The 288358-nt window shown below is 37.2% G+C and overlaps 2 protein-coding genes across 13 annotated transcripts; one reads left to right on the plus strand and one right to left on the minus strand.

The window, feature by feature from the left end:
- Positions 1-16720: 16720 nt before the first annotated feature.
- Positions 16721-112095, plus strand: VRK2 (VRK serine/threonine kinase 2). 6 transcript variants are annotated; one of them, XM_020909042.2, is made up of 14 exons: positions 16733-16834; positions 20460-20600; positions 45809-45858; positions 46533-46602; positions 48710-48797; positions 49999-50104; positions 51311-51403; positions 84150-84282; positions 92769-92889; positions 95484-95542; positions 99486-99652; positions 105451-105612; positions 110394-110431; positions 111719-111808. In XM_020909042.2, exons 2-13 carry the CDS (start codon positions 20465-20467, stop codon positions 110403-110405), a joined length of 1197 nt encoding a protein of 398 aa, XP_020764701.2. In that variant the 5' UTR covers positions 16733-16834; positions 20460-20464; the 3' UTR covers positions 110406-110431; positions 111719-111808. The 6 variants fall into 6 exon arrangements, with proteins under 6 accessions (XP_070334655.1, XP_020764701.2, XP_020764702.2 ...); XM_070478554.1 differs by lacking the exon at positions 110394-110431 and having other exon boundaries at positions 16721-16834; positions 20439-20600; positions 111719-112095; XM_020909043.2 differs by lacking the exon at positions 111719-111808 and having other exon boundaries at positions 110394-110432.
- Positions 111618-194484, minus strand: FANCL (FA complementation group L). 7 transcript variants are annotated; one of them, XM_020909044.2, is made up of 15 exons: positions 194333-194484; positions 181360-181404; positions 176346-176404; positions 174258-174318; positions 168754-168810; positions 163788-163888; positions 147504-147597; positions 142625-142693; positions 118027-118177; positions 115531-115614; positions 115037-115082; positions 114876-114957; positions 113917-114033; positions 112528-112599; positions 111618-112167 (listed from the first exon to the last, which is right to left on the minus strand). In XM_020909044.2, the coding sequence occupies exons 1-15, from the start codon at positions 194426-194428 to the stop codon at positions 112132-112134; spliced, it is 1170 nt and encodes a 389-aa protein (XP_020764703.2). In that variant the 5' UTR covers positions 194429-194484; the 3' UTR covers positions 111618-112131. The 7 variants fall into 7 exon arrangements, with proteins under 7 accessions (XP_020764703.2, XP_070334712.1, XP_070334715.1 ...); XM_070478611.1 differs by lacking the exon at positions 181360-181404 and adding an exon at positions 177898-177950 and having other exon boundaries at positions 194333-194421; XM_070478614.1 differs by lacking the exons at positions 181360-181404; positions 194333-194484 and adding exons at positions 177898-177950; positions 178057-178213.
- Positions 194485-288358: the final 93874 nt, after the last annotated feature.

Raw genomic sequence — 288358 nt, forward strand, 5'->3', positions numbered from 1 at the left:
ATGAGATCATTCTTTCGTTTTTGAGATTGCATCCACACACTGCATTTCGGACTCTTTTGTTGACTATGATGGCTACTCCATTTCTTCTAAGGGATTCCTGCCCACAGTAGTAGATATAATGGTCATCTGAGTTAAATTCACCCATTCCAGTCCATTTTAGTTCACTGATCCCTAGAATGTCGACTTTCAGTCTTGCCATCTCCTGTTTGACCACTTCCAATTCGCGTTGATTCATGGACCTAATATTCCTGGTTCCTATGCAATATTGCTCTTTACAGCATCAGACCTTGCTTCTATCACCAGTCACATCCACATCTGGGTGTGGTTTTTTACTTTGGCTCCATCCCTTCATTCCTTCTGGAGTTATTTCTCCACTGATCTCCAGTAGCAAAATGGGCACCTACCAACCTGCAGAGTTCATATTTCAGTGTCCTATCTTTTTGCCTTTTCATACTGTTCATGGGGTTCTCAAGGCAAGAATACTGAAGTGGTTTGCCATTCCCTTCTCCAGTGGACCACATTCTGTCAGACCTCTCCACCATGAACCGTCCATCTTGGGTGGCCCCATACATCATGCCTTGGTTTCATTGAGTTAGACAAGGCTGTGGTCCATGTTATCAGACTGGCTAGTTTTCTGTGATTGTGGTTTCAGTCTGTCTGCCCTCTGATGCCCTCTCTAAGTGCCTACCGTCTTACTTGGGTTTCTCTTACCTGGGACATGGTGTATCTCTTCATGGCTGCTCCAGCAAAGTGCAGCCGCTGCTCCTTACCTTGGACGAGGGGTATCTCCTCTCGGCCACTGCTCCTGACCTTGGATGTGGGGTATCTCCTCTCTGCCGCTCCTGCTGCTCCTCCGAATAAGAAAGATTAGGAATATACAAAAAAGGAAGCAATGTCTTCCAAAGAGTAATCCAATAGAATAGTTTCTGTGATTCTTGATACTCTTGACAGTTACACTAAAACACTCACCAATTTGATCTCTCTTGAAAAATACCTGTAGACCTTCTGGATAATGAAAGATCTAATTGCAGTTTGTGAAGTAAAAGTCACTCAGTTGTGTCTGACTCTTTGCGACCCCATGGACTATACAGTCCATGGAATTCTCCAGGCCAGAATACTGGAGTGGGTAGCCTATCCCTTCTCCAAGGGGTCTTCCTGACCCAGGAATTGAACTGTGGTCTCCTGCATTGCAGGCAGATTCTTTACAAACTGAGCTATCAGGAAGCCCCCAGTTTAGTTGACCAATAACTCTAAAAAACTAGCTGAGAAGTCTATTCATTATTTGTTGTTGTTCAGTCACTCAGTCATATCTGACTCTTTGCAACCCCATGGATTGCAGCACTCCAGGCTTCCTTGTCCTTCACCATCTCCTGGAACTTGCTCAAACTCATGTCCATTGAGTCGGTGATGCTACACAACCATCTTGTCCTCTGTCATCCCCTTCTCCTCCTGCCCTCAATCTTTCCAGCATCAAGGTCTTTTCTAATGAGTCTCATCAGGTGGCCAAAGTATTGGGGCTTCACAGCTTCAGCATCAGTCCTTCCAATGAACACTCAGGACTGATCTCTTTTAGGATGTACTGGTTGGATCTCCTTGTAGTCCAAGGGACTCTCAAGAGTCTTCTCCAAAAAAAAAAAAGAGTCTTCTCCAACACCACAGTTCAAAAGCATCAATTCTTTGGCACTCAGCCTTCTTTATAGTCCAATTCTCACATCCATACATGACTACTAGTAAAACCATAGCCTTGACTAGATAGACCTTTGTTTGCAAAGTTATATCTCTGCTTTTTAATATGCTGTCTAGGGTGGTCATAGCTTTTCTTCCAAGGAGAAATTGTCTTTTAGTTTCATGACTGCAGTCACCATCTGCAGTGATTTTTGAGCTCAAGAAAATAAAGTCTGTCACTGTTTCCATTGTTTCCCCATCTATTTGCCATGAAGTGATGGGACCAGATGCCATGATCTTAGTTTTCTGAATATTGAGCTTTAAGCCAACTTTTTCACTCTCCTCTTTCACTTTCATCAAGAGGTCCTTTAGTTCTTCTTCGCTTTCTGCCATAAGGGTGGTGTCATCTGCGTATCTGAGGTTATTGATATTTCTCCTGGCAATCTTGATTCCAGCTTGTGCTTCATCTACTCCAGCATTTCTCATGATGTACTCTGCATATAAGTCATTTGCATATCTGAGGAAGTTCCTTTAAGAGTCTAAGGAGCTCTATGGAAGCTGATGAACTGCTTTCTATTTCTATTACAAAGCAGGTAGAGAGGAAAAAATAAAAGGGAAACCTCTGGGCATGAAGTGATCTATATAACTTCATCTCCAATTTTTCTCCACCTTCCTTATCCTTCACCTATTTGGCCAGCGTCCACCATTATTTTGTCTTAGACTGGTTTCCTCACAGGCACTTTTGACTTCAACCCTCAAAGTCTCTGATTGCCCTTTCTAATGTTGTTCAGATGGGAACTTTGTGCTTTGCATCAATTCAAGTAGAAACCAACCAACATTACAAAAGAAATTTTTACTAGCATTTAGGAAGAAAGTTAAGTAATTCTATACCAACCAAATGTAGACTTAACCAGGAGCTAGTAATATGGCTGGTTTGCAAGATCTTCCCCTATATTCTTTTCTTAGTCACAGTCTTTTCTCACAACTTGATTATTCAAGTTGCTAGGCTAAGGCAGACATAGGCTGTTTTCCTTGTCATATTGAGGTCCTTAGGAGTTTTCACTTTTGATTTTGTGTCACAATGGACACTTTGGCTCTGAGATGTGTTTAGCTCCTGGTCTACAGTTATCTTTGACTGTTGATTGTTACCTTTTGTAGTCATCCAACTTTTCTTGAGTATCTGGATGAAGAAGGCACATTCTTCTGGCTGCTAACAATGCTTTCTGATGTTCCAAGACAAATGTCTCACAAGACACTTAATCATTATATTTGTCCTTTAAGAATATTATTTGAGCTCTAGAGTCATCCATCAGGTCTTCTAGTCCAAACACCTGGGTGATCAGACCTTCAGATGGTGCTAGCCCTCAGGCTGTGAGTCATCCCTAGCCTGCAAATCACCCAACAAGGGCATGCCAGCCTCTCAAGTTTCTGACATACAAAATATGTGAGCTTAGCACTTGTTTTATGCCATTAAGTTTGGATTGTTTATCACTCCAAATGGTAACTGAAACAGCTGAGGGTATAAATTTTGGAGTCTACAACATATACATTGCATTTAAACTTTGGTACTAGATAGAATGAAAGATAATCAGTGTCTGAGCCTTGAATAGAGGCTGAGTTGAGACAGATTAAGCAAAGTACATTTAGAATGAATAACCAGTGGACTAGAAGAAGTACCAGGAGAATATTGATATCATGGAAGCCCAAGGAAGAGACCTGAGATTGGAAAGGATGCATTTTTTGGTAATGGGACCAAAGGTATGATTGCCAGTTTCCTACCTTCCTTCAGAGTAACTGACTTCAGTTGATTTGACTTCAGTAGGAGTGGAGGAAAAAATTGCTGAAGTTGAGAGATCAAATAAAGAAATCTTTTAAATACATTTAAAATGATATTTAAAATAATTAGTTGGATTTCAGATCATCAATGGCTACTACCATTATATTCCAACTGTAATTTTTGTAATTTACATGCAATTGAAATGATAACCAGGTGCTTTCCAGTCTTTCCAGATCTAGACAAAATGAACTCAAGTCCCTTTAAAATTTCTATGGATTTTTAGGGGCATGCATTCTCATGGCTACTTCTGATATGTTGCTTCTTCATGTGCCATTTCTAATTTGAGTCATATTTGCTCAGACGTAGACATGAATTCTTCATGTCAATTTACACACTCATGCAAACTGGGAACAAATGGGAGGAAGGTAAAAGAGAAGTTGAAATCACAGCAACTCAAAGCAACTTTAAGTGAAACAGTAGACATTATCATTCTTGAACGATCTTTGGTCTCTCCTACAACCAACATCTCCATAATGCTCTCTTACATCATTCAATATACAGCTTCATACAATCTCTCTGATTTTCATGTTCTTTCTTCCTCCTGTCTTACCCTGTTAATCTCCAAGAACTTCATATTTTTCTTAATTCTAGAGAGCAGTTTTCCCTTCAAGATGTCCAGCCAATGAAACTTTCTTCCATTGGTGGTGGTACAGTTATGAACAGATAGAAAAAAACTTTGTTCTTACTTATGATTTATTTTAGTATTTTTTCCCCTCCATGTCTGTAGACACTTTATTCAAATTGATTTGCTAGTATATATTCTGACTTTTACTTATTTGATGATATCTCTCTTTGTGTCATCATGCATAAGAATAACTTGACTGTGTTTAGCATTCTTAAGTCACAATCATTTTATTTATAGCTCTGTGGTCAATTCTTTTTCTTCTTTTATTTAGAGTCTTAGTAATCTTTGAGGCCTATTTAATCACTGGTAAGTAGATTTTTGTCCGGCTACATTATGGATATTTTCCCTTATCTCTGAAGCTTGTTATCCTTTCTTTTGAATTCTAAAATATTTTTGTAAGTTTATCTTCTACATTACTAATGTTGCCTTTTCAGATGTAACAACTTGGGTTACTTTCAGCTTTGCTTTGTAATTTAGAATTATGTTATTATTATTATTTTTTTTATCTTTGATCCATGAGAATATTTTTCTAGAATGCTTTGCGGTAATTAGAATAATGACACACCACTGCTGTGCACCCACTAAAGATGTCCATGTTCTGATCCCTGGAAAGTGTGAATCTTACTTTACATGGCAAGACCTTGTAGATGTGATTATGTTAAGGATCTTGAGAAGGAAACATCATTCTGGATTACCTGGGTCAGTGCAATGTATTATCAAAGGTCCATATAAGAGAGATCAGGAAAGTCAGAACCATAGAGGAATACGGGAAAATACAACAATGCTGGAACATGGAACCAACAAGCCAAAGAGTGAAGACAGCCTGTAGAAGCTAGAAAACTCAAGGAAATTGACCCTTCCCTACAGTGTCTAGAGGAACATACCCTACTCTCATCTTGATTTTAGGATTTCTAACCTCCAGCTCTATAAGAGGGTAAATTTGTATTGCTTAAGTCATAATTTTGTGCTAATTTATTAAACAGTAATAAGAATTTAACATACTGCTATTAGTTTCATAGTAAAAATGGCTTCTTTTATTTTGTACATGACTCAAGAAAATTTTAGAATTATTTTCTGTTTATTGTAGGAATTTTATTATTTGAAATAGGTAGTTTTGATTTTAAAAATATATATACAGTGCAAATTAGAGCATCTTTCCTTGAGTGTGGTAATTTTTCTGTTTGGTCATCCACAAAGGACTGTCTGTACTTTCTTAGTCTTAGACTAAATCAAAATAGATATGATTTTCAAACTAATATGTCCTGTATAGACCAAGTAATAAATGGAAAAAGTTAAAATATAATAGTGTAACTCTGATGTCTTCCCAAATCTCAAGGTTTTTAAAATAACTCCTCTGTCATAGAAATGAAGTAATTCAGGCTCTCATTCAGTGTGAGTGAAGATAGTGTAGTTGTATCCTGAATAATTTCTGAGACATACAGATGGCTAACAAACACATGAAAAGATGCTCAACATCACTCATTATCAGAGAAATGCAAATCAAAACCACAATGAGGTACCATTACACGCCAGTCAGGATGGCTGCTATCCAAAAGTCTACAAGCAATTAATGCTGGAGAGGGTGTGGAGAAAAGGGAACCCTCTTACACTGTTGGTGGGAATGCAAACTAGTACAGCCACTATGGAGAACAGTGTGGAGATTCCTTAAAAAACTGGAAATAGAACTGCCATATGACCCAGCAAGCCCACTCCTGGGCATACACACCAAGGAAACCAGAACTGAAAGAGACACGTGCACCCCAATGTTCATCGCAGCACTGTTTATAATAGCCAGGACATGGAAGCAACCTAGATGCCCATCAGCAGATGAATGGATAAGAAAGCTGTGGTACATATACACAATGGAATATTACTCAGCCATTAAAAAGAATACATATGAACCAGTTCTAATGAGATGGATGAAACTGGAGCCCATCATACAGAGTGAAGTAAGCCAGAAAGATAAACACCAATACAGTATACTAATGCATATATATGGAATTTAGAAAGATGGTAATGATAACCCTATATGCAAGACAGAAAAAGAGACACAGATGTATAGAACACACTTTTGGACTCTATGGGAGAAGGCGAGGGTGGGATGATCTGAGAGAATAGCATTGAAACATGTATATTATCAAGTGTGAAACAGATCACCAGCCCAGGTTGGATGCATGAGACAAGTGCTCGGGGGCTGGTGCACTGGGAAGACCCAGAGGGATGGGATGGGGAGGGAGGCGGGAGCGGGGTTCAGGACGGGAAACACATGTAAATCCATGGCTGATTCATGTCAATGTATGGCAAAAACCACTACAATATTTTAAAGTAATTAGCCTCCAACTAATAAAAATAAATGAAAAAAAATCTCTGAGGTCTCAGTAAGTGCTTACAAATTTTAATAGCCATTTGCCATTTCCCACTATGAATTATTGACAGTGATTACTCAGAGTAATCCTAAAATGTAGATAGTATCATGTCATTCCCTTGCTTAAATTCTTCAGTGGCTCCTCAATTCACTTTGGGAAAAGAAAAAAAAAAATCTTTAAACTCACAGACCTCAACATTATCTGTCCTGCACCTGCCTCTCCAGGATCAGCTGCCTCTGTCATCTCTCACTGTTGTCCTTTTGGGACCTTAAATACATCAAGTTTCTTCCTACCTCAGGACTTTGCATAAATCCTTTCCTCCATGAAATGTTTTTCCTCCCCACCCGGTCTGCATCCTAACATCTCTTCATCCTTCAGGTCTCATTTTAAGTGTCAGTCTCTCAAAGGTTTCCCATGACCTTGCCTGCCAGTTAAAATTAGCTCCTCCTGTTACAGCTGCTAATAGAATCCTATAAATTCTCTCGGTGATTATTTAATGCCTGTCCCCTCTAAAAGGCTGTAAGTTTTAAGAAGGCAAAGACTATGTCTTTTTGTTATAGTCTACCTCCAGAGCCAAGTACAAGTAATATTTGAGTAAGTGACTGAATCTGAATTGCTGTTTCTGGCCTCTCCATGGTGATTTCTGGCCATTGCATTTCATCCTCTAGTCTATTTTGTTAACCTTTCTTAGCCACAGAGCATGAACATCACCTCTCATCTTTGTTTTTCAGTCCCCAAGTCAGTGCTAAATGAAGGCTGATACTAGGTTGCAGGTTTGTTTCTATTTTTAAACTTCATGTGTTTATTCAAACTGTTTGCACTGGGCACTATTCTAAGTGTTTCTCTTTCTTGGTGTAGGGAACAAGATGCAGTGTTGGCTGCTCATAGTTCTATAATATGTTGCGCCCTTGATATGGTCCAAATGTTTTGGTCCATATACATGAGGTTATGCTCCTAATGATACAATGCCTGGACTTCAAGTTTAACCCTAATATTTTTTAATTTCAGAGGATGGTGTTAGTAATTGATGACTGTTTTCTTTACTGCATTATGAATACATTGCCCTTTTAAAAGAGGATATTTAACACTGGCACTCCATGACTTCCTTTAATACCATTCTATCTGCATTACTTTGAACAGAAATGCATCAAAAAGTATCTCGCATATGGCCAGTATGCATCTTTACTTTTTAGTGCTAATGTGGAATTTTTTCCTCTTTCCCATTTAACACAAATATGGTATTGGGCATCACAATCAGAATTTGAAAGCTGGAAGATAAAAGTCTGCCCTTGTCATTATCTTGCCCAGAAGCTGGCAATGATTTCTTTACCAAACTCTGGTTTCCTTACCCTCTATCTTCTGGTTTTCTATTTATCAGTTTATTTTTGTTATGGGTAGGTACTGCATTCTAGGAAATTACTATGTATATTAAAAACTCAGGAGTATCCATATAGCGTGAAATATCCTGTAATAGATTGTCCCGATTGCTTCAGAGGAAAAATTCATGACTCTAGTAACATTTGCATTTCATAGTTGATTGAGTACCTTGTGAAATGAATGAGCACTGTCAAGAATACTTCACTCTGTTGATTCACTCCAATATACTGGCATTTGAATGTTCATCACCCCTATCAAATCAATTCAGCATTACTAACTTCACTTCTAGGGAATGGATTTTTGTAGCCTTCTTCTCCATAACCTGGCAGAAGAGAAAAGAGAAAGCTCCATGAGGTATGAAAGAGTGCTAGAATTCATCCATTTTAGAAGTGAATTCAAGTGGCATCAGATGAAACTCAATCACATATGTGTGAGGATATGAAACACTAAGGTGTGGATAACATTCAGACAGAAAATGAGATCACTATCCGCAAATAAAGTTGTTCTTTTGAACTGCATTATTGGAAAATAATGTTGGAAAGAAGAACTTCTAACACTAGTTATGGCTGTAATCCATTAGAATGATTTCCTAAGAATGGCTTATAAATATCCTCTTAAATATACTTGAATAAGAAGAATTTTTCTCTTGTGTGCTTGAGGTGGCTAAATAAAGCATGGTCTTTCCAGAACTGAGACCAACACAATAGATCATTAATTTTATCCAATTGTTTCCTGAAGTGGCCCCAATTATCTGATTTTTTTTGTCTAATATAGTTCATTCACAGAAAGTGGAATGTAAGCAACATTGTATTTCATTGTCTACTAAGAAAGGGAGTTTATTTGATATAATAATATTACTTTGGACCCTTTATATTGAAAGAAAGAATATATATCCTTTTAAACTATAAAGTATCTACATTCAACTGGGTGCCTAATTATCATCCCTGAGAACTTTTTTTAAAGAACAAATTTGATGAGGCAATGAGTATATCATTTATTTCATTTTATAGACATACACTCGTGTTTTTCTTTGTCATGGTAAGTAAAACATTTCAGAGATCTAAAATGTTAATCCAATCCCAGCTTTTCTGTTCCACATCCTGACAGAACCCAATGTAATCAGTATCAGGATAACCTCTATCTTCCACACTATTTTCTACGTTTATACAAATAGAGTATGTACACATAATATGAAAATATCCAAGACAATATAAAAAGAAATTAGATCTGTTATAAAATTACCATAATCAAAAGAATATGATATTGGCTGAGGAACAGACGGGTCACATACACACCACTCTATATTCTGTGGGGCTATCACATATGAGCAGTTAGTGTCAGCCTCCTGCTCAAGTCTCCTTTGATGCTCCATTGTCTGTAGTAGTTCTCCCCAACAAAACTTTCTATGATCACAGAAATATTCCATAACCTGTTCGATCCAATGAGGTAGCTACAAGCCACACGTGGCTATTGGGCATTTGAGACATGGCTCGTGAAACTAAGGTACTGAATTTTAAATTGTGCTGCGTTTCAATTAATTGAAATGTAAATGGTCATAAGTGTTTTATAACTAGTGTACTGGACAGCACATATCTGGAATGTTAAACCCAGACTTCTTATCAAGCATTTAAGATCCTCCATAATTTTATCTCAGACAACCTTAGATCAAGACCTATAGGACCTTAGAGTTAAAAGCGGAAAGACAGTGGTGCTGCAAATATGGGAAAGGAAAACCTAAAAGTGTGGACTGCAGGACACGTGGGAAAACTGCTCTTACCTCTGCTTTGAATATATCAGCTTAATTCTTATTGAAAGCACAGCTTCCACTTAAAAATCATTCAGCAAGTTCCCCTTCCTCCTTTTCCAGTTCATGTTTTGATTATTGCAGGCATATTAGTGGGGAGAAAGAGGATGTAAAGGGTGAATGCAGTTTTATAATTAATTAGCCTTTTATGGTTCTTCCCTTGTAGCTCAGTCAGTAAAGAATATGCCTGCAGTGCAGGAGACCCAGGTGCGATCCCTGGGTCGGGAAGATCCCTTGGAGAAGGAAATGGCAACCCACTCCAGTATCCTTGCCTGGAAAGAGTCAGGCATGACTGGGTGACTAACACTTACTTACTTAACCTTTTATGATGCTTGTATTGGGGAATAGATACAGTAGAACTAAGAAGCACACTTTTGACTAGCCAATATTAGGTTTTATTACATTCAGTTGTTTGAGAGATAATTCAATACATACTTCCTTCCAGTTGTTTAGCAGCAGGGCTCTACTGATTAATATATCTGGAAAATATTTTATGGAGTCATTGACATACTAGCAAAGTAATGCTCAAAATTCTCCAAGACAGGTTTCACCAGTACATGAACCGTGAACTTCCAGATGTTCAGGCTGGATTTAGAAAAGGCAGAGAAACCAGAGATCAAACTGCCAACATTCGTTGAATCATAGAAAAAGCAAGAGAGTTCAAGAGAAACATCTATTTCTGCTTAATTGACTACCCCAAAGCCTTTGACTGTGTGTATCACAACAAACTGGAAAATTCTGAAAGAGATGGGAATACCTGACCTGCCTCCTGAGAAATCCTGCAGTTTAAGAAGCAACAGTTGGAACTAGACATGGAACAACAAACTGGTTCCAAATAGGGAAAGGAGTACTTCAAGGTTGTATATTGTCACCTTGCTTATTTAACTTATATTCAGAGCATATGCAAAATGCTGGGCTGGATTAAGCACAAGCTGGAATCAAGATTGATGGGAGAAATATTAATAACTTCAGATATGCAGATGACACCACCCTTATGGCAGAAAGTGAAGAACTAAAGAGCCTCTTGTTGAAAGTAAAAGAGGAGAGTGAAAAAGTTGGCTTAATCTCAACATTCAGAAAACTAAGATCATGGCATCAGGTCCCATCACTTCATGGCAAATAGATGGGTAAACAGTGGAAACAGTGGCTGACTTTATTTTTCTGGGCTCCAAAATCACTGCAGATGATGATTGCAGCCATGAAATTAAAAGACGCTTACTCCTTGGAAGGAAAGTTATGACCAACCTAGACAGCATCTTAAAAAGCAGAGACATTACTTAACCAATAAACATTCATTTAGTCAAGGCTATGGTTTTTCCAGTGGTCATGTATTATGTGAGAGTTGGACCAGAAAGAAAGCTGAGTGCCCAAGAATTGATGCTTTTGAACTGTGGTGTTGGAGAAGACTCTTGAGAGTCCTTTGGACTGCAAGGAGATCCAACCAGTCCATCCTGAAGGAGAACGGTCTTGGGTGTTTATTGGAAGGACTGATGTTGAAGCTGAAACTCCTTTGTCCACCTGATGTGAAGAGCTGACTCATTTGAAAAGACCCTGATGATGGGAAAGACTGGGGGCAGGAGGAGAAGGGGACAACAGAGGATGAGATGGTTGGATGGCATCACCGACTCAATGGACATGAGTTTGGGTAAGCTCCGGGAGTTGGTGATGGACAGGGAAGCCTGGCGAGCTGCAGTCCATGGGGTCACAAAGAGTCAGACATGACTGAGTGACTGAACTGAACTGAACTGACACATTGACAAATGGCATAAGGACATTTTATTTTGTCCTCGTCTTTCATTTATATGGATGGTCAAGAATTATGTCTTTTGGAGAAACAAGTTCGTACTTTGTAATGGTCTTGTATGTGAAGAATGCTAAGAGCATAGCATTTGGTCCATTGTTTGTCTCATAGCTTTGAGATTCCATTTATCTGAATACTATTATTTTCAAAATTTCTATGTCAGTAACTGCTTAGTGCTCCAGAGATTGTACATTTGTGAGTGCAAATGGCCTCCTGATTTTTATAAAACAGAGCTAGCTTGTTTGGCAGGCAAAATGTTTCCAGTGAAGTGATCTCCTTTTCTCACATTAAATAACAAAGATAGGGATTTTCTAAATGTCTTGTCTTTGCAACATCTTTAACACTTTAATTGATTTGAAATGATCTTGGCCTTGTAAAGTATGCTAGCTAAATGCTGAGGGTTTTCTTTTTTCTTTGAACTAATGCAAGTATTTCTATAGCACCTGGTTCTTTGAAAAGCAGAACCCATGCCATACCTACAGGCTGGCACACCGCCAAGAAAGTCCTTTTGTTTGTGTGTGTTTGTGGTAAATCATTCATACTCTATGAGATCTATCAAAATAGTGTTGTTTGAAAACCTTGTTTTCCCTACTTTTTTTCTTCTGATGACTCATACTTCATTGCTTTCATGTCTAGATCCTCTTTTCTTTCTTGTTTCTCATCATGTTCATTCAGAAGATGTTCTTTCGCTAGTTTCAAAATTTGTATTTCTATATCTGTCAGTTTTCATCTTGAAACATACACACAGCAATATGCTCTGAATTATAAAATTCTGCATTAAATACTAACACTTAAAAACATCCCACATATTCTCAACACAGGCTTACCTGCACTTCTGTTCTCATTTTTATTTAGTACAAATTTATTAGCATTTTAATTTCATTAGCACTTGAAACTTTACTGTTAAGAAGATTTTGACTGTGAAAAACATAAAACCAATGCTAAGTGGCTTTAATAGTAAGGACACGTGATACTTGATGCATGAATATGAAAAGTATGGTGGCCTCAAGGTTAGGTGAGTGAGGAATAATGGTCTCAAGGACTCAGGTTCCGCCCATCTTTCTCTTCACTCATTCTTTCCTTTATAACAGTTTTATTGGAGCATAACTTACAAATAATACAATTAATGAATTTTAAGTGTACAATTAAATGAATTTTGACAAATGTATTATCATGTAATCACTGCCACAACCAAGAATTCCAAAAAGTTCCACTAGCCCCTCTGTAAACAATCCCATTCCCCCAACCTTGTCCCTGGCAATTTCAATGGAATTACATAGTTTGTAGTCTTGTTGTGTGTTCTTACCTTAACAAAGCATCATGCTTTTGAGATCCATCCAGGTTGTTGCTTGTATCAATACTTTGTTCCTTTTTATGCTGAGTGATGGTCCATTGTGTAGGAGATATATTGCATACCATAATTTGTATATGCATTCACTAGATGATGGGAATTTCAATTGTTTCCAGTTGTTGGCTAGAAAGTTGTTACAAACATTCACATACAAGTCACTGTGTAGATATAGGTTCATATTTCTCTTGGGAAAATATTTAGGAACATGAATACTGGGTCATATACTAATTGTATGTTTAACATTATAAAAAACTGACAAACTATTTTCCAAAGTAGCTGTACTATTTTGGATCTCTACCAGGAGCATAAGAGAGTTCCAGTTATTCCACATGCACACTAAAGCTTGGTGTCTTAGTGCTTTCTGAAGAGCAAAAGTTTTTAATAATTATGAAGTTAATTTATGAATATCTTTATTTATGTTTTCAACTTTCCCCCTACCTCCAGGTACATATTCATTACAGAAATTCAAAGATTACAAAGATTTATCTGTTCCAAGATAAAATCTTTCTCCCAGTTTTTCTTCCAAAAGTTTTATAGCTTTAACTCTTGTATTTAGATTTAGGTTTATGATCAATTTCAAGTTAATTTTTCTATGGCATGTAAGTTAAGTGTTGCGGTTCTTTTCTTTGTCAACAAGGAATTGTCTGGCCCAAGTGTCAATAGCACCAAGGTTGAAAAACACGGTTTTAGGTCATAGTGAGGACTGGCTAACAATGACTGAATTAGAATGGCAATGAAGTGTTTTGAGCAGAGGAATGATCTAAGCTTTTAAAAAAAGATCATGTGCCTGTTTGTTGTGAAGAGACTGAAGGGGTGGAGGGTGAGAAATAGGATTGCTTTTATAGTACTATCAGCCTCCAGCAAAGATATGTGGTTTAGACCAGAAAGATGGAAGTAGGGGCAGTATAAGTGGTGGACTGTGGGTATATTTTGAAGGTTGAGCTCGCAGGATTTACTCACTGTCATGGGCTAAATGTTTGTGCCCTCCTAAAATTTGCATGTTGAAATGTAATTCCCAACATGATGGTATTTGGAGGTGGAGGCTTTTAGGAGGTGACTGAGTCATGAACTCCTCAGCCTCAGAACTGTGGGAAATGCATTTTTGTTGTTTAAAACCACCTAGTTTATGGTATTCTATTATAGCAACAGGAAAGGGCTATTACACCAACACAAGTAGGCATATGTAGGTATGGAAGAGAACAGCCATGTATGAATGACCCCTCAAGAATAATCTGTTGTGCCTGCTGCTGGAGCCTGGGGAGTGGATAGAAAGCTGAACAAATTTAGAATGGGAGATTTGATGTCCAAATAAATGTTTGGACAGGAGACAAATAGCATGTTACATATGTATCTTATAGAAATAAGAATAGATGTTACAAAATGAATGAGTATCTTAAAGGGCACAATTATTCGGCATACAGACTATTGAGTTTCTTTAAAAATTCTTTTATATCTACAACGTGAAGTTTTTTTTTAAGAAGTGTCTTCTCATGCCATTTTTAATTTGGTGACACTTTGATAGGTGTAGGAAGTCCTAAAACTCTATTCCATCAAAGTCATTAAAGGATCTTGACTTTCCTTTCAGTATTTGCATCCCAAGCAATTACTGACTTCCTACAGAAGATGTTGATGTATTGTTTAATAATTGCTTTCTGAACATTTGTTTTGCCTACCCTAAAATATTATATTTTAGGAAGAAAAGAGGATGACAGAGGATGAGATAGTTTGATGACATCACCGACTTAATGGACATGAGTTTGAGCAAACTCCGAGTGTTGGTGATGGACAAGGGGAAGCCTGGCCTGCTGCAGTCCATGGGGTCGCAGAGTCGGACACGACTGAGAGACTGAACTGAACTAACTGAAAATATTATAAGTTCTGCTGCTGCTGCTGCTGCTAAGTCACTTCAGTCGTGTCCGACTCTGTATGACCCCATAGACAGCAGCCCACCAGGCTCCGCCATCCCTGGGATTCTCCAGGAAAGAACACTGGAGTGGGTTGCCATTTCCTTCTCCAATGCATGAAAGTGAAAAGTGAAAGTGAAGTCGCTCAGTCGTGTCTGACTCTTCGTGACCCCATGGACTGTAGCCTATCAGGCTCCTCCATCCATGGGATTTTCCAGGCAAGAGTACTGCAATGGGTTGCCATTGCCTTCTCCATTATAAGCTATGGGTCCTTATTATATATTAGAAAACAGCTTATTTTTCCTTCTTAATTATCACCTAAATCTTATAACTAATAACCTGACAAAGATCCTTTCCTTGACCAAACTCTACTTAGGCTCACCTGAACTCTTTCCCAAATAGGCGTTCACATTTGGACTTATATGTTTTCTCCATACTGTCCAATATCAGTAAGCATCTCCCAATGCTAAGTTTAGCCATCATCTCCCAATCCTTCATTGGAGGATACAGTCCCTCAGCTTCTACCATCCCACAGATGTCTGATTACCCTGACCTGCCTTCTGCAAGAATCCTGTTAGCACTATTTAGCAAGTACTCTCTTTACCCCCTGATAATTCCTCTTAGTAAATATTGTAGCATCCGGCCCCATTACTGCATGGCAAATAGAATGGGAAAAGGTGGAAGTAGTGACAGATTCCCTCTTCTTGGGCTCCAAAATTACTGTGGACAGTGACTGCAGCCATGAAATCGGATGATTGCTTCTTGGCAGGAAAGCAATGACAAACATAGTGTGTTGTAAAGCAGAGACATTACTCTGCAGACAAAGGTGCATATAGTCAAGGCTGCGGTCCTCCCAGTGGTCACGTACGGTTGTGAGAGCTGGACACCATGAAGAGGACAGAATTCCAAAGAGCTGATGCCTTCCAACGGTGGTACTGGAGAAGACTCCTGAAAATCCCTTGGACAGCAAGGAGATCAAACTAGTCAGTGTTAAGGGAAATTAACCCTGAATATTCACTGGAAGGACTGACCCTGAAGCTGAAGCTCCAGTATTTTGGTCATCAGATGCGAACAGACTTATTGGAAAAGTCCCTGATGCTAGGAAAGATTGAGGGCAGAAAGAGAAGAGGGCGACAGAGGAGGAGATGGCTGGAGGGTATCACCAATGCCATGAACATGAACTTGGGCAAACTCCAGGAGATGGTGAGGGACAGTGAGGCCTGGCATGCTGCAGTCCATGGGGTCGCAAAGAGTGGGACTGGACTGGGCGACTAAACAACTCTTTGCCCTGATATTTCCTCTTAGTAGTTTTCGATCCACTGACCCCCACCTGTTCCTTGGCCATAAATTCCCACTTTTGTTTTCTGTCCATAATTAGAATTGAGCATAGCTCTTTCTCCTATTTCAAGAGTTCTTTTTTCAAGCTTTTTACCTTTTTATTTTGTATAGGGGTATAGACAATTAACAAAGTCGTGGTAGTTTCAGGTGAACACCGAAAGGACTCAGCGATACATACACATGTATCCATTCTCAATGTCACGACGCTCTGTGCCAGCCTGATTGGGGGCGGAGAATGGTTACATTCTATTGCAAGAGTTTTGAATAAAGTCTTATCGATTAAAAAAATGCCAGAATAATTTTTTTAATCTAACAAATTTTATTAACCTAAATAGGGTTATTTCCACTTCACGGACAAAAAAAAAAAATTAGACCATGTTTTTGAAGTTTTAAAGTAATTACGGTTGCCCCCGGGCCTGGGCCCGGACTAGGCTCCGCGGAACCCGGGCCGGCGTCTCCGCCCCGGCTGAGCGATGCGGGAACAGGGGCAGAAAGTTTGCTTGGGCCCTACCAAGGGCCGAGCCGGCTCCGGGCCCGCCTCCCCGCAGGATTGGAGGCCCGCCGCCCCGCCCGGCCTCGCGAGGCCCAAGGGAGGCGCCGGGCACGCCGAGCGCCTGGCAAGCCTTCCCTCGTCCCCGGGTCCTGGGAGTCGCGGCGACACCCCGCACTTCCGCGTCCCGCCTGCCCCGCCCGCGCGGCGCCCCCCGCCTGGAAGGAGCTGCCGTCGGAGTGAGACGCCGGCCCGGGCGGGCTCCCTGCTTCCGCGGTGGGTTCTGACTATTTTAAAACTCAGCGCGAAATCCTGACGCCCCTTCCCCACGCGTTTGCCCAAAACGCGGGGCGGGGGAGTTAGGCGGGAAAGGGGATTGGGTTTCTTTTTCCACCGGCCTAGAGGGGCTCGAGGTAGGAAGTGCGAGTCCGGACGCCGGCGGGCTTCCGGTGGCTCGGGCCGGGCCTGAGCGTGGCAGGAAGTGGGGAGTTGGGTGGGTGGGAAGCTAAGGGGCTGTCTAGTACGGCCGGGGGGTCAGGCGGCCGGTGGGCCGCGCTGACCCGCCCCTGGCCCCGCCGTCACGGTCCGTCTCCGAGGCCGCCCCAAGCCCAGTCCCGGCTCGGATTCAGGCCTCTGGGTACCGGGTTGTCTCCGGAAACTGGTGTTAAGCACTTTTCATCCTAGCGGGAAGGGCCCTGAAGCAGCAGGGACAAGCTTGTCTGGGACTTGAGAGGAGGTGGCGCTTCCTCCAGTGCCTTGAACTCTGGATCCGTGCCGCGGTTGTTCATTGTATAGACAGTCACCTTTCAGGCTTCCAGTTCTGGTGCCACGGACTTGCCCCAAACGGTTTTTATCTTCTTCATACTGCTGGAGAATGTATGCCCTGCTGAAAAGTTGTTATCACAAGACTTAAGGTTTTAAATCAGCAGATAAGTGTTGGATACCAGTATTTAAACAAGATACTGGTCCGTACAGAGAAAGTGAAAGTGTCAGTCTTTGAATCGTGTGACTTTGCAACCCCATCGTCTGTAGCCCACAAGGCTACCCTGTCCATGGGGCAAGAGTATTGGAGTGGGTTTCCATTCCCTTCTCCAGGGGATCTTCCTGACCCTGGGATCCAACCCAGGTCTCCTGCATTGGAGGCAGATTCTTTAATTGTCGGAGCCCCCAGAGAAGAAGCCCCCAGTATAAAGTCCTGGTCAGAACTTTTCCTTCTTTGGGGCACTGTTCATATGAATTCCCAGCTTCCTTTGTGTTCGAGTTAGGAGGACAAGTGAATATTGCTCTGCCCGGGTGTTGCTGCTGAGTAAGATAGGGCATTGGGTTAATATAAGTGAAGCAGGGGGAAAGCCTATTGAAAGGAACAGAAACCTCGTTCAGAAGATGGATAATACAATGAAGACTACTTTCATTTCGAAAGCTTAAAAAAAGGTTTAAAAAAAATTCTTTGAAACTACTTAGAGGATTGCCATTATTGGAGAAGTAAATGGCAAACCACTCCAGTGCACTTGCCTGGAGAATCCCAGGAACCGGGGAGCCTGTGGGCTGTTGTCTATGGGGTTGCACAGAGTCGGACACGACTGAAGTGACCGAAGCGACTTAGCAGCAGCAGCAGAGGATTGCCGTTACCTTCACACTTGTTTCAGGCTTATATGCTGTGTGTGCGTTTTGTTTTTCCCTAAGAAATTTTCTAGTCCTACCCAAACGTCTCTAGTAAGATTTCACTAACCTATGTACAATTACAGTTAATTGGTTAAAGTTGTGTGGCTATCCTGTGGCGTCTCTACACTGTTGTTAGTGCTGCATAAGTTTCTAAGGCAGGGCAGTTTTCACTTCGGTGATAATGGGGAAGGGACAGGGCAGAGAGTAGAAAGAAGTTGAAACAGTAGTGTGGTAGTCTTACAACTAACTGCGCAGTGGCCTAGTGCTCTGCTTAGTTACACATCCATGAAAATGGGCTCAATAAAGGACAGATGGTATGGACCTAACAGAAGCAGAAGAATTTAAGAAGAGGTGGCAAGAAGACACAGAAGAACTGTACAAAAAAGATCTTCACAACCTAGATAATCACGATGGTGTGATCACTTACCTAGAGCCAGACATCCTGGAATGTGAAGTCAAGTGGGCCTTAGAAAGCATCACTATGAACAAAGTTAGTGGATGTGATGGAATTCCAGTTGAGCTATTTAAAATCCTGAAAGATGATGCTGTGAAAGTGCTGCACTCAATATGCCAGCAGATTTGGAAAACTCAGCAGTGACCACAGGACTGGAAAATGTCCGTTTTCATTCCAATCCCTAAGAAAGGCAATCCCAAAGACTGCTCAAACTACCACACAGTTGCACTCATCTCACATGCTAGTAAAGTAATGCTCAAAATTCTCCAAGCCAGGCTTCAGCAATACGTGAACCGAGACCTTCCAGATGGTCAAGCTGGTTTTAGAAAAGGCAGAGGAACCAGAGATCAAATTGCCAGTATCCGCTGGATCATCAAAAAAGCAAGACAGTTCCAGAAAAACATCCATTTCTGCTTTATTGACTATGCCAAAGCCTTTGACTGTGTGGATCACGATAAACTGTGGAAAATTCTGAAGGAGATGGGAATACCAGACCACCTGACCTGCCTCTTGAGAAACCTGTATGCAGGTCAGGAAGCAACAGTTAGCACTGGACATGGAAAAACAGACTGGTTACAAATAGGAAAAGGAGTATGTCAAGGCTGTATATTGTCACCCTGCTTATTTAACTTATATGCAGAGTACATCATGAGAAATGCTGGGCTGGAAGAAGCATAAGCTGGAATCAGTATGGCCGGGAGAAATATCAATAACCTCAGACATGCAGATGACACCACCTTTATGGCAGAAAGTGAAGAAAAACTAAAGAGCCTCTTGATGAAAGTGAAAGAGAAGAGTGAAAGAGTTGGCTTAAAGCTTAACATTCAGAAAACTAAGATCATGGCATCTGGTCCCATCACCTCATGGGAAATAGTTGGGGAGACAGTGGAAACAGTGTCAGACTTTATTTTTCTGGGCTCCAAAGTCACTGCAGATGGTGACTGCAGCCAAGAAATTAAAAGACAGTTGCTCCTTGGAAGGAAAGTTATGACCAACCTAGATAGCATATTAAAAAGCAGAGACATTACTTTGCCAACAAAGGTCGTCTGGTCAAGGCTATGGTTTTTCCAGTGGTCATGTATGGATGTGAGAGTTGGACTATAAAGAAAGCTGAGTGCCGAAAAATTGATGGTTTTGAACTGTGGTGTTGGAGAAGACTCTTCAGAGTCCCTTAGACTGCAGGGAGACCCAGCCAGTCCATCCTGAAGGAGATAAATCCTGGGTGTTCATTGGAAGGACTGATGCTGAAGCTGAAACTCCAATACTTTGGCCACCTCATGCAAAGAGTTGACTCGTTGGAAAAGACCCTGATGCTGGGAGGGATTGGGGTCAGGAGGAGAAGGGGATGACAGAGGATGAGATGGTTGGATGGCATCACCGATTCGATAGGCATGAGTTTGAGTAAACTCTGGGAGTTTGTGATGGACAGGGAGGCCTGGTGTGCTGCGATTCATGGGGTTGCAAAGAGTTGGACACGATTGAGCGACTGAACTGAACTGAATTGAGTAGGTGTTTTGACCCCCTAACTGAATTTTGGAAATGTTAAGTGAGGTTCAGCAGGCTTTGTTTTTTTTTAGTATCAGTGTCTCTTCGATTTCAATATTGTAATCTTGGTGAATCTCCAGTTTGAATATAATATGTGGGCTTTCCCAATCCCAGTTGACTTTAGAATCCTAATTTCTGGGAAGGTGCCCCATAGAAGACATTTTGAGAAATGTATTTAAGTGGAGTTTTCTTTGTTGTTGGTTTTATTTTTAATCACAGCCTCACCCCTTCTGTCAACAGAAGTGATGCCACCAAGAAGAAAAGAAAAATACAAGCTTCCTATTCCACTTCCGGAAGGCACAGTCCTGGATGACATGGAAGGAAAACAATGGGTGCTGGGCAAGCTGATTGGCTCTGGAGGATTTGGTTTGATATATTTAGGTAAAGTATAAATCACCAGATATTCATGTATGTGACTGTGACGACTTAATATTTTGAAAATTGAAATAAAATAGAATTCATAAATGTAAGTAATATGAAGGTAGTGTTTAGTAGAAGGCCTATTCTAGGTTCAAGATATGACTGACCCTAGTCCCTTCTTGTCCATGTCTTTCTAAATGACTCTTAGAAAGTGTTTTCAGAGCACAGTTACACAGTCTGCCAGACAAATGGTTAATGTTCTGTTTTGAGACTGTGTTTTCTTGGAAACATTGGTTTTTATGACTCAAGAGAACACAACTCTATGATTATGAACATTTCCCATTTGTGCATCTTAATCATTAATGTTGAAGTAGTGTAAGATTCTGGTCATTTCTTCACTAGGTCTCACTAGAGAACTGGGCCTTAATACCCCAAGGCTATCTATTGCATGGAATGAATTAACTTCTCTCTTGTACATCTAGATTGGTACTATTATGTGCTATCTTTAGGATAAGTAACAGATACTTAAGCATAGTTTCTGTGTTTTTCGGTACAAGTAAGGAACCTAAGTTGAGTGTGTTTTTACACTATATTAAAAAAATTTTAAATTACATTGACTTTAAAAGGATTGTTCAGAGCTACCTTTTATCTATAGTTTTAAGGATCAAGGGATATCCATTACAAGATGAGATTTAATGAATAAGATAAATATTAGTGATTTTAAAAAATCCTCTTAAGGAGAAATTCTAAATATATTGACTTATTACACCTCTGTCTGGAGGCGTTTAAGAAGTTGGTAAAAAAGCCTTCGTTGGAAAAATCTTGGGTTCTTTATTAAACATTTTAGAGTAAAGGGGAGGAGAGAAATTCCCTCTGCCCTCCTAAGTTTAATATCTGGGTTTATGAAATGAACTGATAGCAGGAAGATTAACGGGAGATAAGGTATACAAATACATTAATTTTTGGATGTTATGTGCACAGTAATATTACAGGTGAAAAAATAGTTGAATAAATATCCTAAAGCATGGTAAAATTTGAGAGCTTACATGCTATCTTAATAAGGGAAGAGAAGAAGGGATTAGGCCACTTTAGGGACAGTACATGATTTTTAGGAGAGATTACCAGGCCTGTAGAAGAGTAGATGGGGGCTGTGATAGTCTGTAATAAAGTTTGGGAGTGATGTCAATTTCTAATCTCTTCTGTGATGAGTCAGTCTTTCCTGGTTAATGAAGCTCTCCTAGATGTAATTTAAAACAGTTGAGTTGTGTGTGTTTTTGGGGGGGGGGGGGGGCGGCTCTGTCTTTAGCCAGATGAAGGGAGTTCAAAGAAAGCCTTTCCCTGCATTTGCTATTTTTCAAGTGCCTTCAATGCAAAATAATCCTTTTGCCAAACAGGTGTTTTTTAGGGTGGCATATTCTGCCACCCTTCTCACGCAAACGTGTTTCATGGATCTTGAAGGATTAAGCTCCTCTTCTGATGAAGTTGAGATTGTAGTATGGAATAAATGGGTGAAATACAGTGAATAAGTAACTTCTTATTAATCACCTGAGTGTCTCATCTAGTTGGGAAGATAAGACCAACACAAAAGTGTAGTGTGGATTAGATAAAGAACAATTTCCCTATTTAAAGGGTTTGAACTTGCTTGAAAAATGTTAAGTACTAGATTTAGTGACACAAGCAGCACTGTTTAACAGAAATGTAATGCAAGCCACATATGGAATATAAAATTGTCAAGGAGCCGCATTAAAAAAAAGCAGGTGAAATTTATTTAAATAATATGTATTATTTAATGTGATATATCTAAAGTATAATTCCAATACCTTATTGATATTAAAAAAGGGAAATATCTCACTTCTTTAGTTAAATGGGACTAGACCAGGATATGTCTAGTCCCATTTCAGGGACTCAATAACTACCTATAGGTAGTGGCTACCATGTTGAATGTTGCAGATAAAGACCCTGAGAGGACTTGGAGTCTACAGAGAGTATATTCTTTGAAGAATAATTGTTGGTTGAAACTCTGAATTGATGAATTCTCTTGTATAGATGAGTGTTAAGATCTCTGGTATATTGTCTTGAATCAAGGTCAGAGAAATGGAGTTGAATAAGTTATTTCTGATGTGGCTGAACTGTAGCCTTGGATTGCACAGCTTGTCAGTTATTCTAATGTTTGAATTATTTTGAGTAATTTCAAAGAACTACAGAAAAGTATTGATTGTGCTAGTCTTATTTCTTTTCTCTTTTTAAATGTAAATATTATATGTGTTAATATGTATTTAAATTTAAGACCATGTTTAAAGTTGAATTATGTGTGTGTATGCATACGTATATGTGTACACATGCTACTTGTGTGGTTCCTGTTGTGAAAAAGGAATTTAGGCATGTGGAATTAGGATTTTAGGCTTAGTCATGTGATTTATTTGCCCCTATTCAAATATAGGAAAAAACAACCTTACTTCTTTCAATCTAAGTACTGCACATATTTTTTACTTAATTTTTCTCAATAATATTTAGTTTGCAACAGTTTTCAAGATTTCATAGTTATGAAGTACCCCCTACTATCTGAATTTTAGAACTTGGATCCTGGATATATAAGCAAATGCGTATGACTGGGATAAGATTTTAAAGAAATGTTTAGCTATTTTGAGGCAAAGTTGTATGTTGCAAATGTTGTTACTGTTCTATCAAAAGTGGCACTCATAAATTATAATCTCAGCTCTTCAGTGAGATGCTGTCAGCAATAACTTTGTTAAAATTAGTTTTTACGTATTTTTTTCAAGCTGAGAAAATCCATATGAAATTATATCATGTTTTTGCATTGTAGCATGGTTCTCATCATTTCCTGTATAAATGAAGTAGCCAGACAGTTCAGGTTTCCCTAATACCTTTGTGACAGCTACATTGTTAAGCATTATATTTTCTAGATACACTTTGAGCAGACACTTCATCAGCATTTGTCACCTAAGGCTGAGAAGAGACTAACCGCCCTGACTGACTCATATGTGCATGTATGTGACTCATATGTCCTGTAGTTTTGAGATCAATAGCCAAAGACTTTCAGTAGTCAGCAAGAAGTAAAGGGGAAGGAGCAGAGATATTTTGTATTTATTCTCAACTTGGAGAAATAATGTTCCTGTAGCAGTAACAGAAATAGTAATAAGAGGGAAAAGAAAGTCTGAACATAAAACAAAGTTCTTCCTTTGCATTTGAAAAGAGAGGAGGGGAAAAGAAAGAAAGGAAACTGTTTCCAGGAGTGGGAAAACTTGCAGTAACCTCAGGATCAAAAAAGTGAAAAAAAAATTCTAAAACTTCAGGAGACAGAACTAAGAGTTTGAATTTTACTTTAGTGCTAGGAATAACACAGAACCAAGCAAACTGGAGAGTTTCATAAATCACAGCTTAAGATTTTGACCTGAGCCTTTTGTGAAATGAGTAACTTTCATCTATTCAGGAATCTTTGTTTCTGTTCTCTAGGATTGAGGTAATAATACTTGCAATGGTTAAGGTAATATTTTTAAAGAACTTGGAACTTGATAAGCAATTCACTGTAATTGATTTATTTAGAACTTCCCGTTCTCAGTGATAGCTGAACTCTAAATTTGGTGTCTGGTGCTCAGATTAGCGTGGTGACTAAGACATGTATGGGAGGGTTTTTCCATTTGTCCTCCCATGGACTGTGATGAGCTTAGCTACTAAATGTGGTGAAACTGAGAAACAGAGAATGTCAGTGGAAGTCTATGACATTTTACTTGCCAAAGTATATGTTTTTCCCATTTCAATTTACAGTAGTGGCCATGATGACATAGTGAAAAGTTCTCACATAAGCTGTATCTTATGTTTCAGATATGAAAGGTACTATGTTTCAGAATTAGTAAAAAATCTAGAAAAACAGAATTATAGATAATAAACTTGAGCCAAATTCCTTTAAAGTCTTCTTATACAGCTTTCCCAGGTGGCTCAGTGGTAAAGAATCTGCCCACCAATGCAGGAGAGGTGGGTTTGACCCCTGGTTTGGGAAGATCCTCTGGAGGAGGAAGTAACAAATGATAGAATGATTTATCTGTAGAGGTTTTATTTTTTAGAATTTGAGCATAGCCATGACCATTTAGCATCTTTGGAATATTAAGCACAAACTATATGTTTACCAGTTATTTGCCTCAGAGATTGAGACTGAAGTCAGGCTACTAATCCCACACAAGCCAGTTTGCTTTTTTCCCCCACATAATTATAGATGTCACCCTTAACTCTAGCCTGTAATCTTAAAGATAACACTCTTAGTCATAAAAACTTGAGACAAATTAACTGTAAAATCTATATATGCTTTATTGACAGTAAATCAAGAGCATTATATTTTATAAATAATGTTATAACTAAGATTAATTCTTGAAGCATTAAGATCAATCATTTATTCATGGATAAATGTTTAGAGTTTAGGTGACTGCCATACATTTCTTGGGTAATCCTCTCAGATTAGCTCAATTTTGTTCTTTAGAAACAGAAGAAATCTTTGTTGGGTGGGGCAGAGAGAAGATAGAGTAACTGGGAGTTGTAGATATTGTCAAAGTTTAACTCAATTATCGATGAGGAAATAGACTTTTATCTAAATAGAAAAAAATTTTTATGTGTGGTTTTTATTTATTGTATTTTCTTGTTTGGTGGCTCAGTGGTAAAGAATCTGCCTTCCAGCGTGGGAGATGCTGGTTTGATCCCTGGGTCGGGAAGATCCCCTGGAGAGGGTAATGGCAGCCCACTCCAGTGTTCCTGGCTCGGAGATCCCATGAACAGAGGAGCCTAGTGGGCTACAGTCCAGGGGGCCGCAAAGAGTCAGACACGACTTAGTGACTGAACAGGAACACCTTTCTAGTCAGCTAGAATGGATTGGTTTTTAAGGTATGAAGAATAATGTTCTGAAGAGCCTAATGATAATGCTAGCAACAAAACAAAGTTACTAAAACATGTATTGCTTCATAATGTATTGCTATGTTAGACGTTATTTTGGCAGTGGTTTATAGAGAAGACTTTGAGATAAGCAGTTAATCTGACCTAACACAATGCAACTTTGTGGCCCCACCACCATGCTGCTGCTGCTACTGCTAAGTCGCATCAGTCCTGTCCGACTCTGTGCAACCCCATAGATGGAAGCCCACCAGGCTCCCCTGTCCCTGGGATTCTCCAGGCAAGAGCACTGGAGTGGGTTGTCATTTCCTTCTTCAATGCATGAAAGTGAAAAGTGAAAGTGAAGTCACTCAGTTGTGTCCAATTATTAGCTACCCCATGGACCGCAGTCTACTAGGCTCCTCCGTCCATGGGATTTTCCAGGCAAGAGTACTGGAGTGGGTGCCATTGCCTTCTCCCCCCAGCAGAATAGTTACTAGGAAATTTTGCGGATGATACCCTGGGGGTGAGAAGAAGGAAATAAACATGAAATAAGGATAACTTGTACTAGAAACTGTCGTATATAAGATAAATTAGTTCCCAGCTGAAGGTTTAAAATGTAATAGTTGGTATAATCCGGAGAAGGCAATGGCACCCCACTCCAGTTAAAAGCACAGTGTTCATTTACTTACCAGCTAAGAAATCTAAATACCTGCAAAAGTTTGGATTCTTTGTATAAAAAGGAAGCATCTTCCTAAAGTTTACTTAGTCTTTGCTTGTCTTTTTCATTTTTGTAAGTATCCGATCTTTTTAACATATTTTATATTATAGGTCTTCATGTTCAGCATTCTACTGTCAAACTCTTTTGCCTTAAGGGAAGATGTACAAACTGCTCTGTTCTTCAATAATTTGTGCATTATGCCTCTTCCACTGCACCTGTTACTATCTTACAATGGTTTCAGTGGTCAAGGTTTTTAAATTTGAAGCCTATCGCTATAGGGAAGTTTCTTCTTCATGAAATGAGTTCACCTCTATTGCCACACAATAAAAAAAAAACTCAACTTTCGGGAGCTTCTAGCTGCTTTATGAAATATAAATGGAGTTTAGCTTCTGAAGTGTTTTAGGCTTTTTTTCTTTAGGTATGGAAGAAGAGTAGGAAGTAGTCTTCTTTTAAGAAACAGGAATATCTATGTCTATATAATAAGTGAGAAGAAAATTAAGAAACTCTAAAGCTCTAAATAAGAGTATTCACTAGAAATTAGCTATTTGGATGATGAAAATTTGTTCACCCTCCTCACTTAACAATGATTCAAAAATGTTCATGGACCTTATACTGCTTACATACTTGGTTTTGCAATTCATGCATCTTCAGAATGTTTGTCCCTTATAACTCCATTACATGAACTGAGTACATTATGCAGTTTTCTACATGAAAGGGCATTTTAAGAGGAAGGACATAAAACTCAGCAATTATTTCAAGAAAATTTTTGAAGGTTTCCATTGTTTCTTTTAAAAGGGAAAAAGAAAGTCATCCTGACTTCATTTAGTCAGGAAGACTTTCCTTTAACATCTCCAATCAAGTAATACTTGAGGGAAAAGATTCCGTAGAAAGATATCCATTGAAGGCCAGAAACATCTACAGATGCAGTGTGATCCTAGGCAATGAGGCATGTGGCCCTTCATTGGCATTATATGATAACAGGAGGATCTTCTGGCAGAAGAGCTGACTTTTGCTGCATTCTGTATGCTGCCCCTCCAAGCCCATCTTTGATTGGCACCTATGCCCTATTGAAACTGGCATCACACCTTCTGAATGGGCACAGTGCCAGCCAAGCAGATGGGTATGGGCAAAAGCATGCCAGAAACCCAGTATGTGCATCAAGTTTAAGTATCAGGGGCCCAAACTCCCATCCAGGGATATAAAAACTGCAGTCTGTTGAGAGCTTTTTGTGCTTAAGGTTAAAGGACATGCCATTTCTACTCCAGCTTAGAGGTTGATTAATTTTGAAAGTCAAACAGGAGCTCCTGTGGCAGTGTCAAGCAAAATTCTGTCTTTGGTGAATGAGAATTACTACTTCATGTAGGGAAGAGAAAAGTATTGTAATGAAGTTTCCAATGAGAGTTACTCTCCTGCGAGCGCCTCCAGCACTTAAGCAGCATGCATTCAGTGGAGATGGATATTTCTGTTTTCCAGCGGAGCCAGGTGCATTCAAAGCCAGCTCTTCAACCTGCTGCAGTAAAGAACCCTAAATTTAGAAAGGGCAGGTAAAGTTTGGGAGAGCTCCTTGGTGGCTGCTCTCACCATGAGCTGATGAGGCTTCACAAAAGTGTATAAAGGAGATGAAGGAAAAGCTCCAAATTAAAAACCTTCTGATTGTTTCAGTCTGAAACAGAAAGATCATTAATAAAGGGAAAACTTTAGTCCTCTGTCTAAATGCAGAATTTTTTTTTGAATTTTATATCAATAAAAAGTTAGTTTACCAAAACGTTAGAACCAACTTAATGCATAAGTAACAAAGCTTCCTATTCTAACATTTATTTCATTGCATGTCTATCATGTATATAAACTTCACTTCTTGAATAATGGATTTTGCATAAAATTGAGTTCTAAATATCATATTCCTTATGATCGTCTCACACCAGCTACAGAACTGGGCAAAAATTAAAAAAAAAGGGCATCATTTCTTGTGATCACTTTAATCGTATTCTCTAAATGCTCTTAAATTTACAAGAATGCCTATAAGACCAGCTGTGGCCAAGAGAAGCTTTTTGTAATCGCCTTATAGCCATTGCTTTTTCTTTTCCACTGTGTAAACTTTATCTATGGAGCAGATTCCATGAGACCATTGTGAATACTTCAACGTATTCAAAACATATAACTGCCACAAATTAAACTACTAAAACTAAAGCTGGTGCATTGTAACTGCCAAGTAAAGCTGGCACGTCCCTCCGTCAGACTGCGGGAGAGTATGCCATACAGTCCTCAGAAAACACAATTCATCCAGAAGCACTCTTGTCACTTGCTCTGATATTAAACCAGAGAAAGTGACATTAATTAAAGAAGTGACATGAGCCAACAAAAGCAATGAAATTCTAAGCTTTGGCTCATGTGCAGACCTTACTCCAACTTGCTTTGCTTAGGTATTGTGACCATTTAAGAGGAGTATGGCTACTTCCCTTGTCCTCCTCCTCTCATCTTTCCATTTGGAAACATCGTTTTCAGGCAACTAAAATTTCATACCCAGGGTTGCCCTAGCCAGTTGGTACACTGCAGGGTTTCCTAAAATAGTCGTGTGGTGGCATCTGATGCATTTACTGCAGTTGGTAACTGCATGAGATGAACAACTAGGGACAGAGGCGAGTTGGTCTTACAAAAAGGCGAACAGCAGCCGAATTGAGCAGAGTCCATAGGTTCAGTAGACTGAGAGCTAGGGGAGTCTGTTGCTGGGATCACTGGTGGAAACAAATGGTGGCCAATAGGCCTTATGAAAATCCTAACGTGCTAACGAGGCAAGCAAGGGAGTAGCCACAACTTTTCTTGCCTGCTCTTTGTTCCTGTAATATGTTCTTTCGAAGTGCTTATCTTGTTTCTTACGATTGCCATTTGTATACTGTTTACCCTCCACCAGTACTAGATTATAAACTCCTTGTAGGCCTTCTCTCAAGAGTGCTTCAACAAGGCCCAATATATAACAGCTTAAAAAATGATTGGTTAAATTAAAACTAGTCTGTTGGGGAAAAATAATTTTCCCAACAGTTGGCTTATCTGAGATGAAATTTTGTGCTCTTGGTACTGTAACATGTGTCTTGTCTCTGTAAGGTTCTGTCTCTTTAGAGTTAGAGGCCTTATTTTATTTATCTTGGGGAGCTTGAGGGGATATAAGCTTCTGTTCATCCTCTTTTCAAGTATGTTTTTTAAATATAAGAAGCCATGTACTTAATCCATAGACTATAGGATTTATTGAGGGAGTCTACTTTGCTAATGCACAGTGCAGAGAGAGTTAAAAAAAATAGACATTATATTAAGATTAAACAGTTTTGTGTTTAGAATGAAACAATTCTACAGAGTAGCCCTTAATTGAAGTAGACTTAACAGCAAGTATAAACTTTTGTGGAGAAAATAGATGGGGTTTAATGTTAAATGGATTGACTTATAGGCATGTAAATATATTTTAAAAATCTACTTTTCAAAGAATATAAACACAACTTTAATGGAAAATAAATTGTTGGTATTTCTTTTAATCCAAGTGAATGAAAGATTTGATTAAGAGTTTTATACATAGTCAGAAGCTTTTGTTATAGTTTCTGGGCATGGGTGTTTTATATTTGAGATCAGGAATTTTCTGTGTAATTAGTTGTGAGGTTTAATGTACATTTTTAATATCAGACAGACAATGGCTTCAAAGAGACAGCAGTGCTGCAAAGGAGCAAGAAAAGAAGGCCAAAGTTGACACACACAGAGGCAAAACAGTGTAGGAAAAATCAACACGTTTTGCAAAATCAATCATTGAAAATGTGTCAGTGTTCAGGAGACTGTCTTTAATTTGCAATCCAAGTGAAAAAGAGTATTTAAATATGAGAGGCAGTATTATTGAGCCCAGCATGCCTGCTACCACTTGTTTGACTAGCTCAGAATAGAACACTGAAAGGCAAGGGCTCAAAGTTAAATGAACATTTATACATTTTAAAATCAAATGAAAGATTCAGAGTATATTCATGAATTAATTTTTTTTTTCAGAACCCTAAATTTAATCAGCTGGAATTACTTTTAAAGTGCCATTCTATTTAACTTTTGGGAATGATGAATTTGCCTTTTAATAGGAATGCTGTATTTTATCATGAAGATGAAACAAACTGTCTTTTGTTAATTATTCCCCAGAGACACTGGCCATTTTTCTCTCCTATGCTTAGTGTGGAGTAAAGGCAGCTTCCCGCAAATTGATATCAAGCAAGAGCAATCGGAAGCTACAACATGTGTGAAAGAGGCTCATGGAAGGCTTAGCATCCATTGTAGCTGTTCTGAAGGCCACCTAATGAAATTCACAGAGGTGATGTTAACCAAAGCCTCACTGTGGAGGCTGTGAACACAGGACGTAGAGCAGTGAAAAGGAATGAAAGCAAGAATCCCTGGTAAAGACTAGCAGATGAGTCATGTGTGTCTGCGGCGTGCTGCCAGGCATAGTTTCTGCAACCTTTTTTAGGAAAGCTTCATCCTCATCCACTACTGATAGAATCTTTTACTCAGTGTGTGCCAAGCTCTGTGTTAAATGCTTCATATGGATTATTTCATTTAATTCTCTCAGCAGCTTGACAAGGCAGTTTTGAGGCCTAGGAATGTTAAGTAATTTGTCTAATTGTCTTCCATCTCCATTTGAACTCGGGTCTCTCTGCTCTCCTGGTTGGTGTCTTTTGTCAAAGAACACTGTGAATTTATTACTAGCCCGAGAAAGTAGTGACAAATGACATGGCTGTGAGATGCTCATTTCTAAAATAACTGAAATATCTAATTGATGGTATTGGCAGCTAATTTAAGAAATCTGTTAGCGCTGATGCTGATAATAGTGTCATTTTCGTTCAGATTGACAACTTGAGGTGTAGAGCATTCGTGATATGTTTTTAATATTTTTACAAAATCTGTGAAAGTACATCTGATATTTATAGTAAATCTAATGTTAAGAACTGGAAAAAATACGTATACTAAAAATGTACCTAGAACAAACAATATTTTTATGAAAAAAAAAGTGAGAATAATCAGTCAGTAGTGCATACAAACTGATGGGAAAGATTAGATTTTTCTGCTTTTTAAAAAATAAGTATGTCAAGTTTATGGGGATATTATGCATTTGTTTTGAGGGTAATAAGCAACAAGGATATCAAAAGAAGCCTCTTTAAATCCCTATGACAGACTTTAATAAGCATCATGTGAAAATAGATATTTTTACAAATATTGAATTGTTTTTGGCATGTCTTTTTTCCATTGAGTAATAATTTAAAGATATACTATTTAGAAAACTAAGTCTTTTAAGAAAATTAAAAAAACTCAAATACTTGGATAAGTGAAATGTTGATAAAGAATATGTTTCTTTATAGAATTTGTTCATATACCAAAATATTTATAAGAATAATTTTAAAAAATTTATTCAGTCAAGACATTATTATACAGTAATAGTTATCATGTACCTATAGATGATTTTATGAAAAAACTATGATATTTCATGTACAGGTAAATCTTTATGTGTTTTTAATGGAGAAGTGATATTTATTAGATATTGTAATGCTAGTTTCATGCTTTGATACTTTTTTTCTTGCGAGTATATACATAGCAAGGAAAAGAATGAACGAAGTATAATATTACATTAGAGGGCATGTTATTGAGCACTTTTGGTGATAGAGAGTTATTAATTTCAATTTCTGGAGAATGTGAAGAAAAATGCTCTTCATTACATTTCATCATGTTTCTATTAAAAGATTATGTGTTACACTTCTGACATAGATTTCTAGTATCAAATGTGAGTACTGTTATTACAGTTGAGGATGGAATATTAGTTATGTAAACCTGTCTTACAAAGTGTTAGGAGGATGGTAGAAGGAAAAGTAGTAAAACCCACTGAACAATCCCCACACAATACACTTCAAGACAAATGAAAAGAAAGCCAAACAAAGTTGCATATCTAACACACAGTTGTTGTGTGATGGAAAGGGGAAGAAAAAAAGCTGTAAGACTTCCATCATACCAGAATTTTCATTCTAGCAGAAAACATTTGAGCAAGTACAGATGTTCTGAAATTAACTAGTTTAATGTAAATCGAATGCATCATGGAATCTATGTTAAAAATAAGAGGTTTTTGGTTGGGGAAGGACCTTTAAGTTCCTTCTGACCCTGAGAATCTGTGAGATCCTGAAAGATGGTGAGAGAGACTAAAACATGGATAAAGGCTTTAAGGAAAGAATTGACCCAGCTGAACAAACAGTTCTGCTATTAATAAGCAAGAAAAATAAATCTAAGCCACAGAAAAATGATGTAAAGGGATCATCAAGAAGAAAAACATAATGGTTCTATTATCTTTTTATGTAGTATGTTTTTGGATAATAAGAATATTATATGAAAATGTAAAGACTTGCAAAATAGAGACCGTGTGAAATGATATAAGGAAGATTTCCCTTATTTGAAACCTAATTTCATCATGAATATTAGTAAGTGTTTCAAAAAGTGAGAGTAGGGTCAAAACTTTTACATAGTAGCTTTTTAAACTTAAAGTATCTAATTTCAGGAAGGGAGTTCAATAACTACTTTAGCCCTTAATTCATAGACTGACAATAGAAAGAGAACTAAGAGAAATATGGCTATCATTCCAGTATTCTATTTGGCCAAACTGAAGTCCTCTTAAGAGAGAAGGAAACATTTGAGGATTTAGGAAATCTGAAATGATTTTATAACAGATTACTACAAAGATGAAGTAGACTTGAAAATATGTAAGTGAATAAGACTTCCAAGAGATACATGAATTAAAATTTTGAGAAAAGATTGATGATACAAAGTAAAAAGTTGAGTGAAAACTGGAGTTATGGACATAATTTTATAATACATTTTGCATTTCTCAAATAGATTCAAGAACTGTGGTTAGGACTTACAGGATTAAGAGTTAAACAGAAAAGTTGTTATATATCAACTTTTCAGGAAAGCTCAAAATGTATTTAGTTAATAATAATGAAAACATCTGAATTAGAGTGTATCAGTGTGGAGTGAGAAGTAAATGGATTGAAAGATAGTCTATTATAAGATAAAATGTGTAATATACACCACAACCAGTTAATAATTAGTGAAGGGGAGCAAAAAAGAATAACAATAATATAAATTTGCAGAGTGTTGTATTATAACTTGTTATTTGTTGTTCAGTTGTGTCCGACTCTTTGTAGACTCCATGGACTGCAGCATGCCAGGCTTCCCTGTCCTTTCCCATCTTCCAGAGGTTGCTTAAACTCATGTTCATTGAGTTGGTGATGCTGTCCAACCATCTTGTCCTCATATCATAATTGTATTATAATCAGTTCAGTACAGTTCAGTTCAGTCGCTCAGTTGTGTCTGACTCTTTGTGACCCCATGGACTGCAGCACAATTGCCAGTTACCACACTAGATAAAAAACTGTCTGAAATCCAGTAAAGAATGCCATTGACCAAAACCCCATAACTACCTGCCAAAAGAGAAATACCTGAAAACAATAAAATATTAAGATAATAAAGAATCAAGTTTTTTCATGTACATATAAGCAAAGAGTAAGATGAGCATTTTAAAAAATTATCTTATGTTCTACAGTAAAATATCATTATGAGAACTAGACAAGGACATTATATAATGGCAAAAGGTTAATAAAACCAAGTGAAAATAAAATGATAGAATTTGATATGGCCAGATTGCTAGTGTTGTTTTTTTCTTAGAGAAAAGAGAAAAAAAAGAAAATCTAGCAGATATTCAAGAAGAACATGTTACAAATATAACTAGAGGTATTATAAACATAGTCAGGAAATGACTAATCAGTCACCTGTTAGGTCTTCATACTGGTCTCTATGGAACCCAAGTATACAGGTAAAAGGAGTAGGGGCTCTGGTCCCTCCACCTATGTTTCAACCTGAGCATTCTGCTTTGTTCTGGTCTTTTTATCAGGCTGAAAAGAAACATTTCATTACTAAAAGAGTTCGAAGATAACTGATTATACTGTAATAATTAGTAAGCTCCAAAGTTGAATAGTAAAGCTCCCAAAGAAAGACAATGCCAAAGAATGTTCAAACTACCACACAATTGCACTCATCTCACATGCTAGTAAAGTAATGCTCAAAATTCTCCAAGCCAGGCTTCAGCAATACATGAACTGTGAACTTCCAGATGTTCAAGCTGGTTTTAGAAAAGGCAGAGGAACAAGAGATCAAATTGCCAACATCCACTGGATCATTAAAAAGCAAGAGAGTTCCAGAAAAACATCCATTTCTGCTTTATTGACTATGCCAAAGCCTTTGATTGTGTGGATCACAATAAACTGTGGAAAATTCTGAAAGAGATGGGAATACCAGACCACCTGATCTGCCTCTTGAGAAACCTGTATGCAGGTCAGGAAGCAACAGTTAGAACTGGACATGGGACAACAGACTTGTTCCAAATAGGAAAAGGAATATGTCAAGGCTGTATATTGTTACCCTGCTTATTTAAGGGTATATATTTATTTATATGCAGAGTACATCATGAGAAATGCTGGGCTGGAAGAAGCACAAGCTGGAATCAGTATGGCCGGGAGAAATATCAATAACCTCAGATATGCAGATGACACCACCTTTATGGCAGAAAGTGAAGAAGAACTAAAGAGCTTCTTGATGAAAGTGAAAGAGGAAAGTGAAAAAGTTGGCTTAAAGCTCAACATTCAGAAAAGTAAGATAATGGCATATGGTCCCATCACTTCATGGCAAATAGATGGGGAAACAGTGGCTGACTTTATTTTTCTGGGCTCCAAAATCACTGCAGATGGTGAATGCAGCCATGATATTAAAGACGCTTACTCCTTGGACGGAAAGTTATGACCAACCTAGATAGCATATTAAAAAGCAGAGACATTACTTTACCAGCAAAGGTCCATCTAGTCAAGGCTATGGTTTTTCCAGTGGTCATGTATGGATGTGAGAGTTGGACTATAAAGAAAGCTGAGCACAGAAGAATTGATGCTTTGAACTGTGGTGTTGGAGAAGACTCTTGAGAGTCCCTTGGACTGCAAGGAGATCCAGCCAGTCTATCCTGAAGGAGATCAGTCCTGGGTGTTCACTGGAAGGACTGATGCTAAAGCTGAAACTCCAATACTTTGGCCACCTGATGCGAAGAGCTGACTCATTTGAAAAGACCCTGATGCTGGGAAAGATTGAGGGCAGGAAGAGAAGGGGATGACAGAGGATGAGATGGTTGGATGGCATCACCGACTCAATGGACATGAGTTTGGGTAGACTCTGGGATTTGGTGATGGACAGGGAGGCCTGGCATGCTGTGGTTCATGGGGTTGCAAAGAGTCGGACACAACTGAGCGACTGAACTGAACTGAACTGAAAGTTGAATATGCAATTAACAAGAGTTTATATTTGGAGGGGATATAATAGCATTATCCAGAATAAGATTTTCCCCCCTAATTTTATGAGAACTCATTTTGTGTGTGGTGATTTAGTAAATTTTAAAAGATCAGAATTTTTATATGCCATAGTTTTGGACATAATGGTGAAAATAAATACCAATATTATTTGCTAGCTTTGTTATTCTCTTATAACCTGCATTCTGTCTTCACAGTTTCTATATATTCAAATTGTGTTTATTTGAAGTTCACTTCCCCCTTAAAGTCTACTGTTTTCCTTTTTTACATTTTCTGCCAGAGTTGTATATTGTGTATTTGTTTTCAATAATATTTTTGCTTCTCTTTTGTCAGAGACAAGATTTTGGAGAGTTGACATTGAAGATATGTTGAGTCTTCAATTCACAAATGCAGTATCTTTCTCCATTTCTGTAGGTCTTTGATCTCTTTCATCACCATTTAGGCTTCTAGCATATAAATCCTGTACATGTAATGTTCGGTGTATATGTTTTTCTCTTTTCTTTTGAAATGTTTAGTGCTATTGAAAATGATACTGCTTTTGTGATTTTGTTTTCCAGTTATGCATTATTAGTGTAAAAAAACACAAATTGATTTTTGCTTGTTGACCTCATCTTGGTAAACTTGCTTATTAGTTCTAGGATTTTTTTTTTTTTTCAGATTCTTTGGAATTTTCTCTATAGTTAATCATATCATCTGGGAGTAGGGACCTCTTTATTTCTTCCTTTCCAGTCTGTGTACTTTTTGTTTCCTGATGTTTTGCACTAGCTAGGACTTCCAGCACTTTATTGAGTAGGAATGGTGAGAGTGGCTATCCTTGACCGTTCCCAGTTTAAGGGAGAAAACATTCAGCCTCTCATCATTTATAATAATACTAGCTATATGTAGTTTCTAGATATTCTTTTTCAAGTTGAGGAAGCTGTCCTTTACGTAACATAGAGTTTTCATCTTGAATGGATATCAGATTTTGTCAAGTACTTTTTCTGCATCAATTGATGTGATCATTTGGGTTTTTTTACATTCTTAATATGGTAGGTGACATTAATTTCTTATTTATTTTATTTTTTATTTTGCCTCAACATGAGAGGAGGCTATTGGTCTGAGTAGTTTTCTTTTTCTTTCTTTCTTTATACTTTTTTTCCCCCTCTACTATCCCTGTCTGGTTTTGGTTTTATGGGTAATGCTGGCTTCATAAAATGAGTTGTGAATTTTTCCCTCCATTTTTGCTTTTTGGAAAAGAGTATACAGAATTGATGTTACTTCTTTTCCATGTGTTTGGTAGAATTCTACAGTGAAGCCATCTTGGGTTAGAGATACCTTTTTTTCTGAACAATGTTTGTTTGTTTTAGAACTTGATATCACCTGGGGCTTGTTTGGTTGGTTGTTTCATTTCAGGTAACTTTTAGTAGTTTGTGATTTTTAAGCAGCTGTTTCATTTCATCTAAGTTGTCAAGTTTCTGTCTATAGAGTTGTTCATAATATTTATTTATTATACTTTTAATACTAATTTCTATAGTGACATTCCGTTTTCATTCCTAGTATAAGATCATTTTTTCTCTTTGTTTTCTCTTTTGTTAGTCTTGATATCATTTTATTGGTCATTTCAAAGAAACAGCTCTTGGTTTTGTGGCTTTACTGTATTTTTCTGTTTTCAATTTCACTGATTTCTGTTTTAATCTCCTTTCTTCCATTTGCTTTGGGTTTGGTTTGTTCTTTCCTTGGTTCTATCAGATGGAAACTTACTTATTTGAATCTTTCTTTTGTAGTAAAAGTATTCAGTGCTAAATTTGTTTCTAAGTCCTTCTTTGGCAGAACCGCACACATTTTGATATGTTGTAGTTGTCTTATATATTACATCTAAGCTAATTTAAATTCCTCCAGACCATATTATAATTTTTGCTTCAACTATGAAATACATTTTAACGGAAGAAAGGAATAATCCATTGCATTTTCCCAATATTTACTATTTTTTCTCTTTTATTCCTGGTAGTCCACATTTCCTTGTATGATTTTCTTTTCTTTTTTGCATATCTTTGTTTAGCAATTCTTATATAGCAGATCTGCTGGCTATGGCTACTCTTAGTACTCCTAACTTGAGAATGTCTTTATTTAACCTTAATTCCAGAAAAATATTTTTGCTGGATATTGGATTGACTGTTATTTTCAGCACTTCAAATAGGTTGTGACTCTTCCTTCAGGTCTTCAGGGTTTCTGATGAGAAATTCACAGTAATATGAGTCATTTTACCCTGTAACTAATTTACTGTTTTTTAACTCCTTTCAAGGTTTTTCTTTTAGTTTTCAGCAGTTTGTGTATATGTGTCTGGGCATCGATTTATTTGGGTTTATTCCAGTGGAGGATTCACTGAACTGTAGGTTTATGCATCTATAAAATTTTTGACATTTCAGCCATTATTCATCAAATATTTTTCTGCACCACACTCTTTACTTTTCTTCTTCAGTAACTGCAGTATCATGAAGATTTGTTAAATGTTCTGTTATTTGCCTGAGATTCTGTTCAGTTTTTTCATGTTCTATTTTGCTGTTTTTCAGGTTGGTATATTTTTAGTGATATTCAGCGACTCACATGTCATCTCCATGATCATATTGAACCCAATCATGAGTTTAAAAAATTTTGGTTTGGTTATTGTATTTTTCAGTTCTAAAAGTGTTACTTAATTTTTTCTTTGTATATTCTATGTCTTTGCTACACTAGTCTGTCTTTTCATTTATTCCAAAAGTGTTTGCTGTTACTTTCTGGAACATTTTTATTATAGTTTCTTTGAGGTCTTGATCAGATAGTCCCCAGTTTTGTATAATTTTGGCATTGATGTCTTGAATTAGTGTGGTGGCTTGTTAATTTATTACAAAATTAGTATTAGTTAATTTATTAACTAAAGTCCATCATTTATATTAGTGTTCACTTATGTTATGGGTTTTGACAAATGCATGATGTCATGTATCGACCATTATAGTATCATGCAGAGTAGTTTCTCTGCCTGAAGTTTCTCCTGTGTTCTACTTATTTATCCCTTTGCCCCCTGTTTCAGAATGGCATATAGTTGAAATCATATATTATATAACTGTTTCAAACCAGCTTTTGTTTCCTTTGAATATATCCAGAAGTGGAATTGCTAGATCACATGCTGGTTCTATTTTTAATTTTTTGAAGAACCTCCATGCTGTTTTCCATAGTGGTTATACAAATTTATATTCCTTCAAAGAGTTTCATTTTCTCTACATCCTTACCAGCATTTGTTACTACTTGTCTTTTTGATAATAGCCATGCTAACAGGTGTGAGGTAATATCTCATGGTTTAATTTGCATTTCCCTGGTAATCAGTTATGGTGAGCACTGTTTCATGTACCTATTGCCATTTGAATGTTTTCTTTGGAAAAAATCTATTAAAAATAGCCTTTATTCATTTAAAAATTGGATTATTTATTTTTTTTTTGCTGTTGAGTTGTATCATTTTTGTATATTTTGATATTGGATATGTGATTTGCAAATATTTTCTTATTCCATAGGTTGCCTTCTCATTTTGTTGATGGTTTTCTTTGCTATGCAGAAGTTTTTAGTTTTATAGTTAGTCCCACCTGTGTAAATATTTTTGCTTTTATTGCCTTTGTTTTTGGTGTTAGATCCAAAAGAGTCATTACCAAGACAAATATGAAGGGACCTACCTGCTATGTTTTCTTCTAGATCTTTTATGATTTTAGGTCTTACTCACAAGTCTTTAAATCCATTCTGAGTTGATTTTTTGTATACAGGATAACATAGGGGTCCAGTTTAATTGTTTTGCATGTGGCTATCTAGTGTTCCTCACACCATTTACTGAAGAGCCTGTCCTTTCCCCATTGTATATTCTTTACTTCATTGTCAATTAATTGACCTTGAATTTATAGGTTTATTTCTGGGCTGTCTGTTTGGTACCATTGATTCGTGTCTGCTTTTATACCAATACCATCCTGTTTTGATTATTACAGATTTGTAATCTAGTTTGAAATCAGGGAATGTGATGCTTCCAGCTTTGTTTTTCTTGCTCTGTATACTTTGACTATTCAGGATGTTTTGTGGTTCCATGTAGATTTTAAAACAATTTCTATGAAAAATACCACTGGAATTTTGGTAGAGATTACATTGAATCTGTGTATTGTTTGACTGGTTTGCATATTTTAACACTATTAATTCTTTTGATCCATGAGCATATATCTTTCCATTCATTGTGTTTTCTTTCATCAATGTTATAAAGTCCTCTGTGTACATAGTTATCATATCCTTGGTTAAATTTATTCCTAAGTAATGGATTCTTTTTGATACTATTGTTTTTATGCTGGAGTCATAAGGATTTTCTCCATAGATGTCATCTACAAACCGATAATTTTACTTCCTTTCTTCCCAATTTGGATGTCTTTTATTTCTTTTTATTGCCTGACTTCTCTGGCTAGGACATTCAGTACTATGTTGAATACAAGTTGCAAGAGTGGGGATCCTTGTCTTGTTCCTGATCTTAAGGGAAAAGCTTTCAGCTTTTTACTTGGGTATGATGTTGGATGTGGGTTTCTCATAATTAGCCTTTGTTAGGTTTGGTTATGTTCTTTCATTACTCAGTTTTGAGAATTTTTGATCGTGAAAGGATTTTGAATTTTGTCAAGTGGTTTTTCTGCATCTATTAAAATGATCTTAAGATTTCTATCCTTCAATTTGTTAATGTAGTTTATCATGTTAATTGATTTGCATATTGAACCATCCTTGGATCCCCAAAATAAATCCCACTTGATCGTGATGTACGATTCTTTAATGCACTGTTGAATTCAATTTGAGTATTGAATTGAGTATTTTTGCATGTATGTTCATTAGAGATGCTGGTCTGTAATTTTCTTGTAGTCTTTGTCTGAATTGATCTTTTCTATCGTCTTTCTAGTTCTGTTTCATTTATTTCCATTCTGGTCTTTATTTCCTTGTTCTACTAATGTTGAGCTTCCTTTTTCTAGTTCTTTGATGTGTAAAGTTAGAATATATATTGGATTTTTCATAGTATAAAACTTTATTGTTACAAAATTCCTTCTTAGAGCTATTTTTACTGTAACCCACAAGTAGTGATATGTTTTGTGTCCATTTCCACTTGTCTCAAGTTATTTCTTGATTTTTGAAAAGTTCTTCTTTGAGCCAGTGATTGTTCAAGAGTATATTGTTTCAGTTGCCATATATTTGTGAATTTGCCAGTTTTTCTCTTGTAATTGATATCTAGTTTTGTGTCATTGTGGTCCAAAAAAACACTTGATAATACTTTATATGATTTCATTTGTCTTACATTTTTTACAACTTGCTTCATCACCTAACATGATCTAGCCTGGAAATATCTTCCCTGTGTACTTAAGAAGAATGTATTCTGCTGCTGTTGTTGGACTCTTCTGTGTATGTCTATTAGACTTCTCTTATATAATATTTAGTTTACATCCATTATTTCCCCATTGATTTCCTATCTGGATGGTCTATCCATTGTTGAAAGTAGGGTATTGAAGCCCTATACTATTTTATTGCTATTCCCCCCTTTAGATCTGTTAATATTTGCTTTATATATTTAGGTTCACCTATCTTGGGTACATAGATATTTACAATTGTGATATCCTCTTGATGAAGTGATCCCTTTATCATTATATAATGATCTTACTTGTTTCTTGTTATAGTTTTTGGTTTAAAATATATTTTGTTTGACATAAGTGTAGTTTCCCTTGCTTTCTTTTGGTTCCATTTGCATAGAACATCTTTTTCCACCCCTTCACTTTCAATCTTGTGTGTCTTTGAATCAGAAACAAATCTCTTGTAGATGTCATATAGTTGGGTCCTTCTTATTTTTTTTATCCATTCAATCACCCTGTCTTTTGATTGGTGATGAAGCCTGCTTTCTTGGTAAAAGTATGGGCAGTTAAAAAAATGTTTTATGTCAGGTTGAAAAGAAAATGTATTCTTTTTTTTTTAATGTGGCCTTTAGATAAAAACTGTTAATTGTAGTTTCAGTTTATTTTTGTTGGTTCTCTATACCTTATGAAATTGTTTTAAAATCTTCCATGATTTTTCCAGCTTTCTTTAAGCTAATTTTGGCTAATTAGTTCCTTATCTTTTTATTTTGACTCTCTGCATCACTAGGTTTTAGTTGTCTTATAAATAGTATATATTTATTTGTTTTTTAACAACCTTAAAGTTTCTTTCTTTAGCTGATGAGTTTAGTCTACTCAAATTTATTATTGACATTTTAAAAAAATCAAAGATGTTATTGATTATAATGTACATCATCATTTTATATATGTATATAAAGTCTCCACTGTGTGTGCTGCTAAGTCGCTTCAGTAGTGTCCAACACTTTGTAACCCTAGGGCCTGTGACCACCAGGCTCCTCTGTCCTTGGAATTCTCCAGGCAAGAATACTGGAGCGACTGGCCATGCCTGCCTCCAGGGAATCTTTCTGACCCAGGGATTGAACTCATGTCTCTTATGTCTCCTGCTTTGGCAAGCAGCTTTTTTACCATTAGCGCCACCTGAGAAACCCTAAGTCTCTATTAGATGTTTGAAAGTTCATAATTGTCTTCCTCATGAATTGTTAGTTTTGTTTATATAAGATCTACTTTATATGTAATGCCTGACACTGCCTATTAAATGACACAGTACCTTTAAAATAATCTTACATGTGGAACACTCAGTTGTTGTAGTTTGTGTAAGTCTCTGGTTGCCAGTTTCAGAATCTCAAATGAACTTAGTCAAAAGGGAGACTTATCACCTCCTGTAAGTGAGAAGTACAGGACTTGTCAGGCTTTAGGTCTGAGTAACTCCAGGCCTTATGAATGTCACTAGGGCGCTTCCTCTCTCCCTGCCTTAACCCTAGTTTTCTCAGTTCTGGATTTTATTTTCAGGCTTTATTTTCCATTTACCAGAGAAAAATGATCACTGATATTTCTAAGATTTTGGTATCCTTAAAGTTTATCATCTGTCTTGTGTTACTTAGTTACATCAGCTGCTAGGGAGGACTTTTCTACCTAGTTGAGCACTTTGCTCTTTCTGAACTAGTTATGGTGGCCAGAGGGCTTGTGCATTCCAGGTCGCTCGGCTTGGTCCTGTGCCCAGCTCTGGAATGTAAGGGAGGATACACTGTGATCGCAGCCCTGCTAGGTCTACATGGATCGTTTGAGGTTGGGCTCCTCAAAGGAAAAAATCAGAGAAAGTCCCAATGGATAGAAAAGAGATGCTAGGAAGGCAAATACCATGTATGTGTACAATGCATCCCTTTTCAGGTCATCAGATACCTCTTCAGAAATTTAAATGAGGATGTGAAACTACTTTTTTTTTAATTAAATTTTATTTATTTTTAAATGAAACAAAGATGAATATTTTTAACAATAAAAGTTACAATTCCCAAAGAAGATAAAAGATTAATATAAATTAATATAAATAGAAATCTACTATATTTAAATTATTAATGACATCATTCAACATGCTCCTATTCCTATATTTTCTGCATTTGATAAAACTTTCTCAGAGAAACATTAATATGTCTCACTATGATTACATTTTTTAAAATTTTCCCTTACATTTATTCTGATTTTTGCTTTATGTATCTTTGTTTCTTTGTTGTTAGGTGACTGCTTTCAATACTATCACTGTCCATGCTTGACCATTCTCAACTTGCAATAGATCTGTCAGCTATAACCTATCAAACTATTTGTCTTTCCCTCCCTGATCAAGTCCTATCAGTTTCACTTTGTGAAACCTCTGGCATCTGCTTACTTTTCTTTATCTGCCATTGATACTTGAATCCAACCTACATTCCTTTCTTTTCTAATCTATCAAAATTAAATCCTTACTGATCTGTGTGTATCTACTCTGATTCCCCTTCAGTCTGTTCTCCAGACTAGTCTATTGATCTGTTCAGGATGCAAATCTAATAATGTGTTTCCTGTCGTAAACGACACCACAAGCTTTTAAAACTTTCTATGGACAGAAATTCTTAGCTAGATTTTCATCTGGCCCTTTACTACCTCTCCAATTATGCTTGTACAAGCATTCCCTTTTATATAAGTTAAATTATACCATCTACCTCATTGTGCCATCTTCCTTTCCCTGTAACACTTATGTTAATTAGTTTTACACTTTTGTATGAGTATTTGATGAATGTCTGATTTCTCCACTAGACTATGAAAGCAGATACTTTGTCTGTTTTCTGTCATTATTTAATTTCCCTACCTAGAATGTGTTTTGGTTTACAGTAGAATTGTTTAATTAATTAACTGATTATTGTAATGAGCCCTCCTCGATCACTAGGACAATTTATTTGTTCACTGTCCATCTCCATGAGCTTTCTGGTCAATTGATTTTGAATTTAGGTCCTCCAACATAATCTGACTTGGAAGTTTATAGAGAATATTGTATAGCTATCAAATGACAAGTGTGGGGATGCTTCAAGTGTATGTCAACACATGATTATGTTCATGTGAAATCATATGAAAGAAAAGATTCAGATTATAGAGTGATAAAGGTATACGGATTGAAATCAGCACAGAGTAAGACATTGGCCTGGTTGGATATCTTCTCCCCCACTTGCAGTGTAATAAGTTACATATTGAATTGAAACTCTCATTTTCCTTTTGTGCTTTTATGTTTATGTTCTGCTGTTCTGGCCACTTGCTTTCAGAAGAGAAGCAGGGAGTTTCTTTGCTTCTATCTCAGGAAGCAAAGACCATTGCCTAGTGTCAATTACTGTATTGAGTGGACCAGGGTTAGGGCAGGATTATTTCTCTCCAGGCTTGGGTACCATACTGGTAAAAATAGTTGCCATAGGGTGGGAGGAGGAAGGGGTTTCCTCATCCTTTCTTCTGTACCAGGACTGGACCCCTTTATAGACTTTCTTCAGTATTTTGTTTCCTAGGTATGGATAATTCATTCTTCCTGTCGTTCCCTTGGGACTACTGCATGGGTGAAAGTGAAATGACTTTTATGTGAATAAAGATGAAGAGAAAAGTTTAATTGATGTAAATAAGTTTAGTTTCTTTGTTACTCTGAAGAGGTCTGGGTTCACAGTTTAAGATTAACTAAAATTGAAGTAATTTCTTCAACTGACTAATAACATTGCTAACATACAAGTTTTTGGAGATTGATTAAGAAAATTGTGCATGAGTTGGCTTAATTGTGAAAGAAAATTTATATACTTTAGTAAATTTATAACATTTTTTGCATCTAATAAGTAATACAATAGAGAACAGACAAAGTGATAGGAGAAAGGGAAAAATGTTAGTAATGAAAGGACATAGCATTTTGGTAAAACACTGAAAGTTCACTTGAAAAATTTAATCTTATTCTCAATCTAAGTTTTTAATACTAGTTTGACCTTTTTTCCTTTATTTTCCTAATATGCTAGCCTCTTAAATAAATATTTGTTAGTTGAATGAATAAAGGGATCAATGAAGAGTAAATAGATGAATGACAAAATTCTAAACCTTCACAATACAAATAAATATACATGTCAACTTCTCTTATCAAGATTTGAAAACAAAATAATCTTTTAATAATTTAGATAATGTAGATGAAATGATTGATTTGGTTTAAGAATTTCAACAGTGAACTTTTCATAAGTTGGATTACTATATCTAAAATGCAAATGGTAATAAAATGAAGTAAGATAACTTGAAATTGAAATGAGCTTATATAATGAGATACATACTCTTCAATTTAGGAATAGTTGATTGCTAGGTTCAGGAGATGATTCTTTTTAAAGGCTTTATTCTCTTTCAAACTTGTTTTACTTTAGAATTTCCCCAAGTAAAAGTTGTTTTGAAGTTTCTACTTAAAATGAATCAGTTTTCACTTCTAAATTATCATAAATTTTAGTTTAGAAAAATGGAGTGAATAGATTATACTGTATATTTTGGGGTTTAATGCTATATGTCTAGAAAAACGTTTCCCCTACATTTGGATCTATATGATTAATGTAATCTACTGGTTTCTGTGTTTGAATATTTGAATATGGTTTATGGTAAAGAGTGTAGGCTATGGTGTCAGATTTGAATTTCAGTCCCCAGTCTGCTACTACTTAGTAAGCAGATTATACAACTTGTTAAACCTTAAGAAGGATCTTGTATAAAACAGAAGTGGTACCATTAGAGGTTCTTAGCACGGTGTCTGGGACATAGTAAGCAATCAGGAATTGGAAACAACCATTTTTTCCCCTCACTGTCTTTGTTTTGCAGCTTTCCCCACAAATAAACCAGATAAAGATGCAAGACATGTAATAAAAGTTGTAAGTATTGCTCTTAAATTTACGTCTCACATTCATTAGACTTTTTTATTTTCTGCTTTATTTCATTTTTATAAAAATGTTTCTCATCTTAGTCTTCATGATTTTATGATCAACACAACAAACATTATTATATATTTTTACATTATAAAAATTTAAAGACTATAGAATTTTGTTCTTCTTCATTGACATTTATCATCCTTGTATCTTATCTAGGTATCTATCTTCTCCTTCTCTTTTCCTCTCTGTTCTAGACAGTGAAGTCCATAATGGCAGGAATGAGCTTTTATTTGTGTTTGCATCCCCTGTGCCTAGTATGATTAATAAAATATAGGAGAAATTCAGTAAAAGTATCATGTATGAATGAAGCACCAAGGTAGTTTGCAGTGTATCCACCCTGTTATGCATTAGTACACGTGAGTGTCTGTGTATGTGTACAGTTCTCAGTGTTTTTAGTAAGTTCTTTCCATAAGAAGACTGTTTTCATGTGTAAGACTGTATAGTGATAGCGTTAAAAAATGTTAAAAATGAGATTCTTTATTTAGTGAGAAAATCTTGAAATTTTTGTGATACAGGTACTATTATTTATTATATATGTATGCTCATATTTTCACATTTGAAATACCAATTCCATCTTTAAAATTTTTTTTCTAATAAAATCAATTGTTCTTTTATAGGAATATCAAGAAAATGGCCCATTATTTTCAGAACTTAAATTTTATCAAAGAGCAGCAAAAAAAGAGTGTAGTAAGTAAATTAAGTAAAGTAAGCTACTTCCAAATATATGTTTGCTAAGTGGGAGTTAATATTTTTGTCTTTTTCTGGCCTTATGGAAATTTTTTTTTCATTAGAAATTTTTATTGTAAAATGATACAGTTAATTGTTATGTAAAAATGACAGGTGTATAAATAGTGATATTATGTACATAATGGGTTATATATTTCAAATCGAAGTTATTTGTTACCTTACATAAAATGTTGGATTGTCGATTGGAGCCACCGAGAGTTCTTTAGGTGTAAAAGATAGAATGAAATTATTTCTTTTGCAAAAAACCATTTGGATAGAAAGGATATAAAGAAAAGACATTAAAATGGGCAGTAGATTATAAATTAAAGGAATGACCATAGAATAGATTAGGCCAAAGCATATGAAGATGATTATAAACATTAAGATGATTTAGAAAATAAGTTAAAAATATTGAAAATTTGTATGTTGGGAAATTAATTGGAGCTGAATATCAGATGTAAGAACTACCAGTCAAAGGATTAGACCATGAAATAAATATGAGCAAGGCTAAGAAGAATAAAAGCATTTTGTAAAAACTGTATGATACAGATGGATTTGTAAAGCTTGAAGGAAATTGATATGAGTAATGTCTGTATAATCAAGGTCATTTATATTATTTTAGGAAAAAGAATGATGAGTCTCACCTCAATAATTAATGTTGTTTTCTTTAATAAAACCTTCTGAACATCAAGACTGTAGTCTTTACTAACTGCTTAAACTATGTCAGAGTGACAAATAGAATCCATTAAACTTCATTGTTTATCAGTAGAGCTGTCTTAAACATTAAGCATATTTGGTAGAAAAGTGAAAAATTAAATAAGCTTTCTGATTATTTAAGTGGATTTGTTTTTGTTTTGTTGTTTTGTGTTTTTCTTTAATAAAATTTAATCAAAACAGTTTCTGTACAATATAGTTTCAGAGTAAGATGATTCTTCGGACCAATTTCTATTTTTTAAAAAAGTCTTGTTAATATTTTGGCTCTGCCAGGTCTTTGTTGCTGCTCGGGCTTTTCTCTAGTTGCGGTGAGCAGGGGCTACTCTCTAGTTGCGGGGCACAGCACAGGCTTCTCATTGTGGTGCTCTCTCTTGTTGCCGAACATGAGCTCTGGGGCGCATGGGCTTAGTAGTTGTGAGGCAGGGGCTCAGTTGCTCTGCGATAATGTGCAGTCTTCCCGGACCAGGGACTGAACCTGTGTCTGCTGCATTGGCAGGTGGACTCTTTACCACTGAGTGATCAGTGAAGCCCCTATTTTTTTTTTGCTACTCTGGTTTTAGGTTTTTAATAATAAGAAAGAAAAAGTTGTCTTTCTACTGCTCCTTTGGTAGTTATCATATTTTTTTTATTTAAAAATTTAACAAGCATATAAGGGAATGAATTTTGTTAATGGATAGAAACATTTGGATAAATAGTGTGTCCTCAATTGCTTAGTTGTGTCCAACTGAGAACCCCACGGACTAGCCCACCAGGTTCCTCTGTCCATGGAATTTTTTCAGGCATGAATACTGGAGTGGGTTGCCATTTTCTGCTCCAGGGGATCTTCCTGACTCAGGGATCGAACCTGTGTCTCTTGCATCTCCTGCGGTGCAGACAGATTCTTTACCACTGTCCCACCTGAGAAGCCCCCATACAACACTTGATCTTAGCTCAAAGGGTGAGAAGCAATAAATGATATCAGTGAATTTTATGACTATGACTATTTTTGTTTTTGTTGCATATTTTATTTATTTATTTACTATTTTTTTTGGAGTATAGTTGATATACAACATTGTATTAGTTTCTTCTGTACTTTCTTTAGATTCTTTTTCCATATAGATTATTAGAGTATTGAGTATAGTGATTATGACTTCTTAAATGTTAGAAATCTGGATTATGTATTTAATATTATCTGTTAATTATTGCAATAAATAGAATTTGAAACTGTTAGCTAGATATATTTGATTTTTAAAAAAATATTTTTAGGAAGATCTAATTTCTATTTGTTAGCTAAATAAGTTTAAGTATCTACACAAATGTAAGAAATACCTTCCTAAAAATGTGTACTTTTTTCCTGTTAAATTTGTCTTTACAGTCAAAAAATGGGTAGAACTCAAAAAGCTTGATTATTTGGGAATTCCTCTGTTTTATGGATCTGGCATTACTGAATTCAAGGGAAAAAGGTAAAATGGAATTACTATAATCAGATATTGTCCTGTAACTATTTCTTATGTCGTCTGTTAGTTATTTGTAGCTATATAGCTAGTTACCTAAAATGTAGTGGCTTATAATGACAAACTAATATTATCTTAGTTTCTGTGGGTCAGTTATCTATGTAAAAATGGCTTCCCTAGATAGTTCTGGCTCAGGACTTCTCATGAGGATGTAGTCAGATGTCTTCTGGCAATAGTCATCTCAAGGCTTGACTGAGGAAGCTCACTCATGTGGCTATTGGCAGGCCTAAGAAGATCCGATTCTAAATTCACTCATGATTGTTGGCAGGCCTCATTTCCTCACTATGTAGGTCTCTCTGTTGGCTGCTTGAGTGTCAAAAAGACATGGCAGCCAGCTTCCAGTAATTGAAAGAGAGGAGAAAGAGCACACACAAGAGTATGCATCCAAGAAGAAAGTCACGGTCCTTATATAATCTTATTTTAGAAGCGATATCCCATCATTTCCCCTTTCTTAATGGTACATCCATACCATATAATACTATGCAGCCCATTAAAGAAATCAATTAGAGCACTACCAGTTGATTTGAGAGGATTTCAATGAGGTATTATTGAAAAAAAAATGTGATGCAAAAAAGTTCTAATAAGAAGATCACATTTTTGTAAAACAGGTGTAAAAATTTCTATATGCCTTTGTGTGTGGCTACATAAATACAGAACAGAGGCTGATGTGAGTATGTAAGGGAAGGGAAGGGAAGAAGAGAAGGAGGTCTCAAACAGAAAAGAAAAAGAAGTGCATTTTTTAAAAAATACAAGTTTATAAATGTACAGAGAAAATAAATATGATTTTATAAGGTCAAGAAACAAATATAAATAAAACATTCTGTATGGAAAAATAATTTGCTCAAGGCCATATGTCAAGAAGGTAGTGGAATCAAAATAAATTAAGTTCAAGACTAATTTAGAAAGACTCCTCTTTTCATGATCTAAGACCAAGTAAGTGGCTCAGCACAGCTTGCTCTTCTACTCCGAAACTATCTGCAAAGTAAATACTTAGTCATGTGTTTCTGCAAAAGGCCAAGATGATTAATATACATTCATTCTCAATTAGTTCAGATTGGATCATTCTTCACTGTTGGGGGCATTTTTCCATTGTTTCAAATTCGTAAATGGACAGTTTCAGCATTGCCGTTTTAACATCTCCTTCTTATAGTTACAGATTTATGGTAATGGAAAGACTGGGAATAGATTTGCAGAAGATCTCAGACCAGAATGGTACTTTTAAAAAGTCAACTGTCTTGCAGCTAGGTATCCGAATGGTAAGAAAGAATGACTTATTTCCCATGCTCCATTTTCAGATTATTTACTTGTTACAACATACAAATTGTTGCCCTTTGTGGAATTATCAGAGAATGAAGGATTATTGCCCTAGAAATGTCAGTTATTGAGAGTAGATGCTATTTTGGTGAAATTGATAACAGTGGGCTCTGTAAGTGACAGAATGTGCTGTGTTTGGCACTACAAACTCAATTAGGCTTTGGTTCTACTGTCTGATTTTTTTTTACCCTCACAGCTTTGTTTTACATACCAGAACAAGCTTGCATTGCTATAAGAATAACCTCTCTTTTGTCAGTTATTTTTATGACAATGCAAAGTATGGCAAAATATATTATTTTCCATACTACACGTGTGATAAGGGGGTGCTATAAAGTTTTTATTATGAGTTTGGGATGGTAGCAGTCAGTAGTGTAGCAGTGAATAATATCAGTATGTACTTTGCCAAATAAGAAGCAATGAAATCTTACTAGCACCCTTGCACACATTTTGTTTATACCACATATTTGTCTTATCTTGTTGGTGTTTGGTTTGCCTAAGCTTCATTTTATTTTTTCCATTTTAGATAGAATGCAACTACTCCTTCCAGGTTGGGATGTGGCAAATAGAATTAATTAATTTTCCCACTCATCCTCTAGCCAGCCAACAAATGTTTTTTGAGCACTAGGTGTAGGTAACATGCAAGTCTCAAGGGCTTCAGAGAGGAAGCATAGATGTTTTTTGTTGCTGTACAGAGGGAGAATGGCTTTCTGTGGTAATGGACATGGTGTTTTTTTGACGGTAGCCTCAAAACTTACTTAATAATTATTGCTTGGGCGAGGAGTTGTTGAGTGGGCGTCATGACTATTTCACTTCAGTTCTCTGATTTTGCCATGTTTCTCCTCTTTGGACAGAAGATTTGGGCATCAGACTGTCGGGAGTGTAGCACAGGTATTGCTGAGTCTTGGCTTCCTTTCCATCAGAGATGCCCTTGAAACACTAAAACATTTGATGTTCGAGGATCCTTTTATGCAGTTTTTCCCCAGGATGCACAACCAGAACATGTGATAATTTTAGAATAAATAAATGCACAGTTGGGAAATACATCACTTCATCATTGTTAACATGAAAAAAAATACATGTTATTCTCTATTCAAAATGTTCAGGTTGATCATGAGTTCTAAATCGACTGTATATATTTCTTTTCACAGTTGGATGTACTGGAATATATACATGAAAATGAATATGTTCACGGTGATATAAAAGCAGCGAATCTACTCTTGGGTTACAGAAATCCAGATCGGGTAAATACAGTATTAAACTGTTGCCTTCAGTAAGGATCCTTAAAGTTCTGTACTGAGACAGACATTCAGAAAACAAAATCCTAATCTGGAAGAATTTGCAAATGAGGACTTAACGTGATGAGTGTTATAATTTACCTTACCTTGCTTATCTAATTTAGTGCACTAAACTAATAAGTAGGGCTTCCCTGGTGGTTCAAATGGTAAAGAATCTGCCTGCATTGCAGAAGATTCAGCTTCAATCCCTGGGTTGGGAAGGTCCCCTGGAAAAGGAAATGGCAACCCTCTCCAGTAGTCTTGCCTGGAGAATCCCATGGACAGAGGAGCCTGGTGGGCTACAGTCAGTAATCTGTAGTAGTAGTAGTCACTGACTACAGTCAGTGGGGTTGCAAAGAGTCAGACACGACTGAGCAACTTTTACTTTTTGAACTAATATGAGGAAACTGAGACTTGGTTCTGTTCACTTCAGTCACTCAGTCATGTCCGACTCTGTGACCTGATGGACTGCAGCACGCTAGACCTCCCTGTCCATCACCAAATCCCGGAGCTTACTCAAACTCATGTCCATTGAGTCGGTGGTGCCATCCAACCATCTCATCCTCTGTTGTCCCCTTCTCCTCCCGCCTTCAATCTTTCCCAGCATCAGGGTCTTTTCCAATGAGTCAGTTCTTCACATCAGGTGGCCAAAGGATTGGAGTTTCAGCTTCAGCTTCAGTCATTCCAATGAATATTCAGGACTGATTTCCTTTAGGATTGAATGGTTTGATCTCCTTGTAGTCCAAGGGACTCTCAAGAGTCTTCTCCAACACCACAGTTCAAAAGCATCAATTCTTTTGTGCTCAGCTTTCTTTGTAGTCCAACTCTTACTTCTATACATGACTACTGGAAAAACCATAGCTTTGACTAGATGGACCTTTGTTCGTAAAGTAATGTCTTTGCTTTTTAATATGCCAACTAGGTTGCATAGCTTTTCTTCCAAGGAAAAAGCGTCTTTTAGTTTCTTGGCTGCAGTCACCATCTGCAGTGATTTTGGAGCCCAAGAAAATAAAGTCTGTCACTGTTTCCATTGTTTCCCCACCTATTTGCCATGAAGTGATGGGACCAGATGCCACGATCTTAGTTTTCTGAATGTTGAGTTTTAAGCCAACTTTCTCACTCTCCTCTTTCACTTTCATCAAGAGACTCTTTAGTTCTTCACTTTCTGCCATAAGGGTGGTGTCATCTGCATATCTGAGGTTATTGGTATTTATCCCAGCAATCTTGATTCCAGCTTGTGCTTCATCCACTTGGTGGGAGGTATTAAATAATTTGTTAATGGTCACATAGTAGCCGGGTAAGGATTTGAACTTCTGAGCAAGTATAAACAAAGAACCATCAAAATTAAATGAGAGAAGGGATGGGTTTATGCAGAGAAAAATAAAAGCTGTCACCTTAGTTCCTCTTCCACTGTATAAACAATCAAGTTTTTAATAGAGCTACTTTGCCAGTATAACTTTCTGTGATGATGGAAGGACCCTGTATGTTACTGTTCGGTGTGGTAGCCATTGGCCACATGGGCTTTTAAGCACTTGAAGTGTGGGTGGTACGATGTCAGTGCTGACGAGGGCGTGGGGCCGCAGGAACTCGCCTTCACTGCTGGTGGGGTGGCCGCAATCTGGCAGCTTCTTACAAACTGAACACGTTCTAATACGATCTGGGAGTTGAGCTCATTGGTATTTACACAAAGAAGTTGAAAATTATATCCACACCAATACCTACACACAGATGTTTATAGCAGCTTTAGTCATAGTTGCCAAAACTTGAAGCAACCAAGATGTTCTTTAATAGATAAATAAACTGTTTCATCCAGACAATTCAGTATTACTTGGTGTTCAAAAGAAATGAGCAGTTAAGGCATGAAAAGACATGAAGGGAGCTTACGTGTGTATTACTAACTGAAAATCTGTGTAATTCCAATTATTTAACTTTTGGAAAAGGCAAACCTATAAAGACACCAAAAATGTCAGTGATTGCCAAGAGTTAGAGGAAAGGGAGGGATGAACAGGTGGAGTGCAGAGGACTTTAGGGAAGCAAAACAATCATGGATAGATGTCATTTTACATTTGTCGAAACTCATAGCATATTCCCACCAAAAGTAAACCCTAATGTAAATTATAGACTTTTAGTGATAATGTTGCATCACTGTAGATTCATCCATTGCAATGGGTGTGATACTGTGGTGTAGGATGCTGATAGTGAGGAAGGCTGTATTTGGGAGGAGGGAAGAGTGGTATGTGAGAACTTACTGTAACTTGCTGCTCAGTTTTACCTACCTTGCTATAAATTTAGTAAAATTGAATTTGAAACTACTCTGAAAATATTCTGAAATAGTGTAACTAGTATGACTGAAGAACTGAATTTAAAATTTAACTTGATTCTAATTAGTGATATTTTTCATCTTGCTTTGTTCCCCAGCTTTATTGAGGTTTAATTGACAAAAATTGCATATGTTTAAGTCTCACAACATGAATTTTTTAAGGTATGCAAACTGATGATTTATTATACATAAGTATTGTGAAATCGTTAATCAAATTAACACATTGATCCCACTTCACATAGTTGCTTTTTGTTTTGTTTTTTGGTGAGAACACATAAGGTGTACTCTTTTAGCAAATTTGAAGTATATAGTCACCATGTTAGGCATTAGGTCCCCAGAACTTACTCATCTTCTAGCTAAAAGTTTGTACTTTTTAACCAACATCTGTCCATTTCTTCCAGCTCCCTCCCCCCACCAGCCCCTGGCACCACTGTTCTACACTCTGGTTCTATAAGTTACTTTTTGTATATGCTACATGTTAGTGAGATCATGCAGTATTGTCTTTCAGTATGTCTTGACTTATTTCACTTAGCATTATGTCCTCTGGGTTCACCCATGTTGTTTCAAGTGGTGTATTTCTATCCTTTTTATGACTGAATGTGCATATATGTAGCACACTTTCTTCATCTATTTATCCATCAGTAGACACTAAGGTTATTTATGTGTCTTGGCTACTTTTAATAATGCTGCAATAACAGGGGAATACAGGTATTTCTTCAAGATAATGATTTCTTTTCCTTTGGCTATATATGCAGAAGTGGTTTGCTGGATCATATGGTAATTCAGTTTTTAATGTTTGTTTTTTTTTTCTGAAGAAGCTCCATACTGTTTTCTATACTTCCCAGGTGGCACTGTGGGTAAAGAATCCGCCTGCCAATGCAGGAGACTCAAGAGATGCAGTCGAGAAGATCTCTTGGAATAGGAAATGGCAATCCAGTCCAGTATTCTTTCTTGGAAAATTCCATGGACAAAGGAGCCTGGTGGGCTGCAGTCCATGGGGTTGCAAGAATCAGAGATGACTGAGCACGCATGAATGCACACACATACTGTTTTCCGTAATGACTGTACCAGATTCCCACCAACAGTTGTACAGAGGCTCCCTTTTCTCCAAACCCTCCCTAACATTTTCTATTTCTAATAGCCCTTCTAACAGGTACAAGGTGATGTCTCATTATGGTTTTGATTTTTCATTTCCCTGATAATTAATAATGTTGAGCATTTTTTCATACACTTGTTGGCCATTTGTATGTCTTCTTCGGAAAAATGTCTCTCTAGGTCCCTTGTCTGTGTTTTAATTGAGTTATTTTGTCTTGCAAGTGAGTTTTATGGATTCTTGTATATTTTGGATGTTAACCCCTTAGCAGATATGTGGTTTGCAGGTATTCTCCTCTCCCATCCCGTCGGTTGTGTTTTCATTTTGTTGATTATTTCCTTTGCTGTGGAGAATCATTTTCGTTTGATGTAGTCCTACTTGTGTATTTTTGGTTTTGTTACCTATGCCTTTGGTTTCAGTTGCAAAAAATCATTGCCAAAATCAGTGCTCATGGATTGGAAGAATTAACATTGTTAAAATGTCTATACTACCCAAAGCAGTCTACAGATTCAGTGCAGTCTCTCCCAAAGGTCCAGTGGTATTTTTCACAGATATAAAAACCCAGTCCTCAACTGTGTGTGGAAGCAAAAAAGGCCCTGAAAAGCCAGAGCATTCTGGAGAAAGAACAAATCTGGAGGCATTATACTTTGTGATTCAAACTATATTGCTGTGCTCTAGTGATCGAAACAGTATACTATTGGCATAAAAACAGACCCAGCCCAATGGAACAGAATTGAGAGTAATGCATATATGATCAGTTAATCTTTGACAGGGGTGCCAGGAATATTCAATGAGGCAAAGATAGTTTCATCCATAAATGGTGGTGGGAAAATGGGATATATACATGCAAAAGAGTAGACTTGGATTCTTACACCATATACAAGAATAAACTCAAAATTGTTCAAAGACTTAAGTGGAAGACCTGAAACTGTACATCTAGAAGAAACCTAGGGAGGAAGATTAATTGATTTACATTTATAAGCCACATGTCGCTAACAGCCAATGCATCAGCAGAGATTTAACAAGTTAAAAAATAGAGTGTATAAAAAAATAGCATTTAGCTGGGTGTTTAACTGAACTGTGCATGAAAAGAGAAATTTCTTAATAAAAATACCCCTAAAATCTTAGAAAATATGGAGAAATTTCAAATTTTAAGATGTCTGTACATTTTAAAAAATTGGAAAAGGAAAGGCAAATGAAAAGCTTAGAAGTATTTATGACAAACTTTAGGATATATAGCAAGTTCTAAAAAAATTAATAAGAAAATAAAAAACAACAGTTTCTTAAAACAATGATTAAAAAAAATGAACAACATAGAAGAAATAGAACTGTTTAATAGATGAAAAAAAGTTCCACATCACTAACTACTGAGAGATGTGCAAATCAAAACAATGAGGCAACATTTCAAAAGAACAGCAAATAGGGAAAGTCTAAAATAATAATCTGATGACATTCAGGCTGATGAGGGTACAGGCACTTGTAGACTGTAAGAGCAAATGTAAATTAAATGACAGTAGGAGATGAAATCAAGTTAATGGAAATGCAATTTGGAAATATATGTTAAAAGCCTTTAAAAGTGTGCCTGCTTTTTTAAGGTTAGATTTATTGAAATATAATTTACAAACAATAAAATCCATCTTCTTAAATGTATAGTGTGATGTGTATTTACACATGTATATCATATAACCAGCACCACAAGACATAGAGCATTTCTATCATCCTCAGTCAGTCTCCTTCTCTCACTGAGGCAATGATTTCTGTCTTTTTTCTTTTTTACATTTTTAGCGATGCCATATAAATGGACTTACAGGTTTTTACTCTTTGTGTCTGGTTTCCTTTACTTAGCATATTTCTGAGGTTGATCCATGCTGTAGTTCGTTAGTAGTTCATTCCTCTATAATGATAGGTAGTAGTTCACTGAAAACTATTGCACTTTCTTTCCTGTTTACTCCTGGATAGATTATTTGTATTGTTTCCAGTTTTTGACAGTTATAAATGAGGGTTTATAAACACTTACGTATAGGTTTTTGTATAGATTATATATTTTAACTTCTTCTGGGTAAATAACTAGGGGTTGGATTTTCAGATTATGTGAACGTGTATGTGTGCTAAATCGCTTCAGTGGTGTCCAACTCTTTGTGACCCTATGGAACATAGCCCAGCAGGCTCTTCTGTTCATGGTATTCTCCAGGCAAGAATATTGGAGTGGATTGCCATGCCCTCCTCCAGGGGATCTTCCCAATCGAGGGATCAAACCTCTTGAGTCTCCTGCTTTGGCAGTTGTCTTCTTCACCACCAGTGCCACCTGGGAAGCCCCATGTGGATGTGTATGTATGACTTTAAAAGAAATAGCTACATTGTTTCCCAGAGTGATTTTACCATAATATATTCCCAAAGGCAATGTAGATAATTCCAGCTGTTCCATATTATGCCACCATTTGGGCTTCATTAGTTGTAAAATTTTAAGCCATTATAGTAGATGTGTGGTTATATTGAATAGTAGGTTATTTACTTTGGGTGACGCTGGGTCTTTGCTGCTGCCTATCAGTTCAGTTCAGTCGCTCAGTCATGTCTGACTCTTTGCGACCCCATGAAGCGCAGCACGCCAGGCCTTCCTGTCCATCACCAACTCCCTGAGTTCACCCAAACTCATGTGCATCGAGTCGGTGATGCCATCCAGCCATCTCATCCTCTGTCATCCCCTTCTCCTCCTGCCCCCAACCCCTCCCAGATCAGAGTCTTTTCAAAATGAGTCAGCTCTTTGCATCAGGTGGCCAAAGTATTGGAGTTTCAGCTTCAACATCAGTCCTTCCAGTGAACGCCCAGAACTGATCTCCTTTAGGATGAACTGGTTGGATCTCCTTGTAGTCCAAGGGACTCTCAAGAGTCTTCTCCAACACCACAGTTCAAAAGCAGCAATTCTTTGGTGCTCAGCTTTCTTTATAGTCCAACTCTCACATCCATACATGACCACTGGAGAAACCATAGCCTTGACTAGACTCAACTTTGTTGACACAAAGTAATGTCTCTGCTTTTTAATATGCTGTTTAGGTTGGTCATAACTTTCCTTCCAAGGGGTAAGTGTCTTTTAATTTCATGGCTGCAGTCACCATCTGCAGTGATTTTGGAGCCCAGAAAAATAGTCAGCCACTGTTTCCACTGTTTACCCATCTATTTGCCATAAAGTGATGGGACCGGATGCCATGATCTTAGTTTTCTGAATGTTGAGCTTTAAGCCAACTTCTTCACTCTCCTCATTCACTTTCATCAAGAGGCCCTTTAGTTCTTCTTCACTTTGTGCCATAAGGGTGGTGTTATCTGCATATCTGAGGTTATTGATATTCAGACTGAAATTGAAGAAAGTGGGGAAACCACTAGACCATTCAGGTAGGACATAAATCAAATCTATTATGATTATACAGTGGAAGTGAGAAATAAATTTAAGGGACTAGATCTGATAGAGTGCCTGATGAACTATGGACAGAGTTTCGTGATATTGTACAGGAGAAAGGAATCAAGACCGTCCCCAAGAAAAAGAAATGGAAAAAAGCAAAATGGCTGTCTGAGGAAGCCTTACAAATAGCTGTGAAAAGAAGGGAAGCGAAAAGCAAAGGAGAAAGGGAAAGTTATACCCATTTAAATGCAGAGTTCTAAAGAATTGCAAGGAGAGATAAGAAAGTCTTCCTCAGTGATCAGTGCAAAGAAATAGAAGAAAACAATAGAATGGGAAAGACTAGAGATCTCTTCAAGAAAATTAGAGAGATCAAGGGAACATTTCATGCAAAGATGGGCTCAATAAAGGACAGAAATGGTAGGGATCTAACAGAAGCTGAAGCTGCTGCCTATAGGCTACTCTTTAGTTGCAGTGTGTGGGTTTTTCACTGCAGTAGCTTCTTGTTGTGGAGCACGGGTTTCAGTAGCTGTGACATGGGTGCTCAGCTGCCCTCCAGCATGTGGGATCTTAGTTTCCAGACCATGGCTCAAACACACGTATCATGCATAGGCAGGTGGATTCTCTACCACTGGACCATGAGAGAAGTCCCCTAGTAGCGGGTTTTTTTTTTAAGTTGTTACTTTATTTATCCCACCTGCAGTGGGAGTGTAACTCCAGCCATTTTATTCCCACTTTGCCATAAGTGGGCTTTCCTTGTGGCTTAGCTGGTGAAGAATTCACCTGCAATGTGGGAGACTTAGGTTCAGTCTCTGGGTTGAGAATGTCCTCTGGAGAAGGGAAAGACTACTCTCTCCAGTATTCTGGCCTGGAGGATTCCATGGACTGTATAGTCCGTGGGATCACAAAGTCAGGCCTGACTGAGCGACTTCTACATTCACTTTGCCATAAGTAAAAAGGACCAGTTTTTAAAATTTATTTATTTATTGTGAATTGTTTGCTTATGTCTTTTGCTTATTTTTCTAACATATTTTTGTCTTTAATGCTTGATTTTGAAGAGTTCTTTTAGATGTGAATTAGCTTTTCATCTGTTGCATATTTTGTAGATACTTTCTCCCAGTTTGATTTTTGCTCTTTGATTGTACTTATGTTGTTTTATTGCCATATAGAAGATGAATTTTTAAATTTTTAGTGGTCAAATGTATCAGTCATTCATTACTACAGATGTTGAGTCATGGTTAGTAACCTTGTTCTTGTTGCTTAGTTGCTAATTGTGTGACTCTTTTGCAACCCCATGGACTGTAGCCCACCAGGTTCCTTGGTCAATGGGATTTCCCAGGCAAGAGTACTGGAGTGGGTTTCCATTTCCTTCTCCATGGGATCTTCCCAACCTGGGATCGAGCCCGTGTCTCTTGAGTCGCCTGCATTGGCAGGTGGGTTCTTTATGACTGAGCCACCAGGGAAGTCCATCTTGTTTTACAAACAGGTTTATATGAATTTTATTATATGGTTTCATTTTTTACATTTAAATCACTTATTCACTTAGAGTTTATTCTTTTTCATGACAGGAGGTATGAACCCCATGTTATCTTTTCTTAAATGATTTTCCTAATTTTCAAAAACTTGGAACTATTTTATAATAGTTCTATAAACTATAAGCTATTTAAAAAAACAAAACTTTGCTTCAGTGATGTTAGATACCATCTTTGTTATATACTGAGTTTCCATATGTACTTGAGTTTATTCATGTACTTCCATTGAATCCTTCTGATTTGATGTCTGTGCTTTATTGCCATACTAGTGCATTAATTTCTATGGCTTTGTAATGTATTTTAATATCTGGTAGGTCTGGTAGTACCTTGTAGAGTTTCTTTTTCAGTATTAGTCTAGCTATTCATATTTTTCTATGTGCTGTTGTGTAGCTTCATTTGAAAAAATACTTGTTGGTGTTTTCATTGAAATTTTGTTAAAACTTTTAAAATTAATTTAGGGAATACCTGACATCTTTATGATGTATAGATGTTCTATTCAACAACAGAGAATGTTTTTGAATTCCATCAGCTTTTGCATTTGTCTCTTCTGAGTGATTATTTGTATATATGGAAGATACTGATTTTTGAACATTCATGGTATATCCTATTAATTTACTAAATATATTGGAGGTGGTTTTAGTAGTGATTTTCCAGGCTTTTCTTGGGAAACTCTCATATCATATGCAAGTAAATGTAATTTTCCTTCTTTTCCAGGTCTTATGTTTCTGATTTGTTTTGCCTAATATGGATCCAGTATATGGTTCAGTTCAGTTCAGTTCAGTCACTCAGTCGTGTCTGATTTTTTGTGACCCCATGAATCGCAGCCCGCCAGGCCTCCCTGTCCATCACCACCTCCCGGAGTTTACTCAAACTCATGTCCTTTGAGTCAGTGATGCCATCCAGCCATCTTATCCTCTGTCATTCCCTTCTCCTCCTGCCCCCGGATATGGTAAATTGTAGTAAAAGTCATGATCATCTTTTTCTCTTCTTGATCTTAGTGAAATGCCTAAAAGTAGTACCTCATTAAATATGATACTGGCTTTAGGACTCAGGTGTGCATGTGAGTGTGTATGTATGTCTTTATAGCTATAATAAGGAAATAATCAGTGGAAACAATGACAGACTTTATTTTGGGGGGCTCCAAAATCACTGCAGATGGTGACTGCAGCCATGAAATTAAAAGACGCTTGCTCCTTGGAAGGAAAGTTATGACCAACCTAGACAGCATATTAAAAATCTGAGACATTGCTTTGCCAACAAAGGTGAATCTAGTCAAAGCTATGGTTTTTCCAGTGGTCATGTATGGATGTGAGACTTGGACTATGAAGAAAGCTGAGCACCAAACAATTGATGCTTTTGAACTGTGGTGTTTGAGAAGACTCTTCAGAGTCCCTTGGACTGCAAGGAGATCCAACCATTCAATCCTAAAGGAAATTAGTCTTGGGCGTTCACTGGGAGGACTGATGCTGAAGCTGAAACTCCAATACTTTGGCCACCTGATGCGAAGAGCTGACTCATTTGAAAAGACCCTGATGCCAGGAAAGATTGAGGGCAGGAGGAGAAGGGGATGATGACAGAGGATGAGATGGTGGGCTGGCATCACCAACACAATGGACGTGGGTTTGGGTGGACTCTGGGAATTGGTGATGGACAGGGAGGCCTGGCGTTTTGCAGTTCATGGGGTCGCAAAGAGTCAGACATGACGGAGTGAGTGAACTGAATTGAACTGAATCATTTTACCAGGATATGTTTTAGAGTAGATCGCTGTGTATTGGTTTTCCCAGATACTTTTATGGGCCCTTTTGATATATTAATTAAGCTTTTTGTTTCCAGAAAGTTTTCTTGGTTTATAGTTTTAAATATTGGTTCTCTGTGTGTGTGTGTTTTAAATTAAAACAGTGGAGAAAGGAACTTAAGCAGTAAGCTATTTAATGGGGAAAAAAATAAGTGAGAAAAAAATTCAGAATCAGAGAGGGAAGATGTTGAATAATTTGACACTAGGAAAAGGCAAGAAAAGTTGACATTTATACAGCCTTTGTCAAAGCAAAAGGGTTATAAGGATTGAGGTAAAACTGGAAAATAGAGTCAAATAAGTTTTGCATAAAAATAGCGGCCTTCTTAGTTAAGGTGAAATGGTAAGATTCTGACAAGGATAATAATCAGAAGTCATGTCCTGGATAGCCAGTTGCAGGCACAACTGATGTTCTCAGATGTTTTTATTTTGTTTGGTTTTATTGGAAAAGTTTCCCAAAATAATATTCACAGTGAGATTAAGCAATGTTTTTCTTTAAAAACAGTCCCATATAGAGTCCAAATGCCTATTGTAAATTATTTTGATTCCTCTCATTACTTTCCCTGCATTTTAAGAGCATCCATTTCTTGGTAATTCATCTGACACTGTCCAGATTTAGAAGTTTTAAGATTCTCAAAGTGTACACCCTTAACCTTCTTTCATGATTTTCAGTGTTTTTATTGAAAACAAAAAAACCCAACTTTATCTGTGGAAAAATTTCATTTTAAAAAAATCGAGGATTTTTAGGTGCTTCTTTACATCATTTCTCTTTTTTTTTTTCTTTTATTTATTTATGTATTTTGGCGCTGCTGGGTCTCCACTGCTGCTTGGACTTTTCCCTAGTTGCACTGAGCAGGGGCCTCCCTCTGGCTCAGTGTGCAGGCTTCTCGTTGCAGTGGCTTTCCTTGTGTGGCGCTCAGGCTCTAGGACATGCGGGCTTCAGTAGTTGTGGCTCATGGGCTCTGTAGTTTCGGCTCCTGGGCTCTGCAGTACAGGCTCAATAGTTGTGCACAGGCTTAGTTGCTCCATGGCATGTGGGATCTTCCCTGACTGGGGCTCAAACCTGTGTCTCCTGCATTAGCAGGCAGATTCTTTACTACTGAGCCACCCGGGAAGCCCCCAACTTAGAGTTTTCTTATTCCATGCCCACAGCAGACATCACTAATTGATGACCTCACTCAGCCATCTGGGGTCAGCCCCAGACTCAGAATCCTCCCCAAGACAGCACACGAGTGAACCAGTAACAGTTTCCCAGTGATGACACGGGAGACGCCAAAGCCAACTGGGGCATCCATGCCCTAGGCCTTGGTCACTGTGTTCTCTCCTGCATTGGAAGAGCTCTCTGTGCTGCTCAAAGAGCTTTCTCTGTTTCTTCTGGCCTTTGAGAATTGGAGATTTCCTGGATGTGAAGGAGACAGGTTTCAAGCTGCTCGAGTCTTCTCCTCGGGATCAGCCTGAAATCCCATCAGCTATGCAGTCAGCAGTGAGCAGTCCTTAATTCACACAAAGTTGTTAAGGAGGTGCTGGAATTTGAACCAAAATCTGGCTGACATCTGAAACCCATGTTGTTCTTCTCTATGCTGCTATCTCCTCAAACGATACTGAAATCAGGTTGGCTGATGGACTTATACAGTTCTATCTTCATATAGTTCATGACTGTATGCTTTTTTTCCCCTCTTGCTTTTTTAATCCCAAGGATTTATTTTTTAGTCCAGTGTCATTAAAGTTTAGGATAGTCAGTTATCTACCAAATACATTCTAGGAAGTTTCAGATCCAGAGAATCTAGTATCAAAGATACCCGTCTTTGTTTTCATTCATTCAACAAGAATGTTCTCAGTAAGTGTTCTCTAATTTCAAGGGATGATTGATGATATCTGAAAGGAGACAGTGGGGCACCACAAAGATGTAGGGGTTCTGATTGTGAATATTTGATGGATATGATTATTGGTTTTTACAGCACATTCAATAGTCTTCAGAGACAGCATCTTCTGGAATGCAGGAGTATCTGTCAGTCAGTAGGGAAAGTACCAAGGCCATCTGGTCAATGAGGCCGGATGCTGTCACAAAATGATTGACAGGGCTTGCTCAGAAGAGACTCCTCAACAGATTCCTAGGTAAGTAATCTGCTGTGGTTCCAAAGGAAAGACGTCAAGGCTGTGGTAGCATCTTTATCACTTCTGTATTACATACAACCGAGGATCTGCTCCATGATGGGCATGTGAATACAACAGTAAGCCAGGCACAATTTATTTTCGTGTCACGTAGAATTATCTAGTTAACTGCTGGTCTTGGAGACTCTCCTGGAGAAGTGAAGGGTGGCTGCAGGTCACCATGGGGACGGAGACACATACTGGGAAGCATTCAGCCACGGGGCCAGCGACGGCTGGTATTTTGCCTGGCTAGCCCTGAGACCTTGCATCAGCCCATCATCTCTGTTTTAATAAGATATTTTAAAATATTTTAGACAAAATATGAAAGAATTTTTTTCATTCTTTAGTGCTAATATTATACTTTGTAGAAGAAATGGAAATCAAGTGTACTGATTTGATTAAAAAAATTCTTTAAAATAGTATTACCAGAAATGATACTGAGTGGTGGTTTTGCCAATGAATACTATTCATTTGGCTGCATCTTCCAGCATTGTTAGTGAAGGAAGTTGAAGTACTTCAGCTAGAATGATGGTTTGTGCCCATCTTTTTATTTCATTGGTGCTGATGCGCTCCTCATGTGTGGAAGGCCACAGAAGCACATTATTCTTTTCCGGCAAAGCTTACATCCCAGCTCTTACCTGAAGACTTTCTTAATGATTCTTCTGCATTGACCTCCATTTCTAATTTTTTTTAGCTTCTAATGTGTATTTTAAATGAGCAAGTGTTTAAGTAAAATCTCACTTGTTTTGTCTCATATTCTGAACAAGAATGATGAGGAGGCATGAGGTTTATATTTAGGAAGGTATACTTCTCTTCCTTCTTTTGAATTCCTTACAGCACCTAGGTTAGTGTTCCTTTATTAATAACCCTTCAAGAAATACTTCATTGACTTCTTAGGATAGGAGGCTGATACCTCTCACTTAGTACCAGGACTAAGTGGTACTTGATTATACAGCTCCTTGACCTCACCATGCCCCATGTGTTTCTGCCCCGGAGCTCCTGCTAAATCGAAGGGGATGGCCCTCATTGGTAGAGGGGAACAGTTCTTCATGTCAACATCTGGAGTGATAAGTATGCCATAGGAAACTTGCGATTTTTATAAACACTTATTTGATTACTGGGATTTGTGTTGGACTGAAAGTCAGGAGACCAGGTTTTGGTCCCAGCTCTGACACTTGAGCAGAATTGCAGCTTTCAGAAAATTATTTCACCTGTGTGGATTTTGGCTTTTTTGTCTGTAAAACATGGAGCTCTGGCTAAGTGAACTCAAAAGTTTCTTCTTGCAGTAAAAGGCTGTGATTCTCTCAAAATGTGTTTTCCAAGTGCTTAATACTTACTGCCAAAGTGATGTTTCTTAAACTGTTTTCAACGTGTGTTGCTTGCTGTTGTGTAGCTAAAGAAGTTAAAAAGTTCAAATTTAGAAAAATAATTTAATGATCTGGTAGCAGGAATTGTAGCACCTGACCTGTGTCTGCTGGCAAAATGCTTGCTTTCAGGTTCTCTAGGATATCCATAGGATAGGGTCATAAGCCTCATTAAAGCTGCTTGTTCACTGTTTGCTAGAGGGGATTCTAACATAATCCATTTATCAATCACAGTTACTTGTAAGATGGAGTGTGAATTTGTGTTTGTAAGAATTTTGCATGGTATGTGAACCTAATCTGGTTCCCATTTAGAGAGAGCATTTCCTTTATTGAACGTGTATAGTCCTGATAACATGCCTCTGTATTTTGTTATTTCCAGAGTAGCATTATATGACCTTAGCTTGATGATACCATAATATTGCTAGATGGTACAGATGGCGAGGCTACTTTAAAATATTTTGATATTGCATGTACAGGGTTATGCTGCAGATTAACATGGTAGTGTTTATAGTCACTTAAAGCATACAATAACGTGCATGCTATTTTCTTCCTTCCTAGTGAGGTTCTGCTATATTTCTTCAGTTGAGCAATAAGACTGAAAATTGTTGCTATGATTTTAGGTTTTTGAATGTTGAGAATTAATATTTTATGAGTTTTATATTAATAGAATTATTTTTTAAATATATGCTTTCATTGGTATTTTATCTCAGTATAAGTATCTGTCTTATGGATATATTGTTTTAAAGATTTAACAGGTTGCATGTATCTGCTATTCATAGATCATTTCTACAAACTTTCTGTTTTGGAATCCTTTCAGAATGATTTGTCAAATAAAATGGCTCCAAATTTTATTTCCATCTAACATTCTGTAATGTGTTAATACTACCAAGTTTTACTATACTCCAATTTATTACTTTAAAATTATTTAAGTAATCAAATGTATTTCTAGCTTTCTTATCTGATATTTAATAGTGTTCCTATCATTAAAATTTCTATACATGTGTACATTAAAATAAGATGTCTGATTTGAATCAGATTAGCTCCATATAAAAATTCTTATTTCAAAATACTTTCCAAATGACAGCTATATGAATATAGACTACTGGAGTCAATATTGGAGGGTGATGATGGGAAGGAAAATATTGACGAAAAACATCATAATTTAATTTGAAAGCCATGGTGTCCATATTTAAAATTAATCTTTTATAAAGCTTATTTCCCAGTACAGAGACTCTGAGAATCTGTTAAGGGCTATATATGGTTTTATTTACTAGTTAATATGGAAAAGTGGCATTTCTGAATTCTGAGTTAACTCATTGAACTGTATAAACTGGATGGATTAAGAGGTATTCCTGTTTCTGTTGTGCTGTGCTCAGTCATGTCTGACTCCTTGCGACCCCATGGATTGTGGCCCCCCAGGCTCCTCTGTCCATGGAGATTCTCCAGGCAAGAATAATGGAGTGGGTTGCCATGCCCTCCTCCAGAGGATCTTCCCGACCCAGGGATTGAACCCAGGTCTCCCGCACTACAGGTGGATTCTTTACTGACTAAGCCACCAGGGTTTAGGGGCTGTTAAAAACCTGTGGACTGGGAATTTCCTGGTGGTCCAGTGGTTGGGACTTGGCACTTTCACTGTAAGAGCCCTAGTTCAATCAATGATTGGGAAACTAAAATGCCATGTGCTGCACGGCCATGAAATTAGATGATTACTTCTTGGCTGGAATGCTGTGACCTAGTAAGTGACAGTCGCTCAGTCATGTCTGACTTTTTGCAACCCCATGGACTATACACTCCATGGAATTCTCCAGGCGAGAATACTGGAGTGGGTAGCCTTTCTGTTCTCCAGGGGATCTTCCCAACCCAGGGATTGAACCCAGGTCTCCCACATTGCAGGAAGATTCTTTACCAGCTGAGTTACAAGGGCCCTAGACAGTGTGTTAAAAAGCAAAGACGTTACTTTGCCAACAAAGCTCCATATAGTCAAGGGTATGGTCTTTCTAGTAGTTATGTGCGGTTGTGAGAGAAGAACCGTAATGGCAGAGCACTGAAGAATTGATGTTTCTGAACTGTCGTGTTGGTGAAGACTCTTGAGAGTCCCTTGGACAGCGAGGAGATCAAACCAGTCATTCTTAAAGGAAATCAGCTCTGCATACTCATTGAAAAGACTGATGCTGAAGCTGAGACTCCAATACTTTGACCACCTAATGGGAACAGCTGACTCATTGGAAAAGTCCTTGATGCTGGGAAAGATTGAAGGCATAAGAAGAGGGCAACAGAGAATGAGATGGTTGGATGGCATCGAATGATGCAGTGAACATGAATTTGGGCAAACTCTGGGAAATGGGGCAGGGAGGCCTGGATGGCTGCAGTCTGTGGGGTCACAAAGAGTTTAACACAACTAAGCGACTAAACAACAACAAGAACATGCTTCATGACATCACAGAAACAAACAACAACTGTGGACCCCCAAGGGGAAATACATGTAAGAATGGCATGATCACTGACAATGTCAACATTGTCTTGGAAATGAATAGAATTTGTAGCTAATGTAGAGCAAGGAGATGCTTTTGAATGTTTAGGTAACTGTGTTTTATGTAGACACAACTTACTTTATGAAGTGAAACTTTTTATAATATGGTTCAGTTCAGTTCAGTCGCTCTGCGTGTCCAACCCTTTGTGACCCCATGAACTTCAGCATGCCAGGCCTCCCTGTCCATCACTAAATCCCGGAGTCCACCCAAACCCATTTCCATTGAGTTGGTGATGCCATCCAACCATCTCATCCTCTGTTGTCCCCTTCTGCTCCTGCCCTCAATCTTTCCTAGTAACAGGGTCTTTTCAAATGAGTCAGCTCTTCATATCAGGTGGCCAAAGTATTGGAGTTTCAGATTCAAAATCAGCCCTTCCAATGTACACCCAGGACTGATCTCCTTTCAGATGGACTGGTTGGATCTCCTTGCAGTCCAAGGGACTCTCAAGCATCTTCTCCAACACCACAGTTCAAAAGCATCAATTCTTTGGTGCTCAGCTTTCTTTATAGTCCCACTCTCATATCCATACATGACCACTAGAAAAACCAAACCTTGACTAGATGGACCTTTGCTGACAAAGTAATGTCTCTGCTTTTTAATATGCTGTCTAGGTTGGTCATAACTTTCCTTCCAAGGAGCAAGTCTTTTAATTTCATGGCTGCAGTTATCATCTGCAGTGATTTTGGAGCCCAGAAAAATAAAGTCAGCCACTGTTTCCACTGTTTCCCCATCTATTTGCCATGAAGTGATGGGACTGGATGCCATGATCTTTGTTTTCTGAATGTTGATAATACAGTAATCACAGTCAATTGATATCAGCTATTATTTTGTATCTTCTGTTAAAGATACAAGCTCTGATAATGCTTTGTTGTTCAGTCACTAAATCATGTCCAACTCTTTGTGACCCATGGACTATAGCACTTCAGGCTTCCCTGTTCTTCACTATCTCCTGGAGTTTGCTCAGACTCATGTTCCTTGAATGCCATCCAACCGTCTCATCCTCTTGACACCCTTTTGACCTCCTGCTCTCAGTCTTTCCCAGCATCAGAGTCTTTTCCAAGGAGTTGGCTGTTTTCATCAGGTGGTCAGAGTATTGGAGCTTCAGCTTCAGCAGCAGTCCTTGCAATGAGTAGTCAGGATTGATTTTCTTTAGGAATAACTTGATCTCCTTGCTGTCCAAGGGATTCTCAAGAGTCTTCTCTAGCTCCACAGTTCGAAAGCAGCAATTCTTCATTGTGCAGCCTGCTTTATGATCCAACTGTATGATCCCATCCATACATGACTAATGGAAAACCATAGCCTTGACTAGACAGACCTTTGTTGGCAAAGTGATGTCTTTGCTTTTTAATATACTTTCTAGGTTTGTCATAGGTTTGTCATAGCTTTTCTTCCAAGGAGCAAGTGTCTTTTAATTCTGTGGATGCAGTCACTGTCCACAGTGGTTTTCAAAACCAAGAAAATAAAAGCTGCCACTGTTCCCACTTTTTCACTGTCTGTTTGCCATGAAGTAATGGGATCAGATGCCATGATCTTCCTTTTTTGACTGTTGAGTTTTTAGTCAACTTTTTTACTCTCCTCTTTCATGTTCATCAAGAGGCTCTTCAGTTCCCTTTCACTTTCTGTCACTAGAGTGGTATTATCTGCATATCTGAGGTTGTTGATATTTCTCCCGGCAATCTTAATTCCAGTATGTGATTCATCCAGTTCAGCATTTTGCGTGATGTACTCTGCATATTCGTTAAATAAGCAGGAAAGCAATATACAGCCTTGTCATAATCCTTTCTCAATTTTGAACCAGTCTGTTGTTCCATGTCTGGTTCTAACTGTTGCTTCTTGATCAGTATCCAGGTTTCTTAGGAGGCAGGTAAGGTGGTCTGGTATTCCCATCTCTTTCAGAATTTTCCACAGTTTGTTGTGATCCACATAGTAAAAGTCTTTCGTGTAGTTGATGAAGCAAAAGTAGATGTTTTTTGGGAATTCCCTTGCTTTTTCTATGATCCAATGATATTGATGAGTTCCTCTGCCTTTTCTACGTCTAGCTTATACATCTGGAAGTTCTTGGTTCACATGTTGCTGAAGCCTAGCTTGAAAGATTTTATTACCTTGTGTGCATGTAAAATGAGTGCAATTGTATAGTTGTTTGAACATTCTTCAGGCTTCCCTGGTAGCTCAACTGCTAAAGAATCTGCCTGCAATGAAGGAGACCACGGTTCGATTTCTGGGTCGAGAGATATGCTGGAGAAGGGATAGACTACCCACTCAGTATTCTTTGGCTTACCTGGTGGCTCAGATGGTAAGAATATACCTGCAGTGTGGGAGTCCTGGCTTTGATCCTTGGGTTGGGAAGAACCCCTGGAGAAGGAAATAGCTACTCACTCCAGTACACTGGCCTGGAGAATTCCATGGACAGAGAAGCATGCAGGCTATAGAAGCATTGCAGAGTTGGACACAACTGAGCGACTTTCACTTGAACATTTTCTGGCATTGCCTTTCTTTGGGATTGGAATGAAAACTGACCTTTTCCAGTCCTGTGGCCACTGCTGAGTTTTCCAGACTTACTGGCATCTGAGTGCAGCACTTTAACAGCATCATCTTTTTAGAATTTGGAATAGCTCAGCTAGAATTCCATTACCTCCACTAGCTTTGTTCATAGTAATGCTTAAGTAATGCCTACTTGGCTTCACACTCCATGATGCCTGGCTCTAGATAGTGCCCACACCATTGTGGTTATCCAGGTCATTAAGACCTTTTTTGTATAGTTCTTCTATATATTCTTGCTACCTCTTCTTAATCTCTTCTGCTTCTGTTAGGTCCTTGCCATTTCTGTCCTTGATTGTGCCCATCTTCCCATGAAATATCCCCTTTGTATCTCTAGTTGTTTTCTTCTATTTCTTTGCACTCTTCACTTAGTAAGGGTTTCTTACCTCTCTGCTATTCTCTGGAACTCTGCACTCAGATTTGGGTATATCAGTCAGTTGGGTATATCCTTCCCTTTCTCCTTTACCTTTTGTTACTCTTCTTTTCTCAGCTACTTGTTAGGCCTCCTCATACAACCACTTTGCCTTCTTGCATTTCTTTTTCTTTGGGATGGTTTTGGTCACTGCCTCCTATTCATTATTATGAACCTGCATCCATAGTTCTTCGGGTACTTTGTCTACCAGATCTAATCCCTTGAATCTATTTGTCATCTCTACTGTATAGTCATAAGGGATTTAATATAGGGCGTACCTGAATGGCTTAGTGCTTTTCCCTATTTTTTTCAATTTAAGCCTGAATTTTGCCATAAAGAGCTGATGATCTGAGCCACAGCTCCAGGTCTTGTTTTTGCTGACTGTATAGAGCTTCTTCATCTTTGGCTGTAAAGAATATAATCAATCTGATTTTGGTATTTGCCATCTGGTGATGTCCATATGTAGAGTTGTCTCTTGTGTTGTTGAAAGAGGGTGTTTGCTATGACCAGTATATTCTCTTGGCAAAACCCTGTTAGCCTTTGCCCTGCTTCATCTTGTACTCCAAGGCCAAACTTTCCTGTTACTCCAGGTATTTCTTGACTTCCTACTTTTGCATTCCAATCCCCTATGATAAGAAGGACATCTTTTGTGTGTGTGTGTGTGTGTGTTAATTCTAGAAGGTCTTGTAGCTCTTCATAGCACAACTGTTCAACTTCTTCAGTATTAGTGGTTGGGCATAAACTTGGACTACTGTGATGTTTAATGGTTTGCCTTGGAACCAATCCAAGATCATTCTGTTATTTTTGAAACTCTACCCAAGTACTATATTTCAGGCTCTTTTTTTTTGACTATGAGGGCTACTCCATTTCTTCTAAGGGATTCTTGCCCAACAGTAGTAAATATAATGGTCATCTGTATCAAATTCACCCCTTCCCTTCCACTTTAGTTCACTGATTCTTAAACTGTCGATGTTCACTCTTGCCATCTCCTGCTTGAGCACATCCAGTTTACCTTGATTCATGGACCTAACCTGAACCATATACCTAAAGCTGAAGAATTGATGCTTTTGACCTGTGGTGTTGGAGAAGACTCTTGAGAGTCTCTTGAACTGCAAGGAGTTCCAACCAGTCGATCCTAAAGGAGATCAGTCCTGAATATTCATTGCAAGGACTGATGCTGATGCTGAAGCTACAGTACTTTGGCCACCTGATGCAAAGAACTGACTCATTGGAAAAGACCCTGATGCTGGGAAAGATTGAAGGCAGGAGAAGGGGATGGCAGAGGAGGAGATGGTTAGATGGCATCACTGACTCTATGAACATGAGTTTGAGCAAGCTCTGGGAGTTGGTGATGGACAGGGAATCCTGGCATGCTTCAATCCTTGGGGTCGCAAAGAGTCGGACATGACTGAGTGACTGAACTGCACCGATGGACCTGATATTCCAGGTTCCTGTGCAATATTGTTCTTTACAGCATCAAACTTTTCTTTCACTACCAGACACATCCACAACTGAGCATCGTTTCTGCTTTGGCCCAGTCTCCCCTTCTTTCTGGAGCTATTTTTCCACTCTTTCCCAGTGCATTTTGGACACCCACTGACTTGGAGTCTCATCTTCTGGTGTCATGTCTTTTTGCCTTTTCATACTGTTCACAGGATTCTCGAGGCAAGAATACTGGAATGGTTTGCCATTCCCTTCTCCAGTGAATGTTTTGTCAGAACTCTCTACCATGACCTGTCCATTTTAGGTAGCTCTGCATGGCAGGGCTCGTAGCTTCATCAAGTTACACAAGGCTGTGGTCCACATGATCATTTTGGTTAGCTTTCTATAATTGTGGTTTTCATTCTGTAGGCTGTGGGTTTATGCAAGCTTCCTGATGGGACAGACTGGCTGTGGGGAAAACTGGGTCTTGCTCTGGTGGGCAGACCCATGCTCAATAAATCTTTAATACAGTTGTCTGATGGGTGAGGCTGGCTTCCTCCCTGTTAGTTGCTTGGCCTGAGGCAGCCCAGTCCTGGAGTCTAAGCTCTGCGTAGGGCTAATGGCAACCTCAGAGGACTTGTGCCAACACGTGCCTCCCAGGCCTGCTGCTGCCAGTGCCCCTGTCCCTACAGCAGAACACTGCCAACCCACAGCCCCACAGGAGACCCGCAGACACTCACCAGCAGGTCTGGCTCAGTCTCCTGTGGGATCACTGCTCCTTTCCCCTGGGTCCTGGTGCACACGAGATTTTGTGCCTCCCAGAAGTCTGTTTCCCCCTGTCTTGTGAAAGTTCTGAAATCAGATCCCACCAGCCTGCTAATAATGTTTACCTGCTTACCAACATATTGCAAAGTCTTAAGCTTCTGTTTGATTTAGACAAAGAGGAGGATTGTAAATTGGATGCAATTCAGATTATCCTCTTTGTTTATTTTGTTTAAGGACAAACACAAGCACTTTCATATCAATTGGAAATTAGAAAGAGAAGGTATTGTAGGTTCTTTCATATAATTGAGAACTTGTGTCAGAAGAACAAATTGGAAATTGACTGTAATTGAAAAAATTTCATTTTGCAAATGTGTTTTTAGTAAAGAGGCAATTGTTAACCTATGTATTATTGAGGGAATTTCCCCCCCAAAGTCTGGAAAACATAATAAGTTATAGCCCAACCATGTTGGATCAAATAGGCTTCCAGATATTGCTTGAAGAACCAGGTTGTAATAGGAGGGCAGGTTGGAATATAATTTGTTATAGGGTCAAAATGCTAGTATCATTAGGAAAATCCCTAAATGTAACTCAGTGTTTTGTTATGATACTTGAATTTATGGCCCCATTTCAAGGAGTCATAGACTTAGGTATCATGGAACAGTAGATGGAATGAAGAGATAGTGAAAAGGCACAGCTTTCTGCTTTTTCTTCACATGATAACTTCATGGATGTGTCTTTAAGTCTCTTAATCACAGTGAACATTAAATATAAAGGAAAAAAAGATAAAATTCCAGTAAGTAGTTGTGAGATATAGGAGAAGAAAATAAAAACCCAACATATAAAGTGCATGTAAACAGTATGTAAGATCAAATTGTATTTTTGAAAAATATACCTTAATATTTATTCTAATAAATCCCATGTTTGAAAAGTAACCTGGCGCCTTTTAAAGGTCATATTCTGTTGTCTAGGCTGTTATTAATAGGACACAGTGTCATCTGCAGTGTTGTGTTAATGGCAACAGGAAGATAGGGAAGTTGAGGAAAAACAAAAAAGTACCGTATAATAAAAGAATAAAAAGAGCAGATTTATATCAAAATGTAGTAGCATCTATGAGGCTGCATATAGGTTTCTGGTAGATATGAATGACTTCTGTGAACATAAACATGCTGCTTATTCATTCCATGCTTCATTCCCCTTTTGGCATGTAGTGGTTTCCATTAGTCAGTAAGCATTTAGTTTATTGTGAAGATTTTCACATTATCATATCTTGTTGAGAGAATAGGAAAATATTATGTGCTATTCAAATAAGATAAATGCAGTCTTTTTTTTTAAGAGCCTCTAAAGTTGCTGAATAAGTCTATATATTTTCCTACAATTTTGAAAGTGTTTTCTAAATTGCCATTAAACAAAGTCATGAATAGTGACTATCTCCCTCCATAGTATAATTTCCATCAGTCTCTGATGAGAGTTTAAGACACATTTCTTGCTACAACAGGATATGCTACTTAAAAGACTTTAATTGTATAAAATAGTCTAAATTATGATAAGGTGATTAGACTTTACAATAGAAGAGATTTAAGTTCTTGAAAAGTGAATCACATTTTGGGGCTGTATCCACATCTCTTTAATGTGAATCTGCAAAGTGGGGGTTAAGTCGTAATATGATTTAGTGAGTGGTCACATCTCAATGAGCCAGTGGCATTTGTCCACATTAACATCTTTTTTCTGTTCCAGCTCTATTGTCTCTTGCACCCACTTTTCCAGCTCACACTTTGCTGTCTGTCATGCAGATGTTGAAAAATGCTTCCATATGAGCTGTTCTGGCTGCCTGGTACTTAGGTTTCCTGGTTGCTTGAGGAGCAGGAAGGCAGCAGATTTGACTCTTGATGGGAAGGGGGTCCTTTATGTTTTCTATCATCTGTGAATCTGTCACTCAGTTCTGCATAAACTGAGAGAAGCAGAAACTAGTGGCATTAGTGTGTTAGCCATCAGTCAACCAGTTTGCTTTTGATAGATAGATGAGTAAATCATTTTCTTTGTGAATCTTCTCTTCTGCCTCCTTTTCTCTTTTTGCCAAGTCATTGAATCCTCACTCAACTAGCCACACTGTTTTTAGAGTTACTTTTGACTCTCATTCCTCTTCCTGTTCTCTTTTTTGTCTTCTTTCTTTGTTCACTGGTGCCCTACTCCAGCCTCTCATTGTCTCTTGCCTGGACTGTTATCATATTTTCCTAAGTGGATTCTCTGCTTTCATTTCCCCATTATGTTGCTGCCAGCGCTGATAATATTATTCCTTGCCAAAAAACTTTGGTGACTTCTTTCTGCATGCAGAAATTGTGTCCCAGCTTCTTAGCATGGTTTTCAAAGCTTGCTATAAACCCATTATAACTGTTTTTCTTTTTTTTTTCTCCTGGGTTATAATGTGTTTCTAATAGCCTCTACACTCCCAGAAGACACTAATCCAGCCCTGGTTTTCCTTGTTTTACCCCCTCTTCCCTATCTCCATTCGTGAAAATCTTAGATATTTTTCAAGGCCCATCTCAGTGTCACTTTGTTTTTTGAGTTCCCCAGTTAGGAGATAACCTGTCTCTACCCCTACTCTAAAATATTATTATTTTAAAATCTGTTAGGCTTTTTTCAGAGCAGATGTTAGTTCTAGATGTGCTGGTGTCATCTCTTCTTCCTCTATGTCGGACATTGGAAAAATCTCAGTCTGCTGGTTAAGCTGATTTAGATTCTGATCTCAACTTTGCCACTTACTGTAGGTTTATTTGTTTTGCTCAGAGAACCTAAATTCACTCATTGTCTTTTCTCCTCAAGGTATCTTAAAATAGTTTGCTCTTAGGGTCATGAGGGTTAAATAATTTGACTTCTGTAAAGCACATATTGCCTTTGCATAGCAAGTATTCAATCATATGCATTCATTTTGTTTTTCTTTCCTTTTAAAAATGTATGATTCTTCATATTTGATCATGCTTGGCACTCAGGTGGCTGTTGAAAGGGATTTACTTCTATTTGTCCAATTATTACTATCAAGTCAGATCAATAAAACTTCATTTAAGCTTCCTGTGCAGAAGACCTCAGAGTAGGTGCTATCATGGATACAAAAATGTATATATCATTATCATTGTCCTGTAGGATTCTGTAGCCTATACATGTGGAACCAAGATATAAATAAAAGCTAAATATCTTTGAACATTTTTAAATAGTAAATCCATCTGAACACAAATGAAAACCCAGTGAGTTGCATTGTGTTTAAAAGGGTCTACTCACCAGAACAGGATTCAGGTGTGAGTGGTGGATCTAGGAAGTGTGAGGTGTCAATCCAGGAGGTATATTAGGAAGTGGAGAAGAACCCTTGGGGTGTCCCTGGAGGGGTGCCGAACTGGAGACAAAGGCCCTTCCGGTGTGATTCACTGCAAGGAAAAGTTATCACACGCTGTTCTTTCATCATTCCTTTCTCTGGTCCATCTGGAAAAACAGTGTTACAAGATCCCGTAAGCATAAGAAAGCAAGGACAGGGAAGGAAAGATTAGGTTAAATGTAGAACTGGAGAACCTGGCCTCAACTATACAGTCCATGGAATTCTCCAGACCAGAATACTGGAGTGGGTAACCTTTCCCTTCTCCAAGGGATCTTCCCAACACAGGGATCAAACCCAGGTCTTCCACAATGCAGGCGGATTCTTTATCATCTGAGCCACCAGGGAAGCCCAGGAATTACTGGAGTGGGTAGCCTATCCCTTTTCTGGGGGATCTTCCTGACCCAGGAATTGAACTGGGATTTCCTGCACTGCAGGTGTATTCTTTACCATCTGAGCTATCAGGGAAACCCAAACCTAGCTCTATGGTTATAAATTTGGCTAGGTAAAATAGGAAGTTGATTTTTGAGGCAGATCTATTTAGTATAGGAAAAGTTATGATTTTCATGGTCATCAAAGGCTAATTTGTTTTTCATCTTTATTAGTTTAGTGCTTTTAATCAGGGCTGTAATTTACTATCTGTGTCAAATTCATTTTTCAGAGACACAGATGTGGAGACAGCATTAGGAGTGCAAGCTCTTTATTGAGGGGAGGGAGTATAGTACCTGTATAAGAGAAAGGCACTAGCAGTAAAGAACCTGCCTGCCGGTGCAGGAGACACAAGAGACACAGGTTCAGTCCCTGCATCTGAAAGATCCCCTGGAGGAAGGCGTGGCAATCCACTCCAGAATTCTTGCCTGGAGAATCAGATGGACAGAGGAGCCTGGTGGGCTGCAGTCCATAGGATCGCAAAGAGCCAGACACAACTGAAGTGACTTAGCACAATAGAAAGATAAAAGGAGAGGAAGCAAGTTTGGACAAGGAAAACTTTCAGAGTGGGATGTTGCAATGACACCTATGAAAGAAAAGGAGACAGGAAGATTGGGCAGGGAGACCTCAGACTGTGATACAGTTCCTACAAAATCTCAGCCAATTAGGGAGCACCAGAGCTAACGGGTCCCCTTTGAAGAGTCTCCAGTTGAGTAAAAAATGGCCACACAGCTTTCCCGCCATGATCATTCTTTAGTAGGAGCTGCCAGGGGAGAGTGTGGCTTTGGCTCACATGCTGCGCTGGTTCCTAGTGGCGCTGCCTCTGGAGGTTGTCAGATTATTGCACTCCTCACAGGTGAAAGACCAGTTCTTTCTTAATGAGGTTGTGTCTCCCTGCCTACTACACTACCTTTTTAGTAATAAAATATTATACTTGAAAGTCCTTGAAAGCCTTAGTGTAGATTAGATGTTTTTTGAGGGGGAGGGGACAGCCGAGAAATTCCATAAAACAATATAAATGTTTTGTAGAAGCTGAATTTAATGAGTGTTGGATGACTTGCATTATTTGGGTGTATTGTATTATTGTTCATCTGTTAAATACATCTTCCCTACCTGTCTCACAAAGTTGTAAGAGAACAAAACAAAACTATAACATACACGGGAATCCCCATTAAGGCTATTAGCTGATTTTCAGCAAAAACTCTGTGGGCCAAAAGGAAATGGCAGGATGTATTAAAAATGATGAAAGGGAAAAACCAACAACCAAGATTGCTCTACCTAACAAGAATCTCATAGGAATATAATTGCTTTACAATGCTATATTATCTTCTGCTGTACAATGAAATGAATCAGCTCTATGTATAAATATATCTCCTCTGTCTTGGACCTCCATCCCACCCTTTCTCCATCACACCCATCTAGGTCACCACAGAGCACCAAGCTGAGTGTCTTGTGTTTTTTAAAGTTTCCCACTAGCTATCTGTTTTATACATGTCAATCCTAATTTCTCAGGTCATCCCACTGTCCCCTTCCCTGTCTGCCATGTGCTCACACGTCTGTTCTCTACATCTGTGTCTCTATTCCTACCCTGGAAAGAGTTTCATCAGCACTGTTTTTGTAGATTGCACATGTGTGTGTGTTAATATAAGATACTTGGTTCTCTCTTTCCAACTTACTTCACCCTGTATGACAAACTCTAGGTCCATTCATGTCTTTATTGTTTCTTTTGGTGGCTGAGTAATATTCCATTGTATATATGTACCACATCTTTATCCGTTCATCTTTAGATGGATATTTAGATTGCTTCCATGTCCTAGCTATTGTAAATAGTGCTGCTATGAACATTGGGGTACATATGTCCTTTTGAATTACGGTTTTTCAAGGTATATGCCCAGCAGTGGGATTGCTGGGTTATGTGGTAGTTCTATTTTTAGTTTTTGAATGAACCTCCATACTGTTCTCTACAGTGACTGTATCAATCTACATTTCTACCAGCAGTGCAAGAGAGTTTCCTTTTCTTCACACCCTGTCCAGCATTTTATTGTTTGTAGATTTTTTGATGATGGCCATTCTGATCAGTGTGAGGTGATACCTCATTGTAGTTTTGATTGGTATTTTTCTGTTAATTGGGCTTCCCTTGTGGCTCAGCTGGTAAAGAATCTGCCTGCAATGCGGGTGACCTGGCTTTAATCCTTGGGTTGGGAAGATACCCTGGAGAAGGGAAAAGTTACTCACTCCAGTATTCTGGCCTGGAGAATTCCATGGACTGTGTAGATTTTGTACATTTTATATAGAATTTATAAATTCCATGGACTGGTTGTAGATTTTTTGATGATAGCCATTCTGACCAGTTTGAAGTGATACCTCTTTGTAGTTTTGATTTGTATTTTTCTAATAATTAATGATGTTGAGCATCTTTTCATGTGCCTCTGCCATCTGTATGTCTTCTTTGAAGAGATGCCTATTTAGATCTTAGGCCCATTTTTTGCTTGGGTTGTTCGTTTTTTGTGTTGCTCTCTCTGTGCGTGCTGTATGCTGAGTTTCTTTAGCTGTCCCCAACTCTTTGCAACCCCATGGTCTGTAGTCTGCCAGGCTCCTCTGTCCATGGGATTCTCCAGGCAAGAATACTGGAGTGGGTTTCCATGCCCTCCTCCAAGGGATCTTCCCAACCCAGGGTTCCAGCCCATGTCTCTTAAAAGTCTCCTGCATTGGCAGGTGTCTTCTTTACCACTGTGCCACCCGGGAAGTTTTTTCGTATTGAGCTCCATGAGTTGTTTGTATATTTTTGAGATTAATCCTTTGTCCATTGCTTCATTTGCAAATATTTTCTCCCATTCTAAGGGTTGTGTTTTCCTCTTGTTTATGGTTTCCTTTGCTGTGCAAAATATTCTAAGTTTTAGTAGGTCCCATTTGTTTATTTTTATTTTTATTAGGAGGTAGGTCAAAAAAGATCTTGTTAGTTTATGTCAGAGTGTTTTTCCTATGTTTTCCTCTAAGAGTTATATAATGTCTGGTCTTACGCTTAGGTCTCTAATGCATTTTCAGTTTATTTTTGTGTATGGTGTTTGATGATGTCTTAATTTCATTTTTGTTTTACATGTAACTGTCCAGTTTTCACAGAACCACTTACTGAAGAGGCCGTCTTTTCTCTAGTGTACATTTTTGCCTCCTTTGTCATAGATTAGGTGACCATGAGTGCCTGGGTTTGTCTCTGGACTTTTTATCCTGTGCCATTAGTCTACATTTCTGTTTCTGTGCCAATACCATACTGTCTTGGTTACTGTAGCTTTGTATTATAGTTCAAAATTGGGGAGCCTGATTCCTCTGACTCTGTTTTTCTTTTTCAAGATTGCTTTGGCTATTTGGTGTCTTTTGTGTTTCCATAAAAATTGTAAAATTTTTCTTCTAATTCTGTGAAGAATGCCGTTAGTACTTTAATAGCTATTGCATTGAATCTATAGATTGCTTTGAGTAGTACATTCATTTTGACAGTGTTGATTCTTCCAATCCAAGAACATGGTATATTTGTCCATCTGTTTGTGTCATTTTTTATTTCTTTCATCAGTGTTTTATAGTTTTCTTGAGTATAGTTCTTTTGCTTCCTTTGGTAGATTTATTCCTAAATATTTTATTCTTTTTGTTGCAGTGGTGAATGGAATTGTTTCTTTATTTTCTCTTTCTGATCTTCCATTGTTATTGTATAGGAATGCAAGACATTTCTGTGCATTTTGTATCCTGCACCTTTACCAAATTCATTGATTAGTTCTAGTAGTTTTCTAGTGGCATCTTTAGGATTGTCTATGTACAGTATCATGTCATCTGCAAATAGTAACAGTTTTATTTCTAATTTTCCAGTCTATATTCCTTTTATTTCTGTTTCTTCTCTGATTTTCATGACTAGGACTCCTAAAACTATGTTGAATATGAGTGGCAAGAGTAGACATCCTTGTCTTATTCCTGATCCTAGTGGAAATGCCTTCAGTTTTTCACCATTGAGAATGATGTTTGCTATGGGTTTGTCATATATGGCCTTTATTATGTTGGGGTATATTCCCTCTGTGCCCACTTACTGGAGAGTTTTTATTATAAATGTGTGTTGAGTTTTGTCAGAAGTTTTTCCTGCATCTGTTGAGAAGATCGTTTTTTTATTTTCTAATTTGTTGATATAGTGTTAACATTGATTGCTTTGTGTATATTGAAGAATCCTTGCATTCCTGGGATAGATTCCACTTGATCATGGTGTATGATCCTTTTAATGTGCTCTTGGATTCTGTCTGCTAACATTTTGTTGAGAATTTTTCTGTCTTATGTTTATCAGTGATACTGGTCTGTAATTTTCTTTTTTCGTGATATCTTTGTCTGGTTTTGGTGTCTGGCTAATGGTGGCCTCACAGAATTAATTTGAGAGTGTTCCTCCCTCTGTAATTTTTTGGAAGAGTTTGAGAGGAATTGGTGTTAGCTCTTAAAATGTTTGATAGAATTTACCTGTGAAGCCATCTGGTCCTGGACTGTTTCTTAGATTTTTAATTATAGTTTCAATTTCATTACTTGTCACTGGTCTCTTCACATTTTCTAATTCTTCCTGGTTCAGTCTTGAAAAGTTGTACCTTTCCATTAATTTGTCTGTTTCTTCCAGGTTGTCCATTTTACTGGCAGATAGTTGCTTTTAGTAGTCTCTTATGATCCTTTGTATTTCTGCAGTGTCAGTTCTAATTTCTTTTTCATTTCTAATTTTATTGGTTTGAATCCTCTCCCTTTTTTTCTTGATAGTTTGGCTAAAAGTTTATCAATTTTGTTTATCTTCTCTAAGGACCAGCTTTGAGTTTTATTGACCTTTGCTCTGTTTTCTTCATTTCTGTTTATTTCTGCTCTGATCATTATGATTTCTTCTACTGACTTTGGGTTTTGTCTGTTCATCTTTTTCTGGTTGCTTTAGGTGGAAGGCTAGATTGTTTATTTGAGATGTTTCTTGAAATGAGATTGAATTGCTATAAACTTCCCTTTTATAACTGCTTTTGCTGCACCCCATAGGTTTGGGTCATTATGTTTTTGTTGTCATTTTTTTATATTTAGTTTTTTTATTTCCTTTTTAATTTCTTCAGTGATCTCTTGGTTATTTAATGGTGCATTTTTTTTGCCATGTGTTTGTGATTTTTTTTACAGGGTTTTTTTTTTCCTGTAATTGATTTCTAATCTCATAGCATTATGGAAAAGATACTTGATGTGATTTCAATTTTCTTAAACTTTCTAAGGCTTGATTTGTGACCCAGTGTGTGATCTATGCTGGAGAATGTTCTGTGTGCACTGGAGAAAAAGTGTACTCTTCTACTTTCGGGTGGAATGTCCTATGAATATCAGTTAAATCTATCTGGTCTATTGTGTCATTTAAAGCTTGTGTTTTCTTTTTTGTTTTTTCTTTCTGGATGATCTGTCCATGTATTTTCTGTCCACTCGTGTAAGTGGGGTCTTAAAGTCCCCCACTATTAATGTGTTATTGTCAATTTCCCCTTTTATAGCTGTTAGCATTTGCCTTATGTATTAAGGTACTCCTACGTTTGGTGCATAAATATTTATAATTTTTGTTTCTTCTTGGATTGATCCCTTGATCATTATGTGATGTCCTTCCTTATCTCTAGTAATAGTCTTTACTTTGTAAAGTCTTTTTTATCTGGTACAAGTATTGCTAGTCCAGCTTTCCTCTGATTTCCATTTGCATGGTTTATCTATTAATATCCCCTCACTTTCAGGTTGTATGTGTCCCTAGATCTGAAGTGGATCTCTTGTATATATACAGGACTTGTATTTGTATCCATTCAGCCAGTCTGTGTGTTTTGGTTGGAGCATTTAGTTCATTTACATTTAAGGTAATTATCACTGTGTATGTTCCTATAGCCATTTTCTTAATTGTTTTTGGTTTGTTTTTGAGGGTCTTTTTCTTCTCTATGTTTCCCACCTAGAGAAGATCGTTTAGCATTTGTTGTAAAGCTGGTCTGGTGGTGCTGAATTCTCTTAGCTTTTTCTCATCTATAAAGCTTTTGATATCTCTGTTGAACTGAATGAGATCCTTTCCATTTGCTATCAATATCTATGTTCTCAGGATGTCTACTTTGCAAAGTGAAGTCTATTTAGTTCTCAAATAAAGATAAAAATGCATCATAAATAGTGAAAGCAAGCAACCAGTTTTACATCTGATTCTGAAGTGCAGTTACTTTGGGCAGTTACTACTGAAGCCATGTTGAGAAATGGCATCTGTGAGTGAGAGACAAAACTGAAATACCATGTTTTCATACAATCTAGCAAGCTATGTTCTCCAGCAAATGAAGGAAACTGTGTTGTTTATATTTTGAAGTTCAGAATATCTTCTACTTAGGCTGTCCTGAAACCAACAACTTCAATTAAAATTTAATTTAATTTTAATAGGTATCTTTTAAAATTCCAGTTGTATTATAATACTTTATTGTCTTAAAGCTGAACATTGTGAAGTGTTGCCTTATTCCCTCAATTTTAAAGAAATACATGTGAAACAATCCATTTTAAAAGTTGAAGCTGCTTTCTTTTTCAGTGGTTTAGAGGGGAGAGGATCATGGTAACATGTAGGTAGAAAGTGTAGTATTCTGACTGTGCGTGCATGCTGTCGCTTCAGTTGTGTATGACTCTTAACACCACTATGACCTGTAGCCTGCCAGGCACCTCTGTCTGTGGGATTTTTCCAGGCAAGAACACTAGAGTGGGTTGCCATTCCCTTCTCCAGGGGATCTTCCCAACCCAGAGATTGAACCCAGGTCTTCTGCATTGCAGACTGACTCTTCACCATCTGATATACGTTAGAATAAATGTCTAATCATAACACTTCCCTATTCAGTGTATGCTTTATCTGTAAAACTACTTCTCTCCTCCCTTCTTTTTCTCTCCGAAAGTAACCTTAGGAAAATTCACTTGAATTGCTCTCTGACTTTTCAACAATCTATATTCTGTTTGGATACCCTGCTTAGATTCTGACTGACTTACAAAGATAACAGTCATGATATGGATTGGTCTAAAGACCAAAAGTACTGCATTGATGTTCCATTCTTAAATACGGACAACATGATGCTGGGTTTTTTTTTTTTTTAATTTTGATAGTCATTATCCCTTATAGTCTGTTCACTGTTTTTATGCTTCCTGTTAGTGGAGATTCCTGTAATATTAGCTTACTATTTTTAGATTGTTCTCCTCTCCCCTCCCTGTTGAAATAGTTTTATGTTACAAGGAGGGGTTACTAAGAAAAAAAGGCTGATCCTCATAAGCTGTATGAATACAGATAAAAAGACATATTGTGGTTTATGACATCTACATGCCCACCTAGAGGGAAGGGAATTTAAGAGCAGAATAAAAAGAATGAAAATCTAAGTCAGCTCAGAAACAAGATATGCCTATGTTGAAGTAAGGATTTAAGTTAGAAAGTTCATTGTTATGGCCCCCAGTTGTATCTATTTTATCTGAAGGCACCATTTGGTTTAATAAAATACAGATCTGAGGTTCTCTTAACCTATCAGTTTCTTAAGACTTAATTATAAAGGTTAAATTTTCAAAGGACAAAAACACTATTCATTTGTCTGTTCACGTCTTCCAGGTTTATCTTGCAGATTATGGACTTTCCTACAGATATTGTCCCAATGGGAACCACAAACAGTATCAGGAAAATCCTAAAAAAGGCCATAATGGGACAATAGAGTTTACCAGCTTGGATGCCCACAAGGGAGTAGGTAGGTTTCTTTTTTTTATTTCAGAATAATTAGAACAAAGTCTTAAGGCTCCATGAAATGACCTTTTTGCCTGGTCAGTTTGAAGAATGAGAACAGTGGTGAGATTTTTATCAAAAGTAATGAATTCCTGTATGTCAACAAATGTTGTTCTGAGAGAAGAGATACAGACTTTTGACAAGTGAAAAAAGAGTAAAAGATGTCAAGTAAGCAAAATTTGATGCTCATTTGGAGCAGCCTAAGGTACTAGTTTGTTTACGTTAAACTTGAAAGTCAACAACTGAATTTTTATGCTTTAGAAACTCTTTTGGATTTGGTGCAGGTACATGTGTGAAGAATGATTCCTGTTTTTCATTGTGCTCTTGTGAGAGCTTTAGCAGATATCATCTCAACAATAAGGAAGTCTTTTCTGAAACTATGAAGTGTTAACTTGTGGAAATCTCTCCTAGTCACCTTTCATATATCTTACTTATTTAAACTCACTTTGATGGTATTGGAAACACATTTGCAGGTAAATTACATACATAGTCCTTTTATTGGATATTGATTGTACTGCCTTGCATTCCAAGGCAGACTTAATTCAACAATTCCCTAATTAGTTAAAGTCATAACCTATGTCTTGTATTCATTTACCATTAATTAAACCTTAGCTGTTTATTACACTGCAGTCCAAATCCAATAGCCGACCCAGAAAGCCATGGAGAAGGAAGTAGGAGGTCAATATTGAAAATATATGGTGCGGAGTCCCCACTGATGGTTGCTTTGTTCACAATCAATATGGTCAATGCAACTGTACTTTCTTAGTTGCTCTGTCAGCAAGACAAAAAGTCAATTCTAATGTTATGCTAGTAAAAAAAAAATGGTGACTATTGAAAAACTTTGGCTTTCAAATTTATATTATTCATAAACTTTGTTCACAAAAGTATTTTCAAATACACTAAACCACACAAATAATTTTTAAACAGCTTCGAATGGACCACATTTTCACTAAAAGGCAGTTAGACATTTGCACTTGTTAATGGCTGTTGAACTGTTACCCTAAACTGATACTTTCTAATGAGTTTTTGTTGGTGCAAACAACTGTATATTATTGCCTTTTCTATTAAAAGGACCATTGACCATGTAATGTAGAGGGTCTTGATAATTTTCGAGGGCAATTAAAACCCACTCTAGTTTAAGGTAGGCCACTGAAAAAGTGAAACAAGTGTGTCAGTGGATACCTTCTTCCTTTCAGGAAGAATCACAGGTTAAATTTTTGGGGTTGGAAATTGGCTCATATAACTCCTGATCAGAGTAAGAGAAATCACTGCATTTTTTTTCAAAGATAGTTTGGTTAAAAAAGTAATGGTTTCACTCAGAAATTTAATAATATTGTATTACTTTTCACCATTAGCATTGTTAATGAATCAATGGGCATTTAAAAACTATATAAATGGGACATTGGCTTTAATTAAGGGCTTCCCTGGTGACTCAGACTGTAAAGAATCCACCTGCAGTGCAGGAGACCTGGGTTCGATCCCTGGGTTGGGAAGATCCTCTGGAGAAGGGAGTGGCAACCCTTTCCAGTGTTCTTGCCTGAAGAACCCCATGGACAGAGGAGCCTGGTGGGCTACAGTCCATGGGGTCGCAAAGATTCAGACAAGACTGAGCGATTAAGCACAAGGAATGTAAAAGTCAAATGTTCATTGATAGTGTTTTGGGTTTTTTTAGTTTAAAGTTCTTAGTGAATTTTGTTCTTCACTATTGCAATATGTATTAGTATGAAAGAATATTTAGAAACCTGAAAGTACTTTTTGATAGCAGTATAACTGGAAATTCATCATACAAATTCTTAAGCATTGGTCCAATTACATTATTGACGATGTTAACTTATGATTGGGCCACTAAGTTCAACCAATAGCTCTAATACTGATATTAATAGATTTGACCATTATAAATATAACTGTGATTATGGAATGGGAAAGTAGAGTTGATGGATGTTGGTCTGATCACTGGACTGTGGTAATTCTGAAAGTCCTCCTCAGTTATTCCATAGTTTAGGTAAATATTTTCATTATGCTACCTTCGTGAAAGATTTGAACAATATTTTATTCTGTAGTGTATTTAAGTTTTTGCTCCCTAAATAATAATACATGTTGATGAGCTGGGTAGATGTCACCATGTTAGGTCTTTGGAGAGAAGAATGAACTGAGAATAGTAATAGAAAGATATTACCTCTTTGGGAAGGCTACTCAGGTTGGAGCCTCCACTACATATTTTTGGTATTTGCTGAAAAGTTATAAGCTGGAGTGAATATTCATTTTTACCACAGGTTTAAAAAGATTTCTATAAAAATTAGATTCCCTTAATGCATTACAAATATAGTGTAAAGTTCTCACCATATCTGTATTTACATATAGATATACATATATATGCATATGCCTTCACATATATGTATACACACATATATACTTCCACACATAGATGCATAGATGTGTATGTACACACATTTGCTGAAATTTTAACATACAGTTTAGTATGAAAACTGAAAGGTTTAGTATCCTCAAATATTTGAATACTATTCATTCCTAATGTTTTAGATTTAATTTTCCAAAATAAAACATTTCACTTTAGGATTTTATTAGAAATGGAGTAATCATTTAGTCCTATCTAGAAACTAGTATAAACAAGGCCATAAATCCTGTAGGTAAATGCAGAAGGTCAGATTCATAAATATTAATGTGTTTACTTTCAGTATACATTATGTAATTTAATCTCAGAAAAATCTTTTCTATACCAGTGCAGCTATGAGATCAAATAAATACTGAGACAGATAATGCAAGGGAAAACATAAAGAGCAAAACAAGTTATCACTAGGAAATAGAATCTCTAGTTGTCAGAGCATTTGTTACATTTTAGGTTTATCTTGGCTTGATCAGGCCCTGGGAAATATCCAGCCTTCAATGTAAGACTGACTTATGGATTAGACACTTAACAGATATATTGCTAACCTGGTCAGACTGTCTGGTCTGTTACCTTTGTAGTGGTTATTCAGAAACTGAAGCTAACTCTCATGTTTCTGTGGATTATTAATAGTTGGGTTTTCATAATGAAGGAATTTGTATAAGTGGCCAGTCATCAGTTTTACATAAGCATTTTTAGTTCAACTGTGTGAAAGGAGGGTAGCTTGTATTATTATAAGTAAAAATATGAATAGAGATATATAAAAGTGCATGAACAGATGGGTGAATGGATAGATAACTATTCTTAAGCTATTGTACATGTATATATCTGTATTTTTTCAAATTGCAATTATTCTTCCAAACTCAATTCTCTTATATGACCTAGAAGTGTTTTGTGAGTGGCTGAAGTGCTTCATTTAGTGTAAAATTAGAGTAATACATGTTGGGCTTATCTCATCTATTATTAATCTCTTATTCATAGAAACCAACATGTATAAACACTGACATATTTTTGGGCTTGTTGCCTGATAATTAAAGAGAATTATATCTGTGTCAAATACACTATTTTAAAATTTGTTACATTCTTAGTAATGTTAAAAAGCAATATTGGGATCAATGTGTGGTATGGATTTTTGTAGATTTTTCTGCTCACTGAGGCATGCAGTCAATACTTAATTTCTCTAGAGATATACTGCATTTAACATATTGAGTTTTTTAAAATACTTCAGACCTGTGCATTGAGTGTATAATACCTGTTTTAATTTGACATCATTGATGACCATACAATGTGATATCTAAATTGCATTTTAAATGTCCATTTGCTTATATGATATAGTCAGTATCAAGGAAAGAACTATATTGCATACTTTTAAAAATTTTTGCCAGTTGCTACAGTTTATGAAATCCAAGTCTTGGTGTTATTTCCTGCATGGCTGCATTTCACTCTAATATAGCACTCCAACTTACAAAATATATGTGAGATAAACTGCGAATGTGTTTTCATGCTACCAAACTTGGGGAAATGACATGGTTTACACAATATGTAACTTCCTAAACAATAATTCAAAAAAGGGAACCCATTTTTCAATTATAAGATATTAAGGTAAACCTTCAAGTGTCTATTGAATCTATAAGTAGTCAGAAAAACATACTGTTGATTTTTATTTTTAAGTAAATTTCACTGCTCTAAATACTCCTTGGTTGATGTATAAATAAATTTTAATGAAGGCACTATTCCCTCTATGAGGCATAACCCAATTTTGACATTTAGACAAGACTTTCAAAGTCTTGGCATAGATATTAAACTGTTTGGTTGGGTTAAGAATACACATTGGCCAAATGTAAGATACCTTTGCTCTGTTGAATAACTTCTCCTGAGATCACACAGTAGTGTTTCATCAAAAACTAAGGCTTAGGATTTAAAAGGTACTGAAGAAATGAGAGACCTGATTTTATTTATTTGAAATGTGACACATTGCATTCTACTTTCCTAATATCCTAATTGCAGTAAATTGGAGCCACCTTAAAGTTCCCTAGCTCTTTATATATCTGAATTGGAAAAACTACTAAATAACATAGGTTAAAAAATAAATAAAAAATAACATAGGTTACTAGTTACAAAAACAAGAGTAACCTTTAAATTTGTTCTGCAGATAGTCACAATTCACTTCTCAGGTGAGCATCTTACTCAGATGTTTTCTGCTTTCCTGTTGTCATTTCTGAATATATAAACTAGTATTTTGAGCAATTAAACCCTGTTTGCTTAAGGCAGAAGTTTTAAGGTTCATTTTATTATTTCCTACAAAAACTTGTTTTTCCTCCTACTTTATAATGTTACTCTATATAAGAAAAAAACTGTTTTCTATACAAAAAACATGTTAGGCAAATAATCGGATCCATTTGGAGATTAACACTGATATTTTTCTTTTTCTCCCAATTCTTTCATGCCATTTGATGAATCTCACCCAGATAATTTTACTGCAGTTTATCTTTATAGTAAGGACCAGTTCTCCAGTGTGATTTCTTTGTTGTTTCTGTTCCAGCTTGGAAGAACCATTTAACATTTTATAAATTAATGTTTTAATTAGACAGTCTTTTTCATCAGAATGAAGTAGTTTTAAACAAATAGTTTCATGAAAGTTTGGTTGCATGAAAAATTTTGTTAGTGCTGCAGCTTAGACCTCAGGATCTGCTGCTTATTTCTTCCTTGCCAGTATACCTGTCTTTGGTCAATATATCTTTTGGTGTTTTAAGTTAAAATGACTGCTTCAAATACTTCCCTAACTGTAGAAGCAGTATATGTAATGTTGTCTAAATGGTGTTAAAACTAACAAGGGAGGCAAAGTAATTGGCAGATTGGACTGTTGGCTTTGGATTCTGGTACAATCATTGGTGCAATCATTGGATTCTGAACACTTTGGATTTCAGTGCAGAGCTCTGAATTTTTGCTCTGTGATACCGAACAAGTTATTTAACCTCTCTGAGACTCTATTTTCTTCTTTGTCAACAGGGATAATGATATTACCCCTCATGTTATTGTTAGGATGATTAAATAATATAAAAGCAGTTAGAGTGTCTGGCACAGTAGCAGCTTCAAAAATCACATGGATTGTTTTTATTTTAATTATGTATTTTAGTATCAGCTGTTTCTGGTATCTGCTTTCTAGGGAAATAGAATTCAAGTCCCACTCCACCTGTGCATTTTTTGGGGGGGTTTCTTTTGGCAATAATCATTTAGAAATGTTGAGCAACTGAAAATACCACCATATTAAAAAGCAAAGTAAAAATTGGGTGCTAAATTATGTTTAGATAGTGACATGAGAATATAGAAGAAAAATATTAATAACTAAATTTTCCTATATTTCCAAGCAGTAGTACCATAAGTAAAAGTATGACTTTACATATAGGAAATATATATGGAAATATGCTGTTAATGATTATATTAATTATCAAATGCACCTGATAAACTTTATATATTATAATAAATTATACAGAAATAAATATTATACAGAAATAAAATAATCTATAACATATGTTTCAGCTTTCAAATTAAAAAATATTTTCCTAGTTAGATATTGTCTTCTTCAGCTGTGATCAACTCTTGTTTTTTAATTTTCAGCATTTTGTTGTTAGATATACAGGAAATAACATAATAATACAGTAAATATCCAAATGTTAGATTCCTAGATTCAACAGATATTATATTATCTTTTGTTTAAAGTACATCTGCATTAAATTTAGATCTATGATAAATTTACTATGTTAATTACATATCCACTCATAGATACTAATATTGGCATCCAAAATATTTTAATTAATTTAACCAGTGTTAAAATTGCTCTTCTGTATGTAGTAGATGGAGAGATAACATAGTCATTGGTACAGTCTTAAGAGGTTAGATTCTCAAATAAACACATCACACTTTGCAGTTTGTTTCCCTGAGAGGGAGTTTCAGGGAGAGGTGTGTGCTTGGAAGCATTTTTAATCCTTTCATCTCACTGTTCAATGGTGGGAAAGAGTTACTGTAGAATTTTTTCTTTAACATTACATGTATGTCTGCAGAACTTAGTGGAAACAGTGGTAAAACATTTACCTAACCATAGTTATTAATGTATATATGTAGTAAAAGTAAATAAAAGTTTGAAAAATGTGATGCCATAGTTTAATATTAGGTAAGACTGAACTATGCTAGTGAAGTAAAGTTAATTCTCAAAGGGCTATTTCAAATGAAGACCAGTTTATGAAAGATTGGCTTCAGGAATCTAAATGACTTGTCATTACTTACAGCTTTGTATCAATTAATCCCTCAGTTGGAGGGTTGGGGGAAGTGACTGGAAATGTTCATTCTATTTTAATTCTGGTTGGTTTTCCTCAGAGGGTCTCTTGTGTCTAGCCTATATTGTCCAAACAGGTGCCAGAATATAATTTTTTGAAAATTAGAGGATGTGAATTTTTTTAAGTGGTAGTAATCAGGAATTGCCATAATGGAAAAGGGACTTGTGAACACATCTGTACAAATGGAAACATTCCATTATTAATGGGAGATTTATTACTGAAGAAATCACTACAAAACAGCATGGTAGAGATTGTGTTTTTATTTTAATAGGGGAGCCAAGTCTTGCATTAGGACATTGTTGAAGCTGTGCAGAAAGGAAATGATACCCATGGGACTGTAGCATTCTACTCGATTGAAAGGCCTTTAATAATCCAGTACTCTAATAGCAGTTAAGATAGAGTATGTGTGAGAGCTAATCTTGTCTTCTGCTTTTATAATAACTTATGTATGGTGACCAAAAGTAGTTATGGTATGCTAGCAACATTGTTCTTAGTAGATGACTTTTAAAATTAAAAACTGAGTTTACTGAGTGACTTTTCAGAGTGTATTTAATGAAAGATAATAAAACAGGATACCTGTTTACAGCAGGCTTAGTAGCCATGAATTACACTTAGGAGATTTTATATCCCTACACAGGTGAATATTCAAGTTATGGTAGAAATCTAAGCCAATCTATTGTTTTATAACAATTTGGAATGGTTATAAAAATGAGTTTATTTTGAAGGACTTTGTTAATGTTTTGATCATTATTTCAGTAATATTTTGTACATTTTGATATTTTACTAGATTTCATTGTCCTTTTGATATCAGCTACTTAAAAAAAAACAAAATTATCATGGAATTAGTCTGTCATTTAGTAATTTTATGTAAATGATATTTACAGTGGCCTCAAAGTATTCTTTTCCTGTATTTTTTAATGGAAAGCCATCTTATATTAAATTCTGGAAGCCTCTATTTTGCTTTAAAATCTACTTCCCACCATCTCCACCTTCACCCTTCATGCACTCTATTGCTTTACCTTTTTTTTTTTTCCCCAGGATATTTGGCCAGAATTTCACCAAAGCCACTGCTTATATCTAAAATAACATTCGTAAAATTCTAGATCCGTGTACCCGCAAAACAGAAGGCATACTTTTCCTGTACTGTCATTTAATTGAAAAGTCTTAAGAAAGACCTGTATTTTAATACTGCACACTAGATGGCAGTTTTGTCATATTCTTCCAATTTCAAAGGCTGCTAGTAAGAGTGGAACAGGAAAGGCCATCAATGTTTAGTCTGCACTCGAAGGGTCTCTGCATGACCAATGCAGACCCCATGGACTTCCTGGAACATGTGTTAGCAATTTAGCTGCAGACATTTATTTCTTTGTTTTACTGCTTGGCTCTTTGAGAAAGTGTTGGTGCCAGGTTATGGGTTGTCTGGATCATGTCAGAGGCCATGGAGATCAAGTTCATGTGACAGGCCAGACTAGGGAAGGATGAAGTTGGAGGAGGTGAGGAAACTGACCCTCACTTTCGACAGCAGCAAGTCCCTGCCTGTCTGTGGACTGGGGCCAAGTGCCTGCACGTTTAAGCGTTTCTCCAGCTGAACAAACAAAACACATCGCCCATTTGGCTTTTTCATATTTCATCAGTGGTAGTTCACTCAGTGATTTCTCTGTTTCTCAAACTTGCTTATCCCTCATCTTTCTTTCTTAATGCTTATTCCTATAGCCCTGTCCAGACGAAGTGACCTTGAGATCCTCGGCTACTGCCTGCTGCGGTGGTTATGTGGGAGCCTGCCCTGGGAATGGAGCCTGCAGGACCCTGTAGCTGTCCAGGCTGCGAAAACAAAGTACATATTCTCAAGTGTTGCATCATTTACAGCACCAGGGCTGAAAAGATACACTAAAGCAAGTTAATATTCAGAAAAAAAACTGCCATTCAACTGACATGATAGCCAAAGCAAATTTCTTAAATTTGAAAAATATTTTTAAAAAACCAAACAGCTTACAGACATACATGCCATTAAGCTAGCACCTATGAAATCACATGTATTGAGTTGTAATGCAAAATATAAAGTGAAATATTTGTTACTTCACAGGGTGTTTTCCAAAGCTTAGATTCTAGGTGGTGGTATTTTCAAGGAAGAACATTTTCAAATTATCATTGTACAAGTACATGGAGTTATTGTGAGCCTGGTAGCTTGGTGTGATTGATATTAACTGTGCAAAGCAACAGTGTGAAGTGGGACAAACAGGACTTATTTTTTCAAATGAGAGGAACATACTTCTTTTTAATCCTGTGTTTTGGGAGGGAGGATGTTCTGTTTCTTAAGGAAGAAACAAACAAAATTTGTATATGAGATGTTTATCCAAGAGATCATTTTGCAGCCACATAAACATTTTTAATATTCCACATTCAATTTTTATCACCTAAACTCTATAAGCATGAGAATTAGGTTAGACTAAGAGCAGAGTGGTTTACTATTGTACTGTTTTTCTCACTGATCAGGCCTAAGAAAAAGTCAATTGCTTATAACACAGCATAGTCAATTTTTCATTATGTACCAAGATATTCTCAACAGTAGTTATGTACAGATATAATATCACGATTGGAAAAAGCTGTATTTTAAATAAGACAAGTCACAACAGAAGTTTACAGAAGGGGTAACTAATCCGTAGAAATCAGTCTTTCAAATTCAGTGTGACATCAGTTCTTAACAGAGAGGGAAGCTAACCTATAGATAGAGAGTAGTACAGATTACATTTGTAAATACTGACATATATTGTAAGATATATCTCTCCACTTCAGTCTTGATCATTCTAGTCTCTTACCCCAACTAACAGGTTTGTATGTCAGCATTAGAACGATCTCATCAGTTTTTTACTGCAGTGACTGATGTGTCCATCTAACCCTCAGGTAACTAATGCTCTTCAATATATAAGTCAGGGTCAAAGCACAGTCCTGGGCACATGTAGGCAGTCTTGGTTTCCAATTTCCCACCTCAGTTTATCTAATTTAAATAAAATGTTTTATTTAAAAAACTAGCATATTAATTCTAATGATAATATATATGGTTTTTTTTCACAAGACTTACAGATATTCACAGACTTACAGATATTTGTTTTGGTCTTTTATCAATATGCATGTGTAGATGTGTTCATTGTAGATCTCTTTAATGAATATGCCTGCATGTATATATTTGAAGGTAAGAGGGTATCATATAAATAATAAAACAATGCTAATAAACATAATCCCCATTTATATTTTTAGGTCCCTTGCCTGTGTTAGTATATTTATTTTGGCCTGATTAATAGCATAAACCTACTGACCAGTAAAGCTAGTATTGTATTATAAAATTTATAATTAAGGCATACATATGTATATTAATATGATATATATTCAATTATGATATAAATATGTTCAAGCTTCTTATATAGCACATATTCATAATTTATTCAACTTGCTGAGAGGGCATAACACTGAATTTCCCAGTAAGGGCAGGCTTGCATATTCAATCATATTACTATATCTCCCCACATCCTTTATGTTCCTGACACCAGGTAATATCAGAGCAGTGCATTTACTGTTGCAGTTTGTGCCTGTGCCTGAGTTTGTGAGTCATTCACATCAGTAATTTTAGTTGAGTGTTTCTATGTTTGTGGCTGAAGCAACTTAAGAGATTTGTACTTGTTCAGTCTAAAACACTGAAAAGAAAAAAAAGAAAATAAAAAAATAAAACACTGAAAAGTCTTAGAATAATGGGTTTTGGGGGGGTGCTATTTCTTGTTAATCTGTTTAATCTTGTGCTTCGTTGCTCAGTTCTGTGTTCAACTCTTTGTGACCCTGCAAAGATTGTAGCCCGCCAGGCTCCTCTTGTCCATGGGGATTCTCCAGGCAAGAATACTGGAGTGGGTTGCCGTGCCCTCCTCCAGGGGATCTTCCCAACCCAGGGATTGAACCCAGGTCTCCCGCATTGCAGATGGATTCTTTACCGTCTGAACCACCAGGGATAGCATAGCATAAAACAACTGCCCAGTGAAGAGCAATATACGTGAAAAGGAAATAATATTCCCCTTCCCAGTGGTAAATACCTAAGGAAAAATATCTTGAAAATCCAGGTAAAATTTTTCCACATATATTTTTCTTGAGGTTTTTACAGAAAAACCATGTATCCCTACTTCTACATTTGCATGTACAGACCTTGTATTAAAGCATTTATACTGTATTTCTATGTTTAGTTTCTAGGTGATTGATATAAAATTGATCAGTGAGATTTGAGGGATCTCCCCTTTCCACTTTACCCTCTTATCCTTTACAGGTGGGTAGGAAAAAAAGTATGGAAAGTCACACTAGTGACCCATCAACAAGTTTTGTTTTCTGATCAAAACAACATGTCACAGGATTGCAGACAAACTCACTGTGCCGTACTTTTCTTTGTTTCAGTCTGTTGGATGAGCTCCCTGAGTCGGTGCTTCAGTGGGCTCCTTCCGGAAGCAGCTGCCGTAAGTCAGATGATAACTTCTACCTCCCCCTGTAGGATTTCCGGGTCACTGCATGTGTCACTAGTCACTTTTTCTGCGCCCAATCCCCTTCTCACAGTGGTGGGGAGAAAACCCCCAGGGTTCCAGATAGGTTGCTAGAGAAGAGAACTTTTAGATCCTCTTTTCATTAGGACACAAGAATGCTGCAAGAACTTGCTCAAGTAGTCTTCTCAGCTTTGCTGATGGCACTGCTTTCTTTCAGATGTATGTTTGGGGAATTGTGCAGAGGTTCAATGGTCTACTATATCTGGTATTTCTAGAGTGGACTTTCTGGTTTTGTTTCTCTGAAGATAAAGTTGATCGAAGGAAAGACTGCTTTCAATTAATAATTTAAAAAAGCAAACCATTAAACATTTGAATGCTGTTTAGACCTGGATTATAGTCTCACCCAGCAACCCGAAAAAATTTTTTTTGGTCTGGTAAGGCATATGACCTGGGGATTCAGAGTGTATTTCATTAAACGGGTTTCTCTTTCATGTTGGTATAGACCGTTTTGCAATTCTTTAATTGGTAGTGCTGTCAGTAAAAATAGCAAGGCAATTCAGAATTACCCAAGTGCTGATGGCACATTGTTCAGCCCCAATTTAACAGCCGAGTTAGATTGCCTCACAGAACAGAGCCTGCTTCTGCCGTCCAGTTGCTTTCTTTCCGAGACGATAAGCAAAGTGAATCTTGATCTCTATTTGTACCGGGCAATTTCAGTTAGCTTTTAGCTGACTTATGAAAGCAAATATGTACACTGACTGTCTAGAGAAGGTCAAATAGTATCAGTTTCCACATGAGAGTTTGAAAGTAGAGTTAAATCATTTTAAACTTATACTTACAGCCCTTCTTTGACCAGAAACTAGAATTTTCATTTCCATAGGAAACAAATAAACCAGTTGTGCTTTCCCATTTCCATTTCCCAAGTCCCACAAATCTGCCCCGTATCTTCACTCTCTGTAGCCCCTTTCCTTCTGTTGGAGCAAGGCAAATGGGACAGCAGTGTTCTCATTGGTGGGGATGGACTGCAACATGAAAGCTTTTTGTTTATGTAACTGCACTGAGTAACTCAGTCAATATGCCAATGTTCATTTTTGGCTAATATTTTTATTGGTACTTTTACCAAATCATACAGCTTTCATTTTACTCAATAAGACAGCAAAATGAGAGGTGAAATGTTAAAAAAAAAAAATTTAAATTGTGTATCTGTCTTTTATTGTCCCTCCTGCCTAAAAAGTAAACTGTTGAGTTTAGGATTAGAAAAGAAAGCCCAGTTGCCCTGGATCATACACAATAAATACCTATGGACCAGTGTGTATTCTGGGACACTGCTGTTGCTAGAGATGAGATTTGAGTGATGAGAAATGGTAGGAGGAGTGCCAGGCTCCTCTTTTTTGGTACAAACCATTTGTTTGAGTCTATACTGTTATTTTATAAAATGCAGATTTCTATTTTTAAAGCACAAAATGTTGAAACTTTATGATTAACTGAAAGTCTCAAGTTGTTTATGCTTGGGAGAGTGGGTATTACTAGCATGAGAATTAATCTGATTTACAAAAGGTTTGTTACTAAGACATTTTATGATACAAAACAGCTGAGAGGTTTGCAGCATGCATGTCCCACTCAGTGTAATAATAATAGTTTCAAAGTTTCTGTCTCTTGAAATGATAGTCAGTAATGATACTTAATATTTCACTAGCTTAAGAAGCAGATGATTCAAGAATATCATAATTTCCTACTACTCAAAGCATTTTGTTTTATAGCTCTGGAAATATGCTAGTAAATTAAAAGGTGTACCTAATATAATAAATCTAGATCTTGAAAGGCTAACATTTAAAACCAGTACTATATCACAATCGTCTGAGCATCAGGTTTATCATAATAAATTCATAACAGAGGTGGCTCTTCTCTTTTGCTTCCTCTCCTACCTCATGGTACCTCTATTTTTTAAAGCCCAGACCCACGAAGGCTGCACAGCTGCAGTCGACTGGTAGAGCACCGGGAATCTTCCGCTGTCTTCTAACAGTGATTTGGGAAAACTGCCCAACATATTCACATATTCAGCTCTCTTCTTCATTTGGGATATTCTGGTTAATAGAACTGTAGGGCTTTCCTGGTAGCTCAGCTGGTAAAGAATTCGCCTGGAATGCAGGAAACCCTGCTTCAATTCCTGTGTCAGGAAGATTCCCTGGAGGAGGGCATGGCAACCCACTCCAGTATTCTTTCCTGTAGAATCCTCATGGACAGAGGAGCCTGGCAGGCTATAGTCCGTGGGATCTCAAAGAGTCAGACACGACTGAGCGACTAAGCACATAACTAAGCATACCAAACCAGGCTTACCAATCTTGAACAAAGAACAGCAGAATATTTATATTAATATTTATATTAAAATGGTAGTGAATATAATTTAATTTTTTCTTGTTTTATTCATCTCTGCAAGAATCAGATGCCCCCTTAAAGGGCTTCTGGAAACATGAGATATAACTTTGATGAAGCTGTAGCACTTGCTAATTATAGATACCTGGTTGAGCAAATGGTCGGTAACAGAATTTTGACATCTTATATATTCAAGAGGAAAAAAGGAGATTGCAGAATTGCCACAGTTTCCAAAATGCCAAAAAAACCAAACTCTGAAGCCAAGAATTTTCAGTTTAGCCATAGCAGCCTTATACTCCTAGAAAATAGCTGTGGACAATACAATGTAAAATGGTTACTCTCTGACATTCCTTGGGGGGAGAGATGATGACTATTCCTTTTTGAACTTTTCCCTGTAGGGAGTGATAAGCCAGTGTCTCTGCAGTTCCCTACTTGAAAGGAGGTAGACCTAGAGGGGAGCAAAATTTTAGGAAGTTACTTCTCCCAACTCACGAAGCTTCCCCGACTTCCCCACCATAGGATATAAACAACTTAGTGAGAAAGTAAGAGCTCCTTGTGTCTGGGTTAGTAATAATTTTTTGAAGAGGAAAGACCTTGTAAAAACTAGTTCATGGAGTATAAACATCTTTGAACAAATGAAAACATCCCAGTTTTTAAATAGTGTATGGTATTATCACTTACTTGTATCTCAGATTGAACCTCCACCTGAAGCAAAAATGCAAACTACACTTGTTTTACAGTGGCTGTATTTGTCATTTTGGTTACGGATTCTGTTCGTGCTGAATGTATTTAAAAGTTTGTAGTTTGCAACTCTTTTTCTTTTGGGGAGATTACTCCACGGTTCTGGGGAAGAGAAGAAATAAAAGATGGCAACTTCTCATCCTCGTGCTCTGAATCAGAAAGATTAAGCTGGGATTGCACTGGTCTAGGTCAGTATGGGAGACCTGAGCGAGGTTTGGCAAATTCTAAGGTCAGTCATGGCTAAAACCATAGAATTCAAGGTCATTTCTAAATGTACTGTTGTAATCTCAAAATCAAAGCCTTAATTAAAATTTTCAGTGATTTTTTTTTTCCTTTAAGGAGGTTTATGGTAAGTATTCTTAACTGAATTTTTAAAACTTCAAAAAAACTTATTTTTAACTGAATTTTGAAAACTTTAGGAAAAAAGTGTGAAGCATGGCTAGTCTATTATTCATGTAATTTTTAGTAGTTGCACCCCATAAATTCAAATCACTAACTATAACTTTAAAATGTCATCCTTTGATGAGTGAATTACATACTTTATCAACAAAGACATGTAAATAAAAGCCCACCTGTTTCTCCATCTTGTCAAATCTGTAGGTCACTGTATGTCAGTCAAGTTTGGATATCATTTGAAAAGTACTTTACATTGAGTTGTTCATTCTTAGTTTCTTCATAGAGGATGTATGTATGCACATGCACATTCTTGTGTATGAGAAAAACAACTGAGATTTTGAGAATATTGAAGTCTTGACAACTTTTGCCTATTATAAATGACATATTAAAAAAACTTAATACTTCACAGGTGAAATAGCCCAGTATTTGGTATGTGCTCATAATTTAGCATATGATGAAAAGCCAGACTATCAAATGCTCAAGAAGATTCTGAACCCAAGTGAAATACCTTTAGGACCACTGGATTTTTGCAGTAAAGGAGAGAGCTTAAATATGCATGCTCCAAACAATCAACAGGTAAGTAACAGTTCCTGCAATCCAGTGATGACCTTCTGTGAAGCTTGTCTACCAAATAAAGTTGTTTTAGGTGTCAGAATGAGTCTGACAGTCCTGTTTCTTACTTATAATTTCTAATTCCTGTGTCCCCTAACTGAGCTCCAAGAAATTTTGTTGAAGGTCCCTTTGACTTGTCTTTTAGAGAAAAATAGTAGAACCTGTGTGCCCTGTTGTGTATTATTAAATAAATAAAGCAGTCACTAATATAACAGCGATAGAACTAGAGTAAGATATTAAAGGCTAATCCAACTTTATTCATGAAAAATCTTTTTTTTTTCTGTTTTCCTTCAGATTTTCTTTAGTCATCCCTCTGCTTTTGCTTACTCATTCAGCCATAATTTGGTGGTAATAATAATATTCTTAGATTTTACCAGGTTATTTGTATGTGCTGATATTTCAATCTGTAAAAACAATTTTTGAAATAAGTTATTTTTTAAAGTTTTGCATTCCACTTTATGCAAGTGACTCCCTCACAGCAGCACTAAAAATTAAAGAAAGAATTAGAACTGGAAATAACACAAAAGAATTAAAACTTGAAACATTTTTTAAAAGGATGAGGGAAACCTGAGACTGCTATCAACATTACTGGACAGGCAGCTAGATGTTCAGCCCTGCCGTGACACTGCTCATGTGCAAAAAAAATGGGGAGGGCTTTGTTTCCTGATGCATGTACATTGGGGTAGGGTCAGGATGCCATTCATTTTTAATATTTCTTCTGAACTTTGGATCATCATAAGTGTTCACGAGCCAAGAATGCAAGATGCAAACTAATGTGACTGATAGGCTGCTCGATGAATGGTGAGTCAAGTATCAGCGCACAGATGGTTCTGATTTGCTGAATTTTGTAGCTGCTGCAACTGAAGACATAAAATATCCTTCTAGTCATAAATTAGCTCTTTGGAAGCAAAACCTTGGCACCAGAGCTTTACAACCTTCAATTAGTAGGGAAAGAAGTATTTGAATGACTGTGGTATTGACATCTGTAGGCCTGCATAGTAATCATTCCTAATAGAAGAGAATATCTGTTTGAGGAGGTTTTGCATGGCTAATTAACTACCAGTGAGAATATGTAATTTTTTCATGATCTCCTGATTGTCACCTTTCTCTCATGATACAATTACATTTTATTGTAGCAAGTGCCTTACAAACCAATTGTCAGCACTATTTACGTATTGCAGAAGGCAGAACAAAAGTTCATGTTTAATAAAAAGCCACTGGATTTTGATCTTGGTAATTACTGAGACTTATTTTAACAGTTTTATTGACTTTTGTGTTTTTATCACTTTTGCAACAAAACAAAGAGCCATTTCCTTGACATAGTATTTCCCTTGCAATAATGGTCACCACTTAATCTACACTAATTTAAGTAGATTTTTTTCCTTTTTGGAGTTTTTCAGTTTCATAAACTTAATTGAAATATAAAAGAAGCCATTTTAAAAACTGATGGCTATATCCTCTGATATAAAATTCTAGTTATTATCCACCAGAATTTTCAGTTTCATCAAATTTAGTGGTTTGCTGTGAAACCATTTTTTATATGCAGAGATAGAACATAAAACATTTTTTTCCATTGAGCCTCAATCAAAAATATTGTATTTCCCTTTTGATTAGAGCACTTTGATTATGAGTAAAAAGAAAACATTAAGAATAATATGCATTCTTAAGACTTTAGTTAATTTCTATTGGATCAGCTTCAGTATATAGACATTGAGATGAATCGGGATATACTTCATAGCAGATCAATATTTATTGAACATTGACTTTATTTCTCTAGTATTTTGAGAACAGTGGAAACAGTGGCTGACTTTATTTTTCTGAGCTCCAAAATCACTGCAGATGGTGATTGCAGCCATGAAATTAAAAGACACTTACTCCTTGGAAGGAAAGTTATGACCAAACTAGACAGCATATTAAAAAGCAGAGACATTACTTTGTTGACAAAGGTCTGTCTAGTCAAAGCTATGGTTTTTCCAGTGGTCATGTATGGATGTGAGAGTTGGACTATAAAGAAAACTGAGTGCTGAAGAATTGATGCTTTTGAACTGTGGTGTTGAAGACTCTTGAGAGTTCCTTGGACTACAAGGAGATCCAGCCAGTCCATCCTAAAGCAGATCAGTCCTGGGTGTTCATTGGTAGGACTGATTTTGAAGCTGAAACTCCAATACTTTGCTACGTGATGAGAAGAGCTGACTCTTTTGAAAAGACCCAGATGCTGGGAAAGATTGAGGGCAGGAGGAGAAGGGGACGACAAAGAATGAGATGGTTAGATGGCATCACTGACTCAATGGACATGGGTTTGAGTGGACTCTGGGAGTTGGTGGTGGACAGGGAGGCCTGGCATGCTGCGGTTCATGGGGTTACAAAGAGTTGGACACGAATGAGCAACTGAACTGAATATATTTAATAATTATAGTATATAGATTCACCATATGTGACCACACCTTAAGTATCTTTTTATTTTTAAATTAAGTTTACAGATTTTGAAATGCTGCAAAACCCAGACTTGAAGATGATAAAAAACACAGTATACTAATATAAACTGTCCTGTACTCAGTTCTCGTGAATGATCAAGTACAGGATAGTTTCCACAGTTCATTGCTTCTATAACAAAAATCATTTTTAAGTCCAGAATAAATATCAATCACATGGCCCAAAATTTCTCTCTTTTTAGACAGAATTCACTTATTAGCAACTAATAACATTTCTTGTTACTCTATACATGGACCTAATTATTTAACAGAATAAATAATGAACTCCAGACTTGTGCTTTTTGGACAAAGATTCTTGAAAAAAAGGTCAGTAGAGCAGGAAGCATATATTATTAGATAACTAAAATGTTTCTAATTCAGTCTTCAAATGAAAGTTTTGAATATTTAATTGTTATTTCCCTCAGCTTGCTTTGTGCCTTTTTTAAAATTTTTTAAATATTTATTTTCAGTGGTGTCAGATCTTATTCGTGGCATGAGGAATCTGCGGGCTCTTGAGTAGGGCTGCGGGGTTTCTCTCACGTTGTGTAGTGTGGGCTCCAGACTCTGCGGCATGCAGGCTTGCTAGTTGAGATGCATAGGTTCAGTAGTTAGAGCATGCGGGCTTAGTTCCCCTGAAGGCATGTGGGATCTTAGTTCCGTGACCAAGGATCAGACCCACATTCCCTGCATTGAAAGGGGGAACTCTTAACCACTGGACGATCAGGGAGGTTCCAGTTGTACCTTTAAATTTAGTAGTTATAACAAAAATATTTTGGTTAGGTATTGGAAAATAGCCTATAACACCATAAGAATCTTAGAAACTTATAGCATCTTTTGGGGAGGGGGAGGAGAGAGGGAAGGATTTTTCTAGTACTAGGCATCATAAACTGTTCCCTATAAACTGAGCTGCCTTCTTGAAATCCTCAAATACTATTAATGGAAATAACTGGAAGTAAACTTTTGTTAAGGTGGTGGAGATATTGACATTTTGTCCTGAAAAGCAAATCTTTGGGGGTATTTGCCTCAATCAAGGTGACGGTAGGTATGGCTGAAATTACTCTCTGGTAGTTGTGAAGAGACTAGAGTTGAATTAGAAGAATCTATCATCAGGGCCACCTCAGTCTATTTATGCCAACCATTGGGATGTCATGTCCAGAATTCACTGAAGGAAACCATATTCAGTAAGAATGCTTATGGAGGCAGGGAGTAGCTATAGGTCGTAGTTTAAAATATTCAAGCTATCCTACATTTCAAGGCAAGAGAAAGTTTGTTCCTTCTTTCACCTTAAATCTGAGGTTTGCATAGCAAACACAGGGGTGAATACGTTATTATGGATAGTAGTAATCTTTGTATTGACCTTAAAAATCTACAGATTTCTTTCTTGAGCTTTACATCCCAAAATAATTCTGTTAAACTTGTCTTCATATTTATTTTCTGTGTGAGAAAAAGTAGCATATAAATTCTTAATTATAAGCATATTTTTGCTTATTTAATTTTAGGAGTATAAAAGTATTCCTGATTTTGTAAAACAGTGTAAAGTGTCAATGGAAAATTAAATAAAAATTACCTTACTCGAATAGCCACTTTCTGGAAAGGGACACACATTTGGATAGTGTCCTTCTATTTGATTATGTGAGATATCCAGAGTGTTTTCTATACTTAGTTTTATATCTTTGAGAAAAAATTTTACTCTATTCACAATTAAGGGTTAAACTTCATGATCCCACTTTGCTTTTACGATTTTAAAAGTTTCCCTGGAAATAGAAATTTTCCATAAACTGGATATCATTTTGTTTATCAGCTAGAAGTGCTCACGGCAGCACAACTTAACCATCCAGCCAACTGACAGCAGATCCAGGAAGGCACCATCTCTTCCAGGAGGCCTCACAGAGGACTGAATATATTAGAACAAACTTTGTTTGTGCATCAGAGGCTCCTGGGCCCAAAACTGTCATGGCTAAAGTGCCTAGCATACAAGAGGCCCCAAAATCATCAATTAATATCTCAGCTAATCCTTTATGTCACAGAACACATTTCATGATGATTGGCGAGTCAGCATTTTATTAGGATAGAACTGTGTAGAACGGCCTTGGGAAACCCTGTGTTTCACACTCGTGGTATGATGGGCATTTATTACCAAGACGACTTCAATGGAAAACTGGCTCAGAAGGCGGTTACACATGAATTTTCCTAGGAGAGAGTTGAGTGATAGAAATAAAGAACCTCTGAGTGATCAGACAGCAATTCCAATTTTCAGGCTACTGAGAAGCCGTGGCTTTGCTACCTCTGAGAACCTGGGATCCGAGAGGAGGGGTGAATAAAGAATGGTGTTGTGACAGCTTAAGCCTAGCCACAAAACACCAGCATATTTTAAAGGGAAAGAGTGAACACATTTGGCAACAGAAGCTAAAAATTGAGAGACTACAAATTAAGGCTCTGCTTGCCCAGCCAATCTAATTCATTCTCTAGTTTGGCACTGGCTACTCCATTATTTCCCCCTTGTACTGCTCCTATCTTCTGCCCCCTGTTTAACCCGTGAAAAAAAGGTGATGGCACTTTCAGCTGCTGAACAAAGACTTCACATGAGGATCTTCACTGTGGCTTTCAGTCTTCCAGCTGTATTGTGGGAGCGGTCGGTCCTTCTATTTCCATGTCTCCTTCAGGGTTACTGAGAATCAGTCATCCCCCCAGATAACAGCATGGTGTGGAAAAGAAACCTTAGAGACAGCAAGCTTGTTACAGAATTTAACCTCTGATACTGGTACACAGAATTAGATGGCATAGACTGTTATTCATCTGTTCAAAGGTTAAATTACCTGTATAAAAAAGTAAGCAATATCATAAGCTCCTTTTATATGTTCACATTAATTAGGCTCACTTCAATGATAGGAAACTAAGATTCTAATTAATAAGAATTTAAACTGAAAAGATGTACTGGATCCACTCCCAGCAAAGGTTAATAATGAATTCATGTGCAGTTTTAAAATGTGACAGTTTTCTGTAAAAAATGCCGTTTTCAATAAGCAAGTTATCTGTAGAGATAATTTCTAAAGAGTGCACAACAGTGACACTAATTTTAATTGGTCTTGTCCTATTCATGAGAATAGGCCTGGATCTTGCCAACTACTCTATTTTTCTGTAACTTCCACTTGTTGGTTTCCTCTTTATTTCTTCCTTTTTTCAAAGATTGGCAAGTATAGAGTTTTCAAGAATCTGGACATGAATGCAGTTTTCTTTTACAAATGTCAAAAGTTTTCACTGTATATGTCATTACTTCCTGGGTGTCAACAGGTTGATTCACGAAAGGCTGCAACAAAACAAGTCTATCAGGTGCAGAATACATTAATAGGAAGAAAAGGCCACCGTGAGCGAAGTGCGGAGTCCCGTACGCCGAGGAGAAAAGTGCAAGAGGAGAAGCAGCCGACTGGATTGTTTAACAGTGAAACAGTGCCGGTAAGAGGTGTTTTCTCGTTGCCTTCTTAAGGTTACATTAGAATATGCCCTTTGGGAATAAAGACTTATTTTCTCCTGAGGACCAAGGCTGTACAGTTGCACTAAATAAGAAAGGACAGAAAATATCCTATCTGGCAGATAAAACCAAAGCAGCCAACACCAGTTATCACAGACACAGAGTGACAGTGAGCACCTTTGCCTGCAGATCTGATTCTTGCCTCAGCCTGAGAATGTAATGAAAGGCACCTGAATTTGTTATGCTGTCTGTGATCCCTGAGGGAGTCACCATATTCCACACTTTTACATAGACCCCTCCAGTGTCCATCTCATCAGCGGATGCCACTGTGGCCGTATTTACTGTTCTGTTTACTTATTTTTGGTGGCACTGGGTTGTCCTGGCTGTGTGCGAGCTTGTTCGGGTGCAGTGAGCCGGGACTGCTCTAGTTCTGATGACCTGTGGGCTTCTTGTGTGGCTTCTCTCATTGTGGTTCACAGGCTCCAGGGCACACGGGCTGTTTCCTCACGGCATGTGGAATCTTACTGGACCAGGGATTGAACCCCTGCATTGGCAGGCAGATTCTTAACCACTGGACCACCAGAGAAGTCCAGTTGTATTTTTAAATGACATATTTTTTATATCATCCAATCGTGTCCTTGGCTAGTGACTCACCTCTAGCAGATGACTCATTCAAGCAACAGCAAATCTTTCCTAATTTAACCTTTTTTGACAAGAGGCGTACAAGGTATTTATATCTGCAGTCAAAACATTTTTTCCCAGAACAGCCAACATTTTATTATTTAAATAACATCATTTTCCACAAATGACTTGAGGAAGTTTACAATATGAAATAAAATAATTGAATGCCCCCTCCTTCCATTTCTCCCCCACCCAAAGAAAGAAAAACAATTGGTTAATCAGCCAACTGGGATGTGAATTGCTAGTGAGCACTGAATTTGCCTCTGAACTTCTTGGCAGCCAAGGCAAAAATTAGAGGCATACTAGGTAGGCATTTCTCATGTAACCAGCAAGCATACAAGCTTATCCAGAGAGAGAGAGATGCTTTTTTAGTACTAATAGGAGTCTTTTGCATTTATTCTGTTATAAAAACAATGGTAGCATTATTTGTTTTCTGTTTTCTTTTTAAATTGATAATAATCTACTTCAAATGAACAGAAGTTCCCATAAGACAAATATTACTCAGTGACAAAATTTAGAGATTCTTGAATGCTTTTTCAACCCTTAATGGGCACTGGTATCACTTGAGTATGTAGTAGAGAGGGATATAAAAATACTGATGCCCACATTCCAAGAAGAGAAATGGATTTGTTTTAATTGGGGTGGTAATGCGACAGGCGTATGTAGATCTTATCCCTCCTGAAAGTTCTTTGTTCCTCTTCTCAGTCAGTCCCCTTCCCTCAGAGACAACTTCTTATATTCTGATTTTCGTCACTAAATTTAGTTTTGTTTAAATCTGGGTCTCCTGCATTGCAGGCAGATTCTTTACCATCTGAGCAACCAGGGAAGCCCTTTACACACAGGTAGTCATATAGTATGCCCTCTTTTCTAGCTTCTTTCACTCAGCATGGTTTCTTGAAATTTCTCCATATTATTGTTCTTTTTCGTGTTGAGTTGTATAGTTACATCCATTGTATAGTTTACATCATAACTTGTATATACATTCTCCTATTAGTGGGCACCTGGGCTTCCCCTGACCCTTCTTCCTGTTCTTCAGTTGCTAAGTAGTATCAGACTCTGACGCCATAGACTGCAACATCCCAGGCTCCTCTGTCCTTCACCAGCTCCCGGAGTTTGCTCAAATTCATGTAATTGAGTCGGTGATGCTATCTAACCATCTCATCCTCTGTCGTCGCCTTCTCCTCCTGCCCTCTTCCTGATCTTTCCCAGCATCAGGGTCTTTTCCAATGAGTCAGCTCTTCGCATCAGGCGGCCAGAGTACTGGAGTTTCAGCTTCAGCATCAGCATTCAACATCCAATGAACATTCAGGATTGATTTCTTTTAGGACTGACTGCTTTGATCTCCTTGCTGTCTAAGGGATTCTCAAGAGTCTTCTCCAGCACCACAGTTCAAAAGCATCAATTCTTTGGCACTCAGCCTTCTTTATGGTCCAACTCTCATATCCATACATGACTGAGAAAACCATAGCTTAAATATATGGACTTGTGTCAGCAAAGTGGTCTCTGCTTTTTAATATGCTTTAATATCATAGTTTTCCTTCCAAGGAGCAAGCATCTTAATTTCATGGCCACAGTCACTGTCTGCAGTTATGACACAAGTCCTTCTATGGATATGTTCTGTTTGTCCTGAGAAGTGGAATTGCTGGATAACAGGAGAGATGTATGTTCACCATTTCAAAAAGCTAACAACTTGCCATTTTATACTCCCACCAATAATGTATGAAAATTCCAGCCATTGCACATCCTCCCTCCCCACTATTGGTGTTTGTAAGTCTTTCTAGCCATTATAGCGTTTTGTGTATTAGTATCTCACAGTGATTCCAGTTACCACCTACCTGATAACTAGTCATGGCAAGCACCTTCTCCTGTGCTGACTGTCCACTCATAGTGCTTCTTTTGTGAAGTGCTATTTGGATAGTTGTTTTTAAGTTGTAGGAATTCTCTACATATTCCACGTCCCCTCTTCAATATCTGTATTGCAGAAGTGTTCTCCTTGTGTGCATCCTGCCCGTTTAGTCTGTTATGAACAGAAACTATTTGTTTTTATTTGAAATTCAGTGTATCAATTTGCCTACTTGAAGATCACAAAGTTATTTTGATATCTTTTAGAAGGTCTGTAGTTTTAGCTTTCATATTTGGGTCTATGAGCCATCTCAAATCAACTGGGTATGGTGTGACAGAGAGGTTGATGTTCATTTTTTCAATGTTGTAAGCCAGTTATCCCAGTACTGTTTCTTTAATATTTGGCTGCACTGGGTCTTAGCTGTGGCATGTGGGATCTAGTTCCCTGACCAGGGATCAAACCCAGGCCTCCTGCTTTGGAATCTTAGCCAGTGGGCCACCAGGGAAGTCCCAGAATACCATACTTTTAGATTTTTCTAATTAAATTTCTTTGGAGCCCTTTTCAGAAGTCAGCTGACTATATAAATGGGTCTATTTCTAGACTGTCTTTTCGATCAACTTATTTGTTTATCCTTAGTTCTAAGATCAGGTAGTCCTTCAACCCCTTTCTTTTCTTCAAAGATGCCATGGCCATTTTAAATCCTGGTCCCCTCCATAAAATTTAAGAATCATCTTGTGAGTTTCCACTAAACAGCACAGTGGGATTTTAATTGGGACTACACTGAATCTAAAGATCAGCCTCAAGGGAACTGAAATCCCAACAACACTGAATTCTCCAATGCAAGAACCTGACACTTCTCTCCATTTATTTCTTTAAACATTGTTGTTTTTTTTTCTTTTTTTTATTAGTTGGAGGCTAATTACAATATTGTAGTGGTTTTTGCCATACATTGACATGAATCAGCCATGGATTTACATGTGTTCCCATCCTGAACCCTCCCTCCCCATAAACAATGTTTTTTAGTGTAGATAGCCTACACTGCTTCCATTAAAATGATCTCTCAGTATTTTGGTTTTTAATCCTATTTCAAATGTCATTTTTCAAAAACTTCATATTCCAGTTATTTGTTGCTGGTATATAGAAATAAAATTTTAATGCCCTTGTGTCTTGAGATCTTCCTGCAGTTCACTTCACTATTCTAGTAGCTCCTTTGTATCCTTAGGATTTTTTACATAATCAATCATGTTTTCTGAAAGTTTTTTTCCTAATGTACATGTCTTTCATTTCTTTCATGTCTTACTACACCTGCTGGGACCTCTAATACTATATTGACTATTCAATGTAGTAGTGAGAGGGCATCCATTTTACATCCCTCATTTTAGGGGGAAAGCATTCATTCTTTCACCATTAAGTATGATGTTAGCTGTAGATTTTTCCTAAATGCCTTTTATCATCAGGCTGAGGAAATTTCATTGTATTTATAGTTTACTGAAGAATAAATTTTAGTCAGGAATGGGTATTATTTTTGAGGATGTGTTCAGATCATACAATTTTTCATCTTTACTAGTATAATAAACTCCACTTAGTTATAATGTGTTGTCCTACTGAATTCAATTTGCTGTTTTTCCATTATAGATTCTTATATTTCTGTTGATGAGATAGTGGTCTGTAATTTTTTGTTTCAGTATCCTTGTGTGGTTTTGTTTTCCAGTCACTGTGCAAGTTACATTAGAGGGAAGTATGTATTTTCAGAAAATGTTTCAATAAGATTTGTCTTTCATGAATGAGAATTTAGCAAGAAAACTATCATCTATAGTTTCATTGTAAAATTTTAAATTATGAATTCACTCTCTCTCACAAGTATAGTGATTATTAGATTTTCTTTTCTTCTTATGTCAGTTTTGGTAATTGATCTTTCAAGGAATTTGTCCATTTCATTTAACTTGTCAAATCTGGCAGCACTGTGTAGTTCGTAATATTCTTTTATACTTTTAACATCTTCAGTATCCTGGTAATGATAGCTGAATTCATGTTGCTTTACAGTGACATGGTCTCCCCAGTCCCAAACCCTGGAAAGCATTGGTCTGTTGTGCATCACTGTAATGTCATTTTGAGTATGTCAGTATAAACCAAATTATACACTACGTAACTTCAGATTGGCTTTCTTTCTTTCCCCATTATGTCTGTGAGATCCATCCAAATTTTGCATCTATTGATAGTTCATTCTTTTTTTATTGCTAGGTGGTATTCTGAGGTATGGATATAGTGTTGAAGAACATGTGAGTTTCTTCCAGTTTTTTTTGCCTTTTGCCATTTATGTCTAGTAGTTCTCAGTTAATTACTAAAAGCAATGTTTTCTAGTAAGAAGGATGTGAGATGCTGTCTGTTTGCTATCCCTTGCTTAATGCAAGGTAGTGGTGGTCAGTAGGGCTGTGTACCAATAAAGCTTTACTCATAAACAGGCAGACAGTGAGCCACTTTTCCAATCCTACCATAGAGTGTCTTTCCCAATCAGAGCTCTCAGGAAGACAGCTGAGGGTTAAATCCTTCTGTGAGTGCTTTTCCATTTGACATCATCTGTTGTTGGTTAAGGAGAGACAAGGTATGTAGGTCACACAGGAGAGGACTGTCTTGAAATTTCAGTAGTCAACTTCTGTTTTTACCTAGCTGGGGACTAACTAGATCATTCATTTCTACATGTAAGTTAACTTGTATGTAAATACTGTTTAAGTTAGCTTACCTGTGGCTCTTATCCTTTAGAAATATGATTCGATGGTATATTTCTTTGTGAAAGAACTATGCTTATTGGCCTGCTGGAAAAACTATTAACTCATTTTGCCTTTTTAGTGAATTAAGCTAACAAAACTTAGGAAACTTTCATTCGTGTGACTTTCTTAGCTCTCAGGTAGTAGTTTATAATTATCTCAGTAATTTCTTAATGGAAAAGCCAGAGATGTCAAGACGTCTCTTTGGGCATGTAAAACTAACTTGTATAGACTGATTCCTTTTTGCATAGGAGATTAGAGTGAGCATCTTTTCTCAGGTCAGTTTCTGAACAAATAGATTTTTTCCAGCTGTCTTCTTGAGGTCTGTTATGGGAAGATACTGGTGCTTGGGCAGGAAGCTACAGTGGACAGGCCACTGGCTGATACCTCGCTATGTGGGTGCACAGTACACAAGTACCATCTTGCTCCAGTGCTTCTAGTATCCTTAATTATTACTGACCAAAAAGCCTTCTAACTATGACTGTTCTTATCCTCATAAGATTAAGCCCGGTTTTTTCCTTGCCAAAAAATCATTATTTTCATATGCTATCCTATTTTTAGATTATTTAAGAAATAGCCTACTTCTTGGTTTAAAAGATCCAATCAAATTAACCAGATTGATTGTTTGATGCTTTATAAATACTTAAAATCCAGAACCTAAAAATAACTTCTCAGGAAAAATAAAAAAGCACACAAAAACTTGATCTTATGTAACACATTTTATTTAGCATTCTTAAAGAGTACACTAAAGTACTTGGATAACTCAAACCTAACACGTAATAAATATGTATTTTCTCATAGGAAAACACAAGAAGAAGACAAAAATATTGTGAGTCTCAAGAATTTCAAAATGATGTAAAAAGTTCTCCACACAAATCCAGCTGTATACAATTCCCAAATTCATGTTATGAACCCCATCAAGATTTTACCAATCCAGATATATTCAACAAGTCAAGCTCTCCATCTTGGTACACAGACACTTCTACAACTGGTATGGAGGTCACAGAATTAGACAGTTCTACAGGATTTTGGTTTACAGTGTTCCAATTTACATTTAGTGAAGAGATAAAAGCGGATATATATTATTACAGCTTCACCATTATTTTTCTTTTGATATTAGTATGTCTTGCTTTATATTTTCTCTGAAGTTATCAAATAAAATCCTTTTGATAATTTAAGTTTCTGGCTCTTCACAGGACTGCTGCATTCTTATTTCAGGCTTTTCTCCCAGACATTTTCAAGGTAATTGGCTTATAGAAAGAGAGGGATGCTTTATATTAGAAATGGTATAATGAAAGGTAATAAATAAGATAAAATACTTAAGATTCAGATCATCTAGGAAAACTAGAAAAGTGGTCAACCTATTTTTGATCAAAAGAGAAATCTGTAAATTAAAATATTAACAGAGGCAAATTTATCTTAGAAATTTTTTTAAATAAATTGACAAATGTTTCTAAAAGTTTTATATATACACTGATACACTATAAAATTATATACTATATGTACTATATATATAAATCTTCTACACTATACTATATAAATATATTTTCTAAAACACATTACTGAAAGCTAGATACAGTTCTATGAAATGTGACAAATAATTTGCTTACCTTACTACAATACGGACATTCACCAAATATGATGTTAAAACTCTGTCTGCTAGTCAGTAGTCCTCTCAACCACTGAAAATTTTGAACAGAGAAGGAAAGAGGAGGAATATCAACATGATTACAGGTATTCCAAATATCATTTCATTCTTTTTGAGTACATTATATTTTTATGTCAGAAGATTTGCCTTCTTAATTTTCTTTTGCAAGAGTAAGAGGAACATTTTCTGAGCCAATACCAAACTACTAAAATGCTGAAAAACAAGGGGAAACCAGTATGGATTTTAAGGTCTGTACCACTGATTTATAACCAAATTACAGGCCCCTTTAAGAATCTGATAAAATGTATGGACCTTCTCTACCCTAGAACAGCTGTACACAAAAATAATGTGTTCAAATCCATGGAGTTCACAGACCTAACCTAAATCCATGAATCACAAATTAAGAACTCCTGCTATAAAAGATACCACAGGCTCTTAAAATTTAGGTCTTAATTCTGATCTTAATCACCAGTAGTAGGGTTAATTCTCAACCCATTAATTACAAGCAGGAGGCAACTCATTTTTAAAAATTAAATGAATTTTCATTATTACAAAAGAAAGCATATGTTCCCTTAAGAGTATCTCTATAATTAGACCTCATATTTTATGATTTTATATAACGTAAATTGACATCCCTACCTAAATTCTCCACTGTTAAACTGCAGATAGCACCAGCCACTAAACTAATCACAAAAATCATGAGGTGATTTTAAGGAAGTCTTTGAACAGTGAAAGCACTATACAATGACAGGTTGTTTTTATAGACAGATGCACACATAGTTAATTATATGTCCACTGTGCCCTAAGATAAATGCTAAAGAGCAAGTGACTGTAGACAGGAATGAAAGCAGACTTAACATACAATAAATAGTAATTAAAGTGTCACTGACTAAGTGTTGTGAGATATTCAGATCACAAAACGCATTCTTAATACCAAAAGTAGGATTATTACATTTATTCTATACTTAAATATAGCTGGAAAAGTAACAGGTACTCTGTAGTACTAGCTCCCTTTCACTTTATTGCCACCATTAGTCCTACTCGGTTGAGTCTACATTGTAGTTACATGAGATATTTACACAAAGATTCCAATGTTCCATCAGAATCTTTAATTTGTTATACATCAATGAAAAGTCCATGAATATAGTCTAGATACATGTCCCCCCTTCTTGGATACTTCAGAACATTTCTCAGTTCATCAGTAACCATGAAGAAATGAAACAGGGCATTTGGAATGAATGGTAAAGGAGCTAATGGAAAAAAGATGATCACTATTGACTAAGCAGATTTTATTTTAGATTTCACATGTATATCCTATGCAGTTAAGTTTTGCTGATATTTTTATTTTTACCTCATATAAGCATATATAATGGAAAGACTGGCCACACTGTGAATTATCACACACTTGATCAGGAATGGCACCATCAAGTTGATAGGCATAACAAATCCCACAATCCATAGAAAAATCCTTCAAAAGAAAAGAAATATTCGGGGATGGGTGGGAGGAAAAAAGAAATAAGACTACACAAGGTGAAGTAAAAAAAAGAATGAATATGGTGTTAGATTTTTATAACATTTTTATAAATGTTGTATTGCTATCTTATAGAAAATACAGTCACATCACTGTTTAACACCTTAGAAAAGCTACTTGCAAGAGAAGGTTCCTTTTTCATCCAGTAAATAATATACACAGATATACTAAAAACCAGGTTCTACTTCTGGCTCACTAGATGTTTGGGCTTAAGTAATTTTCCTAGTTTGTACATCAATATAATGCCACGATAGAATGCAAAAACAGGAATCGACATCAGTTTGTGATTATACTAAACTTCAGAAGTCTGTAACTAAAGGAAAAAGACAAAAACATTCCACCGATTTAGTAGTCTACATTCATCATAAATCTATTATTTTTGCAGTGTAGTTGTATCTATTCAGTTTTGAAAAACTATACTGCCATCTTTCACAAAGACTTCTTTCAAACTAATTAGAACTTTATTTCAGTAATGCATAAGTAGACAGTATAGAAAATCCAAACATCTCATTATCTATACTGGAACTTTCCCCCTATTTTTAATAATAAAGATGTCATTAATCACTTCACTGCTTGAAGACCATGAAAAAAGTACACTCATAACACCAATCAAAGGTTAATAAGTTCTTTGATGCAACTGTTGCTTGCAGTTCAGAAATCTGTTGTAATATTCTTCCAGTTCCTTCCTTCTCAGTCTCATTTTTCTCTGGTGCCTAAAAGAACATTTAATTTTCACTATACAATACCATTTGGAATATCAAAGCACTGATAAAACTTACAGATTTTTCCAGGATAGCACGAGCTGGAAAGTCGATTTCTAAAACATCTTTCAAATTTTGTAACAGACTGTTTTCTGGATCCCTGAAAGTATGATAAAAAATTGTTATTAAATTTGTTTAATCATAGAAAAAAGTAAAAATTGTATTGCAAAGATACCTACCACAAATGTATGTTTCTGCTCAGCCGAATTCCCAGGGGTTTTACCACTTCAGATATTTTTTAAAAAAGAAAAAAAAATGTCAATTTAGGGTTTGCTGTTTTCAAAATGAAAGTCACATTTGGCACAGAATTTGTCTCTATATTGAGCTATAACTGATAACACTGTATTATATATTTAGGTATACAGCATAATGATTTGGTATCGGTATTTTGCAAAATGATTAACACAAGTTAAGTTAACATTTACCATCATGCAGTTACAAAATTTGAAATATACATAGTATTTGTTAATTACAGGATTTTGTTTCCTATTGATTAGAAAATCTAAATCATATATATATGTATATATAAAAGAAACACAGAAGTACAGAGTTCACGATGAGACATTTTCATTTAAGATATTTACCATTAGTATAATAATACATTAGAATAATTATAGTAGTGGACAAGGATTTTATGATTCTGTTAAAATCATTTAAACCTGAGATCTCATACCATGGTCAGCTCCAAGAAAACAGCACTCGGGAAGCATAGTGGGATGCCTGGGGTCTACCTCTATATTTATTGAAACGTTATTCCCTAGAATAAAAGAATATTAAAGCTTTTAGAAATAGAATGGTTCATAAAAAAAATATAAAAGAGTAATTTGTCTGGGTACTTAGTTCATTATATATCCAAGGAAAGATTGTTTTATATGGTTTTTTACAAAAGTAAATACATTACTAATTCATAATTTAAAAGAAGTGAAGTAATTTTAAAACTTTGATCATGACTAAAGATTTGGGATCCTAAGTTTCAAAAGACAGTACCAATTCATAAGCTGTGTGCGCGCCCAGTCGCTCAGTTGTGTCTGACTTTTTGCGACCCTCCCTGAAGACCCTGCCGGGTTCCTCTGTCCATGGGCTCTTCCAGGCAAGGACAGTGGGGTGGTTGCCATTTCCTCCTCCAGGGGATCTTTCCAACCCAGGTACTGAACCCACATCTCCTGCATTGGCAGCCGGATTCTTTACCACTGAGCCACCTGAATTCTGGTTGGAATTCCATTAAAATTTGAATTACAATTTTCTATGGAGTGATAAAGATGTTTAATTTAAAAAATTACAAGTTACAAACTGAAAAATACTCTAAATGACTTCTATAACTTTCTTGAAAAGAACATAAAAGACTAAAAATACAATAAAGGGTAAAAATAAATGTTTAAGATTTGAATTTTATACAAACATTTTTTTCTCCATGTGAAGATTTCCTGTGTAGACTAACAAAGGTTCAATTCATATTAAATGTTTGGAAACTCTTCATTTAATATCAAAAACAACTAACAGTTCATGTAATCTTAAGAAGTAAGCAATTTCTACTTGGTAATACATTCTTTGATAAATTTTAACTATACTATAATACAAATTTCAGAAATTTTATTTTTATTGAAGGAACATATAGTGTAATTGTTTAAGGTTAATTTGGATTTCATTTTTATGGTAAAAATGTCTTGATAAATTCTATACACTATAGCATAATCCTTTGGCTAAAGCTGGCAACAATATAAATACAATTATTACAGATCTGGCAAAAAGAGATAATCAAGTAAAACAAAAAATGAGTACAGTAAGTCAATAAGAAAAACAAAATTACAAAGTTAACTTATAATCTCACTGTTTAATGCATTTTTTACCATGAACACAAATTTCACGTTAGCCTTTAGCAATATCATCTGCTAATGGCTGCAGAAACTACTTTCACTTAACAACAATAGTCATACTATCAAATCTTTTGATTAATTTGCTGAAAACTTGGTCCTGGAAAGGCAAACCAACGCCTGAAGGAAAAAAAATGGAACTAAAACGTAAATATATAAAGAAAGTGAATAAAACCAAGGTTGTTTATGCTGAACCATGAGAAATAAAGTAAAAATTGTATTTAATCATAACCTGGAGAAATAATTATATAATGGGGCCATTAATACTATACTTCTTTGGAGAAAATATTTTCATTTTAATATCTACTTGTTCACAAATATACTGTAACTTGGTTAATTATTCTAAATTAAATACTGTTAAGACTTTTTCAAACTCAATAAGTGCAGTACTATTTGTAGAACTGCTGTACTTCTCTTACTTCTCCTAGTAACGTGTCTCTTTCCCCACCAAGATAGTCTATTATGCCTGGGTAGAAACTATGCAAGCTGCTCAGTAATTTGGATATGATTCACATCAAAATATCCTTCATACAGCTATAGTTTATTTACTGTCATCTCAAATATAGTTTTAAAACATCTAAAATCCTGAAAGGTTGAACTTTAAAACTGATTTCATGTATTGCTCGCTCATAATGATAATATATAAACCAGTAATTTCATAGTAAATAGAATATGGTAATATTGCCAGGATGATATTTATGGTTATTCCTTATCTTATTAATTTCATATATTTATAGTAAGAAAATTTATTGTATAATACTTAATATTATTAATATATACTTAATACTAAGTACTATAATACTTAAAATATATTCAATTATTATTTTGTAAAGCTTTCTTTTTCCTCTTCAATGGCATGCATGGCCCACTTCAAGTTCTTTTATCCTCCTCTATATTTCTGTTAGAAAATATTCCCAGACTTGTTCATACTAATCTTGTCTAGTTTCACAAATGAAGACTTCGTTATTTCTAACAGCTTTTCCCAAGTAATGGAAGTTTTAAAAAAATCTACTCCATAATTTCCATGCTAATTAAAAGCTAATTAAACACTATCTCCAAATGCTACATCCACAGATTAGATCATCACCTTTTATAATGAAACACCTCAGTACTTATCCTTTCTACTTAAAATATTTACATTTAAATATGTACTAATAAATCATAGTTCATCCCTCATACAAAAAAAATCTCATCTAAAATCCAATGTCATCTTAGATTCGTTTTCCAAAGTAATATAAAATATACTCAAATACCTTTAAAAAATAAAAAAAAAACCCTTAAATCCTCTTTTACCCTACCTAATACAATTCTGCGTGCTGTAGCACTCCGTGTAGGTTTTTCTGGCTCAAGTACCCAAGTCTTCTCATCAATTTCATCCATTACATCCCAGAATGTCTTCAGTGATTCCACTGCTGCCAAAAACTGAGTATAAATGCTTATTAAGGAGCTCTGTGAAAAGACAAGTGAAAGATGAATAAGTTGCATGACTATCAATAGCAGACAGTCTTCCACTTACAACTCAATTTACAAGTTTTAAGCTCTGTTTCATTTCAGCTAAAACTGGGCTCTGGTAAACAAGAGTTAACTCTCCCTGCTTCGTATCTCTTCACCACTGTTTGTGTTAACAGAATTCTTTGACTGTCACTGAACTGTGCACTTACCAAGTAAACTTTTTTAAAACCATATTTATTTTTACTATGATTAATTTTGTACTATATGTATGGAAAAGTAATTATTAATACAAGGTATGTTTAAACTATTAATGTATATAATATATGTTTAGCAGTCTAAATTTTTAATATGAAAAATTTTACCCAGTTATCAAGCACTGTATTTATACTGCTGTTTGTAATCTGATTACATTACTTTTATACACTATTTATAAGTAACTTTGAAGACTTAATTAGACATAGATTATGAAAAGGCTTTCCTCATTTTTAAAGAATTCAAACAGAAATTACAAGATTTCTTTTGATGTTAAGTTTTTAGCCAGTCTCTGAATCCAGTATTTCAGGCATTAATCCATTACAGGAATGAACACTTTCACTACATGACAAGAATTAAAGCCGTCACTGACTTTAAAAATCAATTCATAATTACCTGATTCAAAGTCAAGAGTTTCTCATAAAATAATGTATGATTAAAAGATACAACTATTTACTAAATATTTTATATAAGAAGCAATCAAAACTAAAACCATTAAAAATGAATTAGGGATTTTATTTAGTTTCAAATAAAAAAAAATCACCAAAAATACTGCAAATATACTCATCCAAAATAACTTAAGAATATGAAACACCCTGAGTAAAATGGAAAGAAATAATTCACTTCTTTAAAAATGTATTTTGTACTTATGTACTTAAGAAAAATCCATTTCATCTCACTTCAGCAGGGTTTTACATGTAGATGGATTCATAGCTCAGATTCACAAAGGTAATTTCAACTCTTCTAACCTTCTATACACAGAAAAAAAGAGTAGGAACTAGAACTTAGTGTCCAAAAATAACCTTTTAGAAATTTGAGGGCAGGATGTCTATTCTTTTCTAGTATACCATACTTATCTACAAGTTTAGATGCCAGAATCCAGAAATCAGAAAACCAGACTCCCAAGTTTTTGGTTTTTTTTTTTTTTAAACTATGAGATGTCCTTTATTTCCTCTTTCACTGAACACACCATCCTTCTTTATATACCCAACTAAGAAACCAGTTTTGACCCTTCTAGATTTCCAGCCTTATCACCTAGTAAGTTCAAAAGCTAACATGAGACCTAAGTCCATATTTACCATTTCTTGGTAATTATCCTAGTATTATACTATCAAAATAATCCTAGATTTCCCATCCTTGACTTCATCTACCATCCTGCAGGGTACCCTCTTTAAAACATAGCCCTGAACGTATTAGTCCCTCTCTTAAAACCACATAAGTCAACATTCCAACTGGATTTTTCCCCCCTCTAGTTACATTTCCCTAAAGCCCACTATTTACACTGCAATTGATTTTTGTATTCTACAAACCTGATACTATGATTTCTAGTTTACAATAAACATTTTAAGTGCAGTTCTTCTCAAAGTGATGTTTTTGTCCTTGTGATACTACCACGGAATAAAAGCAACACAAATTCTAAGAACTGTTCAAGAAATATTTGTTTAAATTGAACTAAACTATTTGACATTAAAATATAACCACTGATGACCTTCATTGTTCTATTTATTAGGGTCACCATTATTTACAAGTAGCTTGCAAATTTATGTTTTATGTTATCAATGATTAAAACCACAGTTCTTTATCATGACTTACAGTTAATATTGATCAATATGCATACATAGATATGTTTACATAAAATAAATTGAAATACTTTCTGTAGGTATATTTACTACTCTAAGCTTCAATAACCACATTCTCTATGATCATTCACAAATTTGTTTAGCTCAGATAGAGAATCCAAAACTACTTAGTCATTTCTATATTGATGTTATCTACATGGCTGTCTAACCTGCACACCATACTCAGGTGGTCATCATCTTCCCAAAGAAGAATTTCCTTCCTGGTTTTTTTTTTTTTTTTCTTAGTGAAGGGACTACTACTTGTCTTACTGCCTAAGCCAGGAATCTAAGCATAGTTTAAAGTAGATTACTAAAACAACCTTCTAATTGAATTTTCTTCCTTTAGACATAGTCCTCCTACTGTAATTGACTTTTGTACTCTGTAAATCTAATACTGTAATTTCTTTGCTTACAATAAAAGTCATTAACCATTCGATGCAAATATAATAAACCATTTGCTAGACAGTATGTTGGGATTTTTAATAGTTTTACTGAGGTATTCTTGTCATGCAAAGAATTGCACATATTCAATGTGTGCAAGTTGATGAGTTTGGGCATATGCATATATTCATAATACCATCACCACAATCAAGGTAATAGATACAGCCAACACTTTCTAAAGTTTCCTTATGTCCTTTTGGGTTTTTTAACAAAAAACATGAGATCTACCCTCAACAAATTGTAAAATGCATACTACTTGCATTGTAAACTATCTTCTACACATGGTCCCTGACCTAGAGAAATTCACAATCTATCAAATCAGAAAGATCTGCACCACATTAGACAAAGGATTAACACCCTTAATATAAAAGGTTACTTACTGAAAATCAACTTTCAAAATACATACATACATATTAAAGAATAGGGGATAAAGCTTCCCAGAGAAAAACTTCACATAATCATTTAAAAAATACTTCACCTCATAAGTTTAGATATTATTTCTAAGTGCAAAGTTTCAGATATGATGAAGTGTAAAGTTTCAGAGATGAGCAAAGCCTCAGACTTAAGAGGATGGTGCAAAAAACGAGGTATACTGGATTGGGGTGTGGGGGTGGGTTTGCTTTCCCAAAGTAGCTTTTCTTTCAGTAACTAGGTAGCTCAATTCCATGGTATGGCTTCTTTCTTACAGCCCTCCCATTACTAGTCACTGCTTTATTACAGAATGCCACTGAAGATGTGAGCATTCTGAAGGTCCTATGGGACCATGGTATATGCCCTTAATCCATTCTAGAATAATCAAGAGTGGCTTTGTTATGATTCAACACCAATGATTTTGTTCCAAGGCTTCATTTGTCACTAAGTAGTATGGTTTTTAAAACGACCCTTTTAATGACAATTTTTATTTTCTACTTGTCCAGACTTCCCACAATAATATATATTACTTGTATCATCACAAAAGAGCACAGGTAGAAATAAAAGGTCTGTCAGCTATTCTTTCATTTCATGATGTGTATAGTGAAAAATATACTAAATTTAATGAAACTAATATTTCAACTATGCATCAGGACTATGTTAGGATCTCCAATACAAAGATAAAAAGAACCCAGTTCACAAAGATATCACCATTCTAATCTTGTAGGGTAACAGAGTATCCGATCTAGACATACTCAGCCTCTTGAGGCCTTAACATTATGTCTATAAAAGTGAGTGTGCCATAGAATCTACAGCATAGATAACTTCTAAGGTGACTCTCAGACCTAAAGTCAAGAATTCAAATATAACTTTGAAAATTCATACAGTAGATGATTCTGTCCACTCAAAAGTACATATATTTTCTTTCAAGATGCCAGTTACTATAAATACTCCCATTTATTTCCAAAGTATGTTTATAAATATTTTCTCATTCACATTATAAATAATTTATGATTCACTATAGAACAAACATTTCCTCTTTAATCAAAAGAACTGTTATACCAGGATGAAAATATTTGGATTACATTTTCTATCCTCACATATTTAAGGAGAGAAGTCAAAGATGCATTATACAACTGCTATTATTTTCTAAAATGTAGGGACAAGATTTCAGTCTTCTAAAACTTTTGAGTTTTGAAATAATTTATAAAATCAAATTTCTAGCAGAAATATAAAAGTAATAAATATCATGAACATTCAAAAATTACATGTGAAACACTGCAACTGATTAGTTTCTTTAATTAAAGGAAAATGTCAATCGTTTCTGCACATACACATGATTAAAAGAAATAGAGGGGAAAAGCTGTAGGCGTAAGACAAAAGAAATTAGCAAAATAAACAATTAATTAAAACAAACAGAAAAGGCTTAGTATCCCAAAAGCAATAAATTGTTACAGAGGAGAAAAGTACCCCAGTAACCAAGACTACGATGTAGACGCTTCTCACGTAAGCCATGCTGTGGTGGTGAGAGGATGTGATGCTAAACTTAGAACATTTTTCTAATTAAAAAAGTCCTGAGAAACTTAAAAAATATCAAACAAGATGAGAAGAGCACATTCAATATCTCTACCTACTCCAAAGATTTGTAGCACACCATTTCAATGGCATACCAACCATATTATTTTATCTATGTATTTTTCATTCTATTTTTACATGGGGTAGGGCAGTGACAGGCGAAAAAACAAAAAACACAGACTAACCACCAGACATTGGAAAACTACATCTGTAACATCCCATATGCATTGGGAGCTCAACAGCTAGGTTTAACAGGGAAGAGAGTCTCTGAAATGGAGACCAATCTTCTTGTGTGAAAAGCTAAGGTCAGAAGATTAACCATTGTGTATACAGGCATCTCAATGAGAAGATCTGTATGTGAGATCCCTGTGTTGATGCACTGAAAATTTGTGAATAAACACAATTGTGAACAGTTTGTTGGGTATGAGAGATTTGGCATTTAAACCTTTAGATCATGAACCATTCTGGGCAAATGTTACCAAATTATGGCCTTACCAAAAAAATTAAAAGGCATATTCTATCTCCTGACTAGTTATTTATATTACTGAAACACAGTCAATTTTGGAAATGCTTGCCAATTTTCATTGCAGGGAAGTGTGATGACAATTAAGCAGAGGAAGGTAAAGTTGGTTATTCTTGTTTTATATTTAGTAAATAAATAAACCATCAGAAAACTAGATTACATTGGAAATCCTAAAGGGTTATCACCTTTTCTCATGACATACAGCCAACAAATAAGGAAGGAGATGAAAACGTTATATTCAGTGAAAGGAATTGGTGCTGTGGTTTCCACTGGCACCACTCACTAATGAGTGGTTTATATGCTAAAGTCTAAACTCTTCAAAACATGCTAGTCCTGATTATTGAAACGTTAATGATCTCTTTTTTATGTTTGACAAAGAAACTGGTTAACAAGTATAAGCTAAGAAGTTAGTGGCTGTGACCCATTATTATATAGAAGATGTATAAAATTTTTCAAAGAGTGGTGACAAGTCCAAGGAAGCTGATAACAACTGTAAAGAAAGTTCTGTAGGGGTAAGGACATCATTTGAGAGATTAGTATACTATTTGAATTAAAATAAATTGAGTTTTTAAAAGAATTGTCAAGTTATATCACTTAGAAGGTCACACAGAGCTGCAGAGGTTTTGTTCAATCTTGAAGAACAAATCAAACACGCAAAAGGCAAACATCAGGATTTTTTCAGGAAGATAAATTTGTGGGCCCTAGGTTTAACTGGTATATTTGGAGCACTGTCCTACATCATCTTTATTTGTAGCTATAACATTAAGTGATATATGCGATGGTAATTTTAACTTGGAAATCTCCCCCCAAAAGCAAAGCCTGAGGTAAGGGCTGGCAGCACAGATAGGTTATTAGAAGGAATCTTAGGGACTGAGGGAGCAGGGACTGGACAGAGTGCGAGAGAAGACAGAAAGCTCAAGTGAGGAAGTACTTTCAAGACGGTCACTGTGGTCAGTGGTGGCTCTGTGAGAAGTTAGGACAAAGTTCCTCAGAACTGCCACCCAAGAAACAGAACAGTGCAGGAGCATTTATTCACTGCTTCCATTCCTGACTGGTCGCGTTGCTCTCAGCGGGGTTACAAAGTCTCTCACATTCCAGATCTGCATACATACGCACACCTGGTGGCTCACGCAAGCATCGCTGGGCCCAGCATTACAAGAGCTCTGGGCAAAGAGCATTGGTAGATCTGAGGTGAGGCGCTTTGTCAAGATACACAATCATGAAATGAACTGAACCAGTGAGGCTGAGTAAAAAGTGGATGCAAAGGAAGTGAAGTAGGGAGCAAGGATTATCTAAGTTTTAGCCATTTGCCAAAAAGGGAAGTGACATATGGTCAATTCTCCAAGAGTTAAATATGCCTATTTTGAATAAACTTTCCTCTTAAAATTGATTTACACAACCCTTTAATAGTAATAAAAGGGATTATTTGAAATAACATGTGTGTATATATATATGTGTGTGTGTGTGTGTGTGTGTATATATAATTATATAAATTCTGCCTATTTGGGGCTGTTGTCTTATTACTGAGCTTTCAGAGCTCTTTGTATATTCTAAGCACATGTGCATTATCTATATATCTTGCAAATTACACCATGTCCTTTTGCTCTCAACAGTATTTTTCAAGAAGGAAAAAAAAACTGTACATCTCCTATATGATCTAGCCATTCTAACTCTAGGTATTTTCTGAAAGGAAATGAAAGCATATATTCATACAGTGATATTCATATAATGTTCATAGTACCTTATTCATAACAGCCACATCTTGGAAACAACCCACAGGTCCATCACAGGTAAACAAACAATATGTGATTATTCATAACATTCATACAAAGGAGTACTACTCAGCATAAAAAGAATGAATTATTAGTACATGCTATGACACTGATAAATCTCTAATTATGCTGAGGAAAGAAACCTAACATAGAAAAGTACATAGAATTACATAAAACTCTAGGGAGGAGAGCAGTAGTTGCCTGGGGATCGGGAGGAGGGACAAGAGGGACAAAAGGGAGAGATTAAAAAGGGGAAGGGGAAACTTAGTTGCTGTGGAAATGTTTATTATCTTGATTGTATGTATTATATGGGTTGACTTCACCCATATAAACATTTCTCAATGCTCACCAGATCATACACTTTAAATACATTCAGCTTATTGTGTATCAATTATACCTCAAAAATACTATTTAAATGGAGAAGGAAATGGCAATCCACACCAGTATTCTTGCCTGGAAAATCTCATGGACAGAGAAGCCTGATGGACCCAGTCCACAGGGTCTCAAAGAGTTGGACATGACTATGTGACTCAATATGCACACACCAGGCTGTTTTAAAAAACACTCATCTGATTTCTGGACAGTAATGGCTCTATATAGCAGTACCTTCTTTGCAACAGATTTGTAGTGTATTTCTCAACATTTAGGAGCTAAACAATTTACAAAATAGCCAAATTTCTAACACCAAGGACAAAGGCAGAAGAGTAACTGTTCATTAACCCACAATTTAGAGAATAAAGTTTTATCACTTGCATATGTATATATTGAAGAAGGAAGGAGAAAGGATATATATGGGAACTAAGATGTTAGCTATTCCCGCATAACTGTTATTAAATTATGTTAAACTAGGAAAGCACTTAAGCAGAAAAGTGTGAACACTGCCAATCTCAAAATGTAATGCTTATTATCTTTAAAAGCATTTTGTTACTTTTATAATACCTGAAGTGATATAATAATGTCAGTCACTTAACCAGATCTTAGAGTATAATATCTTCATCTTAAGTACTATTATTTCCAGTATTTTAATAATTTTCTCACAGTCCCGGAATGTGATCTTTGTGCTCTGATGACACTTAAATTAATAGCATAATTTTCTGGTACTTGCAACAGTTGCTTTCCATTCTGATTTTTTTATACTTTCCTATAATACATGCAGATAAATCCTCTAATAATCATTTTTGTCTTTATCTCTGAGGGATTCAAAAAGCTTCAACAGAATAAGGAAATATCAAGAGATTAAACTTTTAGAGAAATTTAATTTTAATATTAATTGCAATATTCCCAATCAGATATCTTTAAAGAGATGACAAATCTCTTAAATATCAGTTCATTTGCTCATATTTGCAAGCTTCATTGATGTTCTCAACTCTTTCTGTAGGTATAACTAAATCTATTTAATCAAATACTGTTCCTTGACATACAATCCATAAGGCATATATCAACTCTTCTTATAGTTTACTTTTACTATAACTGACCACTGATGATTTAAAAGATTTGCTACTATTCTTAAGACATGTGGAGAGTATATATGCCCAAAATCAAATGAAGCATACTCACTCCATGTGTAGCCATTACAGAATGTAGCAACTCTGCTTATAAAAAAGATAAGGGAGACTGGGAAGGAGAAGCAAATAAATTCTGTCAGGTGTATGTTGAAAATGTATAGGCACTTCCAATGTGATCCGAAGCTATCCTATATTGTAGACCATCACACACACACACACAAAAGCTAATTAGATGAGAATTCTGGGTAGATTATAAAGTAGAAAGCAAAGTAGGAATCTGTCTCCCCACCCAGACAACAAATGCACTGACAGAAACTATTCTGGAACTCTTAAGTCCATTGAAGGCTTGCAACTCTGGTCATTTTCAGCTCAGCTTCGCAGGGGTTACACATCACCCTGCTCCCTGACAGGTAGCTCTGCACACACTACATGAGCACCTTGCACACAGTTTATATAAGTCAGGGTAAGAGAACAGGAAAACTAAGATCATGGCATCTGGTCCCATCATTTCATGGGAAATAGATGGGGAAACAGTGGAAACAGTGTCAGACTTCATTTTTTTGGGCTCCAAAATCACTGCAGATGGTGATTGCAACCATGAAATTAAAAGATGCTTACTCCTTGGAAGAAAAGTTATGACCAACCTAGATAGCATATTAAAAAGCAGGGACATTACATTGCCAACAAAGGTCCGTCTAGTCAAGGCTATGGTTTTTCCAGTGGTCATGTATGGATGTGAGAGTTGGACTGTGAAGAAAGCTGAGCACCGAAAAATTAATGCTTCTGAACTGTGGTGTTGAAGAAGACTCTTGAGAGTCCCTTGGACTGCAAGGAGATTCAACCAGTCCATCCTAAAGGAGATCAGTCCTGGGTGTTCATTGGAAGGACTGATGCTGAAGCTGAAACTCCAATACCTTGGCCACCTGATGTGAAGAACTGACTCACTGGAAAAGACCCTGCTGCTAAGAGGGATTGAGGGCAGGAGGAGAAAGGGACAACAGAGAATTAGATGGCTGGATGGCATCACCGACTCGATGGACATGAGTTTGAGTGGACTCTGGGAGTTGGTGATGGACAGCGAGGCCTTGTGTGCTGCGATTCATGGAGTCGCAAAGAGTTGGACACGACTGAGCGACTGAACTGAACTGAAGAGAATAGGATGTGTCTTTCAAATATCACGTGTCTGTGCTCTGATGACTGATTGCCACTTCTCATCTCAGAGGAAAAGACAAAGAGGCAATTGGATATTGCTGTTGCACTTCCTTCAACTGTTGTAAATCCCTCCATCTCCTGCAAAAGTGACTTGCAGAGTACTATAAGCCACTACTGCCCCTTCCCCCCTCTTCATTTTTCTTTTTCCCCTTCTGAGTGTCAGGTATTAAAGACTATAACATTCAAAAGCCACTCAACTGGGATGAGTGAAACAGGTGAGGAAAATTAAGACATATAAACCTCCAGTTACAAAATAAATGAGTCATGGGGTGAAATGTACAATGTGGGGAATATAGTCAATAATATTGTAGTATCTTTGTATGTTGACAGATGGTAAACTAGATTTACAATGGTGATGTTTTTGAAATGTATAGAAATACTGAATCACTGTATATTGTGCACTAGAAATTAACAAAGTGTTGTAGGTCAATTATACTTCAAACAACAAACTCAGAAAAAGAGATCATATTTGTGGTTACTAGAGGGGAGGGGGTGGAGGGTAGAAAAATCAGATGAAGGTGGTCAAAAGGTACAAACTTCCAATTTCAGTTATAGTAAATACTAGAGATGTAATATACATGATTGATATAATTAACACTTGTATATGAAACTTGTTAAAAGTAAATCCTAAAAGTTCTCATCACAAGAAAAAATAACAAGTTATTATGTCTGAGATGTAGGAAGAAAAAAAGATCAAAGAAAAGTGCACAAGGTTTAAGGAAACTGTAAGACACCATCAAGTTAACTAATATACGGACTGTGGGATCCCAGAAGAAGAAAATGGCAGAAAGAATATTTGAATAATGACTAAAAAATCCCCAAATTTGATGAAATACATAAATATACACATCAAAGAAGCTCAATGAACTCTAAGAGATCCACCAAAGACATGATTTTTAACTCCACTCCTTTTTTTGTACATGATTTAAGAGTTTAAAGTACATTTTAACACTAAGAATCATTCTACTCAAAGCTAATGTAACAGGAAGTTTGGTTTTGTAACTTCACATTTCATTTCCTACATAATTTAAGAGACAAATGCATTTAAAGGAATTATTAGTTTATGGTTTTGAACATATACTATGTAAATATGTAATTTTTGACAATTGATAAGGGTCAGTATAGAGCTGTAAAGGACCAAAGTTTGTGTATTATTGAAGTTAAGCTGGTATAAATCAGAGGATTATAACTTCAGGATGTTAAGTGTAATCCTGACAGTAACCTTAGAGGAAATAACTATAGAATATCCAGGACAATATAAGACAAAAGGAATTTAAATGTTTAACCTCCAAAAAAAAATCAATTGAACTCTAAAGCAGTAATGCCAGAAATAAGGGAAAAATAACTATAAGGCATATGGAAACAGAAGCAAAATGACAGATTAAGTGCCTCCTTATCAGTATTAAACTATAAATGTAAATGGACTGAACTCTCTAATCAAAAGACATATTGGCAGGGTGGGTATACAAATACATGCTATCGATAACATTATCACTTTAGATCCACAGACACAAATGAGATGAAACTGAAAGAATGAAAAAAGATATTCCATGTAAACAATCACCAAAAGAGAACAGGAGTGGCTATACTAATATAAGACAAAATAGACTTTAAATCAAAATCAAAATAGATTATAAGAAACAAAGAAGAACATTATGTATTAATAAAAGGTTCTATACAGCACAAATTTATGAGAATTATAAACTTTCATGCAGCTCATAACATCCATCAAAACATGAAACAAAAATTAACAGAACTGAAGAGAAACAGTTGTACAATAATATTTGGGAGACATCAATACCCTACTCTCAATAACAGAACAACCAGAAAGATAAATAAGGAAACAGAGTACTTGAACAACACAACAAACCAACAAGATCTAACAGTCATATACTGAACACTCCACACAGTAACAAAAGTACATATTTCCCAAATGCACATGGAATATTTCCAGAACATATCATGTTCCAGGCTACAAAATATGTATGAATACATCTGAAAAGACAGATACCATATAAAGTACCTTTTCCAACCACAACTGAATGTAGTTATAAATCAGGAGTAGAAAGAAAACGGGAAACCCCATAAATTTATGGAAATTGAACAACATACTCTTAATCAATGGATCAAATAAGAAATCACAGTGTAATCAGAAAATAGATTGTTGTTATTGTTTAGACCCATGGACTGTAGCCCACCAGGCTTCTCTGTCTGTGGAATTTCCCAGGCAAGGATACTGGTGTGAGTTGCTATTTCCTTCTGGAGGAGATTTTCCAGACCCAGGGATTGAACCCACATCTCCTGAATTGGCTGGCAGATTCTTTACCACTGAGCCACCAAGGGAAGCCCGATTAGAAAAAACTTGAGAGACAAAAACTGAAAACACAGCAGTTAAAACTTCGGAATGTAGCAAAAGTAGTAGTAAAGAGGCTATTTATAGTTATAAATACATACATTAAAAAACAAGAAAAAGCTCACCATCAACAACCTAACTTTAGAACTAAAGAACTAAACTCAAAGCTAGAAGAAAGAAAGAAGGATTAGAGAAGAGATAAGTAAAATAGAGCATAAAAAGACAAGAGAAAAATCAATGAAACCAAAGGTTGATTCTTATAAAAGTTCAACATGTGGACAAATTTTTAAATAAACTAAGAAAAAAAGAATTCAAATTATTAGAATCAAATATGAGTGCAGATATTACTACATCCTACAAAAATGAGAATTATAAGACAAGAATTTCATGAAATTTTATGAAAAAATTTCATGAAAAATTATATACCAACAAATTGCATAGCCTTGATGAATAAATTCCTAGAATCATAAAACTTTCCAAGGCTCAACCACAAATAAACAGAGAATCTGAATAGAATAATGAGGAGTAAGGAGACTGAATCAGTATTTAAAAGATCTCAACAGAGAAGTCCTGGACTTGATAGTGTCACTGATGAATTACACCAAATATTTTAAAAAACTTAACAAAATATCATCAACCTCAGATATGTAGATGATGGTACTCTAATGGCAGACAGCAAAGAGGAACTAAAGAGCCTCTTGATGAGGGTGAAAAGAGGAGAGTGAAAAAGCTGGCTTAAAACTCAACACTCAAAAAACATTTATACAGAGTGAAGTAAGCCAGAAAGATAAAGACCATTACAGTATACTATCACATATATATGGAATTTAGAAAGATGGTAACGATAACCCTATACGCAAAACAGAAAAAGAGACTCAGATGTATAGAACAGACTTGTGGACTCTGGGAGAAGGCGAGGGTGGGATGTTTCAAGAGAACAGCATTGAAACATGTACATTATCTAGGGTGAAACAGATCACCAGTCCAGGTTGGATGCATGAGACAAGTGCTTGGGCCTGGTGCACTGGGAAGACCCAGAGGGATCGGGTGGAGAGGGAGGTGGGAGGTGGGAGGGGGGATCGGGATGGGGAATACATGTAAATCCATGGCTAATTCATGTCAATGTATGACAAAAACCACTACAATATTGTAAAGTAATTAGCCTCCAACTAATAAAAATTAAAAAATAATAAATAAAAGTATAGATAAAAACAAACAAACAAACAAAAGACATCTTGAGGCTAATAGATGAATTATGTAAAACATGTCTTTTCCATATAGCTTATTTTTAATATGGTAGACATTATTTTTAGTTTTCTCTTGCTTTGGGTGAGCTAAAATATACATGAGGGAATCCCCCTTGCAGACCAGTGGTTAGGACTCGGCACTTTCACTGCTATGGGCCCGGGTTTGATCCCTGGTCAAGGAACTAAGATCTTACAAGCCATGAAGTATGATCAAAAAACAAACACATGAACATAAATTTCTGTATGGTATACACATCAAAAAAGAAAAAAGAAAAAAAAAAACTCAACATTCAAAAAACTAAGATCATGGCATCCAGTCCTATCACTTGATGGCAGACAGAAGGAGGAAAAATGGACACAATGACAGATTTCATTTTCTTGGACTCCAAAATCACTTTGGACGGTGACTGCAGAAGATGTTTGCTCTTTGGAAGGAAAAGTATGACAAACCTAGACAGCATATTAAAAAGCAAAGACATCACTTTTCTGACAAAGGTCCATACAGTCCAAGCTATGGTTTTTCTAGTAGTCATGTACAGATGTGAGAGTTGGACCATAAGGCTGAGCACCAAAGAACTAATGCTTTCAAAATGTGGTGCTAGAGAAGACTCTTGAGACTCCCTTGGACAGTAAGGAGATCTAACCATTCAATCCTAAAGGAAATCAACCCTGAATATTCATTGGAAGGACTGATGCTGAAGCTGAAGCTCCAATACTTTTGGCCACCTGATGCAAAGAACTGACTCACTGGAAAAGACCTTGGTCCTGGGAAAGATTGAGAGCTGGGGGAGAAGAGGGTGACAGAGGATGAGATGGTTAGGTGGCATCGACTCAACGGACATAATTTGAGCAAACTCGAAGATAGTGAAAGACAAGGAAGCCTTGAGTGCTGTAGTCCCTGGGGTCGCAAAGAGTTGGACATGACTTACTGACTGAACAACAACTACAACCACCAATACTTCTCAGACTTCTCCAAGAAAGTGATAAGGATAAAATACTTCCTAACTAATTTTTAGGTAAGCATAAAGAGGCTATCTTTACTCTGATACTAAAGTGCCAAGAAAACTAAAAACCATGATCCCTTTTGAATACTGATAAAAGAAAAATACTCAACAAAATACCAAATTTAGCAGCAACATTAAAAACATTATACACAGAGATCAGGTGGGATTTACTCTTGGAATACAAAAATGGCTCAAAATATGCAAATCAATAAAATATAAAACACTATACTAATGGAATGAAAGAAAAATCCATTTAATCATCTGAACTGATCCAGAAAACACATTTGACAATATTTAACACCTTCTCATGATAAAAACTCAACAAAGATCAAAGAAAATTACTGCAACAAAATAAAAGCCATATTATAAAAGAACAGCAAACATCATACTCAATGCTCAAAGACTGACAGCTTTTCCTCTAAGATCAAGAACAAGGCAAGGATACCTACTTTCATCACTTCTATTCAACACAGTACTAGAAGTTCTAGCTAGATCAATTAGGCAAGAAAAAGAAATTAAAGCATCCAAATAAGGAAGGAAGAAGTAAAATTATCCCTGCTTGCAGATGATATAAACTTACAAGTAAAAAATCCTAAATACTCCCCCAAAATTGTTAGAACTAAGAAATTAATTCAGCAAAGTGACAGGATACCTCTTCGACCACACCCTGTGGCTCAGACGGTAAAGCATCTGCCTACCATGCGGGAGACCTGGGTTCGATCCCTCAGTCGGGAATATCCTTTGGAGAAGGAAATGGCAACCCACTCTAGTACTCTTGCCTGGAAAATCCCATGGATGGAAGAGCCTGGTAGGCTACAGTCCATGGGGTCACAAAGAGTTGGACATGACTGAGTGACTTCACCTTACCTTACCTTACATTTCCAAACAGCAACAATAAACAACCCAAAAAAGAAATTAAGAAAACAATTCCATTTACAATATCATTAAAAAACAAAGCAAAAAAAAAAAAAAAAACACCTTAGTAATTAACTTAACCAAGAAGATTAAGGACATAAAATGAAAACACAAATGGTTATATCACTCCTGAAAGAAATTAACAGAAGACATCAATAAAAGGAATCTCAACCCACATTCATAAACTGGAAGACAATGCAATCCTTATCAAAACCAAATGACATTTTTTGGGGGCACAAACAGAAAACCCCAACTTAAAACTCATAAAATCTTAAGAGACCCTGTATAGCCATACAATCTTGAAAAAGAATAACAAACATGGAGGAAAAAAGCACAAAGGACAAAGTGGAAATCACATTTTCTGATTTCAAAACTTCCTATAAAGCTACAGTAATCAAAACAATGTGGTACTAGCATACAGACAGATAAAATACAAATGGAACAGAATAGAGAGCCTAGACATATACAGTCATATACATGATCAAATAATTTCTGACAAAGTGTCAAGACCATTCAATGAGAAAAGAACAATCTTTTCAACTAATGGAGCTAGGGGAACTGGATATCAATATGCAATAATTAAGTTGGCCCCTTATCTAGTACCATTTACAAAAAGTAACTTAAAATGGATCAAAGACATAGATATAAGAGCTGTTTAAGTATAAAACTCTCAAAAAAAAACAGGGCAGAAGCTCTATGACACTGGATCAGGCAATGATTTCTTCAATATAGCACCAAGGGCACTGGCAACAACAGGAAAAGTTAGACTTGATGAAAATTTTTAAATTTTGTGCATCAGAAGACAACAGCAACAGAGTAAAAAGGCAACACACAGAATGGGAAAAAACATTTGCAAATCATGTATGTGATAAAGGATACATATGTAGAATATATAGAGAACTCTTAAAACTCAACAACACAAACAACCTATTTTAAAACTGGGCAAAAGACTGACTAAGACATCTATCTAAAGATGATAGAGAAATGGCCAACAAGTACATAAAAAGACACTCAGTATCTCTTGGGGAAATGCAAGTCACAACTGTAGTAAGATCACTTCACTCACACTCATTAAGAGAAAATGAGTGTTTGGGAGGATGTGGAGAAACTGAAACTCTTGTACACTGCTGTAGGAATGTAAAATGGTACAGGAGCTCTGGAAAGCAGTATAGCAGTTTCTCAAAAAATTAAAGATAAAATTACCAATTAATTATTGGTAATTTAATTACCAATTAAAAGTGGGAACTCATAGAGCTATATATGCACATCCATGTTCACTTGCAGCATTAGTCCCATGAGCCAAAATGCGAAAGCAATTTAAGTCCATCAATGGAGGAAGGGATAAACAAAATGTGTTATATTACATGTAATGGCATATTTTCAATCTTAAAAAGGAAGGAAATTCTGACATATGCTACAACTAGTATGAACCTTGAGCAAATTATGCTAAGTGAAATAAGCCAGGCAAAAAAGACAAGTGCTGCATGATTCCACTTATGTAAGGTACTTAGCATAGTCAAACTATTATAGAGTCAGAAACTAGAATGGTGGCTGCTAGACACTGGTGAAGAGAAGAGGAGTTACTGTTTAATGGGTATAGTGTTTCAGTTTTACAAGATTTGAAGAGTCCTGGAGATGAATGGTAGTAGAGGTAACCAACAACTTGATGAATGTATTTAATACCACTGAAATGCACCTTTAAAAATGGTTAAGATAGTAAATTTTGTGTATCTTATCACAATTTTAAAAAATAATAAAGATGCTAAGAATATCAGGATAGGCCTAAGACACCATGACAGCCTGAGCCTGACTGATGAACAACCCCCTGTGGCTGTTTATCCATTTATATCTCCCAGATTGCGAACTCTGAGAAAAACCATGTCTTGTACAATGCTACTTAAGACCCTTAGTATTTGGTTCAAATACATTTCTAATATTCTGTGTTAACTGTTTTTAACTTCCTTTACTTTGTATTAAAATAAATTCAACATAATAAAAAAAAAATTAAGCCAATCAGAAGAAAGCAAACTAGTCTAGCTTTTTGCTCTAGGTAGGACATACCACAAAAGGGTTCTACTCTACCTTCATCAAAAAGTTGCCTATATCTAATTGTTATTATTCACACTAAAAACAACAAAATAAGGAAATAAAGGTTCACAAAAGTCTTTGCTTTCAGAGAAGGTCAAGACTAATAAAATGTGTGTGTTGCTGGCTATCAATGTTACCTTCACAGCCAGAGCCAGGGAACTACATGCTAGCAGGAACATCACTTAAAAAAAAAAATACTGTTCCATTGCCTCTGCTATCTACCAACTCCAAAATTCTGGTTTGCTTCATTATATCCATCTGCTAAGTTAGTCTGGCTTCTCATATTCAACTTTTTTTTTTTTAGCACAAAAAGAGGATGAAAGTAAGTAAATATAGCTGAGAGTATTAGTGATTCTAGCAGATCATACTTGAATTAGCATCTTTCATATTTGAATTATCATTTCTGTCTTCTGTCTACTGGAACTTTATTATCAATACAGGTACCTGTTTTTCCAAACGGATGGCTTAAAACACACATATATACCAATATTCACATATTTTAAAATAGTCCTTGGATTTAAAAAAAAAAAGTACAAATAGACTTAGTATATTAATTTGCTAGAGTCCCTGACAGTGACAAAACATGAGGTAGAGAATGTTAATAAATTGTGTTTGTGTTGAAATAAAATTGCTTTGCTGATAAGCTGAGACAATCCTTCTTATCCAAAATAATTCTAAAATATAAATCACAATATTAAGCCATTTGGAGACTGATACTTATATATTTTCTTTTACCTAGGACACTTGCTATATAAGAATATTTTATTGGTTTCCTCCAAACTAGTCTAAGTATTAGCAATACATTAACTAGCAAACTGTAAGACTAAACAGTATTTCTTAATATATGTTATGTTACTTTGTTACTTATGTTACAATGTATATATAGTCATCTACCACAACCAGAGAGCCTGGTGAGATGGATGGCTGTTTTGCATTAATCATCTCTATTTCATTTTTGAACACCAGAATACTTCCTGACTGTTGCATATAAATGGAAATATTGTCTTTAGAGTATATGTAGTTCAACATACAAAGAGAGAGATACCAATTACTTGTCATATATGGATGTGGGTGTGTTTATATATACAATTATACAACATAATACAAATGTATATTGAAAGAGGGTTAACTGTTACTAATCCAGACTGCTGTTTCTTGCCCAGCAGTGTTGGTCCACGGTTGCCATAAGGGAGCATTTCTTGTTTGCTCAGTAACTTGTAGGCAGAAGGCTAAATAAAAGAGTGTTCTTCAACAAATCTGACCAATCAATCAAAAAGACCTAAAATATGGACATCTGGGGTAATCTATTCTGAGATCCACTTTGGTGACTCTACAATGAGGTTCACAACTGACAAGCCCCCAGTCATGTACTCAGAGCCTTCAAATAGTTTATAATAGCTGACTTTTAATCATGAGCAGATAACCAAAGATGATAAGAAAAAGCAACCCAAGGAAACAGAAACTATTCAGATGGGAAAAAAGATACATATTATTAGTATCTCTGGGGACAAAAGAAGATATATCAATGAAGTAAACTCTTAAAAATTAACATGACAGTATTTAAAAAAAAAACAAAACAAAAAACTCAACAGGAAGGTTACCAGAAAATGTTGATGAAATTTACCAGAAAGTAAAGCTAATAGGATACCCCACATAGATGATTAAGAGTAGATTTAGACAACTGATGGAAAATTGTGGACTGAGTGAGTTTTAAATACACAGAAAACTAAGAAAATGAAATAGACAATTGTTAACTCTAGGTGGTAACAAAAACTGGGGCAACAAAGGAAAAATAATATTGAATACACATGGTATATCCCTGCGCATAGTATACGTATATGCTCACCATAATAAAGTAACCAGAATACTGATAATCAAAATTACAAGATAACTATCTGAGAAGAAAAAGAACACAGGAAGTATTCATATGTGTTTGGGGTGCGGGAAAGGCAGAAGAAATAGCAAAATGAAATAGCAAATCCCTCATTATCTACAGTGGGAAGTTAACAGATAATGGCCAAACCAAACCAACAAACAAAAGGTACTATAATTACAAGAGCATGTTATAATACAAATTACAAAAGGATCAGCTAACAATTAAAAGTGGTTGGCCCTGGAGAGGAAGAAAAAGATGGGAAGGACGCTAGGTCATGCTGTTTTGTCTGAAAAGAAAGCAAACAACAGCAACAACAACAAAAAACCCTTGTAAATCTAACTCTTTAAACTATGTTCATATACAACTTTTATTAGAGTATATACACTAAAAAAAATCAATAGCTTGCCCACATTATAAACTAGAAAACACGATTTAATAAAAAGACCAAATAGGCAATAGCAACAAATACTATATTATAATGAGGAATAAACTCAACAAAAATGTACAAGATATGTATTAAGAAACTACAGCTACTTAACTGGGGGACCTAAATAAATGTAGAGATAATCAGTTCCTAGACTGTGAATATATTCTTAATTGGATGGATAAATGTAAACCCAATTATAACTAAAAACTAAATTATCCTAAAGATTATCTGGAATAATAAATACATAGCATTATCAATAATATTTCAAAAAAATGAAATATTTTGTTAAATGATAAGCACAGGTTCAGATTAACCAGTGACATCCCAACTCTATAAATGAAGGCATTAAAGGTGATTTCACATTTTTAAAATTTTGCTTGCTTGTATTTTCTCTCTTTTTTTAAAGAATCAATGTAGGGGTACTTTTTAAATGCATGTTATTTTAAAAAAAGAAAGAGAAGCAGTTAGTAAGTTACTGAGTTCAATACGATACCATATCACACAAGTCAATCATATCACATAATCTCAATAATGAACTAAGTTTCTTTGTTTTGATTCCTTTAATGTCTTTTTATCCATACAACAATAAGATGTAGCAACAATAAGATGGCCAAGAAACCAAAAGTATATTTAATTAACCAATAAAGACTGAATAAAAATCCAGTTCTGAGTTCTCCAACAAGGACAGCAGAGAAAAAATGGAAAGAAAGATAATCCAGTAGATCAAAAAAGCAGAATATCCTTAGGATCCATACAGTATGATACTGAGCATTTTCTCCATCTACCATTCTATTTGTTTTAAATCAAATTTATTTTCTTAAGATCTCTTAGAAAGAGAAGAAGTTCACTATTTCCATATACATACAAACTGAGGCAAAGAACAGCCTGTGATTTGTTTGAGATTAAACAATTAAGTCAAGGCTGAACTGCAAACAGAACCAAGGATACCCAACTGCTAGTCTGTTGCTCTTAACTAATGGATCATGCTCCCTGCTATGTAATAGGATTGTTTTTCCTTTAATTACAATTTCTTCATTCACCATCAGATTATCAGCCACAGGCTTTATCATTAGTTTTGCTCTTCTTCTATTCATGGCATTACTCCCAAGAATATGAGATTTACATGATAAAAAAATATAATGACCACTGTTTACTATATCATATCCAATCTCTGAAAATTCCAGTCAGCATGACAAGGCTAGTTCACTGAAGCCTACACTTAATGGCATATTTACAGGTAAAGGTACAACTTCAGCATCTATTTTGGGTTGATCAGTGACCTGGAGAAAGGTAATTTTGTTTTTACAGAATCACTAATGTCAATGCACTTAAAATCTTACATTAGAGCATCCTATGGTCTCAACAGTCGACATTATTCACATATATGATCTAGACATACAAGTCCAAAGGGCAGCAGATTAGATACATTTTAGAGCGTTTGTGATGTTGGGAAGTAGAATAAGATAAAAATCATGACATGCTCTTACATTCCTACGCTGAAATCTAGAAAAGAAAACTGACTGGGTAAACAAAGTAAATATATGAAAAGAGGTGTGCAGTCACTCGTCTTTGAGAAGCACTCTGTTTCTCTGGCACATAGCACGGCAGCAGTAGAAGCAGCAGCCTTGCCCTTGGTGCTCATTTCTTACCACTCTAAATGCCTCCTCAGAGCCAGAATACACTGGCTGCTGCTGATCATGCTGTGAGACACCTGCACTGGCTACTAGGCTTGTCATGACGCACAAAACCCTACCATCTTCAGCTTGACACTGTGCAAGTTATAATTATTCATCCAAATGAATATGTCAGAGCAGCAGCAGCAGACCTCTCATCAGAGCAAAAGAAAAATACATCAAAACATTATCAACCCAGCAGGAAGACAGGGACCATAAGGAAAATTACCCATTTTTAATATGGATGCCACAAAGTCATGCCTATTATTTTACAGAAAGAAAGGAAAATAAAGATCTTCTAAGTTTAAAGTCCAGAAACACTGAATCCAAATAGGAAATGTACAAAAAAGAGACAGGGAATTTTTAAAAATCAATTATCTGGCACCTGTTTACAATCTTTTAAATGTAAGTTTGCTGTTAGACTACAATACTACAATTCTTTACGAACCACAACTGTTTAAAAATTGTTTTAAAAAAGTAAAAAGATAGTAACTCCCACAGAATTGTTTCCAATAGGCCAATGATAAAAGGCCACACACAGCAAAGAATTGATGTTGCTTCACACTTTCAAAACATAAAATTAACATTGCCAACACTTTTATCATGTCGAAAACACTCAAGAGTTCATCTGGAAATAGCAGCAAAATGCTTAACAATGTATAGCTAAACTCTAACAATGGACAATTTTAGTAGTATATGGAAAAGAAAAATAAAATCACCCCAGACCTCCACAAATGAAGATGCATCCAAATTCTATAAGCATATATAAAAAGGCAAGTGTAAATATAATTCCTAACTCATATTTAAATGTGAAAAAAGTATAACTTTTACAATAAACCTTCAATGAATATCTTTTTAAAACAAGATGCAAAAAATTTTCTCATTCAAGACACATAAAGCAGAAATCACAATGAAGAGACTGATAAACGTGACCACACTGAATATCAAACTTCTGATTGACAAAATATATCAAAGTTAAAAAGCATGCCACTAGGATAAGACACTTATATCCCATATAACCAATACATAATTAGTATCCAAAGTATGTAAGAAATGCTTATAATAAAAGACAAAAATTTAAGTAGGCAAAGATTATAAACATGACAATAAAGAGTATCAGTTCTTAATAGCAATTAAGATCAGAGTAAAACCAGACTGACTCAGAAAGGATGTGGGAAAGTAGAAATTACTGTGCATTGCTGGGTAGGAGTATAAAGCTATACAACCAATTTGGAAAGATAATTTGGCAATGTTTGGTAATCTCAAAGAGGTACACTACTTACAATCCAGCATTTTCACTTCAAAGCATAAACCATACTAAAAGTCTCACATGTACAAAAGGAAACACAGAAAGGTGTTTACAGCAGCACTGTTTAGTAAGAAATTGTGCAAGAAATTGTGAACAACCATATCATTAGGACACTGAATAAACTAACTGGTGGATTCATATAATGAAATGATATAAAGCATTTAAAATGTACTATAGGCATAGATCATGGGTAAATCTCAGAAACAATGTTGTTTAAAAAAGACTGAAAACACTATAGAATATGGCATAAACAAATGTAGCAAAAGAGTATGCATAGATAGCATACACATCAATTCCAGGCAAAAGGTTTTCCTCTAGAAAGGGAAAGAAGGAAAGAAAGGAAAGGAGAGAAGAAAAAGAGGAGTAAAATTTTAAGTTCCAGAACATTTTATTCCTAAGAGAGACAAAAAGATATCTGAAACAAATGTGATAAATATTAAACATGTCAAATTTGAGTTGTGGTTAAAATGATGTCTAAATTTTTATCTGTACTATACTAAGAATTCTAATATGTTCTTTTAATTTAAAAAAATGCAATTTCAGTTACTATTAATTGTTTTCTTAGAACTAATACAAAATAGAAAATCTGACATACAACACAATTAAATCTAAATCTGGATTTGAATTAATATTATAAACACTTATTCTATGTTTATATGTGCAAGGCACTTAGCTGGTGTTAAGTAGGGACACAAAATTTAGAAGAAATTGCTCTTAAGATTTTGTAGTGTTAGAGTCACAAACTAATTTTGTTAAATGGCAGGAAGGTAACTGCTAAACAGTCCTTTTGTGGAGATGCGAACTTCTTCACAGATTAAAGCCTGAGGAAAATTTGCATGATTAAACATGTTAAAAAAAAAACCAGGAAATTCATCAAAAATATATTCTTCAACCTTGGGACTTTGATAACATTAAATTATAATCTACAGATAACATATGGAAAGAGTAATACAATCTAGGTACAATGTTATCTCATGATCTCATATAATACATAAAATTCATAGAGGCAAACTGAAAATGTATAGTCATATTATTCAAAAACTATGCAATTTATGTACAACTCCAATTCTTTAAAAAAACACACACAGTATTTATGTATTTATAACACATATCACAATACCAAAAGCAAATCATAGTGTTTTTCATCATCTATATTTTGCTGTGTTTTCTTGATTTCCATTAGAAGAAGGGAGACTGTTTTGTTTTTAAAGAAGAAAATGACAAAAATATATTTTCAATGTAGATGGTATAATTTAATATTTGAAACCTCGTACCACAATGTAAATGCTGTTAGGCTTTTTTTTTTTAAAACTAACAAGACGATTACTTTATATATTAGAATTTAAATGTAAGCATAAATTTTCACTTGAACCTACCAAAATTTCAGAACAAAAATAAGAGTAGCCTCTACTCAGAGAGTATTTGTTAAATGCCACTAGGAATTTTTTTCATTTTGTATAAGAATAGAAAGATTCTCTTCATTTTGGTATTGATTTACTTGGTGAGACATTAGATTACCTGTCATTAGATTTTTCTTTGAATCTAACCACCATCCTGCCAAATCTTTAAAAGTCACACATGTCAATGTTGATGACAGAACTATTGATAATCATACCACATTTTATCTACATAATGGTACCATTTACAGTGCACTCCTAAATACATTAACTTGTTAGATATCACCAATGTATTGAGAAATTAAACTGACAGGAGGAGGAGAAAGAATCAAAGTAAGAATATTCCGAAGCATATGCAAAAAGAATATAGTATAAGTTCAAGGACAAACTAAGGACAAACACTTTAGAACAATAAAAACTGAAGAGAAATGGCAGGATTTATATTTTCATTCATAACTCATTCTCCTCTGAAAAAGATTCTCTGATATTATGTCTTAAAAATTCCACCTGATTTTTAACCTACTGCTTACTGCTTTATAAAAGAGCTCCTTAGGATTTAAAATTAAAGGATAATTTCTGTCAACAGAGCTTTTTCATGTTTATTTAACATGAAGCATAAAGATCTAAAAGTTGAATAGGGTGTCTGTGTGTATGTGTTTGGAGGATGGGGAAGTAGGTGGGGAGAGTCAGAGGGCAGGGAGAATGGACATCAACTGCTAGGCAACAGAAAAGCAACACTCTCAAAATCCTGTTTATAAATAAATGTTTAAAGAAAGCTGAAAAACCACTTTATAATGGCCACTTAAAATGCTTTTTAGCTACTTAAAATAAATTTAAGAATTTACCTGTGGTGTCCAGGAAACAGAAAATGGAACAGGAAAATCCACAACACAATCTGGTGATTCTGCAGGGTACTATAAAAAAGCATAAAATTAGGGTCATTTTTGTTTCACTGTGACAATTTCACATAAAAATATTTTAGAAAAACTGAATATATTAGGGAAAGTATTTCTATAAATGCAAAGGTATTATATATTTTTTGGTTCTACTATTATAAAGGTGTTAAGAGCTGATAAACAGTCAACAAGCTCAAGAGGTACAAAGTGTAGTGACTTGGGGATGCCAAACCAATCAGTTTTGAATACAGAGTAATGAACTAAGTTAGTTTCTGGGCAGCTGCTAATGTGATTTGAGGGGCAAACCACACTGAATCTGTTTCTTTATCTTTAAAATGACAGATCAAAATGGATGATATTTCATTTCCTTTCAGTCTAAAATTTAACCTCAAACAGCCTCAGTCACTATTTATAGAGGCAATACTTGTTAAAAGAATCAAGAAATGCACAAAATGAACACATATAGTTATCAATTAAAGTATTTTCCACAACAAAGCATTTAATTTTAGCAAGAAGACAAATAAAAAGAAACAATGAAATGCCTTCTGGTTTATTAAGGAAAAACAAAATATTAGGTTTAAGAAAAATTTTTTCATAGTTGATAAACAGAAAATTAATCCTTCAATAGTTCTATACAAGAAGTGATAGCCAAAGGACTAACCACAATTCTAAGTTAACAAAGACAAAAGATAGCTTCCTTAAAATCAATTTTGTTACTACAGAATTCTATTACATGATTTCTCTAAGATTCAGTTTGGAATCTTAAAAGTCACATGTAATTTTTTAAATGCTCACTTCTTTTCTTTAAAAAGCTAAATTTACTAAAAAGAAAACTCATTTTAGGAAAACTCCTTTCATTTGACAAAATAACCTAAGTTTTAGACTTTCACTTTTTTCAACCTTTTATTTTTAACTACTTCTCTGCAAAGCAAAAGGGCACAAAAATTACCACAACAGTATTTGTTACAAACATCAGTCCATTTGAAATCAATGCTTCAAAAAGAATTAACATTTAATTATGACAGGCTGGCTAAAAATAAACCTGTCATTGTATACTCTGACTAATGGAATCTGGCTATGCAGAACTGATATCACAAGGGTAAACATATAACTATATATAAACATATATATAAACATATAACTATGCTCTAATTTGGGGGGGAAGAAAGGAAGATCTGACTGAGATTACAGAAGAAGCCCTACTTCAGACAATTCAAACTATTAGATGATGTTCTTCCGATTATAACTGCTGCAATCACTAGAAAAACATTTGCATGCAGTTTTTACAAGTCATGTGATTATCTCAAAGTAAATGCAGGCAGAGATCTTAGCTTTCTTTGGTTTATGATTCTGCTAATTAACTCCTGACCTTGGACAAGTCATTTAACTTCTCTGGCTGTTTTATATGTAAAAATGATAGAACACAACCAAAAGCATTGTAAAATCTCTTTTCCCTCTAAAATGTGAATTTTCTGCAAAAAAAAATTAAAAATGCAAACTTAAAACCTCCTTGTGTCAAAAATGGAACATTTAGTTTACCTTGAGTTGCTGCTATTTGTCTATCTGGCTGACAATGAACAATATCAACTCTCTAAACAATCATCAATCAAGGTTAAGAACTTAATGTTTACTGTATACAGAATAGATAAACCCAGTAAAGTACCTGTAACTTTGGAAATCATTAAGTATATATGGCACATTATGATAAAAGAGAATTATGATCCTACATTCAAACAGGGCTCAGGGTACTAAATGGCACATTAGTACTGATAGAGAGCCACAAGGAGTTAAACAAAAAAGAGAGCCACAAGGAGTTGAACAAAAAGCAGGTTAAAATAAATATGATTCCACATATCTGAGATAACATTCAGATATATATTTAGGTACTTTCATGCAAACATACAAATATGTATACAATAAATTAGACTGATCTATAAATAGTTGCCTTTACTGAGTCAATGTATAAATATAGTATTATATTCACATTCAAGATCAATTCTGTTTATATAATAAATATTACATAACTGTATCAAACCTAAAAGGCACAAATGTATATAATTCTGGATGATTTATCATGACTCATCAGTAAGCATCCCTAGATACTCATTTTTGGAGTTGTGTGTATTGTTGTTATCACTCAGTCCTGTCTGACTCTTTGCGACCCCATGGACTATAACACGCCAGGATTCCCTGTCCTTCACCATCTCCCAGAGCTTACTCAAACTCATGTCCATTGAGTAATACTAACTATAATATATATAACTAAGTATGATACTGTAAAATGACTATCAAATTCAGTATTTTTCAAGCCACTAGAGATTGTCAAAGTTTTACTTTAGAAATCTAGTTTAATAACTAAAGCTCCACATAAAGAAATAAACTTAAAAATAGGTACAGTAATTAATATAGTTTTTCAAGTCTCACTTGAAACAATTCAAATTAATAACTGTAAGAGAATATATTTAATATTGATATATACTTTCATAACAAAAATATTTATTAGACTCTATAGCATACATTCCTAAGGAAAAATTTAGCCCAACTCAATTCATGACTGGACTCCCTGGCAGAATAATATATACAAATTGCAGCAGATTATAAAAATAGTCATCAGAGTGCCCATTCTCAGAAACATCTATGATTTGTTTTTCAAGTGGTTCTGATCTTAGCCAAAGCTAAGGAAACTCTGGGCTACCTCTTTTTTAAAGAAAAGACAAAAATTTCATCTTATAGTTTAGGATGAACTGTAAATACTGCATTAAAAATACACTTATAAAAATGCCAAAATTCAACTGATTTCCTTATGGTATTTCTTTTTGATTATACATTCACTTTTAATAGAGGAAGTCTGGACAGAATTCATATTATTTTCTTTGTGGGTTTTTGGAGACAGTGAGGCCGAGGGGCAGAACTGGTAGAGTTGTATTCAAGAAAAAAAACAAACACGTTACTAGATATCAAATAGTATCAGATAAAAGAAACAGATTTGTGTATTTACAAAAGTAATCATGTTGCAAGGTTTGTCAAAAAAAAAAAAGCCTGACCCTATAAAATTCAGTTTGGATTCAGATTTTGCATTGTATTAAGGACCCTTTAACATGTAAATTGTAGCTTTCACTGTTTTTAACTGACAATCCCAAATAGTCTTAAGAAAGAAATTACCACACCTGAAAAACAACTTTGGTCTCTATGAAAATTGAACTAAATGGACAATTTAAGACTAATAAGTCAACCAACCTAAGATTCATTTAGTTTCTGCCTTTTTTTTTAAATGCAGATTTCTTTTTTCTTCCTAATTTCTTAACAACTCAAAGCCTTCTCTTCTTTCTTGCCAGGGCATCCATAATAGTGCTTTATAACTATCGGTGCTGTAAAAATTCACACCTGAAAATATTCTCTAGAGAAATATTAAAAGGGCCACCTTTATCTACTTTGAAAAATTCTAAGAAAAAGCAGAGAGGATGGACCATTCTAGTGGCTAAACATCCTCCCTCTGAATACTATCAAAAATATAATTAGAATAATAAAATCTTAAGGATGTAGTTACAAGCAATGTAGATTTAAATCATTATCTCAGTTAGTAGGAAAGACTGCAAGAATTGAGGCTATCAGAAAAAATAGAATCAGGATAGGATGTATTTTAAATTCTTCATTTTGGTCTTCATAGCAGCAACTTTTATAAATGTACAAAATATAAACAAATAAAACTCTGAAGAAACTGACAGAACCTTGCCACTGGCAGTATGTGACCTTTGGAAGGATAAAAGCAGATTTCTCTTGATTTAAAAAAAATTGTTTTTTAATTAAAAAAGAATAAGTGTTTTCACTTTCATTTAATAAAAATATTCACATAACTTATTTTACAATTAATATTTATATCCCACTAATATTTTCTCAGAATGTATCACATATGAATCTTAAAACTATAAACATTTGGTGTGTAAGAAAAAGAACGAGTTGTTTCTCAGTTTGTCTGATAGAGAGGCACTATAAGATATCAACTTTTCTGTGTCACCCCAGCACAGCTTTATGTATTAATTCTCTCATGAAAAGCTTAAATGCCAGACACATTTTTAAAAAGGACAAACACAATTGATCTTTTCATCACTATAATCTTCTGAAAGAGAGTTGATTGATGACTTGTAAGAACAATAAAAAAAAGTTAGATGACCTGGTTTTCTCAAATTCTAATGTTTCTCCAGTGATTACTAAGTATATGAGTAATATCCTGAACTTGCTTGTTCTACTTATTTCTCAAAATCCACAATGTATAATTAAAAAATGATGAAATAGCTATGCATTATGCCAATAAAATTAGTAGTTACAGATCACTAGCTCTATAAATAGAGGTATCAATAGAGGTAACCTCTGCAAAATTTTTAAAACCAGAAGTAAAAAAATTTCAGCCAAGAAAATAAAAAGTATCCACACGTATGGGTCTGTGTTTGGGGTATGGTGGTAAGTCAGAAATAAGAACAAAGGTAATTCATAAAAAATTAAAAGTTGAAGACAAAAGACTCCTTAGTAGAACTTGGGATAGCAGAAACTCCCAACTCTTTTCTACATAGGATGTTACAAACATAACATTATGGTATTTTGAAGCTACCAAGCCTTATTTGATCAAATCTGAACTAAAACAGTGACATGAAATTATATCTAGGCTTTCGGAAACTTAATGAATAAATCAGAGGCATTCCAAAATAATTCCTTTAGGGGTCATATATATATTTTTTAGAAGCAACTAGCACTTGTTTACGTTGAAAACATTTTCAGAATTCACTTCACAAGGTATTTCCTGGTCAGAGTAACAGTCTAACGAAGCACATACCTTCGCCTTCAACTTGACGGTGATTAGATGCTCTCTACCAGAAACATCTGCTTTTAACTTGATGGTACTAAAGCAAGGATCCACAGACACAAGCCTGGTGAGTAGAAAGGAATAAAAAAAGATCGCAATGGGGAGGGTGAGGCTGGGGGGAGGAAGAGGTTGGAGGATGGCAGGAATTGAAAATATTTGCTATATTCCTATTAATCCATTACAAAAATTAATCAGAGGAGTTTCTGCATGCCATCCCATTCTGCTGCTATAGATTTACTACCGTTTCGACACCAGCCCAGTGCCTAATGCAGCCATAGATCTCCGGATTATTTACAACGTGTGTCAAGGCTCATGCTGTGGTCAGTGAGCACTACGTTTCGGTTTTCCATCACTGGAACCTTTGGCACACACAGCATGTTCCTGTCAGACTCTACTTATGTACACATTAAACTTCCTGTCAAACTCTTTGATCCATTTCTGTAGTTTTATACAGTATGAGACTTTTATGCTTCCTTTATTTGTTTTTCTCCTCGATGAACTTCTCCTTTATTATCAATAATGTTACTGTACAAACACCTGGTGGATATTAGTTCATATACTCAAATTGATCCTCTAAGGAAAGTGCTGTCTAAGCACAGGTACCGCCTGGTCTCCCAACAATAAATTTTCTTGTTGTGCAACATATAGCTTCTGACATTTAACCTGGGCATGTATTCAAGATGACTAATATTTTAAACATATAGCACAAGCACAATTGTTTTGGCTTTAAGTTGCTCTAAATGCATGAATTTTCTCAAATGGAAACCAATACCCTTTGAAATATGTCATTCTGTAAAAATACAGTCCCTTGAGTAGCATAAGCTACTGCCAAAAAGGATCAAATTTAGCAGTATATTTACTGGTGAACTGGGCATGTGGATATTTTTTTTGACATTTTTACAATACCATTCTCTTGTAAAGATAAAAAGTAGCCTAAGAATATTGCACAACTTATCACCCAGACTGATGGCAAAACCTATTAGAGTTCAACACTAACATTAGCCTCCTAACCCAAGAATCATTTTTTTTAAAACACTCTGTGCTGTTAAGTCACTGGCCAGATATAATAGTAAAATAGGTCAATTTCAAGAAATTCTGGGCAATAAAGCTGTGGAATACTATCTGTAATGAAAAGATCTCAAACTGAAAATACAAATCTTGAATAACAGAATAAAAAGTAAAACAGAACAATCAAAAAAATTTATCATCATCTATGAAAACTCTAGGACTTAGAAAACAAATGAAGCCAAAATTATTCTAGAAATGTCTACTTACATAAAAGTATCAATGAATTTATATAGATCATTTTTTTCTTTCAGCTTTATCTGTAAACATCACAAATTCCCCTCCCCTCCCAAAATTTAGAACATAGGACTTTATCCTATGTTTTATCAATATGACTGTAAAGGTTAGATACACGGGCATCTGACTCTGAAGACATCAACACTCCAGATTCAAGATGTTGAGAAGAACATATGTATTTATATCTTCTCTACTCATATACAAAAAATGGAATTTCAAAGAGGCATACATAAACCCACAGTTACAAAAAGCACCAACCAAAGCAAATTTTCAACAAACTGTATAAAAATGTAAAGTGGTCAGAAGTGCACTGACTGACCAAACAGATCAGAAGACAGAAAAATAAGGCTCTAGAAGGGAGCCAGCTGGCTAAACCAGAACGTCCACAGGATAGAGGGTGTTGCTGATGTGTGGGAAGAGATTAAGAGAATTTTTAAAAAATATAAGAAACCAGAATGGGAAGAGGAAATTTTAAACTAAATTATAAACAATAAAGTTACGTTAAAAATGGTAATTGCTCTACCATTAGCTTTTCAGTGAAAAATATTTATGTAGTCATAAAAATTAAACTGCTTACTAATTACAATTTTTAGAATTCAGCAATAGACAAAGCTAGCAGACTTAATTATAGTTACAGAAATGAATGTAAATATATTTGATCATTGCAATTTAAAAGATGACAAGAATTGAGAAGTAGAAAGGGGAAAGATATGAGGAGGGAAGATTAGAAACATTAAATTTTGTAATTGCTAATTTGAGAGTAAGAGATACCATCTTTAAGCAGACATGTAAGAAGTTTAAGAAACAGTAAAGCTAATAGAAGAATAAAAGAATAGTGATGAAGGGACAGAGAAGGTAGTATATGAACTAAGTTTATTTTTATTACAGTAATTAATCAGTATGTAATTCTGATAAATCAAGCAATGCTGAATATAGGCATATTTTTTAAAAATACAGAAGTTACTTATAAACATGAACATTTCATAGTGTTTGTCGCAAAGAATAAGACCAGGGATGGGAAGTGGTATGGAAAAAGCCTGTTGCTTTTCATTATAATCCCTGAATAGTTTAGAAGCATGATGAATGTACACATAGACAAAGCAAGGAGGAACATGGAGACAGAAGGAAAAACTGAATCACCAACTAGTACTTCTCATTCTCCTCATTGCTGCGTGGCATCAACATGTTCAAAATTATAGAACATCTATTAAATAAGACAGAAATAAACTAAAGTTCTAGTCTTTTGTTTGCAATCACAGGAACAAAAGATCATCTTGCCACAAAGTTTAAGATATAGAAATAATACATTAGAGGAAAACAGCTTCATGCTCAAAGTATTGCCCTGAATCAAAAGGATTATAAGGTTAATTCCATTGAACTGTAAAACATAATTCAAACTTTAAAAAGTAATAATTTCAGGTCAATCTCAGCATGGTCATTTACCCACATTGATGGGTAAATGGTAAGTGGTCACTTTACCCACATTGATTCTACTTTGAGAAAGATGAAGAAAACTAAATGTGATCATCATATTAAGTACATGTGACCTAGATTGGCAAGTGTCCTCTAGTATTTATTCTCAGCTTCTTTCGTTTGGTAACAGGATCCCTCCCTCCACAGCACTCCCAGCTAAACTAAGTTTTGGCTGGGTACACTCCATCCAGCTAGTAACCCTTCCAGCTGCCCCTGGGTATCAGCATATCATTATATTTTGGCCAATGTACTACAAGCAGAAGTGATATGTACACCTTTCAGATCACTTGTAACCAAATATTGGCCGTACCGCCCACCACCCCTCCCATTCTCTCTTCCTATAGAGAACTCAAGCTAATGTGAGCCATCAAAGTCCGTGCAGACTTTGACTCTCTGAAGACTTCAACACTCCAGATTCAAGATGCTGAGAAGAGTGCATGTATTTATATCTTCTCTCTACTAACATACAAAAAATGGAATTTTTTCAGAACAACCTCTTAACGCAGCTCTGACCAATAGAACTTTCTGTGATGATGGTATCTGCACTGTCCAAATACTAGCCATTAAACACCTGTAGCTATGGAGGACTTAAAATGTAGCTAATATAAATATCAATATTAGCCAACTCATTGGAAAAGACTCTAATGCTGGGAAAGACTGAAGGCAGAAGGAGAAGAGGGTGACAGAGGATAAGATGGTTGGATGGACATGAACTTGGGCAAACTGTGGGAGATGGTGAGGAAGAGGGAAGCCTGGCTGCAGTCCCTGGAGTTGCAAACAGTCAGACATGACTTGTTCTGTGTGACACTCTGAGGATTTGGAGTTCTTTGTGAACAGCAACTCAGCCTGTGCCTTAACTAGCATAATATATATCTCTTATCTGTTCACAAAAGAAAAGAATATCTTAATGTTTGTCCTACAGAATAGATGTTAAACGGGAAAAAGCAGTAATAAGCTCTTACAAATAAAATTAAAATCAGTTTTTCTTTAAAAATGTTACTTTAAATGTTCTATTTTACTGTTAAATTGGATAGCTCAATTTAAACAATATGAAATAATTTCTACTCATTTAAATAATACATTACGAGAACTTTATTGGAAAACTCAATTTTTTAAGAAGCTATAAAATCATATTTAAAATTTATATTTAGAAGGAGTCTAGGTATCTACTACTTAGCTAGATATATTCTAAAATTGACTAAGAAAAAATAAAAACAAAAATATAAAATCTAAAGAAATAAAACACTATACTTTTTGCACTTGAATTTCCATTATCATTTGCTGCATTTCTTACTGCTTACAATAAGTAAATGGTACTAAACTTAAAGAGTTAAGTTTTTTAAACATTTGAAAGGGATACTTAAGCTTTAGAGAGGTTTTTGTTGTTCTGGTTAATAGGTGAATGTTATCAATACATAAAAAAAAAATGTGCTTTGTATCTCTTGAAATACTTGGTATTTATTTTGACAAAAGCTTAAGTTTTACAGTTTCTTTAAATATCTAGATGCATTTATGTAGTAATAACACCAAAAGGGAGACTGAAGACGTGCATGTTTTAATAAAGCATCACAGTTTGTTTCCATCCTTAATCTTTATTAACTTTTTCCAAAAATCACTTCCCTAATTGACATTTTAACTCCCTGTCTTCTTCTGTGTGTGTGCTCACTCAGTTGTGTCCGACTCTTTGAGACACCCCAGACTACAGCATGGCCAGGCTTCTCTGTCTATGGAATCGTCAGGCGAGTGTGTGCTCCTCGGTTCTTTGTCTCATCACAACAAAGATTTGGAGTGACGGACATTAAAGCCCTCAGCGCATCACAGCTGTTGGGTCTTGGACAGACCATGTTATAGCTCCTAGACAAATTAGTGTTACAGCTCTCTTTTATTTAGAAGATAGCAGGAGAATCCATCCTCGAAGAAGAGAAGAGAGTGGAGGAGTGCGCCAGCGCAGGGTGGAGGAGGGAGGGAGGGAGAGAGAGAGCGCGCGCATGCATGGGAGAGAGAGAAAGAGTGAGAGCCTTTGGCTCCTCTTTTTATATGTTTTTTCTTCCCCCTGGGCCTGTCCTATGCAAATTGGGCTCAGGCGGTGCGCTCTTCTATCTGAGGTCCTCACTCGGGTCCTCGGACCTTCCTTTGACCTTCCTCTCCTCTATTTTCGCGGGCTTTCCCGTCCTGTCTTTTAGCCACCGCCATTTTGGACTCCTTTTCCTATTGTAACTACCTAACAGAATTTTCCAGACAAAAATACTGGAGTGGGCTGCCATTTCCTTCTCCAGTGAATCTTCCCAACCCAGGGATAAAACCCACATCTCTTGTGTCTACTGCACTGGCAGGCATATTGTTTATCACTGCACCACTTGGGAAGCTCCACACCTCTATCCTGCCTTCTGCTAGATAATCTTTCCAAGTATCTTATTAACATATCAACCATTTACTCAAAAATATTCAGTGAGTCCCCTTTGCCTGGCATATAAAGAATCCTTAGTTTAATACTTAAGACCTTTCAGTCTGACCCCAATATTAATCCTCTTACACAACCAACCAATCCACTCTGAAGTCCAAAAATGAATCACACATTTCCATCACCTCTACCTTCTCTCCTCCATTCCCACCCTTTTAAGGCTTTTTATAGTCCTTCCAAACTTTCCCACTGTTCACCTCCTCGAAGAACCTTCCTAAATTATCTGTAGTGAAAAAACACTTCACCTTTATCAAAACTATCATACAGCTCCTTTTCATGGAAGTTTTGCCTTCCAATCAAGTAACTATTTAAAATAACAAATATGTAAGTTTTATTAATATTTACCTATGGATGTGTCCATGTTCTATGTATCAAATAACATAAACAAGTTGCTGTCAGACTGGTTCATATTTACTGATTCACATGTAAGTCTTATACAATTAAAGCAAATTCTTCTTCGAATTAAAGAAAAAGAAATGCAAAAAGTCAAAATGGTTGTCTGAGGAGGCCTTAAAAACAGCTGTGAAAAGAAGAGAAATGAAAGGCAAAGGAGATAAGGAAAGGTATACCCATTTGAATGCAGAGTTCCAAAGAATAGCAAGGAGAGATAAGAGTCTTCCTCAATGAAAAATGCAAATAGAGGGAAACAATAGAATGGGAAAGACTAGAGATCTCTTCAAGAAAATTAGAGATATCAAGGGAACATTTCATGCAAAGATAGGCATGATAAAGGACAGAAATGGTCTGGACCTAACAGAAGTAGAAGATATTAAGAAGAGGTGGCAAGAATACACAGAACTGTACAAAAAAGATCTTCATGACCCAGATAACCATGATGGTGGGATCACTCACCTAGAGCCAGGCATCCTGGAATGTGAAGTCAAGTGAGCCATAGGAAGCATCACTACGAACAAAGCTAGTGGAGGTGATGGAATTCCAGGTGAGCTATTTATAACCCTAAAAGATGATACTGTAAAAGGGCTGCACTCAATACACCAGCAAATTTGAAAAACTCAGCAGTGGCCATAGGACTAGAAAACGTCAGTTTTCATTCCAAACCCAAAGAAAGGTAATGCCAAAGAACATTCAAACTACTGCATAATTGCACTCATCTCACACGCTAGCAAAGTAATGCTCAAAATCCTCCAAGCCAGGCTTCAACAGTACATGAACCGTGAACTTCCAGATGTTCAAGCTGGATTTAGAAAAGGCAGAGGAACAAGAGATCAAATTGCCAACATCCACTGGATCACTGAGAAAGCAAGAGAGTTCCAGAAAAAACATCTATTTCTGCTTTATTGACTATACCAAAGCCTTTGACTGTGTGGATCACAATAAACTGTGGAAAATTCTTCAAGAAATGGGAATACCAGACCACCTTACCTGCCTCTTGAGAAACCTGTATGCAGGTCAAGAAGCAACAGCTAGGACTGGACACAAAACAACAGACTGGTTCCAAATAGGAAAAGGAGTAAGTCAAGGCTATATATTGTCATCCTGCTTATTAAACTTATATGCAGAGTACATCATGAGAAATGCTGGGCGGGATGAAGCACAACCTGGAATCAAAGATTGTCGGGAGAAATATCAATAACCTCAGATATGCAGATGACACTACCCTTATGGCAGAAAGTTTAGAAGAACTAAAGAGCCTCTTGATGAAAGTGAAAAAGGACAGTGAAAAAGATGGCTTCAAACTCAACATTCAGAAAACTAAGATCATGGCATCTGGTCCCATCACTTCATGGCAAACAGATGGGGAAACAGTGGAAACAGTGACAGACTTTATTTTTGGGGGGCTCCAGAATCACTACAGATGGTGATTGCAGCCATGAAATTAAAAGACATTTGCTCCTTGGAAGAAAAGTTATGTCTAACCTAGACAGCGTATTTAAAAACAGAGACATTACTTTGCAACAAAGGTCCATGTAGTCAAAGCTATGGTTTTTCCAGTAGTCATGTATGGATGTGACAGTTGCACTATAAAAAAGCTAAGCACAGAAGAATTGATGCTTTTGAATGTGGTGTTGGAGAAGACTCTTGAAGAGTCCCTTGGACTGCAAGGAGATACAACCAGTCCATCCTAAAAGAAATCAGTCCTGAATATTCACTGGAAGGACTGATGCTGAAGCTGAAACTGCAATCCTTTGGCCACCTGATGCGAAGAACTGACTCACTGGAAAAGACCCTGATACTGGGAATGATTGAAGGCGGGAGGACAAGGGGATGAGGTGGTTGGATGGCATCACCAACTCAATGGACATGAGTATGAGTAAACTCCGGGAGTTGGTGATGGACAGGGAGGCCTGGCGTGCTGCGGTCCATGGGGTCACAGAGTCAGACACGACTGAGCAACTGAACTGAACTGTGATGGGACACATTTGAGACTAAAATCGGCCAAGATAAAAGGAATTAGGACTATCCTATGTAGATATAGATATAGATCAACCATTCTATTATGTTGGTGTAAACTTAATTGCAGTTTTGGACAGCGAATTTTAAATAACTTTAATTAGGCTCAAACACATTTTTATTAATCAAAATAGGGCATCAATACAATCATTTTTGTCAAGGAGAAATAACTTTGTTTATTCCTGTAGTGCAAAAGTCCATGCCTCAGGATTTGATCAACTCTTGGAAAGCATTTTCTGCCTCCTGCTGGTTGTAGAAGCGTTTTCCCTGCAAAAAGTTGCTTGAAGAAATGGTTGGTTGGCAACAGGTCAGGTGAATATGGAGGATGAGGCAAAACCTCGTATCCCAATTAATTCAACTTCTGAAGCACTGGCTGTGCAACTTGCTGAAAAACTGGGCCCTCTCTGTTAATCAATGCCAACTGCAAGCATTGAAGTTTTCGATAGTTCTCATCGATTTGCTGTGCATAATTCTCAGGTACAATGGTTTCACTAGGATTCAGAAACTTTTACTGAATCAGACTGTCAACAGACCACCAAACAACCATCAAACACTGACCATGACCTTTTTTTGGGTGCAAGTTTGGCCTTGGAAAGTGCTTTGGAGCTTCTTCTCAGTCCAACCGTGGAGCTGGTCATCACCAGTTGTCACATAAAATCCACTTTTTGTCACATGTCACAATCTGATGGAGAAATGGTTCATTGTTGATGCACAGAATAAGAGAAGACCACACTTCAAAATGACAATTTTTTTTTTTATCTGCAGTCAGCTCATGACGTACCCACTTACCGAGTTTTCTCACCTTTCCAATTTTCTTCAAATGCCTAATGACTATAGAATGGTTGATGTTGAGTTCTTCAGCAACTTCTCACATAGTTGTAAGAAGATCAGCTTCAATAATGCTCTCAACTGGTTGCTGTCAACTTCCGATGGCCTGCCTCTACACTCATCTTCAAGGCTCTTGTCTCCTTTGCAAAACTTTTTGAACCACCACTGCACTATATGTTCAGTTAGCATTTTCTGGGCCAAATGCATTTATGATGTTGTGAGTTGTTTCCCCTGCTTTATGACCCATTTTGAACTCAAATAAGAAAATCGCTCAAATTTGCTTTTTGTCTAACATCATTTCCATAGTCTAAAATAAACAGCAAGTAATGTCATTAGCAAAAAAAAAAAAAAGTAAAGTGAGAAATGTGAATTTAAGTGATGTATAACATAACCACATTAAATGTATTTTAATACCAAATGTCAAACTTCAACAGTGCAAAACTGCAATTATTTTTGCACCAAATAATGAAAAGCAAACAATGCTTTCAACTTCAGGACATCCTTAATACCAAGCAGAAAATCCTGTTAAACCCTAAGGATTCTGCTTAATTCTTACTGTTTTAATGAGCTATTCTGTAACACAACACAAGCAAAAGTTAACAGAAAGCTATCAAGACACTTTTTTGCATCACTCACTTTTTTGAGCTAGTTATAAACCCAAAATTATCCACAACTTCATCTTACCCTAGGACAACTTGTGTTTTTAGTGTGTTCTTACAAAAGTTGAAGCAAGTATAGAAATTATAACAATAGTAATCAAACTTAAGATCAGCTACTAATTCTCACTGTTTCTATTTTTTAAAAAGGTACAAGGAAGATTTCAATCATATTTTAAATATTTCCTTTTTTCTAACTTTTATTTTTTTTCCACAAAACCTGATCCTACAGAGTTGATTAGATATGTCAAGTATGTAATTTAAAAACACACCTAAGTTTTCCTTACCTTAAAAAAATTCCTTCTTTTTATGATTAGATTTTACTACTCCACTAACAAATCTACAAGATTATTATTTACAGTGTAAGTAAAATATAGACTATATTGACATGGTCAAGGAATCAGGAGAGTTTGAAAATCCATTTACATCCATTTGTCATGCAAATCATTATGTATGTTATTTTAAAAAATATTTTAAATTAAAAAGTTGGCCAGCTGCTCAGGCAGGGCCTCAAAAGGTAACAAATCTAACATGAAGACAGTAGTTCAGGTCTCATTTTTAACTCCATGGGTCCTGAAATCCAGTAGTATCATACGTATCTCAAGTGTACTAGGCCTGATTTAAGAATTAAGTCACAACAATAAAACTGAAAGATGTTCTTGCTTTGCCAGACAGTGGTGGATAAACACTGACAAAACCTTACTATACGGCTTCTCACAATCCATGCAGACAACTTCTCTTCTGCTAACACATTATTTGTAAAGACTATGAAACAAATGATTTAGGTAACAGCAGGTATATTCTAATTCAATCATGCATCCTAATTACTAGAATTAAACTACGATTTTTCATAAATCTAAGCAACAGATTTGAAAACTATCATTTTTTCACATGGTCAATTTTTTCCATAAGGAGAGTCACACTTTGGGGCTGAAACTAATAAAATCTATATCCAATTACTTGAGGGAGCTTTACTAAAAGCTCCATACCAGAGTCATCTCCAGAGCACAACTCCAAGAAGCATCGTCAAGCCAAATACCAGAGCGCTGTTATGCAGTCAGCCTTGGCCATGTACACGCATCTTATAAGCAAAGTTGGGATAAAAATATACATCTTGAAATTTTTTTGGAGAATTAAATAGGAACTATAAAGTAGCTAGCAAGAACTTATAATTGGAATTTCCTATATATAATAACCTTAGTCTAAAGGGAAGACAAACATTAATACTGTGATGAATGCTACAGTAGAGCATTCATATACATACCTTGGCTTTCATCTATTATCTGAGTTAGAGACCTGTTTCTTTTTTTCTCCCATATCAGAAGAATGCGTATAAAGCAAATCAAAAGTCAGTACTTTTATGTATCTATAAAAACACTTATTCCATAAAATACTTTATATACTTGCACTACTTCTAACTTTGTTGCTAACAGCTCTCAAAAAATCCTTTAAGTGTATTCCATAGTATCTACCTGAGTTAGAATTAGGTACTACTGGAATCATCTACTTAAATTCTGATTCTTCTACTAGATGTAAGTTCCATGAGGAATCTTAAGTCTTGCTTGTGTATCTTCACTGCCTTATATTGTAGGCATTCAATAAATAATAGGTGGAAAAACATAAATTATTCAATGCTTCAACTAATCCTCATTATTGAAGTTCTCCCAATAATGTCACATCTACTTAGAAATTGCCTCAAACTATCAAAATAACAGAAATAAAACAAGAACATTGCTTCTTCCCTTTCCAAGGCCTTTCTACACCCCTATCTTCCAAACACTAAAATCTTAATATTTAAGCATCAGAAAATAAATCAAAGTAATTTTTCTCTTCTATCACTTCAAATCCAAAGAATACTCAGGTCCATGACATCAATGGCTCAGATGTTAAAGGATCTGTCTGCAATGCAGGAGACCTGGGTTGGATCCATGGGTCAGGAAGATACCCTGGAGAAGGGAATGGCTACCCACTCCAATATTCTTGCCAGGAGAACTACACGGACAGAGAAACGTGGTGGTCTACAGCCCATAGGGCTGCAAACAGTAGGATGTGCCTGAGCAACTTTCACTTTCATGACATCAATGCCTGAAGAAAAATCTTTGTAACTTCAGCAGAACTGTTAAAAGTGCACCTCACTTCATTATTTGTCTTCTCTGTCTCTAAAAAAGGTTTCATCTATCCCAAATCCTATTCAGGAATGACACCTTATCAGATAAGGTTAATTTCATGAATATGCACTAACCAGTTCTCAATCTCACCATAATGATACATTTAAAATTATACATAACATCCGTTTCTGGCTAAAAAATGGAATACCTTAGACCAAAACTTCCAGTGAGAACAACTAAAGCAGCCTGATGACAAGGAAAAGAAAAAGAAAGTTTCAAGGTGTCAAAAAATTGCTAAGGCAACCGGGGCTTGACAGACCAAGGTCCTGAAGAAGGGGGAAGAGAGAAGAAGACAGACAACACTTCAGCCATTTTCCCTCAGGGTATCTAGCAATTCCCCCAAGGGAAGAAAAGGAGGATCTGAGGAAACTGGGCAAGCAGAGAGTTATTAGTAAGTAGCCAAACAAACAAACAGAAACAAAAGAACAAAAACCAACTCAGCAGCATTTCTGGCAATCTCATGAGAATAGAGGAATAAAAATGAGACTTAAAGGTCCAGAATCTGGTGAAAAGGTAGGGTCAGAGACTGGAGCCTAATATTCATCAAATTTTTCATCAAAACTTTTCATAAATTGCACGTTATGAGAGGATAAAAAGCCAAGCAGAAAGCCAATGAAAAACAAAGTGTAATATTCAGAAATCTCATAATACTGAAGATAAATTAATTAGAATTCAGAACCCACCAATGGGGAAGAGTCCCAGTGAACATACCTATGCTCTCAGTGGGAATCCCTGGAGGGCTAACTATAAAAGCAAAGTAAACAAGATGCATATGAAGCACAGCTCAAAATGGAGCCCAGACTCTAATGGAGAGATAAACCAAACTTACAAAGATAAAGATTAGAGTTTAGCATCTACCAAGGGAGAAATCTGAATGAACACACTTGGCTCTTGTTTGTAAGCTCTGGAGGGTTATAGCCTGGGGGTGGAGGAGGGACAATGAGAACCCTGCAAAAACTACAACCCATCCTGAATCATTCAGTCTCTATGGCAACTTCCCCCCACTTTATTTTCCTAGCAAAAAAAAAAAAGTAAACCCAATGTAGAAGAAAATATCATCCGGAGCCTCTAAGTTTTTTAATACACAATATCCAACACTCAACAAAAGATTATCAGGCATAGCAATGAAGCCTGAATGGCCAAGGGCAAAACACTGAAGAACTGCCAGCAGGATAGTGAAAAAAGGAAAAAAGGGGCATTAGCTAGAATGCATAGAAATTAAGACAGCTTCCTCATTTCCCCCTTTTCTGCCTTTTTTTTTTCTTTTTTAAGAAAAAAGAACCATGTTATTGCTTCCCTGGTGGCTCAGATGGTAAAGAATGTGCCTGCAATGCTGGAGGTCTGGGTTCCATCCCTGGGTTGGGAAGATCCCCTGGAGAAGGAAACCGCACCCCACTCCAGTATTCTTGCCTGGAGAATCCCATGGACAGAGGAGCCTGGCAGTCTACAGTTCATGGAGTCGCAAAGAGTCGGACATGACTGAGCGACTAACACTTTCACTTTTCAATCATGTTACTAAGCAGAAACAGGGAGACAACATTTTACATTTTTTGTTGTTGTTAAACAGTATTCAACTTTGTACTAATTCAATTGTGACAATAAAGAAAAACCTTTACTTTTTGCTCTTAAAAAATAAGTCTAGGCCTTGGTATTTACCTAACAGAGTTAAAAAATAACATCCACATGAAAAACCTGCACATAACTGTTTAAAGCAGCTTTATTCATAACTGCCAAACCTGGAAACAAGCAAGATGTCCTTCAACTTGTGAATGGATAAACTGTGGTTCACCCAGACAATGAAATATTATTCAGTGTTAAAAACAAATGAACTATGAAAAGATTGAGAGAAACTTAAATACCAGTGAAATAAGTCAACATGAAAAGGCTTCATAATGTATGATTCCAACCACATGATATTTTGGAAAAGGCAAAACTTTTGGAGACAGTGAACAGAGCAGTAGTGGCCAGGGGTCAGAGCAGAAGAAGGGATGAGTAGGTAGAACATAAGGTACTTCGGAGGCAGTGAAATTACTCTGTACCATATTATAGTAGCAGATACATGTTTTTGTACATTTGTTCAAAAAGAGGAAAAGTATATGACTAAGAGTGTATGTTAATATAAACTATGGTCTGGGGGTGATAACAAATATGTTAGTGTGGGTTCATCCACTGTAACCAATGTACCACTCTGACAGGGGATGCTGATAATGGGGAATCTAAGGGTTTATCTGGGGAAAGAAAGCATATGGAAAATCTCCATAACCTCCTAATTTTGTGATAATCCTAAAACTACTCTTAAAAAGACAAGTCTATTAACAAAAATCAATAAAAGTACCAGGGAATGCCAAGATCCAGCACTATATTGACAGAAAATCACAAAAAAATAAATTAATTAAAAACAGACTCAAGGGAATATAGACTATGGGAGTAGGTAGAAAAAATTTTAAACTATGAAAATATAGAGAAAAAATAAGAGAATTTCAATAGAGCACTGAAATCTAGTAGAGTTAAACTAACACCTAACAAAGTAGACCTTAAGGCAAGAAATATTACTAGATACATAAAGAAACATTTAACGATGAGGGAAAATCACAAGGAAGATGCAGCAATTATAAATCTATATGCACTCTAAAATTAAGAACAGAACTTCAATATGATTTCAGCGATTCCATTTCTGAGTATATGTCTGAAACAAATCACAATGTCAAGAGACACCTGCACACCCATCAATGCAGCATTATTTACAACAGCCAACACGGAAACAACCCAGGTGCCACAGACAGATGAATGAATCAATAAAATGTGGTCTGTGTGTGTATATATACACACACCATGGAACAGTTTTCAACCACTAAAAAAGAACATCCCACCATTTGCAACAATGTGGATGACCTCTAATGGGCATTACGCTAAATGAAATAAGACAAACAGAAAAAGACATGATGTCACTTATATGTGGCATGTAAAAAGTATCCTAAAATACTAAATTCATGGATACAGAGAAAAGACTGGGGGTTGCCAGAGACGGCTGTGGAAGGTGAGTGAAATGAGTGAAAAGAAGTCATCAGGTACAAACTTCCAGTCAGAAAATAATTAATCGGAGTGTAACTGTATAGCTTATACACATTACACCTATACAGTGACTATAGCTTATAATATCAGACAGATGACCCTTGAACAACATGGGGATTAGATGCACCAACCTTCAACACAGTTGAAAATCCACCTATTAACCTACAGTAGCTGTAAGGTCCCCTCCATAGCTGCAGTTCCACATCCATGCATTAAACAAATGGCAGATCAGATAGTACTGCAGTAACATTCACTGAAAAAAACTGCATATAACAACCCATGATGTTCAAGGGTCAACTGTATTGTATATTTCAGAGCTGTCAAAAGTAAATCTTCCAAGTTCTCATCATAAGGAAAAAAAATATGTATGTATGCTTACAGATGTTATCTAGACTTCTTGTGGCAATCATTTCATAATACATACACATACTGAATTATTATGTTGTACATGTGTATGAGTTCAGTCACTCTGTTGTGTCTGCCTTATACAACCCCATGGACTGTAGCCCACCAGTTTCCTCTGTCCATTCAATTTTCCAGGCAAGAATACAGGAGGACGTTGCCCCTTCCCACTACAAGGTATCTTCCTGACCCAGCGATTGAACTCATATCTCCCTGCACTGGTAGGCAGATTCTTTACCACTGAACCACCTGAGAAGTGCATTATGTTGTACACCTGAAACTAGTATACAGTCAAGTATACCTCAATAAAAAAAGATTAAAAGCAATTCTTTAGTCAGGAGGAAAATTATTCCAGACAGGATAAAAATGCAGTAAGGAAGATGAATAAAGAACACTAGGAGGAATAATTATGTGTGTATGTATAAAAACATTGACTTTAAAAACAATAATAATGTTTGTCAAATTTAAATATAGAATTAAAATGCATTATAACAATAACAACAGGGGGAGAAACTGCCATAGAGTTTTAGATCCTCACAATATAAGAAAACTGATAAAGATAACAATATACATTTTGCTCTGTGTCTATTGTAATCTCTAAGGTAACCTCTGAAAGAATAAAAAAAGTATGTACCTAACAAGCGAATAGAACAATATAATAAACACTGTGATTAATTCAAATAAAGGCAGATGAAAAGAAAAACACAAAATATATGAGACAAACAGAAAACATGTAGCAAGATAGCAGATAAAAAACTAAGTAAATCAGGTGATGTCAGTCAATGGCAGTCAGAAGTTCCTAAAATTCTCCTCCCATACAATAGCAACAAGAAATTGACCCAAAAATGTCAGCAAGAAAGTAAATATACGAGGTGAGTGAGTGAAAGTCTCTCAGCTGTGTCCGACTCTTTGTGACCCCATGGACTGTAGCCCATCAGGCTCCTCTGTCCATGGAATTCTCCAGGCCAGAATACTGGAAGTGGTAGCCTTTCCCTTCTCCAGGGGATCTTTCCAATCCAGGGATCAAACTCAGCTCTCCAGCATTGCAGGCAGATTCTTTACTGAGCCACAAGGGAAGCCCATGTGTGGTGAGGGATATGCTAATTAATGCAACTGTTATAATCCTTTCACAATATACAGGTATATCAAATCACCACACAGTACACTTTAAATATGTTAAAATTCTATTTGTCAATTATATCTCACTACAACTAAAAGAAAACAAAGTAACACTGATAACTTCTTAGCTTACTGTGTACATAAAAAGGTTACTTTTTCCAAATTATATTTAGTATTTTACCTTGTAAGTCAATTTTTTATGCTGACACACCTTTAATTCATAGTCACAAAAAGGATCAGATACTCTAACTACAAGGAAATGCTTTGACTAAAAACATAAAACTGCTAAAGCTGCAAATATATCAAATTGAAATGTGTTAAGAGACAGGCATTTCTAAAACATATTTTAAAATAGACATACTTATCCCAACCAAGAGTTCTTATCTCTCCAATAAGGCTTGAGTAGAACTTGGGAGGAGGAGATAGTTCATGTGGTTCTTTTTTATTCTTTAAAGCAACTTCCTGTTTAAAAGAAAAAACTTGAATCAGATGTGGAATGCTACACAATGATTTATTAGTACCTGATTACAAAACACAACTCTTCCACCTAACATGTCCATTATTTTGACAGAAAATCCAGCTTATTTCCCTCCTCATTAAAAAAAAAAAAAAAAGACTAAAAAAGGGGTAAGGGACTGCACCAAAGGTCATGTAAAAAAGTCAATTATTATACCACATAAACTTAAGTCTAATATTCTCCTAGACTATCATGTCTATCACAGATGAATAAGGATCACCAAAAAACAAAGCAAAATCCTTATCCTCAAGGCTTTACTATTTTTCTACCCCTGTGGATATGATGTTTGATAAAGAAACATGTACCTTTAAAGAAAAGCCTGAACTCTATGTACATGGCCTAGACTGATATATTTGTACAGCATTATGAATCACAATCTTACAAACAAAAATCCTTCTTTATCACAATAAGTAGTTAACCTGTTAATTTCCTTTACTGACTTCCACGCTGTATTACTCCCAGACCAGTGAAGCATTTTGCCATCTATCTGGTTAGATCACAGCTTCTTTCCCCACTAACCTACCTATGACATCTTTAAGATGATTTATGTTCCCCTGAACAAAACTAAAATTTACATTTTTTACAAGCAATACAAGCATCACTAGAGTTACTGAGGCTGAAAATTACCAATTACTTCAAAGGTGTTAACCTGGACAATATCTTATTTGGAAAGTAAAAAATAAATGTATATATGAATTACACAGAGGTTCATACGGTTTGGATTATCAAAAGGTATTATAAAAAGTGGGCTTCCCAGATGGCTCAGTGATAAAGAATCCACCTGCCAATGCAGGAGACACAGGAGACCCAGAGTTCAATCCCTGGGTCTGGAAGATTCCCTGGAGAAGGAAATGACAACCCACTGCAGTTTTCTTGCCTGGGAAATCCCATGTACAGACGAGCCTGGCTGGCTACAGTCCATGGGGTTGCAAACAGTCAGACATGACTAAGCACATTATAAAAATTAAAGAAATAAAAATTTTAAAAAAGATATAATAACAAAACCACATAAGAACAAGTATAAAATTATAAAGATTTCTGGTAACCCTAATAAAAAGTATACATTTTTATTCACTTAAATATATTTATTAACATGGACAGAAGGCTATTCAAGTAACACTAGAAAAGACTAAATTTTTACAAAACAGCATTTCAAAAATCAGTACTGCTAACTGAAACTACTTAAATACAGTTCTAAATCTGCTTTAGGACAAAAACAAACAAACCAAACCCTCAAAGCTGGTTAGTAAGGCCTAGAATGTCAATTTGAATTAGAAAGGAAGCTCCTAGAAGACAAAAAGTATACTGCCTTTTCATAAACTACTTAGTGCTATATATAAATAGCCTGATGGTCCACAAAAATTATTAGTATTAAGATTCTCCTGTTACAAATACAACTAACAGGAGTCAGTATAGTTCCTGTACTTACAAACATGTAAGAGTTACACAGTATTTCTTTCTAAATTTTTTTCAATTCAAAAATATTAATTACTGTTATTCACATATACTGAAGATAAAAACAAACTTGGATAATAATGTACTTGGATAAAAAGAGTACTTTAAGCCTAGATTTATGACACTTGTTAACTCTGCCTTCGACCTTGGGTCAGACAAGTTATTCCTATTCTAGAACCATAATAGAGAAAAGGGCAAAGACAGAGAAGCAAAGTGTTCTTTGTGGAGAATGAAGGAAAGGTACTAGAAGAAAGAACACAGGCTTTACAAACCAGGAGTTTAGATCCTAACTTTGAACAATTCCAAGTTTTGAGGCCTTGGAAAAGAATATTAAAAAGAATGTATATACATGCATAACTGAGTTACTCTGCTGTACATCAGAAACTGTAAAATAGTACTTCAATAAAAAAGAAATACTAGAAATGAAAACTCAGATTTAAGAGAAAAGAGATACAAGCATAAAAGTCAAAGAAGTAAAATCCCTATGCCAGATTTGAACTGAAAATATTGAAATGAACACAGGTAAAGGCAAAGGTTTGAACAGTCAAAGCTATGGTTTCTCCAGTAATCATGTGAAAGGTGGACCATACAGAAGGGAGTGCTGAGTGCTGAAGAATTGATGCTTTCAAATTATAGTGCTGGAGAAGACTTTTGAGAGTACCTTAAACAGTAAGGCACCCTTATGGCAGAAAGTGAAGAGGAACTAAAAAGCCTCTTGATGAAAGTGAAAGAGGAGAGTGAAAAAGCTGGCTTAAAGTTCAACATTCAGAAAACTAAGATCATGGCATCTGGTCCCATCATCTCATGGGAAATAGATGGGGAGACAGTGGAAACAGTGTCAGACTTTACTTTTTTGGGCTCCAAGATCACTGCAGATGGTGACTGCAGCCATGAAATTAAAAGACACTTACTCCTTGGAAGGAAAGTTATGACCAACTTAGATAGCATATTAAAAAGCAGAGACATTACTTTGCCAACAAAGGTCCGTCTGTTCAAGGCTATGGTTTTTCCAGTGGTCATGTATGGATGTGAGAGTTGGACTGTGAAGAAAGCTGAGCACCGAAAAATTGATGCTTCTGAATTGTGGTGTTGGAGAAGACTCTTGAGAGTCCCTTGGACTGCAAGGAGATTCAACCAGTCCATCCTGAAGGAGATAAGTCCTGGGTGTTCACTGGAAGGACTGATGCTGAAGCTGAAACTCCAATACTTTGGCCACCTCATGCAAAGAGTTGACTCATTGGAAAAGACCCTGATGCTGGGAGGAATTGGGGGCAGGAGAAGGGGACGACAGAGGATGAGATGGCTGGATGGCATCACCGACTCGATGGGCATGAGTTTGAGTAAACTCTGGGAGTTGGTGATGGACAGGCCTGGCGTGCTGTGATTCATGGGGTCGCAAAGAGACGGACACAGCTGAGCGATCGAACTGAACTGAACTGACTGAAACACTAAGGAGATCAAACCAGTCAATCCTAAAGGAAATCAACCCTGAATATTCACTGGAAGGACTGATGTTGAAGTTCTGATATTTTGGCCACGTGATGCGAAAAGCAGACTCATTGGAAAAGACCCTGATGCTGGGAAAGATTGAGGGCAGGGGGAAAAGAGGGTGACTGAGGGTAAGATGGTTGGATGGCATCACCAACTCAATGGACCTGAGTTTGAGCAAACTCTGGCAGATAGTGAAGGACAAGGAAGCCTGGGGTGCTGCAGTCTATAGGGTCACAAAGAGTCAGACATGACTTAGCGATTGAACAACAAATAGCAATGAACATGCTAGTTTCAAGATTGTGGTATCCAAATACCATTTTCTACAAAGAAACCATATCTCTTTGGTAAAACAGGATGAGTGAATGAAACTGGGGCAACTGGTGCCACAAAGTGAAGCTTAGATTGTGTTAAAAGAACTCAGGAGCCAACATGAAAGGACTTAAAATTGACCAAATCTGGTACAATTTAACCATTAAAAAGAAGAATAATTGCAATGGGCTAAAATTAATCAAATATTTTAAAATACAGGGGTTCATAATACTAAAAAAATCATTAGCTCCCTTTGAATTCCTAGGCACCAGCTCATTATTCTTAAAATTGATTTTAAAAAAAAAGGAAAAAATCAAGCACTTGTCCTCATTCCAGTATGGGCAAGATATCAAATTTACCAAATAAATGATGAGGGGAGCTTCTTTCTTGTAAAATTTTCAGCTAATAAATGTAACACAATGGATTTTTAAAAATCACCATTTGCGACCCCTAACAAAACAGTGGATGTAGTTAAATGACCATCATTGGAAGCTAATATCAGTAGGTGATAGGCTAATCAGAAACTTTATATTGGACTGATCTAAACCTATTGATTAATCTTAACTCTATTAAATGAGGAACTACCAGACACCATGTACCTCCTATGCAGAGTATGAAGTATAGAGCATAGTGTATTCTTATCAGGACAACTGAACGCAACTCCATTCAGACCTCTAGATTTAACTGTCAGATTACAAAAAAAAAAAAAAAAAAGGTAGAATATGTTAAAAGATAGCATGAATATCTAATGAACCAAATTCAGAATGTAGGAAACCTTTTAAAATGCTCCAGTCTCCTTCTCCTAAAGGAGTAGATAGGGAAATATCTTAGGCAAAATTTTGAAGTTCACTCATGGGTCCATGGGTATTTACTGTAGTTTTCCTTCTTTTGCTAATCAAGTATCTTATGTATCCATGCATGCTAAGTCGTTGCAGTCATGTCCAACTCTTTGCAATCCCATGGACTGTAGTCTGCCAGGTTCCTCTGTCCATGGGAATTCTCCAGGCAAGAATACTGGAGTGGATTGCCATGCTTTCCTCCAGGGGATGTTCCCAACCCAGGGATCTAACTCATGTCTCTTATGTCTCCTGCATTGGCAGATGGCTTCTTTCCCACTAGCACCACCAGGGAAGCCAATTTATGCACAGTTAACTGAATAATCAATTGTCTATAACTGTATATATGTAATGAAGCTTAACATGTATTTCAGAAATCTGTAATTTTATATGAAATTATTTATACATTGTACCGTATCTTTAATAGTGATTTTTTAATCTCTGTTGATGTTACATTCTCTAACAGACCAGAAGTACACTTTATTTCTTCACCACCTGTCCAAGTCTAGTGTCAAGTGTACCCATTAAACTGGTTCTTATACAGTTCTATTCCTCTTGCAGTTCCAGAAAAGTACTATTCACATTTATGCACGAGTAAAATAAAACATTAAATGACTGAGAGTTGAGAAGTTTCAATTCTAATGTTAGTTTTTAAAAGAATTACAAAAACACACCAGATTTACAGAGTATAATGACAGTGTTAAAAAACAAATTCTTACCAAAACCATCTTCAACTCCATCATAAAACTCACTAGATCAGGAGACTGCTGCATTCTCTAGACCAAAACATATTTTTAATTAATTTCATGTGTACAATGAATATTCCATGCACTAGAAATGGAAATTTTTTTAAAGTCCATATAAATATTTTTTAAAAATTAGGTATCTTAAATGTATAAGAACTGAACTATTGGTCATCAACACTATTATTTCTACCAATTTCATTCTGAAAGAGTAATTAAAGCCCTCAATCTAATTTGGTGAGATATGCTGAATTATGTAAGCATGGCACTTAAAGTCTCATACATTACTCTATTTCTTCAGCACTGACTACTGTCAAGTTTAGCAAATCTAGCAAACCACAGCACTATTTTAAAAAACAGTATGAATGGAATGTCAAGAGGAGTATAAAATATAAAAATCAGGCAAATCTATACAATTAAATCTAGTTAGAACAATGAACTAGCTAATCAATAATACTGTCTATTTTAATTTTTTCTTTGACCTTAAAGACTGCCTATAATTGTTATTTTTGTCCTTTCACAACGAACCTGTATTAATTCAAAAGGAGTCAATCTTTCAATAAGGTGAAACAGTTAAAATAATACGACAAACAGGAAATAACTTCTGAAGTACAATGTTAAAGTGTCAGGGCTCCATTTCCTAGAAATCTTTGATTCTTGAAAGAAAATTATTATAAAGTAAAAACAAAAAAATTCTCATTGAAAATTGCTTTACTAGATAAATCTCTACATCATTTCTCTGCCTGAAATCAAAATAATGTTATTTTTGCAAATTTTTCTAATGCACTGCACTACCACCACACAGTTCTGAAACTGATCTGTAAATTTAAGTTTTCAGAGGAGAAAAATAATAATCTAAAGTATTCAACATTACTCGAGGCATATGATTCATACCTTAATGTAGATTGGTAGGGCACATGTTTGCAGAACAAATCTTTGACTTTCCTTTCTTCTATATATTTCCCCTGAAGTTGACTAGTGATGAGTAATAAATTATACCAAAAGTGTGCAAACTACTGCTCAGAAGCTAAATACAGCCCAATAGCTGTTGTTATTGAGCTGTAATGAAAAGCAGCCACACCTATTCATTTACCTCTTGTCAAAGCTGCTCTGTGCTACAAGGGCAGAGCTATGTAGTCATGACTGAGATCTTAGGGTCCACAAAACCCGTAAAATTCACTATCTGGCCCTTCATAGAAAAGACTGCTGACCACACTTCCCGCCCTGACTCATATTTAATGAAGTTAAAAATGATACCAGGAAAGAACAGTAATGTTCACCTGGACTTTGCAATAAAACAAAGACTAAAACTATAATACTGGGTTCTACAGTATTGGAGGGCAGGGGGGGAGATACATAATTCGGACTTTTTCGAGGAACTCTCTAGGTGAATTGGTGGAGAAAAACTTGTGAAACTTAAGTCTTCATTAAGAGTTTTTCTTCAAGCTATTTAGCTATCTCAGTAGATTCATTTCTTAAACTTCAGTATACAATATAGTCTCAGTGAAAGGGGAGGGGACGGTGGAGAGAACGCAGAGAGAAATCATTTAAACATCCCCTTAAAAATATGCTGTAATTATATTGCCAGCAATGACAGTCTACTTTCTACAGATCAATGTCCTCTATTTCTTTGTAGTTTAGTACTGCTTTAAGTGAGACTAACTGTCATTGTCATTTACCATAGATAATAACCTGCTTTAAGACAGAGAAAACAGAAGATGAGGAAAAACACACAAATTAATAAACCATTAAAAGAAAGGCAGCTTTACTTACATCTACTTTTCTACAAGAGGTATTTCATTATTTTCAGTTGCTTCAGTAACTGATTTGCTTGTTTCTCTAATCTTTAAAAGAATCTTCAGGTAGAGGAACCCTAACACTAAGAATAACTGAATTTGGGTGGGGATGTGGATAAAGTGGGTGAAGGGTGTCAAAAGTATAAACTTATAATTTTTTTTAAAAAATAAAAACTAAATAAATCCTGCCTATATTTCACCTATGCTGCCTTTACATCCACTCTCATTACATATGCATGCCTGATCCTATGTGATTTCCACCCCACCTTTTCTGTTGCTAATCTTGAACTACAATCACATTTTTGCCACAGATATCCTACAACTCCTAAATGGGTCCTGGGATACTTTTCGTACCACTGCTATTCAGGAGGAGAGAGTAAATACATTTGAAGGCCCTGAAGTTCCAAGCATGGAAATAAAATTTCAACACAAATGCTACCTGGAAATATGCTGAGGATTTTAGACTGAAAATATCTTACATAAAATATGGATCCTTAAAATGCTTGATAGAGAAAAAACCTACAGAATTCAACAACTACTAAACCAGTGTGTTTTAACACTTTGCAAAATAGGTTTTTAAAAAGAGCATATTTAGCAACTTCCTAACCTCACTTGGCAAAATGGTTGTCTAACAAGGCCTTAAAAATAGCTGAGAAAAGAAGAGAAGCAAAAGGCAAAGAAGAAAAGGAAAGATATACCCATTTGAATGCAGAATTCCAAAGAATAGAAAGGAGAGATCTGAAAGCCTTCCTCAGTGACCAATGCAAAGAAATAGAGGAAAACAACAGAATGGGGAAGACTTGAGATCTCTTCAATAAAATCAGAGATACCAAGGGAACAGTTCATGCAAAGATGAGCACAATAAAGGACAGAAATGGTATGGACCTAACAGAAGCAGAAGATATTAAGAAGAGGTGGCAAGAATATGGAGAAGAACTATACAAAAAAGATCTTCACGAACCAGATAATCAGAATGGTGTGATCACTCACCTAGAGCCAGACATCCTGGAATGTGCAGTCAAGCGGGCCTTAGGAAGCATCACTACAAACAAAGCTAGTGGAGGTGATGGAATTCCAGTTGAGCTATTTCAAATCCTAAAAGATGATGCTGTGAAAGTGCTGCACTAAATACACCAGCAAATGTGAAAAACCCAGCAGTGGCCACAGGACTGGAAAACATCAGTTTTCATTCCAAACCCAAAGAAAGTCAATGCCAAAGAATGTTCAAACTACTTCACAACTGCCCTCATCTCACACGCTAGCAAAGTAATGCTCAAAATTCACCAGGCCAAGCTTTAGCAGTACATGAACCGTGAACTTCCAGATGTTCAAGCTGGATTTAGAAAAGGCAGAGGAATCAGAGATCAAATTGCCAACATACACTGGATCATAGAAAAAGAAAAAGAGTTCCAGAAAAACATCTACTTCTGCTTTATTGACTATGCCAAAGCTTTTGACTGTGTGGATCACAACAAACTGTGGAAAATTCTGAAAGAGATGGGAATACCAGACCACCTGACCTGCCTCTTGGGAAGCCTGTATGCAGGTCAATAAGCAACAGTTAGAACTGGACATGGAACAACAGACTGGTTCCAAATCAGGAAAGGAATATGTCAAGAATGTATACGGTCACCCTGCTTATTTAACTTATTCACAAAGTACATCATGAGAGATGCTGGACTGGATGAAGCACAAGCTGGAATCAAGATTTCTGGGAGAAGTATCAACAACCTCAGATATGCAGATGATACCACCCTTATGGCAGAAAGTAAAGAAGAACTCAAGACCCTCTTGATGAAAGTGATCCAATCCTGTAGGTGCTGCTGAGTTTTCCAAATTTGCTGGTGTATTTAGTGAAGCCCTTTCACAGAATCATCTTTTAGGATTTGAAATAGCTCAACTGGAATTCCATCACCTCCACTAGCTTTGTTTGTAGTGATGCTTCCTAAGACCCACTTGATTTCACATTCTTGGATGTGTGGCTCTGGGTGAATGATCCCATCATTGTGGTTATCTGGGTCATGAAGATCTTTTCTGTATAGTTCTGTGTATTCTTGCCACCTCTTCTTAATATCTTCTGCTTCTGTTAGGTCCATACCATTTCTGTCCTTTATTGTGCTCATCTTTGCATGAATGTTCCCTTGGTATCTCTAATTTTATTGAAGAGATCTCAAGTCTTTCCCATTCTATTGTTTTCCTCTATTTCTTTGCACTGATCACAAAGGAAGGCTTTCTGATCTCTCCTTGCCATTCTTTGGAACTCTGCATTCAAATGGGTATATCTTTCCTTTTCTCCTTTGCCTTTCACTTCTTTTCTTTTCATAGCTATTTGTAAGGCCTCCTCAAATAACCACTTTGCCTTTTTACAATTCTTTTTCTTGAGGATGGTCTTGATATCTGCCTCCTGTACAATGCCACGAACCTTCACCATAGTTTTTCAGGCACTCTGTCTTTCAGATCTAATCCCTTGAATCTATTTCTCACTTCCACTGTATAACTGTTGGGGATTTGATTTAGGTCATACCTGAATGGTTTAGAGGTTTTCCCTACTTTCTTCAATTTAAGTCTGAATTTGGCAATAAGGAGTTCATGATCTGAGTCACAGTTCCCAGTCTTGTTTTTGCTTACTGTACAGGGCTTCTCCATCTTTGGCTGCAAAGTATATAATCAGTCTGTTTTTGATATTGACCATCTGGTGACGTCCATGTGTAGAATCTTCTCTTGTGTTGTTGGAAGAAGGTGTTTTCTATGACCCAGTGTGTTCTCTTGGCAAAACTCTATTAACCTTTGACCGCTTCATTCTCTACTCCAAAACCAAATTTGCCTGTTACTCCAAGTATCTCTTGACTTCCTACTTTTGCATTCCAGTCCCTTATAATGAAAAGGACATCTTGGTATTAGTTCTAGACAGTCTTATAGGTCTTCAAAGAACCGCTCAAATTCAGCTTCTTCAGCATTACTGGTCAGGGCATAGACTTGGATTACTGTGATATTGAATGGTTTGCCTTGGAAATGAACAGAGATCATTCTGTCGTTTTTGAGATTGCATCCAAATAGTGCATTTCAGACTCTTTTGTTGACTATGATGGCTACTCCATTTCTTCTAAGGGATTCTTGCCCGCAGTAGTAGATATAATGATCTGAGTTAAATTCACCCATTCCAGTCCATTTTAGCTCACAGATTCCTCAAATGTCGACGTTCACTCTTGCCATCTCCTATTTGACCACTTCCAATTTGCCTTGATCCATGGACCTAACATTCCAGGTTCCTATCAATATTGCTCTTTACAGCATAAGACTTTACTTCCATCACCAGTCACATCCACAACTGAGTGGTGTTTTTGCTTTGGCTCCATCCCTTCATTCTTTCTGGAGTTATTTCTCCACTGATCTCCAGTAGCATATTGGGCACCTCCCGACCTGGGGAGTTCATCTTTCAGTGTCATATCTTTTGCCTTTTCATCCTGTTCATGGGATTCTCAAGGCAAGAATACTGAAGCAGTTTGCCATTCCCTTCTCCAGTGGACCACATTTTGTCAGAACTCTCCACCATGACCCATCCATCGTGGGTGGGCCTACACAGCATGGCTCATAGTTTCACTGAGATAGACAAGGCTGTGGTCCATGTGATCAGATTAACTAACTACTCTCACTTAAAACAAATCTTTTAAAAAAAGGACTTACCTGTTGTACTATGTGATGATATCCATTAAGTACTGTTCTCAGCTGCCAACTACACAGTAATCTAAAATTTTAATGGAACAAAATGGTTTGTTCATTGTTTAGAATTAAAAGGAAAAAACTATTTGTATGCTAACTCCAATATGTACATACATAGAAAAGAATGACATAATCATAATTCTGACAAGTTAATAAAATTTTTACCACTAGTACTGTTGAAAATCATGTCTTCAAACTGTTGGTACTAATTTTAGTTCAAAATATAAATGACTGCAATCAGCAAATGACATGCAAACAAACAGTACATTTTTTTAAAATTTTAACATATCCAAAGCAATGTTTTCTTGAATTGGATTCTATTCTAAGGTAGGTTAAATAAAACCAACAGTTTTGATCATAATATACAGAACTTGTATTTGAGAAACCAAATGCATTATAACAATCTGTGTTTGTGCTGGCTTAGTCATGTCTGACTCTTTGAGACTTCATGGACTGTAGCCCGCTAGGCTCCTGTGTCCTTATAACAATCTAATCTTCCTTAAATTCCAGATCAAGGACATACATACTTTCAACTGTTTAAGTAGTGATAAATTAATTTTCATCTATCTACTGGGCTCACCCTCAGCTGCACTCTTAACACTGTTAGTTAACTCTTCTAGAAATGTTTTTACTTACCTCGAAGTAGGAAGTCTGAGTTTTCCCAACCATGGTCTTTTCAAACCATCATGACTCTCCTTTTCTGGTCTGCTAACCCGCATCCTCTCTGCTATCTCCTATCACAGGGGCAGAGGAGCTCATTCGACTGCCCATGAGAAACATCTTCAAATGTACTTTCCACCCCCTGCCACCAACTCAGTCACATCACTTTACTAATTACTCCTTTACTGCGGTAGCCTTACTTTCCACTAGTGTTTTTTCCACTGTAGCTTGTTTAAGCAAATCTTATTAAGAAAACACGTAATTATAACTCTTCCTTGACTGCACACCCTTCTCTAGCCACTCCTGTTCTTCAAAGTAGTTTATACTGTTTACATTTCCTTTCTACCCACTCCAAAAACCCCAATACAAGCCGACTTCAACCACTACATGAAAGTTGCAATCTAAACTGACCCCTTTGCAATACTAAGCAATGTTAACCACTCTGACTTTTAAGCTGCTCTTTCTTTGGTTTCAGAAACAACTGTCCAGGTTTTCCTGTTAAATCTGGTCAATGCTTTGTCTTCTTCCAAGGTCTTTTTTATTTACCACACCTTTAAATGTTGTTATGCGCTCAAGATTATGTCACTGGCTTTCTCTTCTCACTCTATCCATGCAGGAAAACCTATCCACATTCATGGCCCCAAATCCCATGCCTACTGTGACTTCTACATACATCTCCACTCCAAACTTTATGCTTAAGTTCCCCACCAAAACACTGATACCTACTAAAATGTCCTCTTCATACTTCACATCTGATATGCCTTAAAACAATTCCCCTTGGACTTCTTCCATCTGTGACCTCTTATTTGAGTTAGGAATTTGCAAAGAATCCTCCGCTCCTCTCCCCCTCTTATCCCCCACTTCTGATCAGTCAAAAAATCTTGTCAGTTCTACTGGTAACTGTCTCTGGATTCTTCTTCCCTTCCTACCCTCAGAAAAATTTTGGAGCAGAAATTAGATTTTAGGTGCTACCTAAATTTCTATTTTCATCTCTTGACATTCCTTGAAGGGCTGTCAATACCTATAGCCCACATTGACACCTAATTTCTATCAGGGCAGAACTGATATTGTGGGGCTTCCCATGCCTGAACAAACATATAATCAACATCAGTCAAAAGTTGGAAACATAGTTTTCTAATTATTTTCTATTCTCCAAATATTTTCACTTGTTGTTTACTGCTTTAGATAAAAAGTAAATTAAGACTGTGCTGCTGTGGAAGAGCACTTCAACACCACAGAAAATCATTTAAAAAGCACACTGATTTGCAAACTCAGAAATGCTTCTGTTTAAATAATTAATAAGCAGAACTCTAACAAACAATCAGCTTACACAGATGTGACTGCCCATCCCAGCAAGATGCCTGTAGAGTATACAACAAGAGACCACATTACCTTGCATTCTTCAGCTGCAAGTCTTTGGGCAGCAATAGTCTAAGGTGGAAATCTCTTCCCTGTGGAAAACATTAAAAAGGTGCACTCAAATTAAGAGAAATCAATCAGAATCACATTAAAAAGGCAACATTTTGCTGTATTTTCTAAAAGGTATCAACTTTATTCAAATACTTGTTAAAATATAAGCAACAAAATAGTGCACTTGAGGGAAAATAACTCAAAAATGTACCAGGAACTTTTGTGATTACTGGGTAATCAAAACACTGAGACAGGATTTTGTTTTTAAAGAAAAAGTCATTCACATAAATAAGAAATACTAACCAATTGTTATGCATATATAAAGGAGAAATTTAAGTGTTATTTCTTAGGAAATAAATTCAAGAAAAAAGAAATTCCTTCAAACTGATTTGAATATAGGAGAAAAAATCATGACATACCCCATATTTGTAGTTTTCCAAATTTTAATAAAGTAAAAATATATTTAATCTTAATATACAGACATCACAGAAATATTTTCATAAATCAGAGTTTATGTTCTGATAAATTTAGTTCTTCCACACTTGCAGACCTTTAATAAATAAAATCCTTGAAACACTGTTACTTATTTTAATTTAAATATTCATTAACTATAATCTGAAAAGACTAAATTTTACTCAAAAGTCTAAGGAAAAAAGGACAGTTCTCTGAGAAATATACTGTTTTACTTTCCTGAGAAAATGAATGGGTAAGCAGCTTAAACTTTGTACCTTAAATAGCATAATACACATGAAATCTAAGCAAAGGTAAGCAGAAAAAGACAAACAGAAATATAATCTTTTACTCCAACAGTATAAAATGAAAAAGAGTAATAAAATTCTTGAAAAACAATTACCACGAGAATTTTATCAGAATCTCCCTCAAAGCAGTTTCAAAAATAGAGGAACACAATTAAATGTACCCCATAACCTTTACTTTCATGGTAATATTGCAGTTCTGACTTTCATTACATTTAAATGTCCTTTAAAAAAATGAAACAAAATGTACTACTGACCTTTTCAAAAGGTCAAGTAACAATAATTCACTATTTCATTAAACCACTAAAAGGTATTATGTAGTAACCTTAACCTAACTTTATAGACATCCCACACATAGGTGTAAGAACAATCTGGAACTCAAAATTTACATGAAAAATAGTAAAACTACTCTACTCATCTGTTATGTAAAATAATAAAATTCAAAGTCCCTTATTTGCAAAATCCAACCATTTTAAAAGTCAAATGCCATGTCACATGCCATAATACTTTGATTCAAGAAAATGTCTAAAATTATCTTTTTTTAGTTAAATCATAAGGAAAAAATATGTTAACTGCTCTCATGAAGACTTTCCAAATTTATAGCAAACAAAAGTATCGACAATTGCCTAAATCTGAATCTCTCTACATATCATTCCCAAAAAATAAGTACATTAAAATTAAGAGCAAATAGAACCACAAAAACCCCCTGTCTTAGGCAGAGGCAGAAGACAGAGAAGAGTTTAAACTTCAAAACTGCCTGTGAGAAGAAAAATACAAACCACTGTTCAATGCCTTCCATCCTGGGGCTCCTACATCAAGTCCTTTGAGAGAGCTAGGGGATTCAGGAAATTAAAAAAAAACAAACAGAAAACAGAAGAGGGGATTAGATTATGTGTGAAAAATAAAAGAATTAGCAACATAAAAGTCAAGGGTCTCACCTTGGATAAGAACTGTAAAAGTAGAAGACGGTAAAAGGGCTATCCTTTGGAAATGGTGTTAAGAGGAAAAAGTACCAACTATGGGAAACTGAGGCTCTTACATAACATTAAAAACGTTGGATTCTTCCTTCAACACTTCCAAAAACAATCATCCATCAAGTGAACTGCATTTTGCAGACAGAAGAGAATAGTGTTTTAAATCAGAGTGTAGTTGCTTTACACTGCTGTGTCAGTCTCTGCTGTACAGCAAAACGAATCAGCCATACATATACATAGATTCCTTCATTTCTGGATTTCCTTCCTATGTAGGTCAAAAGAGGGTATTCTTGAGGAATTTAACAAATTACTGCAGCCCACAGTTGACAAACACAAAGATAATGTCTCCATTAATGCTAAGCTCAGTTCAGTTCAGTAGCTCAGTCATGTCCAACTCTTTGCAACCCCAAGGACTACAACACACCAGGCCTCCCTGTCCATCATCAACTCCTGGAGCTTGCTCAAACTCATGTCCATTGACTCGGTGATGCCACCCAACCATCTCATCCTCTGTCATCCGCTTCTCCTCCTGCCTTCAATCTTTCCCAGCATCAGGGTCTTTCCCAATGAGTCAGTTCTTCCCATCAGGTGGCCAAAGGATTGGGAGTTTCAGCTTCAGCATCAGTCCTTCCAATGAAAATTCAGCACTGATTTCTTCTAGGATGGACTGGTTGGATCTCCTTGCAGTCCAAGAGACTCTCAAGAGTCTCCTCCAACACCACAGTTCAAAAGCATCAATTCTTCGGCACTCAGTCGAAGTTTATAGTCCAACTCTCACATCCATACATGACTACTAGAAAAACCATAGCTTTGACTAGATGGACCTTTGTAAGCAAGTAATGCCTCTACTTTTTAAGATGCTGTCTAGGTTTGTCATAGCTTTTCTTCCAAGGAGCAAGTGTCTTTCAATTTCAGAGCTGCAGTCACCAGCTGCAGTGATTTTGGAGTCCAAAAAAATAAAGTCTGTGACTGTTTCCATTGTTTCCCCATCTATTTGCCATGAAGTGATGGGACCAGATGCCATGATATTAGTTTTCTAAATGCTGAGTTTGAAGCCAACTTTTTCACTGTCCTCTTTCACTTTCATCAAGAGGCTCTTTAGTTCTTCTTCACTTTCTGCCATAAGGGTGGTGTCATCTGCATATCTGAAGTTATTGATATTTCTCCCGACAATCTTTGATTCCAGGTTGTGCTTCTTCCAGTCCAGCATTTCACATGATGTACTCTGCATATGAGTTAAATAAGCAGGGTGACAATATACAGCCTTGACATACTCCTTTCCCAATTCTGAACCAGTCTGTTGTTCCATGTCCAGTTCTAACTGTTGCTTCTTGACCTGCATACTACTATGACCTGCTAAGCTACTATGAGACAAAAACAAAATGTGGAGAGACAGATGGGAGGGTGATTCAAGACGGAGGGGACATCATGTATAGCTATGGCTGATTCACATTGATGTATGGCAAATACCATCACAATACTGTAAAATAATTGTCCTCCAAATAAAATAAATAAATACATTAAAAAAAAATAAGAACTGAGACATTTCAGGTGATGACAATCCCTCAACATAAACAAAAACCACAAGGCATAAAAAATTACAATACTGAATTAAACATTTTTTGGTGAGCATTTGCACCCAGATTCAGAAATTTTAAAACCTCACAACAGAAACTGAAGGGGAAAAAAATACAAAATAATATTAAAATGGAAGGATAAATTAAGAGTTGTTCAAAGAAGAACAGAGTAAAATAGAAATTTCAAAAAAGACAAAAAGGTAAGAAAATGACCAAATGAGAAAAAATTAAAGACCACCTGAGAGAAGCAACTGAAGTGGAACACAAGAAAAAAAACCCAATAAGAAAAAGATCAAATAACATATGGGAAATAGAATAATACTGGCACCAGACATCTTAAAACAAGACTTTAAAAAGCCACAGTGGAACAAACTTTTAATAGTCTTAGTGAAAATGCTCAATGAATAATATATAATTCAGTATTTCTTTAAGAAACTGAAAGGGAATTGAAAGGGAACTAATATATTAGTTTATATAATGGAACAACAGGGAAGGATTTATTTTCCCAGGTTAACTAAAAGACTGGACAAAATATCTGAAACAATGATTTTTAGACATCAAACAACAGGCAGCACAGGACAATGACCCTTGAAAGAAGGGACACAAAGGAGAAAAGTCTCTGTAATTGGCCAGCCTGGAGAATTTTCAGGCTGCAAGGCAAGGATGAAGAACCAAATAGAGCCTAACATTTTCTATTATTTGAGAAGACAGGCATGAGTAAGGGGAGGCCAAGGCATGTAGAATTTACAAGGTACAGTACAAAAGAGGAGAGAAATAAACAGAGAAAAATTACACAGAGAAAAATTCTACAGAACTTCAGAGAATTCCTAAAAAGAGTTCTTCAGCTGAGTACTGATTGCCACAGGATGTGAGAAGACCTGCCTAAAGATGGGGAGATAAGAGACTATCTCAAGGCACTCACACAAGGCTAACAGAAATCATGCTCTAACCAACCAGAGTGGAAAACCTTGCACTGTAAGAGCTATTAACCAGTACTCGTAAGAGTGTTGTCTCAGTGGTACAACCAAATCTCTAGGCTCAAGTCTGTTCTGTTTCAGCTTAACAAAGCGTAAAAGCAAACCTTGGGAAGATCATACTGTTTCCAAGTAATTTAACAGTTGTCATTCAGTCACTAAGTTGTGACCAACTCCTTGTGACCCCATGAACTACAAAACGCCAGCCTTCCCTGTCTTTCACTATCTTCCAAAATTTGCTCAAACTCATATCCATTGAGTCGGTGATGCCATCCAACCATCTCTACTTGTTGCCCCTGTCTCCTCCTGCTCTCAATCTTTCCCAGCATCAAGGTCTTTTCCAATGAGCTGGTTCTTTGAAATAAAGAATATTTAAGAGAACAAAAAATATCATACAACCAGTGGAATGCACAATGTATGTCATCCAATCAAAATATACCAGGTATGCAAAGCAGAAAAATAAGATTAAAAAGAGAAAAGTCAAGAGAAACAAATATAAAAATGGCAGATGATAGAGCTTCCCCTCCCACACTTAAGCAGTTATAACTGTATTATGTATGTTCAAGAAGGTAGAGGAAAGCATCAGCATGCTAAATAGACACATAAAAGCAAAAAGACCCAAGTTGAAGAGATGAAAAATACAATCTCTGAGATGAAAAATATGTTACAATGCAGTTATTAACAGATTAAACCTTGAAAACAATGTATTTGTGTACCTGAAAACACAGAAGTAGAACATCCAAAGCAAGCAGAGAAACTGACTGGAAAAAAGAAAAAAAAAAATCAATGAATTATGGCACAACTTAAAGTGGCTTAATATGCATGTATTTGGAGTCCCCAACACAGGAAGCCGGAAGGAACAAAAAGCTTTTTGAAGAAATAATGGCTGAAGTTTTTCCAAATTAAATGAAAATACAGATCCAAAAAGCACCATAAACCCTATGAAGGAAAAATATGAAGAAAACTACACCAAGGAACATCACAATCAAATTGACAGAAACCGATGAGAAAAATATTAACAGGCAAAGAAAAACAATACACTTACAGAGAATCAAAGATGAAGAGATTTCCATACATAATAAAACAAGACAATGAAACAAAACCGCTAAAGCACTAAAACAAAAAGTCAACCTAGAACTTTATACCCAGTGAAAGTATCTTTCAAAAGGCCAAATAAACAATTTTTGAGACATAAAACAGCTGAAGAATTCATCACCAGCAGACATGCACTACAAGAAATGTTAAAGGAACAAGTTTAGGAAGAAAGTGAATGAGTCCACAGGTAACAAAGACCTGGACATGACTGAGTGGCTGAACAACAATAACGACAAAATAAAACAAGATGGAAATCTGGATATACAACAAAGAGTATCTGAAACAGTAAATATATAGATAAACATAAAAGGCTTTTCTTATTTTTTAAAATCTCTTTAAAGCATAATTAATTGTGCCAAAGCTGAAATAACTTAAGCAACAAATAACGCAGTGCTAGAATAAAATTCAAAATCTAAAATATCTGTATGCCCATACTGATATAAATGATTGAATTAAGAAATGGAGAAATTAATCTCCCATACAGAAGAATTCCAGATAAATTACCATTGACTTGAACAACATGAGTTTGAATTGTTCAGGTCCACTTACACATGGATTTTTTTTTACAATAATTACATACTGTAGTACTATACAATCTGCAGTTGGCTGATCTCACAGATGCAGAACCATGGATAGAGAAAGTAGACTATAAAGTTATACATGGATTTTCAAGCCCATGAGGTTTAGCACCCTTAAGCCTTGCATTATTCAAGGGTCAACTGTATATAGATACCCCACTTGAAAAGGGAGGCAGCATAATCCCCCAGTTCTTAATGAGGGCCGCTCACAGTGACTTCCTGCCAAAGAGTACAGTATGGAAAGGAGTGGGAAAAGCGACTTCCCAGAAGGGAACCCACAAATAAACTTCAGCCAAGTGATCAAGGTCAACGTCAACAGACATAAATCATGTTGATAATACATACCCTTAATATGATGTGATGAAATGGTATTCAAACTTTGCAATGTTTCTCTCAAAAACCCATAAAGCCTAGTCATGAGAAAAAAGGCAAATCCTACTAGAGCAGTGTCCTACAATAAACTTGACTAGAATTCCTCAATTAAAACGGTCATTTCATAATCATAAAGGAGTCAGAGTCATCAAGGACAAGGAAGGGCTAAGAAATTATCACAGCTCAGAGAAACCTTCATGGCAAATAAATGGGGAAACAACGGAACAGTGACAGACTTTATTTTGGGAGGCTCCAAAATCACTGCACTTGCTGACTGCAGCCCTGAAATTAAAAGATGCTTGACAAACCTAGACAGCATATTAAAAAGCAGAGACATTACTTTGCTGACAAAGGTCCATCTAGTCAAAGCTATGGGTTTTCCAGTAGTCATGTGTGAATGTGAGAGTTGGACTATAAAGAAAGCTGAATGCTGAAGAATTGATGCTTTTGAACTGTGGTGTTGGAGAAGACTCTTAAGAGTCTCTTGGACTGCAAGGAAATCCAACCAGTCCATCCTAAAGGAAATCAGTCCTAAATATTCATTGGAAGGACTGTTGCTAAAGCTGAAACCCCAATCCTTTGGCCACCTGATGTGAAGAACTGACTCACTGGAAAAGACCCTGATGCTGGGAAAGATTGAAGGCAGGAGGAGAAGCAGATGACAGAGGATGAGACGGTTGGATGGCATCACCGACTCGATGGACATGAGTTTGAGCAAGCTCTGGAGTTGGTAATGGACAGGGAGGCCTGGCTTGCTGCAGTCCATGAGGTCACAAAGAGTCGGACATGACTGAGCAACTGAACTGAACTGAAGAGAAGCCTAAAGAGACAAAATAACATGGCATCTTGGATCACAACCCAGAACAGAAAAATATTAAGTAAAAACAAAGGAAATATGAATAGACTATGGACCTGAGTTAGGACAGGAAAGCCTGACATGCTGCAGTCTATGGGGTCACAAAGAGACAGACACGACTTAGCAACTGAACAACAACAAATGGACCCAAGTTAATAATTGCATGCGTGCTCAATCACTCAGTAGTGTATGACTCCCTGAGACCCCACTGACTACAGCCCACCAGGTTCCTCTGTCCATGGAATTCTCTAGGCAAGAATAATGGAGTGGGTTGCCATTTCCTTCCCATGGATTAATAATAATGTACCAACATTAGTTCATTAATTGTAATAATTATATCATACTAATATAAGATGTTAATAACTGGACAAACTGTGCGGGGAAGGAGATGGTACATAAGAACTCCTTTTACCACTTGCTCAATTTTTCTATAAATCTAAACTGTTTTTAAAAAATAAGTCTATTAATTTAAAATAGCTAATTGGCTGCTTAAAAGAAAATTAACAATGTATTGGAAAGGTTATAAGATAAACAGAAATAAAACATATGACAACAACAGTACAAAAACCAGGAGATGAAAGATACAAGTAAAGCACTGTAAGATTCTTAAACTATAAGGGAAGAGGTATACTTGAGAACAGACTTATGGTAAGTTAAAGATGCATATTGTAAACCCTAGAGCAAACACTAAAAAGGAGAGACAAAAGTAATATAGCAACTATTTAAGGGAAAAAAACAGGTAAAAAGCTGACAGAAGAGATACATTATAGAAGAAGAACTCAAATAATGTAATATGCAGAAATTAGTCAAAATATTAAAAAAATAACAAAACAAAAAGCAAACAGCTAGATATTAGGTTTACGCACAACCATATCAACAATCAACATTAGATGAAAAGGGTTACACAACCCCAAGTAAAAAGCAATGATTATCGGATTGGATAAAAAAGCATGGCCCAAAAGAAATACACTTTAAATTAAACATAAAGAAACAAATAAGAATAAATGAAAAAAGAATGAAATGAGAGTCCATGCCACACTAATGAAAAAAGAGTCCATGCCACACTAACCCAAAGAAAACATACTATTAGTATCCAAAAATACAGATTCCAAGATTCCAAAGATTATTACCAAGGATGCTGCTGCTGCTGCTAAGTCACTTCAGTCGTGTCCAACTCTGTGCGACCCCATAGACGGCAGCCCACCAGGCTCCCCCGTCCCTAGCGTTCTCCAGGCAAGAACACTGGAGTGGGTTGCCATTTCCTTCTCCAATGCATGAAAGTGAAAAGTGAAAGTGAAGCCGCTCAGTCGTGTCCAACTCCTAGTGACCCCATGCACTGCAGCCTACCAGGCTCCTCCGTCCATGGAATTTTCCAGGCAAGAGTACTACAGTGGGGTGCCACTGCCTTCTCCAATTACCAAAGATTAAAAGGATAATTCCAGAATCATAAAGGAGTCAGTTCAGCAAGAGTACTTACAATCCTAAAAGTTTATGTACCTAAAGAACTTCAAAGTACACGATGGAAAAACTGACAAAAAATGAAAGTAGCAATAGAAAAAAAACAAACATAATGCAGCCCCTCTTTATCCAGTTTCACTTTCTGTAGTTTCAATTACCTGTGATCAACTGAAAATATTAAATGAAAAATTTCAGAAATAAACAATTCGTAAGTTTTTAATTGTGTACCATTCTGAGTGGTGTGACAGAATCTTGTGCTGCCACACTCCATTACACCCAGGACTGAATCACACTCTGTCCAGGGTATCAGCCTGTTAGTCACTTAATAGCTGTCTTGATGATAAGATCCACTGTCCGAGTATCTCAGTGTTTGTTTGCAAATAATCCTTATTTTACTTAATGCTGCTGTGCTGTGCTTAGTTGCTTAGTCGTGTCAGACCCTTTGTGATGCCATGGACTGTAGCCCGCCAGGCTCCTCTGCACACAGGGATTCTCCAGACAAGAATACTGGAGCGGATTGCCACGCCCTCCTCCAGGGGGTCTTTCCAACTCGGGGACTGAACCCAGGTCTTCCGCATGGCAGGTGGATTCTTTACCATCTGAGCCACCAGGGAAGCCCAAGAATACTGGAGTGAGTAGTCTATCCCTTCTCCAGGGGATCTTTCCCATCCAGGAATCGAACTGGGGTCTTCTGCATTTCAGGCAGATTCTTTACCAGCTGAGCTACCAGGGAAGCCCCATTTACTTAACAATGACCCTTAAATTCAAGAGTAGAGAGAAGGACAATTTAGATATTCTCTTACTGTGCCTAATGTATAAGTTGAACTTTATCATAGGTATGAATACATTGTAAAAAACAGTACATATAGGGTTTGGTACTATCCAGTTTCAGGCATCCACTGGGGCCTTGGAATATACTCCTGCAGACAGAGCTGAACTAACGTAGCGGGAGCGGAGGCTGTGCGGCACAGGAGCGGTAGCGAGGAGATACCACACATCGAAGCTGAGGAGCGGCGTTCAGGAGGAGATATCCCACGTCCAAGGTCAGGAGCAGAGGCTGTGAGGAGATACCCCACAACCAAGGTAAAGAAAACCAAGTAAGATGGTAGGCACTGAGAGAGGGCATCAGAGAAACCACAATCACAGATAACTAGCCAGTCTGATCACATGGACCAAAGCCCTGTCTAACTCAATGAAAATAAGCCATGCCTTGTGGGGCCATCCAAGACAGACAGGTCTTGTGGAGAGGTCTGACCGAATGTGGTACACTGGAAAAGGGAATGGCAAACCACTTCAGTATTCTTGCCTTGAGAACCCCATGAACAGTATAAAAAGGCAAAAAGAATACTGAAAGATGAACTCCCCAAGTTAGTAGGTGCCCATATGCTACTACTGGAGATCACTGGAGAAATAAATCCAGAAAGAATGAAGGGATGGAGCCAGAGCAAAAACAAAACCCAGTTGTGGATGTGACTGGTGATAGAATCAAGCTCTGATGCTGTAAAGAACAATGCTGCATAGGAACCTGGAATGTTAGGTCCATGAATCAAGGCAAATTGAAAGTGGTCAAACAGGAGATGGCAAGAGTGAATGTCCACATTCTAGGAATCAGTGAACTAAAATGGACTGGAATGGGTGAATTTAACTCAGATGACCATTGTATCTACTACTGTGGGCAGGAATCCCTTAGAAAAAGTGGAGTAGCCACGAAATGCAGTACTTGGATGTAATCTCCGAAAGGACAGAATGATCTCTGTTCATTTCCAAGGGAAACCATTCAATATCAAGGAAACCCAAGTCTATGCCCCGACCAGTAACACTGAAGAAGCTGAAGTTGAATGGTTCCATGAAGACCTGTAAGATCTTTTAGAACTAATACCCAAAAAGATGTCCTTTTCATTATAGAGGACTGGAATGCAAAAGGAGAAATTAAGAAACACCTGGAGTAACAGGCAAATTTGGTTTTGGAGTACAGAATGAACCCAGTCAAGAGAATCCAGCCAAGAGAACACACTGAGTCATAGCAAACAACCTCTTCCAGAAACACAAGACTCTCCACGAGGACATCACCAGATGACCAACATTGAAATTGAACTGATTATATTCTTGGCAGCCAAAATGGAGAAGCTCTACACAGTCACCAAAAACAAGCCTGGGAGCTGACTGTGGTTCAGTTCATGAACTCCTTATTGCCAAATTCAGACTTAAATTGAAGAAAGTAGGGAAAACCACTAGACCATTCAGGTATGACCTAAATCAAATCCCTAACAGTTATACAGTGGAAGTGAGAAATAGATTTAAGGCACTAGATATGATAAACAGAATGCCTGATGAACTATGGACAGAGTTTCGTGACACTGTACAGGAGACAGGGATCAACACCATCCCCAAGAAAAAGAAATGCAAAAAAGCAAAATGATTGTCTGAGGCGGCCTTACAAATAGCTGTGAAAAGAAGAGAAGTGAAAAGCAAAGGAGAAAAGGAAAGATACACCCATTTGAATGCAGAGTTCCAAAGAATAGCAAGGAGAGATCAGAAAGCCTTCCACAGCGATCAATGCAAAGAAATAGAGGAAAACAATAGAATGGGAAAGACTAGAGATCTCTTCATGGAGAAGGCAATGGCACCCCACTCCAGTACTCTTGCCTGGAAAATCCCATGGACAGACGAGCCTGGTAGGCTGCAGTCCATGGGGTCACTAAGAGTCAGACACGACTGGGCGACTTCACGTTCACTTTTCACTTTCATGCATTGGAGAAGGAAATGGCAACCCACTCCAGTGTTTTTGCCTGGAGAATCCCAGGGACGGGGGAGCCTGGTAGGCTGCCGTCTATGGGGTCGCACAGAGTTGGACACGACTGAAGTGACTTAGCAGCAGCAGCAGAGATCTCTTCAAGAAAATTAGAGATACCAAGGGAACATTTCATGCAAATATGGGTTCAATAAAGGACAGAAATGGCATGGACCTAACAGAAGCAGAGATATTAAGAAGAGGTGGCAAGAATACACAGAAGAAATGTACAGAAAAGATCTTCATGACCCAGATAATCACAATGGTGTGATCACTCACCTAGAGCCAGACATCCTGGAATGTGAAGTCAGGTGGGCCTTAGGCAGCATCACTACAAACAAAGCTAGTGGGGGTGATAGAATTCCAGTTGAGCTATTTCAAATCCTAAAAGATGACGCTATGAAAGTGCTACACTCAATATGTCAGCAAATTTGAAAAACTCAGCAGGGGCCACAGGACTGGAAAAGGTCAGTTTTCATTCCAATCCCAAAGAGCAATGCCAAAGAATGCTCAAACTACCACACAATTGCACTCATCTCACATGCTAGTAAAGTAATGCTCAATATTCTCCATGCCAGGCTTCAGCAATACATGAACCATGAACTCCCAGATGTTCAAGCTGGTTTTAGAATAGGCAGAGGAAACAGCAAATTGCCAACATTCACTGGATCACCGAAAAAGCAAGAGTTTCAGAAAAAACATCTATTTCTGCTTTATTGACTATGCCAAAGCCTTTGACTGTGTGGATCACAACAAACTGTGGAAAATTCTGAAAGAGATGGGAATACCAGACCACCTGACCTGCCTCTTGAGAAACTCGTATACAGGTCAAGAAGCAACAGTTAGAACTGGACATGGAACAACAGACTGGTTCCAAATAGGAAAGGAGTATGTCAAAGCTATATATTGTCACTCTACTTATTTAACTTATATGCAGAGTACATCATGTGAAATGCCGGGCTGGAAAAAGCACAAGCTGGAATCAAGATTGCCAGGAGAAATATCAATAACCTCAGATATGTAGATGACACCACCCTTATGGCAGAAAGTGAAGAAGAACTAAAAAGCCTCTTGATGAAAGTGAAAGAGAGTGAAAAAGTTGGCTTAAAGCTTAACATTCAGAAAAGTAAGATCATAGCATCCAGTCCCATCACTTAATGGCAAATATATGGGGAAACAGTGGAAACAGTGGCAGACTAATTTTGTTGGGCTCCAAAACCACTGCAGGTGATGACGCTTACTCTTTGGAAGGAAAGTTATGACCAACCTAGACAGCATATCAAAAAGCAGAGAAGTTACTTTGTCAACAAAAGTCCGTCTAGTCAAAGCTATGGTTTTCCCAGTAGTCATGTATGGATGTGAGAGTTGGACTATAAAGAAAGCTGAGCGCCGAAGAATTGATGCTTTTGAACTGTGGTGTTGGAGAAGACTCTTGAGAGTCCCCTGGACTGCAAAGAGATCCAACCAGTCCATCCTAAAGGAGATCAGTCCTGGGTGTTCATTGGAAGGACTTATGTTGAAGCTGAAACTCCTTTGGCCACCTGATGTGAAGAGCGGACTCATTTGAAAAGACCCTGATGCTGGGAAAGATTGAGGGCAGCAGGAGAAGGGGATGGCAGAGAATGAGATGGTTGGACGGCATCAAGATTCAACGGACAAACTCATGTCCGTTGGCTAAACTCCGGGAGTTGTTGATGGGCAGGGAGACCTGGTGTGCTGTGGGTCGTGGAGTTGCAAACAGTTGGACAAGACTGACCGACTGAACGAACTGAATGTAGTTGGAAATTTCAATACCCCCTTTCATTAGCTGAACAACTACAGAAACTAAGTAAGGATATACAAAACCTGAATAGCATTATGAACCAATCTGATCTGACATTTATAGAACACTCTACCCAACAGCAGCATAATATACATTCTTTCCAAGTATACACAGAACATTTACCAAAATAAACCATATTCTATACATAAAGTGAGCTCCAATAAATTTAAAAGAATTTGTATCATATAAATAATATTATTCAGTTTAGTTCAGTCGCTCAGTCGTGTCCAACTCACCACAGTTCAAAAGCATCAATTTTTCGGCGCTCAGCTTTCTTCACAGTCCAGCTCTCACATCCATACATGACCAATAGAAAAAACATAGCCTTGACTAGACTGACCTTTGCTGGCAATGTAATATCTCTGCTTTTTAATATGCTATCTAGGTTGGTCATAACTTTTCTTCCAAGGAGTAAGCATCTTTTAATTTCACAGCTGCAATCGCCATCTGCAGTGATTTTGCAGCCCCCAAAAATAAAGTCTGACACTGGTTCCACTGTTTCCCCATATATTTGCCATTAAGTGATGGTACCAGATGCCATGATCTTAGTTTTCTGAATGTTGAGCTTTAAGCCAACTTTTTCACTCTCCTATTTCACTTTCATCAAGAGGCTTTTTAGTTTCTCTTCACTTTCCGCCATAAGTGTGGTGTCTTCTGCATATCTGAGGTTATTGATATTTCTCCTGGCAATCTTGATTCCAGCTTGTGCTTCATCCAGCCCAGCGTTTCTCATGATGTACTCTGCATGTAAGTTAAACAAGCAGGGTAACAATATACAGCCTTGATGTACTCCTTTTACTATTTGGAACCAGTCTGTTACTCCATGTCCAGTTCTAACCGTTGCTTCCTGACCCTCATATATATTTCTCAAGAGGCAGGTCAGGTGGTCTGGTATTCCCATCTCTTTCAGAATTTTCCACAGTTTATTGTGTCCACACAGTCAAAGGCTTTGGCATAGTCAATAAAGCAGAAATAGATGTTTTTCTGGAACTCTCTTACTTTTTCGTATTATACCTACACTATAAAAGAAAAAAGTCTCATTATCAATGACCTAATCTTCCACCTAAACAAATTAGGAAATTTAAGATCAGGAATCAATGAAACAGACATAGAAAATACCAGAGAAAAATAAAAAAAATCAAAGTAGGTTCTCTGTAGAGATCAGTAAAACTTATAGGTCTCTATCCAAATCCATCAGGAAAATGAAGAGAGAGACACACAAAATACCAATATCTGGAATGGGCATAAGAGCTATCCATATAGTATATTCATAATTTCTTTGCCACTTCTACATTAAAGCGTTGGTGCCTCATCTCCTTTTTGATATGGATCGGATTTGAGACCTTGCTTCTAACAAACAGAATAAAACAGAAGTAAATGTGTAACTTTCCAGGCTGGGAGAGAAGAAGCACGGTGCAGCTTTCTGCTTAACTTCTCTGTTTTACCAGCCACTCACGGGGAAGACAGCTGCCCTGCTGTGATGACAGTCAAACATCACTATGAGAGGTCGACCTGGTGAGGAACTGAGGCCTCTACCAACAGCAGTAAATCGAGGCCTCTAATCTATAGCTGTGTGAATAAGCAATATTGGCAGCAAAATTTTTTAGCTCTAGTCAAGTCTTTAGATAACAGACATCCTGGCCAACATCTTCACAGCAATCTCAGGAGAAACACCGATCCAAGATCATCCAGCTGAGTCACATCCAAATTCCTGATCCACAGAAAAGGTGAGATAATTTAATGTCTGTTGTTTTAAGGCACTAAGGTGTGGGAAAGTCATATACAGCAAAAGGTAACCAAAATAGGGAGCATCATTACAGATCCCAAAGCCATTAAAAGTATAATAAGAGAATATCATAAACTTTTAAACCAAGAAATTCAAAAATCTAGATGAAAATCCTCAAAGGAAACAAACTACCAAAGCTTACTCAAGGGGAGATAAAGAACCTGATAACAAACACCTTTTAATCACACACAGATCACCCACAAATAAACAAGATTTTATTTTTACAAACATCACTGTTTATTCACAGTGCAATAAAACCAGAAATAACAAATTAAAATGAAAAAAGACATGCCACGAGAAAATTTTTAGATCTTCTATTAAATAACTTCTGGGTGCAGGGGAACTACAAATTAAAATTAAGTTCTAAAAAATAAAACATACATGTCAGCATCTACAGGATACCTTTAAAACGGTAATGAGGGAAAAATGCAAATTGTTAAAAACACATCAAGAAAAATATTCTCTCACTGGTCAAATCTGGGATAATTTAAACATCAAATAGGAAAGGATTATAATCCATTAGATAAATTACTTTTAAAATCCATAAGTCTGATATAAATAAATGGTAAAGGTAAAGTCACTTTACCACAGAATGCCAATTAATAAATACAGAAGAAAGAAAATCATTATTGGGAAACATCAATTAACTGATTGGAACAATAGTCAATGGCTGCTACAATGGAGGTGGGGGGGAGGGAAAAGAGTTTGATGTCTCAAAGTAGCTTCCTCTAAGTCCTTAGTAATTACAAGAGGAAAATCTGGCAGATGCCACCTTAAACCTGTGATCAGAGATAACATCATCAATAATGAGACCTGCTGACATCCCATGCCCTAAAAAGGACAGGATATTCCTTCTGTGGCATATGTGTCAGAACTGCATAACCTGAATTTAACAATGAGCAAAGAGTCAAATCTAAATGAGGGACATTCTCCCTAATGACCAGCCTGTACCCCAAAAATGTCAAGTTCATGAAAAACAAAGGAAGACTAAGGAATTACTTCAGATTAAAGAGACAGGACAACTAAATGTAATGTGACACTTTACATCAGATGGTTAGGGGCGGGGAAGGGGTATAAAAAATGTAACTGGCAACAGTAACAAAATCTGAATTTGGACTTCAGATTAGATAATGGTATTTTATGATGATTAAATGTTCTGATTTTGATAATGGTACTGAGGCTATGTTATGGGTGTGTTCTTGTTGTCATGAAATACACACTTAAGTATTTAGGAATAAAGGAGCACTGTGTCTGCAACTTAATCTCAAACTGTTCAGGGATATGATGTGTGTACACACCCACCCACATACACAGACTCAGAATAAATCAAATGAGGCAAACAGAAAATGGTGAATCTCCTCAAATGTACACACAAATTTTTCCTACATCCTTGCTATTTTTCTGTAAATTTGAAATTATATACAAGACAAACATTTTTAGAAAAAACAAGCTCCACGAAAACAAAACAATGTTAAATAAGACCTTTAGGTTAGGATTTCAACAAGCTGCTTAAGCCAAGTAAAATGAAAATTGTAACTATAAGCAAGGATCCTAATAAAATTTCATCTAATCTGACTACCGATGGCTACATGTTTTCTAAGAAGCTTCAGCAGATTCAAGCAATACCTCTTCAACTTTTCTAAATGTTGTGAAAGTTTTCAACTCGGTAATTCAAGCCCAATACTTCCAACTGGGGAAGGAAAAGGTGGATTAACTTTATTCCAGAAGTAACAATGAAATTTAACCTTTCGTGATGAAATCTACTTTCTGTGATGGTCACAATGAATTTGAAAACAAATGAAGTTCAAGTGTATGGTCTATAATCTTCTTAATCCATGCAATTAGGATTAGTTCTACACCTAATATTCTTAGGAATAGGTAAAATTTTCATTTAGCATGTGAATTTAAATAATTCACTCAATATTCTTGATTGTATTTTGAGGAAACTTCAAAACATGTGATTCCTATAACATGGCCCCTATCCTCAAAAAATATGTGCGCTGATTGGGGAGAGGGCAAAATGTTGAATTTGTTCAGAAAGCAAAGTCTATACTCAGAATTCTAACCTAAGGTAGCTTGGTAGAGGAGGAAAACCTACGAGTGGAATTAGATATACTGAGTTTAAAGGAGTCTGTTGCGATCAAGGACAAGTAACTTAACCCCTCGCCCCCCCAATTCCCCATGCCGTGAATTACTACTATAAAACGAGATTTTTTTTTTTTATTCCTGCTTCAAAAGGCTGAGGATTAGGCGAGGTATTGTAGTTGGAAAGTGCTTTGTAAACTTCAAAGCCCTACACGTGTTTACTATGTGTAATAAACTCCACAAGAGAGGCCACTTGGAATGGGCAAAGATAATTCGGTTGTCCTGAGTTCCTACGGAATACCGCAACTGGATGTGCTCTGGTACACTGGACTTGGCAGAGAGTCAAAATGAGGTTCTCCTCAAGAACGCTCTTTCTGCAGGAAATACCAATATAACGAGCGAGCGCAGACACCCCTCTGAATGGCCTCCGACCTTCGCGGAGGCGGGGGAATGTTAAGCATCGCGGCAAGCAAAAACTGACCAATTTTTTCAAAACTTGAAACGTGCGACCGAGGCTAACTTACGAGAGAGGGGCGGGGACGAGGGGGCGTGGCCCGCAGCCGGTTCCCCTCCCCCCCGCCCCACTCCCGTAGCGCGCGCGGACCTCCTAGCGTCTCCTGCGGGGGCGGTCACCCCGGCCCAGGCGTGTAACCGGAGACGAGGAACGGGTTTCCAGCAACAGCCCACAATTCTCAAACTTCTACTCTCCGAGGAGCCCTCGCGGGCTACCCTTCTCAAAAACCACAAGTTCGAGTCCCCTAACCCCTCAGGTCACAGACTTCCAGGACCCGGGCTGCGCCGCCAAAGAAAAGTCTCCGAGCGAAAGAGCATCAGCCGGGCGAGTACCTGAGCCGAAATGAAGCCTTCATACACGGTTTTCTCCCGGTTCTGGGGCAGAAAGAGCGGAAACTGGCGCAGCAGGGTCGCTTCCGTATCCGCCATAGCTCGCGGTCCGTGGAAACGAAGGGTACCGGCAGCCGCTGGTCCCGCACATGCGCAGTTCTGCCTGCGCCTGGGGCGCCGAAAGACGTACACACGCGCGTTTGGCGGGAAGTCTCGAGCTTTCCGTGGGCAAAAATGAAGGTCCGGTGGTAGTCGGGATGCCAGGGCTCAGCAACAGCCACAGTAAATTCGGCTCAGCAGGAAGTAGCATTGGCCCCAGCGCGAGGCAGGAGGGAAGACTGTTTGCTGATCCTGACCGAACATGATCATACTAGCTTTGATTGTCCCAAGAACCGTGTTTGATGTTTCTATTACTCCAGACTCAAGTCAACAACCAGACTTCTGCTGCGTTGCTCTTGCGAATACCTAAGGCAAAACAGGAGGGAAAATTACTGATGGACTTGAGGAACCGAATTTAATTTTTCTTTAACAACCCTTTCTATGTGCCGTGCTGTCACTTAAGTCGTGTCACTTAAGTAGGACCAACACAAAGATTATGTGACCCTATGGATTGTGGCCAGCCAGGCTTCTCTGTCCGTGGGATTCTCCGGGCAATACATATTTCTAACTCAGGGATGGTAATTATCCATTCCTTTTTTTTTTTTTTTTTAACTAAGGGGTGATTAATAAGGAACCTAATGTTTACTGCACAGTTATTTGATTTCAATCAATATTCAATGCAGTATTCAATATTGCAGTCAATCAATATTCAGTCAATTCAGTATTCAATATTGTATTTTTGAACCCTTGTATTTGCTAAACGTCATTGTAATAGGCTACAGGTTGTGCAAAAATGAGTAAGATTCACACCCAAACATTTTGATTGCCCTCAAAATCGGATGAGACTTCTTCAAGATTCTTGTTTGACAAGAATTATAAGTTTTCTGGATACTTAGAGAAAAACAAGAATGTTAGCAGTGTAAATATAAATTACTCTAAAGCAGTGGCTTTCCAAAGTTCCCGGATCCATTAGCATCACCTGGGAAATTTTACATCACCTTTACAGAAAGGCAAATTCTCACCCCTCTGTCTCAGACCTAGGGAATCCCAAACACTGACAGTGACGCCCAATCATCTGTGTTACAACAAGCCTTGGAGGTACTATGTTGCACAGGCTAAAGTTAGAGAATCTCCCCAGAGGCATGGCATGCCATCCACTCAGTTATGCAATTCATTTATTAAAGATGACAGGCTACAAGTTTTGTGAGGGGCATAAAGTGAAGGTCGTTAAAACAGTAGGACCAACACAAAGATTATTAGCACGTATAGTCACTGCCTTCAAGGACTTATGAGTTAAAACATTTGCTGTTACCAAGGATTTCCCTGGTCCAGTAGCTGAGACTCCTCCCTCCCAATGCAGGGTTAGGGTTAGGTTTGATCTGGACTTCTGGTCAGGGAACTAGATCCCACATGCTTCAACTAAGACCCAGAGCAGCCAAATAAGTAAATAAATAATTTTTTTAAAAAGCATTTGCTGTTTCTGGTATTTCAAACATCACCACGACCCCCACCACCACGTTCCCCATGGAACTTCTCCCCTTCCTTTAAGGCTTTCTCAACTGCTACCTTTTTTTGGAAACCTTTTCTTAATTGATGAAAATTATTGCTTTCCCTAATCACTTGGTATATTTCTTGGTACACTGTAGGTGTTCATTAACTATTTACTAAAATGTTAATTGATATCCAGTAGTCCTATAGGCAGATTACAAATAAGTATTATGAGAATTCAGAAGAATTAAGGAACTTTTCACAAAATATTTAAGTTGGTTTCCATTTATTGTATGATAATAGTCACAATAGTGCTGCATAGCACTATTATAGACTATCTGATTTATTTAAATTATACTAAAACTAGCATATGTAAAGTACTTTCATATTTTATTTATATTTTATGGTAGTGTTCTTTAGATATGTATTTTTTATATTGTCTGTTTTGTATGTGAGTAAACTGAGATTCAGAGATATTAAATAAGTTGCTTAATATAGTAACTTAGTGACTGGTATAATGAAGATTAAATTCCAGTGCTCTAAATTTTAGATTTAATAAAATTTCCATTAAATCAGCACAGATGCACTGCCCATCATGAAACTCAAAAGAAGTTCATCTAAAGTTGTTAATGACTCATGCTAGCTGCGGGGTTTCAGGAATTTAATTTTGATAGTTTGATAATGGATTTACCAAAATAATATATTCCTTCTGAATATAATCATAACATTTTCTACCTACAATCTTTATGTGAGAAAATAGCCTAAGAATATTTTGTCCAGCAGGTTCCTTAGGAACTAAAGTTTTTCCATTAAAGCAGCCTTGGAGAGTTTATACTACAGCACCCTCATTACACAGATTAGAGAAATGAAGTCCAGAAAATGTACTGTCCTTAACTATTATTGTATTTTATTTATTAATTTATTATTATATGTTTGTTAATACCTAAATATCTTTGGTTTCCTGTTATCACGTATTCACAAAGGACTTTCTGGACTTATAAACTTCTGGAAACTTCCTAAATATCAGTTGACTCTTCCATGAACAGCAATTACTTGTCCAGACAAGCCATCTTTATTACACTCACTCCTGGCACCGATACGGTGAACTGTGCAGTTAATAGCCACACTGTTGCTTCCTTGCCTCTGAATCCTCATAATCAACCACAGATTTAGAAATTTTCACAAGATTTATTGTTAGGTATCATCTTAGTCCTTAAGGAAAAGATAGCCAATTTCAACTACCCATTCATGGTAGTCAAATTTGTAAGTGAGCATTCTATATTGGTAATGTCTGTCTGAGGAATCCAACCATCAGAGAACAAGGAGAGATAGCATATGAGGTTTTTTTAATTCAATGAGTCAATCATTCTCTTCAGGTGTTCAAGATTAAGTGCTTGCTCTCACTGTCATCAATTTGTATATGATATGCTAGGACCATTGTTTACATGTAGCCCAGTCTAAAACAGCCACCCTCAAATTCACAGGGAATACTCAATATGTTTAAAAATCAGAAAGACAGCAAATTATCACTCTAACAAACTTCACGCAGACCCTCACCAACGTTCAGGTTCTTCAAGATGTCTTAGGCATGACTTCTTTTACATCATGCTTAGTTGGTAAGTCATGCCCAACTCTTTGCAACCCCAAGGACTGTAGCCCTCCAGGTTACTTTGTCCATGGAATTTCCCAGGCAAGAATACTAGAGTGGGTTGTGACTTCTTATATATTCTGCTGCAAGAATTAGTAATTAAATGCTATTTCTTGGGGAAGAACTATATGTCCTAACATAGAAAAATCTGAAAACATTCTCATGATTGAAAAATACAAGTTCCAGAATAACATGTTTACTACTATATCATTTATGTTTAAATAAACTCAGTATATTTTTAGCAATGGTTACTTTTGGGGCAAGAGGTAGGAGATAAGGAATGGGGGTGATGGCCTGGGGAGACTTTCACCTTATCTGTAATATTAAAAAACTTTAAAACTTTAAGTTAAAATTTTGTCTTAAAATTTTAAGCACTTGTACCATTCTAATTAGGGTCTATCACTATTTTATTGCCCAAATTTTCAGCTTTGTCCCACATGTTTCTTCTCCCAGTTCCTGTGAATATAGAAGTAGGCTGCCAATCATTGACGTTAGTGAGAATAATAAGGGAGAGTTTGCTTGAGAGTATTGAAGAAAGATGGTAAGAATGTTGGGAAATGTCAACATTAAGGAAGAATGGTGTAGAACAGCCATCTAAGAGCCCTCTAGGTTGGTGGCGAAAATGATGGAGTAGAAAGACCCTGAGTTTACATCCTCCCATGGGCACACAAAAATGACAAGTATTTACAGAACAATTTCCTATGAGAACAACCTGAAAACTAGCAGAAGTTTCCACAACTAAACATATAAAGAAGGAAACACAATGAGACAGGCAGAGGGATATTATACTCACGTGTTAATACACACACACCCTGGGTAGATAGATATCACTCATAAATGAGAAGATAATCACAACTGCAGAGTTCTCTATAAGGAACAAGTGGTCCAAGACCCACATTGAGCTCCCCAGCCCATGAGTCCTGACCTGAGAACATGAAATCCCCAAACATCTGCCATTGAAAGCCAGCAGGGCATGCATAGGGAAGTGCCAGAGGACTGTAGGAAATAGAGACTCTGCTCTTAAAGGGTGCACACAAAATCTCACAGGCTCCAAGTCCCTGCACAAAGGCAGTAATTTGAAAGGATCCTATCAGACACATTTGCTGATCTTGGAGAGGCTCTCAGAGAGGCAAGAGGCAACTGGGATTTGCCCTGGGGACAGTGATGCTGGTGAGATCTTTTCGGGGAGTGTGTTCCACCACAAGGACGCTGATGCTGGCAAGCACCATTTTGGAGTCCTTCCTCTTTTTTCCAGAAACTTTGTGCATCCACCAGTGAGTCACTGTCAGTCCTCAGACCCCCTGGTTCAAGATGTCAGCTATGCAGAGACCCAGCCCTGCCCACCAGCAAGCAAGCACTTACCACATAAGGTAGTGCGCTGGCAGCCAGATATGCTTAAAGTTGGCGTGCTTATCATTGTGCCCACAGTAGCTGGCCCCACCACAAGAGAAGGGGCCACACATCCCATATAAAGGGGGCACCTCTGGAGTATAGGGGACACCTCTAGTAAACAGAAAGGAGTGAGCTTTGGGGCCCCATAAAACCTCTCCAACATGAGTCCATTTCTCTAAGATCAGGGAAAATAAACAGAAAATCGGGTAACATGAGGCGAGACAGGAATGTGTTTAAAACAAAGAAACAAATAATACTTCAGAAGAACTAAATGAAGATAAGCAATACACCCAATAAGTCCAAGGGAATGATTATAAATATGTTTAATGGATGAACATTGATGTTTATAATCATAAATCAAGAATGGATGAATGCAGTGAACAGATTAGCAAAAAGTTAGAAAATATAAAGAAGAACTAAACAGAGCAGAGGAACACAATAACAAATAAATAAAACACTAGAAGGACTCAACAGTAGGTTAGATGATACAAAGGAATGGATTTGACAGTCACTGAACTAGAAGATAGGGTAATGGAAATGGCCCCAGCTGAACAGAAAAAAAGGAAAAAGAATTTTTTTAAATGAGGATAGTTTAAAAGACCTCTGGGATTGTGATAATCTACAGATTCAATGCAATCTTTATCAAATATACCAATGGCATTTCTCATAGAACTAAAACAAATAATTCTAAAATTTGTATGGAAACGTAAAAGACCCTGAATAGCCAAAACAATGTTGAGGAGGAAGAACGAATCTGGAGATATAATGCACCCTGATTTTTAAATATACTACAAGGCTACAGTAATCAAAACAGTATAGTGCCAGCACGAAAACAGACACATAGATCAATGGAACAGAATAGAGAGCCTGAAGTAATCTCATACACATACGGTCAATTAATCTATGACAAAGGAGGCAAGAAAATGCAATGGAGAAAACCCAGCCCTCTTCAAAAATGGTGTTGGAAAAACTAGATAGCTTCATGAGAAAGTATCAAACAGTGCTATTCTCTCACACCATGCACAGAAATAAATTCAAACTGGATTAAAGTCTTAAATGTGAGAGCTAAAGCTATAAAGCTCCTAGAAGAAAATGTAGACAGTAAATTCTTTGACATTAGTCTTAGCAACATTTGTTGTATATGTCTCCTCAGGCAAGGGAAGGAAAACCAAAAATAAACCAATGGGACTACATCAAACTAAAAAGCTTTTACACAGTGAGGGAAACTATCAAAATGTTATTAGGCCACCTAGTGAATGGGAGGAGATATTTGCAATCAATACATCCAATAAGGGTTTAACATCCAAAATACAAAAAGAACATATACAACTCAACATCAAAACAACAAAAACAAACAACCCAATTAGAAAATGGACAGAGGCCTGAACTGAAATTTTCCTAAAGAAAATAAACAAATGTCCAACAGATCATGAAATAATACTCAATGAAAAACCAAAGGAAAGCAAGGGAAAAGTGCACACAAAGAGAAGATCCACAAGTCCTCACTTTTATTCTGGAAAACTGAAGCTGAGAAATAAAAGGGGATGAGAGGAGATGGGCTTCCCAGGTGGTGCTAGTGGTAAAGAATCCTTCTCCCAATGCAGGAAACGTAGACTTGGATTCGATCCCTGGGCTGGGAAGATACCCTGGAGAATGGCAAACCACTCCAGTATTCTTTTTGAGAATCCTCTTGGATAGAAGAGCCTAGCAATATATGCTCCATAGGGTCACACAGAGTCAGACACAACTGAAGTGACTTAGCAGGCACACACTTGAGGGAACAGTTGTGATCTTTTTATTGTTGTTCTTCAGTCACTCAGTTGTATCTGACTCTTTGTGATCCAGTTCTCAATTATGGTTTTTGAGAAAAGAAGAGAAAGGCAAAGGAGAAAAGGAAACATATATCCTTATGAATGCAGAGTTCCAAAGAATAGCAAGGAGAGATAAGAAAGCCTTCCTAAGGGATCACTGCAAACAAATAGAAGGGGAAAATAGAATGGGAAAGATTAGAAATATTTTTAAGAAAATTAGAGATACCAATGGAATATTTCATGCAAAGACGGACACAATAAAGGACAGAAATGGTGTGAAACTAACAGAAGCAGAAGATATTAAGAAGAGGTGGCAATAGGTTGGATGCATGAGACAAGTGCTTGGGCCTGGTGCACTGGGAAGACCCAGAGGGATCGGGTGGAGAGGGAGGTGGGGGGGGGACCGGGATGGGGAATACATGTAAATCCATGGCTAATTCATTTCAATGTATGACAAAAACCACTGCAATGTTGTAAAGTAATTAGCCTCCAACTAATTAAAATAAATGGGAAAAAAATAAAGAAGAGGTGGCAAGAATACACAGAAAAACTATACAAAAAAATATCTTCATGACACAGAAAACCATGGTGATGTGATCACTAGAGCCAGACATCCTAGAATGCAAACTCAAGTGAGCCTTAGGAAGCATTACCATGAACAAAGCCGGTGGAAGTCATGGAATTCCAGTTGAGCTATTTCAAATCCCAAAACATGATGCTGTGAAAATGCTGCATTCAATCTGCCAGCAAATTTGGAAAACACAGCAAAGGCCACAGGTTTGGAAAAGGTAAGTTTTCATTCCAATCCCAAAGAAAGGCAATGCCAAAGAATGTTCAAACTACCACACAACTGCACTCATCTCGCACGCTAGCAAAGTAATGCTCAAAATTGCCAAGCTAAGCTTCAAGAGTACATGAACTGAGAACTTGCAGATGTTCAAGCTGGATTTAGAAAAGGCAGAGGAACAAGAGATTAAATTGCCAACATCCATTGTATCATAGAAAAAAACAAGAGAATCCCAGAAAAACATCTACTGCTTCATTGACTACGCCAAAGCTTTTATCTGTGTGGGTCAAAACAAACTGTGGAAAATTCTTCAAGAGACGGGAATACCAGACCACATTACCTGCCTCCTGAGAAGCCTGTATGCAAGTCAAGAAGCAACAGTTAGAACTGGTCATGGAACAACAGACTGGTTCCAAATTCAAAAAGGAATATGTCTAGGCTGTATGTTGTCACTCTGCTTATTTAACTTATATGCAGATTACATCATGAGAAATGATGGACTAGATGAATCACAAGTTAGAATCAAGATTACCTGGAGAAATATCATTAACATCAGATATGCAGATGACACCACCCTTAAGGTAGAAAGCGAAGAGGAACTAAAGAACCTCTTCATGAAAGTGAAAGAGGAGAGTGAAAAAGTTGGCTTAAAACTCAACATTCAAAAAATGAAGATCATGGCATACCATCGCATCGCTTCATGGCAAATAGATGGGGAAACAATGGAAACAGTGACAGACTTTATTTTCTTGGGCTCCAAAATCACTGCAGAAGGTGAGTGCAGACTTGAAATTAAAAAATGCTTGCTCCTTGGAAGAAAAGCTATGACCAACCTAGACAGCATATTCAAAAGCAGAGACATTACTTTGCTGACAAAGGTCTGTCTAGTAAAAGCTATGGTTTTTCCAGTAGTCATGTATGGATGTGAGTTGGACCATAAAAAAGCTGAGCACTAAAGAATTGATGCTTTTGAACTGTGGTGTTGGAGAAGACTCTTGAGAGTCCCTTGGACTGCAAGGGGATCTAACTAGCCAATCCTAAACAAAAATCAGTCTTGAATATTCATTGGAAGGACTGATGCTGAAGCTGAAACTCCAATCCTTAGGCCGCCTGATATGAAGAACTGACTCATTGGAAAACACCCAGATGCTGGGAAAGATTGAAGGCAGGAGGAGAAGGGGATGACAGAGGATGAGATGGTTGCATGGCATCACCAACTCGATGGACACGAGTTTGAGCAAGCTCCAGGAGTTGGTGATGGACAGGGAGGCCTGGTGGAATGCAGTCCATGAGGTCGCAAAGACTCAGACATGACTGACTAACTGAACTGAACTGAATCATATTAAATTATTTTAATACACAGGTGTCCAGGTTTATCCTCAACTAGGGTTTCTCAATGTTTGCTCTTGGTCCTGCATCACCTGGGAACTTGTCATTCCAGACCTGTTGAATCTCTGAAATTTGGGAGACAAGCTCAACTGTGATTAACGAATTTATTTTTTCACATGTGATTCTGATGCAAGCTAAAGTTTGAAACCATTACCCTGGACTTAGTGAATCTACATTTTATATATGAATCTATTGTGCAGCTAACATGTCCAAGGTCAGGGGCGGCGGCCAAAAGGAGCTACCCGCGTCCAAGGTAAGGAGCAGCAGCTGTGCTTTGCTGGAGCAGCCACGAAGAGATACCCCACGTCCAAGGTAGGAGGAATCCTAGTAAGGCGGTAGGCACTGAGAGACGGCATCAGGGGGCAGACAGACCGAAACAACAGTCACATACAATGAGCCAATCTGATTGCACAGACCACAACCTGGTCTAACTCAATGAAACTAAGCCATGACATGTGGGGCCACCCAAGACAGACAGGTCTTGTGGAGAGGACTGACAGAATGTGGTCCACTGGAGAAGGGAATGGCAAACCACTTCAGTATTCTTGCCTTGAGAACCCCATGAACAGTATGAAAAGGCAAAAAGATAGGACACTGAAAGATGAACTCCCCAGGTTGGTAGGTGCACAATATCCTACTGGAGATCAGTGGAGAAGTAAATTCAGAAAGAATGAAGGGATGGAGCCAAAGTAAAAACAACACCCAGTTGTGGGTGTGACGTGATAGAACCAAGGTTCGATGCTGTAAAGAGCAATATTGCATAGGAACCTGTAATGTTAGGTCCATGAATCAAGGCAAATTGGAAGTGGTCAGACAGGAGATGACAAGAGTGAACATCAACATTCTAGGAATCAGTGAACTAAGATAGACTGGAAAGGGTGAATTTAACTCAGATGACCATCATATCTACTACTGTGGACAGGAATCCCTTAGAAGAAATGGAGTAGCCATAGTCAACAAGAGTCCGAAATGCAGTGCGTGGATGCAATCTTAAAAATGACAGAATGATCTCTGTTCATTTCCAAGGCAAACCATTCGATATCACAGTAATGTAAGTCTATGTCCTGACCAGTAATGCTGAAGAAGCTGAAGTTGAACAGTTCCATGAAGACCTACAAGACCTTCTAGAACTAACTCCCAAAAAAGATGTCTTTTTCATTTTGGAGGACTGGAATGCAAAAGAAGGAATTCAAGAAATACCTGGCATAACAGGCAAATTTGGCCTTAGAGTACAGAATGAAGCAGGGCAAAGGCTAATAGAGTTTTGCCAAGAGAACACACCGGTCATAACAAACACCCTCTTCCAACAACACAAGAGAAGACTCTACACATGGACATTGCCAGATGGTCGACACCAAAATCAGATTGATCATATTCTTTGCAGCCAAAGATGGAGAAGCTCTATACAGTCAGCATAAACAAGACCAGGAGCTGACTGTGGCTCAGATCATGAACTCCTTATTTCCAAATTCAGACTGAAATTGAAGAAAGTGGAGAAAACCACTAGACAATTCAGGTATCACCTAAATCAGATCCCTTATGACTATCCAGTGGAAATAAGAAATAGATTTAAAGGACTAGATCTGATAGACAGAGTGCCTGATGAACTATGGATGGAGGTTCATGACATTGTACAGGAGACAGGAATCAAGACTATCCCCAAGAAAAAGAAATGCAAAAAAGCAAAATGGCTGTCTGAGAAGGCCTTACAAATAGCTGTGGAAAGAAGGGAAGTGAAAAGCAAAGGAGAAAAGGAAAGATATACCCATCTGAATGCAGAGTTTCAAAGAATAGCAAGGAGAGATAAGAAAACCTTCCTCAGAGATCAATGCAAAGAAATAGAGGAAAACAATTGAATGAGAAAGACTAGAGATCTCTTCAAGAAAATTAGAGATACCAAGGGAACATGTCATACAAAGACGGGCTCAATACAGGACAGAAATGGTATGGACCTAACAGAAGCAGAAGATATTAAGAAGAGGTGGCAAGAATACACAGAAGAACTATACAGAAAAGATCTTCATGACTCAGATAACCACAATGGTGTGATCACTCACTCACCTAGAGCCAGACATCCTAGAATGTGAAGTCAGGTGGGCCTTAGGAAGCATCACTACCAACAAAGCTAGTGGAGGTGATGGAATTCCAGTTGAGCTATTTCAAATCCTGAAAGATGATGCTGTGAAAGTGCTGCTCTCAATATGCCAGCAAATTTGGAAAACTCAGCAGTGGCCACAGGCCTGGAAAAGGTCAGTTTTCATTCCAATCTGAAGGAAATGCAATCCCAGGGAATGCTCAAACTACCACACAATTGCACTCATCTCACACGCTAGTAAAGTGATGCTTAAAATTCTCCAAGCCAGGCTTCAGCAATACATGAACCATGAACTTCCAGATGTTCAAGCTGGTTTTAGAAAAGGCAGAGGAACCAAAGATCAAATTGCCAACATCCGCTGGATCATCAAAAAAGCAAGAGAGTTTCAGAAAAACGTCTTTCTGCTTTATAGACTATGTCAAAGCCTTTGACTGTGTGGATTACAATAAACTGTGGAAAATTCTGAAAGAGATGGAAATACCAGACCACCTTACCTGCCTCCTGAGAAACCTGTATGCAGGTCAAGAAGTAACAGAACTGGACATGGAACAACAGACTGGTTCCAAATAGGAAAAGGAGTACATCAAGTTTGTATATTGTCGCTCTGCTTATTTAACTTATGTGCTGAGTACATCATGAGAAACGCTGGGCTGGAAGAAGCACAGTTGGAATCAAGATTGCCGGGAAAAATATCAATAACCTCCGATATGCAGATGACACTACCCTTATGGCAGAAAGTTAAGAAGAACTAAAGAGCCTCTTGATGAAAGTGAAAGAGGTGAGTGAAAAATTTGGCTTAAAGCACAAGATTCAGAAAACTAAGATCATGGCATCTGGTCCCAGCACTTCATGGGAAATAGATGGGGAGACAGTAGAAACAGTGTCAGACTTTATTTTTTGGGGCTCCAGAATCACTGCAGATGGTGAGTGCAGACTTGAAATTAAAAGACGCTTACTCCTTGGAAGGAAAGTTATGACCAACCTAGACAGCATATTTAAAAGCAGAGACATTACATTGTCAACAAAGGTCCGTCTAGTCATGGCTATGTTTTTTCCTGTAGTCATGTGTGGATGTGAATGGACCATAAAGAAAGCTGAGCACTGAAGAACTGATGCTTTTGAACTGTGGTGTTGGAGAAGACTCTTGAGAGTCCCTTGGACTGCAAGGAGATCCAACCCGTCCATCCTAAAGAAAATCAGTCCTGGGTATTCATTGGAAGGACTGATATTGAAGCTGAAACCCCAATGCCTTGGCCACCTGATGTGAAGAGCTGACTCATTTGTAAAGACCCTGATGCTGGGAAAGATTAAGGGCAGGAGGAGAAGGGGATGACAGAGGATGAGATGGTTGGATGGCATCACCAACTCGATGGACATGGGTTTGGGTGGCCTCCGGGACGTTGGTGATGGATAGGGAGGCCTTGCGTGCTGTGGTTCATGGGGTCGCAAAGAATCTGACATGACTAAGCGACTGAACTGAACTATTGTGCAGCCAGTTGAAGTCACTGCACTAATCAAACAAATAATTGTTCAGATGGAAGTTTTACAGTTCCACACTCATAGTTAGCTGGCTATATAGTTAAAGCTTAGAGGATATTAGCTAAAGAAGAAAACATAGTTTATTAGTGTCAAATCAATATTTAAATGACTCTCTTAATACAGAGATAATTTTAATTATAATAAGGGAAATATATAGAAACATGTATATTTTAAAGCTCAAAGATTAGTCCCAACTTGGGTCTGATATCAATATTAGGGAACTGAAGTTTGTTGGCTTTTCTCTCATGGTCCCAGCATCACTGCTAGAACTCTAGACATCATTAGATGGAAGGGCCATGATAGCTTTCCCAGAGGCCTGTTTGAACAATCTTATGTCTGATTGGCAATCCCTATGCAAAAGCTCTGGGAAGTACAGCTTTTCAGCTAACACATTGCCTAGAATTCTGTTAGAATAAAAGAGAGAATGGTTGAGATGAGCCATTTGCCACTTTTGCAACACTGTGAACCCTCTTCCTCCAACAACAAAAACGATTTGAACTCTGTGTGTGTGTGTGTGTGTGTGTGTGTGTGTGTGCGCGCGCGCTAAATAGCTTTCAGTCATGTCTGACTTTTTCTGACCCTGTGGACTGTAGCCCGCCAGGCTCCTCTGTCCATGGGGATTCTCCAAGCAAGAACACTGGAGTGGGTTGACATGCCCTTCTCCTGGGGATCTTCCCAACCCAGGGATCAAACTTGAGTCTTTTAGTTCTCCTGTATTGGCAGGCAGGTTCTTTACCACTAGCGCTGCCTGGGATGCCTGATTTGAACTTTACTGGCTTCTAATTTTTAATGAAATGCATACTTCATACAACGAACTTTCAGCCTGAAGGTTCATTATAAATAAGTGTATTTCCAAAGGTCTAACAGTATGTTTTCCTGTATTTTTTAAAATTTTACAAGTTGATTTTTCAAAATAATACTAAAATAATTTATATTTTATTTACTAACTGAGTATCAGTTAAGAAGCAATACAGAACTTCATATTTTGTAAATTTATGTGTGAACTATACTGTAATAAAATACATTACACATAGAATAAGAAAACTATGAAAGTATATTATATGGAGTGGTTCATGCTATTCCTAGTAAGACTCCTTTGTTGATAGAATGGGATTTACTAAAATAGTAATTTGGTCTCTATTTAATGTTGCTTGCTTTATTAGCAGACAAATAGAGCAAATAAAGTAACCTGAATTATCTGTAATGTGAAAATAGCTAATTTTACAAAATTATGAGAAATAACAAACCTAAATTAAAATCCCCCTAAAATTCAGAAGTGATTTTACACATAAGTCATTTCAAAATAAAATCATTTCAACTATCTTAATAAAAAAAAGTAATACTTTATTCTTCAAAATCTTAATATTCAAAATCATCAATGTTAGCAGATCTATGGGGAAGCCTAGAATGATACCTTTCTGATAGTAGGTATAATTTGCAAACTGTTTCTAAAAAGCAACTTACTTACATGTAGCAAGAACCATAAAATTATTTTCTTTTGAGCAAGTACCACTTATGGGAGTATATCCTAAGAAAATAACTTTTAAAAGTTTATAGAACTAGGAGATGACCTAGTGTCCAGTAAGGTGGAAATGGTTAAGTTATATAAAACAATAGAATGTCTAAAGTCATTAAAATTGCATAGATATGTGTGTGTGTGTGTGTGTATACAATGGTTTGTTGTTGTTTAGTCACTAAGTTGTGTGGTCTCTTTTGTGACCTCATGGTCTGTAGCTCCTAGCCTCCTCTGTGGAATTTTCCAGACAAGAATACTGGAGTGGGTTGCCATTTCCTCTTGCAGGGGATCTTCCTGACCCAATGATCAAACCCATGTCTCCTGCATTGACAAGCAAATTCTTTACCACCTAGCCACCAGGTAAACCTGTGTAGAGAATATTGGTGTATATGAAATCCCAGTATATCAAACAGCAAATCAGTGTCAAGAGAAAAAGAAGGAACTTGCATAATTAGTTGATATTTTAAAAATAAAAGATTCTTCATTTTTCTTTGTGAAGTCAATTACTTAACAGTACCATAAAATTTTTTAAAAGAAGGTATTAGCAAAATATTTTTGTAAATGTAAATGTTGTCAGGTATAAAGTCTATCGAGTTGGAGGAAACAGTATAAAGAAAAGAGAGTCAAGAAACTTCAAAAGCTTGCTTTTGTATAAATCACATAATGATCTCTAAGGTCCTTTGCAATTCTGAAAGTGGATTTGTAAGAAATGAATGGGTTCAAAAATAAAACCTACACACACAATCTAATATGGATTATCTGAATAATAAACCTGAAAAAAACTATAAAAATCTTATTCATATCGTGAATTACCTGCCTAATTAAGAATGTGTTTCTGAAATCTAAAGTAGAATACTGAAATGGGATGTTTTTACTATTTTGTCAACAATTGGGAAGATAATTTTGCATATTTTCAGGTGGACAATAAATGCTTTCAGGAAATGATGAAAAGTTATGAACCAATTATTGCAGCAGGGGGTGAAGTCCATGTTCAGTCTAGACTGAGCTGCAACAGAGAGTTGTAACAAAACATCTTTACATAATGATTATTTTGTTTGATGAATTAAGAATTCCCCAAATCTTTAAGATGATCATGTTCAAATTGTGCACATAAACCTTATCAGTGCAGAGATAGATAATCTCCCCATTTGTAGGTGCTTATCATTCAGAAATGATTATATAGCATCATTACAAAATTCAGGGTAATTATATATATAGTACTATATATATATATCATTATTTCAAAATGACAAAAACATTTTAAGTAACTATAGAAAATTAGCAGAACTTTAAAAATAAACTTCAAAATCCTCTCAAGTATATGAAATTGTTTCTTGTAAAATAGTTAAAATCTTCAAATAGTCCATCTGAAGAAGATTCATTTTAATGTGATTTTTCTTTATAGCCTAAAAAAGGTACAAAAGGAAAGGACATTGTGAAAGCAAAAAGGCACAAAGGAAAAGGTATCACATGTTGAGATTGGTGAAGTCAAAGTTTTAAAGCTGGGACTTCATATGAAAGCCTGACTGACAAAAGATGAAATCATACAAGTTTGTAGAACTCTTTAGATTATTATTCACTAGACCCATAGATTGATATAAGTATTCTTAAACAGCTTTGTACTGGTACATTTCTGATAAACTGTAATAGTGTAGAAGTATTTTCTGTATTTAAAATTTGTTCAGTATTTTGAAAAGTATCTCCTATTACCTTACTGTGCATGATTCAGTGGAAGTCACAACTAAAATTATTCTCTCTTCCTCAGCTGTCCTGATACTCTGAAAAATAGATGTAAACTCAGAAGAATATAAAAATTGAAAGCAAAGAAATTCATCCACAACCATAAAGCCCCACAGATAACCCCTCTGCCAGAATAGTCTTAAATATCTTTAGTTAGTTAAATTTCAACTAACTTCATTTCAGCCAAATACAACTTTATATGCTGTACAGAATATATTGAGCTAAAGCCCATAGTCCTTCAGCTATCTAAATGAAGCTATGCCCATGTCAAATGTGACTATGGATGAAAAATGGATAAAAATGAATCTGTCTAGAGGCAGAAGCCACAGAAATCACTGGACTTGATGAGCAGAATCAAAACCCAATCAAAACCCAGAAATTTTTCCTGCTACCAGAGTAGGGGCTCCTTACAGTACTGAAACTCTGTGAACACAGTTATCTTCTATTATCTTCTATTCCTTTTGCCAAATGAGTAAACTTAATATATTTACCCCACCCCTGCTTCACTACTGTATTGTGTATGTTTGTGTGTATGTGTGTTTTGAAGTGGCAAGGGGTGGTGGCAGGGACTGAGGAATCTAAATCCAGATTCTAATAGAGAAGTTATATACCACTGAGAGATCCTGGAATTTGAGATGAATGCAATGACAGATGAAACTTTGGGTGTCCCCTTGGGGGAGGTGATGAATATGCCTTTTGTTTGAGAAGAGGAAGGATATTTGGTGATCAGAAGAGCAAACTATGTTGGAGACCACTGAGGACTCACCAAACCCATTTCCTCTTTCTCCTGGGCCTGTAACTAGACATTTCCAGTCCCTTTTGCTATTTGACGTGGCAATGGAATCTCCTATGCATGATTCAACATTCTATTTTCCTGTCCACTGGCTTGAATCAAAGGATTCTGAAGCCCTCAGGAATGATGGAGGCATGAGGTAGAAAGAAGCTGTGTCTGAAATGTCTTCCAATTGACTTCATATGGGAGAGAAATAAACCATGTGATAGTTAAGGGACTGAAATTGTGGAGTTCATTTGTTACACTAGCATGTAGCACACGTTATTCTAATACAGTGGATAGCAAATCACTATGGTATTTAGATTTCATTTCATCATTTAAGAGTGCAGTAAGAGCTATATTATTAAAAGTCCAACATTTATAACATGCCAAAATTATATCTTAGGATCCATTTAAACTTATAATGAAAAACTTTAGATGTCAGAAATATGTGCAATTAAAAATTTTAATCTGGGTAATATCTGAGTTGAAAACATGAAGACCACTTCTCTGAGACTCCACTATTATTCTTCACTGAACTTCTATGATAAAGCCCAGGTGATATTATGTAGAGTAAGAATCTACATTTAAACACATTCAACAAATCTGAAAAACCTATCCTGGAATAAACAACCATAAACCATTTTATCCATTTATCAAATATTTTTTCTGCTAAACTTCTGTTTGAAAACATTTTATCAGCTTATTCTTACTAAGGAATAATAAAATTGAATATCTCTAAGAATAACTAGCACTACAGATTAGTAACAAATTCATCCTAAATTTCAGTAACAATTTATTGGACATAAATGTGTTCTTACATTTTTTTCTTACTCCTAAAGGCAATAATTCTGGACATTTAAAAATATCAGAAGCAAAAAAAGTCATTAAAAAGTGATAAGTTTTTCAAGAATAAGCTCTTAAGCTTTGAGGAAAAAATAAATTTTAAACCAACTTTTAAAATCTTTCAAATAGCAGTTGTAATGTATGATTCCAATGGACCAAAGTGTTGGCATATTTTCACTCTTCAAGAAATCTGGTAAAAGACTTTCGTGTCAAAAGTAACAATTTTTCTCATGATGTAGTCAGACAATTTTGCATGTGTCTTGATATATTTGGTTCTTTATCAAAAAATTTTGAAATCAGCATTGTTTTGCTGTTCTAATGTTATAAAGATTATTTTTTATGCAATGTTTTAACATCAATGTAACTTAATGGCAGTAAAATATGTCTTTGATGTAATAAATAATTTCTCTGTCCCCAAACCTTCCTAATGAACTTACTCCATAAAAAGAAATTCTTTTTTTGAACCAACTAAAATGATGTAATATTTAGACATTTTGAATTCTTATCTCTTAATAATCCTGATTACCAAAACTATTTCTATTAGAAACTGTCGATCATGGGCAGAGCTGATTTTTCCTTGTCATTGAGGCAAAAAGAAAAGTGGGTGTGTTTTCTCAATTTAAATAGCCAAGGCACAAATAACACAACTGGCCTAATTTATCCAAACTGGAAATCTTTCGGTAGATTGTATTCATTGACTAGGCTCCCCTGGTAGCTGAGCTGGTAAAGAGTCTGTCTGCAATGCAGGGACTGCAGTTCAGTTCCTGGGTCAGGAAGATTTGCTGGAGAAGGGATAGGCTACCCACTCCGGTATTCTTGAGTTTCCCTGGTGACTCAGATGGTAAAGAATCTGCCTGCAATGTGGGAAACCTGGGTTCGATCCCTGAATTGGGAAGATCCCCTGAAAGAGGGCATGGCAACCCACTCCAGTATTCTTGCCTGGAGAATCTCCATGGACAGAGGAGCCTGGTGGGCTACAGTCCATAGGTCACAAAGAGTCAGATACAACTGAACAACTAAGAACAATGCACCACAGCACTCACTGACTACGAACTCTCTACTTTGTCATTATGGATGATGTATCCTGCTAGTCGAAATTTCCTGTAGGACCAGCTGATGTTCCTAAGCCAATTGAGAAGATTGGACAGCTCTTAGCTGTCAGCCCTTTCGGCAAATTGCCCTCCACTGAAAAGTGAGCTGACTGGCCTAAGGTCATAACTTGTTCCCAGGTTGCTAATGCCGGGGTACAGAAGGCTTCTCTCTTTTTCCTCAGTGAGGGACACTCTGAAGGGCTAGCTCAGCTTCAGAGCTCCTCCTGTCATCAGCTGAGGACTCTTTGTGTTTGAATTCCATTCCCATTTCTCCCTCCAGGTGATTTCCCGGGTGACTCAAGTGATAAAGAATCCGCCAGCAATGCAGGAGACAACAGGAGATGCATGTTCGGTCTCTGGTTCTGGAAGATCCTCTGCAGGAGAAAATGGCAACCCACTCCAATATTATTGCCTGGTGAGACCCATGGGAAGAGGAGCCTGGCAGACTATTGTCCCTGGGGTCACAAAGAGTTGGACATGACTGAGCACGCAAGCCTGTCTCCCTCCACCCAGTCCTCCTTCCTTCCATTCCCTGTAAGTGCTGATCCCCAGACAACTCTCTAATAAACCTCCTTCTAAGAAATTTTCCCCTCATCATCTGCTTCGCGGGGAACCCAACCTGTGGCCATCACCAATTAATATCTGAATAATTATGTATGCAGGATTGCTGCTACCATTGTAAAGAACTAATAATTTAATAAAGGAGATTACTTTCATTTGCACTGTTTTCAAAACCCATTCATATCTGCTATCTCAGTGGGGCTTCCCGGTAATTCTGTGAGGTAGCTGGGACAAGGATTACTATCCACGTATTATAGCTTTATAAACTGAGACGTGGAGAGAAATGACTCCTTGATTCCAGACAGCAGTTATAATTCATGTTTCCTTCTAGTTTGCTTCATTGCATATATTACCACTTCTCTAAAAGATTTTTATTTATAATTGCTATAAAACTGCTTCTCGGAATTTTTTTGTTATATTTCCCAACTTGTCTTCCTGGCAGTGTGAAATTCAACACCATCAACATATTCAGATTTTCCCAAGCTCTTATCCCCCAAATCCCATTGCCCATGCGTACATTATTTTACCTTCTTTTGTCCTTTCAAAATATGTGTCTCAAGGATCTGCTATAAGTGAAACATAACATTTCTTAAGAACCCACTATGTGCCAGGCACTGGAGTAAATGCTTTTCATGAGTTATCTCAGTGGACCCCTGTGAAAACTTTACAATGTTAGTTCTATCATTTCCATTTTGCAGCTGAGGAAACTGATGCTTTGGGAACTGAAATAATTTTATTAAGCCTACAAAACTCAGGTTGTCCTAATACCAAAAGTATACTCTTCACACTCATACTAGGCCTTTCTGATAGACGAAGAAGATAAATGAATGAGACAAGGCTCCTCCTCTCAAAGATTTACTATCTAGTATGGGAAGATGCTATAATACTGATTATAATTTATAACATGAGAAATGGAATGCTGTGTGCTGTCCTTAGTTGCTTAGTCACGTCCGACTCTGCAAGCCCATGGACTGTAGCCAGCAAGGCTCCTCTGTCCATGGGGATTCTCCAGGCAAGAACACTAGGGTGGGTTGCCATACTCTCCTCCAGGGGATCTTCCCAACCCAGGGATCGAACCCAGGTCTCTCCTGACATATCAGTAAACAAATGATGTCACAGTTATCAGCAATTGCAGCCACCACAAATGGTGAGCTGGTGAGTCCTGAGGAAATTCAGGATGTGAAAACAGGAAATCAGCCCCAGACAGCTGAGGTGCATATCAAAAGAATGATTTCAGTAAGCCCATGCATAGTAAAGTGCTAAATTCCTTAACTTGAGATATCTGGTTTTCTTTACTTAACAATAATCTTTTGATGTTCGGACTACCTGCCCTTTGTTGCAAAACTTCTGTGTAACCTGGCTCCTCCTCTTGCCTCCTCAGAGCAGTTCTCTCAGGGTTACATGAAGTCCTAAAACTTCCCACTGAATAAAACATTACTATCAACTTTTAGGTTGTGATGAATATTTCTAAATTCCATAAACAGCTTTATTGAGGTATAATTCATGTATAACTCACCAATTTAAATTGTGCTATTCCGTATCCATTGGCTGTGTGTGTGCCTGTTTCTCAGTCGTGTCTGACTCTTAACGACCCCATGGACTGTAGCCCACCAGGCTCCTCTTTCCATGGGGATTCTCCAGGTAAGAATACTGCAGTCGGCTGCCATGCCGACTTGGGGATCTTTCCCACCCAGTAATTGAACCCAGGTCTCCCGCATTTCAGGTGGACTCTTTACTGTCTGAGGCACCAGGGAAGCCACTCCCAACCCCAGTCCTAGGCAACCACAAATTTACTTTCTGCTGCTGTCTATTTACCTGTTCTGGATATTTCGTACTGATGGAATTGTACAATATGTGGTCCTTTGTACCTCACTCCTTTCATTAAACCTAATTTTCAAGATTTATCCACAATGTAGCATCTATCAGTACTTCAATTATGGCTGAGTATTACTCCATTGTATGGATATGCCTCATTTTGTTTATTTACCCAATGATCAGTTGATGGGCACCTGGGTTGTCTCCATATTTTGACTATTAAACACAGTGCTACTATGAACATTCATGTATCACATTATATATCGATATATGTTCTCATTTCTCTCAGGTGTATAGACAAGTGGAATTGCTGAGTCATATTCTTCCCTGGTAGCTCAGACGGTAAAGCATCTGCCTATAATGCAGGAGACCCGGATTCAATCCCTGGGTCGGGAAGATCCCCTGGAGAAGGAAATGGCAATCCACTCCAGTATTCTTACCTGGAAAATCCCATGGACTGAGGATCCTGGTAGGCTACAGTCCATGGGGTCACAAAGGGTCGGACACAACTGAGTGACTTCACTTCACTTCATGGTAATTTTAGAGATTCTTAGCCTTTGAAAAAATTACCAGCCTCTTTCCTAAAATACACCATTTTGCATTCTCACCAGCAGTGTAGAAGAGTTCCAATTTCTCCACATTCTCCCCAACGCGTGTTATTATATTCCTATTTCACTATAGTCCTCCTAGTGGGTGTAAAGTGGTATCTCATAGTGGTTTATTTGCATTTTCCCTATGGCTAATAATATTGAGCATCTTATCATGTGCTAATTCATCATTTGTATATCTTTTCCCCCCCATTTTCTGGTTCCCAGCATGGGACTGCCACACCACAAGCAAGCTGGGGTGAAGGTGATTGGAAGCCCCTGTATTCTGGGCCCTGCTGAGCCTCGGGTACAACCTCCACGAGTGGGGCTGGGTGGGAGAAGGGAGCTTGTATCTTCTTGGCTACACTTGCCAGAATTTAGCCTCTGCAACTCAGAGCCAGAGGAAATAAGTGGTGGCCTACCTCTCTGTGAGATATTGTATCCCTTGACTGTGAGCTGAGGGGGAAAGGAGCCCTGTCTTCCTGGTAATGAAGAGGCAAAGTTAAAATTTTACATAACCTCCTGCTCCTTCTGCCTCTGTAACTCAGCTTGCTTCTTGCAAAGTCTGGATCACGTAGGTCTCAGAAAGTGGGGACTCACAATATTAGGAACTGGAGCTTATCTCACTCACTCTTGTCCTGCTCTTTGCAATCCCCCAGCTCCTGCAAACCCACAAACCCACTTAATCATGCCTGTCTGTGTATAAAAACTCTAACCCTTTTGTTCAGGGCTCAGAGCTTGAAGTGTTAACTGCTCTGGGCCCACTGGCGAAATAAACCTGAGTTCTCCAACTCTTCGAGTATGGTGCTTAGTTTCTTGAGTACTGGTTTCTGCAATAGTAATACCATCCAAACTGGAGATACCATCATACTGAGCTAAGGAAGCTGGGACAGAGAGAGAGAGCAAGTCATGGCTCAAGTTGATATTTTTGAATAATTATTTCTTCCTGTAATGTATTCCCTTAGGACAATTTCCAGAGGCATTAAATGCTTTTTTAATGCCTTATTTATTAGAATTTTCAGACTCTTCCTGCTTAGTGTACATGTCACTGAATTTGCTATATTATTCCCTGGAACAAAGACTTCCAAAACCTCTGTGGCTAAATTAAAAAAAAAAAAGCTTATTCCTTGCTCATGCTACATTCCAACGCAGGTTGAAATGCTTATCACAGCAGGGACCCAGGCTGATGAAGACTATTTCAGCATGTGCTTGCACAGTCACTGCAGCAGAGGGAAGGTAAAGACAGATATCAGAACTTAAAGTCTCCTGCAAGGAGTGAACCACATCATTTCACATTTCACTGGCCAAAGCAAAGAACATGGACACCTCTTTCTTCAAGGGAGCAGCAAAGTATATGCTCACTACATGTATGGAAGCAGAATCAGGATTTTTCAACAGCTCTATTGATTATCACACAGTGACTGTCCTTCTGATTGTTCTTTTTAGATTATGTAAACCTGTAGGACCTTGGAAAATTTGAGGGAGGGATAGAGTGGGAAATGCTTTTTTCCCCCTAATATGGCATTGAAGGTCTACTTGGTGCTTAGTCGCTCAGTCGTGTCTGACTCTTTGTGACCCCATGGACTCCAGGGGAAGTTCACCAGGCTCCTCTGTCCATGGGGATTCTCCAGGCAAGAACACTGGAGTGGGTTGCCGTGCCCTCCTCCAGGGGATCTTCCCAACTCAGGGATTGAACCCAGGTCTCCCACACAGCAGGCAGATTCTTTAATGTCTGAGCTACCAGAGAATTACCTACTTTAGGTAATTCATTGGAAATAAAATAAGTGATTATATTTGTGCTCAGTTTGTGGAGCAGTGCATTAAGATCACATTTTGAGACACACACACACTTCAGTGGGGGCAGAATAATGGTTAATTCCACGTCACTAGTGTCAGTAAAGGCTTAAGTGAGTTACTTTTAGATCAGTCCTAAACTATGAATGTTAGGGCTTCCAGAATCCACCTGCCAATGCAGGAGATGAAAGGGATGAGGGTTCAATACCTGGGTTGGAAAGATGGCAACCCACTCCAGTATTCTTACCTGGGAAATTCATGGATGAAGAGTCTGGTGGGCTACAGCCCATGGGATAGCAAGAGTTTGACACAATTGAGCAACTGAGCATGCACTCATGCACATGATCTGTGAGTTATGTGTCCACCAAGGGAAATAAATTATCCCGCAAAGAAGCTGAATACAAGTTACAGAAACAAACAGCTTAGAATATCTGAGAAACTGCTATGAGATGCTTACAGGTAAGGGATGGGGATTGGCAAGATGTAAGGCTGAGCAGGTAGGAAAGAAACACATGAGTAGGCATTTGGGCTTTATCCTAAAAACAAAGCAGAGCTATTAAAAGCTTTTAGTCTGACAACTAATCTAATAAACTTCACTTTTAGAAACATTTATCAGAGAACTCTGTGGAACATGAATTAGAAGACGCAGAAGTAGAGGCAGTAAGATCATGTAGGAGATGATTACTATAGTACAGGGAAGGTGCTGAGGAAAAAGTTATGAGAACTGATTTTTAATGAGGTAGATTCTGCTTCTTGGAAATCTTTTAGCTCCTTCTCATCATCCAGTTATAATAGTTGGGGTAGTTCATTGCTCACTCCTGGACCCTCTTCTCCATATGCTCTCTCCCTTTAGTGATTCCCATCTAGTCTATGAATGTTAATGTCTTTCCATATACTGATGACTTGTAAATTTATCTTTCTCACCACAGACTTCAGACTTGCCTACCTAACGACCACATGACACATCCACTTTAGATGTATAATTGTCATCTCAAATTGTTATGTCAAAAATGGACCTCCAGAGGCTTCCCCGGTGGTGCAGTGGTTAAGGTCTCAACTCTATAATGGTGGAATCAAGTCATCACCACCCGACACCTCTTTAGCTAAAAGCCACATGTCCATACATTATGTGTTGACTGAGGCACTGCAGTGACTGCAGGGACTGAGGTACAGCACCAAAAGTGTTGGCTACAAATCTAACCAAGCTTTTGGATGTAACTTCCAGTTTACTGGTCAAAAAAGGATAGAGAAACAAGTTGAGTGAGGTCAGAAGGAAAAGATCAGGCAAATTCAGAAGGCCAAGTATGAATGAAAGAGTTGCTTAGCCACGTCCAACTCTTTGCGACCTCGTGGACTGTAGCCTGCCAGGCTCCTCTGTCCGTGGAATTCTCCAGGCAAGAATACTGGAGTGGGTAGCCACTCCCTTCTCCATGGGATCTTCCTGACTCAGGGATTGAAATCAGGTCTCCTGCATTGCAGGCAGATTCTTTACTTTCTGAGCCACCAGGGAAGTCCCCAAAGCCAACCAAACCAGTTTCTTCACCCAGACAAAGGTTTGGGGGGAAGAAAGGCAAGAGGGGAAATGATGGTTCAATTTTAAAAAGAGACTTAGAAACAACAGTTAAGAACAATTTGAAACTTTGTTTGAATGGTAATTTGAATAAACCAATTGTGCATGAGTATGCAATGGTCCTGGAAAAAAGAGATTACTGAATTGGTAAAGTCTTGAAGTGCGTGCTTGTTAAGTCACTTCAGTCATGTCTGACTCTTTGCAACCCCATGGACTGTAGTCTGCAGGCTGCTCTGTCCATGGGATTCTTTAGGCAAAGATGCTGGAGTGGGTTGCCATGCCCTCCTCCAAGGGGTCTTCTGAACCCAGGGATCAAACCACATCTCTTGTCTCCTGCTCTGGCAGGCAGGTTCTTTACCACTAGTGCCACCTGGGCCGCCTAAGGTCTTGATAATGGTACAAATATCTAAGACTAGGCACAATAAAGAGAAAATCAGTATATTTAGTATATAACAGGTTAAGATGTAAGTTCTTGTGGATCTTTTACATAGAGACGCCCATAGGCCAATTGTTTTCAACCAAGAGCAATTTTTGACCCACAGGTGACATTTGGCAATACCTGGAAACATTTTTGGTTGTCTTCTGGGAAGGTGTACACTACTGAAATCTAGTAGGTAGAGGCTAATGAATGACCAATCACAAGACAGTCACCCACAATAAAGAATGATTCAGCTCAAAATGCCAATATTGCTGAAGTTAAGAATCCCCATGAGAGGCCATCAAATGTCTACACAAGGAATGTGGAGACCAGGCTTGCTCCATTTACTTTGGCCTGGCATATGGTAAGCTCTAATATTTGATGTGTGCTAAGTCGCTTCAGTCATGTCTCTTTGTGACACTTTGGACAGTGGCCCGTCAGGCTCCTCTGTCCATAAGTATTCTCCAGGCAAGAATACTGGAGTGGGTTGCCATGCCTTCCTCCAGGGGATCTTCCTGACCGAGGGATTGAACCCACGTCTCTTATGTCTCCTGCATTGGCAGATAGGTTCTTTACCACTAGTGCCACCTGGGAAGCCCCTAGTATTTGATAATCCCCTTTATATTGTGTAAATTTCCAGATCCTTCAACAAATGGGGAAAGAGACAAAGAGAGAAATATTGTGTCAAGTGGGCTGAAGCTTAGATGGTTGGTCTTGGATTTTATAAATGTACATCATTAGCATATAGGTGATATTAGGAACCTTGGGAGTGAATGAGAACTTCTACAACAGTGGTCCTTGAATCTCACTGTGGACCAAAACCACTGGGATAGTTTTGAGATGATAGAGATGCTTGGTCTAAGCCCAGAGATTCTGAGTTAAATCTCAGGTAGTGGGTGGGGGGGTGATAAGCCTCATATCTTTAAAAACGCTTCATATCATTTTCTTTTAATGTGTAGCCACTATAGAAAATCTAAGTCTTTTTTTTTTTTTCTGAACACAAGATTATTCATAAGACATACTGCATTCAGTGTGGTAGCTCAAGCAGTTAACTGTAGTGTTTACAGTTTTTCTGGGTTTGCTAAAGCAAATTGGTCTCTATTGGTAAAATAAACAGCTGGAAAGTCCTTGGCACAACATAGAGGAAATAATTTAAAGATTTGGGGAGACAAGAAAGTAGATTAAATGGATCATGTCTCTCACCCCTATATCCTGACAGGATCCTAAAGACTCCTCTCCCTTGCCAATAAAAATACAGCGAAAAGGGAAATACCCGAAGCATTTAAAATTGCTTTACTGACTTTTTTTTTTTCCTGGTTTGGGAATGTTTGTGGAAGGAGCTATAATAAAAATGGTATTCCTGATCTCACAGGGGATATGAGAAGCCAGATGAGGCCTAGCCCAGGTGATGACTGTTAACAGTCTGAAGCAAAGTGGGTATTGTTTTAATAGCCAGATGCTACACTCAGGGATCAGGGAATGGCTTCAGTAGCAGAAATCTCTGACTGTGGTTAATTAATCATAGGGTCCCCAGGAATGAAATAGACAGACAGCCAATTAAGGTGTGTCTTGATTTATTTAAACAAAGCTATTCTAAGTCTGTGAACAGAGGCCTCACTGGAACCAACGTGCTAGAGAATTTGTGTTCACAGACTCAGCATCACCCAATGAAAGGGAAGGCTGGTACCTAAGAGGAAAGATAGTGCTGTAACACTAAACAGGCCTCGTATTCAACCTTCTGCCTTGTCTTTCCTAATGGGGCTGGCAGTCATTTAACCTGCATACTTGTATACTGTGGAAAGGGGATATACTTTAACTTGGGAAATATTAGATATTGGCTCAAATTCCTGGGGACTTGTAATTCCACTGTAGTCAGCTGGATAGAGTCAGGGTTCATTGTGGAGTCCAGGTGATAAATGGTATTCTGATCTGAATTTATTTCATGGTTGGTCGAGTGGGACTCCCCTAACTGTCCTGGGCTGATTTTCTCAGATCCTGAGTGAGTTGTGGGAATGGATATTTTAGGAGACTGGCAGACCCCACAATTTCTTTCTTCCCCCTATAAAGACATGGCTGTTATTTTATGACATGCCATTAGGTACTCTCTTTCCTAGCCAAACTAAGGGGTGAACAGGAGCCTTACAGCCATGGAAGCTGCTTCCTGAAAGGTGCAGATTTGGTGATTAATAGACTGGTTTGGCATTTGTAACCTCATAGTTCTTGGAGAATGACAGTGGATTATTGGAAACAAAATCAGTAGATGCTCCAGTTGTGGCTGCCATGGCATTTTGTTTTTTATTCCTCCTTGCTAGAATAAATGAATGTTTCTGTTAATGATTACTGTGTAGTTACTGATCTTGTCAAAATATTTTTTAATGTATTTTGGGGGATAGGCACCATGAGCAGTTTGTCTTCATTGAGAGACATAAATACCAATAAATCCTTATTGTCCTGCCTTAGGGATACACAAGCTTTCTGGCTGTGTGCTAGTCTAGTTTGCTGGGTCTTTGATCAAGGTACCATTTTAATACAATATACAGAAAACTTCATGCTGATAGGCCATGAAGATCAGAAAGTAGAAATGCTCCTGGATGATGGAAGTAATATATGAGACTGTGAAAGTGTATAAGACTAAAAGAGCTCTGATATGAAAGTAAAGGGACTGAGTGTTTGAAGATCTGTGGCATTCCAGGCCACTCCTTTCAAAATGAGTATCCTAAATTTTGGATGCAGCATCTTTTTATGTCTTACTCTGATCATTAACAAGATGATCTAAATTTTAGCCTTCCATGATTAGGGTCCATAGTGAAGGAATTGGTCCATGTGACCTGGAAGTTCTCATGGTGCTTGAACTTTCTCTAGCAGATTGAGATACTGAATGGACTTGCTAACTCTGGAAGTGTCCTAGATTTATTGGTATTTATGTCAATGAGAACAAACTGCTGATGGTGCCTACCCACCAAAATATATAAAAAATATTTTGACAAGATCAGTAACTGATCATTTATTGTTACACAATAAATGGTAACAGATACATTCATTTATTCTAGCAAGGAGGAAAAAACAAAAACAAAAACCTGCCATGGCAGCCACAACTGGAGCCTCTACTGATTTTGTTTCCAATAATCCACTGTCATTCTCCAAGAACTATGAGGTTACAAAAGCCAAACTAGCCTATTAATCACCAAATCTACACCTTTTAGGAAGCCGAGTTAGGATCCTTGCTAACAGAGAAGGAGCCTAAAATTTGGACAAAGACCATGCTCTCTTCTGTATCTACATTTTGTGGAAAATTTCCTGACATTGTTAGCTGTTGAGGAGACTGACTATGGCATTCCGTTTGGCTCAAGCTTCAGTTTATGAACTATGTATTATTCAGTCAACCTAGCCATAAAGTTTGTGGTGCCCAGTAATTTAATAACTGGACAGGTTCTACATTCCCATGCCTTCTGCAAACTGCTACACTTGTTTCAACTCTATAGTCTAGAGGGAGTTTCCTATAAGCAATTGACTGATGATGTAAAAGTTGGTTTTGTATTCTGATTTAAATAGTGGAGGTATTGGAGCATCTTGTTTTAAGAATGACTCCATACAATATTCCTATATCACATGGAGGAAGATTCTTGGCTCCTAGCACAATGAAGAATAGATATCTCTTTAGGAGGCAGAATTGTGTTTCCATGTTAGACTCTTTTCATGGAAGATCTGGCCTGAGGTTGAGATATATATGGATCCTAAGCAGGGGCTAATAATATAAATTTTCTTAAATTTGAAGGACAAGATCATCAGTTTAGTTCAGTTCAGTCACTCAGTCATGTCCAACTCTTTGTGACCCCGTGAACCGCAGCACGCCAGGCCTCCCTGTCTATCACCAACTCCTGGAGTTTATCCAAACTCATGTCCATTGAGTCGGCAATGCCACTAACCATCTCATCCTCTGTGGTCCCCTTCTCCTCCTGCCTTCAATCTTTCCCAACATCAGGGTCTTTTCAAATGATTCAGCACTTTGCATCAGGTGGCCAAAATATTGGAGTTTCAGCTTCAACATCAGTCCTTCCAATGAACACCCAGGACTGATTTCCTTTAGGATGGACTGGTTGGATCTCCTTGCAGTCCAAGGGACTCTCAAGACTCTTCTCCAACACCACAGTTCAAAAACATCAATTCTTTGGTGCTCAGCTTTTCTTATAGCCCAACTCTCACATCCATACATGACCACTGGAAAAACCATAGCCTTGACTAGACGGACCTTTGTTGACAAAGTAATGTCTCTGCTTTTTAATATGTTGTCTAGGTTGGTCATAGCTTTCCTTCCAAGGAGTAAGCGTCTTTTAATTTCATGGCTGCAATCACCATCTGCAGTGATTTTGGACCCCCCAAAAATAAAGTCAGCCACTGTTTCCACTGTTTCCCCACCTATTTCCCATGAAGTGATGCGACCAGATGCCATGATCTTAGTTTTCTGAATGTTGAGCTTTAAGCCAACTTTTTCACTCTCACAGGATTGATAAAAACCAAGTTGACAGAATGGATGTATGCTTGGGATGGATCTATTAATAAAGTCCCAGAGCCTAGAAACATTTGTGTCTCAGGCAAATACTTGGGGTTTCCCAGGTGGCACTAGTGGTAAAGAACTTGCCTGCCAATGCAGGAAACAAAAGAGTTATGGGTTTGGTCCATGTTGGAGGAGGGCATGGCAACCCATTCCAGTATTCTTGCCTGGAGAATTGCATGGACAGAGGCTCCTGGCATGCTGCAGTCCGTAGAGTCACGAGTTGGACACGACTGAGTGACTGAGTACACACACACACACACACACACACACACACAAGCTAATGCTCCAACAGAAGGTCCACAATGAAGAAGAAGCTCCTGAATAATCATGTGGACAGGATAACCTTCTGACTTAAGAGTTGGTCAGTGATCTCATCAACAGAGTAATGTTGGGGCAGGATATCTGAGGAGGGCAGTTAGAAGGGAGAGCTGGAAAAAGACACTGCAAAAGACGGGAAACATAGACTTTTTGCCAAACGACTTTGAAAGCCCAGATGAAGCCAGAGATGATGGATATGTAGTTGCAACATGAGCAGGTATGAATTTTTGTTCAACATCCTTAAACATGGATTTAAGAACAGAAAAGCTAAACTGATCCAAATTTGGGGGTTTACCAGTAGTTATAATTGGAAGTACGGCTTGTAGAGGGTGTTAGACGGAGTTGGGGAATTGCTACTCTTCCTGAGAAATTTTATGCTTTCCAACACTGGTAATTTGTCCCCCCCCCAAATTTTTTAGTTACGATTATGATGAAAAGATGAAGAGGAACCAATGTGTGTACAAGACAGTGACCTGTCACCCTTGTTCAATTCACTAGCAGTCACTGCACAGGTCTAACTACAAAGCTTGTTCCCCTGATTTCTGAAATTAACCATTCCCTGGCAGGGAGGGGGCCTGGCAATAGAACAAAACAGGATATAAGGCATTGAGAATTCTGGCCACAGTTGGTTGCAGTGATACACCAGGGAGTTTAACCTGAATAGGCAAAGAAGAGGTTAAATGATGGATTGAAAGAAAGGGGATTGAAAGATTAAGAGAGTACAGGGGTCTAAATGGTTTTTGCAACTCACCTTGCCTCCAGCCCTTATAATTGCTCCTTTCTTTGTCTTTGCCCTATTCTTCTCACTGAAATCCATGTCCCCACCTGCAAATTCATATATTACAACTTTTTCAAAACCTTCTTCAAAACTTAGCTCTGAAAAGTTATCTTTTGAAGCACCCTAATTACATCCTAATTTTAACCCACCATTAATCTACATCTCAATTTTGTGCTATTTGAAGACTCAGTTCAGTTCAGTTCTTCAGTCATGTCCAAGTTTTTATGACCCCATAGACTGCAGCATGCCAGGCTTCCCTGTCCATCACCAACTTCCAGAGGTTACCCAAACTCATGGTGAAGCCATCCAACCATCTCATCCTCTGTCATCCTCTTCACCTCTTGCTTCAATCTTTCCCAGCATCAGGGTCTTTTCCAATGAGTCACCTCTTCATGTCAGGTGGCCAAAGTATTGGAGTTTCAGCTTCAGCATCAGTCCTTCCAATGAACACCAAGGACTGATCTCCTTTAGGATGGACTGGTTGGATCTCGTTGCAGTCCAAGGGACTCTCAAGAGTCTTCTCCAACACCACAGTTCAAAGGCATCAATTCTTTGGCACTCCGCCTTCTTTATGGTCCAACTCTCACATCCATAAATGACCACTGGAAAAACCATAACCCTGACTAGGCAGACCTTTGTTGGCAAAGTAGTGTCTCTGCTTTTTAATATGCTGTCTAGGGTGGTCATAGCTTTTCCTCCAAGGAGCAAGCATCTTTTAATTTCAGGGCTGCAGTCACCATCTACAGTGATTTTGGAGTCCCAAAAAATAAAGTCTGTCACTGTTTCCATTGCTTTCCCATTTCCCATGAAGTAATGGGACCAGATGCCATGATCTTAGTTTTCTGAATGTTGAGTTTGAAGCCAACTTTTTTGTTCTCCTCTTTCACTTTCATCAAGAGGCTTTTTAGTTCTTCTTCACTTTCTGCCATAAGGGTGGTGTCACCTGCTTATCTGAGGTTATTGATATTTCTCCCGGCAATCTTCATTCCAGTTTGTACTTCATCCAGCCTGGCATTTCTCATGATGTACTTTGCATATAAGTTAAATAAGCAGGATGAGAACATATAGCCTTGACGTACTCCTTTCCCGATTTGGAACCAGTCTCTTGTTCCATGTACAGTTCTAACTGTTGCTTCTTGACCTGCATACAGATTTCTCAAGAGGCAGGTCAGGTGGTCTGGTATGCCCATCTCTTTCAGAATTTTCCACAGTTTGTTGTGATCCACACAGTCAAAGGCTTTGGCATAGTCAATAAAGCAGAAGTAGATGTTTTTCTGGAACTCTCTTGCTTTTTCTATGATACAGCGGATGTTGGCAATTTGATCTTTGGTTCCTCTGCCTTTTTTAAATCCAGTTTGAACATCTGGAAGTTTGCAGTTCACATATTGTTGAAGCCCAGCTTGGAGAACTTTGAGCATTACTTTGCTAGAATGTGATTTGAAGACTACATTATAGTAATGTGTACTTGTTGATGTTTCTCTGAAAGACTTTTCATTTATTTCACATGCATTTGTTTTGTTTCCCTATCCAAACTAAAAAATTGCAAGTACTCTTTTCTTCTGTACTCTGACATGATGGATTGACCAGTGAACTCATTGATTTAAAGAGATTTTAAAATAATTAATGATATTTAATTTGATTTCACTCATATAGATAGGTTCTGAATTGTTAAATCCAAGTTTTCACTAATAAGTCTAAACTTTATATTTTTATTGGTGGTGAAAAGTAAAAGCTTGAATTTTAATTTTGTATTTCTGTTTTATGAAACATAAACTAAATTATTCTGCAAAGGTATTTTTTCCAGGAGGCAAAAACAGTGAACTTTAAAACTCAGAAGTACTGGAACCAATAGAATACACATTTAGCATGCTTTACTTTAACTTGAGTTTCAGCAGTTCAGTTCAGTTCAGTCACTCAGTCATGTCCAACTCTTTGTGACCCCATGAACCACAGCACGCCAGGCCTCCCTGACCATCACCAACTCCCAGAGTCCACCCAAATCCATGTCCATCTAGTTGGTGATGCCAGCCAACCATCTCATCCTCTGTTCTCCCCTTCTCCTCCTGCCCTCAATCTTTCCCAGCATCAGGGTCTTTTCAAATGATTCAGCTTTTCTCATCAGATGGCCAAAGTATTGGAGTTTCAGCTTCAGCATCAGTCCCTCCGATGAACACCCAGGACTGATCTCCTTTAGGATGGACTGGTTGGATCTCCTTGCAGTCCAAGCATTGAGATTCAGCAGAGGAGCATGAAAATATACAATTAAGATTATGCCACAGAAGGAATAACAGTAACCATTTTTTACAGAAAATTTTATCTGTAATTGAAAATTATAGAGAAAAATGCTGCAACTGTCACTAAAGAGGAGAATGTAAATTAATCTAAGGTGCTAACAAAATAGTCTTGTACCATAAATTATTTTATTCTTTTAGTGTCAACAATGTTATTTAATTTACTACAAAGTTTTTTTTTTTCTTTTTCATAAGGTCCTCTTACAAACTGAACCCTTGAGTTCAAATAGATTTCATTTTGCAAATGCTGGTTTATACTATCACAGAAAATATTTCTCCTAGAAAAATCACTTTGCTTACTCCATTCATAAAAGATTTTGGCAGGGTTTGATAAACTCTATTATTTTAAACAACCCTCAAAATAACTTGCTTTTTGCTTTAGGCTTATATGTCTTATGGGATGCATCAAAGGTTCTGAGCCTTACATTTTGAAAGACTTGTTCACCAACAACACATGTATCTGAAAATACTCTAGCATTCAAGAAACAGTCTATTTTATCCTGTTCTAAGTAGATCATTTAAGTCTGATTTAGAATAATAGTTTAAACTTTTTAAATTTAATATAATTTAAATGTCCACTTGTAAATTGTAGATGGATTATTCATTTGTGATGGGTTATATAGAGGAAACTCTCTATTAAAAGGAAAACTAGACAAGATAGACAGTTCTTCTGATCTCTTTGTTACTGGAATCTGTAACTGAGAGAGACAAAACGCCAGGAGAGGAATCATGATACCAGGTTAAGCTATGGTCTTCCAGATGTGCATATATATGTGTGTTGCATATACAATATACATATTTATATGTGGCAATGTATTGATTTTATGACATACCGGACTTATGAAATTTTTATAACAGGTTCTAAAAATGAGATTAACAAATCACTATAACCATAGTGCATGGGTGCTAAGTCACTTCAGTCATGTCCAACTCTGCAATCCCATGGGCTGTAGCCTGCCAGGCTCTTCTGTCCATGGGATTCTCCAGGCCAGAACACAGGAGTGGCTTGCCATGCCTTCTCCAGGGGATCTTCCTGACCCAGGGATTAAACCTGTCTCTTGTGTTGGCAGGCAGGTTCTGTACCACTTCCTGGGGCACTACCTGGGAAACCCCAACCACCAATTAAAGCTGAGAAATTTTCATTATTTGGCTTCTATTAAAATTGACTTTATATCAAATTTTAGCTATTTAAAGTTATTTTATGACATATTTTAAGTCTGGAAATTCAGGATAAATTGCTTCAGCTTTCTACTTTAGGTTATTAGTATAGGCCCTATTTGTTTTTCATTTAACTTTTTTTTTTCTGTTTGTTTTTCATTTAACTTTTAAGAAAATATCCCAAAGAGCATTTCTAATCTCACCTGCTAACAATAGATACTCTTTAACTGCTGTGTCTTTTATTTTGCAAGAACAATCTATATCTACACTGAAGGTCAATTTCTGTTGCCACATATAAAGATCAATTAGGCATGAAATCTAGTGAAATTATTTCTTGAAACAACCTGATTGTAGCAGCTTTCAGGGAATAAGACTGTATCACATCATAAATGTTATCATAAATTAGTAAGTTTAATTCTCTATATAAAAATTATACTCATTCTAATTATACATCATGAAATTACATTATTAATATGTTCCTTAAGGCTAGGAACATGGATATTTCATTCTATGTTGTTTTTCAGTCTCTGAGTTGTGTCCAACCCTTAGACACCCCATGAACGACAGCATGCCAGGCTTCCCTGTCCCTCACTATCTCCCAGAATTTGCTCAAACTCATGTCCATTGTGTTGGTGATACCATCTAATTATCTATTCCTCTGTCTCACACTTCTTCTCCTGCCTTCAATCTTTCCCAGCATCAGGGTCTTTTCCAATGAGTCAGTTCTTCGCATCAGGTGGTCACAGTATTGGAGTTTCAGCTTCAGCAGCAGTTCTCCCAACAAACATTAAGGCTTAATTTCCTTTAGGATTGACTGGTTTGCAATCCCTGTAATCCAAGGGACTCTCGAGTCTTATCCAACACCATAGTTCAAAACCATCAATTCTTTGGCGCTCAGTCTTCTTTATGGTCTGACTTTCACATATGTAAGACTACTAGAAAAATCGTATCTTTGACTATATGGACTTTTGTCAGCAAAGTAATGTCTCTGCTTTTCAGTACTCTGTCTATGTTTGCCATAGCTTTTCTTCCAGGAGCAATTATCTCTTAATTTCATAGCTGCAAAGACTGTCTGCAGTGATTTTGGAGCCTCCCAAAATAAAGTTTGTCACAGTTTCCATTGTTTTCCCATCTATTTGCCATGAAGTGATAGGGCTGGATGCCCTGATCTTCGTTTCTTAAAGGTTGAGTTTTAAGCCAGCTTTTCTATTCTCTCCTTTCACCTTCATCAAGAGGCTCTTTAGTTCCTCTTCTCTTTCTGCCATTAGAGTGGTATCATCTGCATATCTGAGGTTATTGATATTCCTCCCAGAAATCTTGATTCCAGCTTGTACTTCATCCAGGCCAGGAATTTTGCATGATGTACTCTGCATATAAGTTAAATAAGCAGGGTGGCAGTATACAGCCTTGGTGTACTCCTTTCCCAGTTTGGAAACAGTCCATTGTTCTATGTCCGGTTCTAACTGTTGCTTCTTGACCTGCATACAGGTTTCCCAGGAGGCAAGTCAGGTGGTCTGGTATTCCCATCTCTTAAAGAATTTTCCACAGTTTATTGTGATCTACACAGTCAAAGGTTTTAGCATGGTCAAATAAGCAGAAGTAGATGTTTTTCTGGAATTCTCTTGCTTTTTCTATGACCCACAGCTGTTGGCAAAATGATCTTTGGCTCCTCTGCCTTTTAAAAATCCAGCTTGTACGTATGGAAGTTCTCAGTTCACATACTGTTGAAGCCTAGCTTGAAGGATTTTGAGCATTACTTTACTAGCATGTGAAGTGAGTGCAATTGTGCAGTGGTTTAAACATTCTTTAGCGTAGCCCTTCTTTGAAATTGGAAAGAAAACTGACATTTTTCCACCTAAGACAGATGAGTCATATTGGAGAGTTCTGACAAAACATGGTCTACTGGAGAAGAAAATGGCAAATCTTTTCTGCATTCTTGCCTTAAAAACCCCATGAACAGGATAAAAAGGCAAAAAGATATGACACCGAAAGATAAACTCCCCAGGTCAGTAGGTGTCCAATATGCTAATGGAGAAGAGTAGAGAAATAGCTCCAGAAGAAATGAAGAGGCTGAGCCGAAGTGGAAACAATACCCAGTTATGGATGTTTCTGGTGGTGAAAATAAAGTCTGATGCAGTAAAGAACAATATTACATAGGAACCTAGACTGTTAGGTCCATGAATCGAGGTAAATTAGAAGTGGTCAAACAGGAGATGACAAGAGTGAACATCGACATTTTAGGAGTTCATTGATCTAGTTCATTGATTTAGTTCATCAATGAACTAAAGTTAATAAGGGAATAAGGCGAATTTGATTGAGATGACCATTATATCTACTACTGTGGGCAAGAATCCCTTAGAAAAAATGGAGTAGCCTCACAGTCAACAAAAGAGCCCAAAATACTTGGGTGCAATCTCAAAACACCAGAATGATCTCGGTTCATTTCCAAAGCAATACCATTCAATATCACAGTAATCCAAGTCTATGCCCCAACCACTAATGCTGAAGAATTATTGCTGGAGACATATAATAGCCTAGTTAGGAAGTTAGTGAAAATAGTTATCTAACTAGTCTCCTAACTGAGCCCTGCTTCCACCCTTGGCCCTCTGTTACCAACACAGAAGCCTTTAAGATCCTTTTTAAATGGAAATCACATCAAGTCACTGTAGGAATCAAATCCCTCCAATAGCTCCCCATTTTGATCAACCAAAAGCTAAAGTCCTCATCATTGGTTTACAAGGCCCCATCAGATTTCTCTTAACACTTCCTTTTTTCTCTCTGATCCCTACTTCTACTATTCTTCTGACTCACTGCTTGAGTCACATTGATCTTGTTTTTTCTTGAACAACTGGCATCCTCCTGTCTCAGAAGTCACCCTTCTTGTATTGTTATTTCTGTTGCCTGCAATGTTTATTTCCCACATGGCTTTTTCCCCTCTCCCCATCTTCAAGTCTTTTCCCAAATATCTTTTCAGTAAAACCTCTTGGTCAACTCTATTTAAAATTGTAGCCTACCTCCACTACACCCTGTATCACTTAGCCTGATTTAAAATTTTCCTTAGACTTATTATCTTCTAACGATTATAAATTTAACTTGTTTATTTTGCTTATTGTCTGTCTCCCCCCTCAAGAGTGTATATAGGCATCAAGAAATAGGATATTTTTTCTGCTTTATTTTCTGTCATATCCTCAGCACCCAGACTAGTCCCCTGAACATAATAGAAAGTCAAATAACTGTCTGTGGAATGAGCTGTTACATATACAAATTTTACCTCAATTTTATCAGTTGCAGTGCAAATACTGAGCCTGAGCACTCTGGAGCCTGGGTACAACTAGAAGGTCCATGTTCTGCAATTACTGAGCCTGCACACCACAACTAGAAAATCCGTGCGCCAGAAGGAAAGATCCCACGTGGCAAAACTAAGACCTGACACAGCCAAATAAATAATTTTTTTAAAAAAGATAAATCTCCAGATCCAGACAAATACGAATTTAAGAGATCTACGTTAGTTTAGTGGATCATGTAGGCCTAATGGTTATTAACTGAACCGAGGTCATTACCCCTGGGGAATAATGCTGGATGAAGGTGACCATGACTGAGGACTTCATCACTTCATCTCTTGAAGGTTAAGGACATTTCCTAGTCTTACCTTTACTGAGTCATGGGTGGTGATTTGGAGCAAGAGGCAGATATCAGTCACATATAATTATATCAGTCAGATGTAATTAATCATGAAGTATTCTTAGTGGGTACTGGCAACAGGGCCTACTGTACTAACTTGATAATGTTATGGTTTACTAACTAACCATATTACCTGATAAAGTTATTTAATACATCAGAGTCTGCTATTGCATGGACTTCCAAACAGGTCCTGGTCACATGCACTTCTATTTATACCAGGATCCAATGATGACCATAGTTTAGGTAGAGTTCACAGGGAGCAATGTGGGAGGCCACACCAGTCAAATCAAGTTTCATGATTAGTGGGTTTCAGTTAAGTTCAGCTCAGCTCAGTTCACTAGCTCAGTCATGTCGACTTTTTGCGACCCCATGGACTGTAGCATGCCAGACATCCCTGTCCATCACCAACTCCTGGAGTTTACTTCAACTCATGTCCATTGAGTCAGTGATGCCATCCAACCATCTCATCCTCTGCCATCCCCTTCTCCTCCTGCCTTCAATCTTTCCCAGCATCAGGGTCTTTTCAAATGAGTCAGTTTTTCACATCAGGTGGCCAAAGGATTGGAGTTTCAGCTTCAGCATCAGTCCTTCCAATGAATATTCAGGACTGATTTCCTTTAGGCTGGACTGGTTGGATCTCCTTGCAGTCCAAGGGACTCTCAAGAGTCTTCTCCAACACCATAGTTCAAAAGCATCAATTCTTCAGCACTCAGCTTTCTTTATAGTCCAACTCTCACATCCATACATGATTACTGGAAAAACCATAACTTTGACTAGATTCACCTTTCTTAGCAAAGTCTTGTCTCTGCTTTTTAATAAGCTGTCTAGGTTGGTCATAACTTTTCATCCAAGGAGTAAGCATCTTTTAATATCATGGCTGCAGTCACCATCTGCAGTGATTTTGGAGTCCAAAAAAATAAAGTCAGCCACTGTTTCCCCATCTATTTGCCATGAAGTGATGGGACCAGATGCCATGATCTTAGTCTTCTGAATGTTGAGTTTGAAGCCAATTTTTTCATTCTCCTCTTTTGCTTTCATCAAGAGGCTCTTTAGTTCTTCTTCGCTTTCTGCCATAAGGGTGGTGTCATCTGCATAGCTGAGGTTACTGATATTTCTCCTGGCAATCTTGACTCCAGTTTGTGCTTCATCTCACCCAGCATTTCTCATGATGTACTCTGCATATAAGTTAAATAAGCAGGGTGACAGTATATAGCGTTGACTTACTCTTTCCCCTATTTAGAACCAGTCTGTTGTTCCATGTCCAGTTCTAATTAGTGGGTTGACAGAGATCAAGGAAATCTCATCCTGTCAGATTCTTTTGCTTTAGTACCTGGCATGCTCATTCCTTCCTTCTATACTTTGTTTCTTGTTTCCTGAAATATTTGAGAACCCAGTTGTAGAAGGCACAGTTGGAGCTAAAGTAGTGAACAAGAGCCAACACAGCCCTTGCCTGGATGGAGCATACGTCTAGTTGGAGTGGTAGATATAGCATAAAACAATTATGATATCTATTACCCAGGAAAAGTAGAAGTTGATAAGAAAGTATGTTACCTGGATCTGACCTAGTTTGAGGTATAAGCTATAGCATCTCACAGGAAGTGATCAGAGATGTGAAGGATGGATAGGAATTTATTAAGCAAAAGAGAGGAGGATCATATGTACAAATGTGGCAGTCTGAGGTAGAAAGAAACATGCTACTTTCAAGAAACTGGAGTGTAGGGACTTCCCTGGTGGTCCAGTGGTTAAATATTCACCTTGCAATACAGGAGACATGGGTTCGATCCCTGGTCTAGGAACCATATCCTACATACTGTGGAGCAAAGAAGTCTGTGTGCTATATATGGCGCACCATGACTAGAGAGTCTGTGCACTGCAACTAAGTTCCCACATAACACACAAAGACACCACATGCCTCAACTAAGATCCAATGCGACGAAATTAAAAAAGAAAAAGAAACTATAAAGAATAGGAATGTAGAGAGGAGTAAAATGACTCTCATGTGTGAGGTAGGAGATGGTTCTTAGAATGCCTTGCCTTGCATTTGCAAGGAATTTTCTATTTTATCACAAACATAATCTTGTGGGATTTTAAGCAGGAGCCTGACATGATTAGATATAATTAAAACCTGTTTTTTAGGGGAAAAATTTATCCTGGGTATAATTTATAATATTTCTTGGCATATAAAATCTTAGTGGCTGTAGTGCTGTTGATGATAGAAGAGTGAAGGCAGAGACCATTTAAGATTCTAGTTAGACAACTGCTTTGCTAACTGCTCACCAGGCCATCGACTGTCTCCAGTAATAATCTGAAGTGAGATTTCCTAGGGCTATCTTTTAAATCACGTTTTTTCATATATTAGTGTAGTTAGGGAATGATCAGTTGAGAGGATATTGAAATAATCTAGGTAAGCTTGAAGATGCTTGGACTGGAGTCGTAGTGATGAAGATGTGAAGAATGGAAGGATTCTAAAAGAGAATCAATAAGGCTTGCTGATTAATTGGCTATGAGGTGAGATGGGCTTAATTGGAAGCACAGTTGAGTTTTTACTAGGCTCATGGACAGAGAAAGAACTCATTAGTGATACAGGTTCAGTACTAAATGTACTGAGATTGAGATACCTGTGAGACATCCAAGTGATAGGTAAAATGGACTCAACGCTTGGAGGAAATCTGGGCTAGAGATATAGGTGGGAGTATTTGTGCATTGATGGTAATTGAAGCTATTGGAATGGACAGAGAATGGGAGTCCAGACAAGTGTCAATATATTGAGTAAGAAAAGAAGAGGTTGCCTTGAGGAGCTCAAACATTTCAAGGTTGAATTAAAGGGAAAGGGCCATCAAAAGGCAGTGAAAATAATTTACCAGAGAGGTGGGATGAAAACCAAGTAGCATCAGCCTACATGTTTATGGAGAAGATGAATGCAGGAGAGTTCTGAGGAAATAGTGCTGAATTCCTCCCTTATCAGCAGAACCCAGTGACCCCTGGCAGTGTATCTGCTGGGTACATTCATCCTGGGCTGTAGAAAGCAGAAATACACTATTTCAGCCCCCAAATACATATCCTCATTGCCCTGATGCTTAGTCTTGGATGTGAATGGCTCCTGCTGGTCTCTTTATCTAAGAGGCTGGTGCTGATAGTGACAGATTGACTGTTCATTGACATCCCATCATCCCCACCCTGCTGGCATTCTAGCCTGCTTATCCCGAAGGGACCCTGGTCATAGGAAATGACATTCTGAGTTAGGTCCTGTGTTGACAAGGCATAAAAGTCAATCCCTTCCTTTCCTATCTTAGACATTATATGTTCACCACTCATGGGTGGGGGTTGAAGTACAGAGGGGCAAAGAAGGATTAGTCATATCTAGAGTGCTTAGAGGAGACTACCTCAAGGAGGACTTCTCAACTTTCAGTTCAGTTCAGTTCAGTCACTCAGTCGTGTCCGACTCTTTGCGACCCCATGAATCACAGCACACTGGGCCTCCCTGTCCATCACAAACCCCTGGAATCTACTCAGACTCATGCCCATTGAGTCCATGATGCCATCCAGCCATCTCATCCTCTGTCGTCCCCTTCTCCTCCTGCCCCCAATCCCTCCCAGCATCAGGGTCTTTTCCAATGAGTCATCTCTTCACATGAGGTGGCCAAAGTATTGGAGTTTCAGCTTCAGCATCAGTCCTTCCAATGAACACCCAGGACTGATCTCCTTTAGGATGGACTGGTTGGATCTCCTTGCAGTCCAAGGGACTCTCAAAGAATCTTCTCCAACACCACAGTTCAAAAGCATCAATTTTTTGGCACTCAGCTTTCTTTATAGTCCAACTCTCACATCCATACATGACCACTGGAAAAACCATAGCCTTGACAAGATGGACCTTTGTTGGCAAAGTAATGTCTCTGCTTTTTAATATGTATCTAGGTTGGCCATTAATCTGGGGTTCCTGTTAAGATGATGATTTAGTACATCTGCTCTACTGTCTAAGATTCTGTATTTTCAACAAGTTCCCAGGATATGGGATTGCTGCTGCCCACACTTTATTAGTAATTTAGCTTATATAGTCAGGATAGCAAGCCAGAAAATAAAATAGCCATAATAATAATAAAAATAAACTGCTGTAAACAATAGAGCAGAGCTTGATCAAGAGATGGATGTGATGTTATGCAAAGCCCAGATCTGACCTCTAGGTTTAGGAACAAGTCCTCCAACAAGGTGTATGGCTGGTGGTGCCTGATTATTGTTGTTGTTTAATCACTAAGTCGTGTTTGACTCCTTTGCAAACCCATAGACTGTAGCTTGCCATGATCCTCTGTCTATGGGTGCCTGATTAATGTGCATTAAAACTGATAAAGTGTTCCACAGTTGCTGACTTCGTGTTCCTTAGGTACTTTTTCATTTCCTGGGTCCCCAAACACTGATTCCAGGAGAGTTTGAAGCACAATATATTTGTAAACACAGATACAAAGGAAAATTTCCATAGATTGGTAATGTCTTTAGCTGTGATTTTACTTGGCAATATAAAGGATATTCCTGGTGGCAAAGGCAATGAAGAAATCTTTCTGCTAAAAAAAATTGGAATCCACTTAAGTTTTGAAAGTATAATTTTATAAGGTATGTATTATGCAGCAAATAATTATTCCTTTGTGTGTGAGGCAGCCTCAAAGAGCTGTATTTGGATCAGCAGTTAAATTCTAACAAAAAATGATATAACCTCTATACCTATACAACTTTGCCTTCTGTAAAGTAGGTTCAAAGTAAAAGAAAGAGCTGAAAGAATATGGCATAAGGAGAGGCAGAGAAAAAAGAACTGAAGAATTATATAATATAAAGAGAAGCCAGATAAGGAAAATTAAAAGGAGGACTTTTACAGGGGAAAAACAATTTTATGTTATTGTAAAGACCTAAATGAATAAAAGAAGACTTTGAATGTGAAGATGATTAACAAGACAAAATCATTAGCTAAAGATATTTACACGTTTAGACTCTTTCATTTTGATTGTAATTTTAATTAGCTGGACACTGGGGGGGAAGAAAATGAAAGTCTACATCATCTACTTACTCTTCAAATTGCATTCCACCTTAATTTTCTGCTCTTCAGTTCTTAATTTTCTCTATTTTTGTTCTAAGTAATCCAGTTATCAGGCTAAAGTGATTTTCCCTCAGCTAGGTTTAGCATTCAGTATTTGCATCTGTGAACCAAAAGTTCACCCCATTGCTTTAGTTTTTATTATTTCAATAGCAAAAACTCTCTGCAGGTAACTTTTTTTCTGGTTCTTTGTCTATACAGCAGGCTGCTTTGTATACCTATGACAGTTAGATGACTAATAACAAAGACTTCTATTTTTAAAACAATTATGCTCTATTTGCACAGCTTTCCACAAAATTTACTCATAAAATTTAGAAGGCAGCAAAGCTTTAAAAATCTGTAGTTTCACTGTTCATTAAAACCATTTTTTGTGTGTGTGCAAGCAAGTTGCTTGTTTCCATTTTTCTGACAAAATATGAACCAAAAAAAATCAGTATTAGTTAATCACATCTAGGATTTATGTCTATGCGAATAAAATTTTCAAAAATAGCATTGATATAAAACAAAGCACGTCTGTTTAGAATAACCTACTTTATAAAGGGTTTATCGTCAAGATATTATCTGACTCTTTAGTAGGCTATTTATTTTGCATTTGTTAAAGGAAACAAAATTAGCATAGCTAACCATGTATTATGTGTCTCTCAGTTTGCCCTGTCTTCCAAAAGAAATTCACTTAAATAATGTGAAGTAACAACGTTGGAGTGCCTTGAGGTCTGAGAATGAAAGGAGCTATTTAAGTGGTGATGATTATTATTATTATTCTGCCATGGATAAAGAGTAACAATTGGCTTTTAAAACCATTGTGGATAATTTCATTTTGCTCTCCCATACCTCAGAGCACAGAGTGCTCAGCACACGTTATACACTCAAACTAGGATAACACATATACAGTGATGGCGAATAGAAAAGTAATTATCTTAGTAATTAAACAGCCCAAATAAACACTCATCATAATCATTAGCAAATGTTATCAAGGCACACTACAGAATTCTCTTACCTACAAGTCTTTTAAAATAGGCTGTGCTTGCTCAGTCGCACCAGTTGTGTCCAACTCTTTGACAACCTATGGATTGTAACCTGCCAGGCTCCTCTGTCCATGGGATTTTCCAGGCAAGGATACTAGAGTGGGTTGCCATGCCCTTCTCCAGGGGATCCTCTGCATCCAGGGATCAAGCCTGCATCTCCTGTGTCTCCTGCATTGCAGGTGGATTCCTTACCACTTGAACCACTGAGGAAGCCCTTTTAAAATAGGATACTTGGGTCTTTCAGGCATGGTTTATGAGTACCACTGAACAGAAGTTGACATTGATTAATTTGTTCTGTCTACGATAAACCTCTTTGAAATGCATCACACCTGAAAGACCTTCTTTAACGCACTACTGGAAAGATGTACCAATTTGTTACAGTTTAGATTCGCTGCAGCCACACTGGGATTTTGTTCCAGTATTTCTTGTCTTGCCCATTTTGCCTGAGACTTGTTGCAAGGCGTCTTCAGACTCTTGCATGATAATCAACTAGAGTGCTTTCTGATTATACAGATTCCTTAAGATCTGTTCTTCTTTGGGACCAAATAAATCCAATTTGTGAATCTACTGACACTTGCTAAGATGAGGAAGGGCTGTTTGAGGAGAGTGGCATGGTATTCTCCAATAAGGGGATATTTCTGTCAGCATCTACAACTCCCTGCCAGATAGGTTGGGCGCACACCTTCCAGCTCTATACTGCCCCTCACCACTCCTATCCTAACACTTAACAACACTATGTTGTAATTGCTTGTATAATTGGGAAGCCCCTTCTTGACTCTCAAGTCTGAAAATATGGCCTTGTGTTTCTTGCTTACTCTTAAGGCATTAGAATCTAGTATAGTTTCTAGGACATGGCAAGTATTCAAAAAATACTTGTTAGAGAAATGAATGAATTAATGAATAAATTACTTAGAAATCAGCTTGAGTCAAATAAGTACATTTTTAAAAAATAAAAGGAATTTATCTTTTTAGCACAATGAAACAGAGAAGAAATAATAATGTAGCTAACAATGATTAAATTCTTGCTATGTATTAAAAATAGTTCTAAATGCTTTAATGGTAGTGTTTAATTCATACAGCCTTGTAAGTGAAATACTACTAGTACATGCATGCTCACTTATGGCTAATTCTTTGCAACCCCACGGACTGTAGCCTGCCTAGCTTCTCAGTCCATGGGATTCTCCAGGCAAGAATACTGGAGTGGGTTGCCATTACCTTCTCCAGTGGATCTTCCCAACCCAGGGATCAAACCCGTGTCTCCTGCATCTCCTGCATTGCAGGTAGATTCTTAACCACTTAGTCACCTGGGAAGCCCAAAATAATACTAGTAGTACGACTATATTTCAAAATAAAGGAAGGTCTAGCAACTCATCCAAAGTCACAGATCTAGAAAGACAGATCTAGGACTGAAATCAAGGCAACTGGATTCCAGAACCCATGCTATAAATTATTACTCTGAGTAGTACAGGCAATGACAACGGGACAGTGATAGGAGGAGGCAGGGGAGGGGCTAAGAACAGGTTTTGAAGGGAGCTCCTCTGGGTAACTTGCTTCCTTTTTTTCTCTGAGATTTAAAAGGAGAGAGAGAGGAAAGGAAAGGACAAGGGTACGGTGAGAGGTGGGAAACAGCTAGTTCTTCATCAGCAGGTTTGTGGCCCATTCATTTTATTCGTGTTTGATTCTGTTCAGACAAACAACAATGAGTGAAAAAGTCTCAAATCATCATTTAATCCATAATTTTTTAAAATCATTTTTTTGAGTATTAAACATATGAGTTATTCTCTATTAGAAAAAGAAGGTTTCTTTTGAAAGTAATTTGAATTTTTTTTTCTGTCAAAGTAACCAACATATTCTTTGCATATATGTATGTTTCTCTCCATATGTATTTATATATATGTAAATGTTTTCTTAGTAAACCTTTAATCTCACCAATACCACCGTCATCACGTTTATGTATACCCTAAAACTATCCAGTGATGTGGTAAAATAGCTAATTCATTTTTACTGATGATCATGAAAGCTTAGAAGCATTTAAGTTGATTAAGTCTCTAAACAAAAATTGCAAAACTCATATAAGGTAAAAAGAAATAACTTGATTTATTAGGCAACGGGCTTCAGGTAGAGGATGCAGCATAACAAAGGCATAGGAAATGTCATTACTTTGAAAAGAAATAAAACAACAAGTTTAGAAAATTAACTATCAAATTACATTTTTTAAAGAGGGGCAGTTAAAATGTTGATGAACAAATATAAGATGATGACTCAGGGGCACTAAAAGTACGAAATGTGTGGGTTCTACTAGATAATACAATAAGTACTGGGAGTTTCGCTTTATAACCCTTTGTGATTAAACAGCATATTGCTGAAAATGCAGATGTGATACTACCATAGTAAAACCAGCCTTTTTAAAGATGTTTCTAATTAAATCATGAAAAATCAAAAAGAAAATGTTGAGAGAAGCCATTTTGAAGATTTTTATTAATGAAGCATTCATGGAGAAGAATTTATTAGATTTGAACTAGCAAATGCTAATGCCAGTGCACAAAATGACACATAAGCATTTTTTCCCCTAAAACATTCTGTCAGGGTAAAAAAAAAAAAAAACTTTTTGTAATCCAAACATCTTTAGTTTTAGTTAATTTAATTTCTAGTAATGAGAGATTTTGATATTTGAGTTAACAATGTTTCAATTAATCCATATCTGTCTGTGACAGATGTGTTGATTTCTACCATTTCTCACACAACATTCTACCATTAACCAGAGAATTATTTTTAATATTCTAATAGTTTTTCTTAGGCGGTTCAGAGGGTATTGACTTTACTTGGAAATGTATATCAAAATATCAAGTGTAGATTTATTCCTAGTTTTTAAAGAAATCTCCATACTGTTCTCAATAAAGACTGTATCAGTTTACAACCCCATCAATAGTGTAGGAGTGTTCCCTTTTCTCTGTATCCTCTTCAGCATTTATTTGTAGATTTTTTTGATGATGGTCATTCTGACTGATGTGAGATGATACCCAATTGTAGTTTGATGTGATTTCTCTAATAGTTAGTGATGTTGAGCATCTTTTCATGTGTTTATTGGCCATCTGAATGTCTGCATTGATGAACCTCTTTACAAGGAAGGAATGAAGATGCAGATGTAGAGAATGGACTTGAGGTGACAGTACCGGGGAAGAGGATGGGACGAATGGAGAAAGCAGCATCAGGATATATACATTATCAGTGTCAGAGAGATGGCTGGTGAGAAGTGCGCATGTTTAACAGAGGGGAGCCCAGTCTGGTACGTGATGGGCTCACATCACTCTGTGATGACCTAGAAGGGTGGGTTGGAGGGAGGGGAGGGAGGCGCATGAGGGAAGGGATGTATGTATATATACAGCTAATTCATTTCATTGTACAGCAGAAACTAACACGATATTGTAAAGCAGCTATACCCCAATAACAAAAACAAACAAAAAGCCCCCCAAATCCGCACAATCTGCAGTTGTCACTCATCTACTTGAACCCTTTCATGGTTCTTCATCACCTTATGTCCAAATTTTTTAGTCTTATTTTATAAGGCTCTCCTTGACCGGGCCCTCTCTTATCTACTTCCCTGATCTCATCTCTAACCACTTCCAGCTTAATGGTTTAAGCATTAGGAACTCTAAGCCAATTATAGTTTTTCATGCACTTTATATTATTTTATGTTCTCCATACTTGCTTATCCTTTTTCTGTGGCCCAAAGTGCTATTCTTTCTTTTTTTTAAACTCTGTTTAGCTCTTATTCATCTTTCAAAATCTATTTCAGACATTATTCCTTCTAGCAACAACTTTTATTAACCAGTAATTGTGAGAAGAAGAAAATCCAAAATGATTCACTTCCCAGGATAGACTGCAAAGGTAGTTTGTGGTGAGATTTTAAACATCCTCGGTCAGTGAGTTTTCACTCAGAAATACTTTATGCATCTAAATACTGTTGTGATAATCTATTTGACCACTTCGTTGTCTCTGTATTTTGTTTAAATGTCCTTATATCTTGCATTCAGATGGAAACAAAACAAAATAACCAGGTCAAAAGTTAGTTTTCCTGTCTCTTTCTAGACATATTACCAAATTATTTTCAAAGAGTTTTACAGTTATATAACACCACAAGCAGAGATTTACTACATTCCCTCCAAGCATTGAGTACTTTTATGTTAAAACTTTCTTTGACCTTTGTTAATTTAATAATGAAGCAAAGCTGGGCATTTTTGTGTCAGTCTGGATAATTTGCATACTTGTGGTACTAGTCATTTTCCCATATATTTACTAGTTGTTTAATAGTTCTTTATTCAGCCATCCTATTTTTATTTCCATGAGTTTTTCTTATTCTCTGCTTGACCCTCATTTATTTATTTATCTATTTTAATATTTATTTCTTAGTTGGGGCATGCGGGCAGCATGTGGGATCTTAGTTCCCTGACAGGGGATCAAACTCATGTCCCTTGCATTGCTAGGCAGATTCTTAACCACTGGACCACCAGGGAAGTCCCCTGGCCCTATTTAATAGCATCCCAATCATGCTTTATGAATACAGTGTTACATGAAATATTCAGGGGGTGTCATTAGAGATTACTTTTCTTAATTTATTTTCTTTAGTCTGAATTTGGTCCTTTATTTGATGGTCATTTCTGTTCATACTTTGTGATCATTCTCTTTCACATCTCTGGCTTCCCTCAATGCCAAGCGATCCTTTTTTACCTATTTGTATTTAAGAATATGACAAAAAACATAATGATTATGTGCTTTGTGTATGGGAGAAAAGCTTATCCACTGATAATCACGCTCTGCTTTAGGGTGAGTAGCTTGGGAGCCAGCCATCAGCTGGGGGCCCTAAAGCAAGGAAAGAAAGTGTTGCTGTTGGGGAGCTCATCACTATTATTTCCTGACGGCTCAGATGGTAAAGAATCTGCCTGCATTGCAGGAGACCTCGCTTTGATCCTTGAGTCAAGAAGATCCCCTGGAGGAGGGCATGGCAACCCATCCTAGTATTCTTGCCTGCAGAATCCCATGGACAGAGGAGCCTGGAGGGCTACAGTCCATGGGGTCTCAAAGAGTAAGACATGACTGGGCAATTAACACACACATACATACACATACACACAGCTTCATCACACTCTTGGATTCTCCCCCAGAGAAGTGGTTCATTTTTTTTTGGAAAAGGCAACTCTGTTTTTGTTTAGCTTTTAAAACTTGGGCAATAAATGCTTGACTCCTGGGGATGCTACACCTGTGTGCATGTGTTCAGGTACATGCAGGAAGGAATGAAACCAGGTGGAGAGAGAGCAGTGACTCAATTTTGTGTTCGTGCTGCCGACCAGCCCTTTCTTTGCAGCTCCAAATCTCATTCCTTTTTTTTTTTTTTTCTCATTCCCTTTTGTTTAAGTCCAACCTTGGGGCTTTGCATCAGTCAGGCCCTGTTTTCTCTTCATTCTATCTCTAGTCAACATTCCTCTACCCACCTTTCATTTTGCAAAAATGGGCTGAAATCTCTCACCCACAATCTCTGTATTGTTGTGATATTTATCAGGGTTTTCACTTTCGGATATTGCTGTCAAAATAATTTGCTTTTATTCTGAACTTAAGATCTTTCTATTTTTAATTCATTTATATAAAAGCTTTATAAAATTAAGGAGTTAACACATTAAGGGTCTTCTCTGATAGCTCAGTCAATAAAGAATCCACCCACAATGCAGGAGACCTGGGTTCTATCTCTAGATCTGGAAGATCCCCTGGAGAAGGAAATGGCAACACACTCCAGTATTCTTGCCCAGAAAATCAATCCCATGGATAAAGGAGCCTAGAGGGATACATGGGGTCACAAAAGTCAGACATGACTTAGTGACTAAACCACCACCAACACCTTAAAATTCTCATATGATACAAATATTTCCTTACCATCTTTTTACTTGGCTTTATTTTGATGTAAAGAAAGTTATGTTTGTATCCAGTCATCTCCCAGTCTCTCCTGTTTTATTCTATTGCATCTCTCTTTGGAAAATTCTACTCATTTAAAAATTTATTATAATGAATTATGTGTTCCCTGGTATTTTTCGTGCTTTGCTTTCAATAACATTTTACTCCTCTAAATGTAGTTTGGTATATGACAACTTTTCAAACTTTTTGTATCCTTTTTTGGTGGAAAATTCTTCAAGCAAAATCTTATATGGAAATTTAATTGAGAAAATGAGAAAATGATTTAGGTCAATTGGTATTGCATAGTTGGGGGGAGTCAGTTCACTCAGACCCATCTCTCTTGCTTTCATCTTGGTCCTATATTTGAGTGTCCTTGGTTTTTGAGAAGTAAATTAAAAAGCACTGGTATGTAGTACAAAGAGAAATTAAAAGCTGATCCTTCTTAAGTTGACAACTATCTAAAAACTGTCATTGGTAAAGTTACTTTTCTCCACTGACTTATAAAACCTTTATGGTATATTACCTTATACATAGTGTACTCTGTTTGGAAGCTCTCTTTCTGGTCCATTATCCTATCTATTTTTACACCAGAACTTTATTGTTTTAACTAGTATAGAAATATTTTCATTTGTAATAAGGCTGATATACATTCATTACACCTTTTTCCCCAGAATTAAAAAAATACTCTTGCCAATGTATTATTTTAGAGGATCCTGAGAAAAGTTATATTGCCTTTCTTTGGGTGATATGATTTTCCACACACTGAAATTCTAAGTTATTGACTTTTGCTTTGATTCTCTAAGATCTTGTTTATTTTAGTCAAGTTGTCCTGTCCTAGGCTGATAGCACTATGTTAAAATATTTTCAAATGAGTGTATTTCTGGTCATCTCTTTTTGGTCTGGTGACAGTGTTTTTCTTTAGGTATCATATCACCCTGGCTCTGTCATTTGGCACTCAGTCCCAGTCCCCATGTGATGACTGGCTCAGTTAGGTGCAAGTTCATCTGTGGGGCCACTCCACAGGATGCTCAGAAAATGTGAGAGCAGCAGAAGACCGGGAAGATCTTTTGATGAGGAAGGAATGATACTGCCAACAGCCCTGGTAGATGCTGAGGTTGTTAGAATAGAAAGGAGGCTAGGGATGAAATGGGCGGTCAGGGTGGGCAAGGGGTGTATATTAAAGAATACATAGCCTGGGATGAGAGCTAGTATGTGTCGTGAGAGAAAATAGGAAGTTAGGAAGTTTGAGCAGCTTCAGAAGAATGAGGTAGAACCAAGAAGGTATTAGCAAGAGACTGGGGAGAAGAAACACTACACTTGCTCTGCTGAGAAACTTGTTGGAAAAGGAAGGTCTGACTGTACTTTCATTTGAATTTGTCTCATTTTCTTTCTTAAAAAAAAAAAATTATTTTTTGGAATGGATGGAGACTTTTTTTTTAAATTGAAGTATAATTTCTTTGCAATGTTGTGTTAGTTTCTGTTGTACAACAAAATGAATCGGCCACATGTATACATATATCTCCCCCCGTCTTGAGCCTCCCTCCCACCACCCCTTGACCTCCCCCACCCCCCACCACTCACCCCTCTAGGGAGTCACGGAGCACCAGGCTCAGCTCCCTGTGCTAATCAACAGCTTCCCACTGGCTATCTGTTTTATGCACAGCAGTGTATATAGGTCAACCCTACTCTCCCAATTTGTTCCACAAGGAAAAATGGGAAAAAAGAAATATTCTCACAGTTAAGTTTACCTTGTAAATTCAACTTTGTTTGAAATTAACACTGTCACTTTCAAGTTGCTTGAATTTGTTTTATCTCAGTTCCTTTTACTTTATGCTTGGCCTATCTAAATTATTTTGTTTAAGCCATGTCCTTTGAACCAGACAATTACTAGACAAAAAAAAAATACTCAACTTGGTACTCTTCCCTTTTTAGTTAAATGAAACCATATATCTATGGTTTTGGTGGAGACGACTAGCTGTTCACTGAAGACAGGTGCCCCTCTCCTATAAAGAAGGCTTGTTGCCTGAAAGTCTGCTCAGCCCAAGGCATAAACATCATAAATGTGAGCAGAGAGGATGTGTCTTCTCCACCCTCACTCTTTTCCCATATTGTAGCTGGAGGTCAATACTGAGAGTGACATTTGAGACTGAAGATGGCAGCTAATTCCCTGTAAGGCTAGATGCAGCAACCCTTACATCCTTTATTGCTAATGAAAGAAAGTCAGTTAGTCCAGCTTTTTTTTTGACCCAATGGACTATACAGTCCATGGAATTCTCCAGGCCAGAATACTGGAGTGGGTAGCCTTTCCCTTCTCCAGGGGATCTTCCCAACCCACGGATCGAACCCAGGTCTCCCACACTGCAGGCAGATTCTTTACCTGCTGGGCCACCAGAGAAGCCCTTTATTGCTAATATACACACTAGATTGCTTTGTGAGCAAAAACTAGATGTCTAGGATGTAAAAACACTGAAATCTTAGAAATCATTCCAGTGGCAGATGTTATACAAACTTACACGATTGTTCACTTTTCCTATTTTTATGGTTTTTACTGTTTATTATTCAGTTAAAAGCTCCTTTGTGGTATGTGCAGCGTCACTCTACATTCTGTTGTATATGTCAATGATTTGTGAAGTAAACACCTTGTTTTAAAATATACTAATTGCCTTAAGGCTAAACCCATATTTTTCTTATTAGCAAAATTAAAATAATGACTGATGACTTTTTGTTTTAGGGAGACAAGGAATTTTGTGGTTTTGCAATCTGCTCTAAAGCTTTTTCCTTTTACTAGTCCTGGCTAATTTAATCTGAATCCACACTTACCATCATTAAAAATGTTTCATTTATCTGATTTTTAAATTCTATTTTTAACCGTGGTGACATTATAAGCCCTTTCCTGAATTACTTCTCTTTTCTCCACTTATTGCTATAATTTTCACTGATTTTGGTTCTTATTTCTCATCCCTATCTGACACAATTTACTGTTGACTCATTTTTTTAAGTGAGAAGAACATCTCTTGGGACTTTCCAGGTGGTGCTAGTGGTAAAGAACCCGTCTGCAAATGCGGGAGACGTAAGAGATGCAGGTTCGATCCCTGGGTCAGGAAAGATGCCCTGGAGAAGGGCATGCAACCCACTCCAGTATTCTTGCCTGGAAAATCCCATGGACAGAGGAGTACAGTACACAAAGAGTCAGACATGACTGAAGTGACTTAGCACACATGCATGGACATCTCTTAGTAGCCTTTCAGAAATTACACCTTGCTGATACATTTTCTATGGCTTTTTGTATCTGAGAATGCCTTCTGGTTACCATTGCATATGAAAAACAATTTAATTGATTTTAAAGTTATTGGAACATTGACTTTTCTCTAAAAGTTCTATAGGAACTTCTGAATTTTCTCCTCATATTTTTTGCAGATGCCAGTCTAACTTTCATTATTTCTGACACAGATGTGTCTGTGTGCATGTGTACATTGATCACTTACCAAGTTCTTTTGTTAGTTAAGAAGTTTAAGGTTTTACCAGCCTATGTCTAGGTATTAATCTCTGTTCCTAATTTTTTCCTGCTACATATTTAGCTTTGTTGATGTCTAGTCTCTTGTCAGATCTTTTTTTGCTGTTGTTGTATTTTTTCTTACTGTTTTTGATTCATTTACTCAGTTCTTCAACTGCCTGCTAATGCAGGAGATGCTATAGACATGGGTTCGATCTTTGGAGTAGGAAATGGCAGATAATCTCAGGAAGGTAGCTTGGGGTGCCCTGGACAATCAGGGAGGTGTTACAATTCAGGCTCCCCACTTGGCCTTTGCTGGAGGGGATAAGGATCTTTTCCTGTGACATTTGCTGTTGTAGAGCAGTCATTGTCTAAACATTTCTGTCCTGGCTGGGCTATCTCTTTCTATTCCTTTGGGAAGACAGATCAGGCTTTAGGTGCGGGTGTAGCTCTGCACTCATTGGCATTTTCAGGCATCTCTCCACCCAGTCTGGAATATACGAGGCATAAAGAAAACCCAGAGAACTCATCACATGTTGTTCCTCTGATCCCCAGCTCCCTACCTAGACTGTTTGTCTCTGCCTTTCAGAGTCTTATTATATTTGTTTTATATAAATGTCCAGCATTTTTAACTATACTTAGTGGGAGAAATAGGGAAAAGAGCATTCAGTCCATATTTCAGGAAGCAGAAGTCTTTTGCTGAAAATTTAAAGATAAATAAGGAATAATGGGAGGCAATGAATTGTATGCACTTTCCCCCATTCTCTAGCCAAATCATCATAATTTATATTTTCAAAGAAGAGCCTTGAGATCCTGAATTAGCCAGACATACAAGGAAAGGCAGGTCACCTCCTTGAATGTGGTCAACCCATGCAATCTTAGAACAGTTGATTTTAATTCTACAGTTAATTTCAGAATCATTTTTACAGCTTTCTCTACATTACAGCATTTGACTCATTTGTCTTTCAAAGGACTAGTAAACCTTAATTTGCTTTCACAGCTTTGAATGGATTTTTATTCTTACCATTGCCTTTCAACTCATGTAATTTGAAAACAAAATGCAAACTGTAAAACTCAATCAATTTGGTCGTATTCTTTAATATCAATTTTTATATAATTAGCCCCCAAACTGTGTTCAATTACTAACAATTAATCTTATGCACTTTGAGGGACAACACTAATTTCACACTTAGTAGCATTTTAAAAGAAGGTGGTACAAATACTATGGGGAAAAAATCCCTCCCTAAGGAGCTATGCTTTATTATCACCAACAGGAGAACAAAAGTTCTTTTTCATTGTAATCCACTGTGCAGTCCCATGTTTCTTTAACTCTAGACTAGTAGAATTGTATAACAAACACACAAGCAGAATTACACACTCTTTAATTACAGTTTTCAGTGAGACTACCAGCCTCTTCAAAAAAGATCCTAAATTTTCTATGCTCTTTTGACAACCTTTTTGAGTTGGTATTCTTATCAATGCTATATGGTTAATTGCTTCTGTGACTGTGAGATGTCAAACAATGGAACCATAATAGGACAAAGAATGAGAACATCAGCTGATGGTAGAAAATCATGGAAAATTCCTTATTATATAGAAAATGTTCATAGAATTCAAGAAATTTTAAATCACAATATATTTCATTAGTGCCTAATACAAGTTATATTGATATAGAATTCTTTTATATATTACTGGCTTTTTAAAAATTATGCTGATTTAAATTTGACAGAGTATATCTTATTAGTGACTTGTATGTTCATAAGTATTTACCCCTAATACTTGGTATCTAAAGATGATATCAAGCCTGAATCATACTAAAATAATTTTTAGAATACAATTTTCATTTCTTCTAATAATTCAGTCAACTACTATGAATAAACCAAGTTTTGAATTATCTCCTAGTGTCCGAAGAACAAAGAATACATGTTGCATTGTATGCACAGTGTTTAGCAAACGGTGCACAGTTATCATTTACTTTAGTCTTTCATGATTTTGACCTTTTAGGTGCTTCTTGTTAATAATTGGGTGATGAGGAGTTGTAGCCAATTTTAATGTTTGTAATTCATACTCAGATATGCAAATTGATGAGACATTATAAATTTTTTAAATTATAGGGACAATTTATAGTGCAAAGTGGCATAGCCCAAGGGGCTGAGCAATGGCCTGGGGACTCAGAGCTATGCATTTTAATTTCGATTAACTCTCAGTGTGACCATAGGCATATTACCTTAATCTCGCTGTATCTTGGATTAATCATCTATAATATGTGTGTAACAATTTCCTTCTTGTAGTTGAGGTGAGGAATAACTATAAAACTGAATGGTTTAAAATAAAAGATATATATATATATATATATATATACACACACACACAAATAAAAGACCAACATGAGGCTAAAGATTTTATGGGTTTAAAGAGATGGGAATACCAGACTACCAGACCACCTTACACGCGTTCTGAAAAATCTGTATGCAGGTCAAGAAGCAACAGTTAGAACCGAACATGGAACAACGGACTGGCTCCAAATAGGGAAAGGAGTACGTCAAGGCTGTATATTGTCATCCTGTTTATTTATCCTATATGCAGAGTACATCATATGAAATGCCGGGCTGGAGGAAGCACAAGCTGGAATCAAGATTGCCGGGAGAAATATCAATAACCTCAGATAAGCAGATGACACCACCCTTATGGCAGAAAGTGAAGAGGAACTTAAAGAGCCTCTTGATGAAAGTGAAAGAGGAGAACTAAAAGTTGGCTTCAAACTCAACATTCAGAAAACTAAGATCATGGCATCTGGTCCCATCACTTCATGGCAAATAGATGGGGAAACAGTGGAAACAGTAAGAGACTATCCTTTTGGTCTCCAAAATCACTGCAGATGGTGATTGCAGCCATGAAATTAAAAGACGCTTACTCCTTGGAAGGAAAGCTATGACCAACCTAGACAGCTTATTAAAAAGCAGAGATATTACTTTGCCAACAAAGGTCTGCCTAGTCGAAGTTATGGTTTTACCAGTAGTCATGTATGGGTGTGAGAACTGGACTATAAAGAAAGCTGAGGGCCAAAGAATTGATGCTTTTGAACTGTGGTGTTAGAGACAACTCTTGAGAGTCCCTTGGACTGCAAGGAGATCCAACCAGTTCATCCTAAAGGAAATCAGTCCCGAATTTTCATTGGAAGGACTGATGCTGAAGCTGAAACTCCAATCCTTTGGCCACCTGATGCAAAGAACTGACTGCTCACTGGAAAAGACCCTGATGCTGGAAAAGATTGAAGGCAGGAGGAGAAGGGGATGACAGAGGACAAGATGGTTGGATGGCAACGCTGACTCGATGGACATGAGTTTGAGTGAGCTCCGGGAGTTGGTGATGGACGGGGAGGCCTGGTTGCTGTAGTCCATGGGGTCTCAAAGAGTTGGACATGACTGAGCTACAGGAGTGAACTGAACTGAACCGAACTGAAGCATTGTGTTGTGTCATGCACACCTAGCTAAAACAGATGGCCCATTGTCATGAGAAGAATCCCATATCCCAATCTAGAGACTTTATTAAAGTGCATGTAACATAGAAATAAAAATTTCATAATAGCTTTCAGACACTCACATGAACATTCATTACTAACTCAGCTTTATTCTTTGTTTCCTATTTCCAAAAATGCTATCTAAATTTTCCAAATGTATAATAAGGCATTTTAAAATGCTTTATTAGATATACTCTTTAAAGGAAGACTTTTCCCCTCTCTTCCTAGTAATGCCTAAGTTTTCATTAGCCACTTAAACTTTACATCAGGAAAACAAAAATTATACAAAAGAATTCAACTTAAAAGTAGGACATTACAAAAATCACACTCAAATTCATGGCAATTTGTAGCAAAGAGTAAATCTCTATTTTTAAACTCACCTACTTGTCCTACCAGTTAAATAATATACTGTATCTTGAGAGCCACATAATATGTATGCACAACTGGTGAGTTGATGTTGGAATCTGAGTCTCTTTAATTTCCATACATTGAAATATCCTTCCTTTTAGCTTAATAAATAGCCCTGCAACATTGGATTTCAGCAGGGAGGCCATTCTCCACTTGTGGAGCTATAGAATTTGGAGTCCTTGTGTCTTCCAAAGCCTCCGTTGCATTGTGAAGCCGATATTTAGAAAGCTCTAGTAAACTAACACCTGTTAAACATAAATCACATACAGAAATCTACAACTGGACAAGCTCAGGAAAATATAATAGATCATATCCATGGAGAACCTCACAATGAATTAAGAAAACCTTAAACTTAATACTATAACCTGACAGGTAGTCAGCAGACTGACTTATGGAGAACTGTAATGTGGGAATTAGACTGAATGCCAGATGGCTTCTAGAAGTCAAATTAAAAAAAAAAAAAAAAGAATAAACTGCAGTCAATGATAAGCATAGGTAGGGAGCCTGAGGAAGAAAATGCAGTGACTATGTTTTAAAATAACATACAAAGATGAACTATTATTTTCCACTATATTCTCTTTCTTTTGTTTCTCCCAGTCAGCTCAATGGAAAGAAGTAATGTTTGACTAGTTACAAGCCTAATACCAGATGCCAGTTTGAACAGGTGCAGAAACAAAGAATAGAACACTTCCATTTGGAACATCATCAGTTTTCCTCTTTATGGAGTCCCTGATATGCTTTGTGGGAACTCACCTACTAGGTTTCTTATTGTTATTCCCCTGCTTGGGAGAAATTCTATTTGATGAATATATAGCATGTTCCCTAAGTCAATGGAAAGGATTAAATAGAGGGATGGCTGTTAATTTATCTGGGAGCTGGTGTAATTCCAAAAGGTCACCATGGTGAGAGGATACAGCACTGGAATTTTGAGAGCACCCTAGGTGGAAATTTGCCTTTTCCCTGTTACCATCACCACTTAATTATAAAGTGCTATGACATACTTCTACCAGTGAAAGATGACGGCGATCGGCACCACTTATTATCAATGTTAAATGTGTGGTCAGTCAGTAGTTGGGACTCAAACAAACAGGCAGCTGGTTCTATACAGCTGGTTGGTAAATTGGATGCAGGCAGACAGAGGAACACAATATCCCTCCTCTGTAGGTGGTCTCTGTTTCATTAGGTTTCCAATTGATGTTGCTGCACGGTAATCCAAAAATGTGTGATAGGAACATCGCTCTCATTTTTCATTAACACTCTTTCGCAAATGCATTGGAGGCAGGTAACAAAACAGAGATCTTTGCCAGGCTTACTTTTATCCTTTTGGAAACTATTGCATATCCAACATCTCTGCTGGGTGCTTAGTTTCTACTCTTTTAGAGTCACGGTTTGATATAATGAACTTCCTTAAGGAAGTGGTGGAAATAGTAGAAGAGTTGCTAATCTTTGAAAGACAAATTTGGGAATTGGGGATTAGCAGATGCAAGCTATTATGAGAGAATGGATAAACAACAAGGTCCTACTCTATAGCACAGAGAACTATACTCGATATCCTGTGATAAACCATAATGGAAAAGAAAATGAAAAAAAATCTATATGTCTCACTGAGTCGCTTTGCTGAACAGCAGAAATTAACACAACACTGTAAATCAATTATACTTCAATAAAATTAAGAAAATAAAAACGAGTCATTTAGGAACATCAGCTTATATATAATAATGAATAGTAAATGCTTACTGAAGTTAGATGGACAAAGAAAAAAAAAAATAGATGATGCCTGCTGTCTCACGAAGTCTACCAGAAACGTATAAACCATGAAATGTTTTTGAGCAATGTTAGCGATCATCTCAACAGAATTCCTTATTTTTATTTCATAAATGAGGAAATGGAAGCTTACTTTACACTGGTTCTGGCTCTCCCATCACAGTGCAGTTACTGAAAACAACTAAGACTAAAAAGCAGGACCTTTAACTTGTGCCCTATTCAACATGCTATGTTCAATGCCTACTATGTGGGTGCAGAAAACTAAGAACTATATAATTCATATCTCCTGTTTCCATGAGCCTACATCATAAAGCCTATTCTTTAAGTTATATCAAGACATGATCTAAAATAGTCTCCAGTTTGTAGCTTTTGAAAAAATCATTCAGGATTATGTGTAAGTAGAAGTACTAACTTCCAGGTCACACATATCCTATAGATTTCCTAAGACAAGAGGCAATATCTCTGTTTTTCCTCCTATCACCCAACTTCAGTTCCCATGGTGTTGTTGGCTTGAAAGCCTACCCTTGAAGGCAAATCCAGTGATGCCAATGGTGTCTCTCTGTCTTGATCATATCCAGAAGCCTCATTCCCAAGATGAGAGTGGGCATCTTTCAGATGACCTATGTCTTTTGTCTAACTCCAGAAAAATGGGCGCTTCCTGCATTCCTGGCAACCAGGCTTGTCTACATGCTGGGACTCTGGTTGCAGTGTTTTCTGGATTAACGAAGGAGACCTAATGCACAGGGTTTATTCACCTGGCACAATCTCAGAGGAACTCTGGCTCCATGGGTTCCACATTTTTCTCTTCTGCTGTCATTGAGCCACATCTTTATTCCCTCTGCTCCTGGGAATTTCTTACTTCAGTAAATGCAGAATCACCATCCTTTAGTCATTGATGTCGACATACACCGTGAAACTGAACCATAGCTTTTTTTTTCCCTTCAGGAATATTCATCCAGCTAGTTTAAGACTAATGTTATCATCCCAGAATATGACTATCAAGAAAAAGAATGACTAATTTCAAGCTATTGAAAATCTTCAGAATATGTATAAATACAGAATACTTTATATGTGTATGTAATAGTTAGCTCTAATTTTCCAGTATGCAGTATACTCATTTCTTTGCCTCAAATTTTACACACTACCCACTGCGGTTCATCTTTGTTCTATTTTAAGAGCATCAAATCCTCATCACCAAAGAGAGCATTTTATAGGTAACAGTAGCAGATTAAAGAAAAATAGATGTCAGATTTTAGTTACATTATTTTCTTGTAATTAAAAATCATGGAATTAATCATATCCTATTTCTTATACTATGAGTAAGGAGAACACACTAATCATATAATCAAAATAAATGGTATGTATACTAAGTGCATCACAGTGCCTCCAGCCATACATTAATTTCATTTGTAAAAGTCAGCTGTCTCAAAGTTTCTTGCCAATTTATCAGCAAAAAATAAGCAAAAATAGTTAGCAAACTGAGAAACTTAAAAATATACAAAATAGACACTCAGAGTCTTAAAAAAATATTTCCTTGATTCATATCAATGCACATATTATTTATGTGTAAAGTTAAATGGAAGTACTTAATGGTAGATATTTGTCATTAGGCTCCTTTGTTTAATGTCATATATGTAGATCGAAAAGTTCACCTTAATGGGACTATATTAAAAGCACTGTTTCAGGATGATGTTCAAACAGTGTATTTTGCTTACAATTTTTGTTTAAGTGAAAAAGATCTGGTGAGTTTCAATAGCATGTGCATGGTATGATGAAACCCTTTGCTCCATTAGTGGGCTTCTCTCTCAGGGCTGTATCTCTCATGAAATCTTTACATCCCCAGGTTCAGAGTTGATTGAGAGGTATAGTAGTCAGGCCTAAAACAGATACTTTTAGAATTTAATTTCTAGATTGCAGTTGATGTTAGAAATAATGAAATAAATAAACGGAGAGAGTAACATGGATGCGTATACACTAACATGTGTAAATAGATAGGCAATGGAAATTTGTTGCAGGGAACTCAAACCAGGGCTCTGTAACAACCTAGAGGGGTGGGATGGGGAGGGAGATGGGAGGGAGGTTCAAAAGGGAGTGGACATATGTATACCTATGGCTGATTCATGTTGATGTTTGACAGAGAACAAAAAAATTCTGTAAAGCAATTATCCTTTAATTATAAAATAAATTCATTAAAAGAAATAATGAAAACTCCACTGAGAAGGTGAATTACAAATTTAAATATCCAAATAATAGAAATTGGAGCATGTCCGTGTTATCACAGGGGAACCAGATCACTTGCCACAAATGACTTATGGTACTTGATGAAATGAGAAGAGAAATATAGTTTTGGGGGGTTTGTAATGAAAAGTTAGAGTATCAGTTAGCACCTGCAATGCTGAAAGTAACAGAAAACCCAACTCAAAATAGCCTACATGATAAAGGAGACTGATTGCTCAAGCAAGAAAAACCAAGAGGCGGGCAGACCTCAGGGCCACTTGACCCAGAGGCTGCTGACCACTCAGGGTTTGCTTCCCCAGGCCTCTGCGGATTCGGGCAAGGGCCCCGTCCCTAGTCGGCCTCTCCTTGAGGTGAGATGACGGTGCCCAGCCTCAGTGGACTTCTTTGCTTCCTTTCCTGTTCACGGGAGAATTAAGCCAGTCAATAAGATTCTCCTGGGGCTAGGAGACTGAGAGTAGGTTCACCTTTCCCTAAAAATATGGACTATGTAGAGATGGAATAAATACATAACCCTTCTACCCTCCCCTCCAAATTCTAGTTTCCAAAAGGAAGGGGAATGTGGGTAAATAACTAATATTTTTATGTTATAAAATTAGGCAGAATTTTCCATTAGATTTGACATATATCAGTGAAATACATTAGCATAATGCCCATGATTTTATTTAGGAAAAATATCAGGAAATTTTAAGACTTTAAATCTTAGCGTATGGAAGGATTTCTATTACAAGAGATATAAATTGAACCTTACAAAACATGGGGTTTGGGGGAAATGGAGAATCACATTTTTTTACTATAAATAATATTGAGGAAAGGTATATGGAATAGTTTATATTGTTTTGCTGGCATCACTTTAAATTTTCACATCCAATAACCCTCAGAGCTTTTGTCTTTTGTTCTTTTTAGGCCATAGAAAAAAATGAAAACTCTTTTAAAAACTAATAATCAGAGCTGCCTGGTTGACAAGGGAGCCTTGGGTTTCAAGGAAACCCTGAAGCAAGGATTCTAAATCAAAGATTCAGGGGCAATTTGAGTTTGCATTTAAGATCCATCTGCTTGCAGCAGTTGCAGTGTGTTATGTTCAACTGATACATAAAGAAATACTCTGTTACAATCTCTGATGACACTGCAATACACTATATGTGTTTCATAATATAATTGTAGATAGAAACTTGGTTTGCTTTATTCAAATTATGACTGTTCCTTAAAAGCAGAACTTGAAAATCAACTTTATCTACATAACTGATCAACCTAAGTATTATATATACTATTTTATACCTTGCAATGAGCAGTGTTTCAAAATAAAATATATAGAAAATGAAATCCCTTCACAGAAGCTAATTATTTCTTATTTCAAGTAAGAAATATGATACGATGCCTTGAATAATTGTTCAATTTGTATGGCAAAGATTATTATACTGACCAGTGATTTTACTAATATAAAAGGAAGGTGTGGGGGAATTTCTATGAAAAAACAAACAGCAACCACTAAAAAACCTAAATTGATTGTAATCCTTCCACTTCAAAATCAGAGAAGTGACTTGACTTAACCAGTGGAAAATAAGTTCTTTGGAGTTTGCATTTCCAAGGAGTTGCAGTTGGCTTTTCATGTAGTGGTTATTCTCCTTTTTTAAATGAACTTGTGTATTCACATCAGTAGCTAGGGAAAAGCAAATTTCCCCTTCAGTCAAATAAAAATTCAATGTAAGGAAAGAAAGTTCAAGAAATTTATTTGCATCCTTTCCTTTTTTGTGCTTTTAGGGAATGTGGGTGCATTTCTGTAGCAAAGGAAAACATTCCTCTCAAGAATCTTTGAATTTTCTACGTAGACTTAGAAAACAGTGTTGCTAGCATTGTTTACTTGAGTAATACTTTTCAGTCATATGCAAGCTGTTTTATTTGGGAGAGAGCTGCTAACTTAGATAAAACTTTTGAAAGAAAAAATAATGATTACAGTGATACATATACTTCTGAACCAGATTTTTTTTGTTTGTATGGTCAGATACCATATGGATGGAATTTTTTCCCAATCTTCATTTTTCCTTCATAAATGTCTTTACAATACCAGCACAATTTGTGAAAAGATCTTTTAATTATCAATATAAACTAGATAACTCAAGTTCTAATCTATATCAAACATCTCCACCTTTAAGTTTCTATTCATTTCATTTTTGAGGATTCGTGGGCATTCTTGTTTAATTAGTATTATGAGTGGTAGAATCTGAGGTCTCAAATTATTAGCCAAAGTCACTGGGTTATCTCCTTAAAGCTGATCAGATAGGTTTTCTTTCAACCATCCTATTACAGGAGGTTTTTGTAAACTAGTGTTATAAACGATTATTTTTAGTTAAGAGAAGCCCCAGGAAAGATTAAAAAAATGGGTATAAAGACATTCCAGTTCTTGATCTTATCTTTTTCTCATCTCAACCTTTAGAGAGTCTTGCTGGAAGAACACAAGGAAAGGCAGGAAGGCTTCTTACAGATCTTTGAGACCTCCTTCCACTCAAATCCCAGGGGAGCTAGAACGCTATACCTCTGTGGTTCAAAAAGTCTTTGGACCAGAAAAGGGGCCTTTATCTGCCAACATTTCAAACATATTCAATCAAATATTGATCTAGAAAATCAGCTACTTTTTCCTCTAGCAAAGAAATTAAATTAGTACTACCAACTGAAGGCCTTATACATGGTCCTCGGGAAGATAATGATGGTACCCTAGGCTGTTCCTAGGATCAAAAGTTTATATGGACCCCAAACTGATTTAACATTTTCTGTAATGCATGGAGACAAAAGGGTGAAAGATCTGCTTGCCAATAGTAATGTGCTGGAGATTATCTCATGTGGCGAGTCCTTGCATCAAGAAGCCAGGTTATGGTTTTCAAATCCATCTCATCTCTGAAAATAAAAGGAATGGAATGTGGCCTGTTTCACCTCACTCTGAAAGGTTTTCATCACCAGAAATATCTGATGGCTCTTATTCAAGTTGACAGGAGCACATGTTTCTCTGACTCATAAACAGTCCTTCTCTCTATTGTATCCTGTTTCCAAGGAGTACCGGATGTTATGTTATTAAAGAACAGGAGGTTTGTCTGCCTATTCTTCCATAAATATGAGGGTAACAAAAAAATGATAAAAAGCTTCACAAATCCTAAAATCTTTTGGAATAGCGAGTGTAATTTATAAAATAACGTGTTTGAGTTAGTGCATGATAGAAAAGACCACCTTTAACCTCTATATACTGAAAAATGTGACCCAATTTTAATTAGAAATGATAGGTTGTTTATCTCTTCCAGTGCCTACAATTTATTTATACGTTACATTTACTTATAGTCCCAAACAGTTCTTTTTCTTGAGATGTCTTTGAATTTTTCTTTACTTTGTCAAGGAAATGAGAATGGATTGTATACCTTACAAATTGAACATGTACATATCAAAAGTTTCATAAATGAGTAAAACTAGGAAAACAAACTCTCCTTGAATCTTAAAAATGGGGTAGCCATGGCCATCAGCATTATGAACCTACTAATTGCAAGGCAGCATTGCAGAGACTAAGAATGTGGACACCTACTTTACTCAGCAAATCAATACTTTTCAGGCTATGGGATTATTAGCTGTTTGACACAGAAATTAGATTCTTAGGGAAGATGAGGTATATTTTGAAAATCTGGCACTAACTTTGGGTTTTTAATGCTATTGATCTTTTTTGGGAAGATCATTTCAAACATTGTCACCATGAGGTTACTTGTTAATTCTTTTGACTGAATTGACTGATAATGCAACAAACCATTTTCTCTAAATTGACTTGTTTTAAGCAATGTGGTGATATTGTCAAATAATTATAGAAAGAAATAGTGTTCATCAGTGATGACTACTCTCAGTCACTTTGCTAAGTAACAAGATACAGCAATGACCAAAAATATACATGGATCCTGCTCTCAACTAACTGCATAGTAAACATAACATTCCTTCTGTGATAAGAGATGTGAAGAGGTACAGACATTTGTTAAGCACCTGGTTTGGGAACAGCGTTTTGTTTATTCATAAATTAACATGGAAACGTGTATGAAGGTTAAAAAGATGAATTGAAGTGGAAGAACTAAGCAGATCTGACTTAATGGAATTCATATAGAAAAAATGCATAAGAAGAATTTGCGAGCTTAGTAGGATACCATGTGATGTGACATTCCAAATAACTCAAGCAGTTTTAGAATGATTAACAGGAGTCCAGGGTATAGACTAAGGAAGGAAAAAGGCATCTGTGTATTTGACACTGGTCACATGTTTTAGGCTCCTTTTCGGGGAAGTACAACTTAAAAGGGTTATTGAAAATCTGGTGGTGTCCCAAGGAGCTGACTCTGTACAGTGAAAGGTCCAGAGACCACATCTATGAGAAACATTTGAATAAAGTGGGAAGCTTGGCAAAGAGAAAACAAGGGAGATTATGATAGTGTCTTTAAATAATTAATACGCTGTCATGGAAGATGAATTAGATAATGTTGTATAGCCATACATGACAGATCTTAGACCAACCAAAGGGTGGAAGTTACAAGATTAGGCTTAACATTAATGATGAACCTTTCAACAATAAAAGCAAGTTGAAAGTGTAATGCGCCCCTGTGTGAGGTATGGATTCTATGGCATCAGAAATGCTCGAGTAGTGGCTTGAATTAAAACATTTTTCAAGAATGCTAAGGAAAGATTTCTTAACATTAATTGAGGCACTAGATCAAATATTTTCTAAGGTCTTCCACCTCTGATTTTCTATGATTTTGTATTATATTTGATGGAAAAATTTGTCTTCTAGAATGTAAAATGTTCATTTTTTTTCCTGCAGAAATCTAGTAAAAGTCTATCACTGTGGGGGAAGAATAAATCACACACAGTCTCTGATTTCCAGCTGCTGCAGCCTAGTAGACAGAACAAGCATTTGAAAACAAAGAAGTGACTCAGGATGAATTCAGTGCTGTGACACAGTTATATGCAAACTTCTCTGAGAAAACATGATAGTATTCAATCCTGATGGAGGCGGTAACAAGGGAAAAGTAGAAAAGCCTAAGAGAAGAGGCAGGATATAATTCTTCCTGCTTTTGTTTTCTTTTTAAGGTATGTGTGCATGAGTGCTCAGTCACTTCAATTGTGTCTGACTCTTTGTGACGTTACTGACTGTAGCTCTTGGGACTCCTCTGTCCATGGGACTCTCAGGGCAAAAATACTGGAGTAGGCTGCCATGCCCTCCTCCAGGGTTTTAAGGCATGGGTGAAACATAAAAAGAGTCAGTGATCCAAAGCAAAGTGCACATTTTGTTACCTTCTGCTAAGGTGCTTCAGTTTACTGTGCGATATATGCACACAAATTTAGTAAAGTATATTTCTGTGTCTGTCCAATGTTGAGTCTTATATTCAACACAGAATAGAGATGTAGGGCCTAGTTGTAGAGTCCATATGTAAGCTATAGAATGTGTATATCTGTGTTGGGCATAATAAGCTCTATGGATATATAAACAAAATTGTGTTAATCCTAACACATTATTTAACATTTGCACCCAAAGTATTTTATTTTTTATTAAATACGTCCACTTGCAGATAAGCAATTTCCTTTCTCTATAGTGGTTTTAAGAAAGAAAACTCAATAGCTTTATTGAAATTTAATGCAAATACCATGTAATTTACCCACTTAAAGTGCATAATTCAATTGTTTTTAGAATATTCACTGATACATACAACTATTACCATAGTTTTAGAACATTCTCATCACCTCAAACTCCATTCACTTTAGCTATGACTCCCTTTTCTTCTATCCCCTTCAAACCTAAGCAACCATTTATCTACTTTCTAAATATATTTGCCTATTCTGGACATTTTATGTAATATGTTGTATTCCATGGTTGGCTCTTTTTCACTTAGCATTAAGTTTTCAAGATTCATTTATGTTGTAGAGTATATTGATATTCATTCTTTTTGAGTCCAAACAAAGATCCATTGTATGAGTATACCACATTTTGTTTATCTGTTCCATCAGTTGATGGGCACTTGGGTTGTTTCTAACTTTTGGCTATTATAAATATATTATTTATTTATTTATTATAAATAATGCAGCTACAGATATTTGTGTACATTTTGCATTTATCTGTAACCAGGAGTGGAATTGCTGGGTCTTATGTTATTTCAAGTTTTATGGTTGGAGAAACTTCTGGACTGTTTTCCAAAGTGGTTGTGCCATTTTACATTCCCACTGGTGATGTATGAAGGTTCCAATTTCTCTATATTTTTGTTATTATCTGATTTTTCGATTCCAGCTATCCTAGTGAGTGTGATGTGGTATCTCACTGTGGTAGTCCCTAATGATGACAAATTATGCCAAGCATCTTTTCATGTGATTATTGGCCATTTGTATAAAAAGTTGTTTAGCAGATATATGATTTGTAAAAGTTTTCTCCCATTCTGTGGATTGTCTTCAGTTTCTCAATACTGTCTTTCAAAGCATGAAATTTTTAACTTTGATCCAGTTCAATCTATGTTTTCTATGTTACTTGTGCTTTTTTGTCACATCTAAGAATCTAGTGCCAAATCTGAAGTGATGAAGATCTACCCCTATGTTTTCTTCTAAAGATTGTATAGTTTTAGCTCGTACATTTAGGCCTTTGACACTTTGCATTACTATTTGTACATCATGTGAAATGTACATTATGTACATTGTGCATGTAGCCATTCAGTTGTCCCAGAACAATTGTTGAAAAGGCTATTTTTTCCCCATTAAACAGACCTTGTTAGAAATCAGTTGACTGTAGATACACGGCTTTATTTCTAAACTATTCATTCTAATTTGTTGATCTCATCATTGGGCCAGTATCACACTCTCTTATTATTGCTTGGTTTGTAGTAGGTTTGGAAATCTAGAAATACATGTTTTCCAATTTCATTCTATTTCTTTTAAAAATTGTTTGGTTATGCTGGGTCCTGTGCAATTTCCTATGAATGTGAGAAGCAGCTTGCTATTCCTATCAAAAAAAAACCAACAACCCATTGGGATCCTCAGAGGGATTGCACTGAATCTGTAGATCAATATTGGCAGTACTGCCATCTTAGCACAATAAAGTCTTCTGATTCGTGAATATGGCATCAGTCAGTTCAGTTCAGTTGCTCAGTCATATCTGACTCTTTGTGACCCCATGGACTGCAGCACACCAGGCCTCCCTGTCCATCAACAACTCCTGGAGCTTGCTCAAACTCATGTCCATTGAATCAGTGATGCCATCCAACCATCTCATCTTCTGTCGTCCCCTTCTCCTCCTGCCTTCAATCTTTCTCAGCATCAGGGTCTTTTTATGAGTCAATTCTCCACATCAGGTGGCCAAAGTATTGGAGTTTCAGCTTCAACATCAGTCCTGCCAATGAATATTTAGGACTGATTTCCTTTAGGATGGACTGGTTGGATTTCCTTGCAGTCCAAGGGACTCTCAAGAGTTGTCTCCAGTACCACAGTTTAAAAGCATCAATTCTTTGGTGCTCGGCTTTCTTTATTGTCCAACTCTCACATCCATACAGGACTACTGGAAAAACCATAGCTTTCACTAGGCAGAATATTGTTGGCAAAGTAATGTCTCTGCTTTTTATTAAGCTGTCTAGGTTCGTCATAACTTTCCTTCCAAGGAGCAAGTGTCTTTTAATTTCATGGCTGCAATCACCATCTGCAGTGATTTTGGAGTCCCCCAAGATAAAGTCTGTCATTGTTTCCCCATCTATTTGCCATGAAGTGATGGGACCAGATGCTATGATCTTAGTTTTCTGAATGTTGAGTTTTAAGCCAACTTTTTCACTCTCCTCTTTCACTTAGTTCTTCTTCATTTTCTGTCATAAGTATGGTGAAAGTGAAACTTTAGTCGCTCAGTTGTGTCTGACTCTTTGAAACCCCATTGACTGTACCAGCTCCTCTGGTACACGGGATTTTCCAGGCAAGAGTACTGGAGTGCGTTGTCATTTCCTTCTCCAATAAGTGTGGTGTTATCTGCATATCTGAGGTTATTTATATTTATCCAAGCAATCTTGATTATAGCTTATGTTTCATCCAGTCCAGGACTTTTCATGATGTACTCTGCATATAAGAATGCAAAAGTAGGAAGTCAAGAAATACCTGGAGTAACAAGAGAATTTGGCCTTGGAATACAGAATGAAGCAGGGCAAAGGCTAATAGAGTTTTGCCAAGAGAATGCACTGGTCATAGCAAACACCCTCTTCCAACAACACAAGAGAAGACTCTACATATGGACATCACCAGATGGCCAGCACCAAAATCAGACTGATTATACTCTTTGCAATCAAAGATGGAGAAGCCCTATACAGTCATCAAAAACAAGACCAGAAGCTAACTGTGGCTCAGATCATGAATTCCTTATTGCCAAATTCAGACTTAAATTGAAGAAAGTAGGGAAAACCATTAGACCATTCAGGTATGACCTAAATCAAATCCCTTACAACTATACAGTGGAAGTGAGAAATAGATTCAAGGGATTAGGTGTGATAGACAGAGTGCCTAAAGAACTATGGATAGAGGTTCATGACATTGTACAGGAAGCAGTGATAAAGACCATCCCCTCGAAAAAGAAATGCAAAAAGGCAAAATGGTTGCCTGAGGAGGAGTGAAAAGAAAAGAAGTGAAAAGCAAAGGAGAAAAGGAAAGATATACCCATTTGAATGCAGAGTTCCAAAGAATAGCAAGGAGAGATAAGAAAGCCTTCCTCAGTGATCAATGCAAAGAAATAGAGGAAAACAATAGAATGGGAAAGACTAGAGATGTCTTCAAGACAATCAGAGCTACCAAGGGAACATTTCATGCAAAAATGGGCACAATAAAGGACAGAAATGGTATGGACCTAACAGAAGCAGAAGATATTAAGAAGAAGTGGCAAGAATACACAGAAGAACTATACAAAAACGATCTTCAGACCCAGATAATCATGATGGTGTGATTAGTTACCTAGAGCCAGACATCCTGGAATGTGAAGTCAAGTGGGCCTCAGGAAGCATTACTACAAACAAAGCTAGTGGAGGTATAGAATTCCAGTTGAGCCACTTCAAATCCTAAAAGATGATGCTTTGAAAGTTCTGCACTCAATATGCCAGCAAATTTGGAAAACTCAGCAGTGGCCACAGGACTGGAAAAGGTCAGTTTTCATTCCAAAACCAAAGAAAGGCAATGCCGAAGAATGCTCAAACTACTGCACAATTGCACTCATCTCAAGCTAGCAAAGTAATGCTCAAAATTCTCTAAGCCAGCCTTCAGTAGTACTCGAACTGTGAACTTCCAGATGTTCAAGCTGGATTTAGAAAAGGCAGAGGAACCAAAGATCAAATTGTCAACATCCGTTGAATCATTGAAAAAGCAAGAGAATTCCAGGAAAACATCTGTTTCTGCTTTATTGACTAAGTCAAAGCCTTTGACTGTGTGGATCACAACAAACTGTGGAAAATTCTGAAAGAGACAGGAATACCAGACCACCTGACCTGCCTCCTGGGAAATCTATATGCAGGTCAAGAAACAACAGTTAGGACTGGACACGGAACAACAGACTGATTCCAAATCAGGAAAGGAGTACATCAAGGTTGTCACCCTGCTTATTTAACTTACATTCAGTGTACATCATGAATATGGGATAGTTTCCCATTTATTCAGATCTTCTTTCATTTCTTTCAACACTGGTTTGTAATTTTCAGAGTATAAGCCTTGTACATTTTTTGTTAAATTTCTTGGCAAACATTTTATTCTTTTTGATACTTTCTTAACTGGAATTGTTTTCTTAAATTTCAGTTTCAGATAGTTTATTGCAAGCACTTAGCAAGGCAATTGATTTTTGTTTTTTGGCCTTATATCCTGGGACCTTGCTAAACTCATTTATTAGTTCTGATAATTTTTCAATAAGTTCCCTAAGATTTTCTATATACAAGATCATGTCATCTGCAAATAGAAATAGTTTTGCTTCCTTTTTTCCAATCTGGATGCCTCTATTGTGGCTTATTAAAAAAAAAAAAAAAAACTTTAAAAGAGAGGAAAAAGTGGGGTAAGAAAAGGACAGATATCACATTGAAACATGCATATTTAGGTTTCTGTGAACTCACATTGAAGGTATAATATTACAGCCCCAAATAGGTTACAGTTTCATAATACTTTGCACCAGTTTATACTTATTAACTTATTTAATAATCACAAAATCCCTATGAGATTGCTGTATTTCACTTCATAGATGAGGCTGCTAAGGCACAGAAATGTAAAAGGTCCCACAGCCCAAAAGTGGCAAAACTCGAATGAAGGAGTTAATAACCACAGCCAGCAGTTGGATTATACTTCATAACTTATAAGGGATTTTCAAATAATTTATATTTCCATTTGTGTTAGTATAACTAAGCAGGAAATATGTACCCATTTTATGAATGACAAAACTGATGTTCAGAGGTATAGATTTGGAAAAGTTCCAGAATCAATAAGGCAGAATCTGAACTTAAGTTATTTTGACTCAGGCTTTATTTATTACAAGTATACTAATCACAAGTATACTTTTGAGAGCCTTTCTTCATATTGGATATGGAGCAGCCCACTGGCTTGTAAGCAGGGCTGAAAATATTGCTAACTATTTCGCCCATGTTTCTTTGGATTCATGAGTCAAAGCTTCCCTGGCTAATCTAAACAAAAAGGAGAAAATTGTGGGGGGAGCGGTTTATTGGAAGTGATTACAGCAGGTCATGGAACTGGAGATAAAGCATCACTATCAAGCGTTGGAAAGGAAGATCTCAGGGCAGACATTGGAAACTGGTTACAGAATCTTTCCAGGGATTTGTGATCAAGAGAAGTCAGATCCAACTCTTGTCTATTCTGGTGACATTCTGCTCAAGATTCTAATTCCAAGAAAAGTCTGATTTGATTGACCTAGCTTGATTCATTGGCCTACTCACTGACTTCTAAGTCACATGAATACTAAGTTCAGTGGAGGATGGCAAAGAACAGTGATGCTGTCTTTAAGACGAAAAAAAGGACTTTGTGATAGTTGAGCTCTTCTATTATGCTAATATGAGCAAACCATGATTCCTTCCTCTCTCACAGGTCACAAATCTCTTAAATAGGAAAAGTAAAAAGTCATCAGTGCGTATGTTTCTAAAATTAATCTTTCAAACAATTCCTTGAGATTCACGTATGGAAAGAATTTCATTATTACATGAATATGAACCTTATGCTCTTGGCATCTTGTCTTATAGACTCCCACAAGGTACCAAGTATATATATATATACGTGTATGCATATGTAAATATAGGCTTCCCTGGTAGTTCAGCAGTAAAGAATACTTCTGCTAATGCAGGAAATGCAGTTTCAATCCTTGGGTTGGCAAATTCCCCTGGAGAAGGTAATGGCAACCCATAGGTATACACATGTGTATTATATATACAACAATACTGGAGTGGGTCAGTCCCTGGGTGGGAAGATCTCCTAGATAAGGAAATGGCAACCCACTCCAGTATTCTTGCCTATAAAATTTTATGGGCAGAGGAGCCTGGTGGGTTACAGTCCACGGGGTTACAAAGAGTCAAAAATGACTGACCAACTAACATACACACACATACACACAAATATAGTGCATGTGGATAATGTAGATATATATCATATGTATAGTATAAAGTATATATTATATAAATTGACCCCATGGACTGTAGCCTACCAGGCTCCTCCATCTATGGGATTTTCCAGGCAAGAATACTGTAGTGGGTTGCCATTTCCTTCTCCAGGAGATCTTCCCAACCCAGGGATTGAACCCGGATCTCCCACATTGTAGGCAGATGCTTTATCTTCTGAGCCACCAGGGACTATATACACACACATTATATATGTGTGTATAATACTGACTTTATTTCTGGGGGCTCCAAAATCACTGCAAATGGTGACTGCAGCCATGAAATTAAGAGACTCTTATGTCTTGGAAAGAAAGTTATGACCAACCTAGACAGCATATTAAAAAGCAGAGACATTACTTTGTCAACAAAGGTCCATCTAGTCAAGGCTATGATTTTTCCAACGGTCATGTATGGATGTGAGAGTTGGACTATAAAGAAAGCTGAGCACCAAAGAATTGATGCTTTTGAACTGTGGTGTTGGAGAAGACTCTTGAGAGTCCCTTGGACTGCAAGGAGATCCAACCAGTCCATCCTAAAGGAAATCAGTCCTGGCGTTCATTGGAAGAATTGATGTTGAAGCTGAAACTCCAATATTTTGGCCACCTGATGCGAAGAGCTAACTCATTTGAAAAGACCCTGATGTTGGGAAAGATTGAAGGCAGGAGGAGAAGGGGACAACAGAGGGCGAGATGGTTAGATGGCATCACCGACTCAATGGACATGAGTTTGGGTAAACTCTGGGAGTTGCTGATGGACAGGGAGGCCTGGTGTGCTGCAGTTCATAGGGTTGCAAAGAGTTGGACGTGACTGAGCAACTGAACTGAACTGATACACACACAAATAGAGTATATACACAGATGCACATGAATACATGTACACATAATATATATACACACATATATACATAATAAAGAAGAAAAAAAACAATTTTTAGTGTCCAAAAATGGAGGGTATGAATATTCTACTTTTCAGTGGGGAAAAAAGTATTATCAATTTATTTTGATTTTATTTTTCACTTGTATATCTTCATCTCAGGACATAGAATATAGTTATATTATGGGAATGCCATTATTAATGTACTCTAAGTTCAATAGTTTATCAGCATAAAAATGTGCTTTAGCACAACAGCTTTTCCTACAGGTGGGACCTATGTTGTAAATTGCCTCCATTGCTTCATGCAGAAATGTGCCATTGACTGCTTAATTATAATTTTTTCACATAGTTTTGTTTTTCTTCATTATCATGCCCTCACCATAAGGTTCTATAATGCAGCTTACAAAAGAAAAGCCATGAGATGCTGGGGATAAAATGAGAAAAATCAAGAGGAGGTAAGGGGACGGGGAAATGAAATTATTATTATGAATGGTGCCTTGCAAGAGTTCTGCACTGTATTTTTTTCTATAAAGGAACAGAGCAATTTAAAAAGGTATATTTAAACTGGTGAAAGAGCAGTTTAATTGGTTATAAGTGTACAGGACATAGTACAATTGGATTCCCCCTGGTGAAATCAATTTGTATTTCAGCATTTCTTAAGAAAGAACTTTGTTTTTCTGGAAGGTCACATCTATTGTCTTATCAGTGAAGATATTTGTGAATTTGACTGCAGGAGATGTAGACTGGCCAGTGAGCATGGTACAAAGAAGGTGGGCTTTAATAAATCAAAATTCCAAACGATTTTGCAGGTTTAGTTGAGTGGTGACACCTGTTCTCTTCCCTGCTGCCAGAGCATGGAATATGAATTTTGTACTGCCATGTCACATTGGCCCGTGATAAACAAACCTATTTATTTTATAAGAAACAACAGCAACATGATATGACAACTGGAGCTGGCCCAGTGCAATTCAATTGTGTTATTTTCTGATAACAGGAGCATTGCTTGTGTCGTCCCTGTATATCACTTTCTCTGTGTAAATTTGGTGTTTTTTTCAAGTCTTAAAGACAAATCCAGCTTTTATTATCTTTGATAAGTGACATAGCAAGAGCTGCTGCTACTTGCAGTAAACTTACATTAAAAAATGATATAAAAAGATGAATTAAGATTCAATATAATTATAATTTATAATAAATAATTAGGCTGTTTTCAGATAACAATATTGTCTACCACATGGCTTATTTTCTTTATTGGAGGAGAGGGGCATAGGTTTACATCTAAAGGAACAATAGCTTCCAGCTCTCTTCTTTCTTTCAAAACTCTTTTATTGGTTGAGATGTTATCAGATAAGATTATCTATCTTGGATAATCTAGAATAATAATATACTTACATAAAAAGTGCAGAAAGCTTCTGTTTTATCATGCAAATCACAAGCAAACCTTGATTTTCATTCAAGTAAAAATGATTCATTTAAATTTCATGCGACAAATTTTAAAATTATTTTTACTGTGAAGTTACCATGATAGAAAAGTAGAATTTCTCAGAAAAGAACTCATTTAAATCTTTTTGCCACCTCCAGAAAAGACAGTAAGCATTATACTAAACTTTGAAAGTGTCATAACATGCTTGTTTCATTTTCAAATTCTGCTATAAATTCTCCTTTCCCCTGAAAAACTCAGGTGCCCATAAAAACTAAGGAATATCTGTGTCTTTGCTATTAATAGACATTATATATTACATGCACGAAAAAGCAACAGAAACCTGAAAAGCAAAATAAAACACAAAGCAAATCCATGTTTTTGCTGATTGTCGAACAACAAGCAATTCTTTACAATCATCATAACCTAGTCATGAGAGGTAATGAACTTTGCAACTAAGTTTTGAGCATAATATTACCTTTTCATTTTGAGTTGTCTTTTTAAGTAATATCCATTTACTCTTCAGGGCTTGAATTTTAGGTACTCTTCTCTTCTTCACATTTCTTATATCTACTCATGATCACATCCATGGACTTATGCCAGGCTGAAAGTCTGTACACTGAACACCATACCCTAAATGACTGGCCTAGAGTTGTAGCAACAGTGGGTAAGAACATGTCTGTGTGTGTATCTGTGTGTGTGTGTGTTAGCTGCTCACTCATTTCTGACTCTTTGTGACCCCATGGACTGTAGCCAGTCAGATTCCTCTGTCCATGGAATTCTCCGGACAAGAATACTGGAATGGATTGCTACGTCCTCCTCCAGGGGATCTTCCTGACCCAGGCATCAAAGTTGGGTCTCATACATAGCAGACAGATTCCTTGTGGTCTGAGTCACTGAAACAAAAACAAAATCTAAAACAAAACAATAACAACAACAACAACAAAATAGCCAACACGGCAACATCCTTTATCCTGGAAGACGTGCTGGACTGCATCTGCGCAGAATAGGTGATATGACTAAAGGTGAGATGATGGCTCCCACTGTTCTTCCTTTGATACACATAATAACTGGAGATGAATGTCACTGTGTGGTTGGCATGTCACTTAACACTTGCCTCCCAGCGTGCTTATGACAGGTTGACCTGAAATTTGGTCTGTACTTCTCAAGCCAGAGGGCTGCCCTTAAGAGTCACTCAGGCTGTGGAAGGGCAGTTCAGCTCAGCCGCTCAGTCGTGTCTGACTCTTGGCAACCCCATGAACTGCAGCGCACCATGCCTCTCTGTCCATCACCAACTCCCGGAGTCAACCCAAACCCATGTCCATCGAGTCGGTGATGCCATCCAGCCATCTCATCCTCTGTCATCCCCTTCTCCTCCTGCCCCCAATCCCTCCCAGCATCAGGGTCTTTTCCAATGAGTCAACTCTTCGCATGAGGTGGCCAAAGTATTGGAGTTTCAGCTTCAGCATCAGTCCTTCCAATGAACACCCAGGACTGATCTTCTTTAGGATGGACTGTTTGGACCTTCTTGCACTCTAATGGACTCTCAAGAGTCTTCTCCAACACCACAGTTCAAAAGCATCAATTCTTCGGTGCTCAGCTTTCTTCACCGTCTGACTCTCACATCCATACGTGAATACTGGAAAAACCATAGCCTGGACTAGACGGATCATTGTTGGCAAGGTAATGTCTCTACTTTTAAATATGCTATCTAGGTTGGTCATAACTTTCCTTCCAAGTAGTAAGCGTCTTTTAATTTCATGGCTGCAGTCACCATCTGCAGTGATTTTGGAGCCCCAAAAAATAAAGTCTGGCACTGTTTCCACTGTGTCCCCATCTATTTGCCATGAAGTGATGGGACCAGATGCTATGATCTTAGTTTTCTGAATGTTGAGCTTTAAGCTAACTTTTTCACTCTCCTCTTTCACTTTCATCAAGAGGTTTTTTAGTTCCTCTTCACTTTCTGCCATAAGGGTGGTGTCATCTGCATATCTGAGGTTATTGATATTTCTCCCAGCAATCTTGATTCCAACTGTGCTTCTTCCAGCCCAGTGTTTCTTATGATATATTCTGCATATAAATTAAATAAGCAGGGTGATAATATGCAGCCTTGACATACTCCTTTTCCTATTTGGAACCAGTCTGTTGTTCCATGTCCAGTTCTAACTGTTTCGTCCTGACCTGCATACAGGTTTCTCAAGAGGCAGCTCAGATGGTCTGGTATTCCCATCTCTTTCAGAATTTTCCACAGTTTATTGTTATCCACACAGTCAAAGGCTTTGGCATAGTCAATAAAGCAGAAACAGATGTTTTTCTGGAACTCTCTTGCTTTTTCGCTGATCCAGTGGACGTTGGCAATTTGATCTCTGGTTCCTCTGCCTTTTCTAACACCAGGTTGAACATCTGGAAGTTCACTGTTCATGTATTGCTGAAGACTGGCTTGAAGAATTTTGAGCATTACTTTACTAGGGTGTGAGATGAGTGCAATTGTGCAGTAGTTTGAGCATTCTTCGGCATTGCCTTTCTTTGGTTTTGGAGTGAAAACTGACCTTTTCCAGTCCTGTGACCACTGTTGACCACTTCCAAATTTGCTGGCATATTGAGTGAAGCACTTTCACAGTATCATCCTTTAGGATTTGAAATAGCTCATCTGGGATTCCATCACATCCACTAGCTTTGTTTGTACTAATGCTTTCTAAGGCCCACTTGACGTCACATTCCAGGATGTCTGGCTTTAGGTGAGTGATCACACCATCATGATTATCTGGGTAGTGAAGATCTTTTTTGTACAGTTCTTCTGTGTATTCTTGCCACCTCTTCTTAATATCTTCTGCTTCTGTTAGGTCCGTACCACTTCTGTCCTTTATTGAGCCCATCTTTGCTGAAATGTTCCCTTGATATCTCTAATTGCCCTGAAGAGACCTCTAGTATATCCCATTCTGTTGTTTCCCTCTATTTCTTTGCATTGATCACTGAGGAAGGCTTTTTTTATCTCTCCTTGCTACTCTTTAGAACTCTGCATTCAAATGGGTATATCTTCCCTTTTCTCCTTTGCTTTTCACTTCTCTCATTTCACAGGTATTTGTAAGGCCTCCTCAGACAGCCATTTTGCCTTCTTGCATTTCTTTCCCATGGGGATGGGCTTAATCCCTGTCTCCTGTACAATGTCACAAACTTCCGTCCAAAGTTCATCAGACACTCTGTCTATCAGGTCTAGTCCCTTAAATCTATTTCTCACTTCCACTGTACAATCATAAGGGATTTGATTTAGGTCACACCGGAATGGCTAGTGGTTTTCCCTACTTTCTGAAATTGCAGTCTGAATTTGGCAATCAGCAGTTCATGATCTGAGCCATAGTCAGCTCCCAGTCTTGTTTTTGCTGACTGTATAGAGCTTCTCCATCTTTGGCTGCAAAGAATATAATCAATCTGATTTCAGTGTTGACCATCTGGTGATGTCCATGTGTAGAGTCTCCCTTGTGTTGTTGGAAGAGGGTGTTTGCTATGACCAGTGCGTTCTCTTGGCAAAACTCTATTAACTTTTGCCCTGCTTCACTCTGTACTCCAAGGCCAAATTTGCCTGATATTCCAGGTGTTTCCTGACTACCTACTTTTGCATTCCAGTCCCCTATAAAGAAAAGGACGTCTTTTTTGGGTGTTAGTTCTAAAAGGTCTTGTAGGTCTTCATATAACTGTTGAACTACAGCTTCTTCAGTGTTACTGGTTGGGGCATAGGCTTGGATTACTGTGATATTGAATGGTTTGCCTTGAAAACAAACAGAGATTATTCTGTCATTTTTGAGATTGCATCCAAGTACTGCATTTCAGACTCTTTTGTTGACCATGATGGCTACTCCATTTCTTCTAAGGGATTCCTGCCCACAGTAGTAGATATAATGGTCATCTGAGTTAAATTCAGCCATTCCAGTCCATTTTATTTCGCTGTTTCCTAGAATGTCGACGTTTACTCTTGCCATCTTCTGTTTGACCACTTCCAATTTGCCTTGATTCGTGGACCTAACATTCCAAGTTCCTATGCAATATTGCTCTTTACAGCATCGGACCTTGCTTCCATCACCAGTGACTTCCACAACTGGGTATTGTTTTTGCTTTGGCTCCATCCCTTCACTCTTTCTTCAGTTATTTCTCCACTGATCTCCAGTACCACACTGGGCACCTACCACCCTGGGTAGTTCATCTTTCAGTGTCCTATCTTTTTGCCTTTACATCTGTTCATGTGGTTCTCAAGGCAAGAATACTGAAGTGGTTTGCCATTCCATTTTCCAGTGGACCACATTCTGTGAGATCTCTCCACCATGACCCATCCATCTTGGGTGGCCCCACATGGCATGGCTTAGTTTCATTGAGTGAGACAAGGCTGTGGTCCTGTGATCAGATTGGCTAGTTGTCTGTGATTATGGTTTCAATGTGTCTGACTTCTGATACCCTCTCGCAGCACCTACTCTCTTACTTGGGTTTCTCTTACCTTGGATGTGGGGTATCTCTTCATGACTGCTCCAGTGAAGCCACTCCAGTGGCTGCTCCCTGGGGAATGCAGAGGAGTGGCTGAGAGAGAGAGAAGAGATCTCTTCTTAACATGGCAATCCAAAGGAGGAGGCTGCCACAGTGTAAGGAATTTATAGCCTTGAGAAGGCTTCTGTGAGACAAAAGGGTACCTATTTGCAACTGTGGAGAAGTGACACTGGTGACAAGCACATCACTCTCTCAGAGTAAGTGATATGATGCAGATGCTTTTTCTCTTGTGGGAGGAAGAATCACTTTCATTATAAGGCAGAAGATTATGTGATTTCTAATGGTCTGAGCCAGACTTCTAGACAAGGCTACTGTTTTTCCAGTAGTCATGTATAGATGTGAGAGCTGGACTATAAAGAAAGCTGAGCGATGAAGAATTGATGCTTTTGAACTGTGGTGTTGGAGAAGACTTGAGACTCCCTTGGACTGCAAGGAGATCCAATCAGTTCAACCTAAAGGAAATCAGTCCTGAATATTCATTGAAAGGACTGATGCTGAAGCTGAAACCCCAATACTTTCACCACTTGATGCGAAGAACTGACTCACTTGAAAAGACCCTGATGTTGGGAAAGATTGAAGGCAGGAGGAGAAGGAGACAACAGAGGATGAGATGGTTGGCTGGCATCACCAACTCAATGGACGTGAGTTTGAGTAAACTCTGGGAGTTGGTGATGGACAGGGAGACCTTGTGTGCTGCAGTCCATTGGGGTCACCAAGAGTCGGACTCTACTGAGCAACTGAACTGAACTGAGCCAGACTTGCCTGTGAGTATTCAGGAGTCTCCTATGGAGTGGAACTTTGGCCTCAGGCCAAACAACAGAGAGGGAACACAGCCCCACCCATCAACAGAAAATTGGATTAAAGATTTACTGAGCACAGCACCACCCATCAGAAGAAGACCAGTTTACCCCACTCCCATCAGGAAGCTTTCATAAACCTCTTGTCCTTATCCATCACAGGGCAGATAGAATGAAAACCACAATAACAGAAAACTACCTATCACATAGACCACAGCCTTGTCTAACTCAATGAAACAATGAGCCATGCCATGTAGGTCCACCCAAGATAGATGGGTCATGGTGGAGAGTTCTGACAAAACATGGTCCACTGGAGAAGGAAATGGCAAACCACTTCAGTATTCTTGCCTGAAGAACCCATGAACAGTATGAAAAGGTAAAAATATAGGACACTGAAAGATGAACTCCCCAGGTCAGTAGGTGCCCAATATGCTACTGGAGATCAGTGGAGATATAACTTCAGAAAGAATGGAGAGACAGAGCCAAAGTGAAAACAATGGCCAGTTGTGGATGTGACTGGGGATGGAGGTCAAGTCTGATGATGTAAGGAACAATATTGCATAGTAACCTGGAATGTTAGGTCCATGAATCAAGGTATATTCAGTTCAGTTCAGTTCAGTCGCTCAGTCGTGTCTGACTCTTTGAGACCCAATTAATTGCAGCATGCCAGGCCTCCCTGTCCATCACCAACTCCCAGAGTTTACTCAAACTCATGTCCATCGAATCAGTGATGCCATCCGGCCATCTCATCCTCTGTCGTCCCCTTCTCCTCCTGCCCTCAATCCCTCCCAGCATCAGGGTCTTTTCCAATGAGTCAACACTTCTCATGAGGTGGCCAAAGTATTGGAGTTTCAGCTTCAGCATCAGTCCTTCCAGTGAACATCCAGGACTGATCTTCTTTAGGATGGACTGTTTGGACCTTCTTGCACTCTAATGGACTCTCAAGAGTCTTCTCCAACACCACAGTTCAAAAGCATCAGTTCTTCAGTGCTCAGCTTTCTTCACTGTCCAACTCTCACATCCATACATGACCACTGGAAAAACCATAGCCTTGACTAGACGGACCTTATTGTCAAAGTAATGTCTCTGCTTTTTGATGTTTTTGCTGTTGCTTCCTGACCTGCACACAGGCTTCTCAAGAGGCAGGTCAGGTGGTCTGGTAGTCCCATCTCTTGAAGAATTTTCCACAGTTTATTGTGATCCACACAGTCAAAGGCTTTGGCATAGTCAATAAAACAGAAATAGATGTTTTTCTGGAACTGTTTTGCTTTTTTGATGATCCAGCGGATGTTGGCAATTTGATCTCTGGTTCCTCTGCCTTTTCTAAAACCAGCTCGTACAAAAAAGATCTTCATGACCCATATAATCATGACGATGTGATCACCCACCTAAACCAGACATCCTGGAATGTGAAGTCAAGTGGGCCTTAGAAAGCATCACTACGAACAAAGCTAGTGAAGGTGACAGAATTCCAGTTGAGCTATTTCAAAGCCTGAAAGATGATGCTGTGAAGGGCTGCACTCAATATGCCAGCAAATTTGGAAAACTCAGCAGTGGCCACAGGACCAGAAAAGGTCAGTAGTTCATTCCAATCCCAAAGAAAGGCAATCCCAAAGAATGCTCAAACTACCACATAATTGCACTCATCTCACACGCTAGTAAAGTAATGCTCAATATTCTCCAAGCCAGGCTTTAGCAAGGCATATTGGAAGTGTCAAACAGGAGATGGTAAGAGTGAACATCGACAATTTAGGAATCAGTGAACTAAAGTGGAAGGGAATGGGAGAATTTAATTGAGATGACCATTAAATCTACTATTGTGGGCAAGAATCCCTTAGAAGAAATGTAGTAAACCTCATAGTCAACAAGAGTCTGAAATGCAGTACTTGGGTGCAGTATAAAATTGACAGCATGATCTCTGTTCATTTCCAAGGCAAGCCATTCAATATCATAGTAATCCAAGTTATACCCCAACTACTAGTGCCAAAGAAGCTAACTTGAACAGCTCTATGAAGACCTACAAGACCTTCTAGAACTAACACCAAAAAAAAAAAAAAAAAAAAAAGATGTCCTTTTCATCACAGGGGACTGAAATGCAAAAGTGGAATGTCCAGAGATACCTTGAGTAACAGGCAAGTTTGGCCTTGGAGTACCAAATGAAACAGGGCAAAGACTAACAGAGTTTTGCCAGGAGAACACACTGGTCATAGAAAACACCTACTTCCAACAACACAAGAGAAGACTCTACACATGGACATCACCAGATGGTCAGCACCAAAATCAGACTGATTATATTCTTTGCAGCCAAAAATGGAGAAATTTTATATAGTCATCAAAAACAATACTGGGAGCTGATTGTGGCTCAGATCATGAACTCCTTATTGCCAGATTCAGACTGAAATTGAAGAAAGTAGGGAAAACCACCAGACCTCAGGTATGACCTAAATCAAATCCCTTACAACTATACAGTGGAAGTGAGAAATAGATTCAAGGGGTTAGATGTGATAGACAGAGTGCCTGAAGAACTATGGACAGAGGTTCGTGACACTTGTACAGGAGGCAGTGATGATGACCATCCCCTCAAAAAAGAAATGCAAAGATGGGTTTGATAAAGGACAGAAATGGTATGGACCTAACAGAAGCAGAAGATATTAAGAAAAGGTGGCAAGAATACACAGAACTATACAAAAAAGATCTTCAGACCCAGATAACCACAATGGTGTGATCACTCACCTAGAGCCAGGCATCCTGGAGTACAAAGTCAGGTGGGCCTTAGGAAGCATCACTACGAACAAAGCTAGTGGAGGTGATGGAATCCCAGATGAGCTATTTCAAATCCTAAAGGATGATACTGTTAAAGTTCTGCAGTCAATATGCCAGCAAATTTGGAAAACTCAGCAGTGGCCACAGGCCTGGAAAGTTCAGTTTTCATTCCAATCCCAGAGAAAGGCAATGCCAAACAATGTTCCATCTACTACACTATTGCACTCATCTCACATGCTAACAAAGTAATGCTTAGTTCTCCAAGTCAGGCTTCAACAGTATGTGAACTGAGAGCTTCCATATGTTTAAGCTGTATTTGGAAAAGGCAGAAGAACCAGAGATCAAATTGCCAACAGCCATTGGATCATAAAAAAGGCAAAAGTGTTCCAGAAAAAAACACTTACTTCTGCTTTATTGACTATGCCAAAGCTTTTGACTGAGTGGATCACAACAAACTGTGGAAACTTCTTCAAGAGATGGGAATACCAGACCACTTTATCTGCCTCTTGAGAAATCTGTGTGCAGGACAAGAAGTAACAGTTAGAACCGGACATGGAAAAAAAGACTAGTTTCAAATTGGGAAAGGAGTATGTCAAGGTTGAATATTGTCACCCTGCTTATTTAAATTGTATGCAGAGTACATCACGAGAAATGCTGGGGTGGATGAAGCACCAGCTGGAATCAAGATTGCTGGGAGAGATATCAATAACTTCAGATATGCAGATGACACCACCCTTATGGCAGAAAGTGAAGAGGAATTGAAGAACCTCTTGATGAAAGTGAAAGAGGAGAGTGAAGGAGCTGGTTTAAACTCAACATTCAAAAAACTAAGATCATAGCATCCAGTCCCATCACTTCATGGCAAATAGATAGGGAAACAATCAAAATAGTGACAGACTTTATTTTCTTGGGCTCCAAAATCATTGCAGATGGTGAGTGCAGCCATTAAAAGGGGCTTCTTCCTTGGAAGAAAAGCTATGACCAACCTGTTTGTTTTAGTCACTAATTCATGTCTGACTCTTTTGGACCCCATGGACTATAGGTAGCCTGTCAGGCTCCTGTGTCCATGGGATTTACCAGGCACAAATACTGGAGTGCCTTTCCATTTCCTTCTTTAATGATCAACCTTGACAGCATATTAAAAAACAGAGAAAGTACTTTTCCAACAAAGGTCCGTCTAGTCAAATCTATGGTTTTTCCAGTGGTGATGTATGGATGTGAGAGTTGGATCATAAAGAAAGTTGAGCACTGAAGAATTGATGCTTTTGAACTTTGGTACTGGAGAAGACTCTTGAGAGTCCCTTGAATTGCAAGGAGATCCAACCAGTCCATTGTAAAGGAAATCAGTCCTGTATATTCATTGGAAGGACTGATCCTGAAGCTGAAACTCCAATACTTTGGCCACCTGATGCGAAGAACTGATTCATTGGAAAACACCCTGATGCTGGGAAAGATTAAAGGCAGGAGGAGAAGGGGACAACAGAGAATGAGATGGTTGGATGGCATCTCTGACTTGATAGACATGATTTTGAGCAAGCTCTGGAAGTTGGTGATGGACAGGAAGGTCTGGTGTGCTGCCGTCCATGGGGTCACAAATTGTTGGACCTGATTGAGCTACTGAACTAAACAGAAGGGTGTTTTTAGCTCTGAGTCTTATACTGTTATAACTTAGCTCAGTGCTTCCATGTTAAGGAAATTATACAAGGTTTAGACAGAGGAGTGTAATGAAAATCTGAACAATGTAGAATATGAGTTATTTCTAGGTGCCACAATCTAGCTCTGTCTCTGTTACTAGCCAGATCTAAGACCCTCAACATTTCAGTGCCTCTTTCTCCATCTATCCAAAATAAAATAGAAATAATACCAGTTCTGCTCCTATCACCAATTATTGTAAGGCTCAAGATGAAAATTAACAGGCTCATACGAAAGTGCTATGCTTCTGAGCACTATCGTATACAGGCCTCCTGGATATGCAGGTAAGCAAAAGTCCTTTACTTCCTGAACATTCCCCGTAGCATGACATTGTTTACTGGAACTTCTTCCCCAAAGAAGCTCTTCTTACCTTCTTCTTGACCGTGAAGTGTACCCCCAAACTTCATTCATTCATTTTTGCACTCATTCATTCAACAACTATTTACACCCGGTGATAGGTGATGGGGATACAAAGAAGAAAAGATCATATTCCTGCCCACAATAAATTAATGTCCCAAAGAGATAAAATATGAAAACTGATGAAATTACATCATGTGAACACTACTAAAAGGAAGGTGGGCATAAGCTGCAATGATAGCCATGAGAAAGTGTCAAGTATGAATAAGAAATGTGGAAAATTTTCACAGAAGAGGAAAAGTTGAATTCAAAAGTTGAATTGATGCCAAGGGAACATGGAAACAGGCAAGTGGTCTGTGGTGGAGAGTAAATTTTAGGGAACAGGAGTGCTATGTGCTGAGACTAGGAAGTGTGAAAGAATAGTCCATTCCAGGAATAGCTCTTATGTACTATAGACTGAAAAAACCCCAAGGGTATGGGGAGGATTTGGTCATAGGCAAAATCTTAATCAAGAAATATTTGATTAAGGTTTGAATAGGAATTTGAAACTTATCCAGTAGGTGATATGCTGTAATTGTTAAATATTAGTTATTAATAAGATTGCATTTGCAGTTTGAAAAGCTAATTTTGGGGATATAACTAATAGAAATAGTAAGGTTTTTTGGTTGCTGTTGCTGTTTTGTTTAGTCGCTGAGTTGTGTCTGGCTTTTTTGCAACCCCATAGACTGTAGCCTGCCAGGCTCCTCTGTCCATGGGGTTATCCAGGTAAGAATACTGAGTGGGTTGCCATTTCTTCTCCAGGGGATCTTCCCCACCCAGGGACTGAACCCACATCTCCTTCATTGGCAGGCAGATTCTTTAGCACTGAGCCACCAGGGAAGCTCCAGAAGTAGTAAAAGTAAAGGATAAGAATTCTGTATGAAAGGTTTTCAAGGAATGTAGGACTTTTTTTTTTTTTAAGGGAAAAAAGAGAGTAAAAGAGAGTAATATTGTACTGAGGTAGTTGTTTAGAGGTTGGTTTAAAGGTTGTTCAAGAATGAGAAAGAGGAGAGTGGAGAACAAAAGCCTGAATGCATCTAGAAAGTTGTAAAGAGTCTGTGAAGAGTTGTAAAGGGTCAAATAAGGGGAAAGAAAAGAACAGAGAATCATTTCATGTGGTCAAGTTGGCTAAGACTAAATTAATTTATTATGTTTTTTAAATGAGCTTTAATATTGAGCACTGACGTAAAGTTAGAGTTTGTTTTTCTCTCTCAAAAGGACAGGATTCCTTTGATAATCTTAACATAAGACTGTAAAAAGTTTTTCTTTACCTTTTGAACAATCCACATAGGGAACAAAGATGCTGTGTCTTTTTGTTGTGGTGTGTTGTCTTTATTTTGCTCTCAATTGGAAAAGAAGTATGTCAAGGCTGTATATTGTCACCCTGCTTATTTAACTTATATGCAGAGTACATCATGAGAAATGCTGGGCTGGAAGAAGCACAAGCTGGAATCAATATTGCCGGGAGAAATATCAATAACCTCAGATATGCAGACAGCATCCTTATGGCAGAAAGTGAAGAGGAACTAAAAAGCCTCTTGATGAAAGTGAAGGAGGGGATTGAAAAAGTTGGCTTAAAGCTCAACATTCAAAAAACTAAGATCATGGCATCTGGTCCCATCACTTCATGGCAAATAGAAGGGGAAACAGTCAAACTTTATTTTTTTGGGCTCCAAAATCACTGCAGATGGTGATTGCAGCCATGAAATTAAAAGACGCTTACTCCTTGGAAAGAAAGTTATGACCAACCTAGACAGCTTGTTAAAAAGCAGAGACATTACTTTGCCAACAAAGGTCCGTCTAGTCAAGGCTATGTTTTTTCCAGTAGTCATGTATGGATGTGAGAGTTGGATGGCGAAGAAAGCTGAGAGCCGAAAAATTGATGCTTTTGAACTGTGGTGTTGGAGAAGACTCTTGAGAGTCCCTTGGACTGCAAGGAGATCCAACCAGTCCATCCTGAAGGAGATCAGTCCTGAGTGTTCATTGGAAGGACTGATGTTGAAGCTGAAACTCCAATACTTTGGCCACCTCATGCGAAGAGATGACTCATTGGCAAAGACCCTAATGCTGGGAAGGATTGAGGGCAGGAGGAGAAGGGGACGACAGAGGATGAGATGGTTGGATGGCATCACCAACTTGATAGACATGGGTTTGAGTAAACTCCGGGAGCTGGTGATGGACAGGAAGGCCTGGTGTGCTGCGATTCACTGGGTCGCAAAGAGTCGGACACGACTGAGTAACTGAGCTGAACTGAACTGAATTTTCTCATCATTAAATGAACTAAGTTTTTCTTTTTCTTTTTAGAATCATGTTACTTCTTATATTTACTTTCAAAATCTTTTATTGTTTCATAGTGGTATCCAATCCTATTTAATCAATTGTTCAAACTTTTGGTCATTTTGGACAATTTTTGATATCTTATCTTACTCAAATCAAACCCTAAATAAAATCTTGATCTGAAACTGACTTTGAGATTTCCCAGAGTGTTCCTAGAAAAATGTCAAATGATTTATTCTTTCACCTTTTGAAGAAATATTTAAAAAATAATTATATTTATTTTGTATGTTTAATTGCATAAAACATTGTCAAATAAGAGGAGATACTTAATTCCCCCAGGGGTTATATTTGCATGGGTATATGTTGTTAATATAAGTATTTCAAAATTATATAAAATTCATAGAAATTTGTCAGTGTTCTATTTTCATACTTTCTACATACATACTACATACCATACTTTCATGGTATCGCCTGATATGTTATCAGTTGTAATTGCAATTACTACCTTTAATGTTTTTTTTTTCCATTTATTTTTATTAGTTGGAGGCTAATTACTTTACAACATTGCAGTGGTTTTTGTCATACATTGAAATGAATTAGCCATGGATTTACATGTTACCTTTAATGTTATATGTCACAGAAACAAAGTAAGTTCCTTATCTGTTGCATAACAATTATCCTCCCTCATCTGCCATTTCACTTTCCATGGTGTTTAGTCAAGCATGGCCTGAAAATATTAAATGGAAAATCCATAAATAAATAATAGTTAAGTTTTAAATTGTGTGCCCTTCTGAGTAACTTGATGAAATCTTGAACGATTCTGCTCCTTCCTGCTCAGAGTTCCCAGATGCTGACATCTTCTCCTCTGACATTTAACAGTTGACATCATCATGGTCCTGTGATCCAAGGTCACCTGAAATGGATAATCCTCTTCTGACTTTTTGTCATAAGGTCAAATAGTAGCCCAACACTACTTCACAATTTTCCATTCACCTTCCTTCACGTCACCAAGAAAGATTTTATCAACTCACATCATCCCAATAAGAAGAGGGAGTATAGTACAAAAAGATATTTTGGGAGTGAGAGCAAACCCCCATCCATATAACTTTTATTTTACAGTATAGTTATGAGTATTCTATTTTATTATTAGCTATAATCATTGTTCACAACTCACTGTGTCTAATTTATGTTAAACTGTATCATAGATATGTATAGGAACAAATAGTATACTTAGGGTTCATTACTATCTGCAGTTTTAAGCATTTACTGGGGGTCTTTGAATGTATCCACTGTGGATAAAGGGAGGACTACTGTATTTTTATAAGGAACTCTTCATAAATCTTTAATGATGGCCATTTTAACTCTGTTGCTTTCACAATTATTGTTTTATTTTGATACTTTTTGATAGCTCTTGCAAACATCAACAAGCCAGGATGCTTCCTTCTCAACAAAAGAAACTGTCTCAGAGATCCATGGAAATGATTGTGATAGGAACTGTGGGGTACCAGCTTCTGGTGGCTTTGCTTATAACTTTGAGATCATATCTCTGGACTGGGTAAAGATTTTGAGAACATTAGTGGGTAAGTTGATGGGTTCATAAAATAGGTAACTCAAGGTCAAGCAGAGCAAGAATTAATAACATGGGACTGAATGAACTGATGAGGGGTGATTATTATTCTTATGGCCTTATATTTAGAGCATTGATAGTTCTTTAATATTCTATTTTCTGGATTTAAGGAATCCTTTTCTGTTTTCTCTTAAGCTATCTATAACTCACAACAATTTAGTAAATTATAGGTTTCTCATAAAAAATGAAACATTTGTGTTTTTCTCTCTACCTAGCCCTTCCAGAATTTGGAAACTCTCATTGAGTATTCTTATTTTCATGGCAATATAGTTATTTGCCCAAATTCAATAGGAATCTGTTCTGCTTATAACATAATTGGGAAAACTGATTTTATTACCAAGGCTTTGGCTGGAATGTCATACTTGAGAATAGTGTGCATAGCATCAGATATGAACAAACCGTTTAAGGAACTAAGGTTGACTTCATGGAGCCAATGCTTACAAAGCACTCTAAAAAAAAAAAAAAAAAAAAGGCCTGATACTAACTTAGGCAGTTCCTGGTATTACAGATGAGTAAGGAAGGCCACTTAAGTTTCCAGGTCTACAAAACTTAAGCTGCTTTGCAGGCCCCAAGAAGAGAGTTCAGTTCAGTTCAGTTCAGTCACTCAGCCATGTCCAACTCTTTGCAAGCTCCTGGACTACAGCACGGCAGGCCTCCCCTTCCATCACCAGCTTCTAGAGTTCACCCAAATTCATGTCCATTGAGTCGGTGATGCCATTCAAACATGTCATCCTCTGTCATCCCTTCAATCTTTCCCAGCATCCAGGTCTTTTCCAATGAGTCAGTTCTTTGCATCAGGTGGCCCAATTATTGGAGTTTCAGTTTCAACAGCAGTCCTTCTAGTGAACACTCAGGACTGATCTCCTTTAGGAAGGACTGGTTGGATCTCCTTGCAGTCAAGGGACTCTCAAAAGTCTTCTCCAGCACCATAGTTCAAAATCATCAATTCTTCGACACTCAGCTTTCTTTATAGTCCAACTCTCACATCCTTACATGACTACTGGAAAAACCATAGCCTCGACCAGATGAACCTTTGTTGGCAAAGTAATGTCTCTGCTTTTAAATATGCTGTCTAGGTTGGTCATAACATTCCTTCCAAGACGTAAGAGTCTTTTAATTTCAAGGCTGCAGTCACCATCTGCAGTGATTTGGAGCCCCCCAAAATAAAGTCTGCCACTGTTTACCCATCTATTTGCCACAAAGTGAAGGGGTGAGATGCTATGATCTTAGTTTTCTGAAGAGAGGAACTCCCCTAAATCTACAGGTAGCGTAGGTAAAGTCTAGTGGCAAGTCCTTAGATTGGCATCCCAACTTCAAGAAACTTTTAAAAGTCTTATCTGAAATTCCTTAGGAAAGTTCCAACAAAGCAAAGTTGAAAAGGCCTATGTGGACATTTACGATTTTTGCTGAAGTAATATAAATGACCAGGACAATGTAATGAGTACATTGGACCCAGTCCAATGTAATGAGACTAGACTTATTTTGTAAACAAGAGTTATTTTACTTTGATTATATTTGATCAGAATTGGGGTGATTATACAGAAAATTTTTGTGTTTCATTGAAAAATTATAACCCATCCTTGTGAGTTATCACTTATTCATTGTCTTTGAGCTCTTTTTCACCTCTTTGTCACCTGGATCCTGTTCTCCTGTATATTTTATCAGTAATTCATTTTTCCAATTTTTCTCCCACCCACTTGCTTGGCACCACTGAAAAACTAAAGTTGCCTTTTTCCTGAAGCCCTGTAAGCTGAAGGTGACTGACTTGATGTAACCTCAAAGGCTTTATCACCACAACAGTTTGGGGCACTCAGAAATTTCAAGGAACACTTGCATGTCCCTATCTCTGCTCCAAGGCAAATGACCGTGACAGTAGCATTACCACTACAATTCTCACTAAAGACGCTTCAAGCCCAACACTGAGAAGTCTTCTTGACCAGTTGCCCTGTGGGCTTAAAAGTTAGGTTTATCACCTGGTCCAACGATTAATCTTTGTTTTTCTCTTTTTTTCAGACCTCCTACTTCATAACTTCTAACCTGAATCTCTCTCCACAGCAATCAACCTATTTTTTTTTCTGTCAAATTTCTAGGAAAGTTTTAGATAGGGAAATATGGAGACCCACTCAGACTTCTGAAGTTGGTATAAAGATTATTTTAAAGTGAAAACATTTGAACTAAAAAGACTCAGAAAGAAATCTTATCTAAACTTCCCTTATCTGACTAAAACAGAACCTCCAGAAAATACAGCTGCCATTAACCCCCTCCAGGGAGTTTTCTGTGAATTCCGCTGCCACAGAAGCAGACTGCCCATTTCTATTAGCATCAAAAAGCCCATCAGTACCTTTCATACCTTCTTATTGAAACATTAAGCATCCCCTTCAATTTTGTTAAATTTTGCATATATACTTATAATCCCCTGGCTATTGAGTGAGTTACTCATAGCTAAGCCTCTAGCATGTATGGAGTACACACATAAATAAGCCTTTTCTTTTTTTCTGTTATATATACCATTCTGTTTTCGTCTGGTTCTGTGTTCTCCCATCAGGAAGCTTCCATAAGCCTCTTATCCTTCTCCATCAGAGGGCAGACAGAAGGAAAACCACAATCACAGAAAACTAAGCAATCTGATCACATGGACCACAGCCTTGTCTAACTCAATGAAACTATGAGCCATGCCATGAGGGCACCCAAGATGGACGGGTTACGGTGGAAAGTTCTGACAAAATGTGGTCCACTGGAGAAGGGAATGGCAAACCACTTCATTATTCTTGTCTTGAGAATCCCATGAACAGTATGAAAAGGCAAAAAGATAGGACACTGAAAGATGAACTACCCAGGCTGGTAGGTGCCCAATACGCTAATGGAGATCAGTGGAGAAATAACACCAGAAACAATGAAGAGACCGAGACAAAGCAAAAACAACACCCAGTTGTGGATGTGACTGATGATGGAAGTAAAGTCTGATGCTGTAAAGAGCAATATTGCATAGGAACCTGGAATGGTAGGTCCATGAATCAAGGCAAATTGGAAGTAGTCAAATAGGAGATGGCAAGAGTGAACATCCACATTCTTGGAATCAGTGAACTAAAATGGACTGGAATGGGTGAACTTAATTTAAATGACCGTTACATGTACTACTGTGGGCAAGAATCCCTTAGAAGAAATGGAATAGCCATCATAGTCAGCAAAAGAATCTGAAATGCAGTATTTGGATGCCATCTCAAAAATGACAGAATGATCTCTGTTTGTTGCCAAGGCAAACCATTCAGTATCACAGTAATCCAAGTCTATGCCCCAACCAGTAATGCTAAAGAAGTTGAAGTTGAATGGTTTTATGAAGACCTACAAGACTTAAGAACTAACACCCAAAGAGGATGTCCTTTTCATTATAGGGCACTGGAATGCAAAAGCAAGAAGTCAAGAAATACCCGGAGTAACAGGCAAATTTGGCCTTGGAGTAGAGAATGAAGCAGGGCAGAGGCTAATAGAGTTTTGCCAAGAGAATGCACTGGTAATAACAAACACCCTCTTCCAACAACACAAGAAAAGACTCTACACATGGACATCACCAGATGGTCAATATTGAAATCAGTTGATTATATTCTTTGCAGCCAAAGATAGAAAAACTCTATACAGTCAGCAAAAACAAGACCAGAAGCTGACTGTGGTTCAAATCATGAATTCCTTATTGCCAAATTCAGACTTAAATTGAAGAAAGTAGGGAAAACCACCAGACCATTCAGGTATGACCTAAATCAAATCTCTTATGATTATACAGTGGAAGTGAGAAATAGATTCAAGGGATTAGATGTGATAGAGTACCTGAAGAACTATGGACAGAGGTTCGTGACATTGTATAGGAGGCAGTGATCAAGTCCATCCCCTAGAAAAAGAAACGCAAAAGGCAAAACCGTTGTCTGAGGAGGCCTTACAAATAGCTGTGAAATAAGAGAAGTGAAAGACAAAGGAGAAAAGGAAAGATATACCCATCTGAATGCAGAGTTCCAAAGAATAGCAAGGAGAGATCAGAAAGTCTTCCACAGTGATCAATGAAAAGAAATAGAGGAAAACAATAGAGTGGGAAAGACTAGAGATGTCTTCAGGAAAATTAGAGCTACCAAGGAACATTTCAAGTGAAGTTGGGCAAAATAAAGGACAGAAATGGTATGGACCTAACAGAAACAGAAGATATTAAGAAGAGGTGGCAAGAATACACAGAAAAACTATACAAAAAAGATCTTCATGACCCAGATAATCACAATGGTGTGATCACCCACCTAGAGCCAGATATCCTGGAATGAAAAGTCAAGTGGGCCTTAGGAAGCATCACTATAAACAAAGCTAGTGGAGGTATAGAATTTCAGTTGAGCTATTTCAAATCCTAAAAGATGATGCCGTGAAAGTTCTGCACTCAGTATGCCAGCATATTTGGAAAACTCAGCAGTGGCCACAGGACTTGAAAAGCTCAGTTTTCATTCTAGTCCCAAAGAAAGTCAATGCCAAAGAATGTTCAATTGTACTTGTCCACACACTAGCAAAGTGGTGCTCAAAATTCTTCAAGCCAGGCTTCAACAGTACGTGAACCTTGAACTTTCAGATGTTCGAGGTGGATTTAGAAAAGGCAGAGGAACCAGAGATCAAACTGCCAACATTTGTTGGATCATCAAAAAAGCAAGAGAGTTCCAGAAAAACATCTACTTCTGCTTTATTGACTTTGTCAAAGACTGACTGTGAGGATCACAACAAACTGTGGAAAATTCTTCACGAGATGGGAATAACAGACCACCTTACCTGCC

Source organism: Odocoileus virginianus, chromosome 2, assembly GCF_023699985.2.
Source record: "Odocoileus virginianus isolate 20LAN1187 ecotype Illinois chromosome 2, Ovbor_1.2, whole genome shotgun sequence".
In the NCBI taxonomy this organism is placed as follows: domain Eukaryota; kingdom Metazoa; phylum Chordata; class Mammalia; order Artiodactyla; family Cervidae; genus Odocoileus; species Odocoileus virginianus.

Excerpts from the sequence above, each read along its gene's own strand:
- VRK2 (XM_070478554.1), top strand. The coding sequence starts at position 20,465 with ATGCCACCAAGAAGAAAAGAAAAATACAAGCTTCCTATTCCACTTCCG. Across the intron at positions 51,404-84,149 it reads GTTACAGAAATCCAGATCGG|GTTTATCTTGCAGATTATGG; the intron begins GTAAATACAGTA and ends CACGTCTTCCAG. Across the intron at positions 95,543-99,485 it reads TCCTTCCGGAAGCAGCTGCC|GTGAAATAGCCCAGTATTTG; the intron begins GTAAGTCAGATG and ends AATACTTCACAG.
- FANCL (XM_020909044.2), bottom strand. The coding sequence starts at position 194,428 with ATGGCGGATACGGAAGCGACCCTGCTGCGCCAGTTTCCGCTCTTTCTG. Across the intron at positions 174,319-176,345 it reads TTGCAGCTGAAGAATGCAAG|ATTACTGTGTAGTTGGCAGC; the intron begins GTAATGTGGTCT and ends TTAAAATTTTAG. Across the intron at positions 112,168-112,527 it reads AATGTCCGTATTGTAGTAAG|CCAATTACCTTGAAAATGTC; the intron begins GTAAGCAAATTA and ends TCTTTCTATAAG.